At 43.7% G+C, this 256,923-nt stretch overlaps 1 protein-coding gene across 5 annotated transcripts; it reads right to left on the bottom strand.

Annotated features, from left to right (window-relative positions):
• Positions 1-15,034: 15,034 nt before the first annotated feature.
• LOC140204091 (diacylglycerol kinase eta-like) lies at positions 15,035-194,801 on the bottom strand. Of its 5 annotated transcripts, none has more exons than XM_072270415.1 (28): positions 194,501-194,801; positions 97,436-97,546; positions 94,306-94,386; positions 91,914-92,018; positions 91,262-91,394; positions 87,950-88,056; positions 83,551-83,676; positions 79,129-79,231; positions 73,539-73,701; positions 69,392-69,500; positions 68,667-68,806; positions 64,803-64,878; positions 63,712-63,803; positions 58,296-58,395; positions 57,859-58,120; positions 54,666-54,782; positions 54,224-54,296; positions 52,926-53,033; positions 51,689-51,785; positions 44,906-45,013; positions 42,900-43,013; positions 39,145-39,279; positions 32,704-32,870; positions 30,646-30,757; positions 27,885-27,974; positions 27,398-27,517; positions 23,050-23,152; positions 15,035-19,132 (listed from the first exon to the last, which is right to left on the bottom strand). In XM_072270415.1, exons 1-28 carry the CDS (start codon positions 194,684-194,686, stop codon positions 19,089-19,091), a joined length of 3,282 nt encoding a protein of 1,093 aa, XP_072126516.1. In that variant the 5' UTR covers positions 194,687-194,801; the 3' UTR covers positions 15,035-19,088. The 5 variants fall into 5 exon arrangements, with proteins under 5 accessions (XP_072126516.1, XP_072126517.1, XP_072126518.1 ...); XM_072270416.1 differs by having other exon boundaries at positions 97,436-97,543; XM_072270417.1 differs by lacking the exon at positions 194,501-194,801 and adding an exon at positions 129,364-129,955.
• Positions 194,802-256,923: the final 62,122 nt, after the last annotated feature.

The following is a 256,923-nucleotide window of genomic DNA, read 5'->3' as shown; positions in this document are numbered from 1 at the left end:
CCGTGAGTCGACGGAATTCGGGTGGTCGTCTGAAGTCGAATTGAGCTCCAACGGTAGCGCGCGAAGAACTTGGACTTTGATAAGTGTTGGCGCCTTTTTTTTCATTACTTTCCTCTCTGTATCAAATGTATATTAATGTCATAGAATTAGTAATATCTATAAAGTGTATTTGTTAAAATTTACTGGGTGTGCTGGCTGATGATTGATGTTGTGATTGATTTGGGTGGCAACCGACCCTGTGGGGAGTGTTGAGGCGGGTGCTGGGCTGGATTTCCCCTAGACATACACGAGCCAACATAACGGAACGTTACACATTATTACCTGCTCACCTGCCACTTCTGTCTCATTGTGCTCCGCCTATCATCTGCCTCTCTGTTTATTGCTCAGAGTATTTCAGTCCTGTGTTTTCACCTGTTTGTTGCCAGATTGTGCCAGTGAATTTTCCTGACCTTTTCTAGTATTTGTATCTGTACTCTGTCCATCCGAATATAGACTCTGACTGTTTCCCAATTCTGGTTTTTAGATTTTTCTGGATGTTTTGATCTCTGCCTGAACTTTGATGCTGACTTTGTTTTCATCTTGGGATTTGTTATTCAATTAATATCACTGCGTGCACAGTACTGGGTCTGCGATTGGATCCCTGCTCCAGCACCCTGACAGTACAATCTAGCCAGAATGGATCCAGCAGACCCTGGTCATCTGAGAACTGCCCTGGAACAACAGGGAGTGATGCTGCGGAGACACCACAACCAGCTGGACTCTGTGTTCAGGGCACTGGAGTCGCTTGCTGCCAATGCAGCCGATCTTATGGCCCAGACTCAGTCACTCCAGCTGTCCCAGAGCACCCATCAACATTCTGTGACTGCATCTTCCTCCCTGCCCTCCGTGTCCTCACATGCTCCTCCTGTCCAAGAGCCCCTTCTGCCTCCTCCAGAAAAAGTACTCAGGTGAGCCCGGTACCTGCCGCTCTTTTCTTTCCCAGTGCACCTTTCCGAGCCAAGGTGCCATTCTTAGTCTAGACCGATCACAAGAATCTGGAATATATCCATACGGCCAAGTGTCTCAACTCTCGTCAAGCTCGTTGGTCCCTGTTTTTCCTCAAGATTCAATTTTACTCTGTCCTTCTGCCCTGGTTCCAAAAATGGAAAACCTGATGTCCTCTCCTGAAGATTTCCCTCCCCTGAGACCCCTGATGTACCTGATGTCATCCAACCTGCTCACTGTCTCATGGGTGCAGCGCAATGGGACATTGAATCTATTGTGCAAGCTACTCAACAGAGCGAGACAGCCCCTTGTCAATACTCCAATAACCGTGTTCATGTTCCCAGCTCTGTCCACTCACAGGTCATTCTTCCCAGTTATCCTGTCACCCTGGAACCAAGAATACCCAGGCCTTCATCATTCAGCAGTTCTGGTGGCCCTTCATGGGAAATGACATCCACAACTTTGTCTCAGCCTGCTCGGTCTGTGCTCAAGGTAAGAACTCTAACCGGATACCCGCTAGTCTGTTACAACCCTTGTCTATCCCCAAGAGACCCTGGTCCCACATTGCCCTGGATTTTGTCACCGGTCTTCTCCCATCAGATGGTAACACCACCATTCTCACAGTAGTTGATCGTTTCTCCAAGTCTGTACGCTTCATTCCATTACCTAAACTCCCCTCGGCCAAAGAAACAGCCAGATTACTGGTACTCTCTTCCTAGAGATGCTGCCTGGCCTGCTGCGTTCACCAGCAACTTTTATGTAGATTACTGGTACTGTAAGTTTTTAGATTACATTGTTTACCTGCAGATGTTCTGTCAGACAGGGGCTCTCAATTCACATCCAACTTCTGGAGGGCATTCTGTAACCTTCTGGGGGCTTCTGTGTCTGTCTTCAGGATTCCACCCACAGACCAATGGCCAGACTGAGCAAGCCACCCAACAGCTAGAGACAGTATTGCGGTGTCTGGTCTCCTGGAACCCCTCTGCGTGGAGTCAGCAGCTACCCTGGGCCGAGTACACCATAAACTCTCATCCGTCCTCATCCACTGGTCTGTCCCCCTTCGAGTGCTGCCTTAGCTACCAACCTCCACTGTTTCCTGCCCAGGAGGAGGAGGTTGGCATTCCATCTGCTGAGGCATGCATCCGCCATTGACAGTGGATGTGGAGGCGCTCTTGCTCTGTCCTTCTCCATGCCTCTGCTAGGATCAAGCATCAAGCTGACTGTCATCACTCCAAAGCCGCACGTTACCGCCAGGGACAACGTGTGTGGCTTTCAGCCTGAGATCTGCCCCTTGAGGTGGATTCCTGCAAGCTCACTCCCTGCTTCATCGGCCCCTTTCCCATTGTTAAAGTCATCAGTCCTGCTGCCGTTCATCTCTAGCTCCCCTCCACTCTCCGCCACATTCATCCCACCTTCCATGTGTCCCACATCAAGCCTTTCATGAGCCACCCCCTGTGCCCTGTCCCCAACCTTCCCATCCCCCCTCTCGGCTCATCGATGAGGCAGAGGCTTTCATGGTGCGTCAACTGCTAGACGTTCATCACCGTAGCCTCCAGTATCTTGTGGATTGGGAGGGCTACGGTCCTGAGGAGAGGTGCTGGGTCCCTGCCTGTAACATCCTGGACACCACTCTCATCAGGGACTTTCATAGCCAGAACCCAGCTCTACCTGCCGAGGTGCCAGGAAGCATCCGTTGGGGGGGGGGGGGGTACTGTCAGTGCCTCCAGTTGAACTTTGTCTTTTTGTGTGTTTTCCCCCCAGCCATCAGTCTGTGGTTTAGTATTGCCACGTGCTCTCATTTGATTTCATGCCCCATGTGCTCCTGTCCCTGCTCTTGCTCTACTCTGGCCCCTGTATTAATGAGTACTCCTCCTCTCACCTGTTTCCCATTATTACCTGGATTGCTGCCACCTGTGTCTCATTGTGCTCCACCTATCATCTGCCTCTCTGTTTATTGCTCTGAGTATTTCAGTCCTGTGTTTTCACCTGTTTGTTGTCAGATTGTGCCAGTGCATTTTCTGACCCTTTCCAACATTGGTATCTGTACTCTGTCCATCTGAATATCAACTCTGCCTGTTTCCTGATTCTGGTTTTTGGATTTCTCTAGATGTTTTGATCTCTGCCTGAACTTTAATGCTGACTTTGTTTGCACCTTGGGATTGTTACACAATTAATATCACTGCGTGCACAGTATTGGGTCTGCGATTGGATCCCTGCTCCAGTGTCCTGACAGAGGATAACTAGAGTGAGGGTAGGACTGAAGAAGGATGGAAAAGGAAACAAATGCCTAGAGTTGGAAGAGGAAGAGAAGATCCATAATGAATACTTTGTTTCAATATTCATTAAGAGAGTGCAAAGTTGATGTTTGTGAGGATAATATGCTAGCACATATTGACATTTAATAAGAGGATGTACTGGAACTTTTGAAAAACATTAGATTATGATAGATACATCCCTGAGGCCAGAAGGGATATATACCAGGTTGTTATGGGAAGTAAGGGATAAGATTGTTGTGCCTTTGGTGAAGATCTTTGAATCCTTAGTAGCCACAGGAGTAGTCCAAGATGACTGTTGGGTGGCAAATGTTCATTCTTTCAAGAAAGAGAGTAGTGACAACCATGGGATTACAGACTGAAGAATCTTACCTCAGTGGTGGGCAAATAATTGTAGAAGATTCTCAGAGACAGGATTTATGAGCATTTGGAGAAGCATAGTCTGATGTGAAAAAGAACATTGATGAAGGTCGTCAAGGATGATGGTCTTTGTTCTGTTGATCTATTTATGGGCTCTCAAGTGGCTTATGAGTCCAATCTTGAAAGTTCTTCCACATTCAGGACAGGTAGTTCCAGATCGTAGATCGGGCTTTGGTTGTTGCTGCCTCTCTATCCATTTTCTTCTCTTTTCTAATTCTGCACATCTGTTGGCTTCGAAAGTTGATGTTCCTTCTCAGATATTGGCTTGCCAGAGTTTCCTGTCCTTGGCATTGGTTTCCCAATTGTTGATATCAATGTTACATTTCTTCATGTTGGCTTTTAAGACATCTTTTAATCTCTTCTGTTGTCCACCTCGTTTACATTTGCCTTCTTTAAGCTGGGAGTACAAGATTTGTTTTGGCAGACATTCATCTTTCGTCCGAACAACATGGCCGCTCCATCTTAGTTCTTGATGACGTAGTAGGCTTCAATGCTTGTTGTTTTTGCTTCATTTAGCACACTGATGTTGGTTCTTCTATCTTCCCAGCTGGTATTTAAGATGTTTCGAAGACAGTATTGATGGAACTTTTCAAGTGTCTTCAGATGTTGTCGGTATGTTGTCCAGGTTTCTGATGCATACAGGAGCATTGGGATTACCACTGCTTCATACACTAACATTTTGGTGTCTGTTCAGATGTCACAATCATGAAAGACTCTTGTTTGGAGATGTCCAAAAGCTGTTCCAGTGCATTTAAGGCAATGTTGGATCTCGTCACCAAGGTCGACATTGGAGGAGAGGTGACTTCCAAGATACGGAAAGTGGTTCAAGTTTTCCAGGGTTAGTTTGCCAAGTTGAATTGATGGTTCTATCCGATTTGTCTCAGTTAGTGACACAGTCACAGTCGGCAACAGTAACTGTGAGCCTTTTCTCGTTAGATCAGGCATAATGCAGGGTTGCAGGGTTGCGTGATTGCCCCAACTTTGTTCACCATCTTCATTTCGACAATCATCCACATTATTAAGGATGACCCACTCCCAGGAATCGAAATTGTCTACAGAACTGATGGAAGACATTTCAATCTTGCCCATCTCAAATCCAAAAACAAGACATCCACGAGTTCCCTCATCGAGTTCCAATACGCAGCTGACAATAGTGTTGCAGCTTTCAGAAAACCACCGACAACAGATTCTGACTGCCTTTAACCGTGCATACACAAAACTTGGACTTACCATCAATTCCAAGAAGACTCAGATCATCTACCAACTGTCACCAACTGATGATGGATGTAGTATCTATGGATTTTAGTAAAGCGTTTGATAGGGTATCCAGAGGTAGGCTCACTCAAAAAGCCGGGATACATGGGATCCAGGGGAACCTGACTGTGTGGATTTTGAATTGGTTGACTCATAGAAGATAGAGGATGGTTATAGATGGGGTGCATACAGTGTGGAGGTTAATGACCATTGGTTTTCCACACAGACTTGTTTTGGGACCACTGCTCTTTGTGATTTTTATAAATGACTTGTATGAGGAAGTGAAAGGATGGGTTAGTAAGTTTATAGGTGACAAAGGTTGGTGGTGTTGTGGATAGCATTGAAGGTTGTCATAGGGTCCAACAGAACATTGACAGGATGCAGGGCTGGGCTGAGAAGTGGCAGATGGAGTTCAAACCTAAAAAGTCTGAAGAGATTCACTTTGGAAGGTTGATGTTTGGTTGCAAATGCAAGGTTAAAGGCAGAATTCTTAGCAGTGTGGATGACAGACAGACAGCGTCAACATCCATAGATCCCTCAAGGTTTCCAAACAGCTTTATAGGGATGATTAAAGTATTTGGTTGTCCCTTCATTAGTGAAGGGACTGAGTTCAAGATCCATGAGGTAATGTTACAGCTCTATAAAACCCTGGTTAGACTATACTTGGAATATTGTGCTCAGTTCTGGTCACCTCATTATCATAAGGATGCGGAAGCCTTAGAGTGTGGTGGAGATTTACTAGGATACTAGCGGGATTAGAGAACATGTCTTATAAGAATAGTCGTACAAACTAATGCTTATCTTTGGAGCGAAAGAGGATGAGAGGTGACTTGATGGAGGTGTACTATATGGTGAGGCATTGATCGATGGATAGCCAGAGAACTTCTCAAGGTGGAAATAGCTAATACAAGGGAGCATAATTTTAAGGTGAGTGGAGTATAGGTTTGTGTCAGAGGTGAAATTTTTATACTATATATAGAGAGTGGTGAGTGCATGGATTGTCTTGCCAAGGCTGGCATTGTTGCAGATACTGTACATTAGTGGTATTTAAGCAAGTCTTAGATAGCTTAAGTTGTATTTACAACACCAGTCAAAAGGCAAACAGCAAACACTTCTGGCCCTTTGCAAGTGATGAGACCTGGGTTGTGGCAGGGAGTCAGTGGTCTAATGGTCTTGGGAGGAAGTTGTTTCCCATCCTTAGTCTTATCCTACTGCTACAGTACCTCCTGCCTGACGGTATGCGGTCAAGGAGACTGATGGGAGGGATCCTTCATAATGGCCCTGTGTATGCAGCCCTCCTGATAATTACCTCAGATGGCTGGAAGAGAGACCTTGATGATTCTCTCAACAGTCCTTGCAATCCTTTGTAGGGTCTTGTGGTCAGATCCCTTGCAAATCCCTATCAGACGGTAATGCAGCTGGTCAGGACTCTCTCAAGAGGGCTCCTATGAAAAATGGTGGGAATGGATGATGGTGAGGAGCCTCACTCAAATCATTCTCCATTGGAAGTGAAGATGTTGCTCTGCCTTCTTGACTAAAGGGGTTATGTTGAGGGATCAGGTGAGGTCATCCATTGTGTACACTTCCAGAAACTTGATGTTCCTAACTCTCTCCACGGAGGAGCTGTTTATGTGCAGTGAAGAGGGGGCATCCTGCACTTTCCTAAAGTCCAAAATCTTCTCTTTTGGTCTTCTCCACATTGAGACTCAGGTTGTTGTGCTCACATCATTCTACACACTGCTCTATCTCCTCTCTGTACGCTGTCTCCTCGTCGTTGTGGATGAGGCCAGTTGTGTCATCAGTGAATTTGTTGATTCAGTTTGAATGGGATTTAGCGGTGTAGCCATGCATCAGCAATAGGAACATCAGCGGGCTGAGCACGAGCCCTGGGGTCACCAGTGCTCAGCCTGATGAACCTAGAGATGTTGCTGCTAACATTGACTGACTGTAGTCTTTCTATCAAGTAGTCCAAGATGCAGTCACTGAGAGAGGTGCTGAGACCCAACAAGGACATTTTACCCACCAGCTTCTCAGTGATGATTGTATTAAATGTTGAGCTGAAACTGGGTAACAGTATCCTGGCCATTTATGATACACCATTTTCCAAGTGGGACAGGGCAGAGGCTACAGCAGCATCAGTGAACTATCTGAGCAATTACCAAACTTTGAAGGGTCCAGTGAAGTAGCAAGATGGGATTTAATGTGATCCATAACTAGCCACTTCATTATTGTTGAGGTCAGTACCACTGGACATTTGTCATTGAGGCAGGTTACTGTCACTGTCTTGGGCACCGGGATGATGGTGGCCTGAGGGGACAGTGGACTGTTTCAGAGAGATGTTGAAGATGTCTATTAGAACCTCAGTTGACAAGGCTGCACAGTCCCTCAGCACCTGACTGGGAATGTTATCAGCCCCACAGGTTTATGTGGGTTGACCCCGGTTAGGGTCTTCCTCTCATCAGCTGTGGCCAGACAGAGTACCTGGTCCTTGGGGGGAGAGAGGGCCTTCCTTACCAGCACGTTGCTCCACGCATCAAACCATACACAAAGGACATTCTGCCTACCACCCCGTGGTCTGAATGGCCTGCCATATGTGTCTGTCGTGATATAGAAATGGCTGAAAATTCTCTGTGAATAATCCCATTTTGCCTTCCTGATGGCATGGGAAAGCATACCCTCTTGCTGACCTGAGAGCAGTCTTATTCCCCAAACTGAAGGCAGCATCCTGATCTCTCAGCAGTGCTTGGACCTCTGCTGTCAGCCATAGCTTCTCATTTGCCCTCACAGAGCTGTGTTTAATAACAATGGCATCCTCAACACACTTCTCTTTATAGCCAGTCACAAATCCATAAGTTCTATTCAAAAGGTTCAAAGGAACATCTGAGCAAGCCTGATGCATTTTGGAGACAAGTCCTTTTTGGAGACAAGACTGATGAAGTTAAAATGAAACATTTTGGCCGCAATGAGCAAAGGTATGTTTGGAGAAAAATGGGTGCAGAATTTCATGAAAAGAACACCTCTCCAACTGTCAAGCATAAAAGTGGATCGATCATGTTTTGGGTTTGTGTTGCAGCCAGTGGCACAGGGAACATTTACTGGCAAAGGGAAGAATGCATTCAATCAAATACCAGCAAATTCTGGAAGCAAAAAAAAAGCCAAAGGTGAAAAGAGGATGGCTTCTACAACAGGATAATGAACCTAAACACACCTCAGAATCCACATTGGACTACCTCAAGAGGTGCAAGCTGAAGGTTTTGCCATGCTCCTCACAGTACCCTGGTCTAAGCATCAAGATCTGTGGATAGACCTCAAAAGAGCCGTGCGTGTGAGACAGCCCAAGAATCTCACAGAACTAGAAGCCTTTTGCAAGGAAGAATGGGTGAAAATCCCCCAGACAAGAATTGAAAGACTCTTAGCTGACTCCAAAAAGTGTTTCACACATCAAACTTTGATGTGAGCAACTTTGATGTGTGTTGCTTGAATTTCCAGCATCTGCAGAATTCCTATTGTTGCGTCCAAAAAGTGTTTACAAGCTGTGATATTTGCCAAGGGGGGTGTTACTAAGTACTGCCATGCAGGGTGCCCAAACTTTTGCTTTGGGCCCTTTTGCTTTTTTGTTATTTTGAAAATCTAAAAGATGGAAATAAAAGTTTTCTTGCTTAAAATATTAAAGAAATGCGTCACCTTTAACTTTATGCCTTTTGGAAATCAGTTCATCTTTTACTCGCTTAGCTATTTACAGTAAAAGAAATTTTGACCGGGGTGCCCAAACTTTTGCATACCACTGTACTTAGCTAGAAGTGAGCACAGCTCATATCTTCCCAATGGTCATGTGCACTGTTTGCCTTAAACAAAGGGAGAGAGAGAAAGAGCCTCCCCCCCCCCCCCCGTGCTCTCCATATACCCAGGATATCTGAAACTGGACACCAGGAAGCTAACTTAACAGGAAAAGCATTTTGTAGTTTCTAAGCTAACCAATCACAACAGAACAACTTTCCACAATCAGAACAGGCCACACCCCAAAGGACACTCCACCCGTCAAAATTACTGAATGTGGTGATACAACCTTCAGACTAGTATGATTCTCATAACCTCTCCAAGTTACACATATGAGACAAGAGTGCAATACCCAGTACTGTAAAACTAATAGTCACCTCCCAGTATACTACAGTAGTCCACCAGCCTCTCTGCACCCAAAAGACCACCAGCCCCACTCTGGAGTGTAACAGCTAATGAGTGGGTCCACCACTTGATCTTATACACTGACTCTGAGATATGACTAACCAGGTGAGTGATGTTACCCAAACCGTCAGGAACGTAGGTGCAGTGTTCTTGGCCGATAACAGTACAAGTGCCACCTTCCTTTGTGAGCAAAGAATCCAGGGCCATCAAAATCAGTTCCCAGGACAGTCTGGCTGTATTATGCTGAGAAAGGCTATCATTCAAAATCTTCCTTTGCAATACCAGTCTTACCAACCAGCATAGGCAAGGTGCTCATTCAGGGCACTGGAGTGGCATACACATGACACCACATATCAATTGCACCACCCTGAGAAGACCACAGGTAGGCTGAGGAACTGCATATCCAGTAAGTGCCATTCAGCATCCAACAAGTGCTCACCTTCACAACACCATTAGGCATAGACACAGCTGTCCCAGGATACTGTTCCTGCTCACATTTGCCATCCACCTTGCACCTTGTACCTGTACTCAACATACCACCTAAATCCACACCACTTTAAGTTTCTGGTCCTTCCAATTAAACAAATGGTACAAAGGGAAATACCAGCCCTTAAAGCACACTCTACAGTGGCTATTAAGGCTCAAGTCCCTTAATGCTGTCACCATACACTGGGTCGAGGTTGGCTGGAATAGAATTCCTCCTCCCAGCTTCCCCAAAACAAAATGCCAAAACCGAAGAAGCAAGATAATTTCCCCCAACCGTCTTTTTGTCTGTCATCAAAGGAATCGAGGCATCCCTTCCATGATGTAGTGAGGAGCCCTTATACACATTCAGCAGTCTAACCCATTGGTTCAGTGTGAAAATTGAAATGACATCCTTAGGAATGTACCATAGGATCTTCCACGACAAGTTAGTACCAATACAGTACTTTGCCATTTTGTAATGCAGGGAGATACAAACACACTCACTCCTGATTAGTGACTGGCTATTTAGAAAACACAAGAACAACAGAATCACGAGAATTGTTCATAATGCTCAATTCCCTCTGAAATATGGGCATCATATCCGGAATAAAGTTGCCCAAATTTCTACTCAAATTTCATATGGCCAGTATAAAAAGTCATCCCTAAAACCAATTACATGGGGAAACAAGTAACACGGTAACAGATTAAGGTATTACAAACACACAACAGATTAAGAAAACAAGAAATGAAGTAACTGACTAAAGAAACACAAGAAACAAAGTAACAGATAAACACAAAACACACATTCTTCTTTTAAAACTTCATATGAAACTGCAAAAACAGACAGTTAATTACTCACAAAGAAACAGTGCACTTGTCAAAGAACAATTTAGAAGGAAAAACAACTGGGCAGAGCCCAAAACATTCACACAGTCTCTTAAAGCAAACTGACACGTATGGCCACACCTCACATATTTCTCCGCATTCTGATCAGTCATACTCTATTCACAGGGAACAGGGCTGCAGTTTGAATGACCCCCTCCCTATACCAATGAGGTGATAACCTCCCGCCGATTCCCACTCAACACACATCAAAGTTGCTGGTGAACGCAGCAGGCAAGGCAGCATCTCTAGGAAGAGGTACAGTCGACATTTCGGGCCAAGACCCTTCATCAGGACTTACTAGCTTTTCATTCTGTTTGTCCTGACGAGGGGTTTCGGCCCGAAACATCGACTGTACCTCTTCCTAGAGATGCTGCCTGGCCTGCTGCTTTCACCGGCAACTTTGATGTGTGTTGCTTGAATTTCCAGCATCTGCAGAATTCCTCGTGCCGATTCCCACTGCTGGCTAATGTTAGCGATATCCTTTGCAGGGAACCCTGAATGGAATGCGAGGAATCTGACAGAAGGAACCCGTATCTGCAGAGCAACACTCTCAACACGCTGGAGAAACCCAGCAGGTCGGGCAGCATCCGTGGAAATGATCAGTCAATGCTTCGGGCCAGAACCCTTCATCAGGACTGAAGAGGGAAGGGGCAGAGGCTCTATAAAGAAGGTGGGGGGAGGGTGGGAAGGAGAAGGCTGGTAGGTTCCAGGTGAAAAACCAGTAAGGGGAAAGATAAAGGGGTGGGGGAGGGAAAGCAGGGAGGTGATAGGCAGGAAAGGTGAAGAAAGAATAGGGGAAAACACAATGGGTAGTAGAGGGAGGCGGAACCATGAGGGAGGTGATAGGCAGCTGGGGGAGGGGGCAGAGTGAAATAGGGATAGAGGAAGGGAGGGGGAGGGAATTACCGGAAGTTGGAGAATTCTATGTTCATACCAAGGGACTGGAGACTACCTAGATGGTGTATGAGGTGTTGTTCCTCCAACCTGAGTTTAGCCTCATCATGGCAGCAGAGGAGACCATGTAAGGACATATCTGAATGGGAGTGGGAAGCAGAGTTGAAGTGGGTGGCTACTGGGAGATCCTGTCTGTTTTGGCGGACGGAGCGCAGGTGCTCGACGAAGCGGTCCCCCAATCTGCGTCCGGTTTCACCGATGTAGAGGAGGCCGCACCGGGAGCACCGGATGTAATAGATGACCCCAACAGACTCACAAGTGAAGTGTTGTCTCACCTGGAAGGAATGTTTGGGGCCCTGAACGGTGGCAAGAGAGGAGGTGTAGGGACAGCTGTAGCACTTACGCTTACAGGGATAAGTGCCGGATGGGAGATCTGTGGGGAGGGACGTGTGGATCTGCAGAGGACTTGAAGAATCGCATTTGTTACAGTTGCCTTTCTTGCTCCTCCTGACTCCATACTGCAGGAGGGTAGGGGTGGGAACCCCATTTACTAGCTCCTCCAGGACCCCAGATTTGGGCAATGCTGAAGACATTTCTTTACTGGTCATGCGGGATGCCCCTCTCCCCGTCTGCTTATCCAACTTCTGTACCTGGTCACACACACCCTCTTCTACAAACTCTAAACTGTGTAATCATTGAATCACTGTACTTACAGGTTGACCAACATCTGGTTCTATTGCAACACCACTACCGCTTCTATTGGAAAAACTGCCAAAGTAATCACATGTCCCTTCATTGCAGAAGTTAATTCAATATCCTCTGGCGGGCTACCACTATCACAGTATAGTTCTGTGATAATCTTAAAGTGTTTCGTATACTATCCCATCCAGGCCACACCTCGCTGACCACTGTGGGTAAGTGTGTCCGATTTCCAGCTTCTGCAGAATTCCTGTTGTTAGCAGTCAAATACGTTCGGTTTACCAAGATAAAGACTACAATGACCATGAAGCCTTGCGCGGGCACCAGTGCGCATGTTTTGACTCGCGCATGCGTGCACCTGCCGATTATTTTTCTATAAATCGATTTTGGCGATTCTGTTCGGGGGGGCGGGGTTAATCACGACCGGAATATCGGTGATAAATGGCTAATACACTCAAATTTCGTTTCTAAAAGGGTTTATCTAATGAATTTAATATATTAACACACACCGCGTATTTTCCTCGCACGAATATAGCGATAAGTCAATTATCAGGGGAGCTTGAATCAAGTGTTGAACGAACTTCCAGTAGAAGTGGTAGAGGCAGGCTCGATATTATCATTCAAAGAAAAATTGGATAGGTACATGGACATGAAAGGAATGGAGGGTTATGGGCTGAGTGCAGGTCGGTGGGATGAGGTGAGGGTAGCGTTCAGCACGGACTAGAAGGGCAGAGATGGCCTGTTTCCGTGCTGTAATTGTTATATGGTTATATAAGTCAGTAGCATCATAACATTTTAAGTAACGTTTGGATATTAAACACACAGCGCACATTTTCCTCGTATGAACATAAGATCATTGCATCGCACCAATATCGCTGAATCAGTGGGAGCACTGGGCTTGCTTTCCTGCAACAAGACGGTCCTATCGAGGGGTGATAGGGGACAGCGATACTCGAAGGAGGTTCCTTATGTCCAGTCTATTCCGCAACTTAGTTTTTGTTACATTCATTGCAGAGATATGTTGGAAGTGGAAGCAACGTTTTCAGTGCTTTCTTGGCTATCTCAGGACATTTAGCCTTTACTTTGATCCAGAATGCCGGCAGAAATGTTATGTCAAACATACTTCTCAGCCTGCCGTCATTTACAAGCTGGAGGAGTTGATCCCCTTCCCGCGCTGACACGGATGACGCACGGGTAATGACCTCGCGTGCGTAATGACTCTACAGTGGCCGTGACAGGGATGATAAAAGGTGCAGCTGACTCATATCGCCAAATCACACCGCTTCCTCGCGGCCCAGTAGCGCATGCTCTGCGGCCCGGTGGTTGGGGACCGCTGATCTAGTCAAAAAAGCTTATTTTACAATTTAACTCCCACGCTGCTCACTCCGACTGCGTGTTATAACAACGTCCGGCAGTGCTTGCGCAGTACCAAGCAGAAGCTTCCCTCCCCTCATCACCCTCTCTCCCCTCCCTCCCTCCTGCAAATGGTAACATCGAAAGAGTCAATTATTGGCCTCCCCTCTCGCTGTGTGTGTGTGTGTGTGTGTGTGTGTGTGTGTGTGTGAGAGAGAGAGAGAGAGGGACACAGGGAGAGGGAGCGAGATTGTCATGTCAAAGTGCTGGGTTATGGACTGTAGTTTTTGATGGACATAGATAAGTGCTCTTTGGAGGCTTTGCTACTGATTGCATGGTGGGGGGAGGGGTGCTGATGCTTCCTGCTGGAACAAGTGGGGGTAGTTGGAGGGGAAGAGTTGATGCTTTGCTGCTACTTGTGTGTGAGAAGGAGGCTTTGGGGTCCTAATGTTTTTCTGTCATTCAATCTTTGGGGCTTTCTTCTGTTTCGTGGTTGTCTGTGAAGATTAAGAGTTTCAGATTGTATATTCTATAAATTCTCAGATATTATATGGTGCCGTTGAAGATAACACCACCTTCTCCAGCTCCTCTGCAGGTCTCTTTACCTCCTGTAACAATGAACAACAGTTTTTTCCAAAGTGTTGCTTCCTCAGAAGATTTTTTTTTGTTTATGATAGACCACTTGAAGCTGAAGACAAAAATAATTTCAGACTATTTGTATCACGTAAAAATTTGGAGAAACAAGAAAGTAACTTCTATTGAATATAATGCTCTAAATTGTATAATGATGCTGTTGCCTTGCAATTGTTCAACTAAGCTAGAAATGTTTTGTTGATGATTTTCATTTGTACTCGGTGTCTGAGCCTTCGTGCTTAAATATCCAACAATAATCAGTCAGCATTAATAGATTCCAGTTGCCCTGATACTGCTTCTCCATGACCACAATGTCCTGCTGTAATCTTTCACCATGCTTGTCACTGACAGTGGCAAGATTTTCAAAGAAGTTTGTTTGCAAATACAAAAAAAAAACTCTAGTGACATGTTGCACTTCATAGTTTTGTATGCTTGAAACAGGTTATCAACTAGCTCTACATAGAGTAGTTTGGTGCTCTATAGATGCCAAGAAAATTTTCAACAACACCCTTGAATGCTTTCCATGCAAGTTTCTCCAGTCCCACTAGAAGTTCTTTGAATTGCCTGTTGTGGATTACCTGTTTGATCTGTGAACCAACAGAAATGCCTTCTTTAATCTTGGCATCAATTTTGCAGATTGAAATTATGAATTGAAATAACAAATATAAGTGATCTAAAAAGAATGGTGTGTGATAGGGAAATTTCATGGTGATTTTCATGATTAGCAGCCAACATCCATAAGATACACCCAAAAGTATTCAGGAAGCAAAATCCTTGTTCTCTAGTGTAATTTCTCCAATGTGTCCCACCCCTTAAAGTCCTTGGGCAACTTCACTCTCTACAGCCTCTCCTCAGATTACTTGTCCCTTGCAGCCCTCCAGTTAACACTACCAACACAGCCCTTCTTCTGGTTTTGTCTGCACCCTAAAAGCCTCCTCAGATAACCCCGGAAAAGAGAGAATGAAACACACTGCATATTGATAAATGTTTTGGAAGTTTGGTTTATTACCACAAAGTACATTTAACCTTGCGTGGTGTGCAAAACAAATAAATCTCTTTATAAGTCATCTCTTATGCATCAGACAATAAATACATCTCCTGAATTCACATTTTATACACACACACATTGCTACATAAAGATGTAAACATAGAGGTGGACAGTCAGTGTTTGCAAAGCACAGCTGCTCACTGGCATGAGAAACCCTGCACTAAAGGAGTCTGTTATATATTACTCTGCTTTCTACTTGGGGAAGGAGTGTGAGGGGCCTAGAGTTACATTATTCCCCCTATCTACATGGGAGGAAGTGTGATGGGTTTGGAGTTATGTCACACTCCCTGTCTACAAGTTACGTTGCGTTGAGGAGTCTGGAGTTACATGACATTACTCTTCTGTCTGTGATGGAGTGTGATTATTCTGCAGTACATCTCTCTCCCTTCTCATCTGGGTCAGAAGTAGGAGGGAAATGGTTTCTCTCTCCCTGCCTGCATGGAGAGGATGAGTAAAGGGTGTGAATTTACCCTGCTCCCTGAGTCCAAATGGGGAATTGAGAGGGGAAAGACTGATCTCTCCCTGTCTTTGTGAGAGGACAGATGAAGGGCCTGGAGTTATATTACTCTCCCTGTCTACATGGGATGTGAGAGGAGATTTATTTTTCTCTCCTTGTCTACGAGTGGACGGTGGGTAAGGGGGTAGCAGTTGGCTTACTCTCCCTGTCTACAGGGGAAGTGGAGGTTAATGGTTTATCTTGCTCTGTCTCCATCAGGGGTGTGGATACCTGGCTTCATCAGAGAAAACACTGACCTTAGTTTTACACCTTCTATGATCTCAGGATATGCAAAACAAGTTAAGGCCAATGAAATGCATTTCAGGTGTTGTGAGCAATGTAATGAAGCCAATTTGAGCAGAGGCAACTCTCCCTCCCCTCCATTCTCCAGGCTGAGATCAGTGAAGTATGGGTCTGATAGTTGATGTATGTTATCTGAAGTAGGGAAACTCTACCACTCTGAACAATTTTGTATGTTCCTCAATTACCTGACAAGTTAAGGTCTGGTCCTATCAGTCACTGCACTCAGGACTGCATTGGCATCAACAACAGCAATCCTCCTCCACTGACTGTTAACCCAGCAGCCCATTTGTGGCAGTCTCAGTAATGGAGGAGCCCAGGGCTGTCCATGTGCCTACAGCTCCATGTGATCCTGAAGAGGACTTGCAAGCTGTGGGTCAGAAATGCTTTTGCCAACTCTTAGAACAGAGCTAGACAACCCTGGCACCAACTGCACATCACCCTTTCACCCTCCTGATTTCAGAAGCTCCATGTCAAGACCAAAGGATTGTAGAATCTCTATAGATACCAGGGTGAGGGACATTGTTTTTGGGACAGGAGCACTTTACTTCTTAATGGGTAATTCACTCCAGATATTCCTGTTGAATATGGAGCACTAATGGCAAAACCAGTACCATTTTGCCAGAACTGTTAGATAAGTATCACTGGTAGATAGGATCTTAAAGAGAGCTTTTGGCATATTGGCCTTAATAAGTCAAAGTATTGAGTACAGGAGGTGGGAAATTATGTTGAAGCTGTATAAGACACTGGTGAGGCCAGATTTAGAGTATTATGTACAGTTCTGGACATTAATCTACAGAAAAGATACCAATAAGTTTGAAAGAGTACAGAACAGAAATTACAAGGATGTTGCTGGGACTTGAGTACCTGAGTTACAGGGGAAGGTTGAGTAGGTTAGGACTTTTATACGCTGGAGACTAACAGAATGAAGGGAGATGTGACAGAGGTATACAATATTATCCTTGCCTTGAGCAAGGCACTTAACCACACATTGCTCTGCGACGACACCAGTGCCAAACTGTATCGGCCCTACCGCCCTTCCCTTGGACAACATCAGTGGCGTGGAGAGGGGAGACATGAAGCATGGGCAACTGCCGGTCTTCCATACAATCTTGCCTAGGCCTGCGCCCTGAAAAACCTTCCAAGGCGCAAATCCATAGTCTCACGAGACTAACGGATGCCTATATATATATATATAGATAGGATAGCAAGCTTTTTTCCACAGAAGCTGTTTGAGACTAGAGCTAGAGGTCATAGGTTAAGGGTGAAAGGGAACCTGAGAGGGATTTTCTTCAATCAGAGAGTGATGTGAGTGTGGTTATAAATTCAATACAACATTTAAAAGATTTCTAAATATGGGTGGGAGAGATATGGAGTTCAGGTGCAGGTTGATGTGACTAGGCAGGATAGCAGTTCAGTATAAACTAGATGGGCCTGCTTCTATGCAGTAGTCTACCATTCTGTGACTCTCTCTCTAACTCAGCCCAGTGCCGCAGCTATTCCACATGGGAGGTATTCTGCGTTGGAATGAAGTCTGCAGTGCCATGATCTGGGCAGGGACAGCCCAGGTTAGACAGAGGGTAAACTCCCTCTACACTATAATCTAATGCACAGTCATTGCATAATTAGCTCATGTAACATAAGATTAAAGGTCCCTTTACACTGTCCGGTTGCACATTACTAGGGCAGAGCTGGCTTGGCCTAGAAACTATGGAAAGCTCCCATTAATCTGGCCCAATACACGACCTAAGTAAAGGATGTTAATGAAGGTAAAAAACAGAGCTCTCTCTGCACTGCCTTGCCACACATTCAGACAGGCACAGAGTAAAGTTGCTACTTCACTGTTCCATCAAATGTTTCCATCACAGGACTAGCACAGGTTAAATACTGTATAAATTTCCCTCTATACTTTCCCATCCCACACTCCAGGCAGAGACAACAGGAATGGATACTGAGTAAATTTCCCTCTGTCCAGCATTTCTCAGAATGGGGACAGTAGGGACTAAGACAGAGACTATGGTTCATTGTAAGCTACTACAGAAAACATTCCTGTGGGTGATTGTACTACTGACTGTGGCTAGGCTGAACGGGATCTACACTATGCTGGTGATTTTCTTCACTAATCAGAGAAAAATAAAGAAACCTTTCATGTTTAACATGCCTTAAATAGAGTCTGTGATTTCAGCTCCTCCTTCACCTCTGCTAATGTGGACAATACTGTTAACCTGTGCTGTCATGCACATTTTCCTGTCACTCCCCTCCCATACATCAGCCCTTGGCACATGTGGAGCTGCAGCAAGAATTGTGAACTGTGATGATGTGGGGAACATCCAGGAGGACTCTACAACCTTTAATATCCCTTGATCAAAGTTCAAGAGGGTACAGACCATCACACACTCCCAGAGCAGGGCAGCAGGGGTTAGATACAAACTAAGGCTCTTCATCACCATCACCACATGCTCAAACAGGCACATCATGGATTAGACTATGAGTAAAGCTCCCTTTACACAGCCCATCAAACACTCCCAGGGTCTGGGAGGTCTGGGAAAAAGCTTGGAATGTTGGAAATACCAATTGATTACATGACCATAGTGATCTCTTTTCCCATAATACAGACATGGAGTTTGCAGTTTGTAATGTACTGACCTAAGATCCATGTTTACTGATTGCTGCCCAATAATCCTCATGAGGAGTTCACTGACAGAACACAGAGCTAATATTTTGCTGGGTGAGAACATGTGAGATGTTGGTTAAACCACACTCTCACACGTGGGAAGCCAGTGCTCCTGGTCAGAACTCATCAAGGGCAGGATGACTAAATGAGAGCTGATTCTCCAGATGACCACCCAGATGTTGGGTTCGCTTGTTCATTTACTAACTCAATGTCTTGATCTGTGGCCCCTCAGAGGAGTGAGGTCCTACAGTATTGTATCCAGTCAGTAACCATGGTGATCCCTGAGGTCATGCCTAAGGGTGGTGGAGGTTGCAAGATGCGTCTGGCCATGCAGTGCTGGAGGTTTGATGAGAGATACAAGGGCAAGAGTTACATTCATTCTGCTTTACATTAGGGACACTCAGTGTCACTGATGCCCTCTTGGCAGCTCACGGAGAGTCCACGCTGAGCATTATCAACAGGCCTTCTCCTTCCATCTTGCCTGGGTGTCACAGGCCAGGGAGTTTGACTATGTTCAAACTGATAGCCCTAATAATGCACCTCTTGTGGTCCACCTTGGTTATCTGAAGATCCTTAAAAAAAAGAAAACAGTTTAATGGTTAGGTTCTTGTTCCTTTCACTAAATAAAACAGAAGCATTAAAAATTGGGAGGGGGGAGGAATGTCATTTTCTGGCATAGTCCAACAGAATTGCAAGGTGTTATCACCATGGCAGCAGACTCACAGACTCTCTCTACGAGCAGAGATCAGCCAGTGGCTAAGGGATAGAACTTAGGTTATGGAGCAAATGGGATTTAGCTGTAGATTGGCTGTGCTGTGCCTGAGAGGCAGTGCAGATCAGAGGGACTAAATCAGTTAGCAGTTGAGTCAGCACCACTCCAGTCAGTAGTGTTAATCACAAGAGACCTTACATAATGGAAAGACACAAAGTTTGTGAGAAGAAAAAAATTATCAACCTGCAAGGTGCCACAACACAGCCCCAGGTTCCATGGTTCATCCTCGCTAATCCTTCAAAGACCAAGCTAATGAATCTGCTCATGAAGACAATTATTACATTCTGAGCATGACAGGTATTGGAGTGAAATCCAAGGGACCACAGCATGGCCACAGGAGCTCCAAACAGAAACGTTTAACTGCTCCTTCTATGTTCCCATCCATAAAATCCCAATGGTCTGGTTCTCAAGACATGTAATAATGTCTCTGTGATGCCCCAGTGTGAGCAAGTCCCCCTTTGCATCCAGCTCACCACCAGCAGAGAAACGTTCAGAGCTCCACATCACAACAGCACTCATCTGGTCAGCTGATGACTGTTACAGCTGATAAGGATTATTAACCATGGCCCACAGTTGGTCAGTCAATGGTGAGACAGCATCATCACACACCACAGCTGATGAAATAATGACATCACAGTCCACAGCTGGCCAGACATTATCTCAAAGCCCACAGCAGTTGGAATAATATCCATCACTGCCCACAGCTGTTGAGATAATGTCCATCACTGTCCACAGCTGTTGAGATGATATCCATCACTGTCCACAGCTGTTGAGATAATATCCATCACTGCCCACAGCTGTTGGGATAATATCCATCACTGCCCACAGCTGTTGAGATAATGTCCATTACTGCCCACAGCTGTTGAGATGATATCCATCACTGTCCACAGCTGTTGAGATAATATCTATCACTGTCCACAGTTGTTGAGATAATGTCCATCCCTGTCCACAGCTGTTGAGATAATATCCATCCCTACCCACAGCTGTTGAGATAATATCCATCACTGTCCACAGCTGTTGAGATAATATCCATCACTGTCCACAGCTGTTGAGATAACGTCCATCCCTGTCCACAGCTGTTGAGATAATATCTATCACTGTCCACAACTGTTGAGATAATATCCATCCCTGTCCACAGCTGTTGAGATAATATCCATCCCTGCCCACAGCTGTTGAGATAATATACATCCCTGTCCACAGCTGTTGAGATAATGTCCATCACTGCCCACAGCTGTTGAGATAACATCCATCACTGCCCACAGCTGTTGAGATAATATCCATCCCTGTCCACAGCTGTTGAGATAATGTCCATCCCTGTCCACAGCTGTTGAGATAATGTCCATCACTGCCCACAGCTGTTGAGATAACGTCCATCACTGTCCACAGCTGTTGAGATAACGTCCATCACTGCCCACAGCTGTTGAGATAATATCCATCCCTGTCCACAGCTGTTGAGATAATATCCATCACTGTCCACAGCTGTTGAGATAACATCCATCTCTGTCCACAGCTTTTGAGATAATATCCATCACTGTCCACAGCTGTTGAGATAACGTCCATCACTGCCCACAGCTGTTGAGATAATGTCCATCACTGTCCATAGCTGCTGAGCAAGTGTCCATTGTAGTGAGGCCGGAACAATGCAGCACCTGCTGACTCTGACAAGTGCCCGACCAGCATCCAAGTGCCTTATTGATGGGATCTCCATTTCTACAAGCGGGGGGTGAGTGCTGGCCCAGCCCTTGCCATCTGTTCATTCGATCTGTTCCCGATGTTGGGGAAGTCCGGAACGAGTGGTCACAGTTTAAGGATAAAGGGGAAGCCTTTTAGGACTGAGATGAGGAAAAACTTCTTCACACACAGAGTGGTGAATCTGTGGAATTCTCTGCTACAGGAAACAGTTGAGGCCAGTTCATTGGCTATATTTAAGAGGGAGATAGATATGGCCCTTGTGGCTAAAGGGATCAGGGGATATGGAGAGAAGGCAGGTATAGGGTTCTGAGTTGGATGGTCAGCCATGATCATACTGAATGGCGGTGCAGCTCGAAGGGCTGAATGGCCTACTCCTGCACCTATTTTCTATGTTTCTATCCACAATAAACTGGCACATGCAGAAAGGCTGATTTATACTTGTGCGTACTAGCTTATGCCGCAGCCTACGCAAGTGGGCCACGCCATTGTGAGCATTTATACCTGTGCATTGGTGTGTCTGTGTCACTCTGCAATTCACGGCCAAAACACTAGTTGGCGGTGGGGTTTCTATGCCACTGTGGTGAATTTCTTCGTGTAGAAACTCAACACAAAGAAACTCAAACTTCAAACAATGGCAACTGAAACTGAAGGAGGGTGAATTTTCTATATGTACAGTGTAGTATCACTTAACAGAATCGAGAATTTTGAACCAAGATCGATTTGTCGAGAAAAATCGGCACGTCACGCATGCGCACACACCTGCCCGCGTGAGGCTTCATGGTCATGGTAGTCTTTCTCGGGGTAAACAAGTTTAAAGTGAGTATCTTTTTTCGTAAAAGCGAAAATCCTCTTTCGGTTCACGAAAACAGGTGCTAATGTAGGTCTTTCGTAAAAGCGAAATGTGTCCTCCATAATTTCGGAGGTCTGTAAAGCTTTATGGAAAGCATTGCAGCCAGAGTTCCTTCCCTGCCCTTCAGTCGCCCAATGGGAATCTATTGCAGCGTAGGAGGAAATGCGACGCTGCCAAGCGGACCAATCACAGTTGTTTCAGTCTGTATTGCCACGACGCGTAGTTACATTTTGGGAGAGGTGCACGTTAGGCTACGGTGTAGGGTTTGCATAGTGTACAGCATAGGGTTCACGGCTACGCAGTACCCACGGCGTACATTTGACGCACAAGTATAAATCAACCTTAACGAGTAGGATTCTCCCCTTTCTGCTCCATGTTTCTTTACTTGAGCACAGAATTTCTCTACAGTTATCTGGCTTTTTCCTCTGTTTTCTTCTTCTTCTGTGTTTCATAACAACATTCAAGGGAACATTGAGTCTATACTGGCTCCCAGAAAAATCCCTTTAATCCAGGGGTTCCCAACCAGGAATCCATGGACCCCTTGCTTAATACTATTGGCCCATGGCATAAAAAATGTTGGGAACTCTGCTTTAATCTCATCACCAGCACATCCCTGCCCTGCACTTATTCCATTGTGACCTATTCTCACTCAAGTACCTCTCTGATTGTCCCGCCACACACCCACATGAAGTGCCATTTGCAGTTGTCTATCAATCCATCTGCATGTGCTTGGTAGGGAAGAAGGAGAGGGGGAATGCAGGGTATCTGCTGCACCTTCCAATCCAGGAACATTTCTTTTCATTTCCTTGTTATCTTTCCCAACAAGAGAGTTGCCAAAGGGAAGAGATAACACATTTACTGTTCCACTTCCACATTCATCTACAAGGTGTGGACCAACAATCTTCACTTGGTAGATACTGTAGCAACTCCACGTTGTTCAGATCAATGTTTGAGGTGGTTGGGCCGAACTAGACTGAAATATCAATTCTCCTCAAATTCTTGGCCAACTTGGGTAAAAGATTGGGGCAAGATTTGCCTGGCTTCTCCAAGAATTTCAAAGGTTACCAGGACCAATGAGCAAAGAGAGAAGCTGAAAAGACCTGAGTAAGAGGTGGGAGTTGCTCCAAATTACTTCAGCAGGGTTTATAATATGGGGTGAAAGTGCATTGACTCACCCAACAGGGAATTATTTGACTTTTGCTTCTGGAGTTTCTCTTTCTTTGATATATTCTTGATCTTGTTCTTCATGCTGCTCTTGTTCTTCCCCTTGGAAGTTTCCTAAGGAGACAAAGACAATTAATCACAATTACTGAGAGAACCACAGTTCTGTGTTTTGTGAAAACTTCTGTTGGTCCTCATGCTCATTTCCTGTGATCCACCAGCCTTTTGTCCAGCCCACTAGTCTGCCCACTATCAATCCATGGCAGGACAGCTTCCAGACACCGGCTGCACTAGCTCATATTCTGTCATCTTGCAGGCATTCCATACAAAATGCCGAGAAATGAGACCACGAGGTGTCTGAGTTAAGAGCAACTGAAGCCAATTAGTGCAATGACTTACCTCAGAATACGCACAGGAGGATTGACTATAAGGCCCTGCTGCATTGGTACAGGGGACCTCATGCAGTCCTCTTGTCTGTTTAATTCAGTCCTGTCCTGTTTGTATCTCATATTCTTTTGTTGAATAAACCCTGAATGAGACAGGTTTCTTTTTGTCTAGGGGAATCATAATTTGGTTCAGTAATTTGACTCCTGATGTGGTGAATTCCATTTTGTTTGAGAGAAAATGGTCCTTTTGAGGAATGGTTCAGCAGCCTGGCTAAATTTATTAAGAGACATTTCTGGTTGGTCAGCAATGTTCTTAATGTTCTTGTCCAGTGAAAAGATGGTGGAAGGTGATCTCCAGGCAACTGAATCTTTCTCCATCTCCCAGTTTCTGGGGTCCCAACACCAGAATCAGCAGTGGTTGTAAATGCAGAGTTAAATGTTGTACTTGGGGCTGGTATGTGTACAAAAGACTAAAGGACTAGATCCAGGATTTTTCATTCTGTGGAATATTACCCATCACAGGTTGTTTCCTAGCTTGTCTCTACTACACAGAGAAATAAGCATACAATGGGATTGTTTACAATGGGACATGTTCAGTCCTGCACAGGCAGCTGCCTCTTAGTCTCTACCCGGTTAATAAGGGTTACCTGCTGCTTGTTCCAGAGATATCACCTGCAGCTTATTTAACCCTGGTCCTCATCCACAGTCCTTGTTCACTCATCAAACCTGCCAGCCCTAACCAGTTGCTCCTAGCCTGGTTGCTTGTGGTGTTTAGTACCTGCCCTCTCATGTTTTGTGGCTCCTCGTGGCTTACAATTTTGCAATCTATTATTAAAGTTACCATTCATCACTGAATCTCGCCCCACTGCTCTGATTTTGGGTCAAGCCTCCTCTACATTTCCTGACAGGATGAGTGAATCAGTGACTGACCCAGCAGAGTTTGCTCACCTGAAAGAAGTTGTCTGCTGACACGATACCAGCAGCAGCAGGAAACTATTGACCATTTGCCCACCCTCGCAACCAGTTCTCCATCTCATAACAACAACCCAGCACCAGTCATCCTCCTCCCTTGGAGCTCCAGATTACGGTACCTGAACTCTGCGATGGTTCTCCAGCCTGATGTTGCAACTTCCTGTACCAGTGCATTTTACACTGGGCATTCCAGCCATCTCTGTGCTCTGCAGACTGAACCAACATTGCCTGCATCATTTCTCTCTTGACTGGCCAAGGTCTGACCTGGGCTGCTGCTAACTGGCACAATAAAACCACCATTTGTAATAATTATGAGGAATTCACCGCAGAGATGCCCCAGGTTTTTGACCACCTGGAATTGGGTCAGATACTTCGGCTCTATCAAGGCTCATGCTCAGCGCTGGATGATACCGTGGAATTTAGGAACCCTTGTGGCAGAAAGTGGCTGGGGTACAGATGTGCTGCTGGTCTATTACCACCACTGCCTTTCGGAGCGTTTGAAAGATGAGCTGTTCACTTGGGACATTCCCACTGATCTCAAAAGCCTCACCACTCTGCCCTTCACATGGCAAGTGACTTATGCAATGTCCCTCCAGATCAGCAGCCAGAACCCCAGTTCCATTCCTTTGCTGCAGAACCTCATCAGCAATGTCTCCTGAACCCATACAGTTACAGAGAGCTCGCTTAACCCCCCCCAGGACTGTGAGCATCAGTGGAGGAACAACTTGTGTGCTTGCTTCAGTGCAGTCGATCACCTACACATCAAATGCCCACTGCATCCAGGAAATTGCTCCACCAAGTAGAGACAAGAGGCCTTCTCTCTGGTGAGCTTCTCCTGGACCCTTATTTCAGCACCATAGCCTGACTCATTCTCCCCGTCCTCCTCCACACCCTGAAGTTTCTCACACACGGGAGGCTCTGGTGGATTCCAGCACAGCAAGCAACATTCTGGACCGGACACTGTGTGTGGAGCTTGGACTCCCTACTGAGCCCATCTCTCATCCCTTCTGCACCACAGCCATTGACAGATGTTCCTTGGGGTTTGGGATGGTCAGCGCATAACACAGCCTGTGCACGTGAATGTTGGAGAGCATTGCTGGTCTATCCAATTCACCCTTATTGACTAACCAACACTCCTCTCATCTTCGGTTGTCCCAGCTCTCCACTCATGAACCACACTTCACCTGGTCATCAGATTCACTGCTGAAATGGGGACCACCTGTTGTAACCTCAGTTCACCTGACCCCATAAATCCGTGGAGACAGCAGAAACCCTCGAGCTACTCAAATTCCCATGGGAATACCACAACTTAGCTATCGCCATCAGTAAAAGAGAAGCCAACATACTACGACTGCCTGATCCACCTCCTCCCAGGCATCACCCTTCCCCAAGGTTCACACACAAAAGTTGCTGGTGAACGCAGCAGGCCAGGCAGCATCTATAGGAAGAGGTACAGTTGATGTTTCGGCTGGGACCCTTCGTCAGGACTAACTGAAAGAAGAGATAGTAAGAGATTTGAAAGTGGGAGGGGGAGGGGGAGATCCGAAATGATAGGAGAAGACAGGAGGGAGAGGGATGGAGCCAAGAGCTGGACTGGTGATAGGCAAAAGGGATATGAGAGGATCATGGGACGGGAGGCCCAGGGAGAAAGAAAGGCAGAAGGGGGAAGCCCAGAGGATGGGCAAGGACTATAGTGAGAGGGTCAGAGCGAGAAAAAGGAGAGAGAGAAAAATATGTAATAAATAAATGAATAATGGATGGGGTACGAAGGGGAGGTGGGGCATTAATGGAAGTTAGAGAAGTCAACATTCATGCCATCAGGTTGGAGGCTACCCAGACGGAATATAAGGTGTTGTTCCTCCAACCTGAGTGTGGCTTCATCTTGACAATAGAGGAGGCCGTGGATAGACATATGAGAATGGGAATGGGACATGGAATTAAAATGTGTGGCCACTGGGTGATACTGCTTTCTCTTATCTGATCCCTCTCTCTCCTGCTGAGATCCAAGCCATGAATGATTAAATCACCAAAGCATTACAGCACAGTTTCATTTTACCATCCCAGCCCCCAGCTGGTGCAAGATTCTTCTTTGTCAAGAAGAAAGGTGGGGGTCTCCATCCCTGCATCAACAACTGTGGACTCAACCAGACCTTCACCAAACTGGATCTATGGAGTGGATACAGCCTAATATGCATCCACCAGGGGAATGTGTGGAAGGCAGCATCATAACACCAGCTCACTACTAGGAATACTTGGTGATGCCCTTTAGACTTTACAATGGTCCAGCCATTTTCCAAGCCTATATTCACAAGATCCCCTGAGACATTGGATACAGGTACAGCATGTGCTAGTCTATCTCAATGACATCCTCATCTTCTGCAAGAATGCCCAAGACCACGTCCGTCACATCAATTCAGTCCTTCAGCAACTCCTTGAAAACCAACTGTACAGCATTACAAAAATGCCAGTTTCACACCCCAGTCATTACCTTTCACCCCAAGGCATAACAATGGATCCAGAGAAAGTGCACCATGTTGTTGAATGGACCCAACTGCACTCCCTTAAATAGCTACAGTGTAATGGTGTTTAGTATCTGTTCTCTGTTGTTTTGTGGCTTGTTATTTTGCAGTCTATCATTAAATCTACCATTCACTGCTGAACTGTCTCTGCTTCTCCACTTTTGGGTCAAGCCTCTTTTACATTCCTGTCAGACATGTTACTGGAGAGCCAGAAAGCAGGTTCTTAATGTTATTACTATGTGCTAAAGCTGATCAGAAACCAACAAAGACTGTCTGAATGGATAACATGACGTAAACAGATAGATTATGAAAGGTCCATACCCTAAATGAAGACACTAGAAACTAGCTACTGTCTAAAAACACAGACAGCAGTAAATTGTAAACTGACAATAATTACCATTGAAATCCCTCAGCTCACATTGCCTTTTGTGGAAGATTGCTTAGCTTGCATCCTCGGTAGATCTGAGCAGAAAATACAAACTCACCTCCTCATCAGTGGCCTGAGTGGCTTGGCAAAGCCAGTGGAGCTCTGATAGTTTCTGGAGTTCACTCTCAACCGTGTTCAGTGCAGCCAGCAATTCTTCCTCAGAGCGAGTTCCCAGCTCCTTGACAAATGCACAACATTGAACTAATTAGTTTCTGGTATAGAAAATGTCTTCGAAAATTTTATTACAATGACCTTGAATTACCACAACAGGGCATGCAATAACACCTAAACAAGTCATCCCGCAAAGTGGAGGAAAGTAAAAAAAAAGGTTACAAGGTAGTAAGAGAAAAGGAGGAAAGAATGAACACACTTTTCATGTGAATAACTTTGGAAGCATGACATTGTAATATAATCTGGGAGGTGCAGGAGTAGGTTTGCACAAAACAAGCTTTAATAACAAGATGTTAAATAAATGCCCTGCATTGGAATCAGTGACGTCTCTATGAGAGGAGGAATAGGTTAATCTCACCTGTCCAATTACATACCAGTAATTTCCCATCAAGGAGTGACTTGGTCTCTGTGCGAAGGGCCTTAACATTATTGAAGACGTCCACGACCACACTCCTGCTGATAGCCTAAAAGAAACACAAGGGTACATGGGTCAATGGACCAGCTACCCCTAGTAAAGATGGATCTTATTTAATACTTCATCATTGTTAAACATTCTGGAAATGGCCTTCAACATCTGTCTCTAGGTGCCGCGATTTGAAGTTTGGTTTTGAAAATATAGGAATGGAATCCGTGCCTTTGAGAACCGGGGAACCAATGGGGAGATCTATGAAAATCAATAGATGAGCTGAAGAGGTAATAATGCCCCTACTAATGAGTCCACAAAATATAAGACTGTCACTCATGGCCCCAATGGCAATCTGGCGAAGTTACTTCTCTTAGGAAATTGTAAGAATGTGGGATGTGGCACCACTCACAGTGGGTGAGGTGGATGCTGCATGTACACTCAGTGGGAAATTAGGAGAATAAACTACCTGAAATGGGATATTGTTGGTAAGGATCGTTAAGTCTGGAGTAAAAACTCTGGTTGGGTGGAGTCTGCTGTTGGCCTGCTCCAGATGCTCCAGGCTTCATGTCTGAGGACTCACTTTTGTTTTAAATGACATTAGCTTACTTTTACTGTTTGCACAATTTTTGATCTATCTGCACATTGGGTCTTTGCAGGTCTTTTTTTATGGGTTCTACCATGCCTACCACATCTATGCCTGCCCTGGTAATATATGACAAGTCTGTGCTCAATGTGTTCAACTTTTTCTTTGTTTCTTGTTCAATTACTACAAGCAGTTAAAACATTATCCTCCTTGCCCGGGCTGTACTTCATCTCCTTTTGTACCCAGCAATCCCAGACAGCATCCACTGAGTTGGTCAACACCGCTTCACAATGGACCCAGGCACCGATATAATCTTGGAAGATGGACAGACAGTCATGTTGGGGGGATCTATTAATATTTTGCTTCCTAGACTGGTACCCAGTCACCTTGGTCAGGCCCAGGAGCATTCTGATGAGGAGGTTCTCTCTGGATGACCCAAACACACCCCCGTCCTCACACCACCCCCCCCCAACACTCTTAACTGAACAACTGACTTATCAAACAATCCCAGAGCAGACTCAACATACATCATATGCAGAATAAAGTTCTGTCAAGATATTCTTGATGAAAGGTCAGTATCTGCTGCATCAGACTTAAGCTTTCCCAGTCTTCAGGGAACTGAATGTGCTGTAGCTACATTTGGCATCTAATCGCCTGTGATCTGTCTCAGAGGCCTTCGTCAGAACATCTTTCGAGAGGGTGAACCCTCGCAAGGCATCAAGCCCTGATGGTCTACCTGGTAGGGCACTGAAAACCTGTGTCAGCCAACTGACAATAGTGTTAAGGACATCTTCAACCTCTCACTGCTATAGTCAGAGGTTTCCACCTGCTTCAAAAGGGCAACAATCACACCAGTGCCCAATAAGAGCAGGGTGAGCTGCCTGCATAACTATCGCCCAGTGGCGATCACATCTATTGTGATGAATTGCTTCGAGAAGTCGATCATGACTAGAATCAACTCTTCCCTAAGCAAGGATGTGGACTTGCTGCAATTTGCCTATCGCCACAGGAGGTCTACAGCAGATGCAATCTCACTGGCTCTCCACTTGTCCAGCCACCTGAACAATAGCAATGCATACATCAGGCTGCTGTTTGTTGATTACAGCTCAGTGTTCAACACCATCATACCTCAGTACGAATCGACAAGCTCCAAAACCTTGGCCTCTGTATCTTCCTATGCAACTGGATCCTTCACTTCCTCATTGGTAGACAACAGTTACTGCTGATCAGAAATAACATCTCCTCCTCGCTGACAATCAACATTGGCACACCTCAAGAACGTGTGCCTACCCCACTGCTCTACTCTGTCTACACCCACACCCGCGTGGGTGGCTCGGCACAGCTCAAGCGGCATCTGCAAATTTGCTGATATCTGAACGATTGTTGGCAGAGCTTCATACGGTGACAAGGAGGTGTACAGGAGTGACATAGATCAGCTGGTTGAGTGGTGTCACAACAACCTTGCACTCAACATCAATAAGATCAAGGAATTGATTGTGGACTTTAGGAAAGGGAAATCAAGGGAACACACATCAGCAGTTTCAAATTCCTGGGTGTCAACGGAGTTGTGCAGCACAGAAATGGGCCCTTCAATCCAGCACATCCATGTTGACCATTGTGTCCATCTGTATGATTCCTCATTGTCGACTGTACCTCGTCTATTTAAATGTGTATAAATGCCCCGTACACTCAGTAGTTGTATCTAACTGCACCACATCCTCTGGGATTGGTTAACACGAGAGCATAAAAGGACCTTTGCTGAGTAGTTACCTCATACAAGAACTGGCCTGGGCTGTTTGATGAGCAAAGTAGAACTAGTTTATTTGAATATTATCCAAGGTTTACACATTGGAGTGGAGGGGTATTGGGGAGTTTCGATCAAGGCATTTGAATTCGAGGAGCACCATTCCATATCAGATAAATTCTATACCTGGGGAAGTTTGATAGAGCAATAGTTTACCCTGTTCCCAACCTATGTAGTGTTAGAGAAACAGTACACTGCCCACAAGATCTTAGGGACTTTTTTTTAAGAGGGACAAGGGTAGTAGTAAATAAACTTGACTTACCTCGACACACATCAAAGTTGCTGCTGCGTCCACCAGCAACTTTGATGTGTGTTGCTTGAATTTCCTGTTGTTTGACTTACCTCAGTTGTGTTTTGCTTTGGTAAGGCTTCATTCAGCAGCTGGGAGCAGGCATTGACGACATGGGCCAGCTCCTGCTCAAACAGCTCTTGTTTCTCTGCTGCCTGGTGGACTCTGTAAAGTACAAAAATTCCAGTCATATCAAATTAGCGTGTACAGTATAATAGTGAAAGACTTAAAGCTATTTCCTGCCTATGGGTCGGAGGATACATTGGTTGCAACATCAATGGTTTAGAGCCAACTCCCTTGAAATGTCCTTTTCAGACATGTTAGTGGCTTTCTATTCCTGATCATCTCACCAGAATTAATTACTATTGATACATTGAATCTTTGCCACCTTGTTTGTTATTTTATATCTAACTTAGCTTGTGTTGCACAAACATACTGTATGTTATTCTAGTGCCCCCAATCCCACCCACCACCACCCCCCTTCCCATTCACAAAGGTGCTGGTGTACCTGATCCTTTGTCTGAGAGCAAAATAAACAGGATTCATAGTTGGCCATCTGGCCTTTTGAGCCTCTGCCACCATTCATCAAAATTAGGACATAGTTGGACAACCATGTGCAGTCTGGTCACTGAACTATAGGAGGGATATGTTTACTCTGGAGTGGATGCAGAGGAGATTCATGAGGGTGTTGCCTGTGATAGAGCACTTCAGTTAAATGGAAAGGCTGAGTTTTGTAGTGTTAGAGCAGACAAGATACAGTGGATAGTTTGAAATTTTTCCTTATAGCACAAGTGCATAAACTAGAAGGCTTGGTTTTATGGTGGGGGTAAGTCTTCTACAATGGAACTGAAGAATTATTTTTTTACCCAGAGGGTAATTACCATCTAGGATTCACTGCCATAGGTAGAGACAGGGACTCCCACAAGATTTGAAAATTGTCCCGATGACAATTTAGATAATGTGTCACTCAGTGTTGGGAAGTAAAGGCTGATGAGTGATTTTGTGAGATGGAGCTCCTCAGCGGTCAGACACTGGTCCATTCATTCAATCTGTGTATCAAGGACTTAGCTTCAAACCTAAGGGACATGATTAAGGAAATTTGCAAATGCTACACAAAATTAGACCACAGGAAAATAGTTTGTTTTTAATACATTAAAATGGCAAATGGAATTCCTTCTGAAGAAGCGTAATTTAATTTACCTGCAGAGAACAAACAAGGTAGGTATATCAACATTAACAATGAAGTTACTATTGAAGAACAGATCAACTCGAGAATGTGTGTTTGCTGAACCTGGAAAGACAGTTGGGTAAGCTGCATCCGAAGACAGATGAGATACTGACCTCTCTGACCAAGACCGGGAAATGAAGGAACAAAGAATTCGTTCCAGATTGTTCATGATTAAAGTATTAGTTTAGGAAAGTTTCAGTTACATTCAATAGAGTCCACTGAGTTAGGAAGATGGCCAGAAGATGAGATATCCAGTAAAGAGGAAAATAATTGAATCAAGCTGAATAACGTTATAGAAATCCTAGCAGAAGAGGAGAAACAGCATTCCTTAACAGTTATCAATAATTTATGGTCACTGCCTTAAAATAAAGTTTGGAAGAATTACAAGGGAGTTGAGGAAACATGTTTATGCTTAAAGAATGACAGGATGCCGATGCTTATTCACTGGAAGATCACTGCAGTTAAAGATCCTCATCATGTTTGCCTGATCATAAAAATCTCATCAATGTCACTCATGGGCCTCAATCTTTGACTACAGAAATGAGTTTAGGTGACTAACATTAATGAAAATAGGCTGATGATGAATTTATTGAAGCTCCTAAAGAACAATCTGCATGCCTTTGGGATGTGAAAGGAAATGGAAGCACCTTTGGAAACACATATGGCCACAGGGAGAACATGGAAACTCTGCACAGACAACGTGGAAGGTCATCGTCAAATCCAGGTCACTGGGGCCATGATATTGTGGCTCAATTCGCTGTACCGCTCACCATCTCTCTTTATTGAATCTCGTCAATGATGATGGATGACTGATGAACAATTGAATGAATGCAATGAATGTTAGCAGGCTCCTGGCACACACTGTTCTGACTTTGGGCCATACCTGTTGATCAAGGTCTCTACTGTCTGAGAAAACTGCTGCACGTCTACCATCTCCTCTTCTGTGAGAAACTCCATAGACTGCTGGGAACTTAGACGATGTCGAGCTGACTGCTTGATAGAGTCTCCTTTGCACTTGACCTCCCAGGACTTTAAGGTGCTTTCAAAAGCCTGATATGGAGGAGAAGAATATGTGAAGCATCCAACCACACTTCAGGGTTTGCCATACATGTCCCAATAACTATAGCATGCAAAATACTTTCTATTAGACTCTTGAATCAGATGACCCACCTCTCCTTCCCCACCACAATTTCTCTTTTAACGTTTTTCCAATTACTCTTCAAAAACAACTCCAGTTCCTTTTACACCACATTCTACTCCCATCTTCAATGGTACTGAGAGGATTGTCCTATTAAGAGAAGCTAAACAATTTGGGCCTGTATTTCTTTGATTTCAGAAAAATGAAGGTGACATTATTCATATAAGACCCTAAAGTTCCTTGACATGGTAAATGTGATACTTCCACTAACTGAATAGTAACAAACTAGGGATATAGCTACAAAATAAGGGCTGGTCTTTTAAAACTAGGTGGATAGAAATCTTTTCTGTAAGCCCACAATAAAGCAGGAGGGGCCAGATCATTTGATATAAGTATAAGACAACGATAGACGGCAGGACACTTGGTCACAGAGGCTCCTCCTGGGCCAACATAAGATGCCAATGTGTGTCTCAAATGTTTTCCTTGTGATCACAAAACCCTGTTGGACATTGGTAATATAAGACACTGCAAGTCTGGTTCACTGGCTTGTTGGGAAGACCGACCGTGGGGAAGCTGCGTGGTCTCAGTTGTTCTGCGGACCAGGCCCTCATGTCACAGCATTGCCTGCTACAGCCACCCAGTGAAGGAGACACCGGAGGCGGTGTAGGAGAGAACAGGGGGGCAGCGGACATATTGGAATTCATGCTGGTTTGGGGCTGGCCTCACCTATCAGGGCTGCTCTCCGGTGTTCACTCTCTGGAAGACAAGCTGCAGCTGACCCAGCGAGAGACAAGCTGATTTGCCTTCGTTTGCTGACCCTGTGTGAAGTGAGGAACTGCTGCGTGCTTGTTCTTGCAGAAACTTAGCTCCAGGACAATGTCCCATACACCATCGGTCTTTAGACCATACCACACAGGGACATGTGCTAATATAATTTTTTTGTGACTGTATGCTGTCGTAACTAACCGTGTGCTCTGTGTGACTACATGTACTGTACTTTGCATCCTGGCCCCGGAGGATCACTGTTTCATTTAGTTGTATAAATGGTGATTAAACTTGAAGTTTAACAATTGACTGCTGTGGGAAACTGCACAGAAGAGGAATTGAGGTCAGCATATATCAGCCTTAATAATACTGAGTGGCGGGGCATGTCTGAGGTACCCGAAGGCCTACTCTTGCTCCTATTTTCTTACAAATGCCCACATCAATGCTTTAATGATGGAGAGCCCTTCCTGCTCTTCTAGCCCATTCTACCATTCAGTCAAATCACACCTGATGTACAACTCAGTCCATTCACCCATCATTGATCCAACAAGTTCAAGTCCAAGTCGATTGTCATTCAAGCATTCACATGTATAGAGCTAAACAAAACAATGTCCCCCTGAGACCAAGGTGCAGAACACATTACATTCTTCATATACAGTGCATAAAATAATATTAACACAATAATATTAACAGATAATTAGAATAAGTTCTGTAGATGTACATGTTGACATAAAGTGCATCTACAAATATACACAGTTAAATATACAACAGCATAGTGTGACTGGCACTGTCTTAAGTAGTGTGTACTGAATGATAGAAGGGTATTCAGAGATCTCACAGCCTGGGGGAAGAATATGGTTTCCAGCCTGACAGTCTTTGTTCTTACACTGCAGTGCCTCCTGCCTGATGGTAGCGGGTCAAGGAGACTGGGGGATAAATGGAAGGGGTCCTTGACGATCGTGAGGGCTCTGTAAATGCAGTGTTTCTGGTGTATGTCCTGGAAGGTGGGAGGGAGATCCTGAAGATTCTCTCAGCAGTCTTCGCAATCTGTTGCAGGGTCCTGTGATCAGATACCTACAATTCCCACACCAGATGGAGATACAGCTAGTCAGAGCACTCTCGGTGATGCTCTGGTAGAATGCAGTTAGAATGGGGGTGAGAAACGTTGCTCACCTCAATCTCCTCAGGAAGTGGAGGTGCTGATGTGCTTTCTTGACTAAAGAGGTGGTGTTGAGGGATGAGATGAGCTCATCTGTGATGTGCACTCCATGAGCCCTGCTGTTCCTGACTCTCTGCACAGAGGGTGACATGCAGTGGGGAGTAGCAGCCTGCATCTTCCTGGTCCACAATTATCTCTTTAATCTTGTCCACACTGAGACTCAAGTTGTGCTCTCTCCAGTGCCTGTCACTCTACCTCCTCTCTGTATGCTGACTCATTGTTGTTGCGAATGAAGCCAACAACCATTGTGTCATCAGCGATCTTAATGATTGGTTCGAGCTGGATCGAGCAGTACAGTTGTGTGTCAGCAGTGTGAACAGCAGCAGGCTGAGCAAGCATCCCTGGAGGGTGCCGGTGCTCGGCATCATGGAGTCGGAGATGCTGCTGTCATAGGAGGGAGGAGAAGATGGCGGCGCGACGCAGCACGCGTTGCCTCTCCGGTGAAATTATATTGTATTGTTAAATAGGGGCTGTGCACAATTCTGATTTGAAGGAGACAGCCGTGAGAGCACGGAGGAACATCTGGAGTAACTTCTGAAATGCCCAGTTCGCTGCCACTGCTACTGTGCGATTGAGAATCTCCGAAGGGAAGGCTCCTCAGCTTTGCCTGCTGCTGGCAGCCGGGGCTGGGGTCGAAGCATTCGGCAGAGGTGGTGCTCGGTGCTTGGTGTCGGAGGGCTGGCGGGAGCTCAAAGTTTTTGGACGGCTCAGAGTTGGACTATGGTCGGGTATGGCAGGGCGAGTATTCTTCCTTCTCCCGTCTGCATGAGATATGGGACTTTCGAGACACTTTGAACTTTTTACCGTGCTAATGGCCTGTTCTTCATCAAGTTACAGTATTGCTTGCACTGTTGTAACTATATGTTATAATTATGTGGTTTTTGTCAGATTTTCAGTCTTGGTCTGTCCTGTTTTTCTGTGATATCACACCAGAGGAATATTGTAACATTTCTTAATGCATGCATTACTAAATGACAATAAAAGAGGACTGCATGCCCTCATAATCTAATCTAAAAAAATGTGAACTGCCTGAGGTCTCTCCATCGAGATCCAGTTACAGAGGGAGGTGTTGAGACCCAACAAGGAAGTTTACCCATGAGGTTCTGAGGATTGATCACAATGAACACAGAACTGAGGTCAATAAACAGCATTGTGATGTAAGAGACACCATTGTGCAGGAGGGACAGGACTGAGTTGAGGGCAGAGGCTGTTGCATCATCGATGGACCAATTCAGGTGCTATGCTAACCGGGAGGGTCCAGTGTAATGGGAAGGCAGCATTCAATGCCGTTCATGACCAGATGCACTTCATTATTATAGAGGTCAGTGCCAATGGACGGTTGTCATTGAGACAGTTTATGTCGGCGATTTGGGCACTAGGATGATGATGGCAGCCTGGAATCCTGCAGGAACAGTGGATTATTTCAGAGAGACATTAAACATATGAGTGAGAACATCTGCTAGCTATGCACAGTCTCTCAGCGCCCGACCGAGTATGCTGTCAGGCCCCACAGCTTTGTCTTCCACCAAATTAGACACGTCCAACCAAAGTTATCTCTCTCAATAACATTGCATGTGGTTTATCAACTCCCCAGAGAACACATGGAAGGGAGAAAGGAGATAGCCATTTGGCCCTTTGAGGTTGTTCTATCATTTTTTGAATGTTATATCTGATCTCCTACCCCAACATCATTTACCTTGTCCTCATTCATTTACTATCAAGGGATCCATTGATGGCTGTGTCTGATGTCTTAACTGACTAGCATATTATATTCCTTTCTGTAGAAAAACATCCTTTATATTATTTTTTTTAAGTTACCATCAGCACTCACAGTAAAACTACCAAAGATTGATTTTAAAGTTTCCAGGAATTGAAATCTTTCTTGGAGACATTCTTATTGGCCATAAAATGAACTTCCTTTGAATGTTCACTCATCTCAGTTATGAAACATATTGTATATAGATTGTGAAAATGGATATAATGTCACTCAAGTTAATGAATAATGACGCTGGGACTTGAGCTGAACTATTGGCCACCTCTTTGAATGTTTACTCTTCTCAGTTATGAAACATATTGTATATGGAGTGTGAATGTGAATATGACATTGCTCAGGGACTAATTGGTTAATGACGCTGGGTCTTGAGCTGAACTATTGGCCACCTCTTTGCCCCACAGATGCTGCTGAGCACACTGAGAACCCACAACAGTTTATTTTTTGCTGCAGGCATTGAAAGCTCAGCTTCCTGGTGATGTATGTGAGTCGGTACATTCTCATGAGAAGACATTGGCCAGTCAATAGTGAGTGTACAAGAGTGAAAAGATCAGACAGTAACTGAACGGTTTTCCAAAATCGCCACCTTTATAAGGCACAGTATCTTGAATGTAAAATCTCTCAGTTTCCCAAAATGCCCTGTGAACTAAGTTTCCCCATTCTGTCCTGCTTAGAGGCATTACATAAAAACACAAGGTAACGTAAAGGCAATGTGCTGAATGTCATTAATGCTACTTTTAAATTTATATCTATAAAAACCTACCTTAATGCCAGTATTTTGAATCTGTTCAGGACATTTGAAAGAGAGAATATTAACTGCAGCTGTGAAGATCCCTGATCTCTGTGATCTCTGTCTCAGAGGGCGATGTTAGGCTGTCTTTAAAGAGGATGAACCCTCGCAGGGTGGAAGGCCCCGATGGAGCACCTGGTAAAGCTCTGAAAACTTCGGCCAACCAACTGACGGGAGTATTCAAGAACATTTTCAACCTCTGACTGCTATGGGCAGAAGTTCCCACTTGCTTCAAAAAGGCACAAGTTATACCAGTGTCCAAGAAGAATAATGTGAGCTGCCTTAATGACTATTGCCCAGTAGCACTCACATCGACAGTGATGAAATACTTTGAGAGGTTGGTCATAACTAGACTGAAGTCCCTGCCTCAGCAAGGACTTGGACCCATTGCAATTTGCCTATCGCCTCAATAGATCAACGACAGACACAATCTCAATGGCTCTTCACACAGCCTTCGACCACCTGGACAATACAGGATGCTGTTCATCGACTATAGCTCAGCATCTAACGTCATCATTCCCACAATTCTGGTTGAGAAGGTGCAGAACTTGGGCCTCTGTACCTCCCTCTACAATTGGATCCTCGACTTCCTAACCGGAAGACCATAATCTGTGCAGAATGGTAACAATATTTCCTCCGCATTGACGATCAACACAGGTGCACCTCAGGGGTGTGTGCTTAGCCATGACTGTGTGGCTAGGCATAGCTCAAGTACCATCTATAAATTTGCTGATGATACAACCATTGTTGACAGGATCTCAGGTGGACTTGAGAGGGCATACAGGAGAAAGATATACTAACTAGTGGAGTGGTGTCACAGTAACAACCTTGCACTTAATGTCAGTAAGACGAAAGACCTGATTGTGGACATCAGGAAGGGTAAGATGATGTAACACATACCAATCCTCATAGACGGATCAGAAGTGGAGAGAGTGATCAATTTCAAGTTCTTGGGTGTCAAGATCTCTGAGGATCTAACATGGTTCCAACATATTAATGTAGTTGCAAGACAGCAACTATACTTAATTAGGAGTTTGGAGAGATTTGGCATGCAAACAAAAACTCTCAAAAAATTCTGTAGATGTACCGTGGAGAGCATTCTGACAGGCTGCATCACTGTCTGGTATGGGGGAGGAGGGGCTACTGCACAGGACCGAAAGAAGCTGCAGAGGGTTGTAAATTTAGTCAGCTCCATCTTGGGTACTAGCCTACAAGGTACCCAGGACATCTTTATGGAGCTGTGTCTCAGAAAGGCAGGGCATGTCCTTTTCTCGTTGTCACCATCAGGTAGAAGTACAGAAGCCTGAAGGCACACACTCAGTGATTCAGGAACAGCTTCTTCTTCTCTGCCATCCGATTCCTAAATGGACATTGAACCTAGGAACACTACCTCACTTTTTTAATATATATTACTTCTGTTTTTACACAATTTTTAATATATTTGATATACATATACTGTAATTGAATGATTGTTTGATTCCTTCTGTATTATGTATTGCATTGAACTGCTGCTGTGAAGTTAACAAAGTTCATAACGCATGCTGGTGATAATAAACCTGATTCCAGAAACTATTTATGGAGCCTGTCTGGGCATTACCTGCCTAGGATAAAGCAGGAGCAGAGATACTGGTGTATACTTACCCTGTCCCGGGTCAGCATTTGAGCCCTGTTCTTATGCTGTATCTTGATTATTCCAGGGGGCTGGATCCAGGCTTCTCCATCCACTTGAACGGGAACACCTTCGTCTCCACTGATGGTGATCTTCACCATGCGACACTACAGGAAATATAGCAGAACGTGATGAGCAAGCCTCCGACAACTATGCTGCAGCTACTCACCACAATACCCTCAGAATTGTGGGGTAAATACGGAAAACCTTTGTGCTTTTCCAGTAGCAGACTGCTGAGTTAATCTCAGGAAACGTCAGGGGAAACATCATTTACTGACAATGGTCCATACACTCAACATCGACAGGACAAAGGTCTCTGACCAAGCTGGCTGCAATGCATCACATTTCCCTCTGACAGAGCTTGGGAAGCATGAACCACTTAGCATAATCCGAACCCTGCCTCTTAGTAAAGGCCAATGTCACCACTACTTCCAATACAGCAACTCTTTTATTATTAATAAATAATTTGACGATCAAGACCTCAGACCTGTTTCCTTTGTGCTTCCGACACCTGGACTAGCCATGATAGGCATCCCAAGGCACTGGAAAATATCACTAATATGTCTCCACAAAATCCTACAGATTTATTGGAATAACAAGCGAGGCAATGACAGTGCCCTTTCATGGACTAACATGCCCTTCACTGGTTACACTCTCAGCCTCATTGGAGAGGCCACACAGTTTGCACACCCAGCAGTCTCCCAAACTGGACACTGCCTTAACTTTATTGTGGGAATTGATTAGCAGGTAGATGGTGAAAATATTTCTGAGGATGTGCTTCAAGCCTCCTTGAAGAAGTACAACATCCTCACAGACCCTTGGGAATCTCTAGTCCGTGACCAATCAATGCAGAGGAGCCTTTGGGACGATGCTGAGAACACCAAGTCCATCAACTGTGAGCACATATCAGCCCCGTGTAGCCAACAGGAGAGCAGACCACCTCATATACGACCCATATAGCTGCCCCTCAACACCACAGAGCCCTTCGTACTGGAACAGGAACAGGTCATCTGAAAAGAAAATCAATCCTGAAAGCCATGTTCACTTCCTATCCAGGCACCGGGTGTACTAATCCCCTCAGAGAACATTCTGTACAATTCTTAGCCTTTTGGTTTGATTAATAGGACTGGATGTTACAATCCCCAAAGTTTCTGCACTGCACCTGACTTGAGTGGAAGTAGTTCATAAGGATGACCACTAGATGATGTTACTACCGTTACGACACATCTTCAGTTGTGTACCTCGACATCGCTGGGTGTTTCGGCCTTTTATCACAAGACACCCTCAGCCGAGGCAGGCCCACCACAGGCTGATCAGACCTGGGTGTGTGTCACGTGGTTAGTCTCTAGATGGTCACTTGGCAGCCCAGACAGCACCCCTTCTTCTCAGCCACAGCCAGTGACTGCTCATTTCGGCAGTATCAGCAAGTGCTTTGACTGCCTTCCTGTGGGCCTGCCCTCTGACCCCTACTTCCGTCAGCAGCCTTACGGTGGAACTGGCTACAAAGCCCCTGCATCCCTCCTCAACTGGGCGCACTTTTACATTCCAGCCTCGTTCCTCTGCTTTGACTGCAAGGTTGGCATATCGCAGTCTTTTCCGTTCGTAAACCTAATATGATTATAAACTAGATATAAGTCTTTCTGATGAGTTATAACGTTCTGAGTATAGGAATTTCTAAATGCATCTCATGACTGAGTCTACAGCCCCTACTTCTGGGCTCTCAGCCTGAGGAAAGGAGCCTGTCACCATGCTGAGAGAATCCCGCTTAGAATCCTGTCTCTTACTGTTAGCCCCCATCTTACTCATCCGAACTCCAACAAGTACAGACCAAACCTCCTCAAATAATCCTTGCAGTAAAATCCTGCACCCAGGACAGTTTGGCCAGAAATTTGTCCCTTACTTATGGAGCCGTCTTGCACTCTCAGAATTCGATTTGGAATGAAATTCAGAATGATGCCACCAGGTGGCGTGATCGCTACTCTCCACCACGAATGGAATTCTACTTCATTGTGTCGGTGTTGAGAATACTCAAATAGACAGGATCATCAGGAGTAGGGTGTGATGAGGTGGAGTGGAAAAAGAGAAGAATCTACAAAAGCTGAGCAAAATTCTTCAACATTCTTCTGTCCCAAAAAGCCCAATGTTCTCAAAAAAATTGGTCTTCTAAGCTCCACAGTCCTATCAAGTGATTGTGACCGTACTCCCAGCTACAATGCTTATCCAAATATTTTCCTAATTTCAGACTGCTTTCCTCACCTTGTCACCTGCCTCTTCCACCCTCCCATCCCATTCATAATGTTTCCCTGGGATACTGTCAGCCCTACCTGGGCTATCTGGAGAATGACTTACATAGAATAATATTTCTGTCCATTATATTTCTTCTGCTGGCCAGGTCTTACTCTTCACACTCCCAGTCTCAGCAGTGCCCAGGTAACCCAGCAGACTCTCCTTGCAACTATACAGAGACACATCACAAAGCAAAGAATAGCACTGGAACAGGCTCTTCAGCCCATCAAATCTGCACGACCATGAGACCTGTCTAAAGTAATCTCGTCTGCCTGTATATGGTCAGATTTCCTCCACTCCTTGCCTACTCATGTGTTTGTCTAAATGCCCTGTAAATGTTGTTAGTATCTGCTTCTCTCATCTCCCCCGGCAGCACATTGCACACACCTACCACTGTTGATACAAAAGAAGCTTGCCCTGCAGATCTTCTTTAAACTTTCCTTCTTTCACCTAAAACCAATGTAGTCTAATATTGGATATTTCCACCGATGGAAAAATACTCTATCTACGCTATCTATGCCTCCCATGGAGTTATACATTTCTATTAGGTTGCCAAAGCTCCAGAGAAAATGATCTGAGTTTGTTGAATCTTTCTTAGCCAATACTGGCAACATCCTGGTGAACATCTTCGATACAGTCTCCAAGGCCACCATATCCCTCCTATTGTGTGGCAACCAGGACTGCAAACAACACTCCGCAAATGAGGATTAACAGAAGTTTTATACAGCTCCAACATGATTTCCCAACTTTTCTATGCAGTGTTCTGACAGATGAAGGTTAGCATGTTGTACATCTCCACCACTTGTATTGGAATTTTCAAGGAGCTAAAGACTTTGCACCCAAAGATCCCTCTGTAACTCTACACCCCGAAGTCCCCTGTCCTTTCCTGTATACTTTCCTACTGCATTTGATGTTGATATAGGCATCATCTCACACTTGTCCAGATCTCCACTCATATTTCTAACTGATTGATATCCTGCTTTATCATTTAACGATCTTCCTCCCCATCCATAACTCCAGCAAATTTTGCATCACCATGTCATCTGCAAACTTACTACACTTTGAAGGGTTGTCTCAGAACCTATGACCTCTATAATTGTAAGGAACAGTGTGAGAGATGAATGGAAAACACAAGTGTTTTTGATTTGGAAATATGTCACAATGGATCACACTACCGAATAAATTTGTGGCAGTGTCTTCACCATAGGATCTCAATGGTCGAAGGAACTACACTGCCATCTTCTTAACAGCGTTAAGTGCTGCTCTGACAGTATCCACGTTCCTCAAATGAACAAAAATTTGTACTCCCCTTAACCCTATACACTCTTTCAAAGTTGAGTTGTCTGCTTATGTTCACTTATGTATGCTTGCTGGTGATAATTTCAGATCTCTTAATCTGGCCTGTATTACCCAGTTACACCCCCTGCTCTCCCAGACTTACCTGTGCTATCCGATGATACTGCAAGTTAATCACTCTGGATACAGCCATCTGGATACTTCCAAACACAGCCACTACCTCCAGCTTCTTGTCATCAAAAGATGGCGCTCCATAACTCTGGAATAACATTTAACAGAAACTTGTATGTCTGCCAGGAATTCATTAATTTATGCCTATGCCATTCACACATCAACATTGTGGGGAGTTGGTATGGTGGCACAGAGACACAACTAGTAGAGCTGCAGCCTCAGAACTCCTAGGGTCTAGATTTTATCCTGATGTCTAGTGATATTGGTGTGGAGTTTGCATGCTCTCCCTGCAACTATTCCCCCAGGGTTCTCTGTTTTTCTCCAGCATCTTAATATATGCAGGTTGTTAGCTATTTGACCATTAAAAACATTGCTAGTGTGTTGGTGAGTGGTAGAATTTGGGAGAAATTAATGGGAATGTGAGGAGAATACAGAATGGAATCAAGGTAGGATTAGTGTAAATGGATGTTTGATGTTTGGCATGGACTTAGTAAGCTGAAGAGCCAGTTTCTGAGTTATTTGACTCAATAACACTGATGTGAATGTGACACACATGTAATTATGTTCTTCCGTCACCCTCTTTTCCAAATCCGTAGCTGACTCCTGCAGCGTGGTCCCTCACGTTATCAGAGCTCTTGTGTTCTCACAATTCTTTCCTTTCACTACAGAAGCTGCCATCCTTTCTGCCACTACTTACTCTCCTTGCATCTCACTAGGGTTTATCCTTTATGAACTAGTCTAGATATTGAGGTATCAGGCCACTCTGTAACCTTTTGTAACAGGTGAGCAGATTTGAGCTTCACTGGCAACCTCTTCCAGAATCTTTGCAGCCCTTGTATGGACATATGGAACAGGACAGCGGGCTGTGGATTTGTCTTTGTATCCCGAACATTCTGAGATTGAATTTAGTCCAACCTCAAATTACTTCGGCTGCATTCTTTCTATAAGAACTTTCAGTATGTGGAATAACTTGCATGATAGAGATAATGCTGGCTCCATAAAGTCATCCATTCTATGTCGGAGATTAAAAGAGCAGGGAGTAGCTGACTTCAAACTAGTATTCATGCATGTTTGTGATACATATATTAGGTGAGGTTCAACAGAACTGGATTTGGTGATAAGGAGAGGATAGACAAATTTGGACAGTTCTCTCCAGAGTGTTCAAGGCTGAAAGGGAAATTTGATAAAAGTTTATGACTATGAAATCCATGAATACGATAGATAGCCAGATATATTTTCCAAGGAGAAAGTATCAAATACTAGACAGCACAAGTTTTAGTTGAGGGGGTGTGGTGGTGAGGTTAAAGGAGATTTTTTAGGTCCATTAAGCCATGCTGACAAGGTAGAAACAGATATAATATTGACACAAGAAGCATTTAGAAAGATACATGATCAGGCAGGAAACAAAGGAATATCTGGAATGAAGGAATGTTTCTATGGAAGGGGAGTCTAGGACCAAAGAGCACAGCCTCAGAATAGAGGGATGTCCTTGTAGAACGGAGATGATGAGGCATTTCTTTAGCCAGTGGGTGGTGAATTCTTGAACTTGTTGCCACATGCAGATGTGGAGCCTAGGTCATTGGGTGTATTTAAGGTAGCGTGAAATGTTACAGGAAGAAGGCAGGAGAATGACGTTGGGAAGGAAATTGAGCAGCCATGATGACATAGAGGAGCAGACTTGATGGGCTGAGTGGCCTAATTCTACTTCTCTGTCCTATGGTCTGATTTGGAGCACTTGAAGTAGATGGGATTGATTTACTTGGCATCATGTTGGTACAGACATTGTGGGTAGAAGGTCTGGTACCGGTGCTGTATTACCCTGTATGTTACTAACATTCTTGGGATGTGAACACAAGTATCAGTGTGTATTAAAACCTGTGAGGTGTGCACTTACGTTTGCACATACCATTCATAAATTGGCATGCATGGTTGTATCTGGATGCTTCACTTTAATGGACCACACAGTGTACAGTTACTCACATCATTCTCTTTCGTTCCTCCCCAGAAGTTGATTCCACCAGCGTAGCTTGGGATATTGAGCACTGCCAAGCCCTGGAGGCTAGGGAGCGAGATAGACACTCCATCACACTGCAAAACAGAAAGAGACACACCTCAGTGGGAATGCCACGCACATGTCAAAAGGAGCAGCACCTATAAACGGTGGGAGAGCTAATAGTCAAGAGCCCAAGAAACAGAGCAGACATTACTGGGAATTTTGCTTGCTGGTGGTGTGTCACAGGAATTCCTGCTGAGGTTAAAGTCATAGAGTCTCGGTGTCATAGAGAGATACAGATGAAAACAATACTTCTGACCGATCAACTGCATGCTGACTGCAACCATTTATTTATACTCACTCCACAGTAACAGTGCATTAATTTGTTTCCCTATGTTTGTCCCATGCTCTCATTAATTTCTACCATCTACTTACAAACTCAGAACAACAGACAGCAGCCAATTACCTACCATCCTTTATGACTTGGGGATGTGCACCCGGGGAAACTGACATGGTCACAGAGAGAACATGTCAACTGCACACAGACAGCTCCTGATGTTAGGATCAAACCTGCGTCTCTGGTGCGGCACCACAACTTTATATAATTGACATAAATGACTTGGGTACCAAAATTTGCTAAGGACACAAAGGTAGAGAGATAAGTTTGAAGAGGGTATGAGGGGTTCATACTGGACGTACTCAGGTTAAGCGAGTGGGCCGAGATATAGGGTATACTGTGTAAAAATGTGAACTTCATCACTGTTTATAGGAAAAGTAAGAAACATATTAGCTACATGGAAAGAGACTATAGAGCTTTGAAATTCAAAGTAGATGTGAATGCCCTGGTGAACAAAGTTCACAAATGCAAGTATGGCTAATCACTTAGAAGGGCTAAAAGAATTTTATCATTAATCGCAAGGAGAAGATAAAACTAGGCAGGGTTTGCTTCAGTTATATAGGGCACTGGTTAGACCACTTCAGAGAAGCATGTACTGTACATGAATTATCTCCTTATTTAAGGAAGGATGTTGAAGTGTTGGAGTAGTTCAGCTATCAACTGGAATAAGTGCATTGTCTAATAAACAAATGTTGGACAAGTTTGTTTGTAAACCCTAGAGTTTAGAAGGGTGTAAGGGGACTTAACTGAAACATACACGATTATAATACTTGAGATCCTGAGCAATTGGATGCAGAGAGGATGTCTCCACTTGTGGGAAAATCTAGAACTAAGGGTTTCTAATTAAAAACAAATAGTCACCCATTTAAGACATGGACATGAGGGTGCTGTGTCTTTGGAGCTCTGTTCGCCAAAGGGCAGTGGAAGATGTCTTTGATTATGTTTAGGCTAGAAGTAAATATGTAAATTATAAACAAGAATGTCATAGGTTACTAACAGTACACAGGGATGCAAAGATGAAGTCAAAACCAGGTCAGCCATTATGGAGACATAAGAGTCTGCAGGTGTTGGAATCCGGTGCAACACTCAAAAGCTGGAACTTGGATCTGCTGAGTTCTTCCAGCTCTTTCTGTATCGCTCCAGATTAGCCATTTTATTGAAGTGGAAGGATTCTAATCCACCTACTGCCTTTTACTGGCTTTCCTCCATTATGTCCTGTTTAAGCTTAGAGAAAATAAGAAGTTGGACATTTGATACACCCTTTAAATTTGAGCAAATTGTGCGACCTTTAATTCAATATTTTCATTTGGTTTGATTTATTACTCTTCCAATTATTATTTTTGTCGAAGTTTTAGATTTGATCAGAAAGTCTTTCCTTTTTTTTATGGTCGTATCCTCAGAATGGACTACCCAGACCCTTTTTTCCCCTTTTTTCATATAGTGTAGTGGGGTTGATTTTTTCTTCTCATTTAAAAAATTTAAAGGTTTTTTTTTCTCTCTCTATGAACTGATAAGAGGAGAATTAGCTGTCTTCTTTTTTATTATATACCACATATTGGCTTAATACTATGTAGGATTTTGATAATGTCTATTTCACTTTCTGTTTATATTGTTATTGATATACATATTTGAGATAATTCTCCTCTTATTTGTATATATACTCTTTTTAAATCAATTAAAAGATTAATAAAGAAAGAAAGAAAGATTAGCCATCATTTTGTGAGAGCAGGGTTGAGAGAATAAGTGGAGAATTCCTATTATTAATTCATACATCCATGTATAGCATCCATAACGGATCATCCACTGATGTCTTGTACTCCTCAGTTCCGCATTTCCTTTTACACCAATGTGCTGCTGCTCTGCACCATGTTTCATAGCTATATCATCATTTTAAGAGCAGTGGAGATGTGGATTGTTTACTCCAAAATGGCTGTGGATGCTGGGACCAGCTCCACCCCTCATTTGGTCAGAGTTCCAAGGGCACTGTCATTGGCTAGCACAACTCAAATGCCATCTATATATTTGCCAGTGACACAACTATTGGCAGACTTTCAGATGTTGACGAGGAAGCCTACAGGAGTGAGATAGATCAGCTGGTTGAGTGGTGTCACAACAACAATCTGCCACTTAAATTCATTGAGAACAAGGAACTGAATGTGTACTTCAGGAAGGAGAAGCCAAGAGAGCCCATACCAGTCCTCATCAAGGGATCAGCAGTGGAAAAGGATGCAGAGTTGAGATTAAAACTAGATCAGTCATGGAGACATAAGAGTCTGAAGACGTTGGAATCTGATGTAACACTCAAAAAGCTGGAACTTCTACAGATCTCTGAAGATCTAATGTATCCTGGGCCCAGCATACTGCTGCAATTATAAAGGCGGCACACAACAAGCAGCTATATTTCATTAGGAGTTTGAGGAAACTTGGTATGACACCAAAAAATTAGCACAAGTTTCTACAGATCTACCGTGAGAGCATTCAAACCGGTTGCATCAGCCTCTGCTATGAAGGGGTGATTGCACAGGATAAGAAAAAGCTGCAGAAGAAGTTGTAAACTCAGCCAGCCCCATCATGAGCACTAGCCTCCCAGCATAGAGAACATCATCTAAGGGTGATGGCTCAAAAAGGCAGCATCTACCATTAAGAACCCCACCACCAGGACATGTTCTCTTCTTATTGCTACCATTATGGAGGAGGTACAGGAGCCTGAAATAGACTCTTAACATTTTAGGAACAATTTTTTCCCCTCTGCCATCAGATTTCTGAATGGACAATGAACCCATGAACACTACCTTAATTCTTTTTTGCTTTCCTTGCTCATTTTTTGCATTACTTACTTAATTTAATTTATTTTAAAAGTATTTCTTACTGTGCTTTATATCTTTTACTATTATGCATTGCACTATAGTGTTGCCATACTACGACAAATTTCATGACATATGCTGGTGATATTAGACCTGATTCTGATTCTGACTCTGACCCTTTACTAGAGAAGCTGAAGTTAGATAGGTGACAATGTGCATTCTGAAGGGACTTTTCAAGGGCAGTTAGAATGAGCTAATGTCAAGCAAGTTAGATTTCCAAATGGCAGCTAAGATGTCTGGGACCCTTCAGTGGAGTTGTGGAAGCACAAGGATGCCTGCCCTGGAAAGGTGGAGGACATGGGTAAGAAGACAGGCCATAGGTTTAGCGCAATGCAATGAAGACATTGTTTTGTTCTTAAGTCATATCAAGCTTATCAAGTCTGAACATACCAGTCGTTTCAACTCAGCTCAACATTAAACCATCATATTTCTCTAGTAGTTACTTCCTATTCTTGTCAAAATGTCCAAATTCATCCCAGTCCTCTCATGCCTATCTTTCCTTATAGATTCCACTCCCTTCCTAAAACTCATGCCATCCTCTCCAGAGGCTGCACCTTCCCTCTAACTCAGTGCTCTGGGTATTCCAAGACAGATGATAAATCCCTCTGAAATTTGTAGGGAGCGGCTGGATTGAGAGAATTACTGATCTGACACTGCCCTCTTCAGACAAGTCCTTCGCTTGACGTTGATGGGTTTTTCCCTGCCTCAGCAGAATGCCTCCAAGTTACAGAATGATAGGATATACGGATTGAAGCTCTCTCTACATTGCCCCACTGAACATTCCCAGAATTGTGACAAAGTCAGCCAGAAACCAACTAAAATCCCCTGTTGACTACTCCACTGAACAGGGCGGCTACCACGCATGCTGGGTAGAGTAGAATTCCCTCAAGATTCAGAAACAAGCTGATTAGAGCCAAATAGCACACATGTCTCAGAAGTCCCAATAAGAGAGAATCCAGCCATCTACTTTTGATATTTATAGATGTTAACAGTGCTGATTACCCAATAACATCCTCACATCACTAGAAACTCAACTGAACCAACCATATAAATACCCTGACTACAAGATCACATCAAAGGCTGGGTATCTTGTGGGAAGTGACTCACCTGATATTCCCATGGGTGTCTGCGATTTACAAAGCACAAATCAAGAGTGCGATGGATTTATTTCCAAGTGTCTAAATGAGTGCAAGATGCTGAAAGCAGTTCAGGTCAAAGCAGACCATCCTGATCCAACACTAAGGACATTTTCCCTCCACTACCAATGCACATTCTACAAAATTCATTGTGATTACTCAGTCCAAGAAGAACTCCAAATCCTATGCCACCTTTACCACCAAGAAGGTAAAGAGAAAAGGTGTAGATTTATTGGAACACTAGAACTCGCAGCTTCTCCTCTGCCAAACACTGCATGAATTGGAAATGTGTCACTGCTCCCTCATTGCTGATGGGTCTAAATCCTGGAACTTCCTTCCCAACACATGGGAGCAGCCTTTCATTAAGACTGCAACAGTTCAATTAAGTCATTAAATACCACTTTTTTAAGGTAGTTCAGGATGGACAATAAACGCTGGCCTTGGTAATGGTGCCCAGGGCAGGGAATGAACAAGAGCTTAACACTGTCCCATTGAAAACACAAATTGCAGTTACAGAGCAAGATATGACATATATCAAACCCCTTACTTTATATGCCATTGAATATTCTAAAGGGAGGTCCACTATAGACCGGATTCAGAGCAAAGTTATTTTATCTTCAACTCAGCAAAGGCTTGTGCCAATGCCAATCACTTTTGTGCTATATTCCTGAGTAAATTAAAGGTACCTACATACAGGGTTCATGCAGAGGTGTCATGGTCCGGTCCGTGAAGTCCGTATTCCGGTTCACGGTCCGGTCCATCGACCCTTGCTCCAGGTTTTCCTGTCTACCCTGTTTCTGTTCTTGTTGAGTTCTAATTGAGGCAGCTGATGCTCGTTGGGGCTGCCTGCATAAATAGTTTAAAGACCAGGGCGTGGCTGCTGGATTGTTCTTGTCCTAACTCCTTGTATCCCTTCCTCTGCCTTCTGTTTCCTCGCCTGAAGCCCTGTCTTGTCTTGCCGGTAACTCTCACCTCGCCTGAAGTTCTCGTCTCGCCTTGCATTGCCTGAAGCCTTGCCTTGTCTTGCTGGTAACTCGCGTCTCGTCTCGCCTGCAATCTTGTCCTAGAGCCACCCTGTACCTAGCACCCTTCCTGTCCCTTTCCTCCACCCAGGTAAGCCAGGCTGTCTTGCCATTACCTGTGGTTGATTCTGCCCTTTCCTGTCCCTTGCCTCCGTCGGGTAAGCCAGGCCGTCTCGCCATTACCTGCGGTTGGTTTTGTCCCTTCTTGTCCCATGCCTCCGTCGGGTGGTGATCTGCGCCCTGCCCAGGTGATCCGCGCCCTGCCCACGAATACTGCGCCCTGCCCAGGTGGAGCCAGCCTCCTGCCAAGCCTCAGCCTGAAGACTCCAGCCTCCTGCCTCCTGCCAAGCCTCTAGCCTGAAGGCTCCTGCCTCCAGACAAGCCTCGCTTCTGTCCTCAAGCCTGAAGATTCCTGCCTCCTGCCTTGCCTCGCCTCTAGCCTCTAGCCTGAAGACTCCTGCCTCCTGCCAATCCTCACCTCTAGCCTCAAGCCTGAATGCTTCAGCCTCCTGCCTAGCCTCAAAAGCCTGAATGCTTCAGTCTCCTGCCAAGCCTCAAGCCTGAAGACTCCAGCCTCCTGCCAAGCCTTGCCTCAGGTCTCTAGTCTCAAGTCTCCTGTCTCCTGCCAGGCTTCACCTCTAGCCTCAAGCCTCCTCCTGCCTAGCCTCCAGCCTGAAGACTCCAGCCTCCTGCCTAGCCTCAAGCCTGAAGACTCCAGCCTCCTGCCTAGCCTCAAGCCTGAAGACTCCAGCCTCCTGCCTAGCCTCAAGCCTGAAGACTCCAGCCTCCTGCCTAGCCTCAAGCCTGAAGACTCCAGCCTCCTGCCTAGCCTCAAGCCTGAAGTCTCCAGCCTCCTGCCAAGCCTCGCTTCAGGTCTCTAGCCTCAAGTCTCCTGCCTCCTGCCAAGCCTAGCCTCAAGTCTCTAGCCTCCAGTCTCCTGCCTCCTGCCAAGCATTGCCTCAAGTCTCTAAGACTCCAGCCTTGTCCTGCCTGCCAGCCAACCCTCGTCCTTGCCTAGTTCTGGGGTCCAAGCCAGAGGCAAGATCCAGGTACTGGGTCCTTGTCCAGTCTCTGGCTCAGAATCCAAGCCCGAGCTCCTAGCTCTTTTGTCCAGTCCTGTTCCAGGTTCCTGGTTTTCTTGTCCATGTCCTTGCCATCACCCTGTATCCTAGTCCTGTCCCTATTACTTTAGTGTCTGTGTCTTGCACATGGTGCGTTCCCAGTGATGCCCTTATGACAAGGGGCTCTCCGACTTGCACATTAATTAGACCACATTGCAGCCCAGCTTCTGAAATGAGAGAACAGTCCTCCAAACAATCCCAACACCCAGCCACTGATATAAGTTACGTACCTCCAAATGGATGCGCTGCTCTAAATTCTTGTATGTTCTCTGGAGAAGTTCTTTGGTGCCAAGGACTCCGTACAACATCATGTTCTTGGTTCGACTTCTGGTCATAGGAAATGTAACATAATTCAACACTAGTTAAAAGAAACGTGATCTGTACAACACTGGTGGCTGGAACAGTCCAAGACCAGCTTGCATTGCACAGCCAGACACAGAGCTTGGGACAGAGGTGAAGAATTCTCTTCCATTGCACATATAGCAGCACTAGACTCTGTGAAAATCATCACAGACAAAGGAACATTCTGGGACAGACCTGAATTGGACTGCTTTACAGACAGAAAATGCTGGAAATACTCAACAGGTCTGGCAGCAGAGGTGGAAACATGTTTCAGATTGGAGACAATTTGATGAGAAGTAGGAATGATGTGGTTTGGAAAACTGTGAAGGTAAATGGGAAGGTATGTGATAGAATGGAGACAGGAGAAGGGGTGTGACACAAGGAGTAGTGCTTCTGGCTGAGAGAGGCTGGCATGAAAAGTGTGTTTGAGGGAGTATCAGTGGGAGGAGATGAATAAAATCTGAAATCTGAGGAGAAAAATATATGAACTTAATTCTGGGAACGGGACATCCATGGGTGGAGTAGCTGGTCATCCGAAACTTCTGTATTCAGTGCTGATGCCAGAAGGTTGTAATATGTCCAGAGAGAAGATAAGGTACAGTTCTTTGAACTTAGGGTAGGTTTCCTGGGAACAGTGTGGGAAGCTGTGGAAAGACAGTCACAGTGAGTGTGAGATGGAGAAGTAATATGTGTTCACTGGGCACTTGGACTGAGACACAACTAATATGCCCCCAATGCACTACAGACAGTAGGGATAGTCTAGGACACACCTGATCAAACTGTTGCACCATTTATATACATAAGGACAATGTGGAACAGACCGGTGTTATTTTGTACTCGTATATGTGAGGCCCAGAACCTGGATTAATTTTGTTTTACCGCAGTCACATTGAAGGTTATCAGAGATCATCTCAGATCAGCCTGCATTATTCTGTGTAGGGAGTGGTAACCTGTGACAGAGCAAAGTCAGTCTTAATGCAACTAAGTACATAGGAAATTGCCAAAGACAGATGTGCATCAGTCTCTGACATGACAGAGGGTATTTCTAGTCCATAGAGGAACTGTTATGTGTTCTGTCACCTATATAAGGAGAACACTCTAGTTGTAGAAAGTGAAATCACACACCTGCACTTTTTGGGATGTTCATCCCTCTTATTGTTGAACTCCAGCGATATTTTGGCATCCAGCCCAATGCCAAAGTAATTGTTCATTACACATTTCTCAGAGAAAAGTCTAGAACAAAAGGCACAGAGCTCAGGGTGCACAGCATCATCTCAAGTGAAATATATTCAGAATCATAGAATCTTACCCAAAGAGGAGGGTATTTCAACACATCAATCCTGCATTGATCCTTGAAAAGCCAATTTTACCTTGACCTGGACGCAGGATTTTACCCCAAGTAAATACATAATCCTGCCCATGGACATACCTAATTGCCTCCCTTAGAACCTGCTTGTGCCATAATCCACCATGCGAAAATCTTGGCTCACTGACTATCAACCCCATCCAGAAAAAAACTATTTCCACCTAGCCGACAATCGAATAAACCTGACCATCACTTTCATGTTTCCCTTAACTTCCTCTGCCACATAGTCAGTCACTGGCATCAGCTTGGCACCTGATGTAATTGCTAAGGTCATGAAATTCAAGGGAAGTAAGACCTACATCCTTTTTTCATCCATCAGCCTGACAGTCTCCCTTTTCTCACTGTTCCTTGAACTACGAGATGATTATCTGCTTAAATATGCTTTCCAGAAAACCCTCAGACTCATAGATAGACAACAAACAGTACCATCAGCTGTAGTTCAGGCTCCCAAACCAAACAATGAAACTTCTTGCCCCTGTGGTTGCCTGGGACACAGCAAATGCCTGGGAGACTCCCAGAGCACAGAAGTATCCCGCCATGATTCTATTTATCTGATGAACAAGATTAGCAAATGAAGATCATATATCAAAATGCTATTGATTACTGTTCAGTGAGCACGTTTTATTTACCCAGAGAAAACATTTTTCCTTATTTCTTCTTTCTGTTCAGAGTATGGGGCTCTGCTTCGTAGAGTTGCAGAGAGAGGTTAATTCTGTAACTAACCTGTTCTACATGATATCTACCTTGGGAATGATGCACGCCACAGACTAAACAGTCTATTCTATAACTAAAACGTGTTATACCTAACCTGTGAATGGGTATTGGAAATATCAGTGCTGACAAGAACTTAAATATCTTCTTTCCCGGAATCCTCTAGAGACTTATTTTTGCTATCTTTTGCAAAGGCAAGAATTTCAGCCAAAGTCAAGCGGCCTAATGTTGCAAATAAACAAGTGCCACATGAGATAACTCCTTCCTGAGCAAACTCCCGAATCTGAATTCCATCAGTGTTAGATGCAGATAACATTGCAGAGATATTTAGATATTGTACACTTACACTGAACTGAGATCTTCAGTGGAACTGCTTCCATCTGATCGGTCAAGTATGATAGTGGATGTTGTAGAGGTCACTGTTAGTGAATCAATAAAAGAATAATCAGGTGAGAAAAATACATTCTGCACAGTCACAGGAGATACCACTCTCTACGGTGACATCTATATCCCTCTGTACGGTCACAAGAAGTGTCACCACAGGGTAACACATCTGTCTCTCTGCACAATGATGTACGAGGTGTAACTCCCGAGGGTGAACCATCTGTGCTTTGTAGAATAGTTGCATTTTGCCCATTAGCAGCTCTCATGATTCTGAGTATTCAGCTCCACCTCAGCACCCAACACTCTACACACTGTTTGAAGTGTGAAGTTCATTGGGACATTGTGCTATGCTGAAGGTGTTCCGGGGAATGGGTATTATTGTAATTAGAGTGGAGCTGCCTTACATGTCTCTATGTTCTTGTCACCCTGCTCCTCTGTGTTCTCTCTCCTGATGACAGGCGGGTTGTGGTTTGGGGGACAGTTGTACGTTACTTGACTCTGCTTGTTCTGTTCATCAACCACTGGAAGGAAAGATAACAGTTGAATGAAGTCTGGGCAAACAATACTACTATTAACCAGTAACACAGCATAGACATGTAGAGAGAAAAAGCAGATATTTTATATTTGAAACATCACGTTGGTATGACTGGATTAAAGAACTGGAGGCAACTCTCAGACTCTTCCTCTTACTTACCCCTTGAACATGACCCCAGTAAGGAGCATCAGGCCATTGCCTCTCACACCGTCATATCCTCATCAAATTTGGAGATCTCCCATTCATTGGCAACAACCTCATAGTTTGCTTACCCAGCACTGCTTGGTTCTAATCCCTACCCAAGGTCCACAAACCTGATTGTCCAGGTAGGACCATTGTTTCTGCCTGCTACTGTCCCACTGAACTGACGTCTGCCTATTTTGACTCCACATTATCCTCCTTTTGTTCAGTTCTTTCCTACCTACATCCGTGACATTTTGCACACTCTCAACCATGTTCCGAGTCTCCACAGGTAACACTCGCAACTCTTTCGACGCTCCACTGACAACGGCATCGGTCCTGCTTCCTGCGCTCATGCTGAGCTCAATAATTTCATCCACTTTTCTACAACTTCCACCCTGCCCTCAAAGTCACTTGGTCCATCTCAGACACCTCTCTCCCTTTTCTCAATCTCTGATATCTTTGAGAAACATATAAACTCTCACAGCTACCTTGACTATACCTCTTACCATACAGTCACTTGCAAAAATGCTATTTCCTTTACTCAGTTCCTCGTGCTATGCCACATTTGTTCTCAGGATGAGGTTTTCATTCTAGGAAAAACAAGATGTCCTCATTCTTCAAATTTTGGGGTTTCCTTTCCACCACCATCAATAATGCCTTCACCTGCATCTCCTCAAATTCAGCGCCTAATCTCACCCCATCCTCCCCCCAACATAACAGAGAGAAGGTTCTCCATGTCCTTACCTCATGAGGCTCCATATACAGCAAACCATTCTCTGTAATGTCTGCCATCTATAAAGGGATCCTACCAGAAAGCACATCTTTCCCTACCCTCCACATACTGTTTTCTGCAGGGATCACTTGTTATGTGTTTCCCTTGTACACTCATCCCTCTATCCTCATCTCCCTCCTGCCATATCCCTAATCTCCCTCCTGGCATATCCCTACAAGAGGGTCGGGCTACATCTGTCCTTACTTCTCCTCCCTCATTACCATTCAAGGACCCAAACAATTTTTACAGGTGAGGGGATACCACCTCTGAGTCTGTCAAGGTAGTCCCCCTGTGTCCGGTGCTCCCAGTACAGCCTCCTCTACATTGGTGAAGCCCAACGATGTCATGGTCCAGATCGGGGGTCCCTTTAAATTTACTTTGTTTATGTTACGATCCGGACCGTTGACTCCCTGTTTCCCTTTGGTTCCCTGTTTTCCTGCGTCCCTCGGCTTTGGTGATTGGAGGCAATTTACTCTCGACTGAACCAGTAGTTTATAGTCTCCGGCTTTCAGCCATTCGGCGCGAGAACGTCTGCGAAGTCACCAAAGGTACGGTGTGCCAATGTCATCTGGCCGGAACAAGCCATTTTTCCGCCCGAAGCGAGTGCCGGTAATTTGCCTTTCCTCACCAGAGCAACCCTGTCAATTTACCTTGCCAAAGCGAGCCTGCAAAGTTTCCTCACTGAGGTGGGTCCGTCAGTTAACCCACCAGAGGGAATCAGGAACCGCTGTCTACTGTTCCCGGGCCGAGTCGAGAGCTCGCCACTACCCGGCAGCATCCAAGTTCTGAGTCAAGTCCTGGCCCTGGCGGCATCCAAGTTCCGAGTCAAGTCCTGGCCCTGGCGGTCTGGGATTCCTGTCCTACCCCCCTGTCTGAATCCCTTCTCTGCCCCTCCCGCCTCTAGCCCTCGTCTGCAGCCCTCGCCTGCACTTTGGTCTAGTTCTATCACCGGAGCTAGATAGGTACTGTCTGGTGTTCTTTCGTGTTGGTCTTGTCTTGTCCTCGCCTCCGTGGGGTAAGTCCGGCCATCTTGCCGTTGCCCCGTGGGGGGTCATGTCTTGTCTTGTCTGGTCCTCGCCTCCGTGGGGTAAGTCTGGCTGTCTTGCTGTTGCCCCGCGGGGGGGTCATGAGTCCCGGCCCTATGTCCTGTACCCAAGGAGGGGTCCCGGCTCTCTGTTTTGTGTGTGAGTCCCGGCCCTATGTCCTGTACCCAAGGAGGGGTCCCGACTCTGTGTTCAGTGTATGTGTCCATGGTTCCTTGTACCTGCTCTCCCGACACCGAGGCTCTGTTTCTCCATGTTCCTCCTCTCCCTAGCCCATGTCATGTCCATGCCTGGTTCTGGGGTCCGAGCCCGAGGCAAGACCCAGGTACCGGGTCCTTGCCCAGTCTTTGGCTCGGAGTCCATACCCTAGCCTCTTCATGTCGCCTATACTGGGATCTGATTCCGAGTCCTAGCCCAGACCCTTAGTCCCAGCCTAGTCATAGTCCTGAGTCCTTGCCCAGTTCGCTATTCCTGCTTCTGCTTTGCTGTCCTGGTATCAAACAATAAACTCTTTAATTAACCTCACAAGATGTGTCTTGCATTTGGGTCCACCCTTGCTCCCAACGCCTCACCATTGTGACAAATGAAGACTGGGGGATCACTTCATCCAGCACCTTTGCTCAATCTGCTACAAAAGGCTGGATTTTCCAGTGGCCACCCATTTCAATTCAGCTTCCCATTCCCATTTCAACATGTTGGACCATGGCCTCCTCTTTTTTTCCCACAATGAGGCTATGCTCAGGTTGATTGATTAGCTTCCAATTTCATGGCATGAACATTAATATCTCTAACTTACGGTAATCTTTCCCCCTCCCTTTTCTTTTGTCCCATTTCCCATTCTGGCTACTCTCTATCCACTTTTCTTCTCTTCACTGTATCTTGGTACAAGTGACAATAATAAACCAATGCCAATACCAATACTATCCACACTTGGGACAATCCTTCCCGGGCTCATCCTGTATCAATCTGTTCCACCTTTGGGTCATTCCTCACTTACTCCAGCTTTTGTCGGTCTCTCATCTAATCAGCTTTGCTGTATGAGTGAGCTGAACTTATTGTGTTACCTTTCTCTGCTTGTTTGATGATCTGCCTCAGAGCTTTCTTCAAACTGTTAGCTCGTAGCATGAGTTCTTCCTTGGACTTCAACGTTTTGGGCACAGAATTTGTATCTGGCTTGTTTTCAAGGTCTCCACCAGTTTGAGCAGGTTTTCCCTCACCCTGTTCACCTGTGGATGGTGGAGAGGTGCCCGTGGGAATAATCAGTGCCTGGGATTCATCTCCAAGAACCTTGACCAGGGAGTCCAGTTTCTGAGTCAACATTACACACTGCAGTAGAGAAGCACAGACACATCACGTTGACCAGCTATGGTTCAAACCTTCCCACATTCCTGATCCCTTCTGTGAACTCCCACAATTATATCTCAAGAGTTACAGCAGTTGGCAGAGTGAGGACTGGGGAGTCAGAGGGAAGAGGCTGTGTTTATTTCTATGAATGACCCACCTTCTTTGTAATTGAGTCTGCTTCCTCCTTGTTCTCTTCAACCCTCTTGTATGCTTTGCCAACCTCAGCTGTAAAGTTGCTTACTGTCTCACATATAAACCTGCATGTCAACAGAAAGCAAAGGTTGGGACAGGAGGTAATAATAACCGACAGGAATATTAAAGAAAGGGAAAAGAAAGTGAGACATGGCAAGGAAAGGAACAGTGAAGTTTAGAAAAATAAGTGAGATTCTTAGTGAAGACAGAAATGAAATGCACATTCAGTAGATATCTCACTCTGTGGGCGTACTCCTCTGGTATAGCGATTTAGCTGCAAAGGGTTATCCACTATGGGATGTTCTCTGACATAATAGATTCAAGATTCAGGATTGTTTAATGTCTTCTCCAGTGCACAAATGTAAAGGAGAAAGAAATAATTGTTACTCTGGATCCGATGCAGCATATAAAACACACACTAAAGTAAAGAACACATTAAGAAAAATACACAATAAATGTAAGTACATAAGAGAGCTTACATACATCGATTGATTAAATGTACATAAAGTGGAGCTAGGTACAGGAGTGTCTATACATAAGGTGACTCTGACAGGATGATCAGGTTATGGTGGTGGTGGGAGGTGTAGTGTGGTTAGAAGCTTTGATCAGCCTTACTGCTTAGGGAAAGTAACTGCCTTTTAAGTCTGTTGGTCCTGGTGTGCATGCTATGTAGCCTCCTCCCTCATGCGAATAGTCCATGAGCAGGGTGGGTGGGATATTTTATAATATCTCTGTCCTATTTCCAGCACCTTTCTGCATATCCAGTTACTTTCCCCAGGCAGTAAGGGTAATAGTGGGTGGGCTGGTGCCGGTAATGTGGTGGGCAGTTTTGACTACCTGTTGCAAAGCCTCCCAGTGCTGCAGTGCAGTTCCATACCAAGCAGTGACACAGCATGTTGCAATGGTACTGTACATCTGTAGAAGGTCATGAGTATTGATGTGCATAATCCAGTGCCATTCAGCCTCCTCATAAAGAGGCATTGGGGAGCTTTCTTGATTGTGAACGATGCATTCTGGAACCATGAGAGGTTGTGTGAGACGTGCGCTCCCAGGGGTTTGAAGCTGTTCACAGTTTCTGTTTCTGTGCCAATGATGTAAAGAGGTGTATGAGTGGGGCGAGTTCTCCTGAAGTCGGTAACCATCTCCTTTGCCTTGTTGACACTGAGGAAGAGGTTATTTGCCTGGCACCAGGCCTTGGGCTCTTCCACCTCCTCTCTGTAGGCTACCTCATCATTGTTGGTGATGAGCCCCACCACTGTCCCCTCATCAGCGACCTTGACAATGTGATCACTCGGGAGTCTGGCCGTGCAGTTTTGTGTAAGCACAGTATTGAGCAATGGGCTCAGCATACGGCCCTGCGGGAGTCGGGGGGACCCGTGTTGAGGATGATAGAGAGGGAGGAGGAGTTGGTTAGGAAATCTCACAGCCGGTTGCACAATGATGTATTTAGATGGAGGAGTAGGAGCTTGTTGACTAAGTCTGTGCGACAATAATGCTGAATGCCAAACTAAAATCCAGAAACAGCATTCTAACATAAGTGTCCTTGTTTTCTCAATGTGTCAGGGCCGGGTGCATGACTGCTGCTTTGCCATCTGTTGTAGAGTGGTTGTGTTGGTAAGCATATCGGTGAGTGTCCAGTGAGGCAGGAATGGAGTTTTTCATGTGTGCCATTACCAGGTGCTCAAGGCACTTCATGATGATTGACACCACGGGGCAGTAGTCGTTTAGTTCTGAAAGTGTTGAGTTCTTTGTACAGGGATGACGGTGGCTGATTTGAAGCATGTGTGACAGCAGCCTGGATGGGTGAACTGTTAATTATGTCAGTCAGTGAGCCGGTGTGCCTGAAGGAATCAGTGAGCTGGTGAGTGTGAAGATGTCGGTGAGCTGGTGTGCACGCTCCCTGATATCTTGGCCTGGGCTGTTGACTGGCTTGGCAGCATTATGGGGGACTGATTCTCTGTGAAGTCTTTCTCATGTCTGCTGCCCATCTGGAAGGAGGTTAGATTTTGTACTTGGTGTTGTGTTGCATGCCTCGAAGTTTGCATAAAAATTGTTTAGAGCATTGGGAAGGGAGGCATCGATGCTGGTTTTCCTTGTGTCGTAAGTAATACTCCTGATGCCCAGCCACATACACCAGGGGTCATTATCGTACAGGTGTTCCGGAATTTTTCTCTCCATAGGCAGCCTTTGCCCTCCTGATGTTCCTTTTGCAACTCTGAGAGCTGTTTTGTCACCAGAGTTGAAGGCAGTGTCCTGAGCTTTCAGCAGCAAACCCACATCTGTGTTCAGCCAGGGCTTCTAGTAGGGCTGTGAGATGACCGTTCTTGAGGTACCAATGTCGTCTATATACTTACAGATGAGGTATAGTCTTCTTGTCCAATTCTGGCAGCCGCCTTGAACTTCGATCAGATAGTCCATTCTAAACAGTCCTGAAGCTTAGAGATTGCCTCATTAGGCCACACAGTGATGCTCCTTGTGACTGGTTTCTCATTTTCAGCAGTGGTCAAGGTGCTGGGTTTAACATTATGGAGATTTCATCAGACAGATTGTGGGATGGCTTTGTAAGTACTACGTCTGTTATATAAACATAGTCCAGTCTGTTTACTCTTCTGGTGGCAATGGTGACGTGTTGGTCTCTAATATAGGTTTCTATTGCAGGATTTTTTCTGATACTTTAGGGCTCTCCATAATAGAGCATGATTTGATATTGGAGGAGTGTTCTGCTACACACTATGATAGAATTAATCAAGGGTATGATTATGTAACTAATAGGCCTCTCAAAACCAATGAAATACATTTAAGAGACACTTAGGTAGGCGTGTGGATAGAAGGAAAATGGAAAGCTGTGTGAGAGGAAAGAATTAGACTGATCCTGGGATAGTTTAAAATGCAACACAACATCATAGGTCAAAGGGCCTGCACCGTTCTACTCTTTATGTTCTGTGTTCTAGATGTGCAATTACTGTGTTAATTTGTGAAAAGCAGCAGCTCTTGTATCTGAGTCCATAACAAAATGTTCTTTTAGCAGTATTGTGAGGAGTAATTATTGGCTCAGCCACAGGGTGGAAATCTCTGCTCTGTCACAGAATCATTTTTTAATATGGTGTGGATGCAAGCCCTTTGGCCCATTGAGTCCATGCTGTTCCACCAAGCTGGTCCCAATTCAACCCATACCACTCCAAGCCCCACCTCGCCATGTACTGATCCAGGTGTTTCTTAAAGGATCCCATAGAAGCCAGAGCAATGTCAAGTATCCCATTGTGCTTTGGGAGGATACTGTACTGCCTAGGAAAAGACGATGCAAACTACAGGTCAAATGGGCACAGAGAAGAAAGTTCATGTCAATGACACCAGCCCATTCTTAAGCAAGAACTGCTCTGAGACAGCTTTACAGCCCAGTGTAGATACCCTGTTGTGAGCTATCTGGAAGGAAGGTCTAACAGATGGAGGTGTTTGGGACCTGACACCTTGTGAAAATTTGCCATCTGATAGATGATAAAGCTCAGGTAATCTCTGGAAACTTAGGAACCAGATGGTTAAGATAGTTGTAGGATGGTACCGATAGCAATTTGAAGAAGTTATGGAAACACGTGTCTTAAGGGTTAGGATTGGAATTAAAGCTGTGTAATAGAAGGTTAAGTGTGGAAGGTATGTGAGGAAATGTATAAAAAGTTGTCTTATGCGACCAAGGGCAGCAGTGACTCCAGAGACCAACCAATGAAGAACATTTAGAGTAGAAATCGTCAAGCTCAAACCCTGGCCATGTTCATCATTTAGGGGTTCATTCAGATTCAGAATGATTTATCAATATATACATTGAAACAGACAGTGTACATTAATAAACAACAAACCCAAGGATGTGTTGCTACACATCCGAGCACCAGTGTACCATGCTCACAGTGGTCAGCCAAACAACAACAGCAGCAACAACGGAAGAAAACAAGACAAAGCAGCAAAACAAGCCCTTTCCCACCCTCTTACCTACCTACCCCCTCACACAGACAGACAGGCCTCCACCCTCAGAACCGGGCACCTCCGGGTCTCCAGCTCTTGGCACCAGACACTTAGACTCACAGACATTAGGCGTCTAACTACCAGTCTCTGGCCCAGACTTGCTGTCATGGCCTTTGGGCCTCTACCTCCAGACTTATTGAATTCACACTCAACATTTTGAGCTTTTCATCTCCGCATTTGCCGACTTTAGTCTTTGATCTTTTGGGTATTCTACTTGCAAAGTAGACCTTCAGCTTTGCCCTCTGGATTTCACCAACCTCTGGCTATTGACCCCAGGACTCATCAATCATGGGTTTGTCATTTGGGCTTTGCCTGATCGAATCTTCAAGATCACTGATCTTCAGCTGTGGAGTGCTTCAGCCCCTGACTTCCAGGCTCACGCGGACCTCCAATCCCATAGCTTCGGGGGAGTCACCAGTTCTCATGACTCCAGCCCATACAAAACTCTGACTCAGGATTTGCCAACGTGGGGAACACCCATCTGAGAGCCTGTTGACCCAATCTCCAGCTTCTCAATCCTTAGACCAGAGAGCATCCTGCCCCTAACCCTTCATTCCCCTTCCTCCCTGTCCCTAAAACCTAACCTAACCCCTGACTCCCTGCACTGTCCCCAAAACTATCCCTATGAACCTGAAATAGAGAAGTAATTCTGAACCACGACATCAACGAACACATCAAGGTGTGAAATGACTGTGGTACAACACGTGTAACTATGAAGAGTATTGGAAGATAGAACACAGAACAGCACAGCACAGGATCAGGCCTTTCAGCTAACGGTGTCTGCTAATTTAAACTAATCTCATCTGCCTGTACATGTTCTATATCCCTGTATTCGATGCCTGCTCACGTGATAGTCTAAGTGCCTGTCAAATGTTGGCATCACCACCTACTGTGGCATTGTCTACTTGGGGAAAAAAAAGACTCTGACTGTTGACCCAATCCAGACGTTTCATAATTTTAAATACTTCTGTCAGGTCCCTCCTCACCCTCTGATGCTCCAAAGAAATATCCAACTTCATCTAGCCTGCCCTTATAGCTGATTTTCTCTATTACAGGCAGCATCTTGGTGAAGCCCTCCAGCAGCTGTTATTCACCTTTATCCCCTGTGATTCATTGGCTAGTAACTGACACCTATTCTTTTGCATAATTTGAGTTCCTCAGTTCTTGCCCCAGCGTGTATCGCAACCGAAGAGACAGAGACTGGGATGGAATGCGTTGAGGAGTTGTGAGAACTGACTGACGGCCTGAAGGCAGCGCCATCTTGCTGGGCTTCGGCTACGGTTGCTGAGGCCCAAAGACGTCAGTGCTCCCTGTCTCTGAACTTGGCAAGTGAGGGAAAAGTTAGCAACAATACCAAAGGGACATACCTGGCAGAGGAAATTACATCAGCATGTTGGTCAGATTCGAGAACTTTTGTCAAGTGATAGACAATCAAGTTGGCGTACTGAGATATTGGGTCCTGGGGAAAGAGAATCGCTGCTGTTAGGATTAACACAGAGATAGTGAATAGAACAAATTGCAGGAGACTCTAGTGTGAGAAGTGGGTTATGCAGGGAATGTGTTGGAGTTATTGTGTGGTAGTAATCTGCTCCACTCAGAATCACTGCACACTGTGTTTAAAGTTCCTGCCTGACCTTCACCCTGCAACTCACGGTTTTGCAATTTAACACTACACAGCTCTGTATTTGCCCCAATTGAAAGGTTTGGAAAGTGTGCGGCAGAGAAAGAGAACTGTTAGTAAATAAATGAATGGTAAGTTGTATTGACACTTTTAAGTCGAACAGAGGGAGGCAGCGTGGGGAGGTAGTTCCTGCTTCCAAAATGTGATGTTAACTGGATTATAGTGGAGAAGACTGAAAAGTGTTACCAACAACTCTCCCTGTGCACACCTAGGCATGTGGTTAATACAGTATCAGGGTATACATAATGTCAGGTGGCAGTGCAGCAGAGCTTGTAGAGCTGCTTCCTCACAGTGCCAGAGTCTTTGGGTCCATTCTGACCTCTGGGGCTGTTTGGCTGGAGTTTGCACATTCTTATTGTAACCAGCTAGGTTTTTCCCAGGGCTCCAGTTTCCTCCACACCTCAACAACATGTAGGTTGGTGGCTTAACTTTCTGCTGTTAAGTTGTCCCTAGTATGCAGCTGAGAGTTAGAATCTGAGGGGATGTTTGGGAACATGGAGAGAATTAATGGGTGCTTAACGGTCAACATGGACAAGGTTGGCCAAAATGTGTGTTCCTTGTTTACATGACTCTGTGGCTAAGCTCAGAATTCACATTTGTGAATATGATTACCAACTACCCAAAAAGGCAGAGTTATTGATCTGATGACAGATTTCCCATCTGTGTGATAGGCTCCGCAAAGGAACCAAATAAAACCTCTTAAGAAATCCTCTGCTTTTCAGATTGATCTGGATGGCAACAATTTTGTAGCTTAACCCGGGGAATTCCAGGCCATACCTGAGAACTGGAGACCTCGTCCTTTGTCACAATGGGTAGTTGCTTCGTCGCTGCTTCATACGTCATGATGCTCCACCTGTGGGGAGAGGCGAAAACCCAGTCAGTCATCAGAGCTACATTCCCCTCAGCTTCCTCCCTGTCAGCTGAGGGGTGAAGGAAAAGGAATGGAATTGAAATTACTCTACGTCCCACAGATGGTATTCCATATCTCAAATGAAAAATGCTAAAGGCCAACCTCATTTGAATAATCTGTCTGTGAAACAACAAGGCCTCAATGGGCAGGGAACGTATGCTTGCTGTGCTGGTGTGAAGGACTCCAATTCAAAAGGATGGGTTCCCAGTGGAGCTCCCTCCTCCCACAGTGCTTGAAAAATGTGTTCGAGATAAGGATGGGTTAAAAGGACTTTTTCTGATAGTTGACAACCAGAGGCTACAAGTTTAGCATGAGTGGGAAAGAATCAGAAGCAAACCCAAGAAATACAAGTTGTCTTTCTCAGTCTACTGCATGATAGGATTTCAACAATAGATTTAACAACAGCCACACTGATGCTGCCTGACCTGCTGAGTGTTTATGTACATTTCTATTTTAATTTCAGATTTGCAGCTTCAGCAGTTTATCCTTCAATTTTCATTTACTGTCTTAAATGTTACAGTTCCTCCCTGTGAACTGGAGATAAGAATTGGATATTGCTGCCTTTACTGACAGCAATACAATGAAGGAGTGGCTTGTGTTATCCATCAGAGGGAGCTCTCTACCAAGCTCTGAACCAGCTCTCTGCAAAGACTGCACTTTGAAGGAGTAAGAAGTAAGTCACAAGGTGTTCTCCCTTACATTGCCCAGGCCGATGCATTGATAGTTCCCTGCTCCTAGATTGTGTTTCCTTATGAGAGAAGAGGTTGGCAGCGCGGGCTAAATCCCAGGGGAAGGGAAGATGCCTGTAAGGTACTAACCATCACTTCACTCGAAAAATTCTACAGATGTACCATGGGTCTGGTATGGGGGGTGGAGAGGGGGGGTTGACTGCACAGGATCGGAATAAGCTGCAAAGAGTTATAAATTTAGTCAGCTGCACCATGAGTTCTAGCCTCCACAGTATCCAGAACATCTTCAAGGAGCAATGCCTCAAAAAGGACCTCCATCACCCAGCTCATGCCTTGTTCTCATTGCTACCCTCAAGAAGGAGGTACAGAAGCCTGAAGGCACACACTTAATGATTCAGGAACAGCTTCTTCCCCTCTGTCATCTGATTTCTGAATGGGCTTTAAACCCATGAACATTATAAGTGGATAAGTGATACCATTTATTTCTCAGATCACAGTGGATGCACATTTCTTGCAGAAGCAAATTGCTGCAGGTAAAATCCACTGTGAGAACTCTTGTGGTGAAGGATAATGTTAAACTAAGCAGAGAACTTTTGGAAGGAGAAGCAGCAAGGACTGTGTAAATTTGTGCAGTCTCGAACAGCACCCCAGCAAATAGATAATGGAGAAAATAGAATCTGAGAGCAAACTATAAAGGAACATAAAGAGTGAACGTAAGTGTTTCTGCAATTGTATAAAAGGAAAAGAATATGAATAATAAGTGTGGCCTTCCCAGCAGAAGAAATTGGCTAAGTCCTTAAATGAGCATTATACTGTATGTCTTTGTTCTATACAAAAGGTATAATTAGCATTCTAAAAATAGAGGAATACTAATGACTCTGTGCTGTGGCAGGGAGGGATTTAAAACTAACCTGCACTCATGACAAGAAAGTACCAAAGGAACCTAGAGGAATAAAAGGCAAGAAATCTCCTGGACATAATAGATTGTAGCCTAGTGCCTTGCCAAAGAGTGTCGCAGAGATAAAAGGTGCATCAGCATGAGCTTCCCAAATTGCCAAGATTTCCTTGGTGGTGTCAGCTGGTTAGAAAGTGGCAGAAGTGACCCTGCTGCTTCAGAAATGAGGGAACTACAGAGCAGCTGGCCTGAAATCAGTGGTTGTGATACTGCTGAGTTCCAGCTCAAAGAACGGAGCAGAAAATCATACACTGATTGGGCAGAGACGGTACACTTATGTTAAAGGGAAAGTTTGTTGGAAAATCTGAGCTTTTTAAATCTCTAACAAGTAGGACTGATAAAGGAGAACTAAAGAATGTAGACTCAAAAGCAGATTTGATAATATGCCATAATAAGAGTTGTGTGATTAAACCAGCAGTATCAGTATTCGGGGCGACATATTATATTGGATCAAGGAGTGGCTGAAACGAGAATGTGAATAAGTGTGTGTTCTTCATGTGGGTACTTGGGGTGTCAAAACGGTTGTTGTGACACGTCTAGTGAGGTAGTGTAGTGGGTAGTACTTGTCGCCCTCACTTTCAACTTCCACCACTGGCTAGTAGTCTTGCGAAAAGGAGGTAAGTCCCTCCCTGTCAGGATACAGCCTCTCCAACATGTAATGCCTCATGTAGCGCATCCTCGCTGGCAACACACGGAAACTGAACTCCTTTCAGACTCGGGCTGAACTACAGAGGACGGGAAGGAGGTCTTGCCTCAGCACACTTAGCACGCAGGCCCACTGGTGTGTGGACATGCCCTGGTGCTCGTGAACCAGTTCCCCAGTTTCGGGAAAGTAGCCCCACTGCCTTGGGGGCAACCTCAGAAGAGATAAAGGCTACAGGTGTAAACCCAGACAGCAAATCCAGAGTGGAATCCCGAAGGTGGCTAAACGTCATTGAACATCCTTCTGGAAGCTTCTGCAGCCAAGTTGGTGCCAAACATATTGCTTCATAAGTTTTCCTTTGGACTACACTGATGAGCCGAGAGGGGCATCTTGACAACTGGGCACCTCAGGATCTCCATATCTTCAGTCCAGGCTTGTGATGATGAGCTTCACCACCCATTGTCCTTCAAGACTGATGGATGCTAACCAATGTGGGGTGCAGGGGATTCGATGCTGGGACTTTAAAGCTTACAACACCAACAGAGGAGACAGCAGATTCTAAACAATCTCAGAGACCGCAGACAGCTACAGACAGGACATGCATAGGAAGAGGCTGACAGATGGAAAGCGTAAGGTTGTGTACTTTGATTGGAAGATAAGGCTATCTACTATTGACATCAATGGATCTGGGATTGAGAGGGTGAACAGCTTTAAGTTCTTTGGCGTACACAACAGCACCTCCTTTGCCTCAGACAGTTGAAGAAGTTTGTTATGGGCCCCAAATCCTAAGAACTTTCTACAGGGGCACAATTGTGAGCATCCTGACTGACTGCATCACAGCCTGGTATGGAAAGTGACCCTGCAAAAGGTGGTGCGGACAGCCCAGCGCATCAGTAGAAGTGAACTTCCCACTATACAGGACATTCATAAAGACAGGTGTGTAAAAAGGGCCCGAAGGATCATTGGGGACCTGAGTCACCCCAACCACAAACTGTTCCAGCTGTTACCGTCTGGGAAACGGTACTGCAGCATAAAAGCCAGGACTAACAGGCTCCGAGACAGCTTCTTCCACCTGGCCGTCAGACTGCTTAATTCATGCTGATACAATTGAATTTCTATGTTATATTGACTGTCCTGTTAAACATACTATTTATTACAAATTACTATAATTTGCACATTGCATATTTAGACAGAGATGTAACAAAGATTTCTACTCCTCATGTATGTAAGATTTCCAGCATCTGCAGATTATCTCACATATAGACAGTGGTGTGTTGTTGAGAGGGAAGATTAACAAGCTGTTCAAAGGGATAGCACAGGAACAATAGGTAAATGACCTTATAACATGAATCAGTGAATGCCAGACAGGGGAACTATGGGAAAGCTCTGGCAGGGAAGCTGGAGATGGAGGAGGACTGGATGCCTGTAATGTAGAGACCCTCACCTGTCCAACATCTTGGTGGTGGCACGCTCCAGATTGGCCACAACTTGAAGCAGCTGCACATCATCATCACATAGTCCACCCCAGCCAAGTACCCTGGCCAGGTCATTGCCGGTCCCCAGCGGCAGCACGCCCAGTTTGCACTGTCAACATGAAAGGCACGAGTCAGGAAGAGCAAACACCCCATGGCCAGAGGCAAGTAGTCAGACAAGCCCAGTCTGATCTACCAACACTCCCTTCAGTGTGACCCACTAGCCACTCTTTCACCCCCTAACATTACTTACTGACTAGTGTGACCCACAGACACTATCCCCTCACTTCCACACTAACTTTCCTCACTGGCCAGTGTGACCCACTGAACTCTTCTTCACCTCTGTGTGTCCCACTTACCCCTCCTCAGTTTCACCCACCAACCTCTTCCCTCAGTGTTTATCTCTATTTCTTCCGGCATTGTCCATTTACCAATCCCTCCCTCACTGCCCAGTTTTCTGACCCTCTCTTTGTCCTCAATATCACACCCACAATACCACCCACCTTTAGCTAGTACTCCATCATACCTCCCCTTAACTCAAGTATTCCCATGGCCCTTTGTTACCATCAGTACCACATCACTCAGTACAAACCCACTTAGTAGCACCCTCCTCAGATCTCTGTACTACCCCTTCTCTTGGTGTGAGCCGTGAGCAGATCCCACAGCTTCTTGCAGAGATTAAAGATCTCTCACTGACCTGTTTGTGTAGACCGAGCTTATCGATTTCTGATAAGACCCAGCCCACACTGCCATCCCCTCCGCACACCAGGATCCGGAATGTAGCAAACTTCTGGAAGAGGCAGAGTCTGCAATTGAACAGCAGCAGGTCAGCTCCATCGACAACCAAAAACACAAGAGGCTCTGCAGATGAGCAAACACAGAAGGTGCCGAAGAGGCTCAGCAGGCCAGGCAGCATCGAAGAGCAGGAATAAACAGTCAACATTTTAGCCTCTCCGTAGAGGCTGCCTGACCTGCCGAGTTCCTCCACAACCAAGTCTGGGGCCAATGGCCACATGAGAACCCCAGGAGGATTTGTCATGAAACTTTTACAAAGTATCCTGTGGACATCGTCCTTCCTGAACCTATAATTCCAGAGAACCCAGGCATCCAGCCCCCAGTATCTGGCTTATCACTAAATTGTCACATTATTGATGGATTTTCACAGGCAGCAAACTGGGAAACACTTTTAATTGATTTGTTTAAAGATTATCCAAATGCAGGATAGGCATTAGACATGCACTTTTCACTGATAAAGAAGCTGAAGTAAATCTATTTTGTGCTGTTCTATTTTAAAATGCCCCAAAATTTAAGATAGCCCTGCATTATTTGACTTGTCATAACAAGAGTAACTCTGCTGTTGGAATGTCAAACCTGAGGGAATACTACACCCTCAGAGAGGCTGTGTAGAGTGATGAACGCCTTGTCAAAGGGGCACATTGGAGCAGCACTTGTCAGAGAGAAATACTCTCTCTCCGTCTTGTTTTACGGCAGTTGGCACCCAGCTTAATGGTGCATTACCACTAGAGAAATACTATTGGGTGAACAGTTCTGAGACAATCCAGTGTGTTCCCAGAGGGAGCACTGTTGGAGAATCAGTGCCAAGGGTGCAGGGTGCGGAGATACAGCATGAAGAAAGTGCACGTATGGGGCAGGACAAAGAATGCTACGGAGTAAATGGGGCTTATTAAGGGGAGCTCTGCAGTGTCACAGGGCAGTAACCAGGGGTGCGCTGCAGTGCTGGAGGGGCAGTGCTGCTCTTTCAGAGCTGACAGTTTAGAGACTTGTTGGAGGAATGAAGGCATTGTCACTGATACTGGACCATCAGAATGATGGCACTGCGGGATGTATTCTTGGAGGAGCTGTGGGTTAGTACTGAGAGCCTGGAATTTGCCAGGCACTGATGCAGACCTAGCACTGCAGATGATTCACAGCTCCAGACACCCTGGTTCAATCTTGACCTTCCGAACATGTGGGTTAGTGTAGGTAGATGCTTCATGATTGAGATGGATATAATGGGCTGAAGGACTTATTCCTGTGCTGCACTCTGGGAGTTCTGCTTTGTCCTTAAGTTCATTTGCTTATTTACACATCCTAGCTAACATTCCTCCCTGAGCCAATATCAAGGAAACAGATTAAGACCATAAGAGGTACTACACGAGCAGAATTAGGCCATTCGGCACATTGAGTCTGCTGCACTATTCCAAAAAGGCTAATTTATCATCCCTCTCAACCCCATTCTCCTGCCTTCTCCCCATAATCCTTGACGCCTTTACTAATCAAGCACCTATCAACCTCCACTTTAAATATACCCAATGACTTGGCCTCCACAGATTCAGCTCCCTCTACATAAAGAAATTCCTTCTCACCTCTGTTCTAAAGGACATCTCTGTGGTCCTAGACCTCCCCCCCGCCAACTATAGGAAACATCTTCTCCACATCCAATCTATCTGTATCTTTTTAAAAACGCAAACAACAGGAGTTCTGAAGATGCTGGAAATTCAAGCAACACACACCAAAGTTGCTGGTGAACGAGGCAGGTCAGGCAGCATCTCTAGGAAGAGGTGCAGTTGATGTTTCAGGCCGAGACCCTTCGTCAGGACTAACTGAAGGAAGAGTGAGTAAGAGATTTGAAAGTTGGAGGGGGAGGGAGAGATCCAAAATGATAGGAGAAGACAGGAGGGGGAGGGATGGAGCCAAGAGCTGGACAAGTGATTGGCAAAGGGGATACGAGAGGATCATGGGACAGGAGGTCCGGGAAGAAAGACAAGGAGGGCAGGGGGGAACCCAGAGGATGGGCAAGGGGTATATTCAGAGGGACAGAGGGAGAAAAAGGAGAGTGAGAGAAAGAATGTGTGTATAAAAATAAGTAGCAGATGGGGTACGAGCGGGAGGTGGGGCATTAGCGGAAGTTAGAGAAGTCTATGTTCATGCCATCAGGTTGGAGGCTACCCAGACGGAATATAAGGTGTTGTTCCTCCAACCTGAGTGTGGCTTCATCTTTACAGTAGAGGAGGCCGTGGATAGACATGTCAGAATGGGAATGGGATGTGGAATTAAAATGTGTGGCCACTGGGAGATCCTGCTTTCTCTGGCAGACAGAGCGTAGGTGTTCAGCAAAGTGGTCTCTCAGTCTGTGTCGGGTCTCGCCAATATATAAAAGGCCACATCGAGAGCACCGGACACAGCATATCACCCCAGCCGACTCACAGGTGAAGTGTCGCCTCACCTGGAAGGACTGTTTGGGGCCCTGAATGGTGGTGAGGGAGGAAGTGTAAGGGCATGTGTAGCACTTGTTCCGCTTACACGGATAAGTGCCAGGAGGGAGATCAGTGGGGAGGGATGGGGGGGGACGAATGGACAAGGGAGTCGCGTAGGGAGCGATCCCTGCAGAAAGCAGAGAGAGTGGGGGAGGGAAAGATGTGCTTAGTGGTGGGATCCCATTGGAGGTGGCGGAAGTTACAGAGAATAATATGTTGGACCCGGAGACTGGTGGGGTGGTAGGTGAGGACCAGGGGAACCCTATTCCTAGTGGGGTGGCGGGAGGATGGAGTGAGAGCAGATGTACGTGAAATGGGGGAGATGCGTTTAAGAGCAGAGTTGATAGTGGAAGAAGGGAAGCCCCTTTCTTTAAAAAAAGGAGGACATCTCCCTCGTCCTAGAATGAAAAGCCTCATCCTGAAAGCAGATGCAGTGGAGACGGAGGAATTGTGAGAAGGGGATGGCGTTTTTGCAAGAGACAAGGTGAGAAGAGGAATAGTCCAGATAGCTGTGTGAGTCAGTAGGCTTATAGTAGACATCAGTGGATAAGTTGTCTCCAGAGACAGAGACAGAAAGATCTAGAAAGGGGAGGGAGGTGTTGGAAATGGACCAGGTAAACTTGAGGGCAGGGTGAAAGGTGGAGGCAAAGTTAATAAAGTCAACGAGCTCTGCATGCATGCAGGAAGCAGCGCCAATGCAGTCGTCGATGTAGCGAAGGAAAAATGGGGGACAGATACCCGAATAGGCACGGAACATAGATTGTTCCACAAGGCCAATAAAAAGGCAGGCATAGCTAGGACCCATACGGGTGCCCATAGCTACACCTTTAGTTTGGAGGAAGTGGGAGGAGCCAAAGGAGAAATTATTAAGAGTAAGGACTAATTCTGCTAGACGGAGCAGAGTGGTGGTAGAGGGGAACTGATTAGGTCTGGAATCCACACTCAGGTTGGAGGAACAACACCTTATATTCCGTCTGGGTAGCCTCCAACCTGATGGCATGAACATCGACTTCTCTAACTTCCGCTAATGCCCCACCTCCCCCTTGTACCCCATCTGTTACTTATTTTTATACACACATTCTTTCTCTCACTCTCCTTTTTCTCCCTCTGTCCCTCTGAATATACCTCTTGCCCATCCTCTGGGTTCCCCGCCCCCTTGTCTTTCTTCCCGGACCTCCTGTCCCATGATCCTGTCGTATCCCTTTTGCCAATCACCTGTCCAGCTCTTGGCTCCATCCCTCCCCCTCCTGTCTTCTCCTATCATTTTGGATCTCTCCCTCCCCCTCCAACTTTCAAATCTCTTACTCACTCTTCCTTCAGTTAGTCCTGACGAAGGGTCTCGGCCTGAAACGTCGACTGCACCTCTTCCTAGAGATGCTGCCTGGCCTGCTGCATTCACCAGCAACTTTGATGTGTGTTATCTGTGTCTTTTGTCGTTCAATTACTTGTTCACTGAATATGATTAATTGTTTCCAAGTGGCTAATGTGTGTACCAGCCCATATTAAATACAGCACTTGCTTGGCAGTGATAAGTTGTGAATTGGGTTAGTTGTTGACAGCTGAGGAGCAGATGGCGAATGGACCTACCCGAGGCGAGGCCCACCAATCATCAGGTCAAACACCTGTGCCGGATTCAACAGTTGTTTGAACTTCCTGAGGAATTTCACCCCCTGGTTATCACCACTTTTGGAGTTCATCAGGACCAAGAGAGGACTGGGGCAGGATGAGGCATTGGTGGCCTTCCAGAACCCTGAGAAGAAACACAGAGCACATGGTTGGCAATATTTCTTAGAGAGAAATAAATAGAGAGCAAGATAAATGCATAGAGTACATATTCAGGATGGCACTTCCTTTGGACTAATTTCCACACTGCCTGGAGTTTGGTTGGAGTATTTCCTGAGCAGATGCTCTCTGCCATTGCACAACCCACCTTTTTCTCTGTCTGTTGTAGATGCTGATCTGTGAGCCTCTCCTGCCGAGCTCCAGCGGAACCCTCAACCAGAGCTGCTGAATATCTCAATCTGAAACTTGGCCTCTCCTCCTTGAGAACACACACTTTCCTATGATCCATCTTCCCTTCATAATAAAATACAACCCCCATAGCCTTGACTTCTTTGGTTACGAGTTCCAATGGGGTTGTAGAACCTGGTGATGTTTCCTGGTTGATTCAGGCTTGCTATTTTCAACAGCAGTGTATTGTTCATGGTTTGCCAATTGTGCACTGGTAGTATTTGTGCTCTGAGTGAGAGTTTGAATTTACAAGAGGTTCCATGTTGCTAGTTTCCTGATTAATTAAAGTTCCTCCTCACCTTAGTTTTCTTGCCTCATAAGTAAGCCTCATCTGGCTACTCGAACAAATACACACCTTCACTGGTGAAAGAACCCTGAAACACCAAGAGTTTCTTCTTGTTAAGTAGTCACTACTCTTTAATTCTCCAAAGCTCCGTATATAGACAAATTGGAATTAAGTTTCTGTCTCCTCTCAAGGGGGGTGGTTGGTGGGAACAGAGGAAGTTCTCAAGACTGGCATATATAGATTATAATGGTTAAAATATGGAGGCTTGTGTAGCATTTGTAGGTAAATGGAGTGGAGGTATACATTAGAATGAGAATTGGAAAAGGGGACAAATGCCTTCCTGCAGTTCATTGTTCTTCTTGTGCTAGGAGGTTTCAAGATGCATTGATTCATTTCAGTGGACTACATTTTGTTTCCATAGCAACCACTGGTTTATTGTTGCATGAGGCAGTTCGTGAGTGTCTATGATAAGCAGCTCCCAGACTGACAGATGAAGGCTGAAAAAGTAATTCATCGTCAGAGATTTGTGACATGAAATGAGTCTTAAGCTCTCTGGTTTCACAGGGGGAGATAGCTGCAGGAAGAGTCACCATCAACCCAACTGCTGGACAGTGTCACTGATGTAGCCCCTCTCAGAGAATGATTCTTGGCTCTAGAAACTTTTTTTATAGGAGTGGAAAGCGCAGGGTGGGGAGCAAGTGGGTTTGTAGTAGACGGAGGTGAGGGGATCGTACACTGTTCGCTCTCCAGAAGCTGTATTGTGGTCGACTGCAGAACTCTGCAGCTTTCATGGGCAGGATATAGCCTCTTTTTGTGTGTCTGTATTTTACTCTTATCTTACATATGTTTGTTATCTTGTATGAGCTATGTCTGCTTTGTCTTGTGTGAGACTGTTGGCTTTGTGTTTTACACCTTGGTCCCAGAGTAATACTGTCTCCTTTGGCTGTATTCATGGGTATTTATGTATGGCTGAATGACAGCTAAATTTGATTTGAATTGAAAAGATCAGTTATCAGAGGCCCTGTTTCCAGCAAGCTCATCAGATGGCAATTGGGAACCAAACTCAATATGTGTTGGTTGGAATTTCTCAGCAGATCTGTTTGGCTGATGGACAGTTTGTGGCTGGGAGAACATTACCAGTCAAGCTCTCCATGGCTCTGTACTCAGTCCCTTGGTGTTTTGGAAAGTGTATCAGTGATTTCAAGCCTAATATTGGGAGCATGATAGGCAGGTTTGCTGACAAAGCAAGGGACTATGTAACAAATATTACAGTGGTCGCAAGGAACATGGGAAAATATAAGTTTACATCCTCAGATTTTTAAAGAAAACAGGACAAGTAGATAAGGAGCTGAAATTGAATGCAGGATACTTCCTTTATTAGCCAAAATGTTCAAAGTAAGAGCATCTGTCCATCTGACATACAGTGACCATTTGGAGCCAATGTAGAGCAAAACTCTGCCGGAGGAAAAGTTAAAGAGTTATGGAGAAGGACAAGTGTTGAGTCCCTGGGAGAATAAGAAGGTCCAGTTGTCTTCCCATTGTGGACTCGATCATACTGTGGAGAAAACTGGGCTGAGGGACTGTGTGATTGGAAGGATCACAGTCTGAGGTAGCAAAGAGATCCATAAGCTCCAGTACTCAAGGGGGGAGTAATGGCTGAGCATCCACTGATAGGTGGGCTTGGAAGGACCAAGCACTCTCCAGCTCACAGGCACCTGAAACCGGGACTTCTAGACTGCAGCTCAGGTGAGAGCAAATCTTAAGCATCCACCACGACAACTTGAGGCGTCAGAGTTTGGAGTTCAATTCCAGTGTCTTCTGTAAGAAGTTTGAACGTATTTTCGTGAGAATGTGGTTTTCCTGTGGGTGCTCCAGTTTCTTCCCACAGTCCAAAGTCAGTAGGTTAGTGTGAGTAGTGGGTGAATTGGTCATTGTAAATTGCCCTATGATTAGGCTAGGGTTAAATAGCTGGGTGCTGGGTGGCACGGCTCATTTGCCAGAAGGCCTGTTCCAAGCTGTATTTTTAGATTGAAAAATAGAAATGATAAATAGCTCCTCTATAATTGCAAAGGCGGTGAGAGGGCAGTAAGCCGAAGGTGAGAGTTCACCAAGAAAAGGCCAAGGCCACTCCCTCCATGCAGGTGGACGTGGTGTCTGAGGTGTAAGGCGGGGAGGTAAAGGCACCAAGGCAGCTGGAGCCAGAACAACGGTCTGTCCAACAGGGAACATGGGGCCCAAGCTGGAAAAGAATTCTGGCCGTTAAACATGAATCCTGCCTGGGCAGACATCAGACAGTGGTTCACAGATATTGGCTAAAGAGAACCACAAGGGGAAAGTGTGGGCCAGAGCCCAGGTCTGTGGAGAAGCAGCAGCGTGATGAACAAAGAGGTGACAACTTTGCAATGATAGGGGATTATTAAAATGGGAACTTTTTTAGTGAGGTACAAAGAATAATACTGACATTCTAGAGGAGTTATGGATTCACGGTGCTGATCGTTCCAGTGACTGTCAGTGTGGGCTGGATTACAGTGAGATACCAGGGCAGAAGGTGACACGTACAGAGTTCCTGTGGAGATCATCATGAGGGTGAGAACCAGGCATGAGGAGTAGGTAACGTCCTACAAGGAAGTAGCACAGGCTGAGGTGTTCTAGGAGGAAAGATGTTCTGAGCTTGGGGCAGCAGGGTAGTAGTCAAGCAGCTCAAGTCTCTGCAATGTCGTGCTCCCTACCTCTCACGAATCACAGGATCCTTCACAATCCCAGTGGTGACCAGCTCAGGGGAAGAATCTCTAATCTGCTTGGGCATTGTGAAAGAGCCAGCTCAGGAAAAACAGCTATGAGACTCCAAAGCAAGGTGAGACTGTGCAAGTTCTCAGTATTCACAGACTCTGCTGTTCACAGACTTACTGTGTGCTGCATTGCAAGGACTCATGGGGTAGCTACTTTGAGAGAATCTGCATGGCAATGTGGAGACTCATCTAAGGATGACATCAAAATCCTCAGAGCAACAGGAATGAGTGACAAGATAAAATCTGCGAATGCTGGAAATCCAAGTAACACAAACAAAATGCTGGTGGAACTCAGCAGGTCAGGCAGCATCTATGGAGAGGAGTACTGTCGACTTTTCGGCCGAGACCCTTTAGCAGGATCCTGCTGAAATGTCCAAAACATTGACTGTACTCTTTTCTATAGATGCTGGCTGCCTGCTGAGTTCCTCCAGCATTTAGTATGTGTTTACAGAAGTGAGTCATGGAAGTGAGCTGTGATGGTACAAGTGCAACATTTCAGAGGCATTTAGACAGGTAGATGGAGTGGAGGGGCTTGGAGGGATATGGGTCAAACACAGGCAACTGGGACAAACACGGAGGATGCTGGGGTCAGCATGGAGCAGTTGGGTCAAAGGGTGTCTTTCTGTGCTGTCTTAACTCTACAACCTCACAACTCTGTAACAGGAAAGATTACTTTGAGGCTCAAAAGGTGGCAACTCAAAGAGGGGAGGTCTGATGTGTGTAGGGAGTCCTGGGTGAGGATACAAAGGGAGAGAAAGATAAGAGCAATCAGAGGTATTGTAACTGATCATGCTATTCGGTAACTTACTAAATACCGTTTACAACTGTAACTATTATTTGTATGTATTGTCATTTGTCTCCCTGTAATGCTGAAAGATGTATACATGCAACAGCGGCCACACCCCGGGCAATGGCTTCGACAAGCCGGCTAAACCAGGTGAGGGTAGCCGACAGGTCTCAAACCCTCGGTGAGATAGGGAGTTGTCTATCCCAGCATGTGAAGACAGACTCCGGCGGATTGAGCGGACGAGACCAATGGAAGGTCCAACGGTCAAGAAGGCAGTCTCTGCAAGCGTCATGGAACGTGTAGAGCAGGACAAGACACAGAATACGTCCTGGTCATCCACTGCGCTTAGTCCCATCTCCAGCCGTCTCGACTCTGTCTTGCCACTGGATCCAGATGGGAATTGGGAAGACAGAGTGAGGCTGACGCTGCGCAACTCTCCCTCACTTAAATCCAAGTCACGCGCTAGTCTCGACACCATCAATAATGGTGTCAAGGTCCTCATCGACGTACGAAGGACGAACAACAACAACATACAGAAAGCACAAGAAGGTGACAATCTAGAGCAGGAGTGGCCAACCTTTTACATTCCATGCGTAAATTTTTTCACTTATGAGTTCAGATGCGCCATACAACTCTTGTACCCTCATTCAATTCTTATAAAAATATGTTAACATAGAACTTGTGCGTGAAAAAATCACATCTGAACTCATGCGTGGAAAAATTGACGCACGGAATGTGAAAGGTTGGCCACCCCTGATCTAGAGGATACAGTATAATGTATTCTCAGCAATGAAGACAGTTCTGTTGCACTGTCCATTGCAGAACAGATGAAACTAGATGTTTGAGAGGATTATTTGGAGAAGGATATCCAATGGGATTCTAATGCCAGGAGTGGCTATTTCTAAGTTTCCAACTGAAACTTGCAGAAGGAGGACACCAATGAAGTCAAAATTGGTTGAATTTGTAACTGTCTATTAATGTGAATAGTTTAACTAAATGTCTCATTATATGTACGTAACCAGTCGGTCCTGTGGTTTCGATTTTTAGAGGAGGCAGTGGAATAACTGTAAATGGAAGTGTGTCTTTAAGAACCTAGTGCATCATATGATAAGACCTTGAAATATGATTGTATCCATTCCTGCTTTATTAACTGATATTCTGTTTATAGCTCTACCTTTATTTGCTAATGCTGGCAGGAATACAAAGGAACCAACAGACCCTAGGCGTACTGTGAGCCTGTCAGATTGAAGCCAGCTCCTGACATGACTGAGCTGCCACAGGGTTACTGTATATATAGTTACTCACCATCGGAATCAATGCTGTTCAAAGCGATTGGTGGAATGATGGACAGCTTGCATTGCCCTAGTGGGCATTTTCTTTCAAAGTTCTCCTTGCACACATTGTGAACCTAAAAAAAGACAGGAGCACACATTCTTAGCCCATGATTAACCATTCTTGCCCTCGGCATGAAGACAATGCCTGTGTTTACAGAAAATGTCACAGACTGCTCTGATCAGTACATGAGAAAACCTGCAGATGCAGGAAATCCTGATGAAGGGTCTTGGTCCAAAATACTGACTATTTACTCTTTTCCATAGATGCTGCTGGCCTGCTGAGTTCCTCCAGCATCTTGCATGTGTTGCCACTCTGATCAGTGCCTGATAAAGTCATCATGCTCTTAAAAGTGTGCCTAATATCACTCAAACCAACACTAAAGGAATTCTCTCTGATTGTCTTCAAATCAGAAATAACTCAGAGAAGGTGAAGAAAATGAGATGATTCAGTGTCTGTTCTCGGGAGCATCACTGCCCAGACAAACTGTCATTTTCAGTAAGACATGAATGCATTTTTGGGCAAATAAGAAGACACGAGAAGGTATCGAGAACTAATGGATATGTTAACAGATTGGAAGGAAGTTTTTGGGGAACATAAACACAATCACTAATCTGTTACACTAAATTATCTGCTCCTGAGCTCTAAAGCCCCAATGCTAATGAATGCGTCCTTGCACTATTACATTCTGCTTTGTAGCAAGAATGTATTAACTTGAATGGTATGATTTTTATGACAGAGTACAATATCTCCCTCACACTGGTATATAGTATGTTTCATTGTACCAACCAGGAATGCAATTCTATTTATGAATTATTCCATGTAATTATGGCATGACAGCATTAAACCACTTCAAACAGCAGTAACCTTCTTTTGCATTTGATATCAACATTAATCATATGCAATGCACTTGCACTTTCCTTAACATAAGAAATCAAAGCAAGAGGGAGGCACTTAGCCACTCATGACTGCTGCAACACTCAATAGGATTCACTGAGATCCATTGAGTCGTCCCGCACAGAAACAGCAACTTCAACCTCACTCTCCCATGCTGACCAAGATGTTGTCTAAGCTGATGATTTGCCTCGGGCTGGTGCATATCCCTCTAAAACTTTTCTATCCATGTAAATGCCCTAATTATTCCAGTCTCATAAATGTCATTGATTAAATCAGTAAGTTTTTCAATTCCGTAATCTTCAAGGGCGATAATTTGTTCTATTACTAATTCATCAGGACCTGCTGCCTTCCCTTTCTTCATCTTATTTACCAGAAGATGAATAATAACAGAAGAGATGAAAAAAATCAGTATTTATCACCCTCCCTAATAAACCTGGAGCATTAGAATGTGAATTACATAGGACCATAAGTTTAATGAGTCATATCACCAAGATACTTCTAAGAAGTTTGATGACAAGAACTAAAAGTAAGATACAAGCTAAAATAGGTAAAGAACAATGTGGTTTTGTGAAAGACAAAGGTACAAGAAATGCAATATTGATGTTAAGGATACTATCAGAACGAGCTATTCAAATGCAAAAAGGGTTGTTTGATTTATCCACTACACAAAAGCATTTGATCAAGTGAAGCACAATAATTTATTTGAAATATTACAGAAATCTCTAGATCGAGATTTGAAAGACATCCGCCTAATCAGAAATCTGTACTGGGCGCAAACTGCCACTATAAGAATAGATGGAGAAGCGAGTCAGTTTCTGAAAATCAAGAGAGGCGTTAGACAAGGGTGTGTTTTCTCCCCTGATTTATTTAATGTGTACAGTGAAACAATATTACAAAAAACAAGAGACACCTTGGGAATCCAAGTTGGCGGTAAAAACATCAATAATTTCAGATATGCAGATAACACTGTGTTAATTGCAAGTACAGAGGAAGAACTACAAAACTTAATTGATATAATTGTTGAAGAAAGTGCAAAAATGGGTCTACCTATCAATTGTAAAAAGACGGAATGTATGGTGATATCCTAAAAGAAGGAGAATCCTATCTGCAGGCTGAGAATAAACGGGGAAGATATAAAACAAGTACAGAACTTTTGCTAATTAGGAAGCTGGATGACATCAGGTGGCAGGAGCGACATGGACATCAAAAGAAGAACAGGGATGCCAAAAGACACCTTTACGAGAATGAAGAGTATACTGACCAATACTAAACTAGGCATGACAACCCGCCTCAGAGTACTGAAATGTTACGTTTATCCAGTTATGTTATATGGCTCAGAATGTGGGACAATATCTAGTAACATGAGGAAACGAATTGTAGCAGCAGAGATGTGGTTTTCGAAGAGGATGAAAAGAATATCCTGGACAAAATGAATATCTAACGAGGATGTCATGAACAGAGCAAACACAAAAAGAGAAATAATGTATGTGTGATCATGAAAAGGCAACGTAAACTTCATTGGACATGTGATTAGGAAAGAGGAGTTAGAATGAACAGTAATTATGGGAAAGATTGAGGGAAGAAAGCAAGAGGAAGACAAAGACAAATGATGATGGAGACAGCAGCCAGAGAACTGGAAATGAATACCAATGAATTGATCCACTTGACCCAAAACAGGGGTGTGTGGGCCATAGCAGTCAAAGCTCAAACTGGGCATGGAACCTGATGATGATGATGATATGTCCAAGTATTTTCAAACATTGTAACTGGTCCCACCTCTACCGTTCTCTGGCAGCCTTATATCTACCAGTATCTGTATGAAAAACTTGCCGTAAGATCCCCTTTACATCTTTCCTCATTTAACTTATGCATTCTGGTTTTAGAAAAACTCAGTGTCTGCCCTTCCTATGCATCTCATAATTTTATAAATCTCCAGCACCCAGACAAATTTCTTCCAGACTATCTAATCTCTCCTTATAATTCAAGCCCTCCAGACTCAGCAAGATTCTTGTGAATCTTTTCTATTCTCTCTCCATTTTCTACCTCAGTTCTACTTTGTTTGAACACAATTCTTGTTCAGACATCTGTGGCTCCAGATTTGTCATGAGTCCACCATGAACTGGCCCAGAGCCTTCCAGTTCCTAATTGTTGGTGTATGGAATGAGCTGCCAGAGGAGGCACAATTACAACACCCTAAAAGCATTTAGACAGGAAAGGTTCAGAGGGGCATTTGCTGCCTTGGGAATACAAGCTGGCAGTCCAGTCAAATCCCAGGGATCTTGAACCAAGCCTGGGTGGGGTGGCGTTGTGGTGCTGGTTATGGTGAAAGGGGACTGGGGGCATTTCGACTTGGAGGGTGTTTTCTTTCCATGCTGGTTCATTGTGTACACAGGTGACAAGTACACAGAAGCCAACTACTTTCGATGCAGTGAAATTGACGTAAACCGGCAGGGCTATGGGACAGAAAAGCAGCATTTCAAAAGTCACACAAATTCCAGAAAAGGATTGTAATAGATAAGTACACTAGAGCAGGAAATGGAAAGTTTTCTAGATGAGGTCAGAGTATGAGATGGTACAAGATAACCTAATGGTGCATGCACATAAACTTCAAGAGGTGTGTTAAATAATCCAGTGAAATTAACCATGTGGGAGTAAATACAGTGAGATTATGCCACCTGTTTGGAGAAAGGGCAGAGTAGTTGAGGGTAGATATGAAAGGAGTGTAGGTGGTGGGAAGTGCAAGGGGGAGTTATTGATTAGGGAGCATGTTGCAGTGCTGGTCAGTAAGAACACCAGGGACAAATCTACCTGTTTGGAATTCAGACCACTGAGGTGTGATTATCCTATCAGAGCTGTTATGCTGACAACTACTGAGAAAGAGGTTAACGAGGAAGCTTTCAGGGAAGCTAAAGAGCTTTTCAAAATGAAAAGTGAAGTAATAGCATAGTCTTTAATTTTCCAAATATGGACAGCGAAAGCTACAACACACTGGGGGCGTATTTCAGTTGCTGATCCCCGGATTGGCTGTAACTGGGAGCTGAGGGATTGGAGTAAAGGGTAATGGGAAAATGAGCACCAAAGGACTGGAACTGGAGTTTCAAACAGATCAGGGTCAGTGGCAATGGACAGAGAAAGATAGCAGACTGATGGAATCGTGCATTGGAATTCCTTGTTTTCAATAAAAATAACGAGTGGAGGGTGTGGCCCTGAGACTGAAGCAGCAAATAAAGGGGTGAGTGGAACGCAGAGAGTTTCCCGTGGAGAAGAGTGATGCAGGGGCTCAAACCAAAACATCAACCACCCCTCTGCCTCCACAGATACTGCCCGACTTGCTGAGTTCCTATGAAGTTTGTGTTTTGGCCTTCTCTGTTGAGTCAGCTAATACTGTATATTGTCCTTTAAGATCATGCTGACGCTCAGATTTTTTCACAAATACAGGTGTTGGCACAATTGTAGTTGTCTACTCAATAAGTACACCGAAAAGGAGTAGAGTCTTACAATTGCTTTGCACCACAGGCACCTCCAGTCTTGCAGCCTTCGCACACTGCCACATACTTTATCGCAAACGGCACATCTCGCGCTGACGGGCAGGTTCCCCTCCAGCCACTGATGAGGCATGGCAATCTAAAACACAGGAGGTAGTGTGAGCTTGAGAGAATGGCTACTAATCATCGTTACTGTCAGAAAAGTTCAAGCAACACCGTGCATCCTCTCAGCTAATTGATGAACCACTCAGTAGAAACATTAGCTGGAGCAGCACGGGATGAATCATTCAGACTTTGATGTCCTAATTGGAGCCAGATATCTCAGTGTTCTCCTCATAGATCACCGACACTTCTCCTCATAGATCACCGACACTTCTCCTCATACATCACCGACATTTCTCCTCATAGATCACTGACATTTCTCCTCTTGCATCACTGACATTTCTCCTCATAGATCACTGACATTTCTCCTCTTACATCAGCGACACTTCTCCTCATAGATCACTGACACTTCTCCTCGTAGATCACTGACACTTCTCCTCATAGATCATTGACATTTCTCCTCATAGATCACTGACATTTCTCCTCTTACATCACTGACATTTCTCCTCATAGATCACTGACACTTCTCCTCATAGATCACTGACACTTCTCATCATAGATCACTGACATTTCTCCTCTTACATCACCGACACTTCTCCTCATAGATCACTGACACTTCTCCTCATAGATCACTGACACTTCTCATAGATCACTGACATTTCTCCTCATAGATCACCGACATTTCTCCTCTTGCATCACTGACATTTCTCCTCTTACATCACTGACACTTCTCCTCATAGATCACTGACATTTCTCCTCATAGATCACTGACATTTCTCCTCATAGGTCACTGACATTTCTCCTCATAGGTCACTGACACTTCTTATAGATCACTGACATTTCTCCTCTTGCATCCATGACATTTCTCCTCTTACATCACTGACACTTCTCCTCATAGATCACTGACATTTCTCCTCTTACATCACTGACATTTCTCCTCTTACATCACCGACACTTCTCCTCATAGATCACTGACACTTCTCATAGATCACTGACATTTCTCCTCATACATCACTGACATTTCTCCTCATAGATCACTGACATTTCTCCTCATACATCACTGACATTTCTCCTCTTACATCACTGACATTTCTCCTCTTACATCACTGACATTTCTCCTCTTAGATCACCGACATTTCTCCTCATAGATCACTGACATTTCTCCTCTTAGATCACCGACATTTCTCCTCTTACATCACTGACACTTCTCCTCATAGATCACTGACATTTCTCCTCATACATCACTGACATTTCTCCTCTTACATCACTGACATTTCTCCTCATAGATCACTGACATTTCTCCTCATACATCACTGACACTTCTTCTTATAGGTCACTGACATTTCTCCTCATACATCACCGATATTTCTCCTCATAGATCACTGACATTTCTCCTCATAGATCACCGATATTTCTCCTCATAGATCACTGACACTTCTCCTCATAGATCACTGACATTTCTCATAGATCACTGACATTTCTCCTCTTACATCACTGACATTTCTCCTCATACATCACTGACTTTTCTCCTCTTACATCACTGACATTTTTCCTCTTACATCACCGACACTTCTCCTCATAGATCACTGACACTTCTCATAGATCACTGACATTTCTCCTCATACATCACTGACATTTCTCCTCATAGATCACTGACATTTCTCCTCATACATCACTGACATTTCTCCTCTTACATCACTGACATTTCTCCTCTTACATCACTGACATTTCTCCTCTTAGATCACCGACATTTCTCCTCATAGATCACTGACATTTCTCCTCATAGATCACTGACACTTCTCATAGATCACTGACACTTCTCCTCATAGATCACTGACATTTCTCCTCATAGATCACCGACATTTCTCCTCATAGATCACTGACATTTCTCCTCATAGATCACTGACACTTCTCATAGATCACTGACACTTCTCCTCATAGATCACTGACATTTCTCCTCATAGATCACTGACACTTCTCCTCATAGATCACTGACACTTCTCCTCTTGCATCACTGACATTTCTCCTCATAGATCACTGACATTTCTCCTCTTACATCACTGACATTTCTCCTCATAGATCACTGACACTTCTCATAGATCACTGACACTTCTCCTCATAGATCACTGACATTTCTCCTCATAGATCACCGACATTTCTCCTCATAGATCACTGACATTCTCCTCATAGATCACTGACACTTCTCATAGATCACTGACACTTCTCCTCATAGATCACTGACATTTCTCCTCATAGATCACTGACACTTCTCCTCATAGATCACTGACATTTCTCCTCATAGATCACTGACACTTCTCCTCTTGCATCACTGACATTTCTCCTCATAGATCACTGACATTCCTCCTCATAGATCACTGACATTTCTCCTCATAGATCACTGACACTTCTCATAGATCACTGATACTTCTCCTCATAGATCACTGACACTTCTCCTCATAGATCACTGACATTTCTCCTCATAGATCACTGACACTTCTCCTCTTACATCACTGACACTTCTCATAGATCATTGACATTTCTCCTCATAGATCACTGACACTTCTCATAGATCACTGACATTTCTCCGCATAGATCGCTGACATTTCTCCTCATAGATCGCTGACATTTCTCCTCATAGGTCACTGACACTTCTCCTCATAGGTCACTGACACTTCTCCTCATAGATCACTGACACTTCTCCTCATAGATCACTGACACTTCTCCTCATAGATCACTGACATTTCTCCTCATAGATCGCTGACATTTCTCCTCATAGGTCACTGACACTTCTCCTCATAGGTCACTGACACTTCTCCTCATAGGTCACTGACACTTCTCCTCATAGATCACTGACACTTCTCCTCATAGATAACTGACACTTCTCCTCTTACATCACTGACACTTCTCATAGATCATTGACATTTCTCCTCATAGATCACTGACACTTCTCATAGATCACTGACATTTCTCCTCATAGATCGCTGACATTTCTCCTCATAGATCGCTGACATTTCTCCTCATAGGTCACTGACACTTCTCCTCATAGGTCACTGACACTTCTCCTCATAGATCACTGACACTTCTCCTCATAGATCACTGACATTTCTCCTCATAGATCACTGACATTTCTCCTCATAGATCGCTGACATTTCTCCTCATAGGTCACTGACACTTCTCCTCATAGGTCACTGACACTTCTCCTCATAGGTCACTGACACTTCTCCTCATAGATCACTGACACTTCTCCTCATAGATAACTGACACTTCTCCTCTTACATCACTGACATTTCTCCTCATAGATCACTGACATTTCTCCTCATAGATCACCGACATTTCTCCTCATAGATCACTGACACTTCTCCTCATAGATCACTGACACTTCTCCTCATACATCTCTGACATTTCTCCTCATATATCACTGACATTTCTCCCCCTGGGCTAATTGCTCCACTGACATTGTTCTGTAGAGTCCTGCGTCAGAAGGCCGGTGTCATAAGGTGGCTTGTAGATAGCTCAAGAATTTCCACCCTCCAAAGATATGTGTAACTTGTTCCCTCCTCTGCTGCCCCCTTGATTGAGTTTCACTTCCAGCAGACATGTGTGCTGCTCCAACCTTGAATTATCCAAGAACAAGTTACCTGGCTGTGCCTGCTGTCATCTCAGGGTTGCTATGGGCTGGGATGGGCAATTAAATAGATGTGATGTGATATGTCTTGACTTCTACACAATGTTGAAGTAGTGAAGGAAAATAGTCACTGTGTTGGAGTCATACAGCACAGAAAAGGGCACTTTGAGTCAATGCTTACATCATTAGTTATATTAATCCTACACAAACCCCACTTTATCCTCTGTAATTTCCTTCAATTCCCTCAGATTCTACCACTCTCTTACATAATAGAGGCAATTTATAATGGCCAACTAACCTTCTGATCCCTCATTTTTGGGGCATGGGATCACCCAGATCAGAAGGAAAAATGTAAACTCTACATAGACAGCACCCGGGCTCAGGATTATTTGTAAATATTGGAGTGCCGAAGTTTAGGGGAATGATGAAGACGTCTTTCTGGATTCAGTAAAATTGAGAAGAAGGCAAAGACATGAACAGTTGTAAGGCAGGGGCATTCATTAAGGGAAAGAGCTACTATTAGAGGAGGTGCATTTTTGTATATTTTTATTTTGCACATTTAATATTTACTTTTAAAACAGTGTGTGCATTTTCAGCATGCAGTGCCTTGTGTTCATGTGCTCTATTTTCAAAAGCCCTGTGATGGGAGAAGACCAGCATCAGTCCAGTAACATGTTCTACTTACACCATCTTCATCTTCAATGATGTCATTTCCTACGGTTGCCAGTGTGGTCCATTTGCAGTTGTTAACTGCCCTGACAGCACATCGCTTATGAGCTTTAAACTTGCACACTGCCAATTTTAAAAAAAGCATGTCTCAATACAGCATATATTTCCTCGAAAATGAGATTCATCAAGACATTTCCTATTACTTCCCATCAAAGACAGTCTCTACTGAACCACAAATGCAGAATTCTGATACATCTGGAGCTCCATTACATTTGGAAATACATTTCAATTATTCTAAGATGTTCCCAGCACTACAAACATGCCAATTATCCACCAGCAACATTCCAAATGGATGATACAATAAGATCATCACTGAAGCAACACAAAAAAAGCTTGAGGAATCCAGTAGTTCAGGCAACAACTATGGAGTGAAATGGACAGTCGACATTGCCTCCGACATAATCACTGAACTACATAATGTTTTGAGGTTCGCAGCTGAAACTCCTGTACATATAAAGCAAACTAGCACCATGTATATTTACAGTGGCCAACTCTGTTAAAAATAGACTTACAACTTAAGAGCTCAATGCCTTTTATGTCTGCTTTGAAAGGGAGAATATAACTACAGCTGTGAAGATCCCTGCCCTGCTGCACCTGGTGACCCTGTGATCTCTGTCTCAGAGGCTGATGCCAGTCTGTCTTTCAGGAGAGTGAACCGTCGCAAGGCAGCAGGCCCCAATGGAGGATTATGCCAACCAGCCGGCAGGTGTTTTCAAAGACATTTTCAAACTCTCACTGCTATGGTCGGAAATTCCCAACTGCTTCAAAAGGGTAACAATTATACCTGCCCAAGGAGAGTAGTGTGAGCTACCCTAACTACTGTCATCCAGTAGCACTCACATCTACGTTAATGAAATGCTTTGAGAGGTTGGTCATGGCTAGAATCAACACCTGCCTCAGCAAGGACCTGGACCCACTGCAATTTGCTTATTGCCACAATAGGTCTATGGCAGACCACTCTCAATGGCTCTTCACACGGCCTAGGATCACTTGGACAATACAAACGTCTAAGTCAGGTTGCTGTTCATCGACTATAGCTCAGCATTTAACACCATCGTTCCTACAGTCCTGATCAAAAAGCTATAGAAACTGGGCCTCTGTGCCTCCTTCTGCAATTGAATCCTCGACTTCTGGTTAGACCACAATCTGTGCAGATTGATATTAGTATCTTCTCCTCACTGACGATTAACACTGGTGCACCTCAGGGGTATGTTCTTAGCCCACTGCTCTACTCCCTCTATACACATGAGCATGTGGCTAGCTCAAATACCACTTATAAATTTGCCGATGATACAACCGTTGTTGGTAGAATCTCAGATGGAAATGAGAGGGCTTACAGGAGCGAGATGTATCAGGTAGTTGAGTGGTATTGCCTGCCCTCAACATCAGTAAAATGAAAAAGCTGATGGTGGACTTCAGGAAGAGTAAGATGCGGAACATGAACAAATCCACATAGAGGGATCAGAAATGGAGAGAGTGAGCAATTTCACGTTCCTGGGTGTCAAGATCTCTGAGGATCTAACCTGGTCCTAACATATCGATGCAGCTATAAAGAAGGCAAGACAGCTTCTCATATTTCATTAGGAGTTTGAGAAGTGTTGGTTTGTCAGCTAAGACACTTGAGAACTTATATTAATGTACCATGGAGAGCATTCTGACAGGCTGACCACTGTCTGGTGTGGCGGGGGGGGGGGGGCGGGCGGGCCTACTGCACAGGACCGAAAGAAGCTACAGAAAGTTGTAAATTAGTCAATTCATGGGTACTAGCATCTGCAGTATCTAAGACATTTCAAGGAGCAGTGCCTCAGAAAGGCAGCATCCATTACCCATGGAGTGCCCTCACCTCATTGTTACCATGAGAAAGGAGGTAAAGAAGCCTGAAGGCACACACTCAGCAATTCAGCAACAGCTTCTTCCCCTCTGCCATCCGATTCCTAAATAGACATTGAGCCCATTAACGCTAATAACCTCTTTTTTCTATTTTTGCAGTTTTTTATTTAACTGTTTAATATATACAGTATATGTGTGTGTCTGTGTGTCTGTGTGTGTGTATATATATACACACACACACATACATACATGCACTCAATGTATCTATTTATTTATTTATTCGTTCATTCATTTATTTATTCCCAATATTATCATGTATTGCATTGTACTGCTGTCGCAAAGTTAACAAATTTCACGACATCTGCCAGTGATATTAAACCTGATTCTGATTCTCTTGCTTGTAAATACCTTGTCAGCTCATTATTGATTGATCAATAAGGGTGGCTGCAACACCCACAATTCTCTGTGTTCAGCAAACTGCTCTGTTCATTGAGTTTCATTTTGTCAGAATGTGCATGTAACAGGGCCACACTGTATCTGTGACACTTTTGGACAGAAATCTGTCCTCAGGGACATACACAACATACACATACAGGATATACTTTTAAACCATTTACTAAATGGCTTGGAAGCAGATTACAACATAGAATATCTATCCCTATGCATATTTAGTATATGATCAAAGCTAATTTTCTCTTCCTCTGAAACCCCTAGTAAGAACTGTCTGAAACAATAAAAAGAATTTCTTGATCAATTTCATGTCTTACCTCTAAATGTGGGATGCTGCAGTGCAACCTTGCTGGAATTGACAATTGCCTAGGTTAGATGCCAAGTGGTTGAGCATGACATTGCTCCACATCTTGCCATCAATGGGAATTGAGCTGACTCAACTGAAGGCCATAAGTTCCTTTGTTCACATTGGACACACCTATGTCGGCAGAGCTGAGTGTGACTGCTTACAATCCAACCTGAGCCTTTCTGCTTTACCCTGAAGATTTTACAAAACATGCCAGGTGAGGGGGATTGTTCAGAAACTTCTGGCAAGTTAAACCTGACTCTATCATGTAAATAGTGCCACACCTGAACCTCCATAAGAGTGACGGTGACAGGTTCAGAGAAACTCAAGGACTCCTTGAATGAATCATAGGGTCCTGGAGTCATTCAGACAGAAGCAGGCCCTTCAGCCCATCATGTCCATGCCACTCTTGTACCCAACCACACTAATCCTATTCGCCACATTCGGTCCAGAGCTTGACAATTTAGCATCGTGTCTAGATCAGTCCTTCATGAAAATAGCTCTATTACTTCCTTTTTGGCATTACATTCATAATTAAAGTTGTCAATAAAAGTACTAATATTAATGTTAATCCTCTCCTCTGCTTCCAGTGTTGGAGCTCTCTATGTACAATGATCCATGGCTCCAGAAATTCCCACCTACCTTCACAAGAGAGCCCATGGGAAGTCACTCCTGGGAGGGCTTCGCGGCAGACATTACAGAAGGTGGGCCGAGCGTGGGATGTTGCATACCAGTTGTGCATCCCTGAGAAATACTCCATGTTCAGTTGACTCGTCTGAGGAAGATGTAGCAGTTTGAATATGTGGTAAAAGGTATCAAATTAAAAATGTGACATTCCCTATCAACAATAAGGAATAGAGAAAGTCACTGTGGTTGATCGCTGCTCTGTTCTGGGCGGGAGAGCAGGTACCTGGGAAAAATCATTTGACATGTACTCTCAGCAGTTTAGTTGGAGAGGTTTAAAATTATTAATACTTGTGTGTGTGCACTCGAATATACATGCATGCACGCACACACACACACACACACACACACACACACACACAAAGAGACACACAGCAACACAGACACACACAGAGACAGAAACACGCAGAGACACACACAATATCACACAGACTCACATCCAGAAATATGCATTCACGTGTACACACTTCCAGGCAGGCACACTGTATGCATGCACACGTATTTGCACATACATTTGAGCGCACCTGTGCACATACACTCACACATTAATACAGACGTACACTCACATACACACAAACAATCTAAAAACTGACTCATTTGCTTCTCTTACCTCATAGCTCTCCATCTTTTGGACAGATTTAAGTGCAGTTATCCAATTTTCCATCTCGTTTCTGTTGTCAGCACACAGGATTAATTTTCTGAAAGGTGTTATCACCTGAAAAGAAGACAGAGTAAGCTACAGGGTATTGGTTTTGATGATGAGTAGAGCTTAAGAAGGGATATAAAAAAATACTTTTTCATCCAAAGTATAGTTGTGATCTAAAATATACAGCTTGAGGTGCAAAGACTCTCACAATATTTAAGAGGTATTAAGATGAGTACCTGAATCACAATGGCAGAGACAGCTAAACAGAGTTAATACAGATAGATCCTGATGGTTAACACAGACAGGGTGGGCTGAATCCCTAATGAATGATTCAATGAATTTATAAACCCCTTCCAGCTAGTGTGAGCTGTGCTCCTTCCCCTCTGCAGCAGATTGGACTGGATATTTCACTTTGGGTATCCTAGTTGTCGAAGGGTTTCATGTAGAGCTCAGTGTGGGAAATGATCATCGAGTCATGCACCACGCAAACAGGCCTTTCATCCACCAAACCTATGCTGGCGATTGAAAAAACATTTACTCTAATCCCAAAATTATTCTAATTTTTCCCCCATTTCACTATCAGCTCCTCCCTGGTTTTACTCCACCCCCATGCTCTTGAGGTAATTTTCAGTGGCCAATTCGCTGAACAATCTGCTTTCCAAGTCGACAGTAGAAATCGAAGGACACATGAAGAATGGTGGAAGGTCAAATCGAAGGTCGCAAGAAGAACATGAAAACTCCACACAGACAGTAGTGAAGGGCCGGATTGAACCTGGGCCTCTGGAGCTGTGAGACAGCAGTTGCACCTGGGGCGTCACTGTGCTGATTGGAGTAGAGTGATTTCCCAATACTCCTTCCTACAGCACATCTCCAAAGGCCTGGAGTTGATGCACCTGACCAGATATTAGTCAGAGGTTGCCGATGTCACATGACTCTCAGCTTGAACCCAGGGTACCATTGCATGAGGGGCTCTCTCTCTCTCTGCAAAGGGGTCAGGAGATCAAGCTTAGCTGATCAATGTGACTTTCCCTGTAGAGAATGTGCCCAGGCTTTACGTGAACGTGAGGCGCTGTGGCAGGGTTGGTGGAGCAGCCTCACCATGGTGCTTTAAGTTCCAGTAAGGTAGAGGGATGGAAATACAGTAATGTGGTGCCCAGGAGCATCCAAATGCTACAGATGCTGTTGGTGATGGCAGACAGATTGTTCGTTGTGGCTGATCCCTCTGCAGTAGATACAAGTGGAGGGAGTGGAATGAGGGGAGAACAAAAGCAATGGCAGGACTGAATACAGCAGTCCCTCCCACTCTGATTGCTCTGGCCTCTCACACAGTTCCAATGAAGCTGAGTTGGGGCAGGAAGAGAAGCACTTCAGCATCTGTCTGAGCTCTGTCAGGACATAATGCTGAATACAACAACTTCAATGAACCAGCTTTTTGTTTCTGTATCAGTGCCACCCAGAGCTGATGTAGGATCATCCAGCGGTAACATGATCTCCGCTTTTCTCTCTCCATAGACACTGCTCTGGGGCAGCGTTTGTGGTAGCATCTGTAAACCTAAGGGGCTGGTGGAGACAGAGTCTCTCAGAACATTTGAGAAGTTGCTGGATAAGCACTTGAATTGCCATGACTGAGAAGGCTGCACCAGTGTTGTCCAAAGGAAAGCTTATGAAGCAATGCACCTGGCACCAGCTTGGCTGCAGGAGCTGCTGGAAGGACGTTCAATGACATCCAGCCACCTTAGGGGCTCCACTCTGCATCTGCTGTCTGGGTTTTCTCCCAAAACCTTCAACTCTCCCGAGATGGAAACAAAATGGGGATCCTGGGCATTGTGGATTGTAGAAACTTTTTAGTGAGGTATATGACTCTCAGAGGCTACTTACAGCAACCTCTTTTGCCTGACTGTTGCATACTGAATCTCACAGTTCCATTGCTGATTGTTTTCTCTGACATCTGCACTCATTCGCCTCCCTATGCCACATCCTCCAGATAAACCACACATAATAAAAAGCATCACCACCCTGTTTCAGCTCGCACCACTGCCCTTTCCATCACTCAGCCCCTCAGTCTTTATCGAGTCACAAATATTACCGTTACATTCTTATCCCCTTCTCTTTAGTGCTACTTAAAACACTCTTCCCTCCTTTTCAAGTTCTAATGAAAGTTCATTGACCTAAAATGTTACATCTGTCTTTTTCTCCACAGATGCTGCCTAACCTGCTGATTAGTTTAAACATATTTTATTCTTCCTTTAAGCCGTGCTGACTTTGTAGGTTTCCTGCATCAGAAATATCAAAATTGTATTACAGCAGACCCACCAATGCATCCTAGAGAAGTTAAACAACAACAGCAGCAACTTACAGTGAAACTGTTGTTAATATTCTTTGTGCTCGTCTCAGCCACACTTGCATTGGATAGATACACCTCGTCGAATATTAAGGACTGGAATGACAGAAACATCAATGGTCATAATATAGACTGAAGCAATAACAGGAATCACAGGCTGACTGCCTGCACAAGCTGCGTGGAATTCAGGAAAAATTCACGGAGGAGGCAGAAAAAGAAATAGGAGTCCAGAGTTCAAAGGCACTGAAGGGCAGGATTGAACCTGGGCCTCTGGAGCTATGAGACAGCAGTCGCAACTGGTGTGACACTGTGCCGATAGGAGTAGAGTGATTTCCCAATACTTCTTCCTACAGCACATCTCCAAGGCACTGTCTGGAGTTGTTGCACCCGATCAGGCAGAACAGGAGCAGGCTGAGTGAGGAACAGGTTGTTTAAGAAATAGGAATCAGATACAGGCTGTTTCAGTGAGGGAGTTGATTAAGGAACATCAATCAGATTTCAGCTGCTGTAGTGTAGCTTGCACACACTATAACCACAGTGCCCTAGAGATGGGGAAAGGAAATTTGCAGAAGATGGCTGAAAGGCCAAATACCAGAGCTGTTTTCTTTGCATGTGCAAATAATGCGCTGGAGGCATTCTGTGGCTCATGTGTGACCCATTGCGTTCTTCCAACATATTGTCTGATGCTCCAGCTTCCAGTATCCTCAGTCTCTTGTGTCCCCTCTGCTTTCTCTGGATGGTGTTGACAGTTGTTATTAAAGTGCCACTCACCCAGGCAAGTGGAAGACACTGTGCTCCATCATCATGCTGACTCATGCCATGTAGGTGCTAGAGAGGTTCTGTTGATTCAGGAGGTGGATTGCTAACCTGTGCTGTAGGCAATAGATATATGTGGCTACAGTGGTTGGTCAACCACAAACTACTCTGAAGGCTTCTACTGCCCAGCTCAAATAAAAGAATGTGACTCCTGTTTTTCATATCCACCTGTGAGAGCAAGTGATGCCTCAGTGAAATGTGTCTTCAGAATGATGGGATTTCCTACAATACCGAGCTCTGTCGCTCAGCCGGAAAACTTTAACTTCAAGCTTAAGATGCACCTTATTTTTTCTGGTTATTTAAATTACTTGGATGACCAGTTGGAACAAGGACAGAAGGAGGCTACAAAGGGATATGGGCTGGTTAAGTGGGTGGGCATTTTGGTATTAAAAATAAAAGAGAAAGGTATCTAAATGGTGAGAGTTTACAGAGCTCTGAAATCTATGCCAGTGCTTGAATCCCAAAAGATTTGTTTTCAGCTATGCAAGTTATTAGATAACCTCATGGCATATCTGCATCTTTCGTTAGTCAATTGAAAAATAAGTAGTGTGATTATGTTTCAGTTATATCGGGAACTGGTAAGACCGCATCGGGACTACTGGTTGGAGTACTTTTCAAGATGGTGCTGCACTGCTGTTGCCTTTGAGGTTGTGGCTCACACATTGTTGTTTTTTAGGTTTGTAGGGATGGTTTTGGGGACAGAAAGGGGCATTAGAGGTCAGGTTATGGTTTAGAGACAGAGATATGGGTAATTAGAGTTCAAGCTGGTGTCTAAGCCTCCGTCCTACATTCAAAGACCAGAATTCAGACATGGGACATCCATGGTTTCAGAGTCCAAGTTCCAAGAAGGCAGGATAAATGGTGCCTAATGAACCCCTGGACATACGAATTGGCAAGTCCAGCGTTCGAAGCCGAGTGTTCAGTGATCAGTGATCAGCAGATTCAGGAGTCCATGCCAAGAATCAAGGCCCGAAGGTCAATCAGAAGTCGAGGCTCGATGCTGGAGCCTGGATTCTGTGAATCCCACGAGTCCACTGGAGAGGTCGAACACCCAATGTCTGCAAGTCCTAGTCTGCTGGAGGCTGCAAGCCGAAAGCAGCCAATCCTGGGGTTGGAACTCTGCATATGTACGTGGCCTCGTGGGTGGATGGCTGGGAAGAAGGAGTGGAGCATGTTTTGCTGTTATTTTGTTATTTGTTGTGTTTTGTTGTATTCTGTGCTGCTCAGCCAAGCATTTTGGGCATGCTATGTTGGTGCCACAATGTGTCACACCAGTACATCCTCGGGTGTGTTGCTGTCATTGTTTATTTTAATGTACACTACAGGTGATTAATAAATCTGAATCGTGAATCTGGAATCTCGAACCTTTCAGCCCCTTATATAGGGATGCATACATATGCACCGGAAACCTTTCAGGGAACACTTGCTTAGCTGATTCCTGGAATGGACGGGTTGACTTCCGAGGAGAAGTTGGAGACGGTAGACTTAGAGCTGGTGGAGTTTAGGGATGACTGAAGCTTGGAAGACCCTGAAGATTATATTTTTTCTTAAAACTGGAAGTGGCTATTTAAGACAGAGGAAGAAGGGAGTTTTCTTATCTCAGGTAGTTGTGAACCATTGAGATATCAAAATCCCTCTTCCTCTTATGTGGATGGGAGCATAGCCTTTGAAGATATCGGAGCAGAATTAGGCAGAATGCGCTGCATTAGGTGTATCTCTTACTCATATGCTGGACACATGGTCCATGTGAAAACACCGTCCACATTCTGAACTTCCCTCAAAGTCCATCTGTAAGACCCTGGCTCTCTCTCAGGAGTATTGGCGCTTCCTCCTTGGAGCTATCCATCTGCATAAAGCTCTTCTTGCGGCGGGAACTCTCTTTCCAACGGCATTCTGCGGCATCTTCATTTCTGTCCCTCTCTGCAGCTCCCGCCAAAAGACCACAAACCAGACTACTGTCCTTCCAGAAACTCTTCCCCACAGCTCTCTGGAACTTTCTCTCACATCCCACAATCCTGATTGGCTGACTCACATTCCGAAGTTGGACACCATAGGTTTTAATCTTAGCCGAAGCCAAAACACACTTTCCAGCATGGCTCACTGCTTTACAGAAAGCTGCTAATATGAACTACCTCACAGCATGGCATCAGAAATCTGAACCAGGGCATTACATATGTGCAGTAGTTGTGCTGAGGGATTGGATGGGAACATTCAAGGAAGGGATTTTACACAGCATGGGTGAGATCTCTTGCTCACTTATTACACAATCATTAGAAAAGTGCCAGAACATTTTGAAACATTTAAACAGGCAGAGCACCATTTGCTTTACCTTTGAGTCCTTGGCCCAGTACAGAGTTCTCCCTCTCAGTTTGAAGTACCTTTTCTTCCACCTCTGAAATGAACTGGTCTGCTTCAGCAACAATCCTTCAATGATGCTCTTCTGATTTAAAATCAAACAGAGTGCATGAATGAACAGAAGAAAAGGTTTGTGCAGTGTGAGCTATGTTCGTTTGTTTGTGACGTAGTGTTCCACTGTGGGTTGCATTGCAGTTCTTTGGGTAAAACACTCAGCAGTTCTGCTGACTGCTCTGGAGTTCCTTCTTTTATTTTAACTGTTATTCATAAAAAGAGAAGAAATATAAAAACCTGTTTTTCTTTACATCCATAGTGTTGTTAAATCCACATATTACTCCGTCAACCAGTACATATGTTGGGATCCTTATCGAAAAAAGGACGTGCAGCTGTTGGAGAAGGTCAGAGAAAATTCACAAAAATCCTGGAAATCAAAGGGTTAAAATCTGAGGAGTGTTTGGTGGCTCCGGGTCTTTACTCGCTGGAGTTTAGAAGAATGAGGAGTGATCTCATTGAAACCTATCTAATATTGAAAGGCCTAGATGGAGAGGATATGGAGAGGATTTCCTTTAGTGGGGGAGTCTAGGACAAGAGGGCACAGCCTCAGAATAGAAGGACATGCATTAAGAACAGAGGTGAAGAAGAATTTCTTTTGGCAGAGAGTGGTGAATCTGTGGAATTCATTGCCACTGAAGGCCAAGACATTGGGTATATTTAAAGTGGTGGTTGATAGGATCTTGATTAGTCAGGGATCAAAGGTTATGGAGGGAAGGTAGGAGAAAGGGGTTGAGAGGGATAATAAGTCAGCTATTCTGGAGTGGCAGAGCAGACTCAATGGGCTGAATGGCCTAAATCTGCCCATATTTCTTAAGGTATTATGGTCTATGAACAAAGCACCAAACTCATTTATATGGCTGCTTTGAACTATACTCATAGCATGTTTGAGAACCCAAGCCCTCAGTGTCCAGTGACGTCAGGACCTTTGACTGTAATCCTTCAGCACAAAAGCTTTCAGTTGTTTGAACCAAACTTCAAGGCATCCATCAACATGCACTTCTGCAGTCTGGAATGTGCCAAGTGGCAAATTCCCTTAAAGGACATCTTTTTAAGTTAGCAGGCCAGCAGGCTTCACACAGTCCAAGGTGCGTGATCTTCGAGCAACAGTTGATGTTTGTCTCACTGTGCATCATTGGGGAACGCCCACAGGCTAGAGTTTCCTTTGTTATAGAATGAGCCTGTTTCATTGTAGCTCTCTGGGTTGTGAATATTTTTCAGTTAAATTAAAGTAATATCAAATTACATAATCACAAATGATCCCACAGATGCTGAAAATCCAGAACAACACACACAAAATGCTGGAAGAACTCAGCAGGTAAGACAACATCTATAGAAATGAATAACAAGTCGTCATGTTATCAGGACTGATTCCAGGATTGAACGGCTTTTCATATGAAGGGCATCAGATGGCTCCGGGCCTGTATGCACTAGAATTCAGAAGAATGAGAGGTGACCTCAGTGGAGTCTATCGAATGGCGAAAGGCCTTCAGAGAGTGGACGTGGAGAGGATATTTCCTATGGTGGGAGGGACTAACACCGGAGAACACAGGCTCAGAATAGAGAGGCGTCCTTTTAGAATGGAGAATATGTGGAATTCTTTGCCACAGGCAGTTGTGGAGGCCAAGTATTTATGTATATTTAAGGCAGAGGTTGATAGTTTCTTGATCAATCAGGGTATGAAGGGATACGGGGAGAAGGAAAGAGATCGGGGCTGAGAGGAAAATTGTATCAGCCATGATGAAATTGTGGAGCAGACTCGATGGGCCAAATGGCTTAACTCTGCTCCTATATCTTATGGTCTTATGGACTGGAAAGAAAGCATGCCAGAATAAAAAAGTGGGGGTTGGAGGACAAGCTAGAAGGTGATAGGTAAAGTAAGGTGGGTGGGAGAGAGGGCAAGAAGTAAAAAGCTGGGAGGTGATCAGTGAAAAGGAAAAGGGATGGAGAAAAAGGAATCTGATTAGAGAGAAGAATGGATAATGGAAGAAAGGGAAGAAGGAGAGGCACCGGGGGAGATGGTAGGCAGGTAAGGAGTAGAGGTAAGAGGGCAGAGTGGGGAAATGAAGAAGAGGGAAGAGGGAGGGTAAAAATTACTAGAAGCTGGAGAAATCGGCATTCATGCCATTAAACTGGAGGCTACCTAAACAGAATATGAGGTGATGCTCTTCCAACCTGAGAGTTGCCTCATAATGGCAACAGAGAAGGCCATAGACTGACATGCTGGAATGGGAATGGGGATAGGAGTTGAAAGGGTTGACTACTGGTAAATTCCGCTTTTTGCAGATGGAGCCGACAAAACAGTCCCCCAATCTATGTTGGATCTCACCAATGTAGAGAAACTGCATTGGGAGCACCAGATATAGTAGACAAGCCCAATAGATTTGCAGATGAAGTGTTGCCTCACCAGGAAAGACTATGATGTGTTGGATGCAGAGGATCAAGTATAGGGTAGTTGAGGACAAGAGGAAATCTGTCCCTGTTAAGGTGGGAGGTGATTCCTTGTCAATTCATCCCTTCCCACTAATCTCCCTCCTGACACTTAGCTTTGCAGATGCAGAAGTACTGCACCTGCCCATTCACCTTCTCCCCCATTTCCATTCAGGGCCCCAAAACAGTCCTTCCAGGTGAGGTAACACTTCATCTGCAAACCTGTTGGGATTATCTACTGTATCCGGTGCCCCCAATATAATCCTCTCTGCATTGGTGAGACATGGCGTAGACTGAAGGGCAGGTTTGTTGAGCACATCAGCTCCATCTAGAAAAAGCAGAATTTCCCAATACCCAACCATTTTAATTCCTATCCTCATTCCCGTTCCAACATGTCAGTCCATAGCCTTCTCTCCTGCCATGGTGAGACCACTCTCATGTTGGAGAAACGACACCTCAAATTCCGTCCAGGTAGTCTTCAACTTGATGGCATGAACTTCAATTTTTCCAACTTCTGGTACTATTTTTTTTCCTTACCCTTCCTTCTTCTTCATTTGCCACTCTGGCCTCTTACCTCTTCTCCTCACCTGCCTATCACTTCATCCAGGTGCCCCTGCTCCTTCCCTTTCTTCTATGGTTCACTTTCCTCTCCTATCAGATTCCTTCTTCTCCAGCCCTTTGCTTTTTCCTCTTATCGGCTTCCAGCTTCTTACTTCATCTGTCCTCCCTCGGTTTCCTGGCTTCACCTATCACCTTCTAGCTTTTCAGGTGTAATTTCCCCTTAAGGAAACAATGCTGACTTCAGCCTATCTTATTATGTGACTCCAAGTACCCCAAAACGTCATCATTAATAATGGACTCCAACATCTCCCAACCACTGAAGTCAGGCTCAGTGGCCTATAATTTCCTTTCCTCTGCCTCTTTCCCTTCTTAAAGAGTGGAGTGACATTCAGAATTTCCAGTTCCCTGAAACCATTCTAGATCTAGTGATTCTTGAAAGTTCTTTACTAATGCCTCCACATTCACTTTCGCTACCGCTTTCAGAATCCTGGGGAGTCGTCCATCTGGTCCAGTTTCACAAGCACCTTCTCTTTAGTAATAACAACTACACTCAGTTCTGCCCCCTGACACTCACGAATTTCTGCCATCCTGCTGGAGTTTTCCATAGTGAAGACTGATGCAAGATAGTTAAGTTCATCCGCTGTTTCTTTGTCCCCCATTACCACCTTTCTAGCATCATTTTCCAGCAGTCTGATATCACTCTCACCTCTCTTTTACTCTGTATATATCTGAAAAGATTTTGGTATCCTCTTTTATATTATTAGCTAGCTTACCTTCATATCTCATCTTTTCTCTCCTTATGGCTTTTTAATTGTCTTCTGTTTTTAAAAGCTTTTTAATCCTCTAACTTCACATTAATTTTTGCCTCATTACATGCCCTCATTTTTGCTTTTATGTTGTCTTTGCTTTCCCTTGTCAGCCACGGTTGCATCATTTTTCTTTTAGAATACTTCTTTATCTTTGGGATGTATTGCACTTCCTGAATTTTCCCCAGAAACTCCAGGCATTACTGTTCTGCTGCCATCCTTGCTAGTGTTCCCTTCCAAACAATTTTGGCTAGTGTCACGCTCATGCCCCCGCAATTCCCTTTGTACCACTTTGTATCACATTTGATTTGATTTTACCTTCTCTCTCTCAAACTGCAGGGTGAATTCTATCATATGATCTTCACTCTCTCCTCAGGGTTTCTTTACCCTGATCAAATCTCATTCACTACACAATACCCAATCAAGAATTGCTTTTCCCCTCATGGGCTCAATCACAAGCTGCTCAAAAAAGCCATCTCGAAGGCCTTCTACAAATTCACTCTCTTTGGATCCAACACCAGCTGATTTTCCCAATTTACCCGAATATTGAAATCCCCCATGACAATTGTAACATTGCCCTTCTTACAAGCCATTTTAACTCCTGTTGTAATTTGTATACCACATTCTGGTTGCTGTTCCGATTCCTGTACATCAGGATCTTTTTACTCTTGCAGCCCACCATGTCTGCACCGATTTTGGAACATCCATTTATATGAACTCCATTTTACTCTCATCACATTTCCATCAACTCTACCCAGATTCTACCACTCACATATACACTAGTGGCCATTTATAGTGACTAATTAACGCAGCAACTTGCTCCCCTTTGGGAAGTGGAAGGAAACCAGGGAGACTCATACAGTCACAGGTAGAAAGTTCAAGCTCCAGAAGTCAGGCTTGAATATAGATCAATGGAATGGTTACGCAGTGGATTACTTACAGCAACTTGGTGCCACTAAAATCGTTTTATTGTCCTTGAGATTTTTCCTCTATAACAAAAAGTGCCTGGGCAGTTGTGTGACTTCTACTAAACTTCCCTGCATAGGAGTTATGCTTTGAATGTAGCCCAAATTAAATGGGTCGGTATAACACAAGTTTGGGATTGGCTGAAATCTAAGATATCATATGAGATCCACTCCAAATGGTAGTCAGCTGTCTGCCTAGCCTGTGTAGGGAACAGTCAGCACACAAAAGAAACACAGTCAAGTTCGTGCCATGTATTGGAGACTCAAGGAATTGCTGATGCCAGGATATGAAGCAACAAACTATCTGCTGGAGAAATGAATGGGTTGAACTGGGCCTGTAGAAAGAAAGGAATTGTTAGAGTTTCAGGCTGAGGTCTGCAACAGGGCATGCAGGAAGTGTTTGGACAAGAGGACACTACTAGTGCAGGATTTCAACCTGAAACGTTAAAAATCATCTCCAACCAATGCTCGACCCTGCAAGGGTAAAAGGACCCTGGCGACAGTTATATACAGGCCTCCCAACTGTAGTTGGGACGTGGACCACAGACTATGATGAGGAATAGAAAACGTGTGTCAAAAGGGCAACATTATGATAGCCATGGGAGATTTTAACATGCAGGTCGATTGGGAAAATCAGGTTGGTAATGGGTCTCAAGAGAGTGAGTTTGTTGGATGCCTATGAGATGGGTTTTTAGAGCAGTTTGTCATTGAGTCTACTAGGGAATCAGCTATACTAGATTGGGTGTTACATAGTGAACTGGAAGTGATTTGGGAGCTTAAGGGAAAAGAACACTTGGGAGGCAGTGATCACAATATGATTGCATTCAACTTGAAATTTGACAAGGAGAAAGTAAAGTCTGATGTAGCAGTATTTCAGTAAAGGAAATTACAGTGAGAGGACTTGGCCAAAGTAAATTGGCAGGGATGATAGCAGAGCAGCAGTGGGGTGAGTTTCCAGGAAAAATGAGAAAGGTGCAGGATATATGTATTTCAAAAATGAAGAAATACTCAAATGGCTAAGTAGTGTAACCATGGCTGACAAGGGAAGTCAAAGCTAATGTAAAAGCAAAAGAGAGGGCATATAACAAAGCAAAAATTAGCGGGAAGATAGAAGATTGGGAAACTTTGAAAAACCTACAGAGAGCAACCAGAAGAATCATTCAGAGGGAAAGGATGAAATATGAAAGCAAGCTAGCAAACAACATTGAAGCTTCTTCAAGTATGTAAGAAATAAAAGAGAAATGAGAGTGGAATTAGCGCCACAAGAAAATGAGGCCAGAGAAATAATAATCAGGCACAAAAGAAGGCAGATGAACTAAATGATTATTTTCCATCAGTCTTCACTGTGGAAGATATTAACAGTGCGCCAGTGTTGAACGGTGCGAGGGAAGAGAAGACAGTGCAGTTGAGAAGGTGCTCAAAAAGATGAAAGACCCAAGGGTACTTAAGTCACCCACAACAGATGAACTGCACCCTAGGGTTCTGAAAGAGGTAACAGTAGAGATTGTGGAGACATCAGTACAGTAATGGTGCCAGAGGACTGGAAAATTACAAATGTCACCCCATTCCTTAAGGAAGGAGGAAGACAGCAGGAAGGAAATTATAGACCAGTTAGCCTGACCTCAGTGGTTGGGGAGATGTTGGAGTCAATCATTAAGGATAAGGTTATGGAATATTTGGTGACACTGGACAAGATAGGACAAAATCAGCATGGTTTCCTTAAGGGAAAAACCTTCCATGATGAACCTGTTGGAATCCATTGAGGAGATTACAAATAGGATAGATAAAGGGGATGCAGTGGATGTTGTATATTTGGACTTTCAGAAGGCCCTTGACAAGGTTCCACACATGAGGCCGCTTACCAAGTTAAGAGCCCTTGCTATTACAGGAAAATTACTGGCATGTTTAGAGCACTGGCTGATATGAAGGAGGCAGTGAGTGAGAATAAAAGGATCCTTTTCTGGTTGGCTGCCATTGACAAGTGGTGTTCCACAGGGGTCAGCGTTGGGACCTCTTCTTTTTATGCTGTATATCAATGATTTAGATGATGGAGTAGATGGCTTTGTTGACAACTTTGCAGATGATAGGAAGATTGGTGGAGGGGCAGGTAGTGTTGAGGAAACAAGTAGGCTGCAGGAAGATTTAGACAGATTAGGAAAATGGGCAAGAAAGTGGAAAATGAAATACAATGTTGGAAAATGCATGGCTATGCACTTTGGTAATAGAAATAAATGTGCGGACTATTTTCTAAATGGGGAGAAAATCCAAAAGCTGAGATACAAAGGGACTTGGCAGTACTTCTACAGAACACCTTAAAGGTTAACTTGCAGTTTGAGTCAGTGGTGAAGAAGGCAACTGCAATGTTAGCATCCATTTCAGGAGGCCTAGAATATAAGAGCAGGGATGTGATGCTGAGGCTTCTTAAGGCACTGGTGAAACCTCACCTTGAGTATTGTGATCAGTTTTGGGCCCTTTACCTTAGAAAATAATATGCAGGCATTGGAGAGGGTGCAGAGGAGGTTCACAAGGATGATTCCTGGAATGAAAGGGTTATCATACGGGGCTCGGTCTGAACTCGCTGGAATTCAGAAGAATAAGCGGGGATACCATTGAAACCTTTTGAATGTTGAAAGGCCTAGACAGAGTAGATGTGGAAAGGATGTTTCCCATGGTGGGAGAGTCTAGGACCAGAGAGCACAGCCTCAGAATAGAGGGGCACCTTTTTAAAACAGAGATGTGGAGAAATTTATTTAGCTAGAGGGTGGTGAATTTGTGGAATTTGTTACCAGAGGCAGCTGTGGAGGCCAGGTCATTGGGTGTATTTAAGGCAGATTGGGCACGGCATCAAAGATTATGGGGAGAAGGCTGGGGAGTGGGCCTGAAGAAGGGAAAAAAGGATTCAGCCATATGGTGAAGCAGACTTGATGGGCCAATTGGCCAAATTCTGCTCCTATGTCTTATGGTCTTATGGACCCACTGAGTACCTCCAGTAGACCATTTGTTCTTCATGCTTACAAAGCTGCATCTCTGTCACAGTGAACATAATTGAAAATATTTTTCTTCAACAATTCTTCTTGAAAATGTTGGTGAATCTCTGGAACTCACTATCCCAAAGGGGTTGTGGAAGCCAGATCACAGAGGATAGGTAAAGCAGAAATAGATAAATGTTTGAAGTAAGTTGAGGGGGTTGGAGGGGTGGATTGAGGCTTTGGAGAACTGGCACCAAACAGGAGTTGAAGCCTGAAGCAGATCGGCCACAGTCATACTGAATAGTAGGACAGGCTTGATGGGTTTTGTAAACCATGCGAAAATCTGCACCAGTATCTTGGGCCAAATGTATCAGAGTGAAGCCGTGTTGTGGAACACACTGAGTTGATTTTCACTGCATTGTTGTCAGTGATTGTGAACAATGAGAGCCAATATCTGTGCTTTAGCCGTCAGGAATTTTCACAGCTCTGTGTACAGACGTTGGGTATACATGCACCGCAGACTAAATCGTTCCCTGGCCATAATAATCTGCTCTTTAAACACAGATGCAAAACATCTGATGTAAAAATAGCAGCTGCATCTAAATATAGATGAGAATCTAGTGTGAGAGCCTGCCCTCTATTTGGTCTCTCACGGGCTGCTTTGATAGGCATAGGCAAAGCTATCCTGAGCAGACATGCCTCTTGCTTGAAGCAGCTCTACTGTAACGCCCCCTTGTAATATTCTGTATTTTTCTATTTTCAGCCCTACAATTACACAGCTACCTTACTAACTTTACATTACTTTCTCTGAGAATAGTCACACAACCAGGAAAACACACTCATTTTAAGCTCTTGTAGTGTTTCCTGACCAGTCACACACAACGGGCCTGGGTTTAAAGTTACATTCTGGTGCTCCCCACATTATGACTCTCCCCAACCAACCCCACACCCACCAAACCACTTACTGTCCCACCCAACAAAGTCCCATCCATGGTAAAGTGTATAAGGCACACACTGGCCACAGAGGTCATCTGAGTACCCACAGACCTGGAGTGGAAGCAAGCCATTCTCAACCTTGGGCCTTAAAGCCACTGAATTCTTCTCAAGTGGAGTCACTGTCAACCCCCTCCATGATCTGAATCAACACACTGGCATCGTGTGGAGGCTTACATAGTTCAAGGACTCCATCAGGCGATGCCAACTCAGGGCCACCCATGTTGGAGTGGCTGTGGGCGAGATCCTAGATGAGGATTGATCCAACCCCAACTCCATAATGGACAGACCCGCGCCTGCCCTTCCCAGGCCATGCCAAACGTAACAACAACAACAACAACTGTCAACCTGTTTTCAGCAAGATCCCACGTAGACCCACCCTTTTTCAGTGATGCCAGCTGAGGCTTCAGCACAGGAGGGAGAAGTCCCCTTCCCTTGCCTCCAAGAGAGTCCAGCATACCTTTTCTACCAACGTGAGATAGCAAATGCAGCCGTAGATTTACTTTTCATCCAAAGCAGTTACCTCCGGGAAAGGGCTAATGAAGCCTGAATTTGGTGCCTAGGACTCTGGAGTGAGACACCTGGAGTACCCAACAACTGCCCTGAACAGAAAGGGCACGACCAAATGGACATGGTTGGCAGAGAGACAGCCTCACTGGTCAAAGGGAGACATCCTTCTGGACAATAAGGAGTGAACCACAGACTATGTCTGTGAGTGAGGAACAAATGGTAGTTGGTATTATAATCTTTGTTTTATACAGCTGCTGTTTGACCTAACCACAGAATGTTGGCATGTTCTGATTACACAAACTACTAAACTTCCCAATCCCCACCCTCCGTACTGGACAGAGGATCTTCTCCTTGTCAACGTGCTAGGTTTAAGCACTGGTTTCCGTTTACAGGAAGAGATGTTGCAACAGTGGCTGGGTTCCAAACCCATTTAACCCATTCAGTAAATGTTTTGGAAACATAAACTCCTTACAGCATATGAAGAACTTCAAAGCATTATGCAAAACTCTCAGAGGTATGGAATGTGATCAGGGTCAGGGTCCATCTCCACTGAACACAGATTTCAATCAAAGGCAGTGGAGAAGGGTTGTGCAGTTGTCCCTTTCAGGCATGAGTTGCTTGCTCAGTGCCATCGCCTCATCTTACAGCCCATCTAAACCTGCACCAGACCAGCATTCAGACCCAGACCTCAACATACAGCAATAGAAGAGTCACAGATAGCTCACCACAAGAAGATTAGATTCACAGTTGCAAACTTTATCAAAGCTGCAGAAATGAATGGAAATATTTGTGGTTAATACCTTCACATATCACCAAAGTAGCATTATGCACAACATATCCTGCTTGTTATGTATTTTCCAAATAAGTCAGTCTTAACTTAATGACGCCATTCTTGTCCTGAATGCAATGTTGTTGTTACGGAGCACAGAGTTAGAGTTACACAGCACCGAAATAGACCCCTTGTCTCAAGATGGAGTTAGGGAGCTACACAGCACTGGAACAGGCCCCTTGGCCCACCATGGAGTTACATAGCACTGAAATCAAGCCCTTGGCCCAACATGGAGTTAGAGAATTACACAGTACTGAAATAGGCCCCTCGGCCTACCATGGAATTAGAGAATTACACAATACTGAAATGGGCCCCTTGGCTCACCACAGAGTTAGAGAATAGCACTGAAATAAGCCCCTTGGCCCACCATGTCCATGTCAGCATTTGTGCTCATCAAAATTAATCCTGTTTTCCCACATGAGGTCCATATCTGAATAGGCAAGACATTGGTGCCAAATAAATGTCATAAAACACAGTAAATTCTTCTGAATACACCAGCTCCTCTTGCAATACGTTCCAGATCTCTGTTACAAGTTTACCAGTCAGATGCTCTCTAAAGATCTTTTCTTTCACCTTAAATCGATGTCATCTTTTTTTCTTAGGAAAATGATTTTGATTTCATCTATTTTGTTTTTGTGTGCCATACTCTGCCGGAGCCTCGGCGACCATTTTTCAAGTGGCTGTCTTGGAGGAAAGTTTCTGTGAGTGGTCCCCCACGTCCTTCTCACAGCGCAGTTTTTTTTACAAGGCCGAGTTACGAGCTCAACACACAACCAGGCATGGATGGAAAGCATGCCCAGGAGTGGCCCGACTGGGTTCAAACTTGGGAACCTTCGCTCTGGAGTCCGGCGCTGATGTCACTGTGCCACCAGCTGGCCGATCTTATCTTTGCCTCTCCCATGTTATTATATACCTCTATCAGGTCACCCCTCAGCTTCCTTCACTCCAAGGTAAATAAGCCCAGCCTATCCAATCCTTTCACATGACCAACTTCCTGCAATCTAAACAATATCCTGATGAACCTCTCCTGAATTCTCTCCACCACAACCTCATCCATCCAATATTGTGGCAACTAGACCGCACATGGGACTCCAAGTGCAGAATAACCATTGTTCTGTAATGTTGGAACATAATCTCTCAACCTTTATATTGTGTGCCCCAACTTTTCAAAGGGAAGTATGACATATGCCTTCATCATTACCCTTTATACCTGTATTGCCCCTGCCAGGAAACTATGGACCTTAGCACCAAAGTCCCTCTGTTTTATCAAGATTCCATAGTGATCCACTTATTTGACTTCCTAAAATGTATTGCTTCATACTTGTTAGGATTAAGTTCCATTTACCAAAATGCTTCACTCTGCTTTATAATTGACTTACATCCTGCTTTAACCTTTGACCACCTTTCTTGCTATCTACAACATCACCAGTATGTTAATGTTACATTTTGACTGATTATACTGAACCCCTTAACTTTGTCAGAACATCTATTTCACGGTAATGGTAACAGCAGGGCAGAAGAGTTCTCTCCACTATTTTGGTCAACATCTTTTCCACAACCGTCATCAGAACATGCAGTAGATTACCAGATAAATGGGATAACACTACGAGATGAATGGAATTCGCATTTAATTGCAGGAAATGAACTTCAAAAGTATCTGTTTGCTGTAAATGATTGCGGTGTCCAAGATTGAGAAATAAACTATAGAAGTGAGTTCAGACTGTTCGATTGGTTTGAGGCTCAGAGCAGAGGAGCTGTTGGGTGAGCTTGCCAATGAGTGTGGTTATCAATCATGTGCCCACCATGGGTGAGGGTTGGAGGGTGTTTTCTCATGCCAGATCAATATGAGAAGGGAGGGAAGGCATCCTGATTCTGAGATGGTGAAAGGACATTGTATATGAGATCTGGTAGCTATTATGTATTAAAGGACCATGTGCAGAGGTTACATGATTACAGTTCAACATAATACATAAGCAAATAAACTAAATACATATGGAGCACCTTCAGATCAGGGCAGCAAAGACGAAACATAAACCTTTTACTGAGATATTTATAGCAGCTGCATTGTTGGCATCTACTCAAATAAGGGCTCTATATTTAGAGATCTGACCCAATTGAAGTGACTCATACTCTGTCTTCTTTGAAATCATCGATGTAATCAACCAGGTTAGGCACAGAGTAAAGATTGCTCTACACCAAGAGTTCCCAACCTTATTTTATGCCCCCATGGACCCCTACAATTAACTGGGGGGGGGGGTCTATCGACCCCAGGTCCCATGAACCACTCTCACGGCAGAATCGAAGCACCTCCTTTGTCAATCTACCCCAGCAGCTGGCAGATGTGACCATCTACATGTCAACCAACAGGATATTGCCGATTCCACCTGTGCTGGCTTCCGAACCTAATAGTGCAACTGGCATGCATCCAGCTATCCCTTATGTGGTTTTCACTGGCTATCTCCAGAGAATGCAAGAACAGTGGGCGCAGTAGGGAAAGGATGCCAATGTTTTAATTTGATGCATATTTTGAAAATACTGAATTGAGAACAACTTAAATATCCCAAATACTTAAATTGTAAATGCAATATTGTAATTAACGTAAAAATTATAAATGCAAAAGATCCTGCAGAGGCTGGAAAACCAGAAAACACATCCACTCACTATACTCAACAGTATTGTGTCTGCTGTGGAGACCCTCAGGTTTCTGGGTGTCACAATCTCCCAGGACCTGAAGTGGACACCCAATGTGGACACTCTTATCAAAAAGGCTCAGCAGAGGTTGTATTTCCTACATCAACTCAGGAAGTACAACCTGCCTCAGGAGCTGCTGATTCAATTCTACTCAGGAATAATCCAGTTTGTTCCCTATTCGTCCATCACTGTCTGGTTTGGATCAGCTACCAAACAAGACAAGAATAGACTCCAAAGAACCGTCAGGGCTGCAGAAAGGATTATTGGTGTGAAGCTGCCCTCGATCCAGGACTTATGTGCATCTAGAGTCAGGAAGCGAGCAAGCAGCATCATTGTAGACCCATCACACCCTGGACATCACCTGTTCCAACTCCTTCCTTCTGGTAGGCGCTTTAGATCACCGTATGCCAGGACAAATAGGTACAAGAATAGTTTCTTTCCATATGCCATCAGGCTTATGAACACTTGAATTTTAGTCTATTATAAACCAAGTCCACCTGTACATACACAGGTATATCTCACTGTATATAGTTCATGATTATTTGCACTATTGTTTTGTTTGCTTTTTGATTCTGTACAGCGAGAGCTCAGGGAAACCGGCACCAGATTCCCTGTATGTGTCCACATACTTGGCGGTAATACAGGATTCTGATTCTGATTCTGATTTGAAATGATGGAGGAACTCAGCAAGTCAGGCAGCATCTATGGAATTGGTCAATATTTTGGGCCGACAACCTTAATCAGAACTAGAGAGAAAAGGGGAAGATGCCAGAATAAGAAATTGCAGGGAGGGGAGGAGGACAAGCTGGAAGGTGAGAGGTGAAGCCAGGTGGGTGTAATGGAGGGGAGGGCAGATGAGGTAGGATGCTGGGAGATGATAGTGGAAAAGGCAAAGTGTTAGAGAAGAAGAAATCTGATAGGAGAGGAGAGGGGATCATGGGAGAAAGGGATAGAGGAGGGCCACCAGGGGAGGTGATAGGCAGGTGAAGAGAAGAGATAAGAGGTCAGAATGAAGAAGAGCGAAGGGATGGAGGGGTGGAGGGTGGTAATTATCAAAAGCTGGAGAAATCAATGTTCATGTCATAAAGTTAGCACATGTACTGTAGCTACGGTGCTTAGCACTTTTGCCCAGTACTGCAGTAATTTTATGTACTGTACTGCTGCTGCAAAAACAAATAAATTTCATGACATATGTGAATGGTGATAAATCTGATTCAGATATGGGTCTGTATTGTGGACTGAGAGTGGGAAGAGGGCAGGGAGAGGGGAATCATAGTTGAGAAAAAGAGAAGTGAGAGGGGAGAGAGAAGGAAGCAAAAGGGAGACATTTTGTAATGATAAGTAAATGATCTATTTGGAATTAAATGACAATGCCCGGGTGTGCCTGCCCTGTGCCGACCCCCACTCTGGCACTCCTCTGCCATCTGTCCCTCACCCCTCCCATGGCACTTCACCATCTCTATTCCCAACCTCCTTTGCTCCTGCCAAACTTACAAACTCTCTCTGCACGCCACATTGACAAATATAGTACAGTACAAATTCTTATGCACCCTCGCTATATACATGTGCCGAAGACTTTTGCGCGGTACTGTGCCTAGACAGAATCTGAGGTACTGCTCCTCCAGTCTGAGGGTGACCACATTGTGGCAGAAAAGGAGGCTCTGGACTGCCAAGTGGGAACGGGAAAGGGGATAGGAGTTGAAATGGTTTGCCACCGGGGAACTCTGCTCTTTGCAGAAGGAGCTTAGGTGCTCGACAATGTTAAGCCAGAGGGTGATTCCCTTGTCCATTCATCCATCCCCACTAATCTCCCTCCTGACACTTACCCCTGCAGGTGGCAGAAATGCTGCACCTGCCCTTTCACCTCCTCTCACATCCATTCAGGGCCCCAAACAGGCCTTCCAGGTGAGGCAACACTTCACCTGTGAGTCTTCTGTGGGCGTCAACTATATCTGATATTGCAGATGTGTTCTCCACTACAATGGCTAGTCCTGATGTAGACTGGGGAACCGCTTTATACAGCACCTCAATGCAGGATGCATATTGACTTCAGGAGAAATTTATCATGTTTTCACCCACTCATCAACAACTCTACAGTTGGCACAGTTTCAATATTCTGGTTCCTGGCAGTCGTTATATTGCAGGGCCTCATGTCGGAGAACCGTATCTCCTTCATTAACAAAAAGGCAGTTGGTAAGATTCTCTAGACCATACTGGTGCAATTCTACACTGCCATCATAGAGAGCACCCTCACATTACATCAGCTATTACTCTCTGGTTTGGTGCAGTATCCTCCCAAAAACTACAGTGAACTGTCAGGTCAGAAGAAAGGGTTATAGGTGTAGTCTACCATCACTGCAGGGCTTGTATGTGTCCAGGACAAAGAAGCAGACAGGAAAATCATTGTGGGCTCTATCCACCCTGCAAACTACCTTTTCCAAAAGCTCTCTTCTGGAAAGTTCTAGAGGGCTATTAAAACAAATAACTTCACCCTGCCCACTAATCGTCCTCTTAGCACGTATCCCTGCAAGCAACTAAGTGCCACCCCTGCCCATTCACCCTCCCTGACCTCTATTCAGAGCCCCAAACAGTCCTTCCAGGTGAGGCAACACTTGACTTGTGAACCTGCTGGGGTCGTCCCTCGTGCCTGGTGCTCCTGGTGCAGCCTCCCCTACATTGGTGAGACCTGTCGTAAACTGGGGGACCACTTTGTCAAGTACTTCCGCTCCATCCGTCACAAGCGGGGCATCCCGGTGGCCAAACATTTGAATTCCAATTTGCATTCCTGTTCCGACATGTCGATCCATGGTCTCCTCTTGTGCCAAGATGAGGCCACTCTCCGGTTGAAGGAGCAACACCTTATATTCCATCTGGGTACCCTCTAACCTGATGGTATGAATATTGATTTCCCCTTCCGGTGAACAAAATTCTTCCGCCCCCCCCCCCCCCCCACACACACACCTTGCTCTGTTCCCCACTCTGACCTTTGACTTCTTACCTGTCCTGTTACTTACCCCTGGGTCCCCACCTCCTGCCCTTTCTCCTATTGTCCACCCTCCTCTCCAACCAGATTCTTTTTTCTCCAACCCTTTCCCTCCCACCTGGCTTCACCTATCACCTTCCAGCTAGCCTCTTTTTCCTCCCCCACCATTTAATTCAGGCATCTGCCCCCTTCACTCCCAATCCCGAAGAAGGGGCTCGGCCTGGAATGTTGACTGTTTACTCTTTTCCATAGATGATGCCTGACCTGCTGAGTTCCTCCAGCGTTTTGTGTGTGTTGCTGCAAATAACTTCATGCCATCTTAAAAGATTCTTCAACCAGACGGTTAATCTTATCAACCATTCTAGTTAGCTGCCCCCACTCCCACCTCTATCGATTTCCCCAGTCACTAAACTGTACTGTAATCACTTTGAACCAATTTTTATAATGCTGTTTACATTGTAGATACATACTGGTATTTTATTCCCCATCCATGATTTAACCATTAACTTTATTTTTATGTAATTTTTTATTCCTTATACTCATTAAATGTAGTTTTTTTATTGCATGTCATGCCAATGCATCACAGTAAATTCCTAATTCACATAAATTTTTATGGCAAATAAAGCTGATCTGGTAATGTGTGTATTTTTTAATATGATGGGTTATTTATATGTGCAAAGGACTCAAAAGAAAGTGGAGTTGTGGATTCTGAGGAAGATTGTCAAACGACACAGAGGACAGCATTGGAAATTTGGGCGGAGAAAGGACAGATAAGAGATTAATCTGGGCAAGTGTGAGATGTTACATTTTGAGCGGTCAAATGCAAGAGGAACAAAAGCACAAAATGGCAAGCTCATAGGAGAACTGAAGTATCAAGAGGTCTTGTGGTGCATTATTACCTGAAAGAGGTAATACAAATGGATAAATTGGTTAAGAATGCAACAGTGAATAAGTGCCCAGACTGACTCATGAACAGGCAGAGAAAAGAGGCATATGGACTATGTACAGCCAGATGGGATTAGTAAGATTCACATCATGGTTGATGCACACCAAGTTCCCATGTGCTACTGTTCTGTGTAACTCTCTCTGCACTGTCTTGTCACACATTCCCAAACCAGGTATAGCGTAGGTTATACATAGAAGAAGAAGGCTTTCTCTAGACTGTCCTGTCAAACACCTCCTAGACTGAGTACAGCACAGATTATTTACAGCATTAGGGTTCGTCACAATGAAGTAAACAATTTGTATAGACATCTGGGATGCTGGTTATGAGACAATACTGAAAATTGTCCTGGATAGTCCTGTGCCATGATACGAGGGGTGACTTGATAAGTTTGTGGCCTAAGGTAGAAGGAGTCAATTTTAGAAAACCTAGCAAATTTATTTTTCAACATAGTCCCCTCCTATATTTACACACTTAGTCCAGCGATTGTGGAGCATATGGATCTTGGACCTCCAGAAAGTGTCCACGGCAGGGGTGATTGATAAGTTTGTGACCTAAGGTAGAAGCAGATGTTTGATACGGCTCTTGTTACATGCACGTGCAGTTCAACTCTTTGAGTGATTGTGCAGAAGGTTTGAAGTTAATAACTCATCTCCTTATATCTTGGGCCACAAACTTATCAATCACCCCTTGTACATGGTAGTTACAAAATAAAATGTAAACTCTTCAAAAAATAATATAGATAGAGGATTTTCTACCGACAGCCTGGCTTTGCTCTTTTGTTCATCTAACTCCATCTTCCTACAACATGCAGCTGAGCTGCTATTGAATGGTAAAGGTCTTCTGCTGCAAGTCACAAAGTCACACCACCAGCATAAACCCTCAGTTTATGAGCCACACTCAGCTTCAACCGTTTGCACAGAGCCCACCCTCCAAGTGATCCCCAGGAATACAGCCAGCATGGAGCAGTGTTATCAAGAGTGCAGTGGGAGACAGATCATGGCTTTGGCTCCTTGAGAGCATATGATACCGTCCGGCATGCAGCTGGGTACTGATTGAAACAAAAGGTTGTGTTAAAGTAAATGGATTTCCTTCCCCAAGGGGTTAATGCAGAGAGAATCTGATGGATCAAAGAGATGACTCAATGACAGTGCTATTTCTTTGTGTGACATTTCAGTGAGTCAGGAGCTTTGCATCTCTTCACACTTTCATTTTCAATGCTCAATTATAAGAGACTTCAAATTGAATTATTTGCTCTGAAAATTTTCCATTATGTTTGCATTCAGTCAAACTAAATCCAAAGGTAAAGCAGTAAATCTCAATCGCATTCAGCAGTTTGAGAACCCACTGGAGTTCAGTTGGCTAAGAACCGGATCTTTGTCCAGGTAATCTTTCATATAGAGATTAACAGATATAATAGGCCCAGAGCAAGGATTGGGTTGGTGGCACACATTCCAGCCACTTGGATAAAAAAAGGAAGACATTATTAACTGAGGCTATAAGACTTTTTATTGAAAGCTGCTGGATATCTGAAACCTACAGTGCACACCCTTCTGGAAACCTTGTAACCACCCACAATAAGTCCACATCAAGTTATAAATGAGAGATAAAGGAAGAAATATGAGAACTAAACTCCAGGTCAAGTATGCACAGAATGTAGCTGAAATAGTTTCTTAGCAAGAGATGGAGGAGGGAGTGATGGAGGAGTGTGTTAGGTAGCAGGAGATAGCACCATTGTGCAGAGGCTGTAGACAGCCTAGAACCAGGGACAGGAGGTCCGCACCATGGTAGGACAACTCATGATTTATTCTTAGGGATGTGGAACACAGAGTTTCTTCCACACTCCCAGTTTCATGGGACACAACAGGTAGGTTGAACTTCCTTGCTCCAGCAGCAGCCTTCAGGAAACAAATTGATGAATGTGAATCACCGCCTTGTCCTACCTTCCTTCCCAATAGCCCTGCTCCCCACTCCAGATTACTTCCTTGGGTCACCACGCGGCATGCTGTTATAACATATATGATAAACTCACAGAATATTTATAGCAGTAAGTGAGACCATTCAGCCTATCTATCCTGCACTCAGATCCCACTGTCCCACCCTACAAATTGCATGGAATAAATTTAAGTAAGTAGGGAAACAGAGAAAGGTGGTAAAGGAACCGGAAGAGTGAGAGGGCACCAAAATAAGGGAAAATAAGGTGGGAGTGGGGATAGAAAATAGAGGAGATTAGTTACTGGAAGTTGTAGAAGTCAATGTTCATGCCATCAGGTTGGAGATTACTAAAACAGATATGAAGTTTTGCTGCTCCAGCCTGCATTTGGCCGCATCATGGCTGTAAAGGAAGCCAAGGACAGATAAGTCAGTGATGGATTGAGAAGTGGAACTTAAAATGGACGATCACTGGGAGATCCTGGCTGTTGCGATAGAAGGAGAGAAGGTGCTCAATAAAGTGGCCCCACAATCTGTGTCGGATCTCATCGGTGAAAAGGAGCTGCACTGGGAGTACTGGAAGCAATAAATGATCCCAACAGACTTGAAGATGAAGCAATGGAAAGAATACTTTGGGTCCTGAGTGATGGAAAGGGAGGAGCTGTAGGAGCAGATGTGGTACTTAAAACAGTTGCAGGAATGAGTGCCGGGAGGGAGATCTGTGGGAAGGAGTGAATGTGTAAGAGAGTCACTGAGAGAGCAATCCCTGTGGAATTGGGGCGGGGGGAGGTGCTGGTGAAGGGAAAGATGTACCTGGTGCTCATGGGTTGATTGGTAAGGATAAGGGGAAGCCTATTCCTGTTATGCTGGAGGAGGAGAGAATGAGGTGATGACGCATGTATGGGAAATGGGGAACATGCAGTGAGAGCAGCTTCAATCAGAGTGAAAGGGAAACCCTGCTGCCTGAGAAAAAATGGACATCATGCATGTAACAGAATGGAAGGTCTCATCCTGAGAACAGATGTGTTGGAGGCCCAGGAACTAAGAGAAATGAGCAGCATTTATACAAGTGACATGGTGGGAAGAGGTATCGACAAGATAACAGCAAGATAGAAGGGATCTGTAAAAGATGTCGGAGGAAAATCCGACCGTGGTAATGGAGACAGAGAGATCAAGAAAGGGGAGAGAGATGGAACAAGTAAATTTGAAGGCAGGTTGGAAGCTGGAGTCAAAGTTAATGAAACAGATGAGCTCGGCATGGCTGCAGGAAGCAGCACCAATGCAATTATTAATGTAGCAGAGAAAAGGGTTGTGGAGTGTTACTGGTGTAGGATTGGAACATGGACTATACCCGGTAGCCAACGAAAAAGCAGGCATAGCTGGGCCTCATGGCTACACTTTGGGTTTGAAGAAAATGGGAGGAGCCAAAAAAGAAATTGTTGAGCCAGTTCTGCCAGGTGGAGGAGGGTGGCAGTGGAGGGGAACTGGTTAGGTCTGTTGTTAATAAAGAAGTGGAGAGCTTTAAGTCCTTGCAAATGGAAAATGGAAGTGCATACGGACTGACTGGACGACCATAGTGAAAATAAGGTCCATGTACAGTATTTATCCAAACTTCTGTTAAATGTTGAAACTTAACCTGCATCTGCCACTGCTGCTGGCTGCTCAGGCACCATCCTCTGAGTGAAGAAGTTCTTCCTCATGTTCCCCTTAAACTTTTCACCTTTCACCCATGACCCTAGTTCTAGTCTCACCCAACCTCAGTGGGAAAAGTCTGCACACATCTACCCTATCTATACCCCCCATAATTTTGTAAAGAAAGTTCAAATCTCGAATCAAAGGTCAGTTGTGGTGCAGGAAACAATATCCTGATGCTTGGTACTGGGGTCCTGTTTAAGATGCAAGCAAGGTGGGGGGCGGGGGGTGAGGTCTGAGAGCTGCTGTCTGGCCTAAGCAGGATAGAGGTCAGTCCATCAGACTACAGCAGCACTGCTTTGTCTGCAGTTTTGATCATTTTAAATTCCAGAGATGGGATCAGGGTAGAGAAAACAGGGGGAGAGCATGTCATAGGGTTGAAATCAACTTCAGGAGGGAGTGAAGGACATAATTGTCTTTTCGTTCTTCTCATCGTGTATACCATGAAATGTGATGGTGCTAGCATCTCTTTTCTCCTGCCCTGTGACGGGGGTTGGCAGAAGCACTCTCAGCTGTGACATTAGCTGAAGCAGGAAGGTTCTGAGCACGACCTTCTCCCTGGGAGAATGATGATCACCCCAACATATGCAAATGGATGTACCCCAGAGGGCGAGGCCTCCAAAGAAATCCGAGCACGTCAGTAGGTAAAAATGTCTGAACGACGGTCTCCTTGTATGTCCGCAGGTAACATACAAAATCTGTTTTTGCAGAAGTCTGCGGCAATTTTGTCGGTAAGTCAGAAAATACACAAAATCATTTGACATGGTAACTGCGTCATGAAAAGCACACAAGACTGACAAAAAGGAACTATTTTTTAAAGTGGACATAGGAAAAGGAAACCATTGCTGCCATTTGTAGGAATAATTCAGACTCTGGAATTTAATAAGATTGTGGGAGGCTATAGATCAGGAATTCCAACCCTGGGGTCCACGGACCCCTCAGTTAAAGGGAGGGGTCCATGGCATAAAAAAGGGTTGGGAACCCCTGCTGCAAATTGCTCACGGGCATGGATTTGGTGGGTTGAAAGCCTGTTTCAATGTTGTAATTGTAGGGCTGGTGATAAATTGGGTGCTCAGAACCCAGAGACAGTGTGCATGCATTTACTGAGGCAAAAGGTTTAGGTGCTGACAGCCAGGCTACCACTGGTTGCTTAATGCTCCAGCAGGAGTAAAAATGAGCAGCTAACAATAACCTCTTCCTTTGATCTAACATTGTCAGAAAGACAAGTTAATCAAGGATTGGGAAAACTCTGGAATGCAGAAAAAGATGAACAAGAGAAGATCAAATACAAGAGTGATTAGTGCAGCTACCTGTGGCTCCAGAGATGGGTTCAGTCCTGAACTCTGCTGCTAAGTGCGTGGAACTTGTACGTTCTTCCTGTTACTACACGGGTTTGCCCCCAGGGGCTCTGATTTCCTTTCCATCATGATCTACGGGGGGGGGGGGGGGGTTGCTTAACTGACTACTGCACATTCTTCCTCACCTAAGAGGATGAGCAGGGTAGAAGAGTTTGTAGAGGATGTAGGAAAAAATGATGGGATTAGAATAGGATTAGTGGTTAATCATTGGTCTGGATTTGATGGGTTGAAGGGCTGTTTCAATGCTGTAACACTCGATCGGGCATGTTCAAACAGCCTTTCTGTGCCCCTACATAAAGACCAATGGGTGATTCGTCATGGAATAACAAATGAAAGTAAAAAATCTACACCCTGTACAAATATATCCTTTTGAGCCGGAGAAGCATGGAGTCACACAGCACAGAAACAGACCTTTCAGCCAACGGAGACTGCCCCAACCATCAGCCACTAGTCTCGTTACAGGTACTCTAATCATTTGCCTCTCACTTCCCCCTTAACCTTGGAATCATAATGTGCTCACTTTGAGTACATAGCCCAGGCCCAATGCAGTCACAGCCACAGAGCAGTGATCTCATAGATGGATAAAGTTCCCATTTGTCTTCTCAAATACAATTAAAATATTACAAGGTGCTGCTCAGAGATTAGTAATATTAAACAAAAAATAAAAATTAATTGGGCATTCATTTCATTGCTCCATTAGATCGTATATGCACAGGCTTTGGCTAATTCATTTATTGCATTATAACAGTAATTACAGTAGAAAAACACTCGTTTAGCTGTAAAGTCTTTTTAGACTTTCTGAAGTGGAATACATGCTCCTTTTCCTAAATCATTGTTGTCCTCCAACTTTGGGAATGAGGTTACAATAAGTAATATATTGCCCACCAATGATCTCTCATTTTTTTTACAGCTGCAGGGACCAAACATTGCTCTGAGCAGGAAATTTTTACACGGCCTGAAAACTGCATGGTACTTTAAATTATTGTGTTTTTTTAATATTTAGAATGGAGAGTTAAAAATCACACTCTTTTGATCTTATTTATTAATTGAAGGGAACAATGAAACAGTACAACAAAGAAAATCTTTCATATTTCGTGAAGTTTTTCTAGCCGTGTCCAATTCCAGCTGCGCAGCAACAAAGGCTATGTGCAAGGGAGTATTTCAGTCACTATGCGACCACACACCCGCACTGTTTGGCAGGAACAGAGTTGCTCACACATTCTGCTGCAGGCTGCCTATGGGTGAACAGAACTCTAACATGGGAAGTGATCTGAAGGTTGAAAATAGTGACCCTAAATTTCCCAGAGTAGCTTAAAAAGTGCCTGAAGGATTGAAGTTTGTAACTGCTGTTATGAGCTAAGAAATGCAGTCACTGGCTGGATGAAAAACTGTGTTTTAAAGAGAAGCCGTCAAGGCATTTATTATGCCGACATTACCAAGACAGGATTGGTGGGTGTGGCGGGTTAATGAGTGATTCTGCACAAACTTGCCTTCCAATGCTTTCTCATATCTTTTTAATCAAAGTCGCAACAACTAAAAATAGAGCTCCATATGCAGGCACCTCAAAACAAACACTTGCTAAAAATAGTCTTGAAAATTCTAAAAACAGATTTAAGAAGTTATTTGATAAGCACCTTTCACTTTCAGAAGACAATTTCTTGCCTGCAAGAAGGTTGCTGCTCAAGTGGAGGGCGTTTTCCCAGAGAAAATATAGAACACAGAACATACATTACAGCACAGTACAGACCCCTCAGCCCACAATCTTGTGTCGACTTTTTAACCTGCTCTAAGATCAATAAACCTTCCCTTCATTTTATATCACCCGGGTGCCTGAGTTTCTTTAAGTGCCCTAATGTATCTGCCTCTACCACCAAGCCTGGCAGAGCTTTCCACGCACCCACCACTCTGTGTAAAGAAATTACCTCTGACATCCCCAATCACCTTAAAATTATACCCTCTGATACTAGCCATTTCCACCCAAAGAAAAATCTCTGGCTGTCCACACAATCTATGCCTCGTAAGATCCTGTGCACCTCTATTAAGTGAAGTTCAAGTTTAAATTTATTGTCATCTGACTGTACATATATACAACCAAATGAAACAGTGTTCCCCCAGACCACAGTGCACCCACACACTATATATCATACAGCACATAAGCCAAAATATTATAGTATAAATAGGTTAATCAAATATAATTCAAAATATAACTCAAAGTACAAAGTAAATGGCAGGATACTTGGTAGTGTGGAGGAGCAGAGGGATCTGGGGGTACATGTCCACAGATCACTGAAAGTTGACTCACAGGTAGATGGGGTAGTTAAGAAAGCTTATGGGGTGTTAGCTTTCATAAGTCGAGGGACAGAGTTTAAGAGTCGCGATGTGATGATGCAGCTCTATAAAACTCTGGTTAGGCCACACTTGGAGTACTGTGTCCAGTTCTGGTCACCTCACTATAGGAAGGATGTGGAAGCATTGGAAAGGGTACAGAGGAGATTTACCAGGATGCTGCCTGGTTTAGAAAGTATGCATTATGATCAGAGATTAAGGGAGCTAGGGCTTTACTCTTTGGAGAGAAGGAGGATGAGAGGAGACATGATAGAGGTGTACAAGATAATAAGAGGAATAGATAGAGTGGATAGCCAGCGCCTCTTCCCCAGGGCACCACTGCTCAATACAAGAGGACATGGCTTTAAGGTAAGGGGTGGGAAGTTCAAGGGGGATATTAGAGGAAGGTTTTTTACTCAGAGAGTGGTTGGTGCGTGGAATGCGCTGCCTGAGTCAGTGGTGGAGGCAGGTACACTAGTGAAGTTTAAGAGACTACTAGACAGGTATATGGAGGTGGGGGCTTATATGGGAGGCAGGGTTTGAGGGTCAGCACAACATTGTGGGCCGAAGGGCCTGTACTGTGCTGTACTATTCTATGTTCGATGTTCTTAAAATGAATGTAGTCAAATGCAGCACAGTAAGCAGTGGAGTAAACTGCTCACTGTCCTAGTGACGAGACCTCAGTGGTGGCAGGGTATACATTAGCTACCCTGTCTGGCAGTCCTAGCCCTGATGCTCCTGAACCTCCTTCCTGACGGCAGTGGGTCAAAGAGATTGTGGGATGGATGGGAGGGATCCTCAACAATGCTTTGGACCCTTTGTCTGCAATGTTCCCTGGTAAATATCACACATAGTGGGGGAGAGAGACCCTGATCATCCTCTCAGCAGCTCTTCCTGGCCTCTGTAGAGTCTTGCAGACCGATGCTTTGCAGCCTCCGTACCACGCAATGATGCAGCCAGATACAGCACTCTCAATGGTGCTCCTGTAGGAAGTTGTTAGAACGGGGGTGGATGTTCAATCTCCTCAGAAAGTGTAGATGCTGTTGTGCCTTCTTGACTAGTTAGGAGGTGTTATGGGTTCAGGTTAGATTATCTCTTATGTGTACAACTTTGTGCTCTTCACTCTCTCCACAGCAGAGCTATTGATGCACAATGGAGTGGTCGACTTCGGCCTTCCCAAAGTCCATAATCACCTCTTTTGTCCCATCCATGTTGAGACACAGGTTGTTGTTCTCACACCATTTGACAAGCCTCTAGACCTCCTGTCTGTATGGCAACTCATCATTGCTGCTGATGTGGCCAGCCACTATAGTACCAACAACGAACTTCATGGTGCGGTTTGAACTGAATCTGACACTGCAGTCGCATGTCAGCAGTGTGAACGGCAGCAGACTGAACCCACCAGTGCTCATCGTGATGGAGTCACTAGTAATCCTCTTCTGCTCCAAAGCAAAAAGTCCTGGCTCACCCAGCCTATCTTTATAAAACCTGCTCTCCTGCAGTCCAGGCACCGTCCTGGTAAATCTCCTCTGCACCCTCTCTAAAACTACCACATCCTTTCTATAATGCAGCAACCAGAACTGAACACAATATTCCAGGTGTGATAACCTTGAACATTCTGTGAAAAACAATAATGCACACTTTAATACTAAATACATTCTAATATTCTAAGTCAAAAAACTGACACCAGTCTGAGGACTAATTTGTACTTATGTCTGAATTCATGGACAAGTAGTAGGTTTGAAGCAGCACCTCAAAGGAGAGTGGACAGTGGGGGCTCTAGGCAGAATTTTGGAAGTCCAATTTAAACATTAGTTCATGAAGACAATTGTTATATTAAGTTATAATGGAGCCATCAAGTTCTCAGCATTCAGTGAGACTATCTGGAACGACTAATTGCAACTCACCAAGAGCATAAAGTGGATCAGATTCAATGAGGCTTGTTTTGGCTCTGTTTCACTCCCAGTTTTGCAGCCTCTTTCTGCTCTCCAGCATCAGCAGTAACTCTACCTTGTTTATTTGTATGTTACATTAAACACTTTTCCAAATCCAACAGGAAGGACAAGGGCATAAGCAGAATGACGATACCTGGCTGTGGAGGCACTCGTGTAAAGAGAAAGATTGGTTCTTAGTTCAAAGTTCAAAGTAAATGTATTACTAAAGTACATACATGTCACTAACAAACTGTCCAAATACAAAAAGATAATAATAAATAAATAAATAAATAACCAATAAATATAGAAAACATGAGATGAAGTGTTCCTGAAGGTGAGTCCGTAGGTTGTAGGAACAGTTAGTGATGGGGCAAGTGAAGCTGAGTGAAGTTATTCCCTTTAGTTCAAGAGCCTGATGGTTGAGGGGTAATAACTGTTCCTGAACCTGGTGGTGTGAGTCCTGAAGCTCCTGTACCTTCTTCCTGATGGCAGCAGTGAGAAGAGAGCACATCCTGGGTGGTGGGGGTCCCTGATGATGGATGCTGCTTTCCTGCAACAGCGCTCCTTGTAGATGCGTTCAATGGGGGGGAAGGCTTTACCCATGATGGACTGGGCTGTACCCGCTACTTTTTGTTGGCTTTTCCATTCAAGGTCAGTGATGTTTCCACAGCAGGCTGTGATGCAACCGGACAGTATACTGTCCACCGCACACCAATAGAAGTTTGTCAAGGTTTTAGATGACATGAAAATCTTCGCAAACTTCTAAGAAAGTGGAGGTTCTACTTTCTACAATCAGGTTAAACAAGCTCGCGGACCAGGGTCAACTGCAGCAAAACCAAGTCCTTGCTTTCTGCCAATTGGCTAAACAAAGCCTCTGTTCCCCTTCACCAGCAAGTCTAACAACTTGAAAGCACTATTGGTGTGGTTTGGAGGAGCCACAGCATGTAGCAAAATTTGACTGGATCAGGTAGTTGTACACTAAAGTTAGAAATGGGATCAGTGTCCCTCAGTTGTGGGCAGGAACCTGGTCACTGGGTGCAGGTAGTTTTGGTGTTGCTCTGCTTGAACAGGTATGGATCAGATCACACCACTGTGCCATAATGTTCATCTGAGCCATTCTCTGTTTTATCTGGGATCTCAAGATGGTGCATGTCTGACAGGTTACGGTGCATAAATCTCCAGAATGGAGCACTGCGTGGTGAACGGTTTCCTGTTCATCCTGTAAAGGAGCTGAAGACCAGAGAGACACTTGTTAGAAGTGAGACATAGTATTTTGGAAAGAAAAGTTGAGAAAAAATAACCGAGAGATAACAGAGTAACACACACAAAATGCCGGAGGAACTCAGCCAGTCAGGCAGCAGCTATGGAGAAGAATGAACAGTCATAGTATCAGGTCAAGACCCTTCATCAGGACAGATCTTGACCTACCACATTCTAAAGTGGGTGGGATCAACAGTGACCCATCAGGTACCAACATGCTTACGTGCCATCATAGAGTGGAAGTGAATTTCTGAAGGCAGCCACAATGAGAAAGATGCTCATAAGACTTTTCAGTTGACAACTGTGAAAAGCACTTGAATAGTGGGTGATGCTGCCTCCTGCATTTTTATTGGAGTTGTCACCTTGTGGACTTTTTAGCTTCACTGGGGATGCAGTTAAGGGCGCACATGATAAAGACAGTCTCAGTTAAAGATGTCTTTGAAGCTTTCCTTCCCGAAGGCATCTCCGTCAGAGACTCAAAAAGTTATAGAACATTATAGCACAGAAACAGGCCCTTCAGCCCAGAGCTTCCTGCTTACAAAGATACCCATTCAAGCTGGTCCCATTTGCTGGGATTTGGCCCATAATCTTCTAAACCTTTTCTATTCATTTATGATTGCAACCAAGTGACATAGGTGAAAACGAGGCTTAGCTTCCATGAGCTCAGGCATTCTATGCTCACTTTGACCATCAAAATATGGAAGAACCTGCACAATCTCCCATAGCCCATGATGACCCTGTGATTTCAGTCTCTGAGGCCAACATGAGAGCACTCTTCAGAAGGCTGGACCCATGGAAAGCATCACTCCAGGTGGGGTAACTAACTGAATACTAAAGACCTGTGCTGATCAACTGGCTGGAGTATTCACTGATATCTTTAACCTCTTGTTTCGGCAGTCCAAGGTACCCATCCGTTTAAGCAGACTTTAATCATACAGGTGCTTAAGAAGAACATGGTAACCTGCCTCAATGACTATTGTCTGATAGCACTTACATCCCCTGTGATGAAGTGCTTTGAGAGGTTGATGATAAAACGTATCAACTCCTGCCTGAGAAGCAACTTAGATCCACTGCAATTTGCTTACGGGAACCATAGATCCACAGCAGATGCCATTTCATTGGCTCTTCACTCAACTCTGGAACATCTGGACATCAATGATGTGTACATCATGATACTCCTTATCGACTACAGCTCATAATTCAATAATATCATCCACTCAAATCTAATCAATAAGATCAAGATCTTGGCCTCAATACTCCTTGTGCCAATGAATCCTTGCTTTCCTCACTTGCAGAACCCAGTCAATTCAGATTGGCATCAAGATCTCCTCCACAATCTCCACCAGTACTGATGCACCACAAGGCTGTGTGCTTAGCTCCCTGCTCTACTCATCTTATACTTATGACTGCAAGGCTAACCATAGCTCCAATGCCACATTTGAATTTACTGACTTTGGCCGAATAAAAGGTGGTAATGAATCAGCATATAGGAAGGAGACTGAAAATCTGGTTCTGTGGTACCTGAACACATCTCACTCAATGTCAGCAAGACCAAAGAGTTGGTTATTGATCTCAGAAGGAGGAAACCAGAGGTCCACGAACAGTCCTCACTGGGGGATCGGAGGTGGAGGACTTTACATTTCTTGGTGTTACCATTTCAGAGGATCTGTCCTGGGCCGAGCACATAAGTGCCATTACAAAGAAAGAACAGCAGTGCCTCTGCTTTCTTAGATGAAAGTAGACCAGCCACATAAACACTCTGTCCATAAGTTCAGGTCAGAGGTTTGATATATCTTGGCTTGACTCACCTACTGACATTCCAAATCTTTTTCACCAACTTCATCCATGAACTGGGAATGTGATGTATTCAAGATTTAGGATTGAAGTTTATTTATCACATGTGTATTAAAAAATATTCTGGCACCAACATAGCATGCCCGCAATGCTCAGCGGAACAACACAGGACACAACAAGCAACCAAACAACATCAACATAACAAGTTTCACTCCGCACATGGACACACACACACACACACAAGTCCTCCGGCCTCCTGCGGACTTGGACCTGGGCTCGTAGGCTTTGGGCTGCGACTTCCCTGGTGGATTTGCAGACTCAATGCTCCAGCCAGCGGGCCTCAACTTCCAGACTTTCAAGTCAGCCCTCAGACCATGATCAGCTGCATCACCCCCAGTACCCACTGACCTCTGAACACTAGGCCATAAACTCTGGACTCGCCAATGACAGAACCCCGAACACTAGGCCTTGAACTCCAGTCACGTCAATTGCAAACCCAGTGGAGCCATGGGACCTCATTCCTCCTGCCCGCATGGAACGCTGTCTCTGGAACTAACCAACAACTTGCTGACCTTGGGGGAGGTGGGAGACCAGCCCTCAACCACATTGACCTGCTGGTCTGACATCTGGCTGGAAATCTCACCCTAGCCCACAGACATCTCACCGTCCACATCACTGACCTTCAAACACAGACCGGCGACTTAGATTCTGGCCTGACCTATAATTCCCCCACATGCCTGTTCTTAAACATTAACCTGATGCCTGACTCCCCTTTCTGTTCCCAAACCCATCCATAGAGGGAGAGGGAGGGGGAGGGAGGGGGAGGGAGAGGGAGGGGAGGGAGAGAGAGGGGAGAGGGAAAGGGAGGGAGAAGGGGAGAGAGAGAGAGAGAGAGAGAGAGAGAGAGACAGACAGACAGACAGAGAGAGAGAGAGAGAGAGGGAGAGAGAGAGAGAGAGAGACAGATAGAGAGAGGGAGAGAGAGATATGGAAACGCCAATGCCCTTAAAAAGAAGTGGATATGGTCCAGTCCATTGTTGGGCACGTGGCCAAGTGGTTAAGGTGTTTGTCTAGTTATCTCAAGGTTGCTAGTTCGAGCCTCAGCTGTGGCAGCATGTTTATGCCCTTGAGCAAGGCACTTAATCACACATTGCTCTAGTCTGTGCGAGGAGTGGTGCCCCACACAGACTTCCAGTCTGCGCCTTGTAAGGCATGAAAATGCCCAACACAGGCCTCTCATGGTCTGAGTCGACGTTCCCTCCCTCCCCATTTTGGTAAATCCCTCACAACCATTGAGCACATCTACATCAAATGCTGTCACAGGAAAGCAGCATTCATCATTAGGAACCCCCACCACCCAGGGCATGCTCTTTTCTTACTGCTCCCATCAGGAAGAAGGTCCAAGAGCCTCAGAACTCAGAATATATATATTAGTTAAATTAAATTACTGCATAATATATGTACTTTGACAATAAAATTAACTTTGAATTTTGAACTTTGCCATTCCCTTACATTAATATGCAAACACGAGGAATTCTGCAGATGCTGGAAATTCAAGCAACACACATCAAAGTTGCTGGTGAATGCAGCAGGCGTTGACAGATCTCTTACTAGCTCTTCCTTCAGTTAGTCCTGACAAAGGGTCTCGGCCTGAAACGTCGACTGTACCTCTTCCTAGAGATGCTGCCTGTCCTGCTGCGTTCACCAGCAACATTTATGTGTGTTCCCTTACATTAATATACAGGAATTATATAGAACAACATCCCATGCACCATCAATCTGCAGGCCATACCACTCTTGGACTTGGGCCATATTATTTTTTCTGACTCTGTGACTGAAGGTTTTTCTGCTATGTTCTGTTTGCTGTGTTCACCTTTGTCCCAGAGGACTGCTGTTTCATTTGGCTATATTCATAGAACGTAGAGATCTACAGCACATTACAGGCCCTTCGGCCCACAATGTTGTGCCGACCATGTAACCTACTCTACAAACTGTCTATAATTGCCCTACTGCATAGCCCTCCATTTTTCTAAGCTCCATGTACCTATCTATCGAATGGCGTGTGGTTGAATAATAATTAAACTTGATCTTGAACTTGAACTTATGTCACCTGTGCTGCAGAATAACCCCAGCAGTGAACTTCTCCACATAATCTCACACTGAAAGGAGACAGTCAGATTCACTCAACATCCTCAGCTTGTAATGAAGCGATTTGACTATTGCTGTCCCACACACATTTTTAACCTCTTTTTCATATTTCTGATGAAGTGTCTCAGATCTAAGACATGAACTATTTCTCTTTCCACCGATGTGACCTGAGTAGCTGAGTTCCTCCAGCATTTTCTATTTTTATCACAGTTTACTGAGGAGCTGAGCCTCCATTCATTGGATCAGCTTGGAATAAGCCTTAAAATATTCTAGCAACACACATAAAAAATGCTGGTGAAAGCAGCAGGCCAGGCAGCATCTATAGGAAGAGGTACAGTCGATGTTTCAGGCTGCTACTTCACTAAAGCCACATACTAAAAATACCTTTTACGTTTATTTCCAACTGTTAAACCTAGGAGCTGTCTGATCATCTTGAAGAATTTGCAGTAATCAGCAAGTAATTTATTGTTTAAACCTCACAGCCGCAAACTTGTCACCTTAAAACATATCCGTTTTCAACTCCCTCTCTATAACTCCCTCCAGACAGACAACGTATTTGAACGCAAACACCAGAATGAAATGTCAGCACCTTCAGTTGTGCTTTTTTCCTTACTTTGCTGTCAATTGACTCTGCCCACCTGTTACAAGTGAAATCATTTTCAGGTTCTTTAATTCTTTTCCATCACATAATAACCTTTCCCAAATTAAAAGGAAGACAAACACTGAACCTGTAAACTGGAGAATCCATGTTGTCCATCCGAGCGCTGACAGTTTGTCTCCAACATCAATTGGAAGTTTTGCCTCCTTTCCTGCCCTTAGGGCCAGCAGCAGTTGGGTTAAATTCTCCACAGAGTGCGTCTGCAGCTTGTATGTGTGCAATGGTGGGTGTGGGATTCTGTCAGAAAGGAACGTGAAGCTGAGTCCAGCTGGGAACAGTGCAGCCCTTGTGTCCGGTGAGAGTTAGTCAGTCAGGAGTACGTTCTGGAGGTGAGGGTTAGTGTCCCTCGAGTTCAGAGTGCAAGACAGGGTGAGGCTTTAACTCAGCGTGTTGTGTGCTTCCGATATCTGTGAGTGTTAATGATTTTAACAAAGGTTGGAAAGCACAGTGAGGCAATCCCTGTTTATGTGTTGATGTATGGACGTGATTCCGTCTACTGTGCGGAGAATCAAAAGAAAACACTTTACAAAATTTCTAGCCTTGAATGTCTGAGCCAATTGGTTTCTCCAGCCCCAAAAGAGGCCGTGCCTCTGTACCTAAAATCTGAGTAATGAGGAAGTTGAACGGCACATGAGGGATAGGCTTTCAGGAAGAGAGCAGAGATTTTTGGGAAAGAGTGGGGAGACCTGCTGGGTGAGATAATTGACAAAATAGGAGGAGGAGACAGAGGAATGCAGGGAGATTGTGGTAGTATGAGAGGTCAGGTTACTGTCACAGGCTCGCCTAATTACAGTGCAAATACACTCTCAAAATAGCCTGCTCAAATATGCAGAAGAAATAGTGAAGATCAAGCAGGGGAAAGAGAGGGGGAGAGAGGACTGTCTTCCAAATGGAGAGGAATCAAAATTCTAGGATTTATAATCCCACATTGTAGCGCAGATTTACAGCTGTGTGACACAGGAGATTTAGACAAGGTGTGCCTTGTTTATTCAAGGGGTCTCTGGAACTTCCCATACACAGTGCAGTGACCCAGACAGCAGCCAGGCACATGGGTAAAACTACAAAGACTGAAAGCTCAGGGTTGTCGGGGGTTGTGAGAGTGTGAATAGTCCCATTCTGCTCCTATATCTTAGAGTCACATGGCTACCAACCCAGTGATGAAAGGTGGGATTAGTTTGCAGAAATATTCTTGCAACAGAATGAATATGATGGACCAAGTGGCCTCCATCTGTGTTGTAAATTGTATACCTAGACAGTACTTGCCCACGGACTTGATCATGTTTAGCAACTCGACCTTAGACCTAGTTCCCTTACCGAAGAGTAAAACCTTCATTCTGCTTCACTGAAGAATTTCTGGTTGAGTATGTTTTTGTTTTAATTAATTCCTACTACCTTCTTTTAAATCTTACACTTAAATGTAGTTCCATTTAAACTGTAATTATACTTAAAATACAGTAATCATACTGTCTATTGCTAAATATAAGATGGTATAATTTTAAGAATAACTGAAAAATTTTAAAATGGGGGATCGCAAGCTCTATCTCTGGCCTCTGATACAGTGTCCACATTACAGGCTCACATGTAAGCTGTCTGCAATTCGCACAAGTAATTAAAGTCGTAACATAAATTGGAAGTCACGGTTGTCGCTGTTAGGATAAAAATTTGTAGCCTCCAGGTAATTGGGTAACCATCTAGAATCAGTTAATTGGAGTCAGCTGGTTGAGGACGAGTGGTATAGTGATAGAGCAGTTACTTCTGCCGCCACACAGTTGCAGTGATTATAGGCTCATGTGACCCCAGGTGCGGTCTGTGTGGAGTTTACAGTGGGAGGGGAAAGACTCTCCCATAATGACAACATTAGCCAAAAGATTTGGGTGGGGAGGAGACCTACCCTCATCAGCGGTGTGGACAGATAATCAACATGGTGCCCAAGGAGTGGGTGGAATTGTTAATTTGGGAAAGTATTAGAGCCATTGCCTGCCTTTATTGTTGAACATTTTGATTGTTATTAAGTCTTAACTCTTGACCAAGGGTTGAGAGTAAATGCATGATTTACTTTAAACATCTTTCATTTGTAAATGAACAGAGTCAATGCAAAATTTTATTGTTAATAACTGTATTGAATAAGGACTCACAGTCAACGAATGGTTTTCTTTTCCTGTATGTAATTATTTTTATTTTGTAATATTTCTGAATAAAGTATTTTTGGAAAAAAAAACATTAGCCAAAAGATTCTATCCTGGTATCCAAGCAGATATGGATTAGTATCTGAGCCAGCATGAGTACAATAAAATCAGAGTTGACTATGTGGCTGAAAGACCTGTGTGGGGGGGAAATGATTTTCTATTGATTGAGCAATGGAACGAGTGCTGGGGAAAGAGAAAGTTCATCTAATGGGATGTCTTCACTTGAACAAGATGGGATCAGTGCATGGGCCAATCAGGTAACTAGGTTGTAGATCAATCTTTAAATTAAGTATGGAGTAGGGTGGGGTAGGTTTGTTTTGGGGTACTTGGAAAGTTAAAGAGAAAGGTTAAGACAAAGGAGCAGGGAACAAAATGAATAATGATGTTCAGAGTCTGTCAGCAAGGGCAAGTGCAGACAGACAGGAAACTTATCTCCATTTGGAGTCGGAGCAGGGACAATGGTGCAAAGACAAAATTAAAGTTTTTTATATTTATACAGGCAACATTTATAAAGCAGTGACACAAATATCATAAATAGAAACAAATGTTCTAATCTTATTGCAGAGATACCATGCCAAAATGAATTAGAACTAATCAGACTAATTAACTTATGAGTCAGGAAGACCAGATGTAAAACAAGGAGGAGTAGGAGTGAAATAAAAGGAGGGTTAAAGGCAGAAGCAAGGGGGGTTTTTGATTCAGAAAATCAGGCAGTGTGAAGGTAAAAAATACTGCTACAAGTGGAAAAGATTGGTCTGAGTTGTAGAAAGACCATAAGACAAAGGAACAGAAGTCGGCCATTTGGCCCATCGAGTCTGCTCCGCCATTTTATCATGAGCTGATCCATTCTCCCATTTAGTCCCACTCCCCCGCCTTCTCACCACAACCTTTGATGCCCTGGCTACTCAGATACCTATCAATCTCTGCCTTAAATACACCCAATGACTTGGCCTCCACTGCCGCCCGTGGCAACAAATTCCACAGATTCATCACCCTCTGACTAAAAAAATTTCTTCGCATTTCTGTTCTGAAAGGGCGCCCTTCAATCCTTAAGTCATGCCCTCTCGTACTCGACTCCCCCATCGTGGGAAACAACTTGGCCACATCCACTCTGTCCGTGCCTTTTAACATTCAAAATGTTTCTATGAGGTCTCCCCTCATTCTTCTAAACTCCAAGGAATACAGTCCAAGAGCGGACAAACGTTCCTCATATGTTAACCCTCTCTTTCCCGGAATCATTCCAGTGAATCTTCTCTGTACCCTCTCCAACGTCAGCACATCCTTTCTTAAATAAGGAGCCCAAAACTGCCCACAGTACTCCAAGTGAGGTCTCACCAGTGCCTTATAGAGCCTGAACATCACATCCCTGCTCCTATACTCTATTCCACTAGAAATGAATGCCAACATTGCATTCACCTTCTTCACTACTGACTCAACCTGGAGGTTAACTTTAAGGGTATCCTGTACGAGGACTCCCAAGTCCTGTTGCATCTCCGAACTTTGAATTCTTTCCTCATTTAAATAATAGTCTGCCCGTTTATTTTTTCTGCCAAAGTGCATAACCATACACTTTCCAACATTGTACTTCGTTTGCCACTTCTCTGCCTATTCTTCTAATCTATCCAAGTCTCTCTGCAGATTCTCCATTTCCTCAGCACTACCGGCCCCTCCACTTATCTTTGTATCATCAGCAACCTTAGCCATGAAGCCATCTATTCCATAATCCAAATCGTTGATGTACAATGTAAAAAGAAGCGGCCCCAACACGGACCCCTGTGGAACACCACTGGTAACCGGCAGTCAACCAGAATAGGATCCCTTTATTCCCACTCTCTGTTTCCTGCCAATCAGCCAACGCTCTATCCACGTATGTAACTTTCCCATAATTCCATGGGCTCTTATCTTGTTAAGTAGCCTCATGTGTGGCACCTTGTCAAAGGCTTTCTGAAAATCCAAATATACAACATCCACTGCATTTCCTTTGTCTAGCCTACTGGTAATTTCCTCAAAAAATTGTAATAGGTTTGTCAGGCAGGATTTTCCTTTAAGGAATTTATGCTGAGTTCTGCCTATCTTGTCATATGTCTCCAGGTAATCTGTAACCTCATCCTTGACAATCGACTCCAACAACTTCCCAACCACTGATGTCAAGCTAACAGGTCTATAATTTCCTTTTTGCTCCTTGCCCCCTTCTTAAATAGCGGAGTGACATTTGCAATCTTCCAGCCCTCCGGAACCATGCCAGAATCTATTGACTTTTGAAAGATCATCGCTAATGCCTCCGCAATCTCCACAGCTACTTCCTTCAGAACATGCGGGTGCATTCCATCTGGTCCGGGAGATTTATCTACCTTAGGCTATTCAGCTTCCTGAATACTTTCTCTGTTGTAATTGTGACTGCGCACACTTCTCTTCCCTGCTACCCTTGAGTGTCCGGTATACTGCTGATGTCTTCCTCAGTGAAGACTGATGTAAAATACTCGTTCAGTTCCTCTGCCATCTCCTTATCTCCCATTACAATTTCTCCAGCATCATTTTCTATCGGTCCTATATCTACTCTCACCTGTCTTTTACTCCTTATATACTTGAAAAAGCTTTTACTATCCTCTTTGATATTATTTGCTAGCTTCCTTTCATAGTTAATCTTTTCCCTCTTAATGACCTTCTGATTCTGAAAGGCCCCCTCACAGACAAAAGTAATAAAGTGAATGTGCAGAGTCACCATGGATTTATGAAAATGAAATCACGTTTGGGGGGGGGGGGGGGGTCACATTTTGACCTCCAAAGACTCATAGATTGGATAAACAGAACTCAGTGGGTGCAGTGAACTTGGACGTTCCGACCGTGGGCAGTATACCAGCATAAATTGAGGACTGGTAATGGAAAGCAGCAAAAACACTCTTGGCTGTGATCGGTGGAGTCCAACAAGGTTCAGAGACGGCTCATAATGATACGGTTAACAGGACTGGTGTAGTACTCCCTGTTTGGTGATAATACAAAATTAGATGGATGTGAGGAGAATGCAAGGAGGCTGATAACTACAGCAGATAGACTACAAAGTGGAATATTGTGAGTCATCCACTTTGGCAGTAAAAATGGAGTATTTTTAAATCATGAGACTGTAAAAGGTGTTGGTGCTTGGAGAATCAGACTCAGAATCAGATTTCATATCACGGGCATACGCTGTGAAATTTATGTATTTGTGGCAGCAGTACATAATAATAGGAAAAAACTATGAATTGCAGTAGATATATATATATAATGGTTAACATAAATAAGTAGTGCAAATATAAAAATAAAAACGTAGTGAGGCAGCTCATGGCAGGGACCCAATTGTCCTCAAACACAACTCACTGAAAGAGTCTGAAAAGAAAATAGTGCATTTCCCTTGATTATGAGATGTGCAGTACAAGAGTGAAGGTGTGTTACTGAAATTACTGAGCCTTGGTGAAACCACACTTAGAATGTTATGCATAATCTAGTCCACTCCTACCAGTGGAAAAATATCTTTGCGATGAAGGTTCAACAGCATCTTTCCTGGCTTGTAGCACAGTGCATCAGGAGGGATTATACAGAGGGTGCCTTTAAGCACCCGAGTTAGAAGAATGAAGCGGTGATCATGATAGAGTACAGATTTCAAAGCACTCAACGTAGTAGGTGGATAGTTAATGCTACACTTTGTGAGATGCCTAGAACGAGGAATCACAATTTTACCTTGTGGATGGCCATTGAAGACAAAATGCCGAGACATATCTTCACCCATCTGTGGAATACTCAAAACAAGAGGCTCAGTTACTGAGTATTTCAAGAGAGAGACTGATAGCTTTTGAATTAGAAAGGAATTGAGGCACACAGAGTTCATGCAGGAAGGTGTCATTGAGGTATAAGATCAACTTGAATGTCACAACAGGCACAAATGGTGCAGCCCTTCTATTGTTTCAATGTCGCTATGTAACTATGCATGGTATTGGTCAGTGTAAATACAGCAAGGGCTTGTATGATTAACATTAGATATAAAAGTACAACTAGACCATTTGGCCCATTGAGTCTGCTTTACTGTTCTATCATTGCTGATTTACTATCTCTCTAAGCCCTGTTCAAAGTAAAATTTATTATCAGAGTACATACACATCACCACATACAACCCTAAAATTCTTTTTCTGTGGGCATACATAGCAAATTTACTGTAAACAGGATCTGAAAAAAGTAAACATCAGTAACTGTCAACTGTAAACAAACTGTGCAAATGCTGATAAGTAAATAGCAATAAATAATGAGCATGAAATAACAATATGACAGGGTCCTTAAATTGAGTGTAGTTATCCCCTTTGTTCAACAGCCTGATTGTTGAGGGGTAGTAACTGCTTTTGAACCTCGAGGTGTGAGACCTGAGGCTCCTGTACCTTCTACCTGATGGCAGCAGCATGAAAAGAGCATGGCCTGGGTGGTGAGGATCTTTAATGATGGAAACTGTTTTCCTATGGCAACATTTCATGGGCTCAGTGGTTGGGGAGGTTTTTACCCATGGTGTGTCACCTGTCTTCTCATGGTAACTTTTCACACCGTTACTAATCAAGGATCTGTCAATCTCTGCTTTAAATATACCCAGTGACTTGGCCTCTATAGTCATCTGTGCTAATGAATTCCACTGATTCACCACCCTTTGGCTAAGGAGATTCCTTCTCATCTCTGTTCTAAAGGGACGTCCTTTTATTCTGAGGCTGTGTTCTCTGTTCCTAGAGTTCTCCACTATAGGAAGCATCCCCTCCATGTCCACTCTATCTAGGCCTTTCAATGTTCAATAACTTTCAGTGGGATCCCACGCCCCGTCCCATATTTTTCTAAACTCCAGAGAGTACAGGCCTAGAGCCATCAAACCTTCCTCACATATTAACCCTTTCATTCTTAGGATCGTTCTTGTGAACTTTCTCTGGAACCTCTTCAATCCCAGCACATCCTTTCTTAGTAAGGGGCATAAAACCACTCACAATACTCCTAAATGGTCTGACCAAGGCAGAATAAAACCTCAGCATTACATCCTTGATTTTATTCTAGTCCTCTCAAAGTGAATGTTAACATTGCATTTGCCTTCCTTACCACTGATTCAACTGGCTCAATCATATTCATTTTATAATCTGCTAGAGCTCCCAGGCCTTCATCCGACACTTCTCAAATTTATACAATCTCCCTCAAAAATTAACTGGCAGGTCGGCTTTTTGAACTACGCTCCTAAATTGTGGGATTCAATACCTAAAACTATAAGGGACGCAGACTGAGTTGACACTTTTAAACACCAGATCAAAACCTATTTATTTAACCTTGCTTTTAGCTAACATCTTTTTGTCTTTTATTTGCATGTTCATTTTTATTTTTATTTTCATATTTGCACTTTAACCCATTGTGAAGCACTTTGAACTATAGCGTCTGCATGAAAAGACCTCTATAAATAAAAATATTATTCTTATTATTATTAATATTAACCTGCAAGTTAACCTGTAGGAAATCCTGCACAAGGACTCCCAAGTCCCTTTGCACCTCTAATTTCTGAATTTTCTCAATGCTTAGAAAATAATCTATGCCTTTATTCCTTCTAACAAAGTGCATGATCATACGCTTCCCTGCATTGTATTCCATCTGACAATTCTTTGCCTATTCTCCCAATCTGCCTAAGTCTTTCTGCATATTCTCTACTTCCTCAACATGACCTGCCCTTCCCCTAACTTAGTATTATCCACAAACTTGGCGACAAAGCTATCAATTCCTTCATCCAAATTATTAACATATAATGTGAAAAGAAGCGGTCCCAACACTGACCTCTGTGGATCATCACTAGTCACCGGTAGCCAACCAGAAAAGGCCTCCGTTGTTCCCATTCTTTTCCTTCTGCCAGTCAGCCAATCTCAGTCCACACTAGTATCTTTCCTGTAACACAGCTGTTCCCAAACTGGGGTCCACAGACCCCTCAGCTAATGGTAGGGGTCCATGGAGAAGAAAAGGTTATGCAAAGGGCTTTTGTTTAGCAGCCTCATGTGTGTCACCTTGTCAAAGGCCTTCTGAAAATCCAAGTATAAAACATCCACTCACTCTCCTTTGTCTATCCTGCCTATTATTTTCTCAAAGAATTCCAACAGATTTATCAGGTGTAACCTCCCCTTGAAGAAACCCTCCTAACATTGGCTTATTTTATTTTTTGCCTCCAAGTACCCCAAAACCTCATCCTTAATAATGGACTCCACCATCTTACCAACCACTGAGATCAGGGTAATTGGCTTTCTATTTCCTGTCTTTTGCTTCCCTCCCTTCTTAAAGAGTGGAGTGACATTTGCAATTTTCCAGTCCTCTAGAACCATTCCAGAAAATAATGATTCTTGAAAGATCACTTCTAATGCCTCCATAATCTCTTCAGCTACATCTATCAGAACACTGTGGTGTAGTCCATCTGGTCAAGGTGACTTGTCTACCTCGAGGCCTTTCAGCTACCCAAGCACCTTCTCTTCAGTAATAGCAACTACACTAACTTCTGCTCCTTGACACTCTTGAGCTTCTGGAATACTGCTGGGTCTTCCACGGTGAAGACTGAGAGAAAGCACATCTTGAGTTCATTTACCATTTCTTTGCCGATTACTACCTCTCCAGTGTAATTTTCCGATGGTCTAATATCCATTTCCACTTCTCTTTTACTCTTGAAATATCTGTTCTGCAGTGATCCCTGCTTGTGTCCCCTTTCAATCAACTTAGGCCACCTATTCTCTCATGGCTCTGCAGCTACCTTCCCTCCAGTGTAATACTGATACATCTGCTCTTAGCTTCTCCCTGCTGGGTGATTCTATCATATTTTGATCACTGTCTCCTAAGCCTTCCTTTACCTTATGCTCCCTGATCAAATCTAGTTCATTATCACAATACCCAATCCAGAATTGTCTTTTCCCTATTGGGCTCACCACAAACTATTCTTCTCTTGGGATCCAGCATCAACCTCATTTCCACAATATTCTTGCATATTTGAAATGGTCCATGACTGTCATAGCATTGTCCTTTTTACATAGCTTTTCTATCTCCCATTGTGATTTGTAGCCCATATCCTGGCTACTGTTTGGAGGCCTGTATATAGCTCACATCAGGGTCTCTTTTCCTTGCAGTTTCTTAACTCTATCCGCAAGGATTCAACAGCTATGTTACCTCTATTAAAGAATTGATTTCAAATTTTACCGACAGAGCCATGTCACCCACTCTGCCTACCCACCTGTCCTTTCAATACAATGTGTATCCTTGGACATTAAATAACTGTAATCTTCTTTCAGTCATAGCTCAGTGATGCCCACAATGTCATATGTGCCAATCTGTAACTGTGCTACAAGTTCACCTTGGTTGGTTTGCAGATGCAGCAGGCTATCAAGAAGGCAAATAGAATGTTGGCCTTTATTGCTAGAGGGACTGAATTTAAGAGCAGGGAGGTTATGCTGCAAATGTACAGGGTACTGGTGAGGCTACACCTGGAGTACTGTGTGCAGTTTTGGTCTCCTTACTTGAGGAAGGATATACTGGCTTTGGAGGTGGTGCAGAGGAGGTTCACCAGGTAGTCGCTCGAATTCAGAAGGATGAGAGGAGATCTTATAGAAACGTATAAAATTATGAAAGGGATAGATGAGATAGAGGCAGGAAAATTGTTTCCACTGGTAGGTGAGACTAGAACTAGGGGGCATAGCCTCATGATTCGGGGGAGTAGGACAGAGGTGAGGAGAAACTGTTTTCCCAAAGAGTGGTGAATCTGTGGAATTCTCTGCCCAATGAAGCAGTGGAGGCTACCTCAGTAAATATACTGAAGACAAGGTTAGATAGATTTTTGCATAGTAGGGGAATTAAGAGTTATGGGGAAAAGGCAGGTAGATGGAGATGAGTCCATGGTCAGATCAGCCAAGATCTTATTGAATGGCAGAGCAGGCCCAACAGGCCAGATGGCCTACTCCTGCTCCTATTTCTTATGTTCTTATTGTGTATTCTGCATGCACTCAAATATAACATCTTCAGTCCTATATCTTTCACCCTTTTCAATTTGCCCCCATGTTTCCAGAAGTTAATTTCTTATCAGCAGCATTGTTCAATGTTATGCACAAGGTATAGTTTGTTTAAAAGGCACAAATAATCTGATCAATTGTCATTGTAACACAAAACATTTGTTAATTATTCTGCTATATCTTAAAATAGTTTGCAAATTCTGAGAAAACAGGGAGGAGCTGATTAAATAAAACCACTTCCTTCACTCAGAATATCAAATTACATGACTTCCATCTTCATTGAGCAGCTTGTAATCATTCATAAAGAAAGCAGGGCTGTGGTTAGTTGGATATCAGAAACAATCACTGATGCGTGTTAACTTCAACTAAAAATAGTGAGTCACTGACATGGATCAATGGCCCCACACAGCAAGTTGGGTGAGGCTTGCCTTTCTTTCCAAAGGGTGTAAGGGAAGAGGAAATTTGAACTAATTAATATTGCTGAAAAGAAATACTGGGCAAACTTGCTGACAAATCTCTGAGGACTCATGGCTGCAGGCTTGGCTGTGAAGGAGGTGGCTTTGGGAATTTTGGGTATATGGTTTTGGAATATTTAGCAACGTAGGGATCCTCTGAATATCCTGGAGTCTGAAGAGTATCCGGTTGATTGGTAAAGAGGAAATGGAACCATTCATTCAAGAAGAAAAGTAAAGGACAGTTAACTGTCCTCAATTATCCTAATAGCAGTTGGGGAAAAAGCTGCCATTTTCTTTAAGAGAGGTGCAGCAGTTAGTACCACTACCTGACAGCTCCAACTGACCCAGGTTCAGTCATGGCCTCAGAGTGCTGATATGCAGGTAAGTAGCAAAAGTACTGTGGATAACATGGTGTGAAATGTCTGTGAGAGAACTACAGAGAAGTAAAGAATGAGGGAGAAATGGGACTGATAAGATCTTTTTAACGGAGGTAGCATGGATAATAGGCCGCATTATATTGTTTTGTGCTGTATGAGTAAGAGTTAACAGAGTACTTGGAAAAGGGGTTTTGCAAGGTTCAATAGTTCCATTTAATGTAAGAGAACGTATTCAGTATACAAACTGAAATTCTTACTCTTCGCCACATCCAAGAAACTGAAAGAACGAATGACAGAAATTTCAGAACCCCAAAGACCCCCTTCCCCCTCCCACACACAGGCAGCAGCAAAAGCGTCAATCCTCACCCTTTCCCTCCCCTCACTTGCTCCAGCAAAAGCACCGACCCCCTCCACCCACCATGCAAGTAATAGCAAAGCCATGATCCAGAGTCCATCAAAAAACTACAGTCCAGCACCTCAAAAACAGTAGGAAAGGAAAATTATGCTCAGCAAATATATTGGAATTCTATCAGGATGTAACTGACAGGATAGGTAAAGGGAATGATTGAGTAGAGGTGGGGGGGGGGGGTGCCTGAAGATGAAGGTTCTGAGTGCATTCATATTTCCCCACATGAGTGAGCCTACAACTAGAGAGCAGAGATTCAAGATATAGATTTAACCACTTAAGTTGAGATGAAGTGAACTTCTGGGATAAAGAATTCTGAGAATTCATTGAGTCCTAGAGTCTACAGTAACAAAGCAGGCTCATCAGCCCACCATTTTGATCATCTAAAATAACCCCATTTGCCCAGATTAGTACTGTATCCCAGCCTACACAAGTGTCTGTCTAAATGCCTCTTAAACATAGTGATTGTGTTTGCTTCTACCACCATCTGGCAGCATGTTCCAAATATCAATCAGTTTCTGTGTAAACAAAAGCTTATCCCTCAGGTCTCCTTTGAAACACCCCATTAAAAACACTTTAAAACTATTCCCTCTTGTTTTTGATACTCCTCCATTCTCACAGACAGCTGGAGAAGCTGAGTCTTTAGGTACAGTCATGGCTGAGGTAGACTGAGTTTTGGACAAGATTCAACAGCTATAGAATAAGCTGGAATGCAGTGTTGTTGGCAAAATTTAGATCCATACAATCTCATTGAAGAGCAGAGCATGCTTGAGATGTTGATAAACTACTTGTGCTGTTGCGTCTGATGTTCTGAGTGATTTCTTCCCTGGTGTTGGGTTCTCTTTGTCCACACAAAAATCAGTGTTATTAGCACTGCTTTTGACAATGAAAAAAAAACAAGAGCATTGGGAAATTAGCAAACCTTTCGCAGAAACACCAGTCAGTTGCAGAGAATACTGGAAAACATGTTTATTAATTGATCACTATTGTTTATCCTAATCCATATTCTGGCCTTCTTAATGGCTGCCTCCCTTTTTCTGCTGCTACAGTATGTGCTAACCTGCGGAAGTCTAATAATTCTGCCTCCCTATTCCATCTTTATTCAAACTATTTGGTACCTTGCGATGTTTCAATGCTCGCTGAATTTTTTTCTCAGTAATCTCTCCTGCCTCTGCATTAGTACCTTGCATAACTGCTCCCAGTGCTTTGTGCTATTTGGTTCACTGTGTGCATCATTCTGCAGACAGATTAAATCATTTTCAATTAGATTTCCTGTCTCTTTATGGTTAACCATTTACAGTGGCATGCAAAAGTTTGGGCACCCCAGTCAAAATTTCTGCTACTGTGAATAGCTGAGCGAGTAAAAGATGACCTGATGACACATTTCTTTAATATTTTAAGCAAGATTTTTTTTTATTTCCATCTTTTACAGTTTCAAAATAACAAAAAAGGAAAAGGGCCCGAAGCAAAAGTTTGCGCACCCTACATAGTAAGTACTTAGTAACACCACCTTTGCCAAGTATCACAGCTTGTAAACGCTTTCTGTAGCCAGCTAAGAGTCTTTCAATTCTTGTTTGGGGGATTTTTGCCCATTCTTCCTTGCAAAAGTCTTCTAGTTCTGTGAGATTCTTGGGCCGTCTTGCATGCACTGCTCTTTTGAGGCCTATCCACAGATTTTCGATGATGTTTAGGTCGGGGAGACTGTGAGGGCCATGGAAAAACCTTCAGCTTGCACCTCTTGAGGTAGTCCATTGTGGATTTTGAGATGTGTTTAGGATCATTATCCTGTTGGAGAAGCCATCCTCTTTTCATCTTCAACTTTTTTAGAGGGTGTGATGTTTGCTTTCGGAATTTGCTGGTATTTAATTGAATTCATTCTTCCTTCTACCAGTGAAATGTTCCCTGTGCCACTGGCTGCAACACAAGCCCAAAGCATGATCGATTCACCCCTGTGCTTAACTGTTGTAGAGGTGTTCTTTTCATGAAATTCTGCACCCTCTTTTCTCCAAACATACCTTTGCTCATGACGGCCAAAAAGTTATATTTTAACTTCAACAGTCCACAGGACTTGTTTCCAAAATGCATCAGGCTTGTTTAGATGTTCCTTTGCAAACTTCTGATGCTAAATTTTGTGGTGAGGATGCAGGAAAGGTTTTCTTCTGATGACTCTTTCATGAAGGTCATATTTGTGCAGGAGTCACTGCACAGTAGAACAGTGCACCACCACTCCAGAGTCTGCTAAATCTTCCTGAAGGTCTTTTGCAATCAAACGGGGGTTTTGATTTACCTTTCCAGCAATCCTACGAGGAATTCTCTCGGAAAGTTTTCTTGGTCTTCCAGACCTTAACTTCACCTCCACTGTTTCTGTTAACTGCCTTTTCTTAATTACATTACGAACTGACGAAACGGCTACCTGAAAATGCTTTGCTATCTTCTTATAGCCTTCTCCTGCTTTGTGGGTATCATTTATTTTAATTTTCAGAGTGCTAGGCAGCTGCTTAGAGGAGCCCATGGCTACTGATTGTTGGGACAAGGTTTCAGGAGTCAGGGTATTTATAAAGCTTTGAAGTTTGTATCACCTGGCCTTTCCTAACAATGATTGTGAACAAGCCATAGCCCTAACAAGCTACTTAAGGTCTGAGACCTTGGGAAAAGTTCTCTGAGAGCTCAAATCTCTTGGGGTGCCCAAACTTTTGCATGGTGCTCCTTTCCTTTTTTTCCCACTCTAAAATTGTACAAAACAAAAATAATACACTAATTTTGTTTAAAATGTTGAAAAAAAATGTTTCATCTTTAACTTTATGACTTTTGGAGATAAGTTCATTTTCTATTCACTTAACTATTCACAGTAACAGAAATTTTGACCAGGGGTGCCCAAACGTTTGCTCCCTTGTCATGAAATTCTCTCTTAATTTATTGCTTCCCCTGCTCTTTCTCCTGTTTAGATTATATTGCTTCTGCTTGTAATTCTGGAAGATTCCTTCTCTCTTCTTACTGGGTTAAAGCATTGGCCACCCCCCAATTTTACCCTGTTCTGCTGGGATACAAATTCCATCTCATTTTCAGTCTCATCAGTAGAAATCTTTCTGGTTCCAGAACTAGAGCCAGTGCACCACTGGTTGGAATCCCTCACTCCCACATCAGAGTGAGCTGGTGGCTTCTATACGTGGAATGACTACGTGAAGCAGGGCAAGATCTTCAATAACAGCCACTAATTAATATTCATATATCTTCTTCAATATGCCGAAGTGTCTCATGATGCCTCCTGGCTGCATACTCAAAAATCAGAAGTATTTGAATAGGTAACCTGAAGTCTAGAGAAAGTAAATTTTTAGAGATGTTCTAGATAGTCAAATTCAAGTCATCAACAGTTAGTTCACAGAGATGGGAAAGAACAGAGGGCCATAATCAGAGGAGTGTTTGACTGACAGTGTAAACTCTGTTGGTTGTATCACCATTAGATAATTATAAAGCAGGGAAGCAGGCCATTCTGCCCAGCTTGTCCATGTTGACCAAGATACCTAACTGAGCTAATCCCATTTGCCTGTATTCAGCCATATCCTCCTAAACCTTTCTTATCCATGTACCTGTCCAAATTTTCCTTTAAATGTAATTGTATCTGCTTCTGCTATTTCCTCTGGCAGCTCATTCCACATACCCCCAACTTCTGTGTGAAAAACCTACCTCTCAGATCCCCCTTAAAGCTTCCCCTTCTCCCCTTAAAACTCTGCCCTCTAGTTCTAGATCCCCCGCATGCACCCCACTCAACCACCATCTTGAGAAAAAGACTGAGTGCCTACCATATCTATGCACTAATGATTTGATAAACCAGTATAAAGTTAGTTCTCAGCCATCAGTTAGGTCTGTCAGTGGTCTGGTATCTTACAAAATGGTTCATGGTCTGACATCAATAGCTCAATAGTTCCATTTAAAATCAGAGAAATGTATGCAATATACATCCTGAAATTCTTGTTCTTCACAGACATCCACAAAAACAGTTAAAAGTGTTAGAACCCCAAAGCCTCCCCCCCCCCCCAGTTCCACCCTCCCATGCACAGGCAGCAGCAAAGCAATGGCCATCCCCATCCACTTCCAAAAAAGCATCAGCACACTCCAGCCATCAAGCATGCAATAGCAAAGGCCCCATTAAAGATCACTGTGTCATTTTCCCATCCACCATGCTCAAGCTGGCAATGTGAAGGAAAACTTGTGGCTCAAATGATAGATGCATTCAGACCTAAGTGGAAGGAGTCCATTTTGTCACCCACTGCAACATGTATTCCCTGTCGAAGCATATACTGCAATCTTTCAGAAGGGTTCACCTATGTTTCTTTTACCTGCCACCCCCTTCCCTCCCAGCCCTGCACCCTCACTCCAGGAAAGCAAAGATATTATGGAAGGAGTCAGCACACCTCTCGCTCCATCCTTCTTCCTTTACCACCGTCTCCCTTGAGTTGTGAATCATGTGGAAGGATCATTTGGTTTTACTTCAACACTTTAGCTTTTATATAAAAAAGTACAGATAGAATGAAGAAGATTCTATAATCCCAAAATTTACAAGGTGAATGGAAAGAGGTTGAAACTACAAGTTCATTTGGTATATTGAAGACCACTTTGAAGGCCTTCTTAAGATGTAGTGTAAGAGGTTATTACGCAAAACTAGAAAATGTTGGGTGTAACATACTAGCAAGCTTTTGGTATTGGTTTACAGACAGAGAGCAGAATGGGAATAAACGGGTCATTCACAAACTGGAAAGCTCTGACAAGGGAGTTGCTACAGGGTTTAGCATACTGGAGCCCAGCTGGTTACAATCTAAATCAATGATTTGGGTCAAGTGCTTGCGTTATTTTTCCAAGTTTGCTAATAATGCAAAGGTAAGTTATTGCATATTATGAAAGGAAGTGGGTCTTCAGAATGTATATAAACAGAGTGTATAATAAGTATGGATGAGGCACAGGAAATTTATTGTAGAAAAACGTGAGATCGACTTTAGAAGAAGGAAGAAAAGGTGGTTCTTTTCAAAGACTGAGACACTGAAAAGCATCAATGTTTGCAATCATGGGACTTTAAACACCAAAAGTTCATAAGCAGGTTCAGTAAACAACTAGAAATACACTGTTGGCGAGTAATCCAATGGGACGAGTTCAAGGGTAAAGATATGTTACTTAATTTTTACAAAGCCCTGATGAGATTGCATTCAGGGTATGGTGTATAGGCCAGGTTGCCCTGGACAGGGCAGTGGAGTGCTGCAGTTAGTAGAGTCATTGCCTCACAGTGCTAGAGACCTGGGTTCAGTCCTGACCTCCACTGCTTTCTGTGTGGAGTTATGTTCTCACTACGACTGCATTGTTTATTATGGATGCTCCAGTATCCTCCTAAACTCTAAAGACACATGAGTTGGTGGGTTAGTTGTCCCTACTGTGTGAATGAGGGGTAGGATCTGAGGGAATTTGTGGAAAATAAAAACAATCTGGGAGCAATGAAGGAATCGTGTAAAATAGGTGGTAGATAGTGTGGATTCAGTGGGCTGAAGGGCTATTTCCCATGCCCTGTCTCTGTCTTTGACTCAGAGGAAGTGCAGTATGGTTTGCAGACTGATTCCTGGGATGGCAGGTGAAGGATATTTAAGTAGACAGGATCTCATCTTTCTACAAGTTACCTCTGAGATGCCTTATTTCCTTCCTGAACCATGGCCTCCCCTTTACAACAGTGGCCAGAGCAAAAGAGTCGTAGAGTCACAGAAACAGGTCCATCTAGTCAGTGCAGGATTATTACTCTGCCTAGTCCCATTACCCTGCACCTGGTCCATAGCCCTCTATACTCCTCCCACCAAACTTCTCATAAATTTTGAAATCAAGTCCTCACCCACCATTTCCACTTGCAGTTCCTTACAGACTCTCACCACCCCCTGAGTGAAGAAGTTCCCCCCTCATAGTATTTCACCTTTCTCTCTTAACTTATGATCTCCTGTTCTGGTCTCACCAAACCTTAGTGGAAAAAGCCTGCTTGCATTTACACTACCTATATCCTTCATAATTTTGTACAGCTCTATCAAATCTCCTCTCACTCTCCTGTGCTCAGGCAATAAAGTCCTAATCTATTCAACCTTTCCCTGTAACTCAGATCCTCAAGTCCCAGCAGCATCCTTCTAAATTTTCTCTGTATTTTTCAGTCTTATTCATATCCTTTGATATTGTTTGATCATACTTCTTCTCTTTCCATACCTCAGCACTCACCCCATCTCCTGCTGTTTGAACACAGGGCGCATCTTCCATCCTAGCAGTCTCTTCAGTCAATGGTCACCCTTCAATACTTCCACCAACTCCAACAAAATTCCACCACAGGGACACATCTTCCACTTGTCTTTCAGCATTTCAATGGGAGTATTCGCTTCAAGACTCCATGACCCACTCTACTCTTAGACACATTCTGTTGTAATACAAACACAAGAAAATCTGCAGATGCTGGCAATCCACAGCAACACACACAAAATACTGGAGGAACTCAGCAGGTCAGGCAGCATCTATGGAAAAGAGTAAACAGTCAACATTTTGGGCCAAAATCCTTCGTCAGGACTGAGAAGGAAAGGTGAAGATGCCAGAATAAAAAGGTAGGGGTGGGGGGGGGGAGAGGCTGACTGGAAGGTGATGGGCAAAGCCATGTGGGTATGAAAGGTCAAGGCTGGGGAAGAAAGAATCTGATAGGAGAGTGAATAATAGGAGAACAGGAAGGAGGAGGGGACCCAGTGGGAAGTAGTTGGCAGGTGAGAAGACGTAAAAGGTCAGAGTAGGAAATAGAAGAAAGGAGGAACTACACATTCTGTTGTTCTGCATTTTGAAAAAAAATCATATTTCTTCTAATATCACTCACAAGCTGCCCTTATTTAATCGTTTTGACCCATTTACTATCTTTATAACTGAACCATATAACCCTGCAAACAGTTGGTCTCCTTACCTCCTTGGCCCCACACCTCTATACCAACAGATGCTGGTGATCTTGAGCAACACATATAAAATGCTGGAAGAACTCAGCAAGTTAGGCAATAAACAGTCAACGTCTTGGGCCAAGACCCATCATCAGGCATGGAACGGTAGGGTGTAGAAGACAAAATAAGAAGAGATAGATGAGACCAGGTGAAGGGAAAGTGAGTAGGTGGAGCAGGGGAATGAAGTAGAAGCTAGGGGGTGATCGGTGGAAAAGGGAAATAGTTTAAAGAAGATGGACATTACATGATGAAAGAAAGGGAGGGAGGAAAAGAACCAAAGGAAGTTAATGGGTAGGTGAGAAGGAGAGAGAGGGTAACCAGAATGAGGAATGGGAAAAAGAGGAGTAGGGAGAAGTGATGAGAGAAATCAATGTTCTTATCATCAAGTTGGAGTCTTTTTCTTCTGTTTATGCTTCCCCCACCATTCCTGGAAATAGAAACTAACCCGTTTTCTCTTTAGTGTTTCTGACTAAATTTCCATTTCCATAGAAGCTGCCTGACTTGCGGAATATTTCCAGCCCTCTCAGTTTCTATTTCTGATTTCGAGCATCTACAACTGTGTTTTTATTTGATTTTTTTCAAACTAAATTATTCTCTCTATCTGTAAAAAAAAGTTGGAAATTCACTCGTGTAAATGCGATTTCTTTCAAATTGCCGGTCCCAAGGCAGAAAATTCACTGCATTCGAACTAAACAATGCCACTGCGATCCTTAACTTTCCTCCAGATTATATTGAAAAGCAACAACTGCGGGTGCCTCTGGAATAAAACAATGCAACAGATCGAACCACGCTGTGGAGGTCTTGTGAAATAGATCAATTTAGACTGCACAGCAGGGTCACAGCTCTGAGACAATCGCTTTAGCGGCTGCAATTTTCTTAGATCACCTTCAAGGAAGGCATTTAAAAACGCAGTTTTTAAAAATAAATTAAATCCTATTACAATAATAGATGCATCAATTTTAAAATAACTCGTTTTGTACACAAATAAGTGTAAAACAAAAGCCGATTACTTCTGTGTTCTGAGATAAATGTTGCGCCCCCTAATGGTGCTGCAGAGATCGGCTTAACAACAGAGTCCCTTAAAGTGTTAGAGTTTGGCAGGTAAGTGTTACATAATGTACGCTATTGTATAACAGAGGTATGCAATATAGCCGAATATTTAATTACAAATGGAGCTCATACTTAAATGCAAACTCCATAGGGACATATAATGACCTACAATATAATTATATGAATATGTTGCAGGTTAATGCACGTTGACGTGGATGGTTTAAGTTGGATTTCAATCAATACACTCAGCAACAATTTTTGATACAATGCTAAAACAAATTAACTTTTAATAGCTACATAAAAATTGCTGTTTATTCATATCAGTACATTTATTTACTATATGTATTGGGTTAATAAGCTTAAAATATTTTATAGTGTTTACATGAGCTTCCACATGTGCATACATCTATATATGAAATCATTTTGTACCTGAAGTATTCAGCTTATTTATCTCTATTATTACAATACTGTACCCTGTGGCTAAAACTCACTCTGTGCACTCTGTGCAATACTGTTTGTTTGTTTGTGTTTTTTTGCTTTCAATTTCATTTGCAAATTGCCAGCAGCTATTTGTAGAACAAGTAATATTACTACACATTTACAATAGCCTGTTTGGTGTGTATGTGCATGTAAGCAAGTGTGTATGCATGCATACACACACACACACACAAATACACATAGAAAACACAGAAATATGCTACAATTTGGATGGTATGCTGGTTTAATATCTTCCCTTGTAAACTTCTTTTTAGTCATTCAATGCAATATTCTTTCACACATGAACAACTTGAAAATACTCCACACCTGTACCACCCTATGTTTCCTCAATGACTTAGACCATAAGATATAGAAGCAGAATTAGGCCATTTGGCCCGTCAGGTCTGCTCTGCCATTTCATTATGGCTGATCCAATTTTCCTCTCAGCCCCATTCACCTGCCTTCTACCCTCCCCCACCCGTGTCCCTTCATGTCCTAGCTTATTAGTTTGTTGCTTATGAAGTTGAAGTTCAGTTCCCTCAAGAGGACTGGAGTGAGGGGATAAATTCTGTTCACCTTTCCAACAAGTGCTGTGGCTAGCACAGTGTACAAGTCAAGAGTTATCCTAGATCTGGAGACATTCAAGACCGATGATCAAGAACTATACAAGAAGTTCAAGTATGACCTACAAAAGGCTATTTTAAGAGAAAAAAAAAACAATTCTGATTGAAGTTAGAGACAGAATCAGATGCACATCAGCTCTGGCAGGGTTTGCAGAACATTACTTTCTGCAATCTGGTGATGGTGTACCTGGAAAGGCACTGATAATCTGTGCCAGCCAACTGGTGGGAGTGTTCATGGACATCTTCAATCTCTCACTGCTGCAGTCAGAGTTTCCCATCTGCTTCAAAAGGGCAACAAATCATACTAGTACTGAAGAAATGCAGGGTGAGTTGCCGCAATGTCTATCACCCAGTTGTACTCACATCTACTGTGATGAAGTGTTTTGAAAGGTTGGTCATGGCCAGGATCAATTCATGCCTCAGCAAGGACCTGGACCCACTCCATTTTGTCTATCTCCATAATAGGTCTACAGTGGATTCAGTCTTACTGGTTCTCCACCTGGACAATAGCAATACAGAGGTCAGACTACCGTTTATTGATTACAACTCAGCGTTCAACACCATCATACACTCAGCACTAATCAACAAGCTCCAAAACCTGGGCCTTTGCGACTGGATCCATGACTTCCTCATCAAGAAATCACAATCAGTGTGAACCAGAAATAACATTTCCTCCTTGCTGACAGTCTACACTGGTGCACTTCAAAGATGTGTGCTTAGACCACTGCTCCACTCTCGCACCCACAATTGTATGGCTGGGTACAGCTCAAATGCCAACGACGAATTAGTTGGCAGAATTTCAGATGGTGATGGGAAAGTGTGCAGGAGTGAGATAGATCAACCTGTGAGTGGTGTTGCAACAACAATCTTGCAATCAACATCCGTAAGACCAAGGAATTGATTATGGACTTCAGGAAGGAGAAATTGAGGGAACACACACCAGTCCTCATTGAGGGTGAGCAGTTTAAAGTTCCTGAATATCATCATCTCTAAAAATCTATCCTTGGCCCAACCAATTGATGCAATAACAAAGAAGGCACATGCAGTGGGTATATTTCATTAGGAGTTTGAGAAGACTTGTCTTGTCACCAAAGACTGTCACAAATTTCTGCAGGTGTACCGTAAAGAGCATTCTAGTTGGCTGCCACACCAGCTGGTATGGAGGGGCCACTGTACAGGATCAGAAAAAACTAGCAAGTTGCAAACTCAGCCAGCTCCATCATGGGCACTAGCCTCACCCAGCATCGAGGACATCTTCGAAAGGTGACATCTCAAAAAGGTGGCATCCATCGTTAAGGACCCCTTCATCCAGGACATGCCCTCGGCGGTACAGGAGCCTGAGGACACACACTCAACAGTTTAGCAACAGCCCCTTCCACTCAGCCGTCAGATTTCTTATGGACAATAAACCTATCTGCACTACCCCACCCTTTTTTTGCTCTCTTTTTCTGCCCTACTTATTTAATTTAATTATATATGTATATATAAACTACTTAAATATATTCTTTCCTTATTGTAATTTACCATTTTTATTATTATTTATTGCAAAGTACTACAGCCACAAAACAATAAATATCATGACATATGCCAGTAATATTAAACCTGATTCCAATATTAGCCATCAGTTTTGGTATGACCTAAGAAATACATGGAGCAATTCAAGGAGTGGGTAGATATTATAGATTCCCAGCTCACATTTATCATTCAGCTAGCATCTCTGGTTGTCTGATGATTATCATATCACTGCATCTGTGCCCTTGTACAGAATGTTCCCATTGCCCTTCCGACTGTACAAAAGTGACCACATCTCGTAAGTATTTTCTTGGCTCTGATCCTTCTTGTGTAGGCCAGAAATTATGCAAGGTACACTGATATACAAGTATTTACTTTTACTGAAGTAAGTAAATTTCTTCCATGTCTTAACAGGATACCACTATCATAAAGGGAGGGGAGAGGGGAAGAGGGGGAGAGAGGGAGGTGGGGGGAGAGAGAGAGAGAGAGAGAGAGAGAGACTTAGACACTTGGGCATTTTCTTGGTTTAGAACCCTTGCACCTTGAGTCACTATCGTGACACGTAGTGACTTTAGTGACTTGCAAAAGGAATATATTCTTCAATGTAGCATTCTAGATTAGATTTGATTCAACTTTATTGTCATTGTGCCGAGTACAGATACAAAGCCAATGAAATGCGGTTAGCATCTGACCAGAAATGCAAAGAATAGTGTTATTTACAAAATAACTGTGAATAAAAAGTAAGTGCTACAGCACACAAATATAAAAGTACTGAGACAGTACAATATGGGTGCAATACTGCTTAGCACTGTGATGTGAGGTTCAGCAGGGTCACAGCCTCAGGGAAGAAGTACTTCCTGTGCCTTCTGGTGCGGGAGCAGAGGCTCCTGTAGCGCCTATCGGATGGGAGGAGAGTAAAAAGTCCATGGTTAGGGTGAGATGCATCCTTGATAATGCTTTTCGCCCTGCCCAGACAGCATTTATGGCAGATGTTCTCAATGGTGGGCAATTGGGTGCCGATAATCCGCTGGGCAGTTTTCACCACATGCTGGAGTGCTTTGCGGTCCGATACGGGACAATTGCCGTACTACACTGAGATGCAGTTGGTGAGTATGCTTTCAATGGTACAGCGGTAAAAGTCCATCAGTATCAGAGGTGAGCTTTCTTGATGCTCCACACGAAATAAAGGCGCTGTTGCACCTTTTTGATCAGGATAGAGGAGTTCAGGGACCAGGTGAGATCCTCGGAAATGTGGCCACCAAGGAATTTGAAGCTTGATACATGCTCCACTACAGCTCCGTTGATGTAGATGGGGACGTGAGTGTGACTCCTGGCGTGCCTGAAGTCCGCAATGATCTCCTTGATCTTCTGGGTGGGCCAGGTTGTTGTCAGCACACCACGCGGCCAGGTGCTGGACTTCATCCCTGTAGGCCGTCTCGTCACCCCCTCCGATCAGGCCAACCACCATGGTGTCATCTGCAAACTTGATTATGGTGCTAGAACTATGTACAGGAATGCAGTAATAGTTGAAAAGGGAGTACAGAAGAGGGCTCAGCACACAGCCTTGAGGCACGCCGGTGTTCAGGGTGAGAGTGGAGGAGGAGAGGTTGTTTAAGTTAACTGATTGGGGTCTGTTAGTCAGAAAGTCCAAGGTCCAATTGCAGAGGGATGAGCTGTTACCAAGCTGATGAAGTTTGGCGATCAGCTTGGAGGGGATCACAGTATTGAATGCCGTACTAAAGTCAATGAACAGCATTCTGACATAAGAGTTGGGGCTGTCCAGGTGGGTCAGGGCAGAGTGAAGTGCTGTGGAGATGGCATCCTCTGTTGACCTGTTGGTGCAATAGACAAATTGATGGGGGTCCAGGGTAGTGGGCAGACAGGATTTCAGAACCAGTCTCTCGAAGCACTTTGCAATGATGGGGGTGAGTGCAGCTGGGCGGAAGTCATTCAGACCCGTGGCAGTGGTATGCTTTGGCACTGGCACGATGGATTATACTCAATTGTTCTGACTGGATGAAATTCTCAGGGAAGGGGCGTCAATGGGAACAGCAGAGTGAGCTCACCCAGTGCTTGTAACTTAGTATGAAAGTCAACCCAGAAAAGAAAATTCAGTGCACAGAGAGGGTAAGAAGCCAAGAGAGTCAAATTATGCAGAGTAACACTGAGACTCCCAATACTGAAGAAAGAAAGGCAATAACACTGAGGCCATGTGTAATGTCAGCAGAAAAGATGAGAGAGAGTGAATGATAATGTACCAAATAGGGAAGGAAAGAAAATAATCTGAAACCAGGAAGTGGGAAGTGAAATTGGATTAAACAGCATAGGTTCTCTTGGTCATGTCCAACACACTAACCCAACAGGTGAATTCCATCTTGACACACACAGGAGATAGTGTATTGTACGAAACTCAGGTGAAAGATTTCTGTTTGCAGGCTGATTGTCTCTACTCCTTACAAAGGGTAAGGTAACGCCCCATCAAGTGTGGGTCTGACCAGGGGTGGACCGTCAACACAAAGGTCAAACTGAACTGGACTGAAGTGAATGTTCCAGATTCAGTACTTTGAATCTCCTAGGTAAACAAAAGCAAATAACCATCTCCTGGGGACTGGAGCAGATTTAGTAAAAAACATTGACAAGTCCTTAAGGGAAGGGGAGTTTTACTGAGGTCATACCTACCGAGAATAAATATATTTACATTATATTTATTGACTTCTTAATTGAAATTATAGATGTTCAAAGTGACAAAGCTGAAAGAACTAGGAGTAGGGTCACAACTAGGAGTAAGATCAGTTTGAAGCACACAATTAGGAATGCAATAGCACAGATAGAAATAGAAACAAAACTGATATCAACATTAGGATAACTATAGAAAATAGCTTTTGACCAGATTTTTTTGCCTGTATTCTTACTTACCAACTGCTCCCATTCACTTAATGATGAAGAAATATTGTTGAGTGTTATCCTAATGGTCATCCCACATTTACCATTTCAGATACACACCCTTTTCCTACACTCCTTGCAGCTTAATGAGCTTCCTTTGTCTCCCTTTCAGCTCTTATGAAAGGTAACTGACCTGAAATATTGACTCTATTTTTTTCTCCAAAGATGTGGCCCAACCTGCTGAGTATTGCCTGAAGCATTGTTTGTTTTCGATGGACAGAAATCAGAAATCAGTGCGAGAGGTCATTCATTGGTGACGCAGTGCGAGGTTTAAAAAGAGCTCGGGAGCTCTAAGCTTCTTTTTGGAGGACTGGAGCAGTGTGGGGTCAATGAAAAGAAAGGAGGTGTAAGTGGAGCGGCCATTGTTGGGGTGGGGTAGAGTTTGAGTGATCTGGCTCTCGCTCAATAGGATTAGGCAAGATTAGGCTTGAGGATCATGAAGTGCATCGAGCTGTATCTATATAAAGACTGTGAAGAGGTGATAGATAGGAGCTACAGGGAGGTAGTCACCCCTAAATTGCAGGAGGCAAGTCCTGAGTGACTGTCAGGAGAGGAAAAGTCAACAGGCAGCCAGTGTAGAGTACCCCTGTAGCCCTTCCACTCAATAACAAGTATAGCATTTTGGATACTGTCTGAGGGGGTGGGGGGTTGCTACCAGGCAGAAGCCACAGCAACTAGGTCTCTGCCACTGAGTCTGTCTCTGTGGCTCAGAAGGGAAGAAGGAGAAGATGAATGCATTAGTGATAGGGGTTTCCATAGTTAGAGGAATGGAAAGCAGATCCTGTGACATGAAAGAGACACCTGGATATTATGTTGCCTCCCTGGTGCCAGGGTCAGGGATATCACGTATTGGGTCCATGGCATTCTAAAGGAAGAGGGTGAACAGTCAGAGGTCAGGATGCATATTGGTACCAACATAAGTAGGAAAAGACAGGTGGTCCTGAAGAGAGAAAAGAGGGAGTTAGGCGGAAAGCTGAAAAGCAGGTTCTGAGTGCAGTAATCTCTGCATTTCTTCTACCAAAGTGCACGACCATACACTTCTCGACACTGTATTCCATCTGCCATTTCTTTGCCCATTCTCCTAATCTGTCTGTCCTTCTGTAACTTCTCTACTTCCTCAAAACTACCATCCCCTCCACCTATTTTCGTATCGTCTGCAAACTTTCTATCAAAGCCATCAATTCCATCATCCAAATCATTGACATATAATGATAAAATAATTGGTCCTAACACAGATCCTTGTGGAACACCACTAGTCACCTGCAGCCAGCCAGAAACAGCTTCCTTTATTCCTACCCTTTGCCTCCTGCTAGTCAGCTAATGCTCTATTCATTCTAGTATCTTTTCTGTAATATCATGCGCTTGTAGCCTGTTAAGCAGCCTTATGTGTGGCACCTTGTCAAAGGCCTTCTGAAAGTCCATGTACACAACATCAACCGATTCTCCTTTGTCTAACCTGCTTGTTATTTCTTCAAAGAGTTCCAACAAATTTGTCAAGCAAGATTTTCCCTTGAGGAAACCATGGCCTATTTTATCATGTGCCTCCAAACACCCTGAGACCTCATACTTAATAATCAGCTCCAACATCTGCTCAACCACTGAGGTCATATTAACTGGTCTATAGTTTCCTTTCTTCTGCATCTCTCCCTTCCTGAAGAGTGGAGTGACAAGGCAGGGGTTGATAGGTTCTTGATTAATCAGGGTATCAAAGGTTACAGGAAGAAGGGAAGAGAATGGGGTTAAGAGGGATGATGGATCAGCCTTGATAAGGTGGCAGAACAGACTCAATGTGCTGAACAGTATCATTCTGCTCCTAAGTCTTATAGTTTTTACAGCCTTATGGATTTTTTTCTTGAAAATACCTTAATCGTAACAAAGGTTCTATAATTTGAAATGTTCTCCATATTTCCCTTTCCACACTGTTGCTTCAGCTGCTGAATATTTCCATCATTTTCTGTTTTTAATCAGAACTGGTGCCTTTCAGCTGAAAGGCCAGAGTTGGGGTTTTGTACAGGTCATGATTAATTTTGTAGCATCTTTTGATAATGAAATATCAATGAAGATGCTTGAAATAAATATTTTTATTTTATTTTTGAAACCAATCTCTCTGGCACTTTGATATATTAGAAGCTATATTAACATCTATTTTGGTAAATGCCTTGCAAAAGATTATCTCTAAATAACAATGCCTCCCTTTGTCTATTTTGTCTACTTATGCAGACTGACTTAGCAGATTATAATGCTGACAACAGAACTAAGCATTAAAATTTGTGTGCAAAATGATTTACAATTTGCCCAGCTGATAAGGGGATAAAATTGGAGGGCAAGTCCACATCGGCCCACTATTTCCACATCAGTGCCGATATTATGTAGCACGCAGTTGTTCACCTCAGCTAGGCTTTCAATTTCCTTTACCCTCATCAGTCTTCTGCACTTCTGCTCATGTATGAAGGTGAATCTCAGCCAGTTTCCAATTATCTACAAGATCTGTGGTGCAACGCTGTTTCTTTGTTGTTGTAATGAGGTCATGCAGCACAGAAGCTGGCCCCCCAGCTCCTGAGCCATTCCTGCAATCAACCACTCACTTACACTTACCCACCATTAATTCCAATTTATTTTGCCACATTTTCATAAACTGCCCTGAGATTCTATCACTCACCTCTACACTTAGGGGCAACTTACAGTATCCAATTACCTTACATCCATGCTTTTGGGGGTGTGGGAGGACACTGGAGCACCCGGACAAAAACCACATGGTCAGAAGGAGAACATGCAAGCTCCATGCAGTAAGCTAGGACTGAACCTGGATTACTGGAGTAGGCTGAAACGAGCAGGTGGCTTGTTTGCATTTTGTACAGTCAACAAAGGCAAAGAATTGCTTGTTTTACGCAGACCAGGAAAAATGTAACTAGTTATTGTTTAGTAAATTCTGAGAGCAGCTTCATTCAGAAATAAAATGCCTAACTCTGACTAAACTAGTGAAGAATGTGATGCACCCCATGACCAATCACACTAGCAACCTACAGTGTACTGAGTTAAACCTTTCCTTTTGCACAGTTATACTGAGCTCATTCACACTGAGAATGCATCTCCTCAGATGGAATCTTGTAATAAACAAGAAACTGCTTACTACAAAATGTTTTATCATTATTATCTACTCTCATATTTTGATTAATACATTAAGTGGCAAGGTAACTGATGAAGTAAGATTGGGGGGATTGCCTGGGCTTGTGTCTGCCAGAGTTCAGAAGAATGAGTGAAAACTTGACTGAAACATGTAAGATCCTCTGAAGTCCTAATTTCTTAAAGTGAATAGAATATTTCTACTTATGATAAAATTTTGAACTAAGGGTGAACTAATTTCACATTTAGGAGAGATGGTGATTTTTTTTCTCCCTCGGAGGGCGTTCTCTTCCTCAAAGTGATTGGTGCAGAATCTTTAAATATTTTTAAGGCAAGGTTAGGTAAGAAGGAGTTTGAAAGGTTACCAGGCATAGGCCAGAATACAGAGTTGAGCTTAAAGATCAATCATGATCCTTATGAAGTTATGGAGCAACCTGGGAACTGACTGACCTACTTCTGCTTCTAATTCCTACCTTCATATGATGTGTTATTTTTATTCTCAAATGTGTATGTTTTATCATTTGGTTGAAAGATGATTTACTTGAACAGCAATGACCATTTTTTAAAAATTATTTATAGTCTCAGATGGAACAGATAAGAAGCAACCATCTTCATTGGTTGAGAATTAATTAACGACTCATTGAAATGTACAGGTTGGGAAATGGGCTATTCATTTCTCCACATTCGTGACACCAGTCTGCACTAATCCCACCTCTCACCTTTCTATGCCCAAGCAATATAGGAACTCATCAAGTTTTGAAGCAAATTTAGTGCAGCAGAACACAAGACCCACTTTGACATTTGGCCATTATGTTTATAAATACTGTAAACCAGAAGGTGGCATCTATCACCAAGGGTCCCCACCATCTGGACCATGTCCATCTTCTCACTGTTACCATCGGGCAGGGTTTACAGGAGCCTGAAGTCCCACCTCACCAGGTTCACCAACAACTACTTTCCTGTAGCCATCAGGTTCTTGAACTGACCTGCACAACCTCAGCGACGGATCACTTTGGACCTCCTCTTGCAATACCATGGGCTTCAGGATTTTTTTGCAACAATGTCTTCTTTTGTATAGTCATTTTCTCCCTCTCTTCACTGCCTATAATCTGTGTGTTTACTGCACCTACCAGCCTGTGATAATGCTGCAAGTTTTCATTGTACCTGTATCTCACTGTACTTAGCACATTACGATAAACTCCACATGACATTCCCACCAACGTGGCAGCCAAAGAAAATTCTGGTTGGAAGTGATCAGTTAATTGCTGTCAGTGACTCTGCTTCAATCACTTTCCCCAAGAAAAATGAAATTAAAGTTCCTAGGAGAGAGGTTAGTCACGGCATTCCTAGTCACCCTGTATTTTAGTAAAGGTGGTGTCTCTCTCCAGGAATAATAAACTAACTTTACCTGGAAAGCACTCACTGATTTGATATTTACTACTTCTTGTGTATTAAAAAATATAAATTTCCAGAAGAAATTAAGTCAATATTTATTCTCTCTTCCAGAGCACTCCAGGGAAGAGAATTCAGTAACAAGATGAGAAGGGCTTTTGTGTATCACAGACACTGAATGCATGCAGGAGTGGAGCTGCCAGCAACTGAGAGCCATAAATACTGCTGCTCATTTCCTAACCATGTTAAGGGTGCAAACTGTAACGTGGCCTTGTTTTGTACCAGACCCCATGAACGTAAACCTGGATTGTATTAATACACAGCGTTATCTCAGTTGTGTGCCCATCAAACGTCACATCGCTGCGGCAGGGCCTGGGTCCTAGTGCGAGGGACAGTCCATTGTTTGGCTATTTAAACACCGGCCCAGATAGACCAATAAAGCAGGGTGTCGGGACCACATGCGAGGATCGGGCCAATTCCACGCTCTCTTCCACAGTGTTTATTCTTTTCTCCGTGGAGCTGTAGCTGTGAGACTGCTCAGGCTGTTGCATGTTTCGTGTCTGCGAGCTTTACAGCAATTTGTCCCACTGTGTGATTAACTGAGACTGAGGCTCTGGGCCTACTCCCGCTGCTTCAGGCTCTGGGTTTATGGACTGAATTTGGTTCTGAATGCTGTTACTTGCTTTTATTGTTTGCATGATTTGTGTTTTTTTTCCATCCTTCTGCACATTGGGTATTGTCTTTTTTTTAAAATTGGGTACTTTCGGGTTTCTTGCTTAGTGGCTGCCTGTAAGCAGATGAATCTCAAAGTTGTATGATTGAAACATACTTTGATAACGAATGTTCTTTGAATCAATTCCAGCTGTGCTTTGTGAATACACCAGTTCACGCAAGAGCTGTAGCTGAGATGCATTATAATTATTGTAATTTCAATGCTTCTTTAGCCTTCAAGGTCTTAGCTGCATCTGAACAAAAGACTGAAGTAGATTGAAAGCACTTGCCTGGCTTTGCACTGAGTGAATGTACGCATCAAACAAGGTAAGAGAAGTTACGGATAAATGAAGCTCAAATCATTTCCAAAATCTATTATCTTTGTTATTTATAAATATTTGGGAGAAAGCTTGGTGAGTGCCTTGTCATGAATAGGATTGTGTGATGAAGCAACTGTACCCGTCATATTAGGGAGTGAGAAGAGTGTAATACATGTTCTTCTATTGCATTGGTGGAGTCTATGGCAAATGAGATTTAAAAAATCCACTTGTACAATTTCAATATGATTTGCACAGCCAGAGTAAATTGTTCATCTTGGGCTTGGAAGCTAGTGACCTATAAGTGACCACTTTTCCACTGATTCTTCAATATCTAATGGGATAGATTCCTTCCTTCCCAAAAAATTCATGTGCACAAATTTTCATTATAAGACCATAAGACGTAGGAGCAGAATTAGGACATTCAGCCCATTGATTCTGCTCTGCCATTCTATCATTGCTGACATTATCCTCCTCAACCCCTTTCTGCTGCCTTCTCCCAATAACCTTCGACACCTTTACTAGTCACAAACCTCTCAAACTCTGCTTTAAATTTACCAAATGATTTGGCCTCCACAGCTGTCTGTAGCAATAAATTCCATAGATTCATCACCTCTGGCTCAAGACATTCCTTCTTTTCTCTGTTCTAAAGGGATGTCTCTCTATTCTGAGGCTGTGACCTCTGGTCCTAGACTCACCCACTATAGGAAACATGCTATCCACATCCATTCTATCTAGGCCTTTCAATATTTGATAGGTTTCAATGAGACCCCCCTCCCCACCTCATTCAATACTCCAGCTGCAATTGGTTTGATGTTTCAGCAATAAGCCAACAGAATGGTCGCTGTGTTGTTATGAAAAAGTACCCACCATAAGTTCAAAACAAAATTTGTTAAAATTAGCAACTGAAATGGTTCTCTACAATGTAAAACAGGATATCCTATATTGTGATATATGCTGAGGCTAGAAAAAAAAACTTTGCAACCACAAAAGAGAAAAGTAGAAGAGCTAAATATACCAGCTCAGCTTGCTTTGAGGTACTTGAGTTTCACACTTACAGACTTAGATTATGACTCTCCAAGAACAGGCACAAGTGCTTCACAAACCAGCTCCACAAATACATTCAAACAATATTTAGAAAATGCATTGATATATTTTTGTCAAGAAGAAATATAATTTGTAGACAGGGATCTCACTCTGATGATACTCAGTAATCCTTGGTCAATTATGCCTCAGTATAAGCTCTACTATATATTCTTTCATTAGACCGAAAATGGCCAATCATTCCTCAAGTGCTGATTGTTATTCTGTCTGAGTTATATGATTACTGCTCTTCCATTCTACCACAGACAATTCTTCTTCAGCATCGAGATGAAACGTTTCAGTCAAGCTAAAGAAGGAATGTCTTCATCTTTAATGTTCTATGTGGGACTCTGAAGGAATGAAAGATCAGGAGGGATCCCTTATAGATAAACAGACAGGTTTAGCCAATGCAATGAGAATTTAAAAACTGTATACACACAGACCTTGGTTATGCATTAATTAACTGCTCCAAAATGAACAAGTGAGAAAATAATCGTCCTAAGTAAATTTATGAGTATGTTCAAAAAGCCAATTCTCCTTATCAATTTTCTCCAAGTATCCATCCTTGCCCTCTGAGGATGTGCACATTCTTTACTAGAGCTGAACTAGGACTCAACACTTCAACACAATCAGTCAGTTTCCCAACAACAGTATTGCCACAGAATGTGTGTGGTTTTACTTACTGCTCACTCCCATGACTGTCTTCCTCCTGTTGTCAAATCACTTCCGTTTCTGGTTTAATTGTTTTTTTAACATCTAACAGCCAAATTTGTCTTTATCTTACTACCCTGTATATTTGAAACAGATCACAAATCTCACTTGAGAATATGATCAGACTGTGCCCTGTTTCTGTATGCAGCACTGTTCAAATTCAATGGGAAATCATTAGCAAAAGAGAGGAACAGAGCTTGCAATGGAGACTGTGGCTTTACTTGTCCGTTAATGCATAGAGGAGCCTAGGCATATGCCAGGGTGTTTATAAAATAGCTGAATAGCATTTTAATAGCTGGTTAGCAAGGGGAGAATATTAAGCATTGCATCCAGACAACCAATTCATATCCATCACTATGATGTGAAAATATTTGTTGTTGTGCAGACCAAAGCTTCAATTTTCTTAAGATACAGCAAACTTCACTTGGCAACAAACTTTCTTGACTTGTCGTTAAGGGACAAGTTTGTAAACCAGCTGACAATTAGTGATCTATCAGGATACCACATTATAATGCAGATTTTGATCATTTGCCACTCCAAGGGAAGATATACGATTAATTTTGTGGTGGCAATATGTTGGTAGCTGGCTGGTGAACAATGAAGTAAAATATTCTTGACTTGGAACTATACATAAAAAGCTGCCAGTTCCATGCCCAATTGCTACGTTCTATTAATGTAATCTTCTACACCATTAATCAATAGCACTAGGACAATGGCAGTCTGACATTGGACTTATCATGGCAGTTCCAGTAGGGTTACAACCTTCATCAGATTTCCAGCATTTACTAACCTGTGTAGGTCTAGTGAGACCAATCAGTTGAATGGAGTAGGTTAGATTTAATTGAGTCAGCAAAGGTACTTGATTGTTTTTGAGTTGTCTAATGCTTTCAAATATACATAAATAATGTAATGCATCATTGATAATTTCCCCACATTGACCAGTGCTCAGTGAACCAGTCATATCAATACTGTATAAGAACAAGTAGCTGGGTATCCTTCAGCAAGTGACTCACCTTCTGATATCCCAAAGCCTTTCCAGGGTCTACAAAGCACAAAGTAGGAACGTGATGGAATACTAGGCAAGTGCAGCTCCATTGCTCCAGAATTCTATCCATGCTGTTTGATCAGCACCTTGTTCACCACCATAACCATGTATTTCATTAAAAACCAAAGCAATATGTACCATCTACAAGATACACTGCAGTTATTCACCTAAGCAGCTCCTACAGCACCTCCTAAGCCCCCAACTTCTACCACTAAGAAGAACGAAGGCACACATGAATGAGCAAACCATCCCTGCAGATTCCCTCTTAAGTTATCCAAACCCCGACTCAGAAATATATTGCTGATTCTTCATTGTCACTTGGTATACATTGTGAAATGGCTTCCCTAAGCCCACCAGAGGGGCATCTTCACCAGGACTTCAGTGGCTGTCGTAGTAGCTTACCTCCATCTTCTCAAGGGCAATAGATGCTGCTGTTCATATTTAAGACCAGATCCCACCAGAAAGACATGAATAAAAACAATAATTGACCTTGTGTATGTCACCAGCTTTAAATTCTGTTTGACAACCTTGACTGCTGGGAAGCCTGGAAGATTGTCAGATTAGTCATCAAGACAGATCTGGGTCAGAGCTTCTCAGTTGCAATGTGAGCAGGTCAGTTCTGCTAAAGTGAATTTCTCTAGAGGAAGGTGGAGGGTAAGGAGAGGGGGGAAACTGGAGAAAGAAGGGGATAACCAGAGAAAGGGGAAATCAGGACGGGGAAAAAGTTAGTGCATTATATAGTGAAACTCACCATGCTATGGAGTGCCTTAATTTGATCCTCTGCCATGATTAGGCTGCTGCTACAACATCGTCTGGCCATAGAAAGCAGTATTCCCTGAATAGGCTGTGACCTTATTTAATGCTGCTTTCTACAAAGGAGCGGCAAATGAAAACAAGGGGGCAGGAGCAGAAATCCACAAAGTGTTCCCAGCTCGCTGTGTGATTTGCTCCTGGCTCTACTGTGTATGAAAAACACCGATCATGAATTGTGACCTTTGCAACCGGTTTCTGTTATGTCAGAACAGTTGATAGTGTCACTGGATGTGGAATATACAATGGGGAACTGGTTTCTGTAGCTCAGCCTATGTTCATGTAGCAGGAAAGGCCCAATCTAATTGCCCAAGCAGTCTTCCAGTGGAACAGATACAAATACATCATATGCCATTTCCAAAATTGTGTTCAATGAACATTCCAGAAAACTACTGCTATAATGAACATGGATCTAGAGTACTTCCGGCAGGAGAGAATGCTTCAGCGCCAGAGTTGAATCCTTGTGGACAAAAAAATTCATTTGAGATTTTTCCTATTTAACCAGGTGGACATAACAAGCTTTAAGGATTCTATGAGTGTTGTTTACATCTGAGCTAAAGCTAATGCATCATCTGAGAAAACTTGTGAATACTATCTCACTGCTAGTCATACAGTAGCAAAAGACCTTGCCACCATCAAGAATAGACTCTAGACCCATTTTCTATTCTCTTCACTTGCCAAACAATTTCCTCAAGACCCCGATGTCACCCACACAGACAAGGGCAATTTACATTGAGCAATTACCCTGCCACACTGCTTGTTATTGGAATTTGAACATGTAGGACAAAAAACACATGGTCCAGGAAGAATATGCAAACTCAGGAGAGAGAGTGCTGGAGGTCATGATCGGGTCTGGGTCTCAGGAGCTATGAGGTAGAGGCTCTACTAGCTGTGCTACTCTGTTGGGGGAGCACGTTGTGTTCTGACTTCCTTCTGCCTATGAGTGAGTAGTTAGAGATGCCTTTAAAGGGGCTATGTGAATTAAATTTCTTTCTGCCTGGGTTCTGCTGGAGGTGCATCACACTTCACCCGCGATTTCATTGTGCCGGCTTTATGCATTTATTCAGGTCAGGTATGATGTTAGGCCAGCCCACTGACTTATCAGGCAAGCTTTATGAAACACCAAAACCATTTGTATCTACGCTGTGTCAGAGGGACATTCACCATTGGTGTGTCAAGCTGCTGCACGTCATTTAGGAAGCAGAGAATGGTGCAGGCAGCTCAGTGCAGCTGTAGTTGTGAACTTCCCATGATTCAGGACATTTACAAAGACAATGTGTGTAAAAAGGGCCCGTAGGATCATTGGGGACCCAAGTCACACCAACCACAGTCTATCCCAGCTGCTACCATCCAGGAAACGGTACCACAGCATAAAAGCCAAGACCAGCAGGCTCCAGGACAGCTTCTTCCACCAGGGCATCAGACTGATGAACTCACACTGATTTGAGTGTATTCTATGTTACATTGACTGTTCTATTTATTATAAATTATTATAAATTACTAGGATTGCACATTGCACATTTAGATGGAGACATAACAAAGATTTTTATTCCTCGTGTATGTGACGGATGTAAGAAATAAAGTAAATTCAATTCATGTCATTTCAGTAGGGATGGAGAGCTCATGTTTTATTAAACACCTCACCACTACTACTACGTCGATTCAGGCCTAGGGGACCAGTGGTGATTTAAACACTGGTTAAAACAGGCTGCACTGGATTAGTCACTTCTTGTAACTCTCACTCTTATAGGTGATCAATCCCTTATCTCCTCCCTTGCATTCTTCCCCTCTCTTTGCAAGCACTTTATAGACAGATTAAGTTGATTACTGGATATGAGCAAATTATGTTTTATCACCAATTAAACTCCTGCTACATATTCACTGAGTTAAGAAAAGGGAATTTCTAAAGGGGAACTCTTTCAAACTCTGGTTACTTCATTTCTCGTAGCGTGTCATAATCTTTCACACACAAGGGAGTAGGCAATAATGAGCAGCTTATGATGACTGAGATGCAGGAAAAATTCTCTGTTTGTTTACTCTCCAAAAGTCAATGTGTTAAGAGGATCCGTGTTGTAAGGATGCTGTCTTGGAAGGACACATGCCCTACATTGGTGGAGGAAGAAGTCACTCTTGCCATTACTGTCAGGGTAGGATGGCACTATTGACACTAAGACTCAAATAGTGTTACCATACCAATGAGCAAAATAGACTTGGACCTCACCACAACTTATTCCCTTGAGACTCATGAGGAGATTATATTTCACCTATTCTGACACATTACAAATCCAAAAAAAGAACAAAACTCTTTAAAATCAATAGCTAAAGAAGACAAAAAGGGCTCCTAACTTACTTATAGTAATCAGCACAAGAGAAGGAAGCAAACCAATACAGGAGCAATGCAAATCCAATATTGGTTACACATTCGTATTTGAGATGTTTCGCCAGGAATTCTGCAGCAAAGCCCTGAATCAATCCTATCCTCTTGGTTTCTACATTTCATCCATTGGACCAAGGCCACTGGGGCAGTAATGCCAGCTGCTGTTCAAGAATATTCAGGCTGTGGCACAAACTGATGGCCTTACCTTTGCTTTGCACCTTTATTATGAGGTCAAGGTTTCCTTTGTCTGTGCATTTCTTTTGAAGAGGTTTTAACCGAATGCTTCAAAAACTGTGTTTTCAGCAGCTGCGACTGAGAGTGAATATAATACTACAAAACAAGCAGAAGCACAAAACAAAGCAACAAGAGGAGTTATGAGACGTAGAATAACATATTTCTCTACATTTGGAGATAATTAATTCACTCTTACTATTACTGACTGATTCAGTTCAGACAATAACCTTAAGACTCCTTCAATATTACTTCATCTTTCATTGTGACATATGATTCCTGCAAATTAAATGTTGCTGACTTTACTTCTGTTGGCATTGAATGAACTATAGTCAGATCCAGAAGGGTAGAGTTTCTGACTGGTAAAGGTGTGCTATCAAAGTTTAAAAAGAAACACAACAAAATGGACCTCTTCAGGGAATGAATTTAGGAATATGAATTTTACTTAAAGAGACTTTGTGAAATTCATCCCCATTTAGATGTAAAAGGTATTATGTGCCTGCATCAATCTATTGCACCCTGCTCTAATGTTTTCATTCTAATGATGAAATGAGAGCATAAATTATGTTTCCAATTTTTGCACCAGATGCAATTTCAGACTGGTAATTCATGTTTTTTGGGATTTTCAACCCAGAGCATCTTTTAATTCCCAATTGACACCATATGCATTGCATGCAATTACAGGGTAAATTGGCCAAACCTCAAATTGTGATAGTTTCAGCAACATGTAGCCGTTGTGTGACATGTTAGCCAGTCAGAGATTGTTGCTCTGCCTTGTGAATCTGGAAGGATGTTTTTTTGTGGTCTTTCTGTCGAAGAGAGATGAAGAGGGAAGACGCGTGTGGAGAGAGCTGGTAGACCACTGGATGGAGTGGACTGGGACCTAAGGGTCTGAAGGTCGGCGACGCTTGGAGGAGACCGATGGTGGAAGAATGATGACTGAGTGAGCTCCAACGTGAACTTTTGACTTTTCCTTGAATTTGGGCCCTTTTTTATTTTCATTACTAACCCTATATTCAGATTAAGATTCATAAAGTTCAATCATTTAATTACATATGGTGTACTGTCTGATATTTTGCGTTGTGGGTTTGTAACTGGGGGGTACATTACACAGCGTCCACACAAACCTCATTTCTCAGTTTGGTGGGGCCAAAGGCTTTTTTCCCCTAGACAAACACAAGCTGGGTGAGCCTGAGGGTTACATGTATAGAGATCATCACTGAAATTTGTCATTTAGTCTGTCACCAGTTCAACTCCCTTTCCAGCTGATTTTAACTTGTACTTCCAATTCTGAGCCCTCTGGTTCATACATATAGCTACGTAACAATACAATTGCTGCTGGTTGGACACTAAGTTAACAGGCACTATGAAAATGGCAATGAAAATAGTAAGAAAAGGCTAATTCCCTATTGTTCCCTCTCTGCCTACTTTCAATGATTATGAAGTTCTCTATAATCTCACTAATAGGATCCCTTTTAAACAAGAGGAAAAACACACCAATAGGAACTTCATTTTGGAGACAAGACTCTTCAACAGACTTGAAATTCAAGGTTTAATTAGGAAGGGGAAGTTAAGCAAACCAGGATAGTATTACCTGGAATTTAGAAGTCAGAGTAGTAATTTGATGAAAGTTTTCCTGGAGTTGCGAGGAAATCGTGAAGTAGATGGAGAGAAATTATTTCTACTGAAAAGTTCAGAGTGTGTCAACTTGGCCTAAAAATTAGCAAAAGGCTATGAAATTTCTCGACCAAAAGTGCTGGAAATCCTAACCATCTCTGGCAAAAGCCATTCTTTGTAAGTATTTGTTAATGTTAAATCTGAGAATAAATATGATTCAAGCAAAGGATCTGTGGTCATGGTCCCATTGAACGGTGGTACAAGTTGAAGGCTAAAACAGTCAGGGACTTTTCTTAGTTGCATAGCTGTCGCACAGGATTACAGTCAGAAGTTGTAACAAGGAAAAGAGTTATCTGATCAGGTGACACAATGTCCAAACTCAAGTTTTAAGGAGCTGGGGCTATAGACACAGAGAGTCATACAGTTGTACAGCACAGAAACAGGCTCTTTGGCCCATCTAGTCCATTCCAAAACCAGTTAAACTGCCTGCTCCCAACAACGTGCACCTCCATATCTCTATCATCCACGTACCTATCCAAACTTCTCTAAGTGTTGAAATCAAGCTCACATGGACCACTTGTGCTGGCAGCTTGATCCACATTCTCACGAGCCTCTAAGTGAAGAAGTTTCCCCTTATGTTCCCCTTAAACATTTCACCTTTCACCCTTAAGTCATGACCTCTAGTTGTAATCCCACCCAAACTCAGTGGAAAAAGGCTTATGGCATTTAGCCTATCTCTACCCCTCTTAATTTTGTACACCTCTATCAAATCTCCTCTTAATCTTCTACATTCTAAAGAATACAGTCCTAAACTATTCAAACTTTCCTTATAACTTAGGTGCTCCAGACCCGGCAACATCCTAATATATTTTCTCTGCACTCTTTCAACCTGTAGGTCGGTTACCAAAACTGCAAACAATACTCCAAATTAGGCCTCACCAACGTCTTATACATTGAGACAATGGAGAAGCAAGTTGTTTTGCTAACCTATTTCAGAGTTTGTTCGGTAAAAACCTAAAGGTCATAAGAAGTTCTAGAGGGAAACAATACAGAACTAGACCAGTTAACCACAAGTCAACATACCCATTTACACTAATCCTACATTAATGCTATATTTCATTCTCCTTACACCATCAACTCCCCAAGATACTCCCAATCAGCTACATTAGAGGAAATGAACCTATCAACCTTGACACATTTTTTATGGAAAGCACAGCATCCAGGGAAACCCATCTAGTGACATTTTAGTACATTGGATTTCAAAAATCACAGTGCTGGATGTAGGAGTTGGGTTGTTATGTTGAAGTTGTTTAAAATGCTGGTGAGGACAAATTTTAAGTATTGGGTACAGCTCTGGTCAACTACCTACAGGAAAGAATTAATAATTTTGAAAGTGTACAGAAAATTTACAAGAATGTTGCTGGGACTTGAGGACCCAAGTTATAAGGAAAGGTTGAAGGGGTTTGGACCTTATTTCTTGAAGCAAAGGAAAATGAGGTGAGATTTGATAGAGGTATAAAAATAATGAGCTGTATAAACAGGATAATAGGAATAACAGGAGTGAGGGAAGACTTGCTTTTGGTCATTTACAGTAAGTTTACATGAGTTTTTGATGCATTAGATGCATGTTCCTATCAGTGAGAGGGATGATGTTCTGGGTGTTGATTGAGTTGAAGTAAAGTAATGCGAGTTTATGCAGGTGTACAAACTGTTAAAACTCTTGGAATACTTGAAACCTTGTGTTGATTTTTAGATTAAGAACCTTTTGTTTTGAGGTGCCATTTTTGCGTGTTGAGCAGTATTCATATTCCAGACACCTTTTGAAAGCGTTTAAGTAACTATTTTGTTTGAAGAATCACTGGAAAAGTAGGACAGCCCTTTTCTAACATGTGGTTATGGTGATGCAACCAGTGATTTAACTTGCTTCACTTGCACTTGCCTGCATCAAGGTCAGATGCATTTACCATACCAACAACTTTGTCAGTTTGACAGGAAGACCAACTGTGATGAAATGACTCTAGCAACCCAAGACAGGCATAATCCATATTTATTCATTAATAGCTCTCACGTTATGTTTGAGGTAAATTACAGCCTTTGAAAGAGGTAATTGCTGCCTTCAGATTACAAAGCTTTGCATGTAACAATTAACATCCCAACATACCGAGGAGATCAGTTCATACAAAGGAGGCACTTCAGCCTAATTGTCCATCCACAACACAAACCAATCAAATCCCAACAGCATCCAGCTGTTCTTCAATAGGTCCTAAATATCTTAGTCTGGCCTGTTTTGTCCACTGCCTCAGTGCACTTAAAAATATCACTTTCAGTTTGCCATCTGATTATTTGATATAACTCTGGAACCTTTCTCTCCCTCAAAGTCTGTGGAACATTCACTTTTCCTGTTTATATGCACATTGCTATCATGTCTCTTTGCTCCAAAGACTATGAGCCAGCATCATTGTTCTGCTTATTGATCCAGGCGGCGTTTAATCTGTGACGACCATAAATCTACATAATATTGAAAATGTTTAGGGTGCTGATGATTGACTCATTCATTTGATGTCACCCTGAGAGCACATTGATTCGTCTATTAGCACTTTGTCTTGAACTCACCATGGTCGCTAAGTTAACAGACTACTTGTTAGATATCCAGCCACGAATGAACAGAAACTTCACCAGAGTTCACCATTACCTTTGGCATAATAATCACCGTTCTTAAATTACCAACACTAAATAAACACGAAAAAAACAAAAGATGTACTGAAAATACAGCAGGTCAGGCAGCACCTGTGGAGAGAATGCTTCAAGTCAATGACGCTTAATCAGAACTCATGCATACTCTGATGAGAATATCCTGCATTTTCTGGCTTCATTTTAGAATCACAGCATCTGCAGGTTTTTTGTTTTATAAGACTGTAAAACATAGGAGCATAATTAGGCCATTCAGCCCATCGAGTCTGCTCTACCACTCAGTCATGGCTGGTTTATTTTCCCTTCCAATCCTATGCTCCTGACTTCTCCCCATTACTTTGACTCCTTTACTACTCAAGAACCTATCAACTTCCACTTCAAATATACTCAATGTCTTGGTGTCCACAGCTATCTGTGGCAATGAATTTCCTGGATTCACCACACACTGACTAAAGAAATTCCTCCTCATTTCTGTTCCAAATGGATGTCCTTCCATACTGAAGCAGCCCTCTGCTCCTAGACTCTCCCTCTATTGGAAACATCCTCTCCATGTCCAGTCTATCTAGGTTTTGCAATAGTTGATAGGTTTCAATGAGATTCTCCCCTCATTCTTCTGAATTCCTGTGAGTTCAGGATCAAAGCCATCAAACCTTCCTCATACAGTATAGTCGCAACACACATCAAAGTTGCTGGTGAACGCAGCAGGCCAGGCAGCATCTCTAGGAAGAGGTGCAGTCGACGTTTCAGGCCGAGACCTTTCATCAGGACTAGCGTACAGTATACTAGCCCTTTCATTCCTGAGATCTTCCTTGTGAAGCTCTTCTAGACCCAAAACTGCTTACAATACTTCAAATGCCGTCTGACCACTGCCTTATAAAGCCACAGTATTATATCCTTGCTTTTATATTCAAGTACTCTCGAATGAATGCTAACATTGCATTTGGCTTCCTAACTTATGACTCAGCCTGCAAGCTAACCTTTAGGGAATTCTGAACTGTGACTCTCAAGTCCCTTTGCACCTCTGACTTCTCATTTCATTCCCCATTTAGGACATCTTTTACAGAATAAATACTCATCGAGAAAATAGTCAGGATTCCCTTTGTTTACTTGGCATACTATGCCACTTAATTGGAGTAGGAGACTTCTGCCAAACAGCTTCTGACTGGTGTGAGTTGCATGCGCCTGTGTGGCTGTTAGAACTATGCCGTGCTTAAAGTGAACAATTTTAAAATAGTGTCGGTTATGTGTGCTTGTGTTCAAAAAGCAGTGATTTTTATCACCGATAGTCGGTGAGAACTAAGCGGTGAGGTAATTCAGAACTGTTTTATTCATTGCGGTTTCAAGTATTCAGGCTTGGAGATGCCAGACATGGCTGGGAGTGAAAATAAAACAATTTCAGGACATGAACAACTTAGGTAATGAAGAATTTGAAGATACTAGTCATCTTGAATATTACAATGAAATTGAAAATTTGGAAGGTGCAATCATTGAAAGCATTGTATGAATTTTCCAGTACAAAATAATGATAGAACTAGTTTTGGCTGATATATACCAAATAAAAATTAATTTTTTTTGCCTTCTGATTTCTGGGGAAATACCAAAGACAAAAAAAAAGCTATTAATAATTACTTTGTGGGAAAAAAAGTGAACATGAGAGTGCATATTTAATACTAAAGAGTTTTTACAGGAAACTTTAAAACTTTTATAGATTTTCCTTGGACATTTTGGAGACATTTTTTTGTGATTTAACCTGATGGGAAAACAGTGGTGCACTTTCACTACAAAGCTCGATAATTTCCATGAGATACTGATACTTCCTGCAGCTTCTCTGAGCATGCTATGCAGCTCACACCACTGACAAATAAATATGTAATTATATTGATTCTTTATAGAAAGATATTCTATAGTAAGAATGCTGTTGTAAAATAAGAATTTAATTCGTTCACCAAGTAGTAGTCAAATTTTATTTGATAAAATATTGCAATATATAGCTGGATAAATAAGTTGGCTGTATTCCTATACTTTCTAATAGTTCGCTCAGCTATTGGAATAAAAAGTATTTGCTAATATAAGAATAAATCAGATTTTCCTGGAGCACTTAGTTTGCAAGATTGACAAATATATAATGTATAATACATACATATATACTATATATATAATACATATAATATAATACATACTATATAATATAATATAGTACATAGGTTTTTAAATAGTAAGGGAATTAAGGGTTATGGGGAAAAGGCAGGTAGATGGAGCTGAGTTTACAGACAGATCAGCCATGATCTTATTGAATGGCGGGGCAGGCTTGATGGGCCGGATGGCCTACTCCTGCTCCTATTTCTTATGTTCTAAGACTCTCCATTATCTATATTTAGGTGTCTGTGCTGATTTGTTCATTTACAGTCAATCAAAAGAATATGGCAATGTGCCTCATTCAATAACTATTAGGAACTAATGCAGAGTTTTATTGTACTGTAGCAGTATTGTTGGTGTTCTAATTCATTCTGTATTTCATTTAAATATATAATTTGTGACTCAGTTAAATGGTAGTTTGCATTTTTTATACCTTTTTATCTGTATCCATGAAATTTCGGCTAATTGAGACAGCTGTTTAATAGGGCGAAACTATACTGGTCCAGATGTGTCACAACTAACCTAATCCACTGCATTGTATGCCCTGTCTTTTGCTTTTATTCTGCCTTTGACTTGGCTTTTTAGCAATGGTTGCATCATCCTCCCTTAAGAATGCTTCTTTTTCTTTGAATGAATCAGTCCTGTACGTTCCAAATTAATCCCTGAATTAATTCATTTAATCCAGCGATTGCTACTTTGCGGTCACCTTCGCTAATGTCTCTTCGAAGCAATTTTGGTCAGCTCTCCTCCCATGCCTCTGTAACCCCTTTACTCCACCGTAAGACTAACGCATCTGATCTTAGCTTCTCCCTGTCAAACTTCAGGGTAAATTCTATCATATGATGATCACTGGCTCCAAAGGGTTCCTTCACCTTCAGCTCTCTAAATCAAAACTGGTTCATTACACATCACCCAATCCAGAATTGTCATTTTTCTGGTGGGCTCAACCAAAAACTTCTCTAAAAAGACATACAGCAAATTCCTTCTCTTGGGATCCACCACCAACCTAATATTCCCAATCTACCTCCATATAGAAATAACCCATGACCATATAACATTGTCCTTTTAACTTGCCTTTTCTACCTCCAGTTGTAATTTGTACCCCACTTCCTAGCAACTCTTTGGAGGCCTCAATATAACTCTCATCAGGTTGTTTTTTTTTATCTTTGTAGTCTCTGAACTCTACCCACAAGGATTCTACACATTCTCATCCCATATCTCTTATTTCTAAAGGTTTTACTTCATTCTTTTTCCAACAGAGCCACCCCACCCCTTCTACCCATCTGTCATTCCTTTTGATATGGTTTATTCTTGGATGTTAACCCCCCCAGCTGTAACCTTCTTTCAACCACAACTCAGTGCCCCCGTCAACCCTGCCAATTTCTACCTGCACTACGATTATCTACCTTATTATGTTTGCAGCGTGCATTCACATAAAATATCTTCAGTCCTGTATTCACCATCCTTTTAATTTTGTTTCAATGTTACCTGAAATAGAACTCTTATCCCTCTTTAAGCATTTTGTCTTTTTTTCTCATTCCGGAGACTTTCGTAACCTCTCCTGCATTCTTCTTTCCTTTTACTTTTTCCATACTTTTCCAAGCTCTTGAACTTCACCCCCTACTATTTACATTAAAACACCTTTCACAGCCTATCCCTCTTCCCTCAAATGCTAAATACTGAAACTGGCCAGTGTCAGTCTCATCTGAACTTCCAAATCTCATACTGTGCCAACATTAATTTCACCTTTTCCCATCTACACCTTGTTGCTCAACCATAAACCATTCTGAGCTCATTTGCTGCTGAAACATGCTCGCAATCTTCTCTAATTCTGGAAGGTTTGTTAATGCAGTTCTGAAAGACTTCTCATAAGCCACCTTCCAAAAATCTGTCATCCAATCTGTTTCATCTCTCATAACAAGTCCTCTGTAAGTCCTCCTTCTCTTGGTCCCAGACAGAGAATGCATTAACTTAAAAATCTACAGGCAATATGGTAGTGTAGCAGTTAGTGTTATAGTAATACATTCTTCAACCCAGGTGCAATTCTGCTACTGTCTCGGAGAAGGTTGTATGTTCTCCCCACGGCTGTGTAGATTTCCTCTGGGTGCTCTGGTTTCCTCCCACATTCCAAAGTCATACAGGTTAGTAGATTAATTGGTCACATGATGTAATTGTGTGGCACGGGCTCATTTGCCTGGAAGAGCCAGTTGCTGTGCTGTACCTCTAAATAAAATTCTCATCCTCATTTTCAAACTTTTCCTCATTCTTCCTCCTCTCCATCACTGCTAGCTCCTCCACCCAGGCAATTTTGTTAACACTTCCAAATTCTGAGCCTTGCCTTATTTACTTGCTCCACTGTAAACTGAAGGATGAGCCTTCAGATGCATGAGGACATATTCCCAGAACTCCTAACTGCTTGCCTTCTTCTGTCACTTTCTTCCTTTAGCATGCTCTTTGCAACATCTTTTATTGGCCATTTCATTTGCTCCTCTGCCTTTATGTGACTTAGTGACAAATTATTGCTTGATGACACTCCCCTGCAGTGACTTAGTTCCTTTTTCTCCTATGTCGAAATTTTTTGTTCTTGCTGTTGATATAACTCTGACTTATGCAGCATTTTCCTGTACCTGGATTGTCTCCAAGTGCTTTGTTTAAACATAATTTTGAAATGAAGTTCCAGTTTTTATTGGTGACATGATTGCAAAGTTCTCTGCAGGAAGACTTCGGGGAACATAGCATGTGAAAGCATATTTAATTAACAGAATCATTAAGGGCATTGGTTGAACATCTGAAGAGGACATACAGTATCAGTCAGGAAGCAGCAGGGAATATGGGGGCCAATAGGATTGAAGTTCAAGAACTAGCACTGACATTCTGGAATAATAGATTCATTTTGTGCTTCATCATTCTCCAATCCTATTCTATTCAACTTTCTCTTGTCATCACGTATTAGGAGAAGCACAATGCCTACCCAGAACTTTTGTTTCATAACAATCCACTCGCCAACACATTGCAAACACTCAAACCCCATTTCCATTACATAGGTTGGTGGTCTGCTAAATAAACAGTCAAACTAGTTCAACAGGTATGAACAAAACATTTGACTGCAAAAATCAAGGTTATAATTGACTTAGTGTCATATTCATAAACAGATAAACATTTTCACAAATTATATTGCGCAATATGGAAATTAATGAGAGTAAGAGACTCATGTATGCAAAGCGGAACTCTGAATCATGAAATTGTACAGTGAATGCTGAACAAATGGAATGGAGAGAATGAGATTTCAAACAAACCATTTGTGAAAATAAGCCCTTGAATCAATCTTGGACGGTCTAGCTCAAAGTTAACCATTTTGTGCAACAGAGAAATTTGTTTTTCTGTCTCTCATCTAATGAATATTTTCATCACTTTCACCTTCACATCAATCTGCACCATAATCAGGCATTGATAGTTTCTGAATCTGTATTGTGTACACACCCTTTAAACATCGAGCACAGGACACAGAACTTGCTTATACATTAAAGTCCTGGCATGCCTAAATTCCTCAGTGCATTCCATGTGTAAAATTGATGAAGGTAGGCAAATAAACAACTTTTCTACCGTAGCTATTTGTAATATTCCTCTGAGATGGAATATCGATTGAGAATGAATCAATGGATGCCACTAAAACGGGTGGACAGAATATCAACACTTGGACAGCCCACTCCCTCAGTACTCGGCCTGTGAGTAATGGGCACATTTTATGGACTCACATGAGTTTCTGCTTTCAGACTGCAATTGTGCAATAGTTAAATAGGGATTGTATTGAAAATGTGAGGGTACGAGGGAGAGAGGGTGCCAGTATGCAGCGGTAGATATTAACGCTGCCCATTTCTTTTCCAGAATAAGTCATCCACAAGCTGCATCCGATGCAGCTGAGCAGAGAATAGCACCAAAGGCCCATGACTGGAGGAGACAATCCTCCTTTTTAGTGACACTGGAATCGCTGCTACTGTGCAATCGAGAACCTCTAGAGGAGTAGGCCTTTGAGTCCTCAGCTTTGCTTGTTTTGGCGGCCGGGTCGAGGTCGAAGGCACTCGGCAGAGGATGGTGCTCGGGAGGCTGTATCAGAGAGGCTGGTCAGAGGCTTGAAGTTTTCGGACGGACTCAGTCGGCTGTGGTCGGGTGCTTCCAATGCATCGGCAGTTGTCGGTGCCTGGAGGTTTATGGCAGGGGAGCTTCTCCCTTTTTGCCGCCTGCTATTGGGGACTATATGAGTCGATCGGGACTTGAGACTTTTTTTTTTACAGTGCCCATGGTCTGTTCTTTTTCAAATTATGGTATTGTTTTGCACTGCTATAACTATATGTTATAATTATGTGGTTTTGTCAGTGTTAGTCTTTGGTTTGGCCTGTTTTTGTGTGATATCACTCTGGAGGAACATTGTATCATTTCTTAATGCATGCATGCATTTCTAAATGACAATAAACGAGGACTGAGTGTCCTCATAATCTAAACTAATCTAGTTCAGGTCATGAGTTCTGCTGAGTTATAGACATATCATCAGAAGTTGTGTCAATGTTGAAAGTGCATTTCCCTTTATTTCAATAACTGTTTTTCATTTAAATATATAGCCACACAGTCATCGTCACTAATGGGGCTGACATTCAACTTTGTGGTGTCTATATCACTGTAGAATATCAGGAAAGACTAGCTCAGTCAGCTGCCTGTGCAAGAACACCTCACCTGTCAGGAAGAAGAGGAGGGAAAGGAGATCGACCCACCACTGGAACCGTTATCAGCAAGTAACAGCTCAGAACAAGTCATAAAGATAATAGATTCTGCAGATGCTGGAGATCTTGAGCAACACACATAAAATACTGGAGGAGCTCAGCAGGTCCGGCTGCATCTATCGAGGGGAATAAACAGTTGACATTTTGGGCAAGGAGCCTTCATCAGGACTACAAAGGAAGGGGACAGAAGCCAGCATCTGAAGCTGGGGCTAAGGGAAGGAGTACAAGCTGATAGGTAATAGGTGAGACTCGGTGAAGAGGAGGGTGGGTGGGTGAATGAAGTAAGAAGCTGGGAGGGCATAGGTGGAAGAGGTAAAGGCTGAAGAAGAAGGAATCTGACAGAGAAGGGCAGTATACCATGGAAGAAAAAGAAGGAGGAGGGAAACCATGGGCAGGTGATAGAAAGAAGGGGTGTGAGGGTAAAAAGAATAAAGAGTGGAAATAGAGCAAAGGAGGGAGGTGGGAGAAATTATCAGAGGTTAGTGAAATGCTCCAGTCCAGGCATTTAGTACCCTGAGATTCACATTTAATACAAAGAAACACAATAAAATCAATGAAGAATCACACAGAAGATGGACAAACAACTAGTGTGCAAAAGACAACGAACTATGCAAGCACAAAAAAACAAAGTGATAATAATAAATAAATTAGCAATAAAAGTTGAGAACATGAGACGAAGAGTCCTTGAAAATGAGTTTATAAGTTGTGGAATCAGTTGGGTGTTGGATGTGAGTGAAGTTCACCCCCTGCTCGGGCATAATAACTGCTCCTGAACCTGGTGGTGTGGGTCCTGAGGTTCGTTCCTGATGGCACCAATGCAAAGGGACCATGGCCGGGACGTTGGGGCTCCTGATGATGGATGGTGCTTTCAGCAACAGCTCTCCTTGCCGATATGCACAATGGTGGGGAGAACTTTACACTTAATGGGCTGGGCTGTATTCACTGCTCTTTGTAGGATTTTCCATTCAAGAGCATTGGTGTTTCCATACGAGGCCGTTATGCAACCAGTCAGCATAATTTCCACCATGCAGCTATAGAAGTTTGTCAGAGTTTTAGCTGACATGCAAAATCTTCACAAACTTCTAAGAAAGTTGGGGCACTGCCATGCCTTCTTTGTAATGGCAGTTACATGCTGGACCCAGGACAGATTCTCTGAAATGATTATGTTGAGGAATTCAAATTTGCTAACCCTCTGCACCCCTGATCCCCTGATGAGGAATGGCCTATGGACCTCCAGTTTCTTCCTCCTGTAGTCAATAATCAGCTCTTAGCTTTGCTGACATTGAGCGAGAGGTTGCTGTTGTGGCACCACTCAGCCAGATTTTCAACCTCCTTCCTATCTGCCGATTTGTCACCACTTTTAATTCAACCAACAACAGTGGGGTCATCATCAAACTTAAATATGGCATTGGAGCAGTGCTTCGCCTCCCAGTCATAAATATAAAGCAAATAGAGCAGGGGGCTAAGCACACAGTCTTGTGGTGTTCCAGTGCTGGTGGATTTTGTGGAGCAGGTGTTGTTGCCAATCCAAATTGACTGGGGTCTGCAAGTGAGGAAATCAACGATCCATTTGCACAAGGAGGTATTGATGCCTACATCTTGATGCTTATTGATCAGCTTAGCCTCATTTTGACAGTAAAGGAGGCCCTGGACAGACATGTAAGAATGGGAATGTTAAGTTGATATGAAATGAATAGACCATAAGATATAGGAGAAGAAGTAGGCCATTTGGCCCATTAAGTGTACTTCGCTATTCAATCATGGGCTGATCCAATTCACCCAGTCATCCCCACTCCCCTGCCTTCTCCCCATACCCTTTTGATGTCCTGGCTAATCAAGAACCTATCTACCTCTGCCTTAAATGCACCCATGCACAGCTGCTCGTGGCAACAAATCCCACAGATTTACCACCCTCTGACTAAAGTAATTTCTCCGCATCTCAGTTCTAAATAGATGTCCTTCAATCCTGAAATCGTGCCCTCTTGTCCTAGACTCCCCTACCATGGGAAATAACATTGTCATATCTCATCTGTTCAGGCCCGGGAGCTCCTGCCTTTTGAGGTAGACAGAGCAAAGGTATTTGAAAAACCAGTCCACAGTCTGCCACAGACTGGCAGAAAGATAGTGTACCAGCACCCTGGAATGAGAGGTCATATAATCAATGAGAAGAATGAGATGAGTACTGCTGTAGGAAAGAACAGATTGGACGCTGTTAAGATGAAAGCTGACATTCCAGGCATCACCAAGTCTACCTGAAAGAATGTAAGTAATCACTACACCATGGAAAGGGCATGACTGCTGTGAAGGAGATTTACTTGGCTGAAAGAATTTCACCTGACTCTTACCTGGGATGGGATATTTCACCTGTAAGAAGAGACCGAACAAGCGGGTCTTGCCTTCCTTGGGACAGAGGAGACTTAGGGGCACCCTGATGGAGGTATACAAAATTAGGAGAGATAGAGGTAGGGAAGATGGCAAGAAAATGTTCCCCACACATCTAAGACTAGAGGGAGCAGGTGTAGCTAAGAAGGGGATCAGAGATTTTTGTTTGGTCAGAGGGACGGTGGAGCTGTGAATGCACAGCATGATAGGGTAATGGAAACCGGTGCTGTTGTTGTATTTAAAAAGCATCTGGATAAGCTTCTGAATTATTGCAGCATCATGGATCAAGTGCTGGTAATGGGATATGTATAGAAGGGTATTTGATCATCTACGTACTCCAAGTGGACTCAAGGCCGTGCTTCTGTATTGTGTGGAATGTCTCTAAGACTGTAAAACTCGAGATTGCAAGCAAAGTGTGCTGTGCATCCCAATACTCTGACAATACATAACAACATTTACGGTCTGGATGTCAATACACTTCAGTACTGTTCACTGTGAGTCTCTCATCATACCATAGTCTCATGGAGCGAGATCCTGCAGACACAGGCAGGGCCTATCCAAAGTGCTTCTGTCTCCATGAAGCACCAGGCCACTCCAACTAGACTACTGCTACAGTTACCTGGTTACACGCTGCTAAGCAGCAAGAGCTGAGAGCTGACCGGGGGAGTGTACCATTACCACCAAAGGCAGGTCTGCTAACATGAACGAATTGATTATCTGTGCACACACAGCAGCGATCTGAATCACACCAGATAAGCAATTCAGGTCCCAAGAGACTTCAGTCCTAAAATATTAACTCTGTTTCTCTCTTCGTGGATGCCATCTGGCCTGCAATGTTTTGCTCATGTTTTCTGTTTTCACCCCAGGATACGCCCCATTTTTGTGAAGATCCCCCATGTTTTACTTCTTAAGATGTTGACGCCTCTCCACCCTGTCACTGGTCTTCAGGAAATGTTCTGGCATATGGGTCACAGCTGGCCCTCAGCAGTAGTCACTGGGTTTTCAAACTCTGTTTCTCCTGGAGCTATGTCAGGGGTACAGCAGATAGTGCTGCTCTCTGAAGACTCCAGTTAACTGGGTTTAATCCTGTGCTCTAATGCTGTCAGGAAGTTTGCACATTCTGCTTGTGACTGCGTGCATTTCTGGCAAATGCTCCAGTTTCCTCCCGCCTCTTAAAGGCATGTGAGCAGGTTATTTAGATGCTGGAGATCAGCCCTTTGAGTGGATGAGTGTTGATGAGTGTGTAATCGGCCAGACTACAAGGCTATAAAATTGGATTAGGACTGATGGTTGTACTACTGAGGAACAACGTGGATCCAATGGGTTCAAAGGCCTCTGTTTGAGTTGTAATAAGTGAATGTCACGAGTGGACATTTGGGGAAAGTGTGTTTGGTCTTGGCTGTGAACCCCCTTGGGCCTTATTAAGGATGAGTATTGTACAGGCTGTAAACCTTTTTCTCGAGGAAATAAATTACATAAGGCAACTTCAAGAGGTTGCTAAGTAATGTAGGTGATCTTCTCGAGAGGCACAAACAAGACATTTCCATTTGTTTGGAAGCCAAGTAGTAAGGAAAGAATTTTAAAGGGGATCTGAGAGTATGTTATTTTTAGCAGAGAGCAGTTGATCACTGGAACATAGTGTTAGGAAAGCTAGTAGCATCAGATACAATCATTGTGTTTAAAGAGGCACTTAGATATTGCTCAAATGGTAGATATGACCAGAGGGAAGATGACTGGGGTTGCTTAGCACTTCAGCACAAGGATGTTTACTAGATGCGACACAAATCCAACTTACAAAAATTAGTGAAAAGAAAACTGCTAATATTTACAAACAGATAATGACCAGAAACACAATATTAGCTCTGTATTTATTCTTATCCAGTGTGAACTCTGAGCTTCCCCTATCTCACTCTCTATACTGAGGGCAATGAAATCCTATTTTTAGGCACCAGGACATACCATCTTTAATGACTTCACATGAATCAGAATATGATGCACTCCAAAATATAGTTACAATCATATTACAAAACAAACTGAAGCATCAGCCTTAACTACAGTAAACAAACAACACATACACATTTTCACATCCCCATTACTAAAGAAATGGAATATTCAGCTGTGTATGGGGGGCAAGGCACCATAAAGCCAATCCAAAGCATATCAGCCTGGATTAGGGCCCATTATGAGAATATACCAGGAAAAACAGTGCAATGACAACAGAATGACAAGGCAATGTTTGTGTGTGTGTGTAAATCAGCGTGTGTAGGGAATGTGTTTACCGAGTGCTCTCTGTCACGTACCAAAATAGCCAGGCATAGATGGAGAGATGCTAATTTTCTGCAGCACCTTTGTGGGAAAAGTTATTTTATTTTTTTTAATTAAATCATGAAGTAGAAGGTAAAATGCAAGCAAACAAGCCAGAAGAAATGATTATCACTTGGGTAACATTAAAGCACTGTGTCGTGTCACCTTCTCGAGAGCAACTTTTGTTTCCCTGCCAGTCCAGTACTGAGCTTATCAGTGATGCAACAATTCTCCTACCCTACTGTACAAAGCTTATCAAAATATAAACGGCCTATTTAGAACAGAACTATACCAGTGACTGGGAACTCTTAGGAAAGCAATTGTATTTAAACACAGGACTAATTTAATTTTACCTGATGTGATTAAGTGGATTCAGGGTGTCAACTGGTTTCAGCAAATTCCACACGTCTTGCAAACCATATCTAGATGCAATTATACCTCAATGGTATTACTCCTGCCTTGAAATCAGAGGGACTAGGTTTAAGAAGCATTCCACACACTTGAGCACAAATTCTAATCTGTAATTCTGTGCTGAGTCTTTTCAGAGATGCCAACAGGCAAATGAAGTTAAATCCAGATCATAAGAATATCTGTTAAATGACTCGAGTAACTGTAGTGTATACACACTTATCTGCCTCTTCATTTCCCCAATCAATTAGGGACAAACAATAAATGCCAACAATATCTGCAGAGCGTGAATAAACAAAAATCAATTCTTTTACCTGGCTGATCTGTTATCATCTATTGGACAAATTATCTATTCTTTACTATTTGTGGGATTCAACTCTCTAAAAATTGCCAGCCAGTTACTATTCTTGAAAAATCTTTTATTAGCCATAGGCTTTTTTTTTTGGGAATCTGCTCTGTATACACATGCTCTTTCATTCATTCTATGCCTTGATAAAGAAAGCTTTCATTAGGCTTCAGGAGTAAAAGGTCAGCATATCGACAGTTGTCATGTGAAGGTTGGAAGAGGTGTCTTTGCAGGGTCTTCCTGGATCCAGAGGGTCAATAACTACAGGGGATGTCACTCACCAAGCTTTTCCAGCTGAGAAAATTTGATGGTCAGAAGAGTTAACTGGTCAGTGTTTACTGTTTAAAGATGTTTCCTATACCCATAAAAAGACATGAATATGATAAGAAGAAATCAGTGAACCATCTGGATGAAGAACTTTCTCCTTACATCAGTTCTGAATGGTCTTCCCTTACTCTGAGATATTACTTCTAGTTTGATATTACTTCTAGTTTGATATTTCTTAGCCAGGAGAAACAACCTTTGCACATCTAAGAATTAAGAAATTTTGTGAGTTTCAGTGAGGCTCCCTGTCATTCTTCCAAACTTTACAGCATCAGGCAGAACTCAGCTCACGACAAGCCCTCCTTTTAGAACAAGGATATCCTTTCTTAGCAAGAGACAAAGGTCGCTATATATTTATGTACTATGCTGGGAATGCGGGAGATCATCTGGTCCATCAAACTCAAGCCTGCCTAAGTCCCCACTTTCAAGAAATGTGTTGTTTGGCAGCAGGAGTGCAGTGCAAGACAAAAAAAATTACTGTAAGTTACAAGAATAAATAAGTAGGGTGAAAGAGGAATAATGAGGTAGTGTCATGGTTTAATGGACCATTCAGAAGTATGATGATGGAGGGAAAGGAGAAGTTCCTGAAACAATGAGGGTTGGTCTTCAGGTGAGAACAGGATGGTGAGAGTCTTTAAGGAAAAGGGGAGCTGCACCTGTGACAAACCTGGCTACACAACCTTCTGCAGCCACTTGCCATCCTGCTCGCTGGTGCCTCTCAACCAGGCAGTGATTGCAACCAGTAAAAATCTCTTCATAGAAATCTACAAGAGTCTTCAATGACATGCCAAGCCTCCTCAGTCTCCAAATGAAGTAGAGCTACCGGCTTCATCATGACTGCATCAGTGCGAAGTGCTCAAGATAGATGCCCTGAGATGTTGACACTCATGAACTTGAAGCTGCTCACGCTTTTGACTGCTGGCTCCTCAGTCAAGAATGTGTATGCTCTTCCAACATCCCTTTTCTCAAGTCTACAATCAATTCCTTAGTCTTGCTGACGTTGCGCGTGCAGTTGTTGTTGTGACACCACTCAATCAGAGGATCCACTGTATCTCCTCATCACCACCACAAATTCTGGCAACAGCCGTGCCATCGGAAAATGTAGAGATGGCATTTGGACTGTGCTTAGCAACACAGAAATGAGCTTAGAGACAGTAGAACAGTACACTAAGCACACATCCTTGAGGTGTGCCTATGTTGATTGTCAATGAGGAGATGTTATTACTGATCTATGCCAACTGATAGGAAATTGAGGATCAAATTGCAAAGAATGCTTCAGAGGGCCAAGTTTGAGCTTGGTGATTAGTACTGAAGGGATGAAGGCTTTGAATGCTGAGCTGTAAATCCATCAGCAGAAGCCTGACGTGTGTTTTGCTGTTGTCGGGGTAGTCCAAAGCACAGTGGAGAAAAAGTATGCTGCCTCAACTACTGAGTTCCTGCAGAACTCTGTGAGATGGTCCACTCTCCTCTCCTATCAGGTTTCTTCTTCTCCACCCCTTTCCCTTTTCCACGTCACCTCACCGTTCTGGCTTCACCTCTCACCCTCTAGCCTGTACTTCTCTTCCCATCTTATTCTGCTTTCTTCCCCCTTCCATTATAGTCCTGATGAAGGGCAAACTGTCAACTGTTTATTCATTTCCATAGATGCGGCCTGACCTGCTGAGTTCCTCCAACAGTTTGTGTGTGTTGCTCTGGAGAACAAATGAGATTGTGTCCCTTGCAGGTCTTTCCCTATAATGCAGGCCGTGAAGTCACAGCAATATCCTTGTACACACTTTCAAGCCCATCAATATCATCCCTGTCTGTAGGCAACCAGACCAGCATACAGTACTCCAAATTCAGCCTCAGCAATATCTTATACAACTTCAGCATAACATCCCAACTACTGTATCAAATGCCCTGATTTATGCAAGCCAATGTACCAAAAGCTCTCCTCATGGCCATATCTACTTATGATGCCACTTTCAAGGAATTACAGAACTGTATTCCCATGAGGCCTGCTCCATGACACACACACTCTAGTGACCAACAACAGAATGTGCCAGTCCCACCCTGGCCTGTGCTCCCAAACTGTAACTTGTCCGCAATAAAGTCCATCTGCCATTCTTCATCCAGCTGGTCCAGATCATCCCACAATCCTTGATCACCTTCCTCGCGGACCACTACAGCCATAGAGTTTCTCAATATTACCCACAGAGTCCCTACCTATTGAGTCAATGCTTTTTGTGTGACCATATATATGTTGGCTACACGATGGTCCACAATGGAGATGAACATTTAATATCACTAGGGAATACAAACTGGGCACATAGCTTTGGCAAAAGGTGCACAAGGCAGCAGAAGCTTGAAGAAGCTGGCAAAAAGGACTGATAAGTCATTCACTCTGGCAAAAGAGTTTCATAGTAGGATGTATCTTATTGCCTAGGGCAGCATAGTTATCCTAAATCTCATGTAAGTTACAGAAGACAGAGGCACTGCATGTAATGAAACTATACATCTGGGATGGTGTTCAAATAACATGAAGGATCCAACATACCAAATGACAAAAACTGGAGCAGTGTATGGGGTTCTGGGTCCTCGTTACAAGCGTATTAATAAAGCAAGGGCAAAGGATGAACACAGAGCTACTGAGAGTTGAATGCCTGGAATATTATCCATTCGCAAACAGAGGTTGGGCGAAGTATATTAAATGATTTAAGATAACTGAGGGCCTCAAAAAAACACATGACGTAAATGAAAAATAAGATCTGAGGTTAAGATTGCATGGAGTCACAGAGTCATATAGGATGGAAATAGACCCATTGAGTTCATGAAGTATCCAATTGCACTGAAACATATCTACATTACAAAAGGTAAGATGTTGGCAGTCATAAAGAAGACTGTTAGGACACTGAGGGAACCAGGGAAGACATTTTTATGGCCCTGGCAGAGATATTTGTACTATTGTTAGCCATGGATGAGATACCAGAAGACTGGAGGGTGCTTATTGCTATCTTTTATTTAAGAAAGTCTGCAGGGACAAGCCACGGAACCACAGGTTGGTTAGCCTAAAGTTACTAATGAGAAGGGATTCTGAAAGAAGAGATCTACCTGAATTTAGGAAAACAAGGATGTGGGGCTTTGAGTGTGGGAATATTGACTCATGAATTTGATCGACTTTTTTGAAGAGATGACCAAGAGGATTGGTCATCAAGAGGACAAGCTGGACTGTGTTCATTTGCATCTGCAATTGCAAGAAATGGGGAACTGCTGTGACTTGTTCTTGGAGAAACATGGCTCCAAGACAACATTCAAGCACTGTCAATTTACAGGACATGACACTCAGGCACTTGGGCTATATTATTATTAATTTTCTAATATTTCTGTAACTGTTTGTTTTTCTGCTATCATTGTTATATGTGCTGTGTGCTGTGTGTGACTGTTACTACTGTGTTTTGCACCTTGGCCCCAGAGGACACTGTTTCATTTGGCTGTATTCACATGTATGGTTGGGTGACAATTAAACCTGAACTTGAATTATATTGAAAAAGTCAGTGTTATAAAGATAGCCTATATGGATTTCAATGGCCTTTGACAAGTTTCTACATGGCAAGCTGGTCCAGAAGGTTAGATCACCTGGAATCCATGGTGAGATAATTAATTGGATACAAACTTGGCTTGGGTGTTGAAGCTAGAATGTTTTAGCATTGGGTTGATTTTCAGAATGGAGGCCTGTGACTAGTGATGTGCCACTGGGATTGGTGTTGGGGCCGCTGCTCTTGATCGTCTATGTTAACCAGTTTGGATGAGAGTGTAGGTGGCCTGGTTTGTAACCCTGTGGATGACATCATTGTTGGTGGTATGGTGGATAGTGAAAAGGATTAGTTAACATGATTTACTTAGATCAGCTGGGAACGTGGGAAAAGTATTGGCAGATGAAATATAATTAGGACCAATGTAAAGTATTGCATCTTTGGAGTTAACCTGGGGCAGTATTTTCACAGTAAATGGTAGTGTCTTGGGCAGTGTTATATAACAGAGAAACCTGGAGGTACAGGTACATAGTACTTTGAAACTGGGGGGTGAGGGAGGTGTTTGGCATGCTTCCCTTCACTAAGCAGGGATTGAGAACAAGAGATGGAGTGTCATTATGTCTGTATAAGATGTGGTGAGCCTGGACTTGGCATTTTGTATGCATTTTTCGTCACCTATCTATAGGAAGAGTGTAATTGAGCTGGAGAGGGTGCAGAAAATGCAAGGATGTTGCCAAGACTGGAAAGCTTAATCTAAACTGGATAGGTTGGGGTTGCTTTTCCTTGAAGGATCACCTCCTTCAGTCCCTCACACATAATTCCCTTTCCAACCACTACCTCCATCTGCTAGATTGCAGTCCTCCGTCTCCACATAAATGTAATTTCCACTTTCAAAGTCACAGCTGTCTCGTCTTTAATCTTCCAATTTTTACAACATTGCTATAGCCACTGATCTGCTCACCCACACTCACACCACTGTCAGTGCTGCAGTTCCAACTACAATCTTTATTTTCATATCCTTGCAGATCAATTGATTGAGCTCTCATCCCCACTCCCTTTAACACAAGAATTCCAGCATTAAATGCACAAACGCGTCGGAGCTATCCCTCAAGGTCGAGAATGATGGTCTTCATTCTGTTGACCTACTTATCAGCTCTCAAGTGGCTTATGAGTCCAATCTTGACCTTGAAAGTTCTTCGGCATTCAGGATAGGTAGTTCCAGATGGCAGATCGGGCTTTGGTTGTTGCTGCCTCTCTTTCCATTTTCTTCTCTTTTCTTCTAATTCTGCACATCTGTTGGCTTCGAAAGATGCTGTTCCTTCTCGGATGATGGCTTGCCGGAGTTTCCTGTCCTTAGCATTGGTTTCCCAATTGTTGATGTCGATGTTACATCTCTTCATGTTGGCTCTTTAATGTTTGCTTTCTTTAAGCTGGGAGTAGAAGATTTGTTTTGGCAGACGCTCGTCTTTCATCCGAACAACGTGACCGCTCCATCTTAGTTGGTTCTTGATGACGTAGGCTTCAATGCTTGTTGTTTTTGCTTCACTTAGCACGCTGACGTTAGTTCACTGATAGAAGAACCAATGTCAGTATGCTAAAATGCATGAACTACAACTCACTTGGCCACATGCAGAAAAATTGGACTACGCTGTTGTGTGCTGAAACATCTCATTGTTACAAGATTACCAAAGAATGCAGAGATGACCACTACCTTTCAGCTGTATAATCTAAAGAGTTCAGTTCATCTCACTTTCCTGTCTCTTCCATTCTCAACTTGAACAACTGGTAAAGCACATGGGTTTCTTAGTTCTTTAAACTTTACCATTCAATCAGCTTATTTTATTCCTTTCAACCACGTGCTGGTTGGCGCAGTGACATCAGCACTGGACTATGGAACGGAAGATCCCAGGTTCAAATCCATTCGGGCCGCTCCCGAGTACACTTTCCATCTGTGCTGGGTTGAGTGTTGAACTCGCAACTCGACCTCGTAAAATAAAGAAAAATACTGCAAAATGTCTGTGCGAGGAGTGGCGCCCCACACAGCCATCCGATTCATGCCTTGTAAGGCATGAAAACGCCCGACGCTGGCCTCTCAGGCCTGAGTAAACATCATCATCATCATTATCATCGACCTCGTGCTGAAATATCCCAGTTGCATCTACTCCTGGTTCACTTTTTCCTGCTTCTTCTCAATACCTCTTGAAAATGTTTACTATGATATCCACGTATTTTTCCTATAACGCAATCCCATCAAAATTCTCCTGATTCCCATTCTGGAAGTAAACATTATAAGCTAACATTCATTAATTATGTTCTGTACCTGTCCAATACATTATATTTGGATTTGTACATTTATTCCTACATTACTTCAGACCAAAACATCTTGATTTTCCCTATTCAAAATGCATTCAGCATTTAGATCCAAATTCGTCAGTACTGAATACATGTGTATTTTGATATACCAGTGTCCAGTCCCTATATACTTCTATCCATCATAAATGCCTTAAAGTGCCTTAGCCAAGGGCACCTGCATGGGCCCCAGATATGTCTGCCTTTTCGTGGTCTATGTAGAACAGTCCATATTGCAAGTCTTCATAACTCTTCCTCCACCGCATGGATAACTGCATTGATGCTGCTTCATGCACCTGTGCTGAGCTTGTCAATTTCATCAACTTTGCCTCCAACTTCCACCTTGCCCTTAAATTCACTTGGTCCATATCTGAAACTGCCCTCCCCTTTCTCAATCTCTCTGGAGACAAACTGTGGACTGACATCTTTCATAACCCTATTGATTCCCATGGCTATCTTGACTATAGCTCTTCCCACCCTGCTTCCTGTAAAAATTGATATTCTGTTTTCTCAGTTCCTTCATCTCCGCCACATCTGTTCCCATGATGAGGCTTTCTTTTCCAGGATATCAGAGATGTCCTCCTCCTGAAAGAATGGAGTTTCCCTTCCTCCACAATTGATGCTGCCCTCATCCACATCTTCTCCATTTCCCAAAAATCCATGCCCCCTCCATCTTCCCCCGCCTTAACAATCCTTACCTACCACACCATGAGCCTCCACATCTATCATTCTACACAACTTCCGTCATCTCCAAACGGATCTTACCACCAAACAGACAGTACCTTTACCTCAGCTCCTCTCTCTGCTTTCCGCAGGGATCGCTCTCTCCATGATTCCCTGTGTATTTGTCCTCCCCACTGGTCTCCCTCTCAGAACTTATCCCTGCAAGCAGCTAAAGTTCTAAACCTGTTCATTCACCTCCTCTCTCACCTCTATTCCAGGCCCCAAACAGTCCTTCTAGGTGAGACAACACTTCACTTGCGAATCTGCTGGTGTTGTCTATTGTGTCTAGTGCTCCCAGTGCGGTCTCCTCTGCTTTCATGAGGCCCGTCGTAATCTGGGGGGTGGGGTTCGCTTCATTGAGCAACATCGCTCCAACCGCCAAAAGCAAAACTTCCAAGTGGACAAATATTTTACTTCTGATTCCAACGTGTCAGTCATGGCCTCCTCCTGTGCCAAGCTGAGCCCACCCTCAGGGTGGATGAGCAACACCTTATATTCCATCTAGCTAACCTTCAACCTGATGACATGAATATCAATTTCTCTGACAATTAAAAAAATGTTTCTGTCCCCCTCCTTCTGTTCCACACGCTTGCATTTTACCTCTTCTCACCTGCCTATCACCACACCCTGGTGGCCCTCCTCCTTCCCTTTCTCCTATGATCCACTCTCCTCTCCTATCAGATTCCTTCCTCTCCAGCCCTTTACCTTTCCTACCCACCTGGCTTCACCTATCAATTTCTAGCTCTCCTCCTTCTCCACCCCCACCATTTTTATTCCGGCATCTTCTCCCTTCCCTTCCAGTCCTGAAGAAGGGTCTCATCCTGAAACATTGACTGGTTGTTCATTTCCATGGATGCTGCCTGACCTGTTGAGTGCCACCAGAATTTTGTGTGTGTACCATAGATTTTCCCATTTGTCCAATTTATTAATATCACTGAAATTTAATGTATCCATGCAGATTGATTACAGTTCCCTCTCTATGGGTTATTTGAGAGCTTAGCTCCCTAAAAAAAAGATCTAGCACTTTCCCGGCATGTATCACACATGAACTCTTTTCTGGTTTCCATCTGGGTATAGGTATCGATTTTAGTCAATGTTTCCATGACAAACTCTACCATCTTCATCATGGATGATGGCTAGATATGACATTACATGTTGTCATCGAACCGCTGGTTAAAATCAACATCTGGACCCGGCTGAAAGCCAGAGTGGAGTTGGTGTCTTAGGTCGATAATCTGTATTGCTGCTGGTTACCAATATATTTTTAAATATTTTTTACTGATTTTTGACACTCCTTGCAAGCTTCTTTTCAAAGACCACTCTCTGCATTATCACCATTGGATAGGCTTTCTGTTTGTGACCACTCTCTGCATTATCACGATTGGATATTCTTTTTGCTGTCAGATGCCACGGTTTCTACTTGCCTTCTTTATTTTTGTCTTCTTTCATTTTATATTTCTCTTACCTGTTTAGTCATCAGGGGTTGTTTGGCTTTCAGCAACTGATCATCTTACCTGCCTCTGTCTCATTGTAAATTAGTTTTGAACACCCTTAACCCCTCAGCTTTGCTTTTATCAGTTTGCAACTTGTGCTCTGTAAAGTGCAATATCTAAAAGTCGGGTTTGAACAAGCATGACATCTTCATGGCTGTTTCGACTTTCTCCCTTTTAAACTGATAATGTCACTATTAAATAAATGTATTAAACAATACTCTGGATCACTTATCAATACTAATTATCCTTTGTTGGTTCAACGTGCATTGCTACAGAAAATTATCAGTGTATCTGCATCAGAACTATACCTCTACTTAAACATGAGACAAATTGCTTATCCTAACTCAAGTAAATGTTACACTCCTCTATCAAAATTATTCTTCCTTTACTAAATTCCTGTCTAATTTCTGTAATTATCTAACCTGAGCTTTCCAACTGCACGAATGCAATCCATGTCTAACTCCCACAACTCTTAAATCAATTTCCTTTCGTAACTATATGCACAAAGGCTCCGTTACTAGTTTACTTCTTGTTGATCTTACACCATAGCCTTCAAGTTAAACCTACGAGAGTTTCATTTGTTCCTTAGGCATCCTGCATAAATAATGCTTAATTGAGTGACATACAATAATCTTGTCCTTTGCCCTAATGCTTTACTCATATACTCCTTAACTATTTTCCCTGAATTAATTACACTCTATAACTTGTTCTTTACCTCCAGTGTTTGAAACCACTCAAACATAATAGAAATCACAGTGTGAAACTACTGTAGTGGTTTATATGAGTTCTCGGTATCTGGAAATAAATATTACTCACATGAAAAGAAAAAAAGTCAGAGCAAAGCTTGCTTTCTACTGTCTTATTAGGGAAAAATACAGTTACTGTCTTATCAAAGAGCTCCAAACCAGGCAGAATATGTACTTTCATGTTTCTTGCATCATCCTTTACACTTTAAGGCAAACATATCACTCAGTAGGTAAATGACCACAATCTTGGAGACCCCTAATCGAGTTTTTTTATAAACCAGTGCCAATGTTACATTGCTGAAAGCAGCTGGTTCAAAGCTCGATATCAGAACCTTATTGTTTCTGGCACAGTTCAAAATACAATATTCTCCCAATTAGGCTGCTTTGTTGATCTGAACTCCGCTGTTCACAGGCATTAGGTTGAAAAGTTATAGATGTTTGCTCTAATCTAACTTCCATGCAGATATATGTTAGTGTTAAAACTGACTGCTCCATCTCTGAGGCTCCCTGCCATATCTGTACATAAAGTCTAGGCAGCTTTAGAAAGGTTGGCTGTTAGTCACAGCCTCATTCCACAAACCTATTTACAAGATTCTCTATTTAAATAATGCTGAATATTCTACAACTAACGTTCAGACAATTGCAGTGTCCTTAGGAATCCTGTATTTCAATATATCATTTGTAACAATTATGAAGTAAAGAAATAGTCATTCAGAGATTATTTAATGTCAACGCATTTCTCTACTGTGCTGATGCAAAGGTTGGTTTCTCTTGGAAGTGATTCACCTCCTAACATTGGTCCTTTGCATTGACTGCCCTTGCTAAAATCACTATATCTGCAGCTTATAATTACTGATTGCCAGTATCAGAATGAGCTCTGACTCCACTGAGTCAGAAGAGGTGTGATCTGCGTACCATTTAGACCAGTTGGAGGGATCAGTAATGATTCTTCTGAACCCTGAACAAGAACTAATACTCAGCTCATTCCTGATGGGAATAGCATCATCCAAATTAGAATACGGACGGATGTCCATGACAGAGAGCAACGACGAAATGTAACAACAAAGTAGCCAATCACCATCATTTTAAATGTATTTTGACCTGTTTTGCTATGAAGCAGAACTAGGGCCAGTTTTAGTGTGAGTGGATTGGTTTGTGTATGTATGTTTGGTTTAATAGAAGTATGGGATATTTTGACTAGTTTGCTCTCAGGATGTGGACATCATTGACAATGCCGGCATTTATTGCCAATCCTTTTGTCACTGAACTGAGGAGGCAATTCTGAGTCTCTCCCCGTTGTTGGGTCTGGGGTACATATTCACCTAACAGGTAACCGTGATCAAAATCTTTCCCTGCGCAACAACATGTATAAGAGGGCACATGTTATTGCAGTGGTATCAGTATACTGAAGTGCTCTGTGTCAGTAACAGGATATTGGTCAGCATCACTGTAAGTAGCAATTAGAGTCAGTATTGCTGCTATCAAAGTTAGAGTTAATATGGTTGCTCCAACGTATGAGAGTGTTGGTGCTGTCTGATCTTTGCAGTACGGACATTTTCCTCCTTTGTACTACCTCAGATACTTGATACATCTCACAGCTTCTCCCATTGTGTCCCAGATTATGTCACCCTTGCTACATGCACACCATTGCAATCCATCGTGTTTTACACACAGAGTGTGCACAACACCTGGCCAACCACCAGCTCAGTCTGTGCCTCGTCCAGATGGCAAGGAATCTATGGGTGGTCAATCCCCGCTCACCTCAATCCCATTCCTTCTCCCTTTCTCTCTGCCCATGCCGACTGTCCCCCATTCTCTCTTCCTCAACCTTTTGCCCATTCTTTCTATCTGGCTATGCCCTCTGTATTATTCATTCTATTTCTCCCTTTCTCTGTCCTTTTTTTGCTAAGCCCTGGTTCTCTAACTCTTTCACTATATCCTTCGTCGGTCTCTATCCCCCCTTCCCTCTCTATTCACCCATCCTCCTCTAGTTCCCTCTTCCTCTCTAATTTCTGCTCGTTCTCAATTTAAATGCCTTCCCTGCATACTTCATTCCCTCTCCTTCCCTGCCCTTTCTCTAGTTCTTCTACCTGCTCAGCCTGAGCCCCTTCCCAACCAACTCCTTCACTTCAACCTGTGGCTTCCCTCCGCTCTCTTGCTGTTTGCAATTCCCTCTCACTGCCGCTCTGCCTCTCATCTCTCTTTCGCTCTCTCTTTCTCTCCCCCTCCCTTCCTCTCTCTCTCGCGCGCGCTCGCTCTCTTTCTCTTTCTCCCACCCTCTCTCTCTCTCTTTCTCTCTCTCTCTCATTAATCCTGCCAACATTTCAGCAGCCTCCTTTGCAACAAATTGCGGAAAAGATACATGGTAAAGAGATAACAAGTTGGCACCTGTCACTGCCCGTGATAATGGATGCCGAGGGCCACGGAGACTCCAACCCGGGACCATCTTCCTACCTATTTGCGCACCCCCCCAACCCCACCCCCGCACTCCTCTCTCTCTCTTCCCCCCCCCCCCGCTGTGCTCTAGGTCGGCACGGCCGCTAGCGGAGACCCCAGCCCTCTGCCCCCTACCTTGCTGCGGATCTGGCCGGACGTGGACACTTTGCGGATCAGCTTCTGGGGACCTTCCTGCTCTCCATCGCTGTCAGAGGATTCGTCTCCCACCTCCGAACGCGCCACGCTGTCCGCGTCCTGAGGGTATCCCGACCTGCGGTAATCCCGGGAGATGCACATGTCTGGGTGCAGCTTCTGAGCCATGCTCCGGGATCAGTTCCGCACTCCTCCGGGTGAGCTGAGACTGCAGAGGGAGAGGCACATGTGTTGCAGTCGTCTTTTGGCTCTGCTGCAGCCTCTGCCTTTCGCACTGACTGCAGGCTCTCTCTCTCTCTCGCTCTCTCTCTCTCTCGCTCTCTCTCTCTCTCTCTCTCTCTCTCTGTGTGCATCATGCGGATGTGTGAAGAGCAAACATATATTTTCATGTTCCAGGCATCAAAAAGAGAGAAGGAGGGGGAAATAAATCGAAGGCAGGACCCCGTCTGTACCACTTCGGAGGGAACGGCAACGAAATGCGGTACTAGGAATAGTTAACACTTTATTTAGAATGGACAACATGACTCGTTATGATCAGAATACATATCTACAGGTATAAAAGCCAAAGCACAATGCTGGAAATGTTCAGCGTGTGAAGCACCCTCTGTGAAGATGGAGACAATCTTAATTTTGATTTTTATATCATCACGATTTTTGTTTTCAGAGCGTTTTGTGTTCAGGAGTGAGGGTGTCTTATTAGGATTTTACTGAGCCTTAAGTGTTATGTACAGGAACGATTATACTTGCTGTAGAATTAGGGGTGTGGAGCTAAGTAGACTGGGTCCTGGGACAATCCAGGATGGGAGCACTGTAGACAGCCCCTCATTCTCCAGAGTTCAGGTGAGAGGAGACCTCAGTGAAATTTGCAGAACTCTTACAGGGTTGGACAGGCAAGGTGCAAGGAGAGTGTATCCACTGGCAGAGCAGTCTAGGAACAGGGTCTCAAAATAAGGGGTAGGCTGTTGACTGATCAAGGAGATTTGTTTTTCAGATGCTGGTGGGTTTTTGGAAAAGCTGTTCAGGTAGGTAGTGGAGAATCAGTCATTCGGCCAATTTCAAACAGGGATCAACAGATTTCTAGATATTATGGGAATCCAGGGAAAAGTTGTTAGCAGAGAAAATGGCCATCATCTCACTGACTGTCAGAGCAGATTCAAAGACCAGGTTTCTACTGCTCAAATTTCTTATGTTGCCACAACCAACACAGGTGACAAAATACAGAAAAAGTAGTCAATGTATTTCAGACAATAACAAGTGACACGTGCAGTGAGCAATCGCAAAGAAAAACATCTGAATATCCCTTTCCCTTACTTCTGCTGTGGCAGAGGAAAAAGAGAAACTGCTGAAGTCGTGTATGAGCCTACTATACACGAGTAGGTGAAGGCCCCTCAACTCATGATATAATCACTGATCTGACAGTACCCTCAAATGTGTACTCCTGCCCATCATTAGCAACCTTTCATCCCTTTGCTTATCAAATATACAACTGCCTCACCTTAGAATATGAGCACACCCTGCTTCCTCCACTCTTTGAGAGAGTAAACATATTTAACACCATTACTAAGAAAGAAAAAATCGCGTCACTTCTGCAATAAATGGGAAATCTTTTATTTTTAAGCAATAACTCCCAGTTGTGGATTATCCCACAAAAGTAACCAACTCGCCATATTTACACCAGCAAAAACCGTTTCAATCAAGTTCCCTTTCACTTTTATGAATTTTAGTCCATCCAACCTTTTGTCAAAAGGCCATGGACAATCCCAGGACTGGCTGCAAACTGAGGAGGGCTCGCCATGGGTATAGCAACCTCATCCCATAAAAATCCAGACCTACAGAAATGCCAGCAGGAGCTCCAAAGACCTCATTCCAGGGAGAGGAAAGATACACCAAGGAGATGGATTGTACCCGGGGAAATCCTGAAAACTGGCCCAGGACAGAGGCCTCTGATGAGCTGCGGTTGGTGGCCTATGTCCCTGTAAACTTAATGGCTGTAGTAAGTAACCTGATCATTTCCTTCATCTGTCCAGGAATTTGTCTCAGAACTATTTCACATATATTAATATCCAGTGTAAGATAAGACAACCACTACTATACACAGCTCTGCAGATATAGTCCCATTAATGTCCTATATAACCAAACCATAATCTCCTTAGTATTGCATTCAATCCCACATGAACTTAATGGTAGCATTCTATTAGTTCCTTTCTAATTGTTAACACCATCTTCATATTAAGTTGAAGTAAATCATACACTATAACAACCAGATCCCTCTTGACATGGGGCTTTAACTACTTGGGCAATATCTCGTTCTTTAATTTTTCATGTCAAAATGGACAATATTACAACTTAGTCATTCATTAGCCACACCTTTGTTCTCTCAATTAACCTATCAATATCCTAATGTCCTCTTCACAGTTTACTTTCCCAGTCAAAACTAACTCGCCTTCTCTTTTTCCCAATTCTTACCTGAGACATTAACTCAAAAAATGCTGGACTCAGCAGGTCAGACAACATCTATGGAAAGGAATAAAGAGCAGAGACCCTGAAGCATTTTGTGTGTGTGTTGCTCTAGATTTCCAGCATCTGCTGAATCTCTTGTGTTTATGAAGCATTAACTCAATTTTTTTTGTTCACAGATGCTACCAGACTTGCTGTGTGTTTCCAGCACTTTCTCTTTTATTTTGGATTTCCATCAACTGTAGTTCTTTTGGTTTTCATGTACATCTGTGCTTTTCCCAGTGTCATAATCGTATTTAGCAGCCATGCCTTCAGTATGTTTTTCATGCATATAAATCACGAATGAGCTCCCAGCACCAAAAAAATCTGTAATATACTTCCGAATGTACCATATCTTGTCAAGAAAAGACCCATTTTTGCCTACTCCCTGTTTTCTGTTAGCCAGTCAGTCTTTCATCAACACCTTAATGTTTCCTTCTTTTATAGTCCATTATATTTCCTATGGTGGGGTAGTCAAAGGCCAGCGGATATAGCCTCAGAATAGAGGGGCACCCTTTTAGAACGGAATTTCTTTAGCCAGAGAGTGGGGAATCTGTAGAATTCGTTGCCACAGGCAAGTCCTTGGGTATATTTAAGGCAAAGGTTGATAGATTCTTGATTGGTCAGGGTATGAAGGGATACGGGGAGAAGGCAGGAGATCAGGGCTCAGAGGGAAAATGAACCAACCATGATGAAATGGCAGAGGAGACTCGAGGGCCAAATGGCCTAATGGTCACTATCATGATAAATTTGCCTTTATATCGAATGCCTCCTGGAAAACTACCCCCCCCCAACACACACACCTCTATTCGATTTACCCACAGCCACATGGTATTTCCTCAAGAAACACTGACAAGTACTATAAACACTACAAAGCCATGTTGACTCTGATTGTCTTGAATTTTACAGTAGTGTCTTTAATAATGGCTTCCAGCATTTTCCTCAGGACTGATGTTATGTCAACTAGTTTGCAGTTTCCTAAGTTTTGTCTCCCTTTTGGATAAAGGAGCTACAGTGTTTTTTTTTCAATAGTGGATCTTTCCTGTGCTCTGACTGGATTCCTGATGGCGTCATAATGGTGAATGGTGAGAGCTAACAAGAGCAATAATGATCTTGAAATTGTATTGGGCCTTTCACCATCTGCATACATCTCAAGTTTCGTGCTTAAAGAATTACTTCTGAAGTGTATTTGAAAGACATAGGAAATCCAAAGTACCACAGGTGTTGTAAATCAAAATCAAAATTAGAAAATTCTGGGCACACTCAGTGCATATTCATCCACTGCCGTTAACAAAATTTTGGCAAGTAGCAATGATGTCCAGATCATCTGATTCAAGTGGAGGGAGAAATGTTGGCTAGACAACCTGGGAAGTGCTTTCCTGCTCTATTTCAAGACATTACTTTGGGATCTTCAAATATTCATTTTTGTTTCATCACTGATGGGCAGGTGAGGAGAAGAGAAGAGGAAAGAGGGGAGCCAGAATGGGGAATGGAAGAAGAGGGAAGCAGAGTAGACACTGGAAGTTAGAGTTACCAGAACAAGCCAGATAAATATTTGACCCTAATTAAATTATATTATTCCCCTACCTTATATACCACGGAAACTGAAGTTTCTTCATGAGCCTATTCTTATGTATGTGGAGATCAAAGTTTCCCAAATCTGATGTTCAGGCTGCATTCACATTTTCAGGCTGCATTCACATTCTCAGCCAGAGTTGTTGCTAATGGTTTATAGGTCATCACAAATAGGATATCCCTTGGCAGAACTCTATATTGTGGAACAACAGTATAGACAGTTCAACACTCGCAACACGCTGGGGGAGCTCAGGCTAACGAGTCCTGACGAAGGGTTCCGGCCCGAAACGTTGACTGATTGATTCCATGGATGCTGCCCGACCTTCTGAGTTCTTCCAGCGTGTTGTGAGTGTTGCTTTGACCCCAGCATCTGCAGAGTATCTTCCTACAGCATACTAGAACACTTATCTGGACATAAGAATTTAAAACCCACCTCAGCAGCTGCGGAATGCAAGTTCACTTAGTCAATAAATCTGCTTTAAAGGCAAGGATTTGAATTGGGCACCAGGGGGAGGCGATAGGCAGGTGAGGAGAAGAGAAGAGGTAAGAGGGGTGCCAGAATGGGGAATGGAAGCCATTGAAATACATGGGGTTATTCAACTGGTTAATTATTTTCATCAATTTACATTTATAAATTCAACCAACCATAAAATCACTTGATATATTGGTGTCTCCATGCACTTTATCTTCACTGTAAGGTCCATTTAGAACAGAGATGAGGAGGAATCCTTTAGCCAGAGAATGACAAGTCTATGGAATTTGTTGCCACAGGCAGTTGTGGGGAGAAAGCAGGAGATTGGAGTTGAGAAGGAAATGGATCAGCCATGATGAAATTGCAGAGCAGACCAGATGGGCCGAATGGCTTAATTCTGCTCCTATGCCTTACAGTCTTATTCTCTGGGATACAGATACAGCCCTTCATTACAACTCTTCTTTCTCTTCCCTGAACTGAGCAATTATAAGACTAATTTACAAGATAGTTTAAGAGTCAATAAAGTTTTTTTTTTATGGTCTGGAATCATGTGCAGGGCAGAACAGATAAGAATGGTGGATTTCCTCTCTCGAAGGATACCAGTCAAACAAACAGGTCTTAATGATAATCTGTCTGTTTTGTGTCCTAATGTCTAATAACTGGGCAATCATATCTAAACTTGTGTTAGTGTCATTTCCAAGAAACCAGCAGTCATGACTATGACATACTCCCATAGTACCACACAATCATTCGGATTGTGCACAAAATCTATCTCAGAAGACAAATCCTAGTTTGGGATTGGGAATTGATAAAAAAAAAAGTCTTTGGTGATAGCAGCCCCACAGGCTCTTCAGGGAATCAAACTTTGTTGTGCGTAATACAGTATATGTAAATATTGATTGATGGCAAAATTTTCCAGCTTTGGTCATAATTTCAGAACAGGCAATTGGAAAAATAAAATAAATCAACATGCTGAATGGTGAAAACATGTGGTGTAGTGATAGCCTCCCTTGACAGTCATGTTTGAACAGGAACCCTGGGCAAAACACAAATGCTTATGCTCATCAATCCACACACACAATTAATCAACATGGCAACAGGAAAACTCTTCAAATCTCTTTTATTTTCACCTCCATAGCAACAGATTTCTGTTGAAGAGGACTGTGTTGCACCATAGTAAACTTAAGGTCTGTTCCATCCAACCCCACTTCAATATGATGTGTAAAAAGGCACATGAGCTGTAGTACCAGTCTTAGTTAAACACGTTGCCAAATTGATGAAATTACAACAAACGTCCTCATGCATGTCAACCACTGTAGGCTGAGTGGATAGAACAATATGATACACAATCAATGGAACAAACGATAAATACATTATATTTCCACGTCCCAATATAAAACTCAAACAGTTAATGGTGAGAAGAGCTACCAGAACATCCTCATCCTCAGTGAAGGCAGACTCCAGCCATATCTGTTCTAGAGACATTTACAATCATCTTCAGCTAGCAATACAATTTGGTGGTTCAGGTCAATCCTTTCCTGGCATTCTCACTGTTACTGAAACCAGTCTCCTACTAATTCACTCCACATTGACTTACAAATGAGCTGAGAGCACTAGATAGCAAAAGGGCACCAGTGAACCACAGCAACATTCTGCAGGATATGTACAGTACTTCTAAACATACCTTTTTTGAATTATTCTCACTGCAACCTGCAGCATGTAAATTTCCTTTAAGCGATGTACTTTTAAATCAACGTAATGTTCTACAGATTTCACAATAGGAAGGACTTGGCAGATCAAGCAGGTACTGCACCTTTACGCTGATGAAAATTCATCGTCATGGCCAGAAGCAACGCAAAAGAGGGGGGCTCCAAGCCAGGCTGAAACGCAGAGGGATGAGACCCTCGCTGCCCAGCATTTTGTTGGCAAATGCCCAATCACTGGAGAACAAAACTGATGACCTGAGTGTAAAATTGTTGTATCACAAGGAAATGAGAGATTGTTTGAACGAGACGTGGCTTACTTCTAGCATGCCAGATAGAGAAATCAGACCCAAGGTTTCTTGATTCACAGAGAGGACTGAACTGTTGATTCAGCAAAAGGTGGAGGTGTGCATTTCATGATAAACTCTCGGTGGTGTTCCAAAGTGGTAGTTTTATCAAACTCCTGTACCCCAACCTTGAACACCTAACAATCAAATGCTGTCTGTTCTACTTGCCTAAGGAGTTCTCCTCCATAATCCTGTCCACAGTTTATGTACAGTTGACTATAATCAAGTACTTGAGATGCTGCATGATGCCATCTCCAAACAAGAAACAGTTTACTCTGTTGCATTTCAAATCATAGTTGGCAGGTTCAGCCAGGCTTTGTGTGAAGAAAACCCTGCCCAATTACCATCAGCATATAACCTGTAGCACCAGAAGTTCCAACACACTGTTACACCTACCATTTCATGTCCAGACCACATTTCAGTAAATCTGATCAGCAGGCTGACTTTCTCCTATCTACATACAGGCAGATGCTAAAAAACAAAGCTCTAGAGATTAGGAAAACCAAGTGGTGGATGGAGGAGGTAGAAGGCTGGGTACTTCAGAGGAGTGATTTCAAGTTGGTGGACTGGGCCGTGTCCATGGATCTGAATTATTTTATTCAAACAGTTGTAGATGAGTGCGGCACCACAAACTCATTCAGAGTCTTCCCCAACCAGAAGCCCTGGTTGAACCAAGAGATCCACAGTATGCTGAGGGCAAGATCAGAGGCATTCAAGTCTGGTGACCAAGTAAGTTACAAGAGCTCCAGGTATGATCTCTGGAAAGTCATCTCATGGGCGAAGTGGCAAATCCAGAATAAACCTGAATCGACAAAGGATGCTCAACAGTTGTGGCAGGGCTTGAATATTATCATCTCTTATAAAGTTTAATCAAGCAATATGTGCAACAACAGGGCTTTTCTTCCAGATGAGCTCAATGCCTTTGATTCTCGCTTTGACCATGAAAACATGGAGGAACCATCATGAACTCCTGCAGTCCCCAATGATCCTGTGATTTCAATCTCTGAGGCTAACATATGAGCAGTTTCGTGTAGATGAACGCACAAAAAGCATCCAGACCAGACATGGTAACTAGCCAAGTGCTAAATACTTCAATGACTATCGTCCAATAGCTCTTACATCCACAGTGAGGACGTGTTTTGCGAGGTTGGTGATGAAACATATCAACTCCTGCTTGAGAAGCAACTTGGATCCACTGCAATGTGCCTAATAGAGCAACAGCTCCACAACAGATTCCACCTCATTAGCTCTTCATTCAACCCTGGAACATCTGGACAGCAAAGCTACATGCATCAGGATGCTCCTTATCAACTCGTGATTTATTATTTTTTTTATGATTATTATTGAAATGCATTGAGGAGTAGGCCCTTTTAGCCCTTTGAGCTGCACTGCCCAGCAATCCCCTGATTTAATCCTAGCCTAATCATGGGATAATTATCAGTGACCAATTAATCTACCAACCAGTACATCAAGGAGAGAGATTGAAAATCTGGCTGAGTTGTGCCATAACATTAACCTCAGCAAGATCAAGAAGCTGATTATTAACTTCAGTAGGAGAAAATCAGAGGTCCATGAGCCAGTTCTCATTGGAGAATCAGAGATGGAGAGGGTCGGCAACTTTAAATTCCTCAGTATTATTATTTCAGTGGAACTATCCTGCACCTGCCATATAAGTACAATTATGAAGAAAACACGGCAGTGTCTCTACTTCCTTTGATAATAAGTTTACTTTGAACCTTGAACTTTGAACTTTAGATACAGCAGAGACCATGGGATGAAACATTGATGATGAAGGTGTGTTACAAAACTGACTTTCTCCAAAATATTTCAAGACATTGACATTGAACTACAAGATGAAGAATTGTCCAAGTGTGTTCTGTGCAGATAAAGGACAACAAATCCAATCCAAATAATTATAGCTCTGGTTCTTTTCAATCATTTGCAAGCCGAAGGAAGGTGTTGTTGACAGCATTATGACATGGTTCATACTCTGTGACCAGGACCATTGAATTAGGACCTCATTATAACCTTGGTCCAAGCATTAATAAAAGAGTTGAATTCCAGAGGTGTGATGAGAGTGAATGATCATTAAAATTGTGACTGAGTGCTATATCAAGGAGTCCTGGGAAACGTGAGGTTAACAAATGTCTATTGGATACCTTCCACCAGCAGGCATCAAACTTCACACTAAGGAATGGGTAGCTGGAACTCAATGATCACGGATCCAGAATAATACTGCTTAGAGGCTTTTCAGGGCACAAACCCAGGCTTAAGAGGATCTGTTTGGTGTCTAAGCATGTCATACAAGAAGATTTCTCATTCAAGCCTTGACTTTTATGGGAGGCAAAGAGAAAAAGATAAAAAAATGTTTATTAATTCTCAAGGACGTGCTACCATGGGACAAATACTGATGCAGCTGGTAAACTAGGAATTCAATCCTAACCACTAACTGAAACAAAGTCCTCACTTCGAACCAATAACTTAATCTAAGAGGGGTTTGTAAAGTGCAGTGCTTGAGCAGCTTCAAGATCCTGAACACAAACATCTTGATGGATCTACCCCAAACCCAACACATTGATGCTAAGACGAAGGCATACCAGCAGCTCTACTTCAATGAGAGATTGAGAAGATTTGGTACGTCACCCAGAGACTTTTGCAAGTTTCCACAGAATTAAGATGGAGAGTATTCTGGCTGGTTGCATCACAGCCTGATGTGAATCCTCTACTACACAGGATTGCAAGTGGCTATAGCCGGTCAAAGGCTCAACCAGCTTCATCCGGGCACAACCTTCCCCTCCATCAAGCACATATTCAAGAGGCAGTGACTCAAGAAGACAACGTCCATCATTAAGGACTCTCAACATTGGGACCTGTCCTCTTCCCATTCCCATCATCAGGGAGGAGGTACGGAAGCCTAAAGACCCACACTCAATAATTTAGAAATAGCTTCTTTCCTTCCACCATCAGAATTCCAAACAGTCCATGAATCCATGAATGCTGTCTTATTATTCCATTTTTGAGTTATTTATTTTTGGAATTTATAGATTTTTATAATTCTCCCCTATACTGCTGCTGCAAAATAACAAGCTTCATTTCATATGTCTGCAGTACTAAATCTGATACTGATTATGTGGCATTCATTTGTTTTCTGATAGGTCGCCTGTGAATAACTGGATATTTTCAGCTGACTGACCCATTAGTTTAAAACGATAGACAACGCATGACTGAAAACCAGAACAAAGCAGCAACTAATTTTGGAAAGTGAAATAAAAACATAGGACTCTGAAGATAATCAGCAGGTCAGGCAGCATGTGGAGAGGAAGTAAGGTAACATTTCCAGTCAATAATCCTTCATCTGAAAGTGACATAAACATTTCAATTCCAATAGGAGGTAACTTGGAGCTGATACACCACAGTGGTTTGAAATGTTTGAGTATTTATTCTACAAGGCTCTCTTGATTATTACCTAACCTTTCAAAATGCAAGGGCAACCAATCTAAATATTAGTTCTTGGATATTTTTCAATAAAATACTGTATTTTGACCCTGTGGGAATATGATGAATATTGAATTCAGACAGTGAAATTCCTTGCTCTATGGATTACACCTCAAAATTGAAACCAAGAAACTTAAAGAGAGGCTAGCAAAGGGAAAAATGTTGGAAATTGGATAAACATTCAGATACATTATTCTACTTATGTAGGAGATTCTTCTCTTCAGGAAGGTGTAACTTCCCCAATCCAACTGGCAGAAAAAATAAAACAGGTTTTAATGTATCTGTTTATTCAGGGATACAGTGTGGAAATACTACCAATTTGATGCAAATGACTAAATCATGGAAAATGGTATGAGAAAAGATAGAAGAGCAAATTTCTGGCTTGATATATATTAGTCAGCGAGTCACATGGAATATATCAAGAGCAGTGCTGAAGGTGGTGTTCACTAAATTTGCTATAATGATCTGCATAACTCTGCCCACGTTCTCATAACAGTTACTTCTCTTTGCAGAGCAGTGCCATGAAAACTCTCGGGTGTTTCACTTGCAACTGAGAAAGACCTATACTTTCCGGTACACAACCAGATCTACACATTCTGGAAGAAATCGGGGTAGGGTCAAATGTATAGGATGAGTATAGGAAGAATCAGCAGCTCCTGGGAGGAAATACGCAAGCAATCTGGAGTACTTGCTCAGCTGCTTGATTCTGTGTAGGAAGACTCTCGGCTAAAATACTAAGCCTGTCTGGGACATGAGAGTGATCTTTGGATACTGATAGAGCAGTGTACAGAGCTCAGTCATCCTTAATGCACCATTGTAAACAGATACAGGGAGGAGGTTTCCCTGGATTGAGAAGTCTAGAATTAGGAAGCACAATCTCAAATACTGGGAGACCAATCAGGACAGGTGTGAAGAAATTTCTTAACTAAGGTTGTGGCAGATCTCTGGAGATTTCTACACAAATGGCTTTGTTATGGAGTACTTTCAAAATAAGAGATTGATAGGTTTGTGGATATTAAGCCAATTAGGGATTTGGGGACGGTATGGGAAATGGCACTGAGGTGGAAGAGTAACATGTTGTTCCCAATGGCTGATCTGTACATGTTTCTGAGTAAGTAGCAGAAGAAGTTCCCAACAGCTCCAGAAGAGGAGAGGATACTTCTATAGGTTATCGACCATTGGCGTGCTGAACTTGGATTGTAGATACACTGACAGAGATCATGAGACTCCATCATCCATCAGGCTGTCAGTAATAGTCATTCATTATCAGAAAAATTAGAAACAGAGAAGATCATCCAGTCTCTCAACCCCATTCTACAATTCAAGGCAGCTGAATGCAACAACATTGGCCTGAATATGATTGTGTGTTGATCGTGTGGATAGCCAAAGGCTTTTTCCCAGGGCTGAAATAGCTAACACGAGGGGCATAGTTTGAAGGTGCTTGGAAGTAGGTGCAAGGGGGAAGTCAGGGGTAAGTTTTTCGCACCGAGAGTCGTGGCTGTGTGGAATGCACTGCCACTGGCGGTGGTGGAAGCGGATACAATAGGGTCTTTAAACAGCCTCTTAGATAGGTTCATGTAGCTTAGAGAAATAGAGGGCTATGCACTAGAGAAATTCTAGGCAGTTTCTAGAGTAGGTTACATGGTCAGCACAACATTGTGGGCTGAAGGGCCTGTTATGTGCTGCAGATTTCTATACTTATACTTTTATACTTTATACTTTATTGTCACCAAACAATTGGTACTAGAACCTACAATCATCACAGCAACAGTTGATTCTGTGCTTCACACTTCCTGGATTACAAATATTAAATAATAAAAATTTAAATTATAAATCATAAATAGAAAATAGAAAAATGGGAAGTAAGGTAGGCTATGTTCTGTAAGAAAGAGAGTGAAGAAAGGAGGGATAAAAAATGGTCTGTGAATGGATAGGTATGGACTGGGAATACAAAATGAAGGCAACTATAATATGAGGGGTTCTGGTCCTTAAAGAAAATTGAATGCTTTGCTCATCAAAAGAAAATGGATTTGGGAAAAAAAAGCAGAGTAACTCGAAGGCATATTAAGCAGTGAAGAGCCAGTGAAAGGGGTTACTGAGACAGAGCATCAGAAAGTTGGGTAAGAGTATTATGGGTTAAAACAGAAAAAGAAAAATAGAGAGGGGAATGGGGGGGGGTGGTATCTGTACACTTCGTGCAGTCATTCACAACTTTAATATAACAAAGGTCAGAATAACACTGAATAACTTTAGATCGCCACTCACATGAATTCAGCAACCCTGAACTACTTTTAGATATTCTTACACTTGTCATTCCAGATCCATTGTGATTTTTCACTCCTCATGAAGTGTTGCAGTGGAGGGCTAACTTCTTTCAGTTTCCAAGAAATACACTAGAAAACTTGGATAGCAAATGTGAGCCAGTTTACATTCTTGCATGTTGAGCTATACCATGCTTTTCAGTTAAGAGGAGTAGCTCCGGGAAAGGATCAGGTAATTGGAATTTTATGAAATAATTGAGTTAATTGTTCACAAATATATTGAAAATTATTTAATTAATAGGCAAGTTTAAATTATTTTAAAACAAGTAATTGGTTTATTATTGTCACATACACCAAAATACAGTGAAAAATTTTGTTTTGCATGCTATCCAGACTGATCATTATAACGTAAGTAATGTACATTGTGGTTTGTTTAACCGAATCGATAACAATACAATAACAATGTGGTGCTGTCATTACAGAGAAAGTGTAGTGCAGGCAGAAAAATGAAGTGCGAGGTATGGCAAGGAAAGCCAAGAGATCAAGGGTTCATCTTTATCATGCAGCACACCTGTTGAGGTCTAAACAGAGTCTGGTGCACAATTTTCAAATATTGTATGATCTGCCTGATGGAAAGCGGGGAGGGAGGAATAAGAGAGAATGACTGAGGTGTGGCTGTGTACATCTCATTATGTCCACTGTATTCAAATCTTATTGAAAGTTTTGATGTAAGGTGAGACTAGGGCTTAGCCGGCTTGTTGGATTATTCTACCAGGAAGGTCCTGAGCTTCATGGGTTCTCTCTGAACTGCTTCAGGAAGCTGGTTCCTGTTGCAGGTAAATGTGGACATGACTAGCATTGTTTATCACATAGGAGAATAAGATAGAATTGATCCTTTGGGGGAATGTGTCTCATTCTGTTTGCTGCTATTGTAAGATTGGGAAAAAAAAATGGATCCAGGTTAAGATAAATAATAATTGGTAACTAACCTTATTAACGGGCTGGGTATGGTTGATAAAATAGGGCGAAATTTGTCACACAAATTAGGGAAACAGGGAAAAATACAGAATAATAATCATTGGCTATTTCAAGAAACCCAAATTAAATGGCCAAAAGAGGCAGGAGAATACGATAGCAGAATGGAGTTCATGCAGAGTGAACAGGACTCCCAACCCGAAAAGAGTTTGATCTACCTCTAGATTCAGCGAAAAGCAATGATCAATGATGATCACAGAAGTTAGTGTCCAAGTGTCCAGGCAACAGTAACTATAATATAATGCAAGTTAGGATGTAAACAAGGGCAAAATACGGACAAGTGATAACTTAAAGGTATAGAGACTTTTGAAAATTACTTCACCACATCACTGAGGAAATATTTGTTCGTCCATCGTCGTCATTGATGGAGACCTCGACACCTAAGCACAGTGGATGACCAGGACAACTTCTGTGTCTTGTCGTGCTCTACACATTCCACGACACTTGCAGAGGCCGCCTTCTTGACCGTTGGACCTTCCATTGGTCTGGTCAGCTCAATCCGCCGGAGTCTGTCTTCACATGCTGGGATAGACAAATCCCTATCTCACTGAGGGTTTGAGACCCGTCGGCTACCCTCACCTGGTTTAGCCGGCTTGTCAAAGCCGTTGCCCGGGGTGTGGCCGCTGTCGCCTGCAAACAGCTACCAGGAGCCACAGGTGAGAGCTGAGTGCCAGGTGGGGACCAAAGGTGGACTAACCGCCTGAGCCTTGAAAAGGACGTGACGTGTTCCCCCACCAGAGGTGCGATGCCTCCCTGACACCCCATACACCCCAAGGAAATAATTAACATGAAGTTCAAAGGAGTCAAGGAAAGCACATTCAGAATCAGGTTTAATTTCACCAGCATATGTCTCAATTTTTTTTGTTTTTGTGGCAGCAATATATTGCAATGCATAATAATATTAAAAACTGTGAATTACAGTAAGTGTGTATATAAAATATATATTACTTAAAGTAAGTAAATAGTGCCAAAATAGAAATAAAAAAGTAGTGATGTAGTATTCATGGGTTCACTGTCCATTCAGAAATTGGATGGCAGAGGGGAAGAAGCTGTTCCTGAATCATTGAGTGTGTGCCTTCAGGCTCCTGTACCTCCACCCTGATAATAGCAATGAGAACAGGACATCACCCGGGCGGTGGGGGTCCTTAATGGATGCCGTCTTTTTGTGCCATCACTCCTTTAAGATTCTGTGGACGCTAGTGCCAATGATGGAACTGTCTAAGTTTACAACTGTCTGCAGCTTATTTTGATAAAAGACAACAAGAGAAAAGGAAAACCTAAATACCCATGACACAATAAGTGTAGAAATACACCAGGGAAAATCTCATGGTAGGAAAGTGCCAATGACTAACTGAGCAGATGGCAGAGAAGCACATGACAAAGGAGAAAAAAAGGGCTGAAAGGGAACAAAATCAAATCAGATAGTGAGCTCCTCGGGAGGTGCATTTTCCGAACAGATACAGGACAGGCCCACTGAAGGATGGAGGTCTTAGCAAATTGGATCATATCAGAAGATAAGTAAACATACAACATATTCCCTCCACTTAAGAAGGAAGACGGAATATTTTCAGGGAACTGTTGTTTCAATACTATAAAGTAAATTGCAGCATATTAATGAAAACCCAGTTAAAAGTGAAAGTGAGGGAGCACAGCAGCAGCATATTACTAAAATGCTGATGGAGAGAATAGAAAAGGCTACTACAGCAGATGTCATTTGTCTGGTTTCTAAGAGGCCCTCAGGAAGGTGCTGCACCATAGATAAGTAATAAAAGAGAGAACATGTGAACAGGTCAGAAATTGCATTCACTGCGGAGTAAAATTAAAATTATTGGAAAACTATATTCGGAAGTGATTACAACTGGCAGCCAATTTATTTGTACCAGATTGGTGCTAGCTATTCAAAAAAAACTTTTCCCTGAGTTTCAACTTGCAAGGTTTGGAGACCAATAAGACGACACCAAGAAATTGTATAAATAATCCATAAAATAAAAATTAGCCCAGTATGCTGAGAGAGTGGGATCAGGGATAGCAGTGACTGAGACATAGGGAGTGGTGCACTGTCACTGTAATGGACTGCAGTGGCTTAGAATCAGAGAGAGGGGGAATTGTAATGGACAGAAGACAGAAGCTTAAGCGGGAGGAGAGAGAACAGCACGCCGCGCGTGCGCAGCCCTCCGGTGAAAAATGATATCGTAGCTGTTAAATAGAGGCCATGGACAATTCTGATTTGATGGAGATGGATGTGAAAGCACAGAGGAACATCTGGAGAAATTTCTAAAATGCTCCTTCGCTGTTGTCCTTACTGCACGGTCCGGAACCTTCCGGAGGGAAGGCCTCAAAATCCCCGGCTTTGCCTGCGGTTGGCGATCGAGATTGAGGTCGAATCGTTCGGACAGAGATGGCGCTCAGTACTTGATGTCGGAGAGCTGATTCGGATGCTCAAACTTTTCGGATGACTCAGAGACGGATTGTGGTCGGGCATGGCAGGGAGAGTTTTTCTTCCTTCTCCTGTCTGCGTGAGATGTGGGACATTTGAACTTTTTACTGTGCTCATGGACTTCATCAAGTTATGGTATTCTTGCACCATTGTAACTATATGTTATAATTATGTGGTTTTGTCAGTTTTTCAGTCTAGGTCTGTCCTGTGTTTTGTGATATCACACCGGAGGAAATATTGTATCATTTCTTAATGCATGCAATACTAAATGACAATAAAAGAGGACTGTGTGTCTTCATAATCTAAGTGACTGAGACACAGGGAGTGGTTGAAATGTAATGACAGCAGTGACTGAGACACAGGGAGTGGGTGAACTGTAATGCAGAGCAGTGACTGAGACACACGGAGTGGGTGAACTGTAATGGAGAACAGTGGCTGAGACACAGGGAGTGAGTGACCCGTAATGGAGAGCAGTTAGCTGAGACACAGGGAGTGGGTGAACTGTGATGGACAGCAGTAGCTGAGACACAGGGAGTGGGTGAACTGTAATGGACAGCAGTAGCTGAGACACAGGGAGTGGGTGAACTGTAATGGAGAGCAGTGACAGAGACACAGGGAGTGGGTGAACTGTAATGCAGAGCAGTGACTGAGACACACGGAGTGGGTGAACTGTAATGGAGAACAGTGGCTGAGACACAGGGAGTGAGTGACCCGTAATGGAGAGCAGTTAGCTGAGACACAGGGAGTGGGTGAACTGTGATGGACAGCAGTAGCTGAGACACAGGGAGTGGGTGAACTGTAATGGACAGCAGTAGCTGAGACACAGGGAGTGGGTGAACTGTAATGGAGAGCAGTGACAGAGACACACGGAGTGCGTGAACTGTAATGGAGAGCAGTGACTGAGACACAGGCAGTGGGTGAACTGTAATGGAGAGTAGTGGCTGAGACACAGGGAGTGGGTGAACTGTAATGGAGAGCAATGGCTGAGACACAGGGAGTAGGTGAACTGTAATGGACAGCAGTGAGTGAGACACAAGGAGTGGGTGAACTGTAATGGACAGCAGTGACTGAGGCACAGGGAGTGAGTGATCTGTAATGGAGAGCAGTAGCTGAGACACAGGGAGTGAGTGATCTGCAATGGAGAGTAGTAGCTGAGACACAGGGAGTGGGTGAACTGTAATGGACAGCAGTGACTGAGACACAGGGAGTGGGTGAACTGTAATGGACAGCCGTGACTGAGACACAGGGAGTGGGTGAACTGTAATGGAGAGTAGTGGCTGAGACAAAGATAGTGTGTGAACCATAATGGACAGCTATGATTGAGACACAGCGAGTGGGTGAACTGTAATGGAGAGCAGTGACTAAGACACAGGCAGTGGGTGAACTGTAATGGAGAGCAGTGGCTGAGGCACAGGGAGTGAGTGATCTGTAATGGAGAGCTGGCGCAGAGACACAGGGAGTGGGTGAACTGTAATGGACAGCAGTGGCTGAGACACACGGAGGGGGTGAACTGTAATGGAGAACAGTGACTGAGACACACAGAGTGGGTGAACTGCAATGGAGAGCAGTGGCTGAGACACAGGCAGTGGGTGAACTGTGATGGACAGCAGTAGCTGAGACACAGGGAGTGGGTGAACTGTAATGGAGAGCAGTGACTGAGACACAGGGAGTGGGTGAACTGTGATGGACAGCAGTAGCTGAGACACAGGGAGTGGGTGAACTGTGATGGACAGCAGTAGCTGAGACACAGGGAGTGGGTGAACTGTAATGGACAGCAGTAGCTGAGACACAGGGAGTGGGTGAACTGTAATGGAGAGCAGTGACAGAGACACACGGAGTGCGTGAACTGTAATGGACAGCTGTGACTGAGACACAGGGAGTGGGTGAACTGTAATGGAGAGCAGTGACTGAGACACAGGCAGTGGGTGAACTGTAATAGAGAGCAGTGGCTGAGGCACAGGGAGTGAGTGATCTGTAATGGAGAGCAGGCGCTGAGACACAGGGAGTGGTTGAACTGTAATGGACAGCAGTGGCTGAGACACACGGAGGGGGTGAACTGTAATGGAGAGCAGTGGCTGAGACACATGGAGTGGGTGAACTGTAATGGAGAACAGTGACTGAGACAGAGCGAGTGGGTGAACTGTAATGGACAGCTGTGACTGAGACACAGCGAGTGGGTGAACTGTAATGGACAGCTGTGACTGAGACACAGCGAGTGGGTGAACTGTAATGGAGAGCAGTGGCTGAGACACGGAGTGTGTGAACTGTAATGGAGAGTAGTGGCTGAGACACAGGGAGTGAGTGATCTGTAATGGAGAGCAGTAGCTGAGACACAGGGAGTGAGTGATCTGCAATGGAGAGTAGTAGCTGAGACACAGGGAGTGGGTGAACTGTAATGGACAGCAGTGACTGAGACACAGGGAGTGGGTGAACTGTAATGGACAGCCGTGACTGAGACACAGGGAGTGGGTGAACTGTAATGGAGAGTAGTGGCTGAGACAAAGATAGTGTGTGAACCATAATGGACAGCTATGATTGAGACACAGCGAGTGGGTGAACTGTAATGGAGAGCAGTGACTGAGACACAGGCAGTGGGTGAACTGTAATGGAGAGCAGTGGCTGAGGCACAGGGAGTGAGTGATCTGTAATGGAGAGCTGGCGCAGAGACACAGGGAGTGGGTGAACTGTAATGGACAGCAGTGGCTGAGACACACGGAGGGGGTGAACTGTAATGGAGAACAGTGACTGAGACACACAGAGTGGGTGAACTGCAATGGAGAGCAGTGGCTGAGACACAGGCAGTGGGTGAACTGTGATGGACAGCAGTAGCTGAGACACAGGGAGTGGGTGAACTGTAATGGAGAGCAGTGACTGAGACACAGGGAGTGGGTGAACTGTAATGGACAGCTGTGACTGAGACACAGTGAGTGGGTGAACTGTAATAGACAGCAGTGGCTGAGACACACGGAGGGGGTGAACTGTAATGGAGAGCAGTGACTGAGACACAGGGAGTGGGTGAACTGTAATAGACAGCAGTGGCTGAGACACACGGAGGGGGTGAACTGTAATGGAGAGTAGTGGATGAGACACAGAGAGTGTGTGAACTGTAATGGACAGCTATGATTGAGACACAGGGAGTGGGTGAACTGTAATGGAGAGCAGTGACTGAGACACAGGCAGTGGGTGAACTGTAATGGAGAGCAGTGGCTGAGGCACAGGGAGTGAGTGATCTGTAATGGAGAGCTGGCGCAGAGACACAGGGAGTGGGTGAACTGTAATGGACAGCAGTGGCTGAGACACAAGGAGGGGGTGAACTGTAATGGAGAACAGTGACTGAGACACACAGAGTGGGTGAACTGCAATGGAGAGCAGTGGCTGAGACACAGGCAGTGGGTGAACTGTGATGGACAGCAGTAGCTGAGACACAGGGAGTGGGTGAACTGTAATGGAGAGCAGTGACTGAGACACAGGGAGTGGGTGAACTGTAATGGACAGCTGTGACTGAGACACAGTGAGTGGGTGAACTGTAATAGACAGCAGTGGCTGAGACACACGGAGGGGGTGATCTGTAATGGAGAGCAGTGACTGAGACACAGGGAGTGGGTGAACTGTAATAGACAGCAGTGGCTGAGACACACGGAGGGGGTGAACTGTAATGGAGAGTAGTGGATGAGACACAGAGAGTGTGTGAACTGTAATGGACAGCTATGATTGAGACACAGGGAGTGGGTGAACTGTAATGGAGAGCAGTGACTGAGACACAGGCAGCGGGTGAACTGTAATGGAGAGCAGTGGCTGAGGCACAGGGAGTGAGTGATCTGTAATGGAGAGCAGGCGCTGAGACACAGGGAGTGGGTGAACTGTAATGGACAGCAGTGGCTGAGACACACGGAGGGGGTGAACTGTAATGGAGAACAGTGACTGAGACACAGCAAGTGGGTGAACTGTAATGGACAGCTGTGACTGAGACACAGCGAGTGGGTGAACTGTAATGGACAGCTGTGACTGAGACACAGCGATTGGGTGAACTGTAATGGACAGCTGTGACTGAGGCACAGTGAGTGGTTGAACTGTAATGGACAGCAGTGGCTGAGACACAGGGAGTAGGTGAACTGTAATGGACAGCTGTGACTGAGACACAGGGAGTGGATGAACTGTAATGGACAGCTGTGACTGAGACACAGGGAGTGGGTGAACTGTAATAGACAGCAGTGGCTGAGACACACGGAGGGGGTGAACTGTAATGGAGAGCAGTGACTGAGACACAGGGAGTGGGAGAACTGTAATGGACAGCCATGACTGAGACACAGGGAGTGGGTGAACTGTAATGGAGAGTAGTGGATGAGACACAGAGAGTGTGTGAACTGTAATGGACAGCTATGATTGAGACACAGGGAGTGGGTGAACTGTAATGGAGAGCAGTGACTGAGACACAGGCAGTGGGTGAACTGTAATGGAGAGCAGTGGTTGAGACACATGGAGTGGGTGAACTGTAATGGAGAGCAGTGACTGAGACACAGGCAGTGGGTGAACTGTAATGGAGAACAGTGGCTGAGACACAGCGAGTGGGTGAACTGTAATGGACAGCTGTGACTGAGACACAGCGAGTGGGTGAACTGTAATGGACAGCTGTGACTGAGACACAGGGAGTGGGTGAACTGTAATGGAGAGCAATGGCTGAGACACAGGGAGTAGGTGAACTGTAATGGACAGCAGTGAGTGAGACACAAGGAGTGGGAGAACAGTAATGGACAGCAGTGACTGAGGCACAGGGAGTGAGTGATCTGTAATGGAGAGCAGTAGCTAAGGCACAGGGAGTGAGTGATCTGCAATGGAGAGTAGTAGCTGAGACACAGGGAGTGGGTGAACTGTAATGGACAGCAGTGACTGAGACACAGGGAGTGGGTGAACTGTAATGGACAGCCGTGACTGCGACACAGAGAGTGGGTGAACTGTAATGGAGAGAAGTGGCTGAGACACAGAGAGTGTGTGAACCGTAATGGACAGCTATGATTGAGACACAGCGAGTGGGTGAACTGTAATGGAGAGCAGTGACTGAGACACAGGCAGTGGGTGAACTGTAATGGAGAACAGTGGCTGAGACACAGTGAGTGGGTGAACTGTAATGGACAGCTGTGACTGAGACACAGCGAGTGGGTGAACTGTAATGGACAGCTGTGACTGAGACACAGCAAGTGTGTGAACTGTAATGGAGAGTAGTGGCTGAGACACAGGGAGTGGGTGAACTGTAATGGAGAGCAATGGCTGAGACACAGGGAGTAGGTGAACTGTAATGGACAGCAGTGAGTGAGACACAAGGAGTGGGAGAACTGTAATGGACAGCAGTGACTGAGGCACAGGGAGTGAGTGATCTGTAATGGAGAGCAGTAGCTGAGGCACAGAGAGTGAGTGATCTGCAATGGAGAGTAGTAGCTGAGATACAGGGAGTGGGTGAACTGTAATGGACAGCCGTGACTGCGACACAGGGAGTGGGTGAACTGTAATGGAGAGAAGTGGCTGAGACACAGAGAGTGTGTGAACCGTAATGGACAGCTATGATTGAGACACACAGAGTGGTTGAACTGCAATGGAGAGCAGTGGCTGAGACACAGGCAGTGGGTGAACTGTGATGGACAGCAGTAGCTGAGACACAGGGAGTGGGTGAACTGTAATGGAGAGCAGTGACAGAGACAGAGGGAGTGGGTGAACTGTAATGGACAGCTGTGACTGAGACACAGCGAGTGGGTGAACTGTAATGGACAGCAGTGACTGAGGCACAGGGAGTGAGTAATGTGTAATGGAGAGCAGTAGCTGAGACACAGGGAGTGAGTGATCTGCAATGGAGAGTAGTAGCTGAGACACAGGGAGTGGGTGAACTGTAATGGACAGCAGTGACTGAGACACAGGGAGTGGGTGAACTGTAATGGACAGCCGTGACTGAGACACAGGGAGTGGGTGAACTGTAATGGAGAGTAGTGGCTGAGACACAGAGAGTGTGTGAACTGTAATGGACAGCTATGATTGAGACACAGGGAGTGGGTGAACTGTGATGGACAGCAGTAGCTGAGACACAGGGAATGGGTGAACTGTAATGGAGAGCAGTGACTGAGACACAGGGAGTGGGTGAACTGTAATGGACAGCTGTGACTGAGACACAGCAAGTGGGTGAACTGTAATGGACAGCTGTGACTGAGACACAGCGAGTGGGTGAACTGTAATGGACAGCTGTTACTGAGACACGGGGAGTGGGTGAACTGTAATGGACATCAGTGGCTGAGACACTTGGAGTGGATGAACTAGAATGACAGCAGTGATTGAGACACCGGGTGAACTGTAAAGGAGAGCAACAGCTGAGACACAGGGAGTGGCTAAACTGTAATGGACAGCAGTGACTGAAACTCAGGGAGTGAGTGCTCTGTAATGGGCAGCAGTGACTGAGACACAGAGTGGGTGAACTGCAATGGAGAGCAGTGGCTGAGACACAGGCAGTGGGTGAACTGTGATGGACAGCAGTAGCTGAGACACAGGGAGTGGGTGAACTGTAATGGAGAGCAGTGACTGAGACACAGGGAGTGGGTGAACTGTAATGGACATCAGTGGCTGAGACACTGGGAGTGGATGAGCTAGAATGGACAGCAGTGATTGAGACACCGGGTGAACTGTAAAGGAGAGCAACGGCTGACGCACAGGGAGTGGATAAACTGTAATGGACAGCAGTGTCTGAAACTCAGGGAGTGAGTGCTCTGTAATGGGCAGCAGTGACTGAGACACAGGGAGTGAGTGATCTGTAATGGAGAGCAGGCGCTGAGACACAGGGAGTGGGTGAACTGTAATGGACAGCAGTGGCTGAGACACAGGGAGTAGGTGAACTGTAATGGACAGCAGTGACTAAGACACAGGGAGTGGGTGAACTGTAATAGACAGCTGTGACTGAGACACAGGGAGTGGGTGAACTGTAATAGACAGCTGTGACTGAGACACAGGGAGTGAGTGATCTGTAATGGGCAGCAGTGACTGAGACACAGGGAGTGAGTGATATGTAATGGAGAGCAGGCGCTGAGACACAGGGAGTGGGTGAACTGTAATGGACAGCAGTGGCTGAGACACAGGGAGTAGGTGAACTGTAATGGACAGCAGTGACTAAGACACGGGGAGTGGGTGAACTGTAATGGACAGCTGTGACTGAGACACAGGGAGTGGATGAACTGTAATGGACAGCTGTGACTGAGACACAGGGAGTGGGTGAACTGTAATAGACAGCTGTGACTGAGACACAGGGAGTGGGTGAACTGTAATAGACAGCTGTGACTGAGACACAGGGAGTGGGTGAACTGTAATGGACAGCTGTGACTGAGGCACAGGGAGTGGTTGAACTGTAATGGACAGCAGTGGCTGAGACACAGGGAGTGGGTGAACTGTAATGGACAGCAGTGGCTGAGACACAGGGAGTAGGTGAACTGTAATGGACAGCAGTGACTAAGACACAGGGAGTGGGTGAATTGTAATGGAGAGCAGTGACTGAGACACAGGGTGAACTGTAATGGAGAGCAGTGGCTGAGACACAGGGAGTGGATAAACTGTAATGGAGAGCAGTGACTGAGACACAGGGAGTGAGTCATAATGGGCAGCAGTGACTGAGACACAGGGAATGAGTGATCTGTAATGGACAGCAGTGGCTGAGACACAGGGAATACGTGAACTGTAATGGACAGCAGTGACTAAGACACAGGGAGTGGGTGAATTGTAAGGGAGAGCAGTGACTGAGACACAGGGTGAACTGTAATGGAGAGCAGTGGCTGAGACACAGGGAGTGGGTGAACTGTAATAGACAGTTGTGACTGAGACACAGGGAGTGAGTGATAATGGGCAGCAGTGACTGAGACACAGGGAATGAGTGATCTGTAATGGACAGCAGTGGCTGAGACACAGGGAGTGGGTGAACTGTAATGGACAGCAGTGGCTGAGACACAGGGAGTAGGTGAACTGTAATGGAAAGCAGTGACTAAGACACAGGGAGTGGGTGAATTGTAATGGAGAGCAGTGACTGAGACACAGGGTGAACTGTAATGGAGAGCAGTGGCTGAGACACAGGGAGTGGATAAACTGTAATGGACAGCCGTGACTGCGACACAGGGAGTGGGTGAACTGTAATGGAGAGAAGTGGCTGAGACACAGAGAGTGTGTGAACCGTAATGGACAGCTATGATTGAGACACACAGAGTGGTTGAACTGCAATGGAGAGCAGTGGCTGAGACACAGGCAGTGGGTGAACTGTGATGGACAGCAGTAGCTGAGACACAGGGAGTGAGTAATGTGTAATGGAGAGCAGTAGCTGAGACACAGGGAGTGAGTGATCTGCAATGGAGAGTAGTAGCTGAGACACAGGGAGTGGGTGAACTGTAATGGACAGCAGTGACTGAGACACAGGGAGTGGGTGAATTGTAATGGACAGCCGTGACTGAGACACAGAGAGTGTGTGAACTGTAATGGACAGCTATGATTGAGACACAGGGAGTGGGTGAACTGTAATGGAAGGCAGTGGCTGAGACACAGGGAGTGGATAAACTGTAATGGAGAGCAGTGACTGAGACACAGGGAGTGAGTGATAATGAGCAGCAGTGACTGAGACACAGGGAATGAGTGATCTGTAATGGACAGCAGTGGCTGAGACACAGGGAATACGTGAACTGTAATGGACAGCAGTGACTAAGACACAGGGAGTGGGTGAATTGTAAGGGAGAGCAGTGACTGAGACACAGGGTGAACTGTAATGGAGAGCAGTGGCTGAGACACAGGGAGTGGGTGAACTGTAATAGACAGTTGTGACTGAGACACAGGGAGTGAGTGATAATGGGCAGCAGTGACTGAGACACAGGGAATGAGTGATCTGTAATGGACAGCAGTGGCTGAGACACAGGGAGTGGGTGAACTGTAATGGACAGCAGTGGCTGAGACACAGGGAGTGGGTGAACTGTAATGGACAGCAGTGACTAAGACACAGGGAGTGGGTGAATTGTAATGGAGAGCAGTGACTGAGACACAGGGTGAACTGTAATGGAGAGCAGTGGCTGAGACACAGGGAGTGGATAAACTGTAATGGAGAGCAGTGACTGAGACACAGGGAGTGAGTGATAATGGGCAGCAGTGACTGAGGCACAGGGAATGAGTGATCTGTAATGGACAGCAGTGGCTGAGACACAGGGAATACGTGAACTGTAATGGACAGCAGTGACTAAGACACAGGGAGTGGGTGAATTGTAAGGGAGAGCAGTGACTGAGACACAGGGAGTGAGTGATAATGGGCAGCAGTGACTGAGACACAGGGAATGAGTGATCTGTAATGGACAGCAGTGGCTGAGACACAGGGAATACGTGAACTGTAATGGACAGAAGTGGGTGAGACACAGGGAATGGGTGAATGATCAGGGACAGCAGTGACTGGGATAAAGTGGGTCGGTGAACGGTGATGGACAGCAGTGACTAAGGCACATGGAGTGGGTAAACTGTATGGACAGCAGTGACTGAGACACAGGGAATGAGTGATCTGTAATGAGCAGCAGTGACTGAGACACAGGGAGTAGGTGATCTGTAATGGAGAGCAGTGGCTGTGACACAGGGAGTGAGTGATCTGTAATGGACAACAGTAGCTGAGACACAGGGAGTGAGTGATCTGTAATGGACGGCTGTGACTGAGACACAGGGAGTGGGTGAACTGTAATGGACAGCAGTAGCTGAGACATAGGGAGTGGGTGAACTGTAATGAAGAGCAGTGACTGAGACACAGGGAGTGAGTGAACTGTAATGAAGAGCAGTGACTGAGACACAGGGAGTGGGTGAACTGTAATGGACAGCTGTGACAGAGACACAGGGTGAACTGTAATGGACAGCAGTGACAGAGACACAGGGAGTGGGTGAACTGTAATGGACAGCTGTGACTGAGACACAGGGTGAACGGAATGGACAGCAGTGAGTGGGACACAGGGAATGGGTGAACTGTAATGGACAGCAGTGACTGAGACACAGGGAGTGGATGAACTGGAATGGACATCAGTGGCTGAGACACAGAGTGGGTGAACTGGAATGGACAGCAGTGACTGAGACACAGGGAGTGGATGAACTGTAATGGACAGCAGTGACTGAGACACAGGGAGTGGGTGAATGATCAGGGACTGCAGTGACAGACACAGGGAGTGGGTGAATGATCAGGGACAGCAGTGGCTGGGACAGAGTCAGTGGGTAATTGATCAGGGACAGCAGTGGCTGGGACAGAGTCAGTGGGTGATTGATCAGGGACAGCAGTGACTGGGACAGATGGATTCGGTGAACTGTAATGGACAGCAGTGGGTGAGAGACAGGGAGTGGGTGAATGATCAAGGAAAATGAAAGAAAGATGAGCTTTATTTGTCTCATATACATTGAATTATTGAAATGTACAGTGAAATGTGTTCTTTGCCACAATACCCAACCCAGACTGAGGATTCTGCTGGGGACAGTTAGCAAGGAGGTGATAGGGTTACATGAGGATAACAACAGGAGACTTGAGTGATATAAAAACACAGACATGACTGCGCTTACTTATATGGAATTTTTCTTTGCAATTTATTTTAAGCAGTATTACTGGGTGCAATGTCCCTGTTTTCTGGGAAGAAGCACTCCTCATCTTGTTGTTGCTCCCACCAGAGACTCTGATTTCTCTGTATCAAGCAAAATCATTTTGCTCCTGGGGGAGTAGAAGGCCTGTTATGAAGTCTGCATGATCTCAAGGAGCCATCAGCAATGTGTAATGTTCAATAACAAAGCCACTTTCACAGGCTCACTGTATAAATTTATAGTGAAGTACATCGTGAAAGCTGGCCCTTAAACCTAAGAGTCCCCATGAACCTTCAACCACCAATTTATACCAACCTATATTAATCCCATTTTTTTATTCTTTCCACATTCTCATTCTCTCACTAACCCACACCTTAAAAGCAATTTGTAGTGATCAGTTAACATGCTAAAGCACTGTTTTAGAACATGGGGTGAAACTGGAGCATGGGATGAAACGCAGTGCATCCTGGGAGAAAGCATGCAAACTCCATACAGAGAGCAGCAGGGGTTAGGATTGAGCCCAAGTCCCTCATTGGCACTGTGAGCCAATTGTCCAACTCGCTGTGCTACTGCACACCCATCTCCCTGTTTCTCACAAACAGTAACCCTTTATTTCTACAGTTTCATTTTAGCATTCTCCATGCTCAGAAATGTATCTGAAAGCAAAGAGGACAAAACACAATTTGAAATAAGTAAGATGGTGCTGTACTGTCACATGTGCAGCTTCTGAAGTATTGAACTTCAGCTTGAAACGGACATAACAAGTGTAGCTTCCTGAATCTGCTGCCACTCAGAGGCCACTTCCTCCTTCTGTGTCACCATCAGTTCCTGTTGTTCAGTGTGTACGACACTTCATGCCTCAGTTGCTATTAATCATGGTTCAACTGATAGCAACTCTCCCTGAAGTGTTGTATGGTTCTGAAATAGTGTTATGGACATCAGAGGGACCGGTTAGTTGCATTTCCACAACTCAGCAGTGGGTTAGACAGTGTCATTTCATTCTCAGTTCAGAACTGGTTTAACCTTGCATCAAGGATCACCAACTGAGCAAGAAACAGGAACAGAAATGTGCATACTTTTATTCACCTTTTATAATTTTAGTTTGTCCTGGAGCACTTTACAACCAATAGAGCACTTCGGATAAGCAGGTGCTGTTGTAATGTAGGAAAGACCACAGCTAACGCCACTGGTTGAGAAATAAGTTGGCCAAGAGACATGGAACAACTCTTTGAATGGGTTGGTGTTATACTTTATATTTACATTTTAGAGAAATGGCACCTCAGTTTAGATTGTCTTCCAAAAGCTGGGCTTTTTGACTTGGCAGTGTTAGCTCAGTGCTGCGTTGGAGGGCTCATGCAAGCTTTGTATTGACTTCTGCCTTCACTGGCTCAAATCCAAGGGTGCTGCCTAGGACTGCAGTTGATGTGTGTAGCATATTCTGCTTGTAGGAAACAGCTCCGTGCAGAGATATGTTTAGGCTAGGAAAGGTGTTTTATTTCAAGCTATGGAGGCTAGAAGCTGGAATATAACGGGCAAAAAAATCTTCTGTGTGTTTGAATCATCTTAACATAAATAGATCTTCCCTATTCCCAAATTATTCAAAATTTGAGATTTCCAACACGTTCCATTTATAAAGATGAAAAGGTCAGCAGGCGCTGGAAATGCAAAGTAACACATATAAAATGCTGGAGGAACTCAGCAGGTCAGGCAGCATGTATGGACAAGAATAAACAGTAGCCGTTCTGGGCTAGGACCCTTCTTCAGAACTGAGAAGGAAGGGGGAAGATGCCAGGATAAAAAGGTGGGGGGTGGGGTAAGAGGCTAGATGGAAGGTGATAGGTAAAGCCAGGCAGGGGAGAAAGGCCAAGGGCTGGTGAAGGAGGAATCTGATAGGAGCAGAGTGTGGACAACAGGAGAAAGGGAAGGAGGTGGGGACATGGGGAAGTAATAGGCAGGTGAGAAGTAAAAGGTCAGAGTGGGAAATAGAGGAAGTTCTATTGATAGAGAACTTTTGACATTGCAAAATGTTTCAAAGTACTTCACAGGAAAATTATAAAATAACTATTAATGTAAAACCAAATCTGAAGTATAAAAGCAAATGACCAGAAGCTTGATCCAAGTGGAAGATTATAAGGGTAGGAGAAGAGGAATGTGTTCAGTTTGAGGATGGATGTTCTGTTCATTTGGGCAATGCAAACATTTAATTGGGATTTGCACAATGGGTGAAGGGAACTGTGAGTAACAAGATGGCAGCCCTTGTATACTGAACATGATTGGAGAAAAGTAAAGTTATTAAAATGAAAGAAAATAGTGTCTTTGTTGTTTGGTCCAATTTAATGTCAGAGAAATGTATACAAAATACATCCTGAAATGTCTTTTCAGTAAACCACTGTGTTAACAGTGGTAGCAGAGGATGGTTTCCAATTATAGCATACCCCTGGCATTTGACAAGAGCAAGCCTTTTGAATGCTGGAAAAATGAAATTGGAATATTGACTCATGTTACCGAGCTCAAAAAAAGGAAGCAGGCTCTTGCAGTTGTACTGTTGCTTTTGGAAAGAATGGGAGAGACTGGGATGAGAATTTTGGTGAAAGACTTGAACAAAGGTGATGATAATAAATGCACTAATAAATGTACTTGACTCAGTTTTTTCTGAAGGAAGAAAAGGATTGGATTTATGAGGCATATTCAGAGACAGTTCTGGAAATATGGCTGGTGATACTGATTTTGAAAAAAAGTACTATTGCATGTGTAAATACAAAATGGAACTTCCTGACACTGTATTAGCTTTTAAACTGTTGTTTACTGTGTGTCCAGATATAAAGGACAGAAATCTAGCATTTGCATCAATGAAATCGGCCCTGAAGAGGATTTTTGGAGAAAGGGCCACCAAGACAACAGAAGGAATTAGTTTGAGTCAGGAAATGGCATACTTCACTGAACAGAAATGAGAGTAGCAAGTGTAGGTCCCAGAGTGACCAGATGAGTGTTTCATTCCCTGGCACAAATCCACTAGACAAAATGTGCAGTTTATCAAAATACTTACCATTGGGCAATAAACTGTCCACAGAGAACTGAACAAGTTAAAGCTAACTGAAAAAGATAAAAAGCTAACTGAAGAAGATAACAGATCTGAAGACGTAGAAGAGTGCTATGCCATGTTGTTTGTGAAGGAATCACTTAACCAATGCAGAGACATCTGAGGCAGAGATTTTGATGATAGAATCTCTAGGATCTGCTGTTATTGATACAGCATGCACGTGCACAGTGTGTGAAGAAAAATGGCTTGAAAACTATGTAAGTGAACTAAACTAGAATAAAGTGCACTAACTGGTAAACACAGATACACTCAGTTACAAAACATTCAAATTTGGAGATGGGAAGATTGTGCATTCTACCAGAAGAGTGAAAATCCCTGCGAAAACAGGGCAGACAAAATGTTACATCAAAATGGAGGTAGTATCAGTGAACATTCCATTACTCTTAAATAAAACTTCCCTAAAGAAAGTGGATGTGGAGAATGACCAGGCAACGATGTTTCAATAGCCAGTGTCTCTTGAGCTCACCAGCTCTGGACATTACTGTGTGAACATTTTAGATAAAGATATTACTAAGAATAAATATGAGAATGAAGTAATAACTGTCAAAGAGAACATGACCCCAGATGAGAAATGCAAAATGTTGCTCAAGCTTCATAAGCAGCTTGAACATGTTTTGACTGATAGACTTAAGAAACGCTCAGGAATTTAGGAAATAAAGATGCTGACTATTCGCAAACAAGCAAAACTCTGCAGATGCTGGAAATCCGAGCAACACACACAAAATGCTGGAGGAACTCAGAGTCCCTCTGGCATTTTGTGTGTGTTGCTGATTATTCTTCCATTCTAATGCAGATAGCAGACAACTGTGAGACATGCCAAAAGTTTGGAAAGGTTTCATTCTACTCAGAAGCTACTTGCAGCTGAGTACACTGAAACAGTAGCTGTAGACCTACATGAACTGGAGCAAGGAGTGCGGTATCTCCACATCATTGATGAATTCACATGTTTCAGTGCTAGTAGCATCATAAAAACAAAGAAACCCTCAGAGATAGTAAAAAGACTTTATCCATTGCTGGATCAGTATGCATGTCCTACTGTTACCATCTTGGGTTTCAGGATGTAACACAAAGGAGCCAGGCCACAACAGGAATTACAAACAAAAGATATTTATGAAATTAAAGTTAAGGTAAAGGGGGAAAGAGTGATGTGTGGTGTGATAGTGCTGGCTGCAGAATGGGAGACAGAGAGTGGGAGTGGGAGTGGCCTTGTTTTTAACCAGTGCCCGGCAGGTACTGGCAATGGAAGGGGAATTGCAGGTGTCCCAGGGAACTGCAAAGCAGGTTAAAGAGAAAACACAGGCCAGGAAATGTACAAGATACAACACCTTATCCCTTAAAAAGGTTGCGCTGGGGAAACCTAAAGCTACCCCAGTAATGCATACAGTATGTTCCGTAGAGGATAAAGGGCATAGGCAGACACCTGGTACACTCGCAGCCTCGAGAGGGTATCTGCTAGAATATTGTCCTTTCCAAGGAAGTGACAAAGCTTTAGGTCATACCACGGCAGGAATAAACTCCACCACATTAAATGCTGGTTAGAATTTCTCATGCTCCAAAAAAAGACCAGAGTGTTATGAATATGTACACAATGAGTGGAGAGTTGGAAGAAACATAGACATCAAAATGACTCAGCTCAAGGATACAGGCCAAAGCCTCCTTCTCTGTTGTGGAGTAGTGCTTCTGATGGACCTTAAGCTTCTGAGGGAAGTAGCACACCGGATGATCCACACCCAGTGAATCATCTTGGAGCAGCACAGCCCAGACACCAACATCACTAGAATCAACAGCTAGCTGAAAGGGCCTAATGAAATCAGGAGCTGCTAGGACAGGAGCACTGCCCAGCAATGCCTTCAAATTCCCAAAAGCACGCTGACATGTCTCCGTCCAAGCATAAGGAACCTTGGACTAAGTGTGAAGCACTTTTGGCTCTACTTTGGCCCCAAAAACACACAAACTTGATCAAACTTTACCCAGATAGGTAACTGTAGCTTGCCCAAATTCACGCCCAAATTCACACTTTGAGAGGTTCAGGTTCAAATTTGCAACTACTAACTGCTAGAACACCACCTCTAGCTGGGCTTTATGTTCACACCAAGTAGAGCTGTAAGTTACCAAATCATTAGGTAAGCCTCACAACCTGCAACTCTCTCCAGCACCTTATTGACCAGACGCTGAAAAGTTGCTAGGGCAATCCGTGTTCCAAAAGCCATGACCTTGTACTGGCAAAAAGCACCAGGAGTCACAAAAGCAGAAATCTCACCGGCTTGCTGGGTTAATGGCACGTGCCAATAGCCCTTTAAGAGATCAGGCTCAGAGCCAACCTGGTCAATATAATTGTCTAGCTGAGGAAAAGGATAGGAATCAGGCTTAGGTATAGAGTTTACCTTGCAAAAGTCTGTGCAAAAATGTACTGAACTGTTTGTTTTAGCTACCAAAAGACAAGGGAAACTCCAGGGACTTGAGCTGGATTCAGCTTGCCATGTTCCAACGTGTACTTTACGTCCCCACGCAGAAGCCAGTGCTAAACGAGGTTTACCCTGTGTGGATGGTGTTTGATAGTGGTAGCATTACCCACATCAATATCATGCTGAAGTACATTTGTACAGGAGGGCCAAATTTTGATTGATTACCTGAATGATGGTAAATCGGATGAGTAAGTATGCAGATGATACTAAGATAAGTGGAGTTGTGGATAATGAAGTAGGTTTTCAAAGCTTGCAGAGCGATTTAGGCCAATTAGAAGAGTGGGCTGAAAGATGGCAGACGGAGTTTAATGCTGATAAATGTGAGGTGCTAAATTTTGGTAGGACTATCAAAGTAGGACATACATGGTAAATGGCAGGGTATTGAAGAATGCAGTAGAACAGAGGGATCTAGGAATAATGGTGCATAGTTTCCTAAAGGCGGAATCCCATGTGGATATGGTGGTGAAGAAAGCTGTCCTTTATAAATCAGAGCATTGAGTATAGGAGTTGGGATGTAATGTTGAAATTGTACAAGGCATTGTTGAGGCCAAATTTGGAGTATTGTGTACAGTTTTGGTCACCGAATTATAGGAAAGGTGTCAACAAAATAGAGAGAGTACAGAGAAGATTTACTAGAGTGTTACCTGGGTTTCATCACCTAAGTTACAGAGAAAGGTTGAACAAGTTGGGTATTTATTCTTTGGAGCGTAGAAGGTTGAGGGGGGACTTGATAGAGGTATTTAACATTATGAAGGGGATTGATAGAGTTGACGTGGATAGGCATTTTCCATTGAGAGTGGGGGCGATTCAAACAAGAGGACATGAGTTGAGAGTTAAAGGGCAAAAGTTTAGGGGTAACATGAGGGGGAACCTCTTTACTCAGAGAGTGGTAGCTGTGTGGAACGAGCTTCCAGCAGAAGTGGTTGAGGCAGGTTCGATGTTGTCGTTTAAAGTTAAATTGGACTGCTAGATGGACAGGAAAGGAATGGAGGGTTATGGACTGAGTGCAGGTTGGTGGGGCTAGGTGAGAGTAAAAGTAGTTGTTATATGGTTATATGGTAAGAGTAATTATTGTAAGGTTATATGGTAAGAGTAATTGTTATATGGTTATATAGTTATATGATGTTACAGCACTCAGGAGGATTTAGATAAGACAGATTTGCATTCAAATCAGCAAGGAATTTGGCAGTCTGCCCTGAGGAATCTCTTTAAAAATGGCATCAATACTTCCCCCATCACCTGCAGATGGAGACTTCAGAACCGCCACAGGTTCACAGCGTGTTCCCGGTCATTGTAAGGTATCAATAGGTTAACATGGCACAGACGCGTCTTACACATACGATCTGGAGTTTTTACCAGGTAGTCACACTGGCCCACTCTGTAATCGATCACATACGGTCCATTTTACTGAGCCTGTAAGGCAGAGCCAGGCACTGGCAGCAGGAAAAGTACTTGGTCCCCTGGAGAAAACACTCTGTGTTTAGCCTTCCTATCGTACCAAGTTTTCATCTTTTCTGATCTGCCTTCAAGCTTTCCCTAGTCAGCTCACATGCCCTACTAAGCCTAAAGCCAGGCTAGACACATAATCTAACAGGTTAGAAGGAGAAGATTCATCAGCCAGCCATTTCTCTGCCAATAGTTCCAAAGGGCCTCTCACAGTGTGGCCAAACATAAGCACAGCTGGACTGAAACCAAGAGATTCCTGAGCCACCTCCCTCAAGGACAAAAAGGGGAATGCCATCACCCCAATCCCTCTCAAACTTCTTGCAGTAGGCTCACAACATAGGTGAGGGTTTGATTAAATCTTTCAAGCGCCCCCTGAGATCCTGAGAGTCTGAATGGTAAGACAGTGGCGGTGCTGAGGTGGTGCTTGCTGGTGCTATAGCACCAGCAGAAATTAACTGAAATTTGACATATAAATTGCAGCTGCTTTCTCTGTATAGTTTTGAATACAACCTGTTTCTCCAGTTGATCTAGTGAAACAGTGCCCCCAATTACCATAGCACCCACACAGCAATAAAGTTATAAACTCTGTGCTGGTCTAAGGTCAGATCCACTCTACACTTCTGCTTATTCGTTCGTTGTCAATGTCTTGCCGTTGCTGTCTTCAGATAAGTTAAACTGATCTAAGATCACTTAAGGTGGTGATGTCACTCTCACTCACGTGAGAGCTTGATAGTATACATACATTCTGTAGGATCCAGGTGCAGATCCATGGTCTTGTGAGACTAACGGATCACACACACACACACACACACGTGCCTTTACAAGCTAGCGTGGGCCTGGCACGTGTATTATTTTGGCCGGTGTGAAAAATGGATCGATTTTTAGTGAGAAAATGACCTTATGCAGAGAAATCAGTGGTGTCTCAGCCTGAGCCTGTCTTAATTGAAAGTGACATGCAGAAAGAAGTTGGGATGAGGATGACAGCAGTTTATCGAAGGAGTGTGAGGGTGAAGTAGAGGAACAAGAAATGGAGCGGGATTCGGAAGAGAATGTGAATGAAGCTGCTCTTAGTGCAAGTGGGAATACTGTTTGCGATGTTAGCCAGCAGCCTGAGGAAGGACCCCGTCGGCCAGCATTGAAAAAGTACCCTTCGCAACAGTTTGGCAATCAGCAAAAGAGTTTTGTTTGTGGCTGGTTTGACCTGTACTCCTGGCTGGAATATTTGATCACGAAAGATACTACGTTCTGTTCTCATGCAGGCATTTCCTGTGTGGAGGACATGGGTTCCATTCTGAGTCTACCTTCACTGTCACAGGTTATCGCAACTGGCGGAAAGCTACAACAGCTTTCAAAACCCACTATGTAAGTGAAGCTCATAAGTTTGCTATGGAGGCATGGGCCGAATTCAGATTGAGAAAACAAGACAGTTCAAGATTGGGAAATATGCTTGATGAAGGACATGCAAAGATTGTCCAAGAAAATCGTGAATATATGAGAGCAGTGGTTGAGTCTCTACGCTGTACTATGTGCCAAGGCATTGCCCAGCCAGGACACTGGGAGGATGATGGATCTGGCAATAGGGGAAACTTTGTTGAGTTGCTCAGTGTAATTGGGCAGTTTGATAAGACTATAGCTGAAAAAATAGAGGACAATCCTGGAAATGCTAAAAAAAACACCCATCACGATATCCAAAATGAAATTATGGGTATTATGGCAGATATGGTCAGACGTCAGATAAGTGCAGAAATCAAGGAGGCTGGATATTTTGCCATCATGGTGGATGGAAGTAAAGACTTGAGTAAAAAGGAGCAAATATCAGTGGTGGTGCGGTATTTGAATAATGAAACAGTGCTTGAAGAATTCTTACACTTCACTCCAGCAGAAGGGTTGGACACAGAGTCGCTTCTTAAAAGCATTGAACAGACACTCGCCCAGTGTGTTATTGATAAGAACGTGTGTATAGGTCAGTGTTATGACAGGACGGCAGAGATGTCCGGGTGCAATGACGGGGTACAAGAGAGGTTCAGGAAAGAGTCCCGCAGGCATTATATATACACTGCCATGCTCACAGACTTAACCTTGTCTTAGTGGATGTTGTGAGCAATGTACAACAAGCAGGCGGGTGAGTTTTTTTGAAACTGTGCAGCTGCTTTACAATTTCTTTTCAAACTCTGTTGCCCACGATCTTTTCATGAAGAAACAGAGAGAACTGGAATCAACTGCACAGCCCGAGGAGTTGAAGAAATTGTCAGATACATGCTGGGCATGGCAGTATACAGCCTTGTGGGCTATAAGGAAATCACTCCCTGCCATTCTAGCTACACTACAGGATATTATGGGTCAACCAAATGCATGGAGGAAAACAGAGGCCAGAGCTGTAAATGGACTGATTGATGAGCAGTTTGCTTTACTTCTCACTCTGTTTGAGGATTTATTCTGAGTCACCAAGTTCATGTCAGACCAGCTACAATCTCCCAGCTTGGAGCTTTCATCCGCTATGGACTTGGCTCAGTCTGTTATCGATGCACTCTCAGCAAAAGGGGGAGAGGAATCATGGAGTAAAATTCAGACAAGAGCTAGGGACCTGTGCGTCAAGGCTGGTTTACAGAGCAGACCACATGAAAGGAGACAGGCCCAGCCACCCTGCCGCCTACATGATTTTGTTGTTGAGGCCCAAACCGAACGCACACCAGTCACATCCTCTGATGACCTTCGCGAGCACTGTTTCTATCCGGTTAGAGACAGACTTCTGACTGAAATGAAAAGACGGTTCTCAATTGAGACTGGGGTGTTCTGACTGGAGTCTCAGTATTGAGTCCCAAACACAAGCTCTTCCTAGACAAGAATTGTCTTTGGCCAATGGCCCAATACTATGGAGTGACTGAAGTGAACCTGACTGCAGAGCTACATCAGGTTCAGCGTCTGCTGGAAACAAAACAAAAGCAAGGACAGACAGTGAATGACACAGTGGAATTTCTAGCTCTAATGAGACCGTACGGCGATGCATTTATAGATTCATACAAACTAATCTGAATATCATTGACTCTGCCTGTGACTTCTGCCTCATGCAAACGGAGCTTCTCTTGCCTCAGACGCCTGAAAAGCTACCTAAGGGATAGCAGCAGCGATGCTCAGAACAGCAACTTGGCCCTGTTGGCTATAAACAGCTGGAGGTCCAAGGCACTTGACATCCAGTAAATCATGGATGCTTTCGCCACCAATCAAAACAACAGACAGATTGTGCTTCTCTGAAAACATTAATGGTGAGTGCAGTTGATTTTTTAAAATTTGGACCTAGACTAATGCTGATTATAATTATTATTTTGTGGTGGATACCCCTTAGTCCTTATGTTTCCTGCAAATCCTAAAATATTACATTTACTGCTATTAAGCCAACTGGTTTTGCTTAGACTTCCAAGCGGTGATTCTGTTGACTTTTGTTTTAAATTCAGTAGCCGAATTAATTGAGGTAATGCATGGTCAGAGTATGATTTGTCCAACTCCTGGTAAAGCCTTGCATCTGTTGTTTGCCTTATTTGACTTTACTAACGGTGTATCTTTTGGCATTGTCTGTCTATGTAATGCAAATAGCAATGGACATTGTGGGTTAGTGTTGTGTTTTTCAGTTGAGAAGCACGCATTTGACGCTGATTGTGGGATTGGTGCGTGATTCACGTTGTGCGCTGTGGGTCGGATGCTCTGTTGGTTTGTTTGTTTATGCTCTGTGTAGTCCGGTTGTCTCCGATACTGTTGACACTGTCACAGTTCACTTCTATATTAGATCTATCAATCGTTGTTGCTTGTGAATCAACAGAGGCATTTATAGTAGGCATATAATGCTTGAAACTGACTTTTGAATGCCTCGCATCTGGCCTTGCGGTTTCATCTCCTAAGTTACAGAGAAAGGTTGGACAAGTTAGGTCTTTATTCTTTGGAGCGTAGAAGGTTGAGGGGGAACTTGATAGAGGTATTTAAAATTATGAGGGGGATAGATAGAGTTGACATGGATAGGCATTTTTATTGAGAGTGGGGGCGATTCAAACAAGAGGACATGAGTTGAGAGTTAAAGGGCAAAAGTTTAGGGGTAACATGAGGGGGAACTTCTTTACTCAGAGAGTGGTGGCTGTGAGGAACGAGCTTCCAGCAGAAGTGGTTGAGGCAGGATCGATGTTGTTGTTTAAAGTTAAATTGGACTGGTAGATGGACAGGAAAGGAATGGAGGGTTATGGACTGAGTGCAGGTTGGTGGGGCTAGGTGAGAGTAAAAGTAGTTGTTATATGGTTATATGGTAAGAGTAGTTATTATAAGGTTATATGGTAAGAGTAATTGTTATATGGTTATATAGTTATATGATGTTACAGCACTCAGGAGGATTTAGATAAGACAGATTTGCATTCAAATCAGCAAGGAATTTGGCAGTCTGCCCTGAGGAATCTCTTTAAAAATGGCACCAATACTTCCCTCATCACCTGCAGATGGAGACTTCAGAACCGCCACAGGTTCACAGCGTGTTCCCGGTCATTGTAAGGTATCAATAGGTTAACATGGCACAGACGCGTCTTACACATACGATATGGAGTTTTTACCAGGTAGTCACACTGGCTCACTCTGTAATCGATCACATACGGTCCATTTTACTGAGCCTGTAAGGCAGAGCCAGACACTGGCAGCAGGAAAAGTACTTGGTCCCCTGGAGAAAACACTCTGTGTTTAGCCTTCCTATCATACCAAGTTTTCATCTTTTCTGAGCTGCCTTCAAGCTTTCCCTAGTCAGCTCACATGCCCTACTAAGCCTAAAGCCAGGCTAGACACATAATCTAACAGGTTAGAAGGAGAAGATTCATCCCTCACATCCTTGAGGGATGTACTTATTACCATACAGTACATCCCTCAGCGCCATCACTGAATAATTCAGCCCCACTGTAGCACCAGCAAGAAAAAACCTCTGGTGCCGGCAGTGCAGATGAGGTACTATGCTGGATGGAAGGCTGCTTTAGCACTTGGGAGAAGAGGGGAGACGTAAAATTTGACTGTTGGTCAGACTGGACAGCCTTCATTCAGCCAAATACCGTGAAGAATTTAGTTAAAACTTTGGAAATGCTGCAAGTTGTAATATTATGCCATGGGACAGCTTCAGGAAATTGAGCAGCTGCACACATAGTGGTCAGCAAATACTGGTTACTAGATGGCATGGGGAAGAGGACCACAATCAACTAAGATTCATTCAAAAGGCTCCCCATTGGCAGGGATACGATGGAGAGGAGCAGCAGGGACAGTTTGATTCAGCTTACCAACAACTTGACACTCCTGGCATGACCTACAGTACTGAGCTACACCAGGCCTCACAGCAGGCCAGAGGAAATGCCTAAGCAAGAGTTTCCTAGTGCCCAAATGACCAGCAAGGCAATGATCATGAGCCAAACACAACATGTCAGGCCAGTAAACAGCAAGATCAGCAGTTTGATAAACACTACTCCAACCATCCTGAATGGACACTTTTGAAGGAGTTCCACTTTCTCACTAACACTCCATCGCTAACAAAATAACCGCAAGAGGCCCCGACAATTGCTTCCTCTGAGACCACCTCTTCAAACAGAGGAGACAGAGAGGGTCATCTTCTGATCGAGCGCTAGCTATTCGCAAGAGGGAAACACTTGACCAAACCCTGTGAGATCGACATCACCTTTGACCATAAAGGTGTCACATAGGACAATATCTGATCTTTCTCAGACATTTCACGAGTAGTAACGCAAACAGGAAAGGTGTCTGGGAAAGTCAGTTCGAGCTCATCTGCACCACAGTTACTTAAGGAGTAGATAGAACTCTACCTCCCGCCAAATCATTCCCTAGAATGAAAGACACACCCTCAATCCCGATCTGGGAACAGAGGGCAACATCAACTTCACCAAAACCAAACTCAATTGGAGACAACTGTTATGCAAATGCATGGACAAAAACACTGCACCAAACCCTTTCCAAGTCTCTCTGAACCCAAAGCAGACTTGTAGAATGGTAAAATATCCTGGTGAATCACAGCCCGAAAAACCCCTCTGTCCCTCTGGATCTTAATGGGTTGCTTTGACTCAGGATGAGAGGCAAGAGAAGCGAAACCATCCATCAGGAAGGAAGAGCCAGCCCACTCAAGTTTCTTGCTTGAGATGTCACTATTGGAAAACAAAGAGGAATTTGCTACAGTTTTCCTGAAAGCTACAGCGTTCACAGATTTCTGCTTCTTATCGAGCACTGAGCATTCAGCAATTAGATGACCAAGCTTCTTACAATAGAAACACATTCAGTCAACTGTGACATTTTCAGATGTAAAATCCTTAGCTAAGGGCAAAGCTTATAAAAATCATGCCTGATGGGATAGGCCTTTACCCCTGTTCTTGGCTTGCTCTTTACTGCCAAAACTGACTTTGTGGCATACTCATCTGCCAATATGGCAACTTGCTGAAGGGTTGATGCTTTTTGCTTATTTAAATAAACAGATACAAAACCAGGCAGACAGCTCTTAAAATCCTCAAACAAGATGAGTTGGCTTTTATAGTTTCTACTCATTGAGCTAAACACCACTGGCTCGGCCTGAAACGTCGACTGCACCTCTTCCTAGAGATGCTGCCTGGCCTGCTGCGTTCACCAGCAACTTTTATGTGTGTTGCTTGAATTTCCAGCATCTGCAGTATTCCTGTTGTGTACATGTTTGCTGGTGAAGCTTACTATAGCTCCTAAAGTGCTGGTGATCAGCATCAGGAACCAACCAAGATTTCAAGATAGCCTCTTTGGCCTCATCATAATTTGATGCTCTTTTCAACACTTAGAGCAGAGGAGGCTTCCTGAGCCTTACCTTTCAAAACACTCTTCAGAAGCAGACAGCACACGTGTTTAGGCTAATTTGAAGTGGTAGCCACCTGTTGAAAATGAAAGAACTATTTCTCGACATCCTTCTCTGCAAATGCTGGAACTAACTTAATATGGCTACCTACATCAAATACAGTAGGATCAGATTTATTAGCCTTCTTAAACTCTAATTCCTTAAGGAAACGCTAATGTTCTAAAAGCAGTTGGTGTTCCCATAACAATTGTTCCTTGTGCCTGTCCTCTAATCTCTTCTCTTGCAGCACCACCTGCTTTAGCCTCAGCTCAATAGCAAAGACAAAGGAGTAGGTTTGGGCACGGGGGTGGGGCTGAACTAACCTCAAGAACCCCAGTGTCTATCAACACTTCCTTATGACTGATTTTATATTCCATTTTGACAATTTTTCAGTGCTGGTAAGCTCAATTTTGTAACAAGAAGCCAGCTGAAAAAGTTGATCTTTTGTAAAAAGCTCAAGAAGCTCCTCAGAAGGTTCTTTAATGAACTCGTCAAGGGATGCCATATTTAAAAAGCTTCCCTGCACTACACTAAAGTACTGACAACGTACAGAGGTCACCACACATATACAAATGGAGCATTTAATACAAAGCAACACTAACCAAGTGTGAATGAACACACAAGAAGGCCCAGTACAACACACAGCTACCTCTACACAGAATGCGGTCAATTTTGCTCTCTCCACAAAATACCCATTAAGGCCACAATTACAAAAAGAGAATTTAATGTCACCCCTGAACTACCAAAGTAGCACAGAATGGATGACCCACCCCAGACAAGCACCACAATTCTCTAACGGAGCCTGCCAGTCATCCTAAATATCAAAACTCAGGGTACTAGTCTACCGATAAGTTCAAAAGTCAACCCGATCATGAACCCACCACAAAAGTGCCTAAAACGTAACTCACCTAACTTTACAAATTGACTCATGCTCTCACTCTCACCCTCACCCCTCTCCCCGCCCCATTGCCAAGTGAGTATGGTCATTGGGTACTAATCTAAACAATACACAATAGGTGCAGATCTAATGACCTGACTTGGTCCAAACAGGCAGAGTTCACTGCCAAGAAGGCCCACCAGCACCTTTACTTCCTGAGACATCTAAGGAAATTTGGCCTGTCCCCTAAAACCCTCACTAATTTTTATAGATGCACTGTAGAAAGCATTCTTCTAGGGTGCATCACAACCTGGTATGGAAGTTGTCCTGTCCAAGACCGAAAGAAGCTGCAGAAGATCGTGAACATGGCTCAGCACATCACACAAACCAATCTTCCGTCCGTGGACTCACTTTACACCGCACGCCGTCGGAGCAGTGCTGCCAGGATAACCAAGGACACGACCCACCCAGCCAACACACTTTTCGTCCCTCTTCCCTCCGGGAGAAGGTTCAGGAGCTTGAAGACTCGTATGACCAGATTTGGGAACAGCTTATTCCCAACTGTGACAAGATTTCTGAACGGATCCTGACCCGGATCTGGGCCGTACCCTCCAAATATCCGGACCTGCCTCTCGGTTTTTTTGCACTACCTTACTTTCCCTTTTCTATTTTCTATTTATGATTTATAATTTAATTTTTTAATATTTACTAATTTTAAATATTTTTTCATATTTAATATTTGTAATCCAGGGAGTGGGAAGCGCAGAATCAAATATCACTGTGATGATTGTACGTTCTAGTACCAATTGTTTGGCAACAATAAAGTATAAAGTATAAAACAAAAATACAAGTGAGCAATGGCCCCACATACCTGCCCAGCCTGTGCTCTGTCCTACCTATCTTCTGAGGTGTACTGGGCAAGAGATGATCTTAAAAGCAAAACTTCAGGAAGCATAGGTCATGCAGTCCTGAAACGCTTACCCCTGCCAGGCAACAAGCCTGTACCCAGGAGAACCTCAAATGACAAAGAAAAAATAATAAAGGAGTGAATTGCAGAAAGAACTGCTTACTGAGTCCAGCTGGAACACTCCCCTATCTTTCTAGGATGCTCATGCACTAGTTAACTTAACAGCACTCAAACAACTGTACTCACCCAGAGGCAGTTGTACCAAAAGGGAGATAAATGGCAAAGCAACAACACACCACAAAACAAAGCAACAAACAAATTGTACACTACAAAAATCTAAGGGTAAACGCAACTTGGGCTCACCTTTACAAGATATAAAAAAAAAATTGGATGAGCCTCTATTATGTTTACAACCTTGGCTCTCGGGAAGTAACATAAAGGAGTCAGGCCACACCAGGAATTACAAACAAAAGATATTTATTAAATTAAAGTCAAGGGGGAAAGGGGCGATGTGTGGTGTGGTCGTGCTGGCTGCAGAATGGGAGGGAGTGGGAGTGGGACTGGCCTTGTTTTTAAGCAGTTCCCAGCAGGTACCGTCAATGGAAGGGAAATTGCAGGTGTCCCAGGGAATAGCAACACAGGTTAAAGAGCCCAGGAAGTGTATAGGACATAACACCCACCTCGGAAGGTACTCAGTGATAATGGTGATGAATTTAATAATGATGAATTCAGAAATATGGCAGAGGACTCTAACACTGAAACAACAACAGTGGTATACAGTCCTTGGAGTAATGGACTTCTAGAGGGACACAATCAAACGCCTAGTGAAATAATGCTGAAGATAAAGGAATGGCTGTGGTTGGAACACAGCCCTGGACTGGGCCCTGATGGTGAAGTATACCATGCACAACATACATGGCTATAGTTCGTATCTATTGGTGTTCAGCCAGGACCCAAACCTTCCCTCTGTACTGGTTGACAGACCACCTGCTCTAGAGGGCACTACAAGTAGCGAGTGGGTTGGGAAATGTACCTCAGCTCTGCATGCATCACGGACGGCTTTCACTGAAGCAGAGTGTTCAGAAAGAAATCGGAGAGCTCTGAGGCACAGGTCCGACCTACAAATGAGAAGTATGAGACAGGCTTGTCAAGATGATCAGATATGGCCCAAGTGCGGAAAGAGAGGCACTGAAGCAGGTTGATAGTTCACTGATTTTAATCTGACCAGGATTTAAAGGGAAAGGAAAACAATAAACACTAAGCCAAACAGAGCCATTAACTAAAAGTCTCAAATGGAAAACTAGAGGCCAAGTCCATGGTGGAAAAAAATATCCAAATATAAAATGAATACCGCTCGTCTTCAGCATCAGTCGACTCGACAGACCAATTTCTCAGGCAAGGCCAAATGCAAGCAGGTAGAGTAACATTGCCTATGCTAGCCTCAAGTCTTAACAAGTGCTACAACAAAAAGAACGGAGTTAAATATCGCCATAATGAAATAGTAATTAGCTGACACGTGCATATTCATTAATGCAATTGCCGAATCTGCTGTCTAGCCTGTCTGCAGGGGCGCATAGAACCTGCCGCAGAGTCCATGGTAGTCACAGGGCATCCGTCCCTAGGTGCAGTTCCTGAGATGCCACAGACCTGTGCCCACAGGAATACCTGGATGAGAGAGTTGTCCAAGATGTCCTTTGTCAGGATCCACGAATGTTCTTTAAGACCATACCCTTCCCAGTCCATAAGCTATTGGACCTTACCACGTACCTGGCAAGATGCCAGGTGGCACTGCACAGTATAGACCAGGGACATATCCACCATGCAGGGAAGAGGGGGTGGTGGGGTGACTGGAACCAGGAGAGAGGTAGTAGCTGCCTTGAGTTAGGAAATGTGGAACACTAGGTGGTCCTTCATCGATGTAGGTAGACACAATGTATACAAGACTTTATTGACAGTCTTCTCCACTACAAATTGGTCTACGTATTGTGAAGCCAATTTGTGGTTCTTGCCTTTCAGGGGATGATCCCTTGATGCCAACCAGAACTCCTCTCCTGGCTTGAAAGGCCTGACTTGTCGACAGAGCTGGGATGGTGTTTCTGGGTGAGCAGCACAGCAGCCCTGGCTCGTCTCCAGCTGTGCTTGTAGTACTGGATCAGCTGTTCAGCAGCAGGAACTCCGGCATTAATCTCCTGGTCGGAGAAGAACGGTGGCTGGAATCCCTCTGGCATTCATAGGGAGACATACCAGTGGAGGACGACTGGAAGTTATTGTGGGTGATCTCTGCCCAAACCAATCGGGAGCTCCAGGACGTGCAGTTAGAAGAAGAAAGGCAGCACAGGGTTGTCTCCAATTCCTGGTTCACTCTCTCAGTCTGGCCATTGGATTGGGGGTGGAAACCAAATGAGAGGCTGGCTGTGACTCCTACAAGAGAGCAGAAAGCCTTCCAGAAGCGGGAAGTGAATTGTGGTCCATGATCAGACACTGTCTTGAGGGAAGCCAGGGAGCCTGAACACATGTTGAACCAAGAGTGTTGCAGGCACACGAGCCGATGGGAACATGGGGAGGACAATGAAGTGGGCAGTCTTGGAGAATCAATCCACGATGACCAGAATGATAGTGTTTCCAGAAGATGTGGGCAGGCCAGTGATGAAGTCCACATCACTGTTGCACCTGGGGCAGTGAGGCACAGGCAGTGGACATAGCAGACCCACAGGATGCAGCCATGATGTCTTGTTTTGAGTGCAGGTAGGACAGGCAGATACAAAGTTGTGGGCATCCTAGGACATAGATGGCTAAAAACATTGTCTCTTTATAAACTCTTGGGTCCATTGAATTTCTGGATGAGTGGGATGAGCCAGATGGAATGAATGACCCTACTCCAACACTGCAGTCGGGACAAACAGCCGGTTGGAAGGCCCCCACCTAGGCCAGGGTCCGACTGTTGGGCAGCCCTCATCTCTCTGCGTCTATTCCCAGATCACTGGAGCAACAATACCCAAGCGAGGAAGAGTGGGCTCTGGATTGGCATTATCCTCAGACCCGTTAAACAGCTTGGAGCCAGCGTTGGCCTTGGTATTCTTGCTGCCAGGATGATAGATCAGGATAAAATTAAACCATGTGAAGAAGAGAGCCCAGCTGGCTTGACAAGAGTTGAGTTTCTTTGCATCCTGAATGTAGGAAATGTTCTTGTGATCTGTCGAAACCAAGAAAAGATGCTTTGCCCCCTCCAGCCAATGTCACCATTCCTCCAGGACCCCCTTGACAACCAGAAGTTCCCAGTTCCTAACATCATAATTAATCTCAGCCAGAGTCAAGTGACAGGAAAGAAAGGCATAAGGGTGTAGCCAGCCACCTGAAGAAGAGCACTGAGAGAGGCAACTCCAATGCCAATATCAGATGCATCTACCTTGACAATGAATGGCTGTGAGGGGTCTGGGTGCTGCAGCAGTGGGGCAGTGGTAAAACGTCACTTTAACTCTGAAAATGCTTGGTCGGCATCATTTGTCCAATGTCCTCCTGCCAAGGTCTTCCTGGTGAGTGCATTTATGGGAGCCATGATAGAGCCGAAATTTCCGATGAAGTGGCAATAAGAGTTTACAAACCCATAAAGCACTGTACCTGTTTGACTGTAGATGGTGCCTGAACTTTACTAGGGTCCATTTGAACACTGGGTGGGGTATGTACCCCAAAAACAACACCTGCTCTTGATGGAATTCACACTTCTTGGGCTTGGCAAGACGAGCTGTCTGAGAACCCTTCAGACATGCTTGACATGTACCTGATGAGAACGGGAATATATTAGGATGTCGTCGAAGTACACAAAAACAACTGGTTCAACATGTTCCTTAGCTCATCATCAACTATGGCCTGGAAAACAGCAGCGGGGGAGGGGTGGGGATGGGAGTTATTGGTCAGACCAACCAAAGGGCATCACAAGGTATTCATAGTGGTGATTAGCGGTGTTGAAAGCTGTCTTCCATTCATCCCCTTCTCTCATATGAACCAGATTTTAAGCATTGTGCAGGTCAATTTTGGAAAATATGGTTGCTCCTTGGAGATGTTCGAACGCAAAGGCAAGCAGGGGAATGGGGTAGTGGTTCTTTGTGGTGATGTTGTTGAGAGGCTGTTAATCAATGCAGAGATGAAGCTTGCCATCCTTCTTACTCACAAAGAAGAAGCCTGCTCCTGTCAGTGAAGTTGACGGATGGATAAACCCCACGTTCAATGCCTCCTTGACGTATGCCTTTATGGCGACCGATTCAGCATGAGAGAGGGAAAAGAGCCGGCCCCGGGGAGGACTAGTGGCAGGTAGGAAGTCTATGGCAGAGTCGTATGGCCGGTGTGGAGGCAGTGAGGTGGCCTCCCTTTTACTGAAAACATCAAGAAGATCCGCATATTGAGTCGGAACCCTAGACAGGTCCACACCCTTAGCTGATACAGCAGGGAATTCATGGGCTGGAGCTTGAGCTGGACCCAGACAGGTAGACAGGCATGCCGGTCCCCACTCTTGGAGTACCTTCAGAGACCAATCGACCTGTCGGGATAACCAGGGGAGACCAAGCACCAGTGGCAGTTCTGGTGAATCAACCAGATACAAGGAGAGTTCTTCACTATGGCTGTGTTCAAGCGCAAGCTGGGATTCGGTGTTAAATAGATCTGGCTGGTGCCCAGAGGTCAGCTGTCCAGGCACTTGACATTGATATTCTCTCTTAATTCCTGAGTTGAAATTCCCCACCTTTGAGCGAGAGAGATGTCCATGAGATTCTCAGCTGCACCGCAGTCAATAAATGCCTGAAGTTTATAGGTCCAAGACCCCCATGACAGGGAAGCTGGGAGCATAGCACAACTAGGAGAAGTTGGTTGCAGAGAGAACTGACCTGTCAGGACTCCCCTCCCTGCTGATGGGTATCCTCTTTTACCAAGCGCTTGGGGTATGCCACCCAGAAGTATCCTGGAACATGTCCTGCTGCACTGAGCTTGTTCCTCCTGAGACAATTGCATTGCGCCCTACTTGCACAGGCTCCTCTGTGGACTGGGTGCTGAGTGATGAGGGAGAGGGAGAAAGGGAGGGGAAGGCAAGGAAAGATGGTGATCAGGTAGCGAGTAAGAAGCTTGAGACATTCTTACCCTGTACCACTCAGTTACCCAGTCGTCAACTCAAATATCCAGATTAATCTAGACTATCTTGCTCATCACAGACAGCGATCTCATGCTGGACACCTTGCATTCAGTTCGCGCTGGAAGGCACTGATGAGAGATCTCTTATTCCAACCCATCTCTACTGCAAGCGTGCGGAATTTGACTGCATCAGCCCTCACCATCCTTCTGCCTCGGCGCACTTCCAGGAGTCAGTGGGTAGCCTTCTGACCCCATACTGGAAGGTCAAAAACCCTCCTTAACTCTGCAATGAAATGTTGAAATGACTGGGCTGTGGGGTATCCTTGCTCCTGTAAAGAGTTGAACAGGCTGTGTGGAGATTCATCTAGGAGATTGACTATGTACCCCAGTTTTCATGCAAAGAAGAACAGTCTCCAAATAGGTTGTGTCACAGACAACTACTCTTTGATTGATGCCATAAAGTCCACCAAGCAGCATCAAAGAACTTGTCCAAACACATAAATTTCATCACATGCTATGGTCAGTTACAAAGGAACAACTAGCTGACTGTCTCACAAGGAAGGGAGCACCTGCTCCTGTGCTGCTGAAGGTACTTAGTGCTGCTAAAGGCAATTGGAACCTTAAGAACTGTGTCAACATCAAGGGTTAAAACTAATTCCCATATCCTAATGTAAACACGGGGAATTCTGCAGATGCTGGAAATTCAAGCAACACACATCAAAGTTGCTGGTGAACGCAGCAGGTCAGGCAGCATCTCTAGGAAGAGGTACAGTCGACGTTTCGGGCCGAGACCCTTCATCAGACGAAAGGTCTCGGCCCGAAACGTCGACTGTACCTCTTCCTAGTGTTGCTTGGCCTGCTGCATTCACCAGCAACTTTTATGTGTGTTGCTCCCATATCCTAACGGACATTTCAAATTTTTTTTTGATTTTTTAAGGCCATATGGATTATAGTATTGTGCTTTGTGGAACTAAAATCAGATGTCAGTAGACTGATAACATACTAAATATGCAGGGCAGGATTTCAACATGTTTCATTAATTTGTTTCTCACAACTTTCTGCATTCTCATCTACCTCTGTTTCCTCATGTGACAATAATAACCCAATGTGAATGGAAAGAAGAAGTTCCAACAGTTGAGATGCTTGCATTGGTACTACTTCCCACACTCATGTCATTTCATGAACTTCTCCACCAGCTTCTACCTCGCCCTTAAATTCATTTGGTCATCTTGAATACTTCTTTACCCTTTTGTCATCTCTGTGTCTCAACTTCTGGAGACATTATCTACCAACATATTTAAAACCCATATTTACAGTACCTTGACTACACCTTTTCCCACCCTGTAACTTGCAAGGGTGCTATTCATTACTCTCTATGTCGTCCCTATGTAACAGGGATAGGGAACTCCCTGTGTTTACCTACCACCCCATTGGATTCTGTACTCCACAACTTCCACCATTGCCAAAGTGATCCCAGTATTAGGCACATCTTCTCCTCTCCACTTTCTGCAGGAATTGGTCTCTCCGCAAATCCCTTATCTGCCCACCGTCCATACCGACCCCCTCTAGGCACATGCCTACAACCATTTCAAGTGTTACACATGCCCTGCACCTCCCTCAACACCATTCAGGGTCATAAGCAGTCTTTCCAGGTGAGGCAGTCCTTCACATGTGAAACCATTAGAGTCAATTATTTCATACGGTGCTTTGGAGCGACCTCCACTATATCGGTGAGACCACATGCAGATTGGAGATTGTTCAGTTGATCCTCCATGACAGCTAGAATTTCCTGGTGGCCAAGCATTTCAATTGCACCTTTCATTCCCAAACTGACATGTCTGTCCACAGCCTCCTCTAATATCAGGGCTGGGTTAGAGGAACAACACCTCATATTCCGCCTTGGTAGTCTCCAAACTGCCAGTATCAACATTGGTTTCTCTAAATTCCAGTAACCACTGCCCTCTGCCCCCTCACCTCTTTGGTTATCTTTAGTATATCACTCTGACCGCTTCACCCATTCTCTTTCTCCTCTACTGCCCTCATAACCTGCCCATCACCCATATCTACTTCCCTCTGTTCCCCATCTCCTTTTCTTTATTCCATGGTCTACTGTACTCTCCTATTAGAGTCCACCTTGTTCAGCCTTTTGCCTTTTCAACCTATCACCTCCCAGCTTCTCACATTCTGACTTTCCCCCCTCCTCAACATTCCTCCCTTCTTCTTTCACCTGGATTCTCCAATCATACGCCAGCTTGTGCTTCTCATATTCCCACATCAATTTGTTCAGGTTTCCGCCCTCATTTTTTTCCAATCCAGATAAAGCATCTTGGCCCAAAACATTGACTCAGTTTCTCTCCAGAGATGCAGCCTGACCTGCAGCATTTTGTACGAGTTATTCAAGAGTTGTAGCTACTCCGGCAGGGGAGAGAAGTTTTCTCAAGAGATTGATCACACGGTCAAAGGGGCAATGAAAAGAACAACAACAAAAGTGTGTGATGTTTTCAAGAGTAATCTTGTGTAAATGATGCCAGCCTTTCTATCATTAGCACAGGGAATGTTGCTTCTTACTTTGAGTGGGAGTGAGAGAGATGAGAACAGCTTTCTCAGACAGATCACTAGTGGACAAGAAATTCCTTTGTGAAATATTAGAGTTCAGTACACTTCACGAGTGAAATTTTAAGCTTTAATCCGAAATTTGACAAATGCAGTCAAACTCCTGTGGTATGAACAGCCCTGAACCCAAGACTTCTGGTGCATCCAGCATTTGAGGCTGACACTAGCTGAGAAATAACTCTCATTTGAAACCCAGCTCAAGGGACACACCAAGGTGCAATTCAATCCTGCAACTTGATTACGTTATCTGATTAACAATCATTGCTGGACATATACAAGTAAACAGCTTCCCATGTATCAAGGGACCAGAGGTTACCTTATTCAAATCTCCATGTGCAAATTGGCACAGGGTTAATAAGATCAAAGGACTAAATGCATGGCCCAAAGGTTGGTGTGGGAGAGGAGGGACACTGGCACCAGTATTGGGGAAGGACAGGTCTGTTCAGATAGGATGGGATCCACTGAACACTGTTCGCACCAGGATCGTGGTAACTAAGGCTGTGGATAGGGCTTTAAACTAAGTGGAGGAGATGGGTTCAACAACTCGGAGAAGTATGGATGAAGTAAAATGGAAGCAGACGTAATAGAAGTTTCCAGAATAAGGGGTAAGATGAAAAGTAAGAAAGGGATAAGAACTTAACTTCAGGCAACTTGGAGACAAAATTGAAAAAGGTGTTGAGTAGAGGACTGAAGGTGCTATATCTGAACACACATAATATATATAATGTATGTACAAACGATGTAGATGATCCTGTAGTGCAATTAGAAATTAGCAGCTATGACATTGTGGGCATTATTGAGTTGTGGCTGAAAGAAGATCAGAGTTGGGAACTGAAAAGAAGAAAAGCTTACAAAACATTCAAAAAACTAGGTAAAGATACAGATCTAGAAGATTATAAGGCTAGCAGGAAGAAGCTTAAGAATGAAATCAGGAGAGCCAGAAGGGGCCATGAGAAGATCTTGGCAGACATGATTAAGGAAAACCCAAGGCATTTACAAGTATGTGAAGAGCAAGAGGATAAGTTGTGAGAGAATGGGACGAATCAAGTGTGGCAGTGGAAGAGTGTGTGTGGAACTAGAAGAGATAGCGGAGGTACTTAATGAATACTTTGCTTCAGTATTCACTACGGAAAAGAATCTTGGCGATTGTAGGGATGACTTACAGTGGACTGTAAAGCTTGAGCATGTAGATATTAAAAAAGAGGATGTGCTGGAGCTTTTGGGAAGCTCAAGTTGGATAAGTCACCGGGACCAGACGAGATGTACCCCAGGCTACTGTAGAAGGCGAGGGAGGAGATTGCTGAGCCTCTGGCAATGATCTTTCCATCATCAATGGGGATGGGAGAGGTTCCAGAGGATTGGAGGTTTACAGATGTTGTTCCCTTATTCAAGAAAGGGAATAGAGATTGCCCAGGAAATTATAGACCAGTGAGTCTTACTTCAGTGGCTGGTAAGTTGATGGAGAAGATCCTCAGTCTTAATATGATTAGGAATAATAGGTAAATCTAGGTAATTTCTAAAGTAAGGACATGTTCGGCACAGCTTTGTGGGCCGAAAGGCCTGTATTGTGCTGTAGGTTTTCAATGTTTCTATCTGATCTACACATTTTATTGAACAGCGAGGCAGGTGGGCAGAGGGAATGGGAGGCTTTGTAGGTAAAAAAAAAAAAAATCAAATTATTAGAAAGAAGTAACATAGGATCAGAAGATGAAGAATCCTTGTGGGTAGACTTGCGAAATTGCAAGGGTAATAAGACCCCAGTGGGAGTTATATACAGGCCTCCAAACAGTTGCCAGGGTATGGGGTACAAATTACAATGGGATATAGAAAAGGCATTTGAAAAGGGCAATGTTTCAAAGATGAAGGGGGGATTCCGAAATGGGGGGATTTCAAAATGCAGGTCGATCAGAAAAATCAGGTTGGTGTCAAATCCCAAGAGAAGAAAATTGTAGAATGCCTGTTTGGCACTTCATCAGAAAGACTTTGCTTTGAACAGTCTATCTAACCCTGAAGAAGCCACCAAGATTACATTCCCCAGAAACTGGGTGAGATGCAATTGAAAAGTGACTGCAACTAATGCTTAAAAGATCAAGGATAAATGAGGTCATTACTGGGAGTCAGAGTTAACAGTGGCAATGAGACCATCCCTATCTCCTTCAGCCACCATTTAGATTTGTGTTCAGGATAGAATCTGTAAACCATGTGAAATAGAAGCTCATATTACTCAGAACATTCTAGTAATACTTTAGAGACAAAAACTAAAAACTTAATGAAAACTATTGCTAGTTCAGTAAAATAAAGTGAGTCTGCATCATATAAAATCACATTTGATCTGTTCAAGCCAAAGTATATTACACCAGCAAATTATTTAGAGTTCATTTATAATCTATCTAAACATTGGAATATTGACATGATGTAAATGTATAATTGAATGCTGGAATCCATACAGAAATTATACGTGTTTAATGGTGATTACAATGACATTAGTATTTGAAGTCTGACTGCATTCTTAAATCTTCAGTGAAATGGAGTGATTTGATCAACAGCTCTGAAGGTTCCCAGCTTGGATGGAACTGGATTTTGCAGATTGTGTGGGTATTTCTGAGTTGGTTTTCCATATAGCCTTATTCATGAAGCAAAGATTACTAAAAATATGAAATATTATTGAAGTCAATTGAAAGATAACCAATTTAGACTTCATTAAATGCAAATATTAAATTTTTATGAGACTTCAATACTTATGCCAGACTGAAATAATTTCTCCTTTTGTAGTTTGCTGCAGTTTGCAACACAGCAATTTTTTGACTGCTTTTGGTTTAACGTAACAATTCAGTTGATCTCAGTGGCATCTTTGAAATTCTCCTTGTGCAATGACCCATATTAATCGCAAAACCTCTGCTGTCTTGTGAGAACACAAAACAGGTGTGAGAGATTGGTGTGATTGTTTTGCAATTATTATGTTATTGAAAAAGATTTTTACAAAGTATGAATAATCTGAACTATAAATATTATATTTCCTGAATGGCAAAGTAATTCATATTGTTGCTTGAACCTCGTCTCTGGTGTAGTTTGTATGGAATTTGGATGATCTTCTACTGACTGCGAGTTTTCCTCAATTGCACCAGTTTTCTTGCTCATCCCAGATGTTCTGGTCGGAAGACTAAATTGCCCTCGTGCATGTGGTTGATAAAAGAAACAGAGTGGAGTTGAAGGTCATGTAGAGAGAACAAGATAGAGGGAAGGGATTAATGAAGTGACTCAAAGACCTAACATGAGTATTCCTCTGGCCATCCCTCTGAACAACAGTTATATCACTTTGGATTCTGTTAGGAGGGTTGACCAAGCAGAGGAAAGTCACAGTGGTTGGGTCTCTAGCACTGAGCTTACCCTTGGGATTCAAAAGGGAAGGGAGGAGGAGAGGCTCGCTGTGGTGATCAGGGATTCATTACTTAGGGGAACAGACAGTAGGTTCTGGGGGTGAGAATGAGATTCCTGGAAGCTACGTTTCCCAGGATATCTCGGATCGAGTCCTCAGCATTCTTAAGTAGGAAGGTGAACAGCCAGAGGCTATGTTTCATGTAGGTACCAATGAAATGGGTAGGATGAGTGACGAGGTTCTGCATAGGGAGTTCAGAGAGTTAGGTGCTAAGTTAAAGGGCAAGACCTCCAGAGTTGTGATTTCAGGACTGCTACCTGTGCCACATGCTAGTGAGGCCAGAATTAGGATGATTATACAGTTCAAGACGTGGCTAAGGAGTTGGTGTAGGATTCAGGGCATAAGATTTTTTGATCATTGACCTCTCTTCCAGGGAAAGTGGGACCTGTACAGAAGGGTCAGTTTGGACCTGAACTGGAGGGGAACTAATATCCCAGTGGGAAGCTTTGTTAATGCTGCTCAGTGGGGTTTAACCTAGAATTGCGGGTATGGAAACGAGTATGCCAGAACAGTTAGTTGAGAGGTTGTGGAGACAGATGTTGGTAAGACCTCAGACAAAGTCAGGAATCAAAAGGTTGAGCATGGTGCAACTAGTGTCCCGAGCTGCATATATTTCAATGCAAGGAGTATCATAGGAAGGGCAGATAACCTCAGAGCCTGGATCAACACCTGGAATTATGATATTGTAGCTATTAGTGATACTTGGGGGAAAGAGAGGCGAGATTGGGAGCTCAGTATTTTGGAGTTTCATTGTTTTAGCTATGACAGAACAGGAGGGATTAAAGGTAGAAGGGTGGGGTATTGGTCAGGGAAAATATCACAGCAGTGCTCTGTCAGGACAGACTCAAGAACTCGACTAGTGAGGCATTATGGGTGGAACTGAGAAATAAGAAAGGTATGGCCACATTAATGAGGCCGTATTACAGACCACCCAACAGTCCGAGGGATTTGGAGGAACAAATTTGTAAAGAGATCACAGATGGTTGCAAGAAATAAGGTTGTTATGGTAGGTGATTTTAACTTTCCACATGTTGACTGGGAAACCCATACTGTAAAAGAGACTAGATGGGATAGACTTTGTCAAATGTGTTCAGGAAAGTTTCCTTCATCAGCACGTAGAAGCCCCAACGAGAGAGCATGCAATACTAGATCTGCTATTAGGTAATGAGACAGAGAAGGTGGAAGAAGTTTGTGTAGGGGAACACTTCACAACCAGTGACACTGCTGAGGGTTAAAGTCTTTTTCATTGGGAGATGGAGAGAGAAGGAGCTTGAGAGAACTGGCCGTAGGATTTGAGTCGGCGGGAACGTGCAATCCAATGGAGCCCAAGGGGAACTATTACTGGGAAGCAGTGAACAGGAATTGGTGCAGTGTCTACATTGAAAACAACGTCATCTGGAAGATTTAAGCTCCACTGTGCATATGTGACTGTTTAAGTATAATGGGCCCTTCTTGTTTTTTTCTTTCTTTTCTTTAATAACTCTTTGGTTAAGTTAGCATTTCTAAATATAATTTCTTTATAATTGTATGCAGTGTCAAATTTGTTATTTCTCATGATGGGCAATTGCAGGGGGCAGTAAATTACACAGCATTCACGCAAGCTCAGGTTCGGGTTGGCGAAACATCCCAGCCTCACAAGTTTGGCGGGACCCAGGTCATATTTACCCTAGATGTATGGAGCCTGAGAAAGGCAGTTTTCTCACTGCTGAATCTGGTGGTTGTTAGCAAGGGACTAACAAGCCACATCTCTGAAGGCACCCAGTAAAAAGGGGTTTCACAGACAAGTGTCAGGTTTTGCACTTCATTAGGACTAACCAGGGTAGGTCTTACAAACTGGGTGGTAGGGCACTGAGGAGTGTGCAGAACAGGCGAATCATTCATTGAAAATGGCATCACATCGCAAGAGGGTCATAAAGAAATCTTACAGCGCATTGGCTTTCATAAATCAGTGTATTGAATACAGGAGTTGGGATGTTATGTTGAAGTTGTATAAGACGCTGGTGAGGCCTAATTTGGAGAATTGTGTGCAGTTTTGGTCACCTCCCTACAGGAAAGATGTAAACAAGGTTGAAAGAGTGTAAAGAAAATTTACAAGGATGTTGTTGGGTCTGGAGGACATGAGTTATAAGAAAAGATTGAATAGGTTAGGACTGTATTCTTTCGAATGTAGAAGATTGAGAGGAGATTTGATAGAGGTGTACAAAATTATGAGAGGTATAGATACAGCAAATGCAAGCAGGCTTCTCCACTGAAGTTGGGAGGAACTACAACCAGAGGTCATGGTTTAAGGGTGAAAGGTGAAAAGTTTAAGGGGAAACCTCTTCATTTAGAGGGTGGTGAGAGTGTGGAATGAGCTGCTAGCACAAGTGGTCCATGTGAGCTCAATTTTGGCATTTAAGAGAAGTTCAGATAGGAACCTGGATAGTTGGGGTACGGAGGGCTATGATTCCTGCGCAGGTCATTGGGAATAGGCAGTTTAAATAGTTTTGTCATGGACTAGATGGGCTGAAGGGTTCTGTGTCTATGCTGTACTTCTCTAGGATTCTCTCTGACTCTGATTCTGGTTGAATCTTTGTTTTCCCCTGGCACTACATAAGCTGCCAGTCGAGGTGTGGATAGTACCTCATTCCAGGTCTGCCTCCCTTGTGCAGATAGGCAGATAGAGTAGTGTATAACATGGTCATAATCACTACAGTTATCAAGAGCCACAGGGCATAGTTTAAAGAGAGCGTGAATGATTCTGTAATATCCCTATAAAGGATTGCTCTTTGCTGACTCAGGATCACTGAGACCATTAGTGTTATATACCCAGACAACTCAGGATATACCACCACAGGAAGTCACAACAGTGAGTACTGTCATGTTGCCTGAGAGGTTCTGTGGTTATCACACAAACTTCTTGCATTCTCATTGACTCTGTGAAACAGAAAGGAAGAATGAACTCCATCCATATTACCCAATATGGCTAAGAATGGGCTAGTTATTTAAACCGTAGTGCAGGCTGTCTCCTAGTTTTCATCCTCATCATCATTGCGGATCCTCAGCTATTCACTAATTGGAATAAGCTGAGTGGCCAGACCCTTGCACAATCATGTATGTAACTTTTAGTTATGGCTCACTAAACCTCTATCAGGTATTTAGAGCTTTGGCCAATAACACAGACAAATGTGTTAGCAGTTGACATGGTTATTGTCTAGCTAGTCAGATTCCACTCAAGAAACAAGATCCTAAATACTGCTTCTGCATGACATTCTCTGGATTCATTGATGATGGGCTGACTACTAGAGATGCAAACTGCTCAACCACTGACTGCTTGTTAACTTGTGATTTCTACTTGCTTCATCTGTCTTGTCTGAAGTAATGGGAGGATTTCAAAATAAAAGTGAAAACAAAATTTTACCTCTTAAAATGATTTCCCGAATAGAAAGAGGTATTTTTGATCAATACACTGTTCATTCTACACTTACTTTGATGTATGCACTCTGATTAACAGAGCTGAAACACTACACAAGCTACAACAAAGTAATCCACTTGATCAACAGCCCATTCTCTCAATAAAATATCTTTTCACTCCATCTCTGCTTGCATACGATTTACAAAGGCAAACCACTGAGACTTCCTTTAGCATCATCCACCAGGCTCACGCACTGCCACATCTTATCTCAGTGGTGACGCCAGAGATTTTTTCTTGCTGGTGCTACAGTGGGGCTGAATTATTCAGTGATGGGCCTGAGGGATGTACCCTATGGTAATATGTGTTCGCAAGGCCAGACGCGTGGCGTTCAAAAGTCAGTTTCAGGCATTATATGCCTACTATAAATGCCTCTGTTGATTCACAAGCAACAACGATTGATAGATCTAATATAGAATTGAACTGTGACACTGTCAGCAGCATCGGAGACAACCTGGGCTACACAGAGCATAAACAAGCAAACCAACAGAGCATCCGACCCACAGCGCACAACGTGAATCATGCACCAATCCCACAATCAGCGTCAAATGCGTGCTTCTCAACTGAAAAACACAACACTAAACCACAATGTCCACTGCTATTCACATTACATAGACAGAAAATGCCAAAAGATACACCATTATTAGAGTCAAATAAGGCAAGGTACAGATGCAAGACTTTACCAGGAGTTGGGCAAATCGTACTCTGACCATGCAATACCTCATTAATTCGGCTACTGAATTTAAAACAAAAATCAACAGAATCACCGTTTGGAAGTCTAAGCAAAACCAGTAGGCTTAATAACAGTAAATGTAATATTTTAGGATTTGCAGGAAACATAAGGACTATGGGGTATCCACCACAAAATAATAACAATAATCAGCATTACTCTTCACCCAAATTAAAAAAAAATCAACTGCACTCACCATTGATGTTTTCAGAGAAGCACAATCCGTCTGTTGTTATGATTGGTGGCGAAAGCATCTGTGATTTTCTGGATGTCAAGTGCTTTGGTCCTCTGGATGTTTATGGCCAACAGGGCCAAGTTGCTGTTCTGAGCATCACCGCTGCTATTCATTAGGTAGTTTTTGAGGCGTCTGAGGCAAGAGAAACTCAGTTTGCATGAGGCAGATGTCACAGGTAGAGTCAGTGATATGCAGATTAGTTTGTATAAGTCTATAAATGCATCGCAATAGGGTCTCATTGGAGCTAGAAATTCCATTGTGTCATTCACTGTCTGTCCTTGCTAGAGACTCAACCACTGCTCTCATATACTCACGATTTTCTTGGACAACCTTTGCATGTCCTTTGTCAAACATATTTCCCAATCTTGAACCGTCTTGTTTTCTCAATCTGAATTCGGCCCATGCCTCCATAGCAAACTTATGAGCTGCACTTACATGGTGGGTTTTCAAAGCTGTTGTAGCTTTCCGCCAGTTACAGTAACCGATGACAGTGAAGGGAGACTCAGAATGGAACCCATGTCCTCCACACAGGAAATGCCTGCATGCGAAGCAGGACGTAGTATCTTTCGTGATCGAATATTCCAGCCAGTCAAACCAGCCACGAATAAAACTCCTTTGCTGATTGTCGAACTGTTGCGAGCAAAGTGTACTTTATCAATGTTGGCCAACGGGGTCCTTCCTCAGGCTGCTGGCTAACATCGCTAACAGTATTCTCACCAGCACTAAGAGCAGCTTCATCCACGTTCTGTTCCGAATCCCACTCCCTTTCTTGTTCCTCTACTTCGCCCTCACACTCCTTCGATGAACTGCTGTCGTCCTCATCCCCACTTACTTCTTTCTGTCTGCATGTCACTTTCAATTAAGACATGCTCAGGCTGAGACACCACTGATTCCTCTGGATGAGGTCGATTTCTCACCAAAAATCGATCCATTTTTCAAGCCGGCCAAAATAATGCACGTGCCACGCTGACGCTAGCTTGTAAAAGCACAGTGTGTGTGTGTGTGTGTGTGTGTGTGTGTGTGTGTGTGTGTGTGTGTGTGTGTGTGTGTGTGTGTGGGGGGGGGCATCCGTTAGTTTTGCGGCTAGATGTACACTTTCAGTCTCTTGCATGAGTGAGAGTGAGTGACATCACCACCTTAAGTGATCATAGATCAGGTTAACTGATCTGAGGACAGCAACGGCAAGACATTGACAACGAACAAATAAGTAGAAGTGTAGAGTGGATCTGACAGAGTTTATAATTTTATTGCTGTGTGGGTGCTATGGTAATTGGGGGCGCTGTTTCACTAGATCAACTGGAGAAACAAGCTGTATTCAAAAATATACAGAGAAAGAAAAGCAGCTGCATTTTGTATGTGAAATTTCAGTTAATTTCTTGGTGGTACTACGCTGGTGCTATTGCAATTTCTGCTGGGGCTATTGAAATTTCTGCTGGGGCTATTGCACCAGCTAGCACCACCTTAGCGCCACCCCTGTCTTATCTGAACAGACATATGCAGATGGATTTAGAAATATCATTCCCTCAGTCACACATCCTTCGGACTGGCCAAATATTGTCTAGATTTCAACAGGGTAGCGGGATTTTGCAGCACACAAGGAATTTCTGGCTTTTGGGCTTTCATGGTTCATCGAAAGGGCTGTCAAATTATCCCACTCCCTTGCTTTTTTCACCATAGCCCTGAAGTTCTCTCCTCTTTAGATGGCCATGCAATTCTATTTTAAAGTTCACTATGGAAACCGGTTCAATCAAGCTTCAGCAAGTTCAGTCTCAGTCATTACAACCTGCTGTGTGGAAATAATAATAACATTCACTTCTTATGTTTGACACCCTGGCCAATTGTATTGCTCTGTTTCCAACCATTTTCAGACTTTCTTTGCATGGGAACTGTACTTCACCTATCATAAGCATGGAGTATAATGAATTGCATATTAAGTTGATTTCCCATCGGATATTTGTTGAACTCTTGCACAGATTTATCCTTTCTTAAAAGTTCTCTCTCAAGCATGTTTATTACTCGTGAGCCATCAATTATAGTTCACTCCTACCTGCTCTTAGGGGAGGTGATGGGCTAACTTTTAACACACTGACAATCATAGGATGAATGGTGTTTTGTCAGGCATTGCCAGGATGCAAGTCAGCAAGCACAGGGAATGGGAATGGGTGTAAATGAGGATAAGAGAGCAGAGTTTCAAATAGACTGAGGTTTATAGATATTGCAAGGTGGAAAGCTCTTTAGAAGCTTGGAAGTGTTGAAGAGGAGGATGGGGCTTTTCAAAGAACATACAGTGAGGATAAGGAAGAGCCATGAAATGCTACCAGACTGAGGTTAGATAGACAATGATGGAGAGGATATAAAACTGTGTTCTCCACTCAGGTTTATAAATGAGAGCAACAAAAAGAGGGTAACAATTGAAGTTCAAGCCAAATCAATAAATGTCTAAATTCTTAGTGATAAACACACCCTATGAAAAAATTGACAAAGGTAGAGCAAATCAGCAAAAATGTACAATATTCATCCAGGATTTTCTTCAAAGTTTCACTTGCGCACTAGATAACCTATCAATCCTAACACAGAAGGAAACCAATCTTTCCCACCTGGAAGGGTAAAGTTATGATTGAGCCCTTAAAGTAAATTCACACTTTGGTTATTTGATTGGAAAAGGTTTGAGCTGGCATAGGCTGGGTAGATGGGATAAGGAAAACTGGAAGATTGTTTCTGCCAAACCTTCAAAGACATGGTGGATAAACTCAATAAGGATTTTGAGTCGGTCTTCTCTGTGGAAGGACACCAGTAGCACACCAGAAATTTGAAAACGTCAGGGGGCAGAACTGAGTGTTAGAACATAGAATCATAGAAAACCTAAGCACTATACAGGCTCTTCAGCCCACAAAGCTGTGCCAAACATGTCCTTACCTTAGAAATTACTTAGGGTTACTATTTTTCTGAGCTCCATGTACCTATCCAGGAGTCTCTTAAAAGACCCTATCATATCCACCTCCACCACCATTGCTGGCAGCCCATTCCAAACACCCACCACACTCTGTGTAAAAACTTACCCCGACATCTCCTCTGTACCTACTTCCAAGCACCTTAAAACTGTGCCCTCTTGTGCTAGCCATTTCAGCCCTGACTATCCACACGATCAATGCCTCTCATCCTCTTATATACCTCTATCAGGTCACCTCTCATCCTCTGTCTCTCCAAGGAGAAAAGGCCGAGTTCACTCAACCTACTCTCATAAGGCATGCTCCCCAATCCAGGCAACATCCTTGTAAATCTCCTCTGCACCCTTTCTATGGTTTCCAATCCTTCCTATAGTGAGGCAACCAGAACTGAGCACAGTAGTCCAAGTGTATGAGTCCCAGCCCTATGTCCTGTTCCCAAGGATGGGTCCCGTCTCTTCTAGTCCAAGGCTCCGTGCTCCTGAAGGCCCTCATCCAGTCTTTGCCTAGTCCAGTCCTATCAGAGTCCTGTCCTTGTGTCTCGCTCTACCCAGGAGTTCCACACCCAAGCCACGTCCAGTCCTGTAGCCTTATCTTGTCCTCGCCTAGTTCTGGAGTCTGAGCCCGAGTCAAGTCCCAGGTTCTGAGTCCTTGCCCAGTCCCTGGCTCGGAGTCCATACCCAAGCCTCGAAGTACCCTAGACCCAAGACCCCAAGCCCGTCTCCAGGCCCCAAGCCTCAGTCCTGCAGTCATGCCATGTCCTCGCCTGGTTCTGGGGCCCGAGCCCGAGGCAAGACCCAGGTTCTGGGTCCTTGTCCAGTCTCTGGCTTGGGGTTCAAGCCCAGACTCCTAGTTCATAATTCCTTGCCTGTTTTCCCTGTTTTTTGTCCATGTCCTAGCCCAGGTCCTGCATCCTTGTCCTGTTCTTAGTACTTCAGTGTCTGTGTCCTGCATTTGGGTCCGCTTCCAGTGCCCCCTTTGTGACAGTCTTACCATTAATACTATATTCTGCCATCATACTTGAGCCACCAAAATGAACCACTTCACACTTATCTGGGTTGAACTCCTTCTGCCACTTCTCAGTCCAGCTTTACATCCTATCAATATCCAACTGTAACCTCTATAGGCCTCCACACTATCCACAACACCCCTAACCTTTGAGCCATCAGCAAATTTACTAACCCAGTGTTGTTGCTGTTAGGAAGGTGAAGGTGTCTGCGAAGCTGAAAGGTGCGAAGGCACTGTGGATGTCACTTGGACTAGATGGACTGCACTCCAGTGTTCTGAAACAGGTAGCTGAAGAAAATGTGGAGGCATTAGTAGAGATCTTTTGAGAATCACTCGATCATGGAATGGTTCCGGAGGACTGGAAAATCTCAAATGTCATTCCACTCTTTAAGAATGGAGGAAGCAAAAAAAAAGGAAATTATGGGCCAGTTAGCCTGACTACAGTGGTTGGCAATGTGTTGGAGCTATTAATAAGGATGTGCTTTCAGTGAACCTGGAGGCACATGATAAAATAGGCCAAAGTCAGCATGGTTTACTACTACGTCGACTCAGGCCTAGGGGGCCAGCGTCGGGCACGATGACGGACTCTCCACTTCCCCCTCTCCCTCATCAGTGCGTTCAGTTAATCTACATTTCCTTAAGGGGAAATCTTGCCTGGTTGGCTGCCAGTGACTAGTGGTGTTCCACAGGGGTCAGTGTTGGAAACGCTTCATTTCATGTTATATGTCCCTGACTTGGATAAGGGAGTTGATGGTTTTGTGGCCACGTTTACAGGCAATTTGAAGATAAGTG

The sequence above is a fragment of the Mobula birostris genome, chromosome 10, assembly GCF_030028105.1.
Source record: "Mobula birostris isolate sMobBir1 chromosome 10, sMobBir1.hap1, whole genome shotgun sequence".
Lineage (NCBI taxonomy): Eukaryota > Metazoa > Chordata > Chondrichthyes > Myliobatiformes > Myliobatidae > Mobula > Mobula birostris.
Note: the sequence above shows the minus strand (reverse complement) of the source record. Positions and strands in the feature narration are given on the sequence as shown.

Bases quoted from the DNA above. Each gene is read 5' to 3' on its own strand.
- LOC140204091 (XM_072270415.1), bottom strand. From the start codon at position 194,686: ATGGCTCAGAAGCTGCACCCAGACATGTGCATCTCCCGGGATTACCGC. The intron at 97,547-194,500 runs GTAGGGGGCAGA...ATTTTAAATCAG, and splicing joins CCGGCCAGATCCGCAGCAAG to AAGAGCATCATTGAAGGATT. The intron at 54,783-57,858 runs GTAACACAATAA...CTTTCCTTCCAG, and splicing joins CATCAAACAAGCAGAGAAAG to TGGTTGATGAACAGAACAAG.